A 248,896-nucleotide genomic window follows, 5' to 3' on the forward strand; every position below is an offset into this window, starting at 1 on the left:
ATAATAAAAAACCCCAAAACCAAAACATGAAACTACCATGCAAGCCAGCAATTGCACTACTGGGTTCTATTACTATAATACCATTTCAAATATGAAGAAACTTAAGTTTTGAGAAATTGGGTGATTAAAGACGCTTCCATTCTAGGAGAAGGCAGCTTCTTTCAAGACACTCACACGTGAGATGGTCACATCCCACAGCTCCAGCCCGTCACATAGAGCCCAGGCTGAACACTCCATGCTAGATAAGCCAACAAGACTTCAAACCCAGGCCTCCTTTCGGGTCCGGCAGTTGGAGGTTGCTATCAGTTCCTGAACCCGACCCCAACTCGCCTTTCCTAAACCTTAGGAGTCTACCCTAGGTGGTAATTCCTCCGCGGCCCAGTACATCGCAAATCGTCCTTTAAGTTGTAGCACAGCCAGTTCAATGGTAGAACAAAACGCCAGGGGCCAACGTCGAAGGTCAGCAAGTAGGCTGAGCCGGGGGCGTTCGCTTCGCCTAGCCCCACCTCCCAGGTGGTTGGTTGAGCCTCCAGTGCAGCTGAGCTTCTACCACATCACTAGCCCCGCCCCTTCCTTGGGGGGAGAGTGCCGAACACATCGAACGCAGCCAATGAGTGAAGGAGCGGCTGCATGGCGGGAGGTTCGATTGACCCAGCCTGGCGGCTGTTAACGCGCGCTTGGGGAAGAGGAAAGTTAATGGGGAACTGCGTGTCCCGGAATCCATCTCTGCCTCTCTTTTCAGCCCCTTCTGGGATTCCGTTCCCAGTTTGGGTTTTTATTGGTCCTTCTTGGATCCTTGCTCGACCTCCCTCGATCCAGTACGCTATCCGCACTCCAGCCCCGGGAAATCCCCCTCTTCCGGATGCAGGCTCCTCGCCCTTCCTAGGCCTCGAACTTTAACCCCAGCTTCTTTCTTCTGGACCTTGGTTACCGCCCCCACCTCTCATCGATCTCCTCTCTTAACCGAGACCATTATCCTGACTCCACTCTGCCCATTCTGGGACCCCCCTGTATCCTCCCCATCCTAGATTTATACCCTACTCTGCCTTGACACTTCCTCTTTGGTCTACTCTCTGGACTTGGCTAACTAACGATCAACATTCTCGCATTTTGGACTCAAACTCCTACTCCTGGCTGGGTCCCCTCCATCCATGCCCCCTTTTTAATTAGTCCATATTCTGAATAATATAGCAGTTCCACCTACATCAACCCCTCGTCCTGCATTCTCTGCTGCTGAGTGCCTTTCACCTTTGGCTGATGGATACTTGACGTTTGGGCCCCAGGATGGTAAGTGTGAACCTAGGGGAGACAGGAATTCTATCTAGGTTTAATGGGCTCAGGCTGAGGATCCATTTCCATTCTCCCCTTACAGAGGAGGAGCTTAGCTCCCAGTCAGCTGGCCAGAAGGAAACTGGAAGGCAGATCTGATGATGAAGAAGACTGGCAGCCTGAGGCAGTGGTGAGTGCCCAAGGAGATAGGGAAGGTGGGAATTCAGGTTGTTTGGGCAGAAAGGAAGCCTGGACTTGGTTTCTGGGTTTACATAGTCACCTCCCAAAGTCATATGTTCAGTAGTGTAATTGATGCTCCCCCTCTGTGCCAGGCATTGAACAGATTAATAAAATTTTGTAGCTTCACTAGAAGCTAATATAACCTTAGTTTTCCTGTTGGGAGGGGTACACCAAAGCCAAGAAACAGCTCAGGTTGATCCTTTGACTCTTATGGGGGAGAGGGAGGGGATAAAGGCCTTTACAATAGTAACTAGCAGCCTCCTATTTGTCCCTTGCCCCATGTCACAGAATAGTAGAATATTCTGGACCTACCTTAAAATCCTGAGCTTAATTTGGCCTTTCAGTCTTGCTCATACTCAAGTGCAATATGTTCTACTTTGGACTGAGGTCTGTGCTTTGCTTCATGCCTTGGAGGCTTGCTGGTTGTGGACAAGACCTATATAAAAGTAAACAGAGTCATGCAATAACTACTTTAAAGGGAAAGAGAGCAATTTAAGAATCAAGGGTTTGGCTAATGGAGCTTTGGAGAAAAGGATCAGCTAAGAAGGAAGGCACTTTTTTGTAGGACAGTTTGTAAGTAAAGGCATGTAAAGGGTGGAATGAGGCCTGGTGTTTGCTTCAGATTGCCTTAAGAATCACTGAAGGGCTGGGGATGTGGCTCAAGTAGTAGTGCGCTCGCCTAGCATGCATGAGGCACTGGGTTCGTTTCTCAGCACCACATAAAAATAAAAAAATAAAGATATTGTGTCCACCTAAAACTAAAAAAAAAAAAAAAGAATCATTAGAGCTTCAAATAACTTGACAAGCTGGTACAAGAGGGGTTCATTCCTGATTGCCTATTGGGGCCTTCTCTTTAGTTGCATCGCTGGTGGGGATTTTTCCACCTGCTAAGGGAGGCACATTAACTGTCCCTTGTATGTCTTACACTTGAACTTGTGGCATCATTCTCTGCAGGTGGATCAGGGATGGAGCTGTGTGTTGCTCCTGAAATGCGTAGTGCTAGTGTCTTCACTGCTGTGTGGTGGACTGAATTGGGGGTGATGTGAGAGTTGGGTACAGCTGTACTCTTGTCCACCCTTTGGGAAACTCAGGAAGGGAAACACTTGGTTGGGTCTGCTATGATTCCATACTGCTGGTGGGCTTGCTTTTCCCAGGCTTACTTCATTTACCTCTTCCATTGTTTTTCCTTCATTTGAGGCAAGTTACTTGATCTCATTAAGCTCCAGTTTTTCTAGAATTAAAAAAGGATATCCTACTAAAGAAGGATAATAAACAGGATTGCTGTGATAATACATGTGAAGACGTTAGCACTTCATCTGGCACTTAATATGTACTTCTTTTTTTGTTTTTTTTAAAAATAAGATGGAGCTATACTGTGTTGCCTAGGCTGGTCTTAAATTCATGGGCTCAAATTGATCCTCCAGCCTGGGCCTCTCAAGTAGCTGGGACTACAGGTGTGTGCTACCACACCTGGCTCTAATAAATCACTTTAAGGGCTGGGGTTGTGGCTCAGTGGTAGAGTGCTTGCCTAACACGTGTGAGGCCCTGGGTTTGATCCTTAGCACACATAAAAATAAATAAATAAAGGTATTATGTGAATTTTCAACTAAAAAAACAAATAAATAAATATTTTAAAAAATCACTTTAAGTGTTAGTTTCCATTAGGGTGATTTCTGGTCTTTCAGACCTCAGCTTGCCATTTCTTTTCTTAGACACAGAAGAAACAGAAATCCAGTAATGAGACCCAGATCCAAGAGTGTTTCTTGTCCCCTTATCGGAAACCTTTAACTCAGCTAACAAATCGACCACCCTGTCTGGATAGCAGTCAACATGTAAGTCAAAACTGCAACCTACCTATGTATATGTATGTCCAGTCCTTTTGCCTTAGTAGATTCCTACAGTAGAGACTCTATCTTCGACATTGTAGCCAGCCTGTCTATAGCTGTTGTGGCCTGTTGAGACAAGGGTGCCTGAGTGAGAGTTTATTTTTACTATGTTTACTATGTTTATTATTACTATGTGGGCACCAGATCTCAGGTGGTTCAGATTCCTAAAAAAATGAAAATAGAGGAGAGGGAAGGCTATGATGGGGTGTTAGACCCAGGATCCTTATGGTACCTTGGTCTCCAGCTCTATTTATGGCTTTGTGGACTACAAGAGTCCCATCCATACCTTTTTGTGTTTCCTCTAATAAAGTCAAATCACCATCATGGGTTCTGTGTGTTATCTCCCTGACTCCAAAGCTTCCTGAGAAATGTTTTAAAGGAAAAATAGGAACATGTAATTAAGGTTATTCATTTGTGCGTTTGGCAAGTAATTTTATATAATTATTTTCAATAATTATAAAAAATTGTGTAACATGTCATAAAATAAACACCTCCAAGCCTACTTCCTAGGACTAGAACTTGGCCAAATTTATATTGCCTTTCCACATCCCTAGTGGTACCACTACTCTGAACTGGTTGACTAAATACTTTTTTTTGCAGAGGGTAATACTGGGGATTGAACACAGGAGTTCATGCATGCTAGGCAAGTGCTCTACCACTGTACTATATCCCTAGCCCATTTATTGTATTTTGAGGTAGGGTCTAGCTAATTTGCCCAGGCTGGCCTTGCTTGAACTTCCAATCCTTTTGCCTCAGTACTTAAGATTACAAACATGTACTACCATGCCTGGCTAAATAATTTTTTCTTTTTTTAACTAGGGATTGAACTCAGGGGAACTTTACCACTGAGCTACATTCCCAGCCCCAACCTGCCCCCAAGCCCTGCCCTGGCCTTTTTTAAAATTTGAAATGGGGTTTAGGACCTTGCTAATTTGATAAGACGAGCTTTAAACTTGTGATCCACCTGCCTCAGCCACCTGAGTTGCTGTGAAAATGCATTTAAAAATTTTTAAAAAATATTTATTTTTTAATTGTAGGTGGACACAATAACTTTATTTTATTTTTATGTGGTACGGAGGATCAAACCCAGTGCCTCATGCATGGTAGGTGAGTGTTCTACCACTGAACCACAATCCCAGCCCTAAAAAAATTTAAAAAAAAAAAATTTTTAATTGTAGATGGACACAATATCTTTATTTTTTTATGTAGTTCTGGGAATCAAACCTAGCTACGTAAGTGCTTTACCACTGAGCCATAAACCTAGCCCCTTAAATTTTTTTGATGTATATTTTTAGTTGTTGAAGGACCTTTATTTTATTCATTTATTTACATGGGATGCTGAGAATCTAACCTAGTGCCTCACACATGGCTAGGCAAGTGCTCCACCACTGAGCCACAACCCCAGCCCTAAATAATGCATTTATTTTTTTAAAAAGATATTAAGAACTTTATTTATTTATTATTTTTTTATTGGTGCTGAGGATTGAACCCAGTGCCTTACACATGCTAGGCAAGTGCTGTACATCTGAGCTACAATCACAGCCCCCTAAATAATGCATTTTTAATTGTTATTTTGAGCTTTAAAAAAATAGTTTTAGCAGACCCGGTGGCATGTGCCTGGAATCCCAGCAACTTGGGAGTCTGAGGTAGCCTGGGCACCTTAGTGAGCTCTGTCTCTAAAAAATAAAAGGGGTGAGGGATGTAGCTGTAGCTCCAGTGGTAGTGTCCCTATCTCAAAACACACACATAAAGGTGTTAAAGTGGTCTGTAGCCCTGTGAGATTGTTTTCATTTAGAATTTGTTCAGGTTGTCCCATGGAATTATGTGATATAACTTGCCTGAGGCCCTGGGTTCAATCCCCTAACAGTCTAAAGACTGGGAAGACAAGAATCTGCAGAATAGTCTGATTAAGAGTTGAAGGGAGGGGCTGGGGTTGTAGCTCAGTGGTAGAGTGCTTGTCTAGCATGTGTGAGGTACTGGGTTCAGTCCTCGGCACCACATAGAGATAAATAAAGGTATTTTGTTCATCCATAACTTTAAAAAAAAAAAAAGAGTTGAAGGGAATGGATGGTTAGCTAGGTAAAAGGGATAAGAATCCTTTAGAAAGAGCAACAGCCTGTGAAAGGCTGGGGGCTAGAGAGTAAGGGAGGCCCTGAAAAGGATTTAGTAGGGTTGGATCAGTTGTCAGTGTGGGAATTTGGGAAATGGTGCTGAGAGATAAGATTTGAAAAACTGTGCAGAAACTGAGTGGAAGGCCTTTTGTAAGCATGGCTTATTAAACTATTGAAACAGTTTAAAATAGTTTATTTATTTATTTATTTTTTAACATTTTTTGGTACTGGGAATTGATTCCAGGGTGCTTTACTACTAAGCTATATATATCCCCAGTCTTTCTTAATTTTTGTATTGAGATAGGGTCTTGCTAAAGTTGCTGAGGCTGGCCTTGAATTTGTGGTCTCCTTTTTCAGCCTTTCAACTTACTTGGATTACGGTTGTGCACCACCCAAAATAGTTTGATATTTTTAATAGCAAACTTATAGGAATTTGACAGAAGACAGACAACATTAAAACCATACAGTTGCTGGGTGCATGGTACATGTCTGAAATTCCTGTAACTTGGTAGGCCATGTCCGGAGAATCACTGGAGCCTACAAGTTTGAGGCCAGCCTGGGCAACAAAGCAAGACACCATCTCAAAAAGATAAACATTAAAAAAACAAACAAAAACAGCAACAAAAAACCCAGAACACAAAATGATGGCCTTGTCCAGAAAAATTTAACTGATTTGTTTATTGTTGTTATAAAGTTGAACTCCTGAAACTTGTTTGCTGAAATGTTTTGACATGCATTAATGCTTTATATTCCTGAATTTGTATTAAAAATTTACCCACCAATAAACATGGAAAAACTGCCAATACCTCACTCCTATACCCTGCTTTTCCTTTTATAATCGCATATTTAGGTACCTTTTGACTCCTGGGGGAAAATATCTAGCATTTAGAACTATTAATAACAGAAAGATTTGATTTATTATTTTATATGTTTGAGAAATGTTTCCCATGGTATTGGAGTCTTTGGCATGTTCTTAACTTATGTGGCCACTGATGTGTTTTGACATCATTGTTACACATTTTCTGGGGATAGTGCAAAGATTGGTGTTTTTTTGGGGAGTGGGTACCAGAGATTGAACTCAGGGGCATTTAACCTCTGACCCACATCCCCAACTGTATTTAGTATTTTATTTAGAGAAAGGGTCTCACTGAGTTGCTTAGTGCCTCACTTTTGATGAGGCTGGCTTTGAACTTATGATCCTCTTGCCTCAGACTCCTGAGCTACTGGGATTACAGGCTTGTGCCACCACACCCGGCTCCAGGTTGGTGTTTTCAACAAGGTCAACTACATAGGCCTTACTTGTCTTCTGCAAAGCACCAGTAGCTGTACTCTGAGGTGCAGTTCTGTTTGGAAATTCTCACACCTGATCACATACTGGAAGGAAAACTTGCTGGACTTTTGATGACATTTAATTTCAAGTGCCACAATACTAGACCTACCATGGTGAAGTTTCTTCACCCCTCCAATATAGGTTGCACTCTTTTGTGTGTTTGGTACTGGAGATTGAACCTGGAGTTGTTTACCCATTGAGATACATCCTCAGCCCTTTTTATTTTTCATTTTGAGACAGGGTCTTGCTAAATTGCTTAGGATTTTGCTACATTGCTGAGACTGACTTTGAACTTGCAATCCTCCTGACTCAACTCCTGAGCTCCTGGAATTACAGGCATGTGCCACCATGCCCAGCTAGGGTGCACTCTTTTTTTTTTTTTAACAATTTTTTTTTTTTTTTTTAAAGAGAGAGAGAGAGAGAGAGAGAGAGATAGAGAGAGAGAGAACTTCAATATTTATTCTTCAGTTTTCGGTGGACACAATATCTTTGTATGTGGTGCTGAGGATCGAACCCGGGCCGCACGCATGCCAGGCGAGCGCGCTACCGCTTGAGCCACATCCCCAGCCCTAGGGTGCACTCTTATAAGTCGTTTTTGTAGTCATTTTCTTCTTGGCTGCTTTCCTACTAATTTATTTGCAGACAGTCTTTTTTTTTTTTTTTTTTTTTTTTTGCACCAGGGATTGAACTCAGGGGTGCTTAACCACTGGATTTTATTTAGAGACAGGGTCTTGTTGAGTTGCTTAGGACCTCTCTGAATTGCTGAAGCTGGCTTTGAACTCATGATCCTCCTCCCTCAGCCTCCCCAGCTGCTGGAATTACAGGCATGCACCACCAAGCTAGGCGACTATCTGCTTTGTACTAGCCATGATTTAGAGACCCCCGCTACTTATCTTCCTTAACCAGTAGCATCCTTTAATTCCTTTTAAAATCAGAAGGTGAAAGAGTATAGTAATGAATCTAGCCTGGATTGTATTTGTCTTTATACCAATGCAGTCATAGAATGAAAATATGTGAGATATATATGTGTGTGTGTGTGTGTGTGCGCGCGCGTGTGTATATGTATTTAAGTATATATATTATATAAATCAATGTTATTTTTTATTAAACACTAACACCAGATGTTATTAATTAAAAAAACATTAAGCATATATAAATAATATATATATATTTTTAATGGTGGAAGAGGCTTTAGAGACAAAGTTCCTAGGGCCCACAAAAGTCATGATGAGCTTAGATAAGAAGTCTTTAACCTTAGACGTGATGAGTTTGAAAGGCCTGTAGGATATCTAAGATTGGAAGCTGTTGTAAATGTGGATGTGGAGCCTAGGAATGAGGTAGGGACTAGAAATAGATTTGAAGGTCAGTAGCATAAAGAAATTTGATACCTTGGAAGCACATTGGAGTGTCATTTGGAGGAGTTGAGGCCTTAAATCCTAAGCCTAAGGGACACCAACTTTTAAGGGGGTTAGGTAGAGGAAGAAGCACCCATTAAGAGACTAAGTATAAAAGTTCCTTCCAGAAAGATGGAAGAGTGGTAAAATTGGTGTCATGAAAATCAAGGGTGAAGTGTATTTAAGAAGGAATGACCAGCTCTATCAAGTAAGATAAGAAGAAATCATGTTCATTGGAATTGGGGTCATGTATGCCATTGGTGACCTTGGGCAGAGGAGTGTAAAGGTGGCAAGACAGGAGTGGGAGGTAAGGAAGGGGGACCAAACAGGGCTTTCTAGAAGTTTGCCTGTGGAAGAGAAGAGATAAGAGATAAAGGAATTTTTGTTTTGTTTTGGTGCTGGGGGATTGAATCCAGGATCTCACCCATGCTTAGTATATGCTTTACTACTGAGCTACGTTCCCTGCCCCAGAATTTTTGTTAAGGTAGGAGAGAGTTAAGCATTCTGGTCAGATACTAGCAGAGAGGGAGATGTTGAAATGTAGGACATAACTGACAGACTAAATCTATGCAGAAGGTGAAGCTTTAGCCTTGGTGGGGAAAGAGGGGGGATGCTCTCCCTCTTTTATCAGAAGGGCAGAATGGCATGAGTTATCAGCAAGTAAGTGAACAAAGAATGAGAGCATGCTGTCCCATCTACCTCTGCCAGATTCTGGTGTTATCACCAGATCCCTGGAAGCTGGCCATTTGAAGTCTTGCAGGGTGTGGCCATCAGGCATTTTTGGCTAGGGTTCTTAACATTTTCCTTACCAGTTACTAAACCTGTTGCTTTCCCTGCAGAATTTTTGGCTCCTGGGTTCTATTAAAAGCCTGTTTTTAAATTTGGAGCATAAATTCTTGGCTACTGAGAACTTTAAACCTAGCCTCTATTACTGACAATCTTGAAAATATATCAGTTTTAGAATTAATATCAAATAATAAAGGAAATTTTTCCTCTTGTTTGACTTAAGGGTAACTTTTTGTTAGCATCTGTCACAATGATTATCATTGCTATGAATAATTGTAACATGTTAGTTAGGAATGTCAATAAAAGTTTTATTCAGATTGCAAAGAAATGTGCAAATAAGGGCTGGGTCTGTAGCTCAGTGGCAGCATCCGTGTCGATCCTCAGCACCACATAAAAGTAAACGAATTGGGGCTGGGATTATGGCTCAGAGGTAGAGCGCTTGCCTAGCATGATGTGGCAGTGGGTTTGATTCTCAGCACCTCAAAAAATAAAGATATGTGTTCACCTATAACTAAAAAATAAATATTAAAAAAAAAGAAATTTGCAAATAAACAAGATTTGGGGTGACTATTTAAAAAATCACTTGAGCTGGGTGTGGTGGCACACACCTATAATCCTAGTGTCTCCAGAGGCTGAGGCAGAAGGATTGCAGATTCAAAGCCAGCCTCAGCAATTTAGCGAGGCCCCAAGCAACTTAATGAGACCTGTGTCAAAATAAAAAGGACTGGGGATGTGGCTCAGTGGTTAAGCGCCCCTAGGTTCAGTCCCTGGTCCGCCCCCCACACCATAAAAAAAGAAAGAAACAAAAAGCACTCAAAATATTCAGGTTTACATGTTGTCTCTGGGAGTTGCCATACCTCAGGGTTCAAAGTGTATTCTGTAGATTAGTAACATACTGATTACTGATATGTAATTGCAATTATGTAGCAAAAATGATTCAAGAAGAAAACATAGTGCCTATTTACCTTTGTATAAGCAATTGTTACTTTGCTTTCAACATTTGTAACTTATTTTAAATTATTATGTATGTAGGTATGTATAGGAATGTCATAGATGCAGCTAGCACAGGCACAAAGTATTGATTATTTTGTGAAAGAAAAAAAAAAAAAGATTTGGTTGATAGTGACCTAAAATTCTCCATATTTCTTTACTGACCATAAGTAATATTTATTACATTTTTCCCATTTCTTTTTTTTTAATATTTATTTTTTTTAGTTGTAGTTGGACCTGATATCTTTATTATTTTGTTTATTTTTTATGTGGTGCTGAAGATTGAACTCGGGGCCTTGCACGTGCTAGGCAAGCCCTCTACCTCTGAGCCATGATCCCAGCCCACATTTTTCCCATTTCAAAGACATTGAGCTGGGCTGGGTGTGGTCGTGTATACTGGTAGTCCCAGAGGCTTAGTAGGCTGAGGCAGGAGTATCTCAAGTTCAAGGCCAGCCTCAGCAACTTAATGAGGTCCTGCAATAAAAAGTACAGGGGATGTAGCTCAGCGTATGGTACCCAAGTTCAATCTCTAGTACCAAAACAAAACAATAAAAAGGAAAATTTCAGGGCAAGAGAGGGTCCTCTCTATTGTTACTTTTGCTAAAAGGGAGGGTTTTTGTTTTTCCATTACTGCTTTTTCTTATAACACATTCCCAGTTTAGCTACCTTTAGGATCTCTGTTGTTAGAGTCTAGGTTCACAGATTATTTTAATTTCCCAAAGGACTTAGGTGCATATGGACCAAACTTCCCTAGGAGTTAGTTGTCAGCTCCATATTAACTTCCCTGCTGCCTCACCACCATAGTCTATGGTTTAGTGCTGATTCCAGGCTGAAGTGCTGGTGCAGAGGCTTCTTGCAGGCTTTTAGATGAAGGCACTAAGGTTTTGTCTCTAGGATCTGCATGTGTCTGTTTCCTCTCACCCATGTCCCACTTGCTTTTTCTTGGCAAGGGCTTGCCCTCCCTCTCACGTGTTCTTTCTCTTGTGTTTTCCATGGCAGGAAGCTGTTGGCTCTTGGCTGTCAGTATGCCTATATGTAATATGTTGGTAGGAGGCCATACTGCCCACTGATTAGGGGCCCAGAATTAGGAAAATCTTGGATCAATCTTGGCTGTGTGACTTGAAAAAGTGATATAATTGCTCTGAGCCTCAGTTTGCTTATTTTTAAATGGAATACCAGTAATACAGTAATCTCATAGGTATTAGGATTAAATATTGACATGAATGTAAGAGGCTTAGTTCCACATCTAGCATACATTGTTAGCCATCATTATTGTTCATTTTTGTTGTTGCTACTATTATTTTACTAATACTTCTGTTCTTATCACTCCTAGTACTCTTTTTTTTTTTTTTTTTTCTTTTCTTTTTTCTGTACTGGCTATTGAATCTAGGACCTAGTACATGTTAGGCAAGTTCTCTATAACTGAACTACATCCCCAGCTCTTTTTAATTTTATTTTGAGGAAGGGTTTTGCTCAGTTTCCCAGGCTGGCCTCAAATTTATAATCCTCCTGCCTCAGTCTCTTTAAGTAGTTGGGATTATAGGTGTGTACCACCATGCCTGACTACTACTACTCTTTGTTGGGCTGTTTAGTTCCTAAGGAGGCTGATGTAGATATTAATGTGAGAATTAGATGCAGTAGGCAAAATGATGTAGCAACAACAACAACAACACACAACAACAACAAAAACTTGTAGAGCTGGATGTGATAGTGCATGCTTATAATGCCAGTGGCTTGGGAGGCTGAGGCAGGAGGATCACAAGTTTAAGGCTAGCCTCAGCAACTTAGTGAGGCCTTAAGCAACTTAGTGAGGTCCTATCTCAAAATAAAAATAAAAAAATAAGCAGCCCTGGGTTCAATCCCCAGTACCAAACAAACAAAATTTGTGGGTTGGGGGTCTAATTAAGTGGTAGAACATGTAGTTAATATGTACAATGACCTAAGTTCAATCCCTAGCACCCCCATCCCCCCATTAAAAAGGAAAAAAAAAAAAGGTATTCTGGGAAGATATAGCTCTACAGGACAGAGGTTAAACCCATATATTAGGACTGTCTATTAGTATTGTACAGGTAAGTATAGAATGCTTGCTTCTTAAGGTGCGGCACCCTAGAGAAGAGCCAGGTGTCTTCATTGGCATGGTCTTACATGAACAAGTGAATTCTGAGCCTCATGGTTGATTGAATTATGGCACTTCTGCTGTTCCTAGGTATTGTAAAACCTTACATGAAATCTCAAAGATGGAAGGAAGCTGTTGTACAAAACCTAATGTGGAGCATATCATAATAATATTGTCCCATAACAACTCATTAATAAGTCCTGAATCCCTGATTTTCTCTTTCTCTCTTCCTCCCTCTCTGCACCACCCCCCTCTCTTTTAGGAAGCATTTATTCGAAGCATTTTGTCAAAGCCTTTCAAAGTCCCCATTCCAAATTATCAAGGTAAAATGGAGACTTCAGTTTTTTTAATTAGTCATGTATGAATGTGCCTGAATAGATTAAAAACCTTTGCTTAGATGGGAAATGAAGATGTCAGTCCTGCTTTGACTGTATTTAGGATGACCCTGTGTGAAAGTTGTATTAGCTTCAGCAAGGACTGTCAAGACTGACTGCCCTTCATTTTCTTTGTGGGGATATGCCAATGTTCAGAAAGCTCCTGGTAGGCCAAAGTAGCTAATGGACCTGGGCTTCCTTCAGTCTAAATGTATCCAGTGTCATCTCCTTTATGAGGCTGTGTGGGAATCCTCATTTCTACAAAGTTTCCCCCTGTTCTATTTAGGGCATTGCATTGTGCTAAAACAGGCTGGGGAGGGAGGATGCCAGCCCTCAAGAGCTCTCAGACTTGAAAAGCCTCTTTAAGGTTTCAGACCTTCCCAGGACTGACTCAGGATGAACAAGTTCCAGCCCTCCAGGAGTTTGGAGTTGAATGGGACAAATAAAATGGGAATAGCTCTGATCTGAGGCTGAGGAAATAATGGTTAGGTATAGGTGTCCAAACCAGGTTTGGAGGAGTTTGGGGAAAGAGTGGATCATATGAAAGCTCAGGAAAGGTTATGTGAAGGATGTGCATTCAAGCTGGACCTGCTGGAGCTCCTGAACATAAAGTCTTAGTTGACAGATTGATTGCTGATTTCTAGGTCCTCTGGGCTCTCGGGCATTGGGTCTGAAAAGGACTGGGGTCCGCCGGGCTCTTCATGATCCCCTGGAAGAAGGTGCCTTGATTCTGTACGAGCCTCCCCCACTGAGTGCCCATGATCAGCTGAAGCTTGACAAGTATGTGCATTGATATTCCTTCAGCAGTTGTAGTCTTCTCTAAGAGTATACCTGGATGGGCAGAGGATTATTTTGGTATGACTTTTCTGTGGGACTGGAATAGATTATCATGGAGCTGTTTTAGTTATTTAATCATCCAGAAACTGGTGGTCAGGGGAGGGGAGACCCTGAGGAAGAGCTTGTGGTCATGTCCAGTTAGTAGGGTTCCTCACTCCTCCTACCATGTTCAATCATGAGAGGACTAATTAAAGTGAAGACATGGGAAATCCATCTTTCTTTCCTAACTTTTAGAGCAGGAACTTGGACTAGGCCAGAAAGGTACTTTCTTAGCTGTGTCTGTGGTTCTGGATTGGCAGAACACAACTTCCTGAGGGCAGAACACAACTTCTGAACTTCTGAGGGTGTGCTCCTGCCCCTGTCTGAGCACCATGTTTTTTTTTTTTTTTTTGCTGTGTTTTCTCAGGGAAAAACTTCCTGTCCATGTGGTTGTTGATCCTATTCTTAGTAAGGTTTTGCGGCCTCATCAGAGAGAGGTAAATGAGGGTGAGAAGAATGAGGTATGGGTGGGGAATTGAGCCTGGGAGACTACTTTCTCTGGGGCATTGGTTTTATAGATGCCAAAGTGGACTGAATGCTGTTATTCCCCAGGGAGTGAAGTTCCTGTGGGAATGTGTCACCAGTAGGCGCATACCTGGCAGCCATGGCTGCATCATGGCTGATGAAATGGGCCTGGGAAAGACACTGCAGTGCATCACGTTGATGTGGACACTTTTGCGCCAAAGTCCAGAGTGCAAGCCAGAAATTGATAAAGCAGTGGTGGTGTCACCCTCCAGTCTGGTGAAGAACTGGTATAATGAGGTTGGGAAATGGCTTGGAGGAAGGATCCAACCTTTGGCCATCGATGGAGGATCTAAAGATGAGATAGATCAAAAGCTGGGTATGATTTAATCTACCTATCCTCTATTTATTTATTTATTTTGTGGTACTGGGGATTGAACCCATGGGTGCTCTGTGACTGAACTACATCCCCAGTCCTTTTTATTTCTTATTTTGAGGTAATAGTCTGACTTCAAAGTTGTGGTCCTCTTGCCTCACCCTCCCAAAGTGTTGGGATTATAGGTGTGTGCCACCATACCCTGCTCTGCTGCTTGCTTTCTTATGTGTATGCTTACTTGTGGCCAGAGTTGAGGGCAATGCAGGAATAGAATTTTCATTGAAAATAGCTGAAATAATCATTTCTAGGCTACATTAACAGCCATTGCTTGGTGTGGTAGTGTGCACCTGTAATCCTAGCTACTCAAGAGGCCAAGGGAGGAGGATCACCGGTTCAAGGTCAGTCTGTGTTATTTAGTGAGACCCTGTCTTAAAATAAAGAACAAAAAGGGGTTGGGGATGTAGCTCAGTGGTAAAGTGCTTGCCTAGCTTGCCTGAGGCCCTGGGTTCAATCCCCAATAACATGCATGCACACAAAGGAAGGAAGGAAGGAGGGAGGGAGGGAGGGAGGGAGAAAGAATAATTTTTTTCTTTAATATGTTCTGATTTGGTTCTTTGAAAACTTTTCTGTTGTAGAAGGATTCATGAACCAGCGTGGAGCCAGAGTGCCTTCTCCTATCCTCATCATTTCCTATGAGACTTTCCGCCTTCATGTTGGAGTTCTTCAGAAAGGAAGTGTTGGACTGGTCATATGTGATGAGGTATTTGATGCTCAACAGTCTGGGTATACAAGATCCACGAAAGTCTCCTAACCTGAGTACTGCCACCATCTCAGAGCTTCACTGATCACTTAGAGTGCTGAGGACAGATGAAGCTGTCTTGGAGAAGATAAGGGAGAAGTAGAGCTTGTAACACCAATCTGCCAAAGAGATTAAACAGTGCTCAGAACTCTAAGGGGAGTGAGTTGCTATGGGCCGATATGGGCCGGTTTTGTTGTTTCTAGACAGTATTCCTAGACCAAAGAAGAACCTTGAACGATGGGGGGTAGGGGAGGGTTTTGGATTGGTAGAGAGACATGGCACAGTGTTTCAGATAATAAGATCTAGAGTCAGAGATATTTATTTATATCCTTGCTTTGCCACTTCTCAGTAGTGTGACTATGGATTTTTTACTTAACTACCTGAGCCTTTGTTTCTGCATCAAGAAAATGGGGTGATAGTACCTGTCTCATAGAATTATTATTATTATTGGTATTGGGGATTGAACCCAGGGATGATGCTTAACCACTGATCCATATCCCCAGGCCTTTTACTTTTTTTTTTTTTTTTGAGACAGGTTGCTTAAGGCTTTAGCTGGGATCATAGGTGTGCGCCACTGCACCTGGCCTCATAGGATTATTATAGTATGCAGGAATTGTGGTAAAGATGCTAGTATTCAGAAAATAGTGAGGGTGGCTGGGTACTTTTACTTTATTTATTTATTTTTTTAAAGAGAGAGAATTTTAATATTTATTTTTTAGTTTTTCGGTGGACACAACATCTTTGTTTGTATGTGGTGCTGAGAATCGAACCCAGGCCGCACGCATGCCAGGCGAGCGCGCTACCGCTTCAGCCACATCTCCAGCCTGGTACTTTTACTTTAGAGAGCCTTCCTGGACTCTAGTGAACTTGGCTACCCTGAGGCTGCTGCTCTGTTTGTACCTTATGGGGAGCACTAGAGTCCTTTTCATATTTCTGGGACACTAGTAGAGAGTTGGTTGAAAGACTTGGCCCCACCTGCTATCTGATTGGCATGCTTGGCTGGGCTCTGGGGCTTCTAGAACAGCCTAGTATCTGAGGAGTGTAGGGATGGGACAGAGGACAAAAACTTACTTTTGGATATTGTGCTTGCAAATTGTGAACTACTTCCTACCTGGGCCTTTGAATTTAGGAAAAGTCAGTCATTGTCTGCAAATTGCTGATACCCTAATGGACTGTTCTCTAGGGAGTGGTAAAGGGTTTAGGAGCTTGAGGGTATGCATGTGACTGCCCTCTGCTTGGGTCCTGGCATCTGTTTCATGATAATGGAGGGGGGTTGCCAGATGCTATGATACATGCCTGTAACCCCAGCAACTTAGGAAGTTGAGGCAGGAGTATTGCAAGTTCAAGACTAGTCTGAGTAATTAGTGAGGCCCTAAGCAACTTAGCCAGACCCTGTCTCAAAAAAAAGGGGGGGGGGGCGCTGGGAATGTAGCTTAATAGCAAAGCTCCACCAGAGTTCAATAGCTAGTACCAAAAAAACAATGGAGGGGACTATGCCAGGAACCTGGTCCAGGCCACGGCATTGTGGAAGAGAAGGGTATTGAACTATTGAGTCCTTGAGACTTGGAATCATTTTGATTTTTTTTTTTTGCCCCCAGTACTGAGAATTGAACTGAGTGGGATCTTCACCACCAAGCTACCTCCCAAGCCCTTTTTAATTTTTTGCTTTTAAGGCAGGTTCCATTAAGTTGCTGAGGCTGGCCTCGAACTTCTGCCTCAGTCTCCTGAGTCACTGGGATTATAGTTGTGTGACACTATACCTGGCTCATCTTAATTTTTTCTATTCTTTTTTTTTTTTTTAGTTGTAGATGGACACAATAGCTTTATTTTGTTTATTTAATTTTATGTGGTGCTGAGGATCAAATCTAGTGCTTCACACATGCTAGGCAATCGTTGTAATAACCCCAGCCCATTTTTTTTCCATTCTTTATTGTTCTCTTTCTTCATCACTCTGTCCTGTTTTAAGAGCTGACTGCAGAGTACAAGAGACCATATTTCTTCTTGCCACACTGCAGTCCTTATTCATTTACCTTTTTGTCCGCTTTTGTCAAATTATCAGATACTTAAGGAAGCCAAAGTCCTAAAAAATGGTCATCTTGTTCCAGGAGACAGTTTTTCCTTTTAGACCCTGGAAAGGGAAGGGTTGATATCCCATGCTTTCATGTTCCCAATGTGCACAGTGGCTTCCTTCTAGCTGACACTTCTCTAGTATACTTGGTTCTCTTTTTGTTAAAAAAAAAAAGAATCCTGATCCTCAGTCAGAAGCCATGGAATCAATCAAAAGCTTGGCTCAGGTATGGATGGGCTGTCCCTTTGTGCCTCATTCAGATCCATTTACTTTACTCACACAGAGCCAGCCAGGTTAAAGATGCTGGGGAAACACATAAAATACATGGATGATACTTAATAGGAGTCATATTTCAAAGAGATAGAAGTGGTAATATTTAATCTAGGTAAATTTTTTGCTTTTAGAAAAGAAGAATCAAACTGGGCATTGTAGTGCCTGCCTATAACCCCAGCAATTTAGGAGGCTGAAGCAGGAGGAACTGCAATCTAGCAAGGCTCTAAGCAACTTAGCAAGGTCCTGTCTCAAGGGGCTAGGGCTGTAGCTGAGTGGCAGAGTGCTTGCCTAGCATGTGTGAGGCACTGGTTTGATCCTCAGCACCATATAAAAAATAAATTAATAAACAAAGATTGTATGTTCATCTACAACTTAAAATATTAAAAAAAAAAAGACCCTGTCTCAAAATAAAAAATTAAAAAGGACTGGGAATATAGCTCAGTGGTAAAGTGCCCTTAGGTTCAATTCCCAGTGCCTCCAAAAGAGAAAATATAGGTAAAGTTCTTAAAGACAGTGCCTGGCACATTAAAAGTTTCACTAAATAGTAGCGTCAATGTGTATATAGTTCCATAGGAACACAAAGATGGGAGAAACCAGTAGTCTTGAGTCATTGAAGAAGGCTTTGCATAGGAGTTGACATTTGAGGAATGTGTCTTTTGGGGAAAGCTCTAGGCAGAGAAGTGGCATTGACAAAGATCTAGGGAAATCCAGCAAGGGTGTGCTGAGGAGGCAAGTCTTCCTGGACTATGACAAGTTGTGGAGATTATCAAAGAATTTAGCTGGAGCCTAATTAATAATTAGGGCTTTGAATGTTGAACTAATGAGCCTAAAGATCTTGGACTTGACCCTATAATTGGGAATCAGTGGAGGATGTACATTCAATTGCATTGTCAAAAGATGACCAGAGGTGTTTGTGCATTTTTTCACTAGTCATTGAGTTATGTGTGATTTGCTTAGCATGGAGTGGGAGCTGAACATAGAAAAGGCACAGACCTGATCTTGCCCATATGTTTCTTGGAGAAGAAGGGAAGGTAGTAGGTTTCTTTATCATTTTCTAGAAGTGGCTCTTTAGATATACTAGCTATGTAGATTCTGGTAGAAGTCAATGAGGCACAAAGGGACAGCCCATCCATACTTGAGCCTGTATTTATTTCTGTTGGGCAAGTATGCATTTCTTTGGAGTTGTGGCTTAGTGATAGAGCACTTGCCTGGCATGTGTGAGGCCCTGGATCTGATGCTCAGTGCTGCACATAAAGGAATGAATGAATGAATGAATGAGTAAATAAATCCTCAGTGCTACACATAAATAAATAAATAGGGGCTGGGGTTGTGGTTCAGCAGTAGAGTGCTTGCCTAGCGCATGTGAGGCTCTGGGTTCGATCCTCAGCATCACATAAAAATAAACAAATAAAATAAAGGTATTGTGGACTGGGAATATAGCTCAGTGGCAGAGCGCTTGCCTAGCATGCGTGAGGCACTGGGTTCCATCCTCAGCACCACATAAAAATAAACAAATAAAATAAAGGCATTCTATCCATCTACAGCTACCCCCCCAAAAAAAATTAAAAATAAATAAAGGTATTGTCCAACTACAACTAAAAAATAAATATTTAAATAAATAAATAAAATAAAATAAAAGATCCATTGACAACTGAAAAAAAAAAGGCCTAAAATAGAAGTTAAGTGTGTGTGTGGCTAGGGTACAGGGAGAATGAGAGCTAGGGAAGAGGTGTGAAGGGAGGCTCTTTAGATATACTAGCTATGTAGATTCTGGTAGAAGGAGTCTAGTCAAGTTCCTTTAGCACTGATGGTCCAGTCAAGGCCAGGAGGCTAATACAGAAGATATTTGGCTCAGAAGATTCTGAGTTTGTTGGACTGTTAGGGAATGAGGAATTCCAGAAAGCAAGGATCTACAATGTGGCCACATGATCTCTAAAGTGGGTAGGTGAGCTGCCAAGACTGGAGATTGGGTAGGGAAAGGGTTGGGAGGGAACAGAGGGAATCCTTGTTTTATGGGTGTAGCACTGGTCTGGAAACTAAAGGTCTCTCTCTTGAGTTTGATATTTTTCCCCAAGCAAGTGGTTGAACCAACTCTTGCGCTATTCTCTGCCTAGTTTCCAAGGTCTCAGGATCTGTCATGTTTGTGACTCCTATTTTCCTGTTTACATAAGACTTTTATACCATTTAGGGATGCAACATTATATACCCTGAGTGAAAATTCTCTTTCAGGGACACAGACTCAAGAACTCTGAAAATCAGACTTACCAGGCTCTGAATAGCTTGAACACCAGTCGACGGGTGCTCATCTCTGGGACCCCCATCCAGAATGATCTGCTTGAATATTTCAGCTTGGTACATTTTGTTAATTCGGGCATCCTGGGTAAGAATCCAGCCTTGTGTCATAATGGAGAGGAGCTTTTTCTTGTCCTGGGAGTGTAACTCAAATTAAGGAGAGAATGCTAGTTAGTTAGACTAGGGAATCTTAGAGGAAGTCAGGAAGCAGCAAAGCCACTGGAAGGTCTTGGCTCTGCTAGACAACCCAGCAAGACCCACTTTGGCCATTTCTTTCTCTGTAAAAGCAGCAGGGATGATATATAGGGCATTTTTGCTCCTCACACCCTACCTTCCTTATAATTAGACCTTTGACCTCAGCAAACTACTCTGTCTTGAATAGTTTCTTCTTTTTTAAAAAATCATTTTTAAATGTATAGTTCAGTGTTATTAAGTAAATTTGCATTGTTTTACAACAATCATCACTGTTCTTCTTTAGAATTTGTTCATTTTACAAAACTGACATTCTAGCCTTTAAATAATAACTCTTCAATCATTCCTTCCCCCAGTCCCTGGCCAATATTATTTGGGCAATTCTTGCATATAGATATTTGTGGAAAGGTTACTGCGTCTCCATCTTGCCAGTCCTCTGGAGAGGCCCATTATGTGGAGAATTGCTGAGTAGCAAGATTGCCATAATGTGAACATATTTGTGTAACCATTACCTGATCAGTTACTACCATACCAGCCCCCTTGTTCTAGTCATTATCTTCTTTCACCTAGAAGTAAATACTTTCTGACACTATGGATTAGATTTGTTCCCCTCCCCCGCCCCCATACTGGGGATTGAATCCAGGGCATTTTACCAGTGAGCTAAATCCCCAGCCCCCTGCCCCATTTTTTGTGGGGGTGGGGAGATGTACTGGGGATTAAACTAAGGGCCACTGAGCCACATCCCCAGCCCTATTTTCTATTTTTTTTTTTAGATACAGGGTCTCACTGAATTGCTTAGCGCCTCATTTTTGCTGAGGCAGGCTTTGAACTCACAATCCTCCTGCCTCAGTCTCTGAGCCACTGGGATTTTAGGTGTGCGCCATGGTGCCCAGTGGTTTCTAGGTTTTTATTCTTTTAAATAGTGATGCTGTGGACATTCTTATACATGTCTGTACTTCAGCCTGGTATTTATTTCTGTTTGGCAAGTATGTATTTCTTTGTCCTAAGAGTGGAATCACTAGGTTGTATATTCTGCTCATCTATATACTCCAGTTTTCCTGATTGTAACAGTTGTATATGAAAATTCCATTGCGTCTACATCAGGGGTCAATAAACTTTGTCTTCATTGACTAGATAGAATTTTAGATTCATAAGTCATCTTTCTCTGTCATAGGTACTTAACTCTTTTGTTGTAGTATAGAAGCATCTATAAATAATATGTAAATGAATGGTCATGACTATATTTAATGAAACTTTATAGAAATAGATGGTCGATGGCTAGCTGTGGTTATAGTTTGCTAATCTTTTTTTTTTTTTTTTAATATTGTTTAGTTGTCAATGGATCTTTATTTATATGTGGTGCTGAGAATCAAACCCAGTGCCTCACACATACTAGGCAAGTGCTCTACCACTGTGCCACAACCCCAGCCCACCAGTTTGCCAATCTTATATCACCAATATTACCAATATTTATTACTTTAAAATTTTAGTTACTCTGATGGGTCCTAGCTCATTGCATTCGTCTAATCAAGAAAGTCACTTCTTTCAATATGTTCATTGATCATTTAGAGACCATTCTCTCTTTTTTTTTAAAAAACATTACTGAGCCTTGAACCTCAGACGTACTCTACCAATGAGCTACAATTCTGCCTCTTTCAAAAATTTAGTATTTTGAGGCAGTATCTCATTAAGTTGCCAAGGTTGGCCTTGAATTTAGGATCCTCCTGCCTTAGCCTCCTTAGTCACTGGGATTATAGGCCTGTATCACTGCCCCTGAGATCATCCCTGTTTTGTGAAGTAAACACTTTTTATAAAAAAAAGTTTTGTGACTTTTTTTTTTTTTTTTTTTAGTTGTTGATGGACCTCTATTTTATTTATTTATATGTGGTGTGCTGATAATTGAACCCAATGCCTCACACATGCTAGGCAAATGCTCTACTACTGAGCCACAACCCTAACCCATGGCTGATTTTTTTTTTCCCCCCTATTTTTAAACATTTTGTTTATTTGATCATCAGTTGATAGACATTTGTGTTGTTTCTACCTTTCCACCTTTTGGCTGTTGTAAACAATGCTACTATAGACATTCATTTACAAATTTCTACTTGGATATATTTTCACTTCTTTAAGTGTTTACCTAGGAGTGAAATTGCTATATCCCAAGATTTACTCTGTTTTAATGAAGATGTCTATTATTAGATTGAGGAAGTTAGCTTCTATTCCTAGTTTGTGGAATATTTTTTATGAAAAGGTGTTGGAAGATGTTTTATTATTTTACCTTACATTAAAGTCTATAATTTATCTTAAATTAGTTTATTTTTTTTAGTCAATAGACTTTATTGATTTATATGTGGTGCTGAGAATCGAACCCACATATGCTAGGCAAGTGCTCTATCACTGAGCCACAACCCAGCCCCTTAAATTAGTTTTTATATGTAATATAATGTGAGAATTAAGATTAATCTTTTTCCATAAGGATATTTAGTTAGCCCAGCACCATTGAAAAGACTGTTCTTTATGCATTGCATTACAGTACTACCTTCTTCATAAATCAGATGTCCATCTGTGTTAATCTATTTGTGAACTTTATTCTGTTACATTAGTCTGCTTCTGTTAGTATTTTTCTGCTTTAATTACTATTTCTTAATATGTCTGGATTAATGTGAGTTTTAATGTATGTTTTCCAGCTATATTGGGGATTGAACCCAGGGCTACTTTTACTTCTAATTATATCCCCATACCTTTTTGTGTTCAATTTTGAGAAAGAATCTCACTAAGTTGTGCAGGCTGGCCTTAAACTTGTAATCTTCTAGCCTCATCCTCCCAAGAAGTTGGGATTATAGGTGTGCTCCCACACCTGGCCCAGCATAATTTTTTTTGGATTTCTCTACATACAAAATCATGTCATCTGCAAATAATAATTTATGTCTTTTATCCTAATTCTTTGGCTTTTCATTTCCGTTTTATGCATTAATTACAGCTTTTATTCTTTCTTTTTTTTAATGCGGTGCTAAGAAGTAAACCCAGTACCCAACACATATTTGGCAAGTGTTTTACCACTGAGCCACAACCCCAGCCCTTCACATGTACAATGCTGGATAGAAGTACTGTTAGAAAATCTCATTCCTGATCTAGGGGGAAAAAGAAAGCCTGTCTGCTAGCCTGTGTCTTTCCTCTTTCTCTTCCCTGCTCCCTCCATCCTCTCCCTCCCTTCCTTGCTGCCTTCTGATTAAGGACTTTTTTTCCCTATTATTAATTTCCTAGGAGTTTTTTGTTTTGTTTTGTTTTTTTAATCACAAATGAGTGTTGAATTCTATAAATTTTTTGAGGTGAAATTCAAATAATAAAAAATTAGCCATAGTGAATTGTATAGTTCAGTGGCATTTAGTACATTCACATCGTTGTGCCACCACCACCCTTATCTAGTTCCATAAATTTTCATCACCAAAAGGGAAAATTTAAACTCATTAAACAGTTCCTATTTGCCCTCCTCCAAAACTTGGCACCCACCAATCTGCTTTCTGTTTCTGAATTTGCCTTTCTGTGTATTTCATATAAATGTTTTCATATGTGACCTTTTGTGTTTGGCTTCTTTTCTATTAAATATTTTTAGGTGTAGATGGACACAATACCTTTATTTTATCTATCTATCTATCTATCTATCTATCTATCTATCTATCTATCTATCTATTTGTGGTGCTAAAGATCGAACCTAGTGCTTCACTTGTGCTAGGCAAATGCTCTACCACTGAGCTACAGCCCCAGCCTTGTGTTTGGCTTATTTCTATTAGCATAATGTTTTCAAGTTTCCTCCATTTCGTAGCATATATCAGTACTTCATTAAGTCTATATGCTACTTCATCTATTGAAAACAACATTTAGTTATGCTTTTAAAGAGAGTTGGGCCTAATCTTTTAATTGGACAAAGCTTAGTCTATTTATACTTACTTTAATTAATTATATATTTGGGCTTTACTGTTTCACTGTTTGGCCTTTCAAATCTTTACTGCTTTGGGATCTCTTATTCATTAAATAGAAATTGCCTATATTTTGTTCAGCTTTGGCTGGTCTGTGATAATGTGGTTTGTTGCTGCTGGCAGTGGGAAAATCATTTTATCACATGTACTTTTTAAAAAATATTTTTTAGTTGTCAATGGATATTTATTTATTTATTTATTTATATGTGGTGCTAAGAATCAAACCCAGTACCCCACACATATTCGGCAAGCGCTTTACCACTGAGCCACAACCCCAGCCCTTCACATGTACTTTAATTTTCTCTTTTCTCATGTGTTAGGGACTGCCCATGAATTCAAGAAACATTTTGAGATGCCAATTTTGAAGAGTCGAGATGCAGCTGCAAGTGAAGCAGACAAGCAGCTAGGGGAGGAGCGACTGAGAGAGCTTATCAGCATTGTGAATAGGTAACAACCCCAAGCGAGGTCATCCGAATTGCTTCTCATGCCATCTGAGGCCAACCCTTTTGGGGACCTGGTCTGATTAGAGCCCTCAAAGGCTGTGATTCTAGGGAAGGGGTGGGATCTGTGCCATGACTATGACTACTGAATAAATGATGGAGTTTTGCAGTTCAAGTTTCTATTTTCTCTTTAGCCCAGAATCTATAGTATCTATAGTCTGGTTTTAGTCTGTTTACTAATCCACTGATGAAAATCTTCTCTGATGTAGCTGGACTTCCTGAACGAAATATCCCCTGGTATATTATTAGTATATCAGAAGCTTTCTCTTCCCAGGCTCCGTAGTTGTTCTTTGATATTTAGGAGTAGATCTGAAGGTTACCTATTCTTCAAAGGCAGCTCCCAAGCTAAGAGGTCGTCTTATTCCATGTGTCCACATTCTGTGCAGGCAGGTGCATTCTGGCTCCTCTGTTGTAGGTATGCACAATTGATGGGGTTAAATAGTCTTTCTGCTTTTCCTAATGCCCTGGTTACATCTGCTTACTAATTTTAGATAGTAGGGAGGAGAATCAGGGTGTTCTTAGGTGCCTCCCTATCCTCCATGGTCTACCCTGAGCTATCATAAGCTTGGCAGACATGTAGGCAAATTCGGACAGAAACCCCCCTAAAGACTTGGTTTGAAGTTTGCTTTCCCTGAGAGAGCCCTAGGCTCAATGGAAGACCTCAGCCTTTTCTTGAGAGAAGCCAACCTGTTAATGGGAAGAGAGAGTTGTTACTGTAAGGTTGGCTATTTGGAAGGTCTCTGTTCCCATGACTGAGACCCTGATAGAGATATCTTTACCAAAGGGCCGATGGGTCCTTGGCATTGTATACTACTTTAAAAGAGTCAGTCTTGGGGCTGGGGATGTGGCTCAAGTGGTAGCGCGCTCACCTGGCATGCATGCGGCCCGGGTTCGATCCTCAGCACCACATACAAACAAAGATGTTGTGTCCGCCGAGAACTAAAAAATAAATATTAAAAAATTTTCTCTTTCTCTCTTTCTCTCTCCCTCTCTCTCTCTCACTCACTCTTTAAAAAAAAAAAAAGAGTCAGTCTTGGTCCTCTGGATGGTAGCTTTTATTCCAGCATGGTTGTTTTTACAAGCCTTTTGTCTTTTTTTTCGGTTTTTACTAGGTGCCTGATACGGAGGACCTCTGATATCCTTTCTAAATATCTGCCTGTAAAGATTGAGCAAGTGGTTTGTTGCAGGTACTGAAATCAACTGAAGGTTGTAGCGTGAGTGAAAATGAAAGTTTAGCTTCTGAAGCAGGGCTGGGTCTGAAGATATCCTTAGGGGACAGAAATGTAGGATCAAACCCTGAGGCACTTCACCACTGAGCTACATTCTCAGCCCTTTTTATGTTTTATTTTAAGACAGATTGTTTCTTAGTGCCTTGCTAAGTTGCTGAGACTGGCCTTGAACTTGAGATCCTCCTGTCTCAGTGTCCCAAGCCTCTGATTATAGGAGTGTATCAATGCTCCTGGCTGGTCCACTTTTTCGCTACTGACCCAGTTGCCTTTTTATTTAGGCTGACACCCCTTCAGACTGAGTTATACAAGAGGTTTCTGAGACAGGCCAAGCCAGCAGAAGAGTTGCGTGAGGGCAAGATGAGTGTGTCTTCCCTTTCTTCTATCACCACTCTGAAGAAGCTTTGTAATCGTGAGTTGAGCCCTTGCCCTGATCTTCTGTATAGTGAGCAATGGAGAGAGGCTCCCATAGATAGTCCAGTAACTTTTCTGTAAAATTGTCTAGAGACCCCATAGCAGCCTATAGCACTTGTGATTCCAAACCTCCCCAAGGCATGAACCCTCATTGTGGACTCTAATAAGCTAGACCCATTGCTTTGGAAAATATAGCTTATTCTGTGCCCAGCTAATGCTTGATTCTTGTTGTACAAGACTGTGTGAGCACTTGCACACACATGTTCATATAAAATGTTAGGCATTCGGAAAAATGATAAAGCTCCATGTCTTAGAGAGCTCTGGTATAGCTCCCTTCTTGTTGGGAGAACACACTAGGGAGCGAAATTATTCATCCATGGTCCCAGATTTTACTGGCTGCACCCTGTTGGAACTGGGAGGTGGAGACTGAGTGAGTGCTGCTGAAAAAGGCCTCCTAGGTTGGGCATTTAAAGGGCATTCTAGTGAGCTCTTAAGTAGAAACTTCAGAAAGCAAAGTAGCTGTATTGTGGTGTGGAGTTTTTGTTTTGTTGGTTTTTCAGATCCAGCTCTCATATATGATAAGTGTGTGGAAGAGGAGGATGGTTTTGAGGGTGCCTTGGACATCTTCCCCCCTGGTTATAGCTCCAAGGCTCTAGAGCCACAGCTGTCAGGTAAGCTTTTCTGCCAGTATATGGACCTTTCCAGGAAGAGCAGTGGAAGGAGAGTGGGAAATTATCTTTGCTGGAGCCATCCTGTCTCAAGGCAGGATAAAGAATATGGGCTGGGAATGTAGCTCAGTGGTAGAGTGCTTGCCTAGCATGCACAAGTCCCTGGGTTTGATCCCTAGCACCATAAAAAATTAAAAAAAAAAAAAAAAAAAAAAAGCAAGAATCTTGGTCCATTGGGATGGCCAGTGGGGGGACTGATGGTTGCTGTTTATTCCAGGTAAGATGCTGGTCCTCGATTATATTCTGGCAGTGACACGAAGCCGCAGCAGTGACAAAGTAGTGCTGGTATCCAATTATACCCAGACATTGGATCTCTTTGAGAAGCTCTGTCGGGTTCGAAGGTAAGGAGGATCCTAAATAGGCTGGCAAGGGATGTGCTTCCTCACCACCTTCTAGAAAAATTAGGTATTCTGATTGGTGGGTATGGTTCAAGATGTTGGTACATGAAGGACTTCCATGAATATATCTCTTTTCTTATTGTTGTAATGGCTCTAGCTCCATGTCTAAGCAGAATCCCCCCACTGGTCCTTCAGGTATTCCCACAGGTCAGAGTCCTGACCCTTAGCTCCCTGCCCTTCTCTTTGGGAATACCAAAAAGCTATGACATGAGCAGCCTCACGCATGGTTTGGTGGACCCTTCAGGGGCCATGGCTCCAAAGGGGGCCCTCCTTTCCTCTTGGTTTTGATCTTTGGATCTCTCTTCAGGTACTTGTATGTCCGCCTGGATGGCACAATGTCCATTAAGAAGCGAGCCAAGGTTGTGGAGCGCTTCAACTGTCCATCGGTAAATGCATAGCCCCTGCCCCCACACCACCAGTGCAGTAACATCAGAATTAACACTTGATAGAGAAGATGTAAATGGGCTCTACAGTCAGAGTTTTTCTTTTCTTTTTTCTTTTTTGGTACTGGGTATTGAACCCAAGATTGCTAAATCACCGAGCCATATCTCCAGCCTTTTTTTAAAATTTTGCAACAGAGTGTCTCTAAATTGCTGAGGCTGTCTTTGGATTTGTGATCCTCCTGCCTCAGACTCCTGAGTTGCTGGAACTACAGGTGTGTGCCACCATGCCTGACTACATCAAGTTTTTATGTTTTGGGTTTTGTTTGGGGGCGGGATATGGGGGTGAGGGTTAGGCTTGTTGGTCATTTCTGCGCTGGAAACTGGTTTTGTAGACTGGGAAATTGGCTAGTTGGCAGGCAAAGTATGGGTTATCACAACTGAGTATGAGTAGAAGTAGCATGAGAGTGGCTGGGATGAGGAGGATCCCAGTTTAGGCTATAAGAGATTTTTGCTCCCCTGCTTTCTTTTTTTCCAGAGCCCTGATTTTGTCTTCATGCTGAGCAGCAAAGCTGGAGGCTGTGGCCTCAATCTCATTGGGGCTAACCGGCTGATCATGTTTGACCCTGACTGGAATCCAGCCAATGATGAACAAGCCATGGCCAGGGTCTGGCGTGATGGTCAAAAGAAGACCTGCTATATTTATCGCCTGCTGTCTGTAAGAATGGTGATGGTGGTCACTGTGGGGGTGGATCATGGAACAAAATCTTCAAAACCCATTTTAAATTGTTTCTTATTGTCCCTCTTTGAAATAGACACTTCTATCAGTGCTATTCTATAGGCCTAGCCTTGAGCCCTGTATTCCTGTTCTCCTTTCCCCTCTCTCTATCCAATCCCCCCCACCCCCTCGCCTTTTTTTTTTCTTTTGGTGTTGGGGATTGAACCCAGGGGTGCTTTACTACTGAGCCACATCTCTAACCCTTTTTTAAACATTTTTGAGACAGGATCTAAGTTGCTTAGGGTCTTGCTAAGTTGCTCAGAGTGTCTTCAAACTTGTGATCCTCCTGCCTCAGCCTCCCTAGTCATGAGGATTACAGATGTGTGCCACCATACCTGGCTTCCAAGTGGTTCTTATTACGCTTTTTGGATGCTTGTTCAGAACATCCTTTGTGCAGGGCATCTATTTTCTTTCATAGCCAATTCCTATTGTGTTGTTTGCCTTCTAAGTCTTCTCATTCCCTCATGTCCCTTGGGTTAAGAAGCTGTTATGGCATTTTCAGTTACCACCTTGAGTCTGTCCCATAGTTCCTCTTTTGCAGCTCATGTTGTCTGATTTGACAAAGGGTAGTCTTTTCTTCCTTGCTACAGTCATCTAACCTTTGCTATGTTCCTAATTTAGCAATGATTTTGAATATTAGTTGTCTTTGTTTCTTTCCCAAATCTAGCAATCATCCTGTCCAACTTTGAGGACTATGCAGTTTTCCAGCATTCTGGCATTCATGTTTCTTTGACTTCATCTCTAATGACTCAACTCCCCCTCATCTAATTTCTCCTAAGGCCTTAATTACTCTCATCCTACTTTCACCTCCTGACCTTCCAGCTTTTCCTTCCTTATAATACAGTAAGAGAACCTCTCATGTCCACTCCCAGTCAGTTTGGCTTGGCTTCCTTTTTTTTATTCAGCCTATTCCTGTGTGTCCTATCAGCTACCCTTCCCAACATTCATTTCACTTGGATCATTTTAGCTATTCTCAGCTTCCACCTCAACTATATTTTGCATTTACAGGTTGGTACTATCATAAATTCATGTTATCTTGGGCTGAGGATGTGGCTCAAGCGGTAGCACGCTCGCCTGGCATGCATGCGGCCCGGGTTCGATCCTCAGCACCACATACAAACAAAGATGTTGTGTCCACCGAAAACTAAAAAATAAATATTAAAAAAATTCATGTTATCCTTTTTGGCTGAGCCATTTTATTTCTTTCAATGACCATTTCAAGCCTTTACCACTTCCCTACCTGTCTCTTTCTGTAGAGAGGGCTATCTTTACAGAGAGAACGTAAACTACTAGGCATGAATTCGTTTACCTCTTTTCTATAAATCTCTATACCTGGTATTTCCCTTCCTATGCCAGAGAAAGATTCCCTTCTTCTTTGGAATTCACCCTTCTAGCTCTGCTGCTGTTAAACCCTTCTTCTCATCCTTTCCTTCCTTCTTTCCTTTTTTTTTTGGTTGGTGTTGGGGATTGAACCCAGGGGTGCATTTTATTATTATTATTATTTTTTATTTTGAAACAAGGTCTTACTAAGTTATCCAGGCTGGCCTCTAATTTGGAATCCTCCTGAGTCACTGGGATTATAGGCCTGTGCCATCATGCTCAGTTCTTAGTTGTTCAATTTTTTTTCCCCCCAAAGCCTATAAACATGCTCAAATAGTTGCCATTTTTTGGGGAATTGCACCCAGTGGTGCTTTACCATGGAGCTACACCCCGTCCTTTTTAATTTTTATTTTGACACAGGGTTTCATTTTTTTTTTTATTTTTTAAAAATTTTTTTGTAGTTGTAGATGGGCAGCATGCCTTTATTTTTGTATGTGGTGCTAAGGATTGAACCCAGTGCCTTACACAAGTGCTCTGCCACTGAGCCACAGCCTCAGCCCCTTGACACAGGGTTTCACTAAGTTGCTTTGGGCCTTGTTAAGTTGCTGGGGCTGACCTCAAACTTGGAACCTCCTGCCTCTTACAGGTATGTGCCGCTGAGTCCAGCTAGCTCCCTCATTTTTTTTTTTACCCTTTTGGTACTGGGGATTGAGCTCAGGGGCACTTGGCCACTGAGCCACATCCCCAGCCCTGTTTTGTATTTTATTTAGAGACAGGTCTCACTGAGTTGCTTGGCACCTCACCATTGCTGAGGCTGGCTTTGAACTCATTATTATCTTCCTGCCTCAGCCTCCCTAGCCACTGGGATTATAGGCAAGCACCACCACTAGGATTACAGGCAGGCTCTCTCCAGAAAGTTCCCACTTTTTTTTAAATGGTTTATTTTTAATATTTTTTTTAGTTGTAGTTGGACATAATATCTTATTTATTTATTTATTTTTATGTAGTACTGAGGACCCAACCCAGGGCCTCGCATATATATGCTAGGCAAGCACTCTACTGCTGAGCTACAACCCCAGCCCAGCTCCTACCTTTTTTAAAAACAAATTTTCAATTTTTTTTTTTTTTTTTTTGATACTGGGAGTTGAATACCTGGACGCATAACCACTGAATCATATCCCCACTATCCTCAGCCCCTTTTTGAGATAGTATCTTGCTACATTGCTTACGGCCTCACGAAGTTGCTAAGTCTGGCCTTAAACTTGTGATCCTCCTGACTCAGCCTCCCAAACCATTGGGATTACAGGTGTGCATGTGTCACCGTGCCTGGCTCCCTCTGTCTTATTTTAACCACAATTCTGGAGTGCTTTCCATTTGTTTACTTCAAACATTTCCAAAGCATTAAATGAACTTCTTCACCTCTCATCATCTTGGTCATCAGACTTCTTATACCAGCCTTCAAATGTACTACAAGCTTCCTAATTGCCAAAATAGAGGACTCTTTATTTTTTTTCCCTGGTGGTAGGGATTGAACCCAGAGATTGCACATGCAAGGTAAGCACCAAGCCACATCCCCAGCCCTACATAGGGCACTCTTTTGAGTTTTTTTTCCTTGTGATTCTTGTCACTAACACTAAGCCTTTCTAAAATTCCCTCGAGAGGTGCTGTGAAGTAGCTCAGTTGATCACTTGCCTAGCACATGGAATGTCCTGGGTTCTACCTCACCCCATTTTCTTTTCTTGTCTTGGAAACTCCACTCTGATTCTCTTATCCTCTCCAGTTATATACTCATTAGATTGGTAAACCTTAACCCAGATCTCTTACCTGAGCTTCAGACCCATATTTCTATTATTAAATCTACATTTCCACTTGAATCCCCCCCCACACTATTTTTTTGGTAGTGCTGGGAATTGAATCCAGGCCTTCTGTATACTAGGCAAGTGCTGTACCATTGAGCTACACCCAACAACTGTCCACTTATGAGTACTTTATGACTAAACTCATTACTCTTCTGAATTTAAAAAATTGTTTTTTTAGTTGTAGATGGATACAATACCTTTATTTTGTTTTGTTTTTATGTGGTGCTGAGGATCGAACCCAGTGCCTCACACGTGCAAGGCAAGTGCTCCACAACCCCAGTCCTACTTTTCTGAATTTTATCATTTAATATTCTCATTATTCAAGCCTGGAAATCATCTTATGGAACTATTTTTCTGTCTTAAAGACAGCTGGGCTCCTACCAGTTATTGACTTCTCAATTTCCTCTTTGTCTTCTGCTAAGGTCATAGTCACCTTTTGTCCCATCCTGACCCATTCTTCACATACTGCTTCTAGAATAAATTTTTTAAAAATTATAAATTTGTTTTTCATTTAAGACAATGCCAAGGTGGTTGCGGTAGTGCATGCTAGCAACTTGGGAAGCTAAAGCAAGAGGATTGCAAATTTGAGCCCAGCCTCAGCAACTTAGTAAGACCCTGTCTCAAAAAGTACTGGGGATGTGGCTTAGTGGTAAAGCACCTCTGGGTTCAATCAAAAAAAAAAAAAAAAAAAAGCCAATCCCTTCATTTTAGTATCCAAGGTTTTCTAATATGGCTTCTGCTGAATTTCCCAGCCCGTTATTATTACTCTTCACAATCTTCTAGTCAGCCCAAATTAAATTTTTGTTTTGAGACAGGACCTCACTGTGTTGTCAAAGCTGTCCTCAAACTCCTTGGCCCAAATGATCTTCCCACCTCAGTCTCTTAAGTAACTGAACCCTTCATAATCTTCCACTAGGCCTGGTTTATGCCTTTGTTCCTATGGTACAAATAAATGCTTTTGCTTCTCTCTACACTTGCAAACTGTCTATTCATTTTCAAGATTTAGCTCATATGTCTCTCTTTTCCACTAGTCCTAATTCAAGGATAGGGATCATATTTGATTCTTTGTGTCTTGTTAATGCAAAGCCTGACATGAAATAGATACTCAAACCATAATTATTGAATAAATGAGTCTGGCTTGGTGTAAAGATCTAAAGCTGCTGTCAACCTAAAGGGATTTAGCCAGGCCCTGAGATCCTGTACTGGTAGAGAAAGTAACCTGGGTGAATAAATGTACACAAGTCAGGTTTCTAGGAGATAGCCTAGAGCTGGGTGCATGGTGCACACCTATAACCCCAGTGACCTGAGAGTCTGGGGGCAGGAAGCTTGGGCTGCTTAGTGAGAGCCTCTGTTAAAATAACAAGTAATAGAGCTAGGGATGTAGCTTAGTGGTAGAGTGCCCCTGGGTTCAATTCCGAGTACCACCAAAAAAAAAAAAAGCGTAAGACTGGGAAAGTGGGACCCAGCTAAGCAAAGAGGCTACTCCAGGATTTGTACTTTTCATTCCCCTCTCCTTCTTTTGAGTGGCCTTAGTTTCAACTCTTTTGAGTTTCCCTGCTCCCTCTGTATGGCGATGACTGAGCCCTATATCCCTTGCACTCTATTCTCCCAGGCAGGAACCATTGAGGAGAAGATCTTCCAGCGGCAGAGCCACAAGAAGGCACTGAGCAGCTGTGTAGTGGATGAAGAACAGGATGTAGAGCGGCACTTCTCTCTGGGCGAGTTGAAGGAGCTCTTTACCCTGGATGAGGCTAGCCTCAGTGATACACATGACAGGTGGGTTGACTGCCCTCACTATTATCTCTCAGCTACCTGCTCAGCATAGAAATGGGGTCTGTAGTGACCACAGCTCTGTCCTCTGACCCTAGGCTGCACTGCCGCCGTTGTGTCAACAGACGCCAGGTCTGGCCACCCCCTGATGGTTCTGACTGCACTTCAGACCTGGCCCAGTGGAACCATAGCACTGATAAGCGGGGGCTCCAGGATGAGGTACTCCAGGCTGCCTGGGATGCTGCCTCCACTGCCATCACCTTCGTCTTCCACCAGCGTTCCCATGAGGAGCAGCGGGGGCTCTGCTGATAACCAGCGGGTCTGAGTGTAGCTGTTAGCAGAAGGGTACAGGGAAAAGGGGCTACCTGCCCCAAGGGTCATGCTAAATTTTGTTCTCTGGGAGAAAATCATCAAGAAGGGCTGCATGATGTTTGCCCAAAATTTATTTTATAAGAAAAACTTTTCTGGTTAAAAAAAAGAAAGGAATAAAGGTATGAAAGGGACTGAGGCCTGGGAACAGTGTGGTAAGCCCATAGGGAAAAGGCCTGGTAGTAGGCATTCCTATACTTTTCTAAAGCCTGGGTACTTGCTTGAGGTGGGAAGGCAGGACCCCAGGAGGGGGCCATCCTCAGAGATAGTGATGACCACTATAACCTCTCGGCCAGGGTTCTCTGGTTTTGAGTAAGGGCCCCAAAGGCTCTAAACCCAGCTGTGAGAATGCCTTTGCTGGGCCCTGTCAAGGCCTCCAGAACCTCAGTGCCAGGGAAGATGGAAAAGAGAGGGAAAGGGTGGCAGAAAGAGAAAGACAGAACTAGTGATTGGGGATTCTGGGCAGCCCATGCCTCAGCCCCTGCAAGCTGATGGTACTGAGCATGGATCTGTGAGGTATGGGCCCCATCACATGGTGCTGACATAATCCGCGAAAGCCTGGGATGAGTCCCACGAGTCGCTGACCACGTGGCAGGTGGCCCGGAGCCGCCGGATAGCTTCCCTGGCTGTGACTGCATCCTGGTCCAGCCAGTTCTGGAAGAGACGCAGGTGACCAAAGGCTCCACGGCCCCAGCGCTCCAGCCGCTTGGCAAACTCCAGAAGCCCATCTGGCTTGATGCAGTTGGAACTGGTAGGGATAAGATAGATTAGATATCCAGGAAGCAATTCATCCCTGTTAGATATCCTGTGGTCCCATCCCTCCCTGCCCACTACCATGTACCTGATGTCCAGCTGACAGAGAGAAGAGGAAGAATCCTCTGAGAAAACATCTGCCAGGGCCAGCAGGCCAGCATTCCCTAGATAAAAGGGGAGAAGTGCCCATTACCTCTACCAAGAACAGGAATGTGGGTATTCCAACCTGACTCTGACCGGGAGAAGCCTAGCCTACCAGTTCCTAAAGCCCCAGCACATAAATGTTTATGCTCCAACCTTCCTATTCCCAGTGAAGAGGTTTGTGTCTATACCTAGTGAGTTTCTAGGTCAAAGGCCTGGCTCCTTTCCCCTCTCCCTCCCTAGGGTCTGGTCCCCACCCAGGCGGTTCCCTGGCAGCCGAAGGCCCTTCAGTGTCGAGTTGCCCTTCATAGCAGTCACCATCTCAGGCAGAAATTGGGCTGGGCGCTTCTCAAACAGACGGCAGAAGGAGAAGGTAATTTCTGTCAAGAGAAATTAGAGTAAATTCTAATGGTTATATTAGGACTGGTGTTGCCCCTCCTGCCCCAGGTGGCCCTAGCAAAGTATGCAAACATTTTATAGGAAACCCAGAAAGGGGAAGGAATTGTCCAAATCTGCAAGCAAGGCTGAAACTACATAAGGATTTAAATGAGAGAGTAAGCCTAAATGTTACTGCATGTACACTTCCCCATTCACTTCCTTCTTTCCTTCTGTATCCACTGACCACCCTCTTTGCAGGTGTGAAAATTAGAGACAAGGTTATGAGAGACTGGCATAGCACCTTTATTTATCCCCACCACCACTATTTCTGCCAAGCTCTGAAAAGTAAGAAATACTTTTGGGTGAGATACTCTAAAAGAGTAATTTCTCAGTGTTTGCAGAGGAGGAGTTGAGTTTGGGACTTTCAGAAGGAGGTTCATACAGGTTCTATGTTCTTTATAGTTGAGGATACAAGGTAAAGAAAAGAACACTGGTTTGCTCACTTAGTGAGACAGTAGCAGAACCACAATAAGAACAAAGATGTCTAGGTTCTGGAATAGGAACTCACCTTGAAGAGTCAGATTCTGTAGCAAAAAGAGCACCTCGCTCTGACAGTCAGCCAGATTCATGTCATGGAAGCTCAGCCTCTTCAGGGCTAGGTTGTACTCTGGATAGGAGACAAAGACCATGGGCCAACCTTAATGTTTCCAGAAAGCAATGCAAGATTCCTGCCTATACCTCTTCCACTGGCTGGATCCTACCTTTGAGTGTCTGCAACACAAGCCCAAAATCCTGGGGAGAGGCAAAGGTGGCACTATCCAGGGACAGCTGCTGCAGAGAACCTGAGGCCTTCAGAACAGAGCAAAGCAGTGGAGCTGGCTGGGCGCCTCGTGGAAATCCCATCTCCAGCTGCTCCAGACAGTTTTCTAGATGTGATAGGGAGAGAAGATTCTTACTGGTCATGTCTACATTTCTCCCATAGCAGGGCCCATTCCATCTTTAAAATATTCACTAAGAAAATCATTTATCTACTTGGCCTTGAGTTTCAGAAACTCTGCTAGGTTTTGGGAATAAAGCACTCAATAGGAGATTTGGCCCTTGCCCTCATAGAGCTTTTAGTCTAGGTAGACTAAACCACTCGGACACATGCAGATATAATAGGGTATGTACTGTTGGGGGATAAAAGTCGTAGAACTAAGGAAATGTGTAGCAGGGGGACCTAAACTGACCTGAAGGTCAGTTTGGTTCTTGGCTCAACTATGGCCAAGGTCACTCTTCTGGATTTATGGTGGTCTGGGCTCTGTCTAGCCCAAGGTTATCTTACAGAACTGTAGCCTCCAAAGAGGAAACAGATTACAGCTCAGCCAGGAGTGAGTGGAAGCTGATCTGGAGTGGAGGTCCTCCTCTCCTCCCCACACAAATGCACATGCATATTTGTGGAGATATGTGTGTGCATACACATGCAGTACTTCACCTGGTATCTCCTCATCTCCAACTATGTGGTTAGGGGGTCCTGCATTCCCTGGCACTGCAGGGTTGTCCCGTTGGCTTGGGTGATCAACACGAATAGAGAGGACCCGCAGCAAGGGCAGGGCTCGCACAATGGCACGTGTCAGCTCCAGGATGGGCAGTGGTGAGAACAGGTCACTGAGATGCAGGGCACGGAGGCGACATCCAGCCTGGCCTGACAGGGCCCGCAGGCTGTCCAGCAGGCGGAAGATGTTAGAACCCAAGCCTACAACAGGAAAAAGTCATGGGGGAGTGTCAATAGAGTTAACATTTAGAGACATTTAAATATTTCCATTACTACCAAATCCAATTTTTAAAAACAACTTGTCTCTCAATTATTTATCTGTCTTGCCTTTTTCCTCAGGGAACCAGCAAACTGATGCCTTCTGGGCTATGCCCTCAAATATCAGGGCAAGTCACAAAACGGAAGAAAAAAATATGGCAGGTGGCATGTACTAGCAGCAGAATGCCAGGTTCAGAGAGCAGTAAAGGTTTTCAGATTTCTGGGTTCCAAGTAGTTTTTTGAAGAAGCCTAGCCTTGGATAAAATTTTAGACAAAGAAGGTATAGCCAAGGGTTACAGCTAGAAGGCAAGGAATGACTTTGAAGGCTTCTCTGGCTAGATGGGGGCTCAAGAAACTGAGATCTAAAGGGTGGGAGAGTAGAGTCCATGTGAGAAGTCCTGAAAGCTAGGCTGAAGAGGTGGTTTGCTCTCCTATAGGCCATTGGGAACAGGTATAAACTGAGTAGCAGAGTAACGGTGACCCAATAGAGAATACATTAGAGACTCATTGAGTGGGATTGGGGTGGAGAAAGATAATCACATCTACATTGGAATATAGCTCAGTGGTAGAGTTCTTGTCTAGCAGGTTCAAAGCTCTGGATTCTATCCTTAGCACAGGAAGAAACTAAAATGAAATCCATGTTCCACAGAGTAAATAGGACCAGAAGGATCCTTGGAATCTGTTCCCTTCCGGACTGTGCTGATTACTGTTGATTTGTTTATTTATCTAAGTTTTATCCAGTAACTAAGTATGCAATGAGGTTTTTTTTTTTTTGCGGGGGGTGGGGTGTTAGACACTAGTAAGCAGCACATGTGATGGAACTGGGAAAGTAGAGTATGATGAAAGTACAAAGGTTTGGATACCTAACACCTAGTCTGCCTTATTATCAGTAAGGGCTTTCTAGTTGAGTCCTAAAGAATAAAGGAGACAGGTTAAGAAAAGAGAAGAGTGGTTGTGGCACAGAAAGGACATACAGAAGGTTAAGGAGTAACAGGTTCTAAGAACTAAAAAATACTTGTCACAGAGCTAGGGTTGTGGCTCAGTGGTAGAGTACTTGCCTAGCACGTGTGAGGCACTGGGTTTGATTCTCAGCACTGCAAATAAATAAATGAGCAAAATACCCATCAATATAAAAAAATTTAAAAATATTTTTATAGCTGGGTATGTAAAATATAAGGGAAGCATTCAAGATACAACTATAGAGGTAAGCAGGAGCGAAGACATGAATGACTCTTGAAGTAAAGTATGGGGATGTTCCATGGAAAGGTTTTTAGATAACTGACAAGTCATTCAAATCTGCAAGTTTAGAAGAATCCTTGTGCTGCTGTGCACAAGGGACTATAGAGAGGAGAACTGTTGAAATGAAACCAAAGTAAGGAATAATGGTAGCCTGAATGAAGGATGTAGGGGTAGAGAAATAAATGGATTTGAGAGAAAAATGGGACCTGATGACCAAATATATATGTAGTGGAGGCAGAATTCTGGTTTCATTGTACAATTAAGCCAACTCTGATATCACTGAGAACATAAGATTAATATATAGAAGGTACATCCAAGGTTAGACATGAATAAGGTGTTGTCAGTTTGATACATGGGTCTAGAAGCTGAGGAGGAAGATCTGGGTTAATTCATAGAATGAGGAATCATTGATAGTTGGCCACTGAAGCCACAGGAATGGATGAAATTGTCCTGGAAGGGTGTGTAAAGTGGGAGAACTGTGAGGAACTCAGAACATTAGTAGCATTTGGAGAGGGAAAACATTTGGATTGCTGAGGTAGTGGAAATACTTCACAAAGAAGATTATTAATAGCAATTGCTGCCAAGATACATGTAAGATGGAGATTGAAAAGTATACATTGCATCCAGTAACAAGGAACTTGGTGATCCAGGTCCTTTACAATATACGTGGAGATAGTACAAAGTGACTAAATTTGTGTTGAGCAGGAGAGAATAGGGGGTAGTTAAGAGGATATAGATGAAGAGAGATACAGTGGTAGTTTTTGGTGGGGAGACAGTGAAAAGAAGGGAGGCAGCATAGAATGGTTAAAAGCATAGGATTTTTTGGGGAGTGTACTGGGGATTAAACCCAGGGGTACTCAACCCCTGAGCCACATCCCCAACCCTGTTTATAATGATCCTTCTGCCTTAGGCTCTTGAGCTGCTGGGATTACAGGCATGCGCCACCACACCCATCTTACCCATAGGATGGTTATTAGGATTAAATTGTTATATTGAGGATACTTGAAATATGTCAAACATATACTAAATAGTATACAAAGGTTATTACTAAGGCATTTAGAAGCAAGTTTCTCTAAGAAGTTGGGAGAAATGGGTCCAGAGCGCTAATGGAAGAATTATTCTTAGTGTTCTTCACCTCTTCCCTTATGGTGAAGGAGAAAAGGATGAGAGTTTATGGACTGGTTAAAACTAAGCTGAAGGAGTTCAGGTGTGATGGCATCTATTTTCTTTTTGTGAAGTAGGAGGGAAAAGAGGAAGGGCTTGGAAATGGCAGAGTAGGAATGGGAGCTGCTATTACTAACTGGGTTCTTAAGAAGGTAATGCCCATGAATGTAGGCACCATGTGCACAGGTGTGTGACTATTCTCCAGCAGTGGGTAGCAGCATAGGCTGACTGCTTTTTTTAGCCAAAGTTGGAGTTTTACTAGCTGAGCACAGCAGGAGGGAAAGGACTGAGGACTGCCTTGCAATTTGCTGGTCTTATTTAAAAAAAAAAAGTGTCCCACACCACGTCTAGACAGATGCTTCAGTGTGACTAGTGGGATCCAAACCCTGGCTGGTTCTGCATACATTTTATTTTCCCACTTGCCTTTGGAATGCTTCTGGATCTAACTGACTTGTCTCACATTCCTCAGAATCCCTGCTTTCAACAATGAATCAAGCCTACAGACCTCATGTTCCTCTCTTAACAATGACAATCTGCTACCGTTTTGTTTTTATTGGGGGTTAAACCCAGACACATTCTACTACTATATCCCCAGCACCCCGTGCTCCTTTATAAAGTTTTGAGACAAGGCCTTAAACTTGGAATCCTCTGCCTCAGCCTTCCAAGTTGCTGGAATTACAGGTATGTGTCAACATGCCCAGCTTGCTACTGTTTTTGCGTTTGCCTTTTGCCCTCTGTGAAGCATACTGAACTACATTTCCAGCTTCCTGATCATATTCCCAGTTTCCCCCTAAGGATTAGGCACACAGCTAGTGCTGCTGGGAGATCCTAGCCCAAACCTGCCCCTCCAGAGTGCTCACCATTGTAGGAGAGTGTGAGGCTCTCCAGAGACACCCAGGAACTCAGCAGGTGGCATAGTGTCAGAGCTGCCTCCGTGGAGAGAGGAACTGTGAATAACTCCAAGGTGGAGATGCTGCGGAATCGTTGGGAGGCCTCCAGTGCTGGAAGCCCTATGCAGCTGGGATCTGATCCATCCAAAGCTCCACAAGCTACTTCCCCAATCTCCATTTCTTCACCATCCTCTTTCTCACCAGCCACAATAAAAACAAAGTCATACAGGTCTTCAGACTCTGCACCAGACCCCTGACGGGTGCGAGCACCCTTCTTTCCTGCAGCTCTCTTGAAACGCTTTAAGGGCTTAGGTTGTGGGGCTGAACTAGCTGGACCCCGTTTGGATGAGGATGTGGAAGAGGTGGCAGAGGAGGTGGTAGCTGGAGCAGAGGGTGGCCGCTTGGTACCAGGGGCCTCATGGGAGGTGGCTGGAGGGTGCAGCTCCCTCTTAGGGTCTGTCCCACCTGCTGTGAGGCTCTCCTGTGTGCTCCTGCGTGTTACCCGAGTGGCAGTTGCAGCTCTAGGCATCTGCTTGGCTTCACTCTTACGCCGGGTGGCCATGAGGGCTGCAGCACATCGCTCAGCAGCATCCCGGCGAGGCCTGCGTGAACCAAGCAATAGGGACCCTTCATCGCGGGATGGGGCCCTGCCTCGGGAGGCCTCTCCACAGAGGCGGCAGGGTGGGCCACCAGGGCCTGGCTGCCAGAAACCAGCACTCATGGTGAGGATAAGGATGAAAAGGGCCGACTCAGGCACAGGCCAGGAGTACAGCGACACTTGGCTGACAGCCCCATGGTGAATAAGCTGATGTAACAGCTGCCGAAGTGACTGCTGAGCAGCCACATCAGAGAAGAGCAGGTGGCGGAACTTGAGTGTGTGCAGGGAACTGGCCAGGGTCTCCAGAACCCTGCGGTTGGGCTCAGCCACTAGCTCAGTTGCACCCTGCAGCATGTTACAGATGGTGAGCTGTCGGACGTGGCGGGAGCTGTGCAGAAGAGGTGAGAAGCGTTGGTCACAAAGACGCCTATCAGAAGACACATCAATGGTTCCACGTAGAACATGGGAAAAAAAGGCCTCCATAAACTTGGCTCGCCAACAGGTAACACTCTGAAAACAGAAAACATGCCAGACAGCCATGATACTAAGAGTGCAATCCATGAAATTTATCCTAATTTCCTTCCAATAGCAAACTACTGAGCACTTACTGAGCCAGGCAATGTTCTACATGATACAAATTAATTAAATCACATCTTCGAAGTGTGTAGTATTACTATTAACCTCATTTTATAGATAAGAAAACCAAGACATTACAAAATAAATGAAAGGAGCACTTTAGTCAGGCACAGTGGTGTACACCTGTAATCTCAGCTACTCAGGAGACTGAGGCAGGAGGATCAGGAGCTTGGGGCCAGCCCGTGTAACTTAACACCCTGTCTCAAAAGGGGCTGAGGATGTAGCTGAGTGGTAGAGTGCACCTGGGTTCTATTCCCTGTATGGGGGGGGGGGGGAATTAGCTTTCCTATAGAATAAAGTATGTTGTGCTTGCCCGAGGAACAGAATAATTTTATTTTACTGTAGGCAAATCAAGTTGAAACTATTTTTGATGGTTTCCTAAAACTTTTGATGCAGGAATGCGTGTATGTGTGCTGGGGACTGAACTATGGGCCTCAGACATGCTAGGCAAGTGCTCTACCACTGAACTATATCCCCAGCCTAGAGTCATTTTCTTTTCATCAATTGAACTAAAAATCTAAACTGGGGGGGGGGGGGGGCACCAGGCACAAAGGGATTATCACTGGTAAGTAGAAATCAAGATCTGAGCCCTAGCTGGGGATGGTGACACATGCCTTTAATATCAGCAATTTTGGAGGCTGAGGCAGGAGAGTCTTGCAAGTTCAAGGGCAGCCTGGGCAACTTGGCACGACCCTGTCGCAAAGTAAAAAAGGGCTGAGGGTGTAGCTCAGTAGTAGAATTCCCCTGGATTAAATCCTTAGGACTATATACACAAAAATTTGAGCCCAGGAAATCTGATTTCAGAGACCATTCTTTATTTCTTTTTTTTTTTTTTTTTAAAGACAGGGTCTAAGTTGCTGAGGCTGGCTTCAAATTTGTGATCCTCCTGCCTCAGCTCACGAGTAGCTGGGCTAACAGGGGTATGCCACCACTCCTAACCAGACACCATTTTTTTTTTTTTTTTTTGCTGTATTGTCTCACAACTCACTCCTAATTGTATCTAGAACCTGACTGCATCTTTCCGATCTTATCACCACTAGTTTTGGTTAGCTCCTTATGATTATACACTTGACCACTTTATTAGCTTCCTGATTACTCTTTGTTCCCTTAATCCCTTCCCAAACTATTTTGCATGAGCCCACTGAAGTCCTCTTCATGAAATACTACTTCAAATGTATTATTCTGCTTTAAAATCCCAGTAGTTCCTTACAATCTAAAATTGCTTATGGCCTAAGCTGAAGCTGGCTTTGAACTTGCGAGCCTCAGCCTCCAGAGTTGCTTAGATTACAGATGTGCACAACCATGCTGGAGTTAACATGTCATTCTTTTTTTTTTTTTTTGGTCCCAGAGGTGCTTAGTCACTAAGCCACATCCCTACCCTTTTTTATTTTTTGAGACAGGGTCTCACAAAGGTGCTTTGAACTTTAAGCTTCTATAAGGCTGTTTAGTTTTGGGATTTCTCTACTTAAGTTTAAACTGTTGTACACTATTCCATGGTGTTTGATTTCTTAGCCTTGTAGATGTCTTAACTAGACGAGAAATTCCTGGTGAGAAGAATCAAATCTTAGATTTGTTTTCTCCAAGACAAGTTATTTACTTTGATGGACATGGAACTTCATCATTCTATTCTTTTTTAAAAAAAATATTTTTTTAGTTGTAATTGGACACAATACCTTTATTTTTATGTGGTGCTGAGGATTGAACCCAGGGCCTTGCACGTGCTAGGTGAGCGTTCAACCATTGAGCCACAACCCTAGCCCCCATCATTCTATTCTGATATGGGATTTTCAACCTTTGGCATATATAAGAATTTCCTACAGAACTTTTTTTTTTTTTTTAACCCGCCCCCCCCCAAACTCAAAATTCATATGTCAGGTATCCAAACTTGGTGATTCTATATGGAATATCTGAGGTAAGGTTCAGGCATCTTTAAAAAAAAAACTTGCCCCAGATGATTGAAGTGTGTCAGAGATTAGGAAGGACTTCTGCCTAATTCAAAAGGGCACTCTGAGACAAAGATGGATACCTATCCCCAGAATTTCTAACTAAAGACCATCACTAAGTCCTCATTCAATCTTAATGCAGGGGGAAGCCTGCCAAATTCAACATGGATCCCAGCTGTGACTATAGTGTTGACCCCTTTCCATCTATTTGATGTGGATACCGTCACCTACTTCATAAAAACTGTAAAATACAAAGTAAATGTTACTGCTGCTGTAGCTAAAGCAGCTAATTGCCCAGATGGACTTGCTTAACAGCAGGGTCCTTATTCAGCCCAAAGCAAAGGCAGTAAGGGCCAAAGGTTCCCAAGACCAAAAGTCAAAACACTTCTATTTGGTTCTTACTCTACATCCATATACTCCTCCATATCAGAGTAACCGCCCAATTAATGAGGTTTTCAGCAGGATGTAGGCCTCTACTCTCCTCTGGCAAGTGTCATTACTTTTGCCCTTGCCTCTGCCTGTTGTGATACTAATTAGGAATAACTTCCTCATGCTTGAGGTACCTGTGGCAGTAACAGAGAAGGTCCTTGTTCACCAGCAGCATGGTATTAGGAGCAGGAAAATATAGCTGGAAACCAGATCTCTGCTCAGCATCTTTTCGTCTTTTGATGGTACTGGGGCCTTATTGTATGCCAGTCAAGTGCTCCACCACTGGGATACATCTCTAGCCCCCCTGCTCGGTTTTGAGTGGAGGTATAAGAGTATTCCTAAGTTTTTCAGGTCCTATCTTTCCCACAGATTTGCTGGTCCACATGCACAGTCTTGAAAGACAGTGGCAGGTAACTATCAAGGCTTCAACTTCACATGAGATAGATATAAAATCTGGACCTTTACAAGATACTATGGTGGTTTCTGCATAAAGTGCATGGGGAAATGTAGGTTAGGTAACTACTAAATATTTACTGACATGTTAATGACTAATGAAGACAATGGTAAAGAATATTTGCAGGCTGGGGCTGTAGCTCAGTGGTAGAGCACTTGCCTAGCACGTGAGGCACTGGCTTCGATCTTCAACACTACATTAAAAAAATTAAAATACTTGCAACTGGAATGCCTCAAACATAACTGCAGTGAGAAGCATGACAGTGATAGGGAACGTGCTCTCTAGAGCCAGAGTCCTTCAACTTGAATTCTGGGTCTGCCATTCACTTCAGGCATTATAGGTATACATAATAGTAGGATTCATTGTCACATATTCTTATATGCCCAAGTAGTAAGCTATTTCACTGAGGTCTTTTTACCTTTGTTATCTGTAAAGTGAAGGAGATAAATATAACAATGTCATAGGGCTGTTGTGAGGGTTAAATATGTAAAGTTAGCTATCTCAGTGGCTTCTTTGTCATGAATGAATCCACAAGCAAAGAACAGTTCATGGCATTTTATTCCACCACCATTTTTTAAATATTTTATTTTAGTTGTAGTTGGACACAATACCTTTATTTAATTTTTATGTGGTGCTGAGGATGGAATCCAGGGCCTCGCACGTGCTGATCTACAATTCCAGCCCCTCCACCACCACTTTTTGGAAGAATCTATGTTAAAATGTCAAAGCTGAAAAATACATGACTTAGACCAAGTTATTCATTTTGTGAACTATAGCTCAGATAATGCAAAGTGACTTAAACACTTTGTTTTGTGGGAGGGTAAGGGAAATGAGGCACTGCCAATGAGAAATGAGAAGTGACACCTGCTCACCAACACAATAATGGTCAATTCTCAATGGGCTGGCAGCTCAGGCACTGGTGGGGAAGGAGGTAGCATGTGTACAAACTAGGGAGGGCTAATTTTTCTGTTTTTTGGTACCAGGGATTGAACCCATGGGCACTTAACCACTGAGCCACATCCCCAGCCCTATTTTGTATTTATTTAGAGACAGAGTCTCACTGAGTTGTTTAGTGCCTTGCTTTTGCTGAGGCTGGCTTTGAATTCATGATCCTCCTGCCTCAGTCTCCTGAGCCACTGGGATTATAGGCATGTGCCACTGTAGCTGACTTTTTTTTTTTTTTTTTTTTAAAAGACAAGGTCTCACTATGTTGCTCTGGCTGGTCTTAAACACATGGACTCACAATTCTGCTTCAGCCTCCCAAGTAGCTGGGATTATTTATAGGTGTGCGCCACTTCACCCAGCTACATAGTTTTTTTAAATGGATTTTTTTGTGTGTGAGGGGGTGTTGGTACTGGGGATTGAACTCAGGGGGCCATTTACCATTGAGCTATATCCCCAGTCCTTATTAAGTTGCAGAGGCTGGTCTTGACATCTTCCTGCTTATCCTCCTGAGTTGCTGGGGTTAAAGGCATAAATCACTGCATTAAATATTTTCTTCTGCTAAATTTTTAGAGCCACCAAATGTTCATAAGCTTGTAAAGACAAGTTTTGTTTTTGGAAAGATAAAGAAGCAGACCAAAAAGTCATGTGTAAACCAACTCTAGAGTATATATGTACATGTGAATAGTTACATTTTTTTTTTTACAACATTGAGACAATTTTGAAGTTTCAAATGCTGGATTTTTTTTGACCACTACACCACCATATACATATGTATATACGTGAGGTACTGGGGTTTAACCCACAGGTACTCTACCCCTGAGCTATACCCCCAGCCTTTTTATTTTTTATTAATTTTTTTTTTTTGGGGGTACTAGGTATTGAACTCAGGGGCACTTAACCACTGAGCCACATTCTCAGCCCTTTTTATTTTTCATTTTGAGACAGGCCCTCAGCCTCCTGAGTTGATGGAGATTACAGGCATGTATCACAGTGCCCAGCTATACCACCATGTATTTAAATATTTATTTATTTATAGTTGTAGATAGGACACAATATCTTTATTTATTTTTATGTGGTGCTGAGGATTGAACCCAGTACCTCACTCATGCGAGGCAAGTGCTCTACCACTGAGCAATAACCCCACCCCAGTATTTAAATATTTTTAAAATTATTATTATATATATTTTTTTTCCCTTGGAAACTGGGTCTCTTTGGAAACTATGTGCTCAGGCTGGTCTCAAATTTTTGGGCTCACATTCTGCTTCAGCCTTCCAAGTAGCTGGGACAACAGGTGTGTGCCACCATGCCCAGTTAAACATTTTTAGAATGTGATTTTAATTTGAAAATATAGATGTACCTTATTAATAATTCACCTAATATTGTTTTTAACTATACTGGGGATTGAACCCCAGGGACACTTTACCACTGAACATGATTCTCCTGCTTTAACATCCCAAGTAGCTAGGACTCCAGGTGTGCACTATCATGTCCATGTTTGAACTTGCAATCCTCCTGCCACAGCCTCCTGAGTCTCTGTGATTATAGACATGCACTACCACACCCTGTTTTACTTTCCTTTTTTGTTTTTTTAAACATCAATGGGACTAAATGTTCACTTTATTGGAGATTTTTGTGTATTTTATGATTTGTCCAGATCTTTTCTATTTATTTGTTTATTTTTTTGGGTATTGGAGATTGAACTCAGGGACACTCAATCACTGAGCCACATATCCAGCCCTGTTTTATATTTTTTAGAGACAGGGTCTTACTGAGTTGCTTAGTGCCTCACCATTGCTGAGGCTTGCTTTGAACTCACGATCCTCCTGCCTCAACCTATTGAGCTGCTGGGATTATAGGCATGTGCCACGTGCCTGGCAATTTTTAAATTTATTTTTGCTGTACTGGGGATTGAAGTCAAGGACTTGCACATGCTAGACAAGCATTCTACCATGAGCTATATCCATTTTTCTTTTTGTGGTACCAGGGTTGAACCCAGCGGCACTTAATCACTGAGCCACATCCCCAGCCCCCCTCCTTTAAAAATATTTTTTTAGTTATAGATGGACACAATACCTTTATTGTGTTTATTTTTTCATGTGGTGCTAGGGATTGAACCCAGTACCTCATGCATGCTAGGTAAGCACTCTACCACTGAGCCACAACCCTGGCCCCCAGCCCCTTTTTTAAAATATTTAGAGACAGGGTCTCCCTGAATCTCTTAGTGCCTAAGATGCTGAGGCTGGCTTTGAACTTGTGATCCTCCTGCTTCAGCCTCCCAAGTGTGGGAGGGTTTACAAGTGTGCGCCATTGTGCCCGGCTGCTTTTTTTTTTTTTTTTTTTTTTTAGTTAAGGTTTTACTAAATTGCTCTAGTTGTCCTCAAACTTGTGATTCTCCTGCTTTAACATCCCAAGTAGCTAGGACTCCAGGTGTGCACCACCATGTCCAGCTTCTAAAACTTTACTTTTTAAATTCTATTTGGATGTTTTCTTTTTCTCTGCATCCTTTTGTCTTGACAATATTGTTTATTTGCTTTTTAAATTTTGTTTATGGTGTTGGCCTTTTATGTGGTTAAATTAGTCCATATATTCTTTCCTGGGGCTTCAAACATGTTAGACAAATGCTTTATCACCTGAGCTACTCCTCCAGCCCCATATTATTTTTCTTTTGCCCATTTAATAATTAGCACTCTGCATTTTGAGATTAGAAACTGAGTCACCTTTATTATTTTTTAGTTGTTTTGTGCTTTTACTTATTACAATTTAATCTTTAATCAAATAGAAATTATTTGAGCACGTTGAAAATGAGGCACTAAATTTTTTCTGAATGGTTAACCAATTGCTAAAGAACCATTTATTGAATCACCCTTCATTTCCCCACTGCTTTATTACCAGTGTATCTACTGTATCACATAGATCTCTCTATGCACACTAGTACTCCATAGTTTGAAATACTACTTTTTAAAAAAGTTTTTTAGTTGCAGATGGACACAATACCTTTTTTTATTCATTCATTTTTATGTGGTACTGAGGATCAAACCCAGTACCTCACACGTGCTAGGCAAGTGCTCTACCACTGAGTCACAATCCCAGCCCCATAGTTTGAAATATTCCTTTTTTTAAAATAAATTTTTTTAGTTGTAGATAAACATAATACCTTTATTTTTTTTTAAATATTTATTTTTCAGTTTTTGGTGGACACAACATCTTTATTTTATTTTTATGTGGTGCTGAGGATCGAACCCAGCGCCCTGCGCATGCCAGGTGAGCGTGCTACGGCTTGAGCCACATCCCCAGCCCCATACCTTTATTTTTATGTGGTGCTGAGGATCAAACCCAGGACCTCACACGTGCTAGGCAAGTGCCCTACCACTGAGCCACAATCTCAGCCCCATAGTTTGAAATAGTCTTGCTTTTAAATGATATATTGGACCTAGCATAGGTTCTCAATAAGTGGTGATTTTTGTGTGTGGTTCTGGGGATCAAACTTAGGACGTTGCACACACTAGGCAAACACTCTACCACTGAGCCACACCCCCAGTCCTTGATAAGTGTTTCTGAGTCATGAATAAGTAAGATGAAAGTTTCTGTCATGCAGAAGTGGGAAGCAGAAGACATCTGGAATAGATCTGCTCCAAGCCAGGACCTCTGCCTAAGTAACTTTTATGTCACTAAGCTCGGGCACCCTAAATGTTCTGAAATGCTTTGAGCCAAGAAAACAGGATAACAAAAAATTTTTCAGGCATCTTGAGATAATGTTGAATAAAGAAAGCCTTCACCCAGTTATCCTATTCCTCAGCATATACCCAAAGGACTTAAAATCAGTATACTATAGTGACCCAGCCACATGAATGTTCACAGCAGCTGTATTCACAACAGCTAAGCTATGGAACTAACCTAGGTGTCCCTCAGTTGATGAATGGATAAAGAAAATGTGGTACATATACCCAATGGAACATTACTCAGCTGTAAAGAATAAAAGTATGGCATCTGCTGATAAATGGATAGAACTGGAGACTGTTGTGCTAAGTAGTGCTAAGTAAAATAAGCCAATCCTAAAAAAATCTAAGGCCTAATATTCTGATATGTGGATGCTGACTCACAATGTCTGTGTGTGGGGGGAGTTCCACTGGATTGGACAAGGGAGAATGGGAATGGGAAAGACAGTAGAATGAATTGGATACAGCTTTCCTATGTTCATATGAATACATGGCCACTGATAACTCCACATTATGTATAACCACAAGAATAGGAAGTTATACTCCATGTATGTATAATATGTCAAAATACATTCTACTCTCATGTTTAAGTAAAAATTTTTTTAAAAAGCCTTCTCTAAGAGAAAGATATTATAATATTCATCACCTGCTGGTTAACCATACTACTTGTGAAATACAGGGACAAAGGGAATCTGATGTTACTGAAAGATGGCAGAAAGCCATTACTGTTTTCTACTATTCTTACATACACTTCTTTTCTTCATAAGGCCTAGTATCTGAGGATTTTGATGGGCCTCAGTGTCATTACGCTGAATACCAATGGTTTCAGTCCAGATCTGGAAGTGAAAAAACTGAAGGATATAGGACTGAATGTTACTGAATCCAGTGCAGCACCAGAAATTTAAAATTAAATTTCCAATTTTTAAATCTCTTTGTCATTTGGCCTCATTAATCAAATAAATTTCAGCTGCAATACTATTTTCTAAGAAAGACTTTTTTCCTTTACCTTCTTCTTCCTGCTTCCTTGTTTCATAGCAGTATCCTATCATCCGTGATCTATTTGTAGATTTCCCCACAGTTCAAGATGAGGAACTATGTCTGCACTTATGACAGCTAGGTAAGATCTGGTATGTGTGGGGGCTGGGGTTGTGGCTCAGTGGTAGAGTGCTTGACTAGGACAGGTGAGGTCCTGGATTTGATCCTCAGCACCACATAAAAACAAATAAACAACAAATAAATAAAGGTTAAATTCTTAAAAAAAAAAGAAAACATCTGATATGTGGTTAAGTTTTAATAAATATTCATTTAAGCTAGATCATTTCTGTCACTTAATCATGGAGCAGCAAAAGATAGTCTGCTTAAATAAAAACTCCAATGATTTATATCTGAATCAGCAAATAACAGAATCTCAATGTTAAAAGGAGTGCTAAAATTCATCCTGTCCAACCCCTTTTATAATGCTGAATTCCCTATAAAACACCCTTATCTAGTAGTTATCCACATACTCTTTGAATACTTAGTGATGGGAAGCTTATTATCTCTGTAATTTGCTTGTTTCATCACCAATTTTACCTTTAATTTGGTAAAAGTGTGTTGTTCTCTAGCATTCATCCAGAACCAGTCTATTAACCCCTTTCAGGTGATAGCATTCATGTATTTCAAGATGGTGCATGTTTCCCAAGTTGTCTCTTTTTCAGGAATAACATCTTCCAAATGTGCCTCACACAAAGTGCTTGATTTCTTTCTCTATACTCCAGGAATAGATACCCTGACCATTACAGAGCCAGGCAGGACTATGGTCCCCCTTGTGTTTCAGCCTATATTATATTTACATTAGTTCACACAGCTCAGGGTATAGTCATTATGAATGGCTTCAGCACACTGCTGGCTAAAGCCCCTTTATATATATATATATATATATATTTTTTTTTTTTTTTTTTTTTGGTACTGAGGATTGAACTTGGGGGCACTCAACCACTCAGTCACATCCCCAGCCCTGTTTTGTATTTTATTTAGAGACAGGGTCTCACTGAATTGCTTAGCACATTGCTTTTACTGAGACTGGCTTTGAACTTGAAATCCTCCTGTCTCGGACTCCTGAACTGCTGGGATCACAGGCGTGTGCCACTGCACCCAGCAATATTTTTTATATAAACTGCTTCTAGCCCAGACTATTTTATCCTCTACCCTTGAGGCCACACAATTAGAAATTTTTTGATTCATTCAAGAATTGGTTTGTTTTGTTAATTACATTTAATTATTTGACCACTATACCAACTCTGTCCAGAACTCTAGGAATTCTGGCTCTGTTGTCTGTTGTGGTCATATCCTTCCCAGTTTTGTGTCCTTTGGTAACATGGTGGGCAAACAATTTAGTGGCAAATGCCAAATGAGCCAAAACTTGTGACAAACCATCTGAGCCCTCATCCCAAATCCATTTCATCCCTTTCCCTGAACTCTACCAGTACCTGACTTGTGTTTACATGCTGTTCCTGTTTACATGCTTGTTTACACGCTCTGTAATTTGCTTATTCTTCCTGTGGAAGATTAGGCTAGAGTTCTACCTGGTACCTTAACTTACTTCCAAACTGGAAGGCCTTGTCTTCATCAGCTCATCCCACAGACGACGCCAGATAGCCTGAGTGGAGAGACCTGTAGACAGAAATAGCACACTTACTTGGCTGCTTGCTGGCCACCATAAGTGAAGTACATCAGCCTTTCATGTTGTCCTCCGGCTTCACGAGTAACATGACAGAGTGGTTAAGAGCACTGGCCCTAAAGACAGGCTGCCAAGGTTTAAATATCAGCAAACTATACTGTAGCTGTATGATGTTGGGCAAGTTGATTTCCCTATACCTCAGTTTCCTCATTTGTAAAATGTAATTAGTAATTTCACAGCATTGTTGAAAGGAGTAAATTAATTAATGAATTTCTCTAGAATAATACTTGGCACATCAGAGTTAGATAAATATTAATCCGTTAACAGATGTGTCCCAATGAGGAGAGGCAGCTTGGTAAAACAGACCATAAAAGATTCAGAAGATCTAGGGTATAGTCCTAGCTTTGGTATTAATTATGGTGTGCCTGTATTTCATTTTTATCAGAATAACAGAGATCATATACTTGTTCTGTGTTTCACAGGACACTGCAGGGAATCATAAGAAAGTAAGAATGAGGGAACTTTTTGAAAAGCATAAAGTTCTATGCAGCCATCAATGTATAATATTTACCTGAAGAACATCAGGGTACCATGTTCACAATCACTTATTGAGAAAGAGACAGAAAGATACTCACCTTTCTTAAGGGCAGTTTCCTCAATCCTCTCCAAGTAATATATATTGAGCAGAGGTAAGATGCTTTGAAGTATTGGGCCTGGGAGGGCTACAAAAACCAAAACACAGAAAGTTTACTTTTCCCTCCCCCCAGGGTTCCAAGAATTATATATTCTATTGGAAAGGAAAACAGAAGAGTAGACTTCTCATATGATACATGGAACCTGGAAAAGCTAACTTAAGTCTCGTCTAAACTCTGGTCCACGTGTCTTCAGTCACTCAGTTGACAGCTGGAATTTCAGGGGTAAGAGTGCGATAATCTCACAAAACAAGCTGGAGCTGGTCAGTTCACTTGTACACAAGCATAACAAAAACATTCTGCATTCAAAAGATCCTATTGAGGCTAGCATGCATGAAGTCCTGGGTTCATTTCCACTTCACAAAAAATATCCTACTGAATATGTGTGATAAAAGCTTCTTCACAATCTTCCCTACTAACTTGAGCTCCCTGCTTTGCCACCTATATTTCAGTCACATTAAATTACTTTTTTACCTATGCATATTTTGCTGCTTTCTGCCTCTGTGCCTTTGTCACACTGTTCTCTCCAACAGGAATGTCCTTGCCACTTTCAGGGAATCAACCAATCATCTTTCCACTGTCACAAGTCCTTTATTAACTTTTCTGAATTCCCTTCCCATGGACCACAATTCCCTTACAGACTGACCACTTCCATCCTTTGGGTCACTGCTATAACCTGAACTAGTACTTTTCTATGAAGAATAAAGACAATCTCTTTACTCTAAATTTACTGCGCCGGGTCTGGTGGTGCATGCCAGGAATCTCAATAACTCACAAGGCTGAGGCAGGAGACTGCAAGTTCAAGGCTAACCTGGGCAGCTTAGTGAGACCCTGTCTCAATAAGGGCTGGGGATGTAACTCTGTGGTAGAGCAGCATAGAACAACAACAAAACAACCAAACTGGCCTTGTCAGCTCTCTTTCTGGGAGGGATTGTAGTATAGTGCCTAAAGACTTTAGTCTCTAGACTTGGAAATCTGGGTGAAATCCTGACTGATTACTTAGTTAACTGTGAATTCTTAGACTATGTAACCTGTTTAAGCATCAGCTTCTGCAATTTTATTTTACTTATTCTCTGTGGTTCTGGGAATCAAACCCAGGGCCTCATACTTGATAGGCAAATGCTCTACTACTGAGCCACATACCCACCCAGCTTCCTCAATTTTAAAATGAAGATCATAATGACTACTTCATGATATTATAAGATTAAATGCCTGGCCATAATAAACTCACTAAATACTGGCTATTAATATGTCAATATCATCTCTGTACTAGCAAGAATGAGTCTAAAATCTTGGAGTATAATGGCTCGCCATTCCATGATTTACTTTTTTTTTTTGGTACCGAGAGTTGAAGTCAGGGGCACTCAACCACTGAGTCACGTCCCCAGCCCTATTTTGTATTTCATTTAGAGACAGGGTCTCACTGAGTTGCTTAGCACCTTGTTGTTGGTGAGGCTGGCTTTGAACTTGAAATCCTCCTGTCAGCCTTCCTAGCTGCTGAGATTACAGGTGTGCACCACCCTGTCTGGCCCATGATCCACTTTTAATTTTACTTGTAAATAACTGAATCTTGAAATTCAAGAGTCTGAAAGTATTAATTCCCTATATTATTGCACTAATAGAGGCCATATCAACTATCATCTGGATTAACTGCCCTTCTTGACTTCAGTCTCTCTCATGTCTCTCTGCATCCTAATCTTGGTGGTGACATTCCCCTCTTCAAAACCCTCAAAGGCTCTCTAATGCACTCAAGATTCAAAGTTTAAATTTCGTATACTGACATTCAAGGTATATGCCTTACTGTACTTAAGTTTCTTCATACTACCTTTTTCCCATTGCCTCTACTCATGCCTCCTTTCACAAATCAGTGTTAAGTCTGCTACCTCCAGGAAGGCTTTTCTGGCTGTATCTTAGCTCACACTGGGGACTCAATCAGTAATAATGGTGAAGGCATGAACAGCAGAAGTGGGAGAAGGAAAAAGAGGAAAAAGGAGATTCAGGAAACTGTCATCTGTTTGGGGAGAAAAAAGCAACATAGAAGTTCCTCCAGAGCCTTATACCTTTTTCCTCAAATCTGCTCCCCTCTGTCTACCCACTCCTTCTCAAAGCCACAGAAATGTTCATTCTCTTATTACCCATAAACTCTGCTCCTCCCTTCCCCATTCTTCTTAAGCTAGGTTCTTCCTTGCTTCCTTCCAGGCTATACCTTTCTTTAATGCTTCCTCCTCCCAACTTAGAGCCTTCATACTCAGTCTTCTTGCCTTCTAGCCAGAATTAGCATCCCAGAAGTTCTGGGCTGATGCAGATAGATCTTTCACATTCCCAGGACTTTTCTGAGTTCTTGCTCAGCTCCACTGACGCTTTTCTTCCATTCCCTTGGGTCAGCCTGACCTTTCTCAGCTGCTGGCACAGGGCCTCCACAATCCCCTCCCCACAAGGGACCTGAGGACTCCTTTACAGGAGGGAACTTGGGTCTCTTTAGTATTGGTGGCCCACTCCCACCACCAAGCGCCTCCCTGGCCACTCTCCAAATTCCAGGGCCTTTTCCAGAGGCCACCTCTTCATGGTGTAACCCAAACCCCTACCCTGGGGCCCCAAGCCTCCACACCTGACCTGACCAGCGTCTTTCTCCTGGCAAAGATGCTGCCACCACCCCAGAGGCCTCCTGGTAAACCCCTCCCCCACACGCTCCAAGGCCCAGGGCCTCTTCTTCTCAGCACCCCCCCCCCCTTGACCCCTGCCCTGTCCGGGCTCCCTGTCCTGGCCTGAGACCTCCTCATCGACTTCAGCCTGCCTCTGAACCCCACCCCCTCACACCACCAGTCTGTCAGGCCCAAGGCCTCTGTCCGGGTGCAGCCAGGCCTGCTTCGCAAGGCCCTCACTTTCCCCTCTCACTCTCTACTACCAGTCCTCACTGCTTCCCTCCTCAGAGGCCAAGCAGCAGCTAGCGGTACCCAGCCCACAGCACGGTCTCTGCGTGCCCATCTGATAGCATGCCTCCTCTCCGCCCCTACCAGGCCCACCAGCCCAACTAGTCGGTTCTTCCTTCCCAGACGCTCACCCTGGCGCCCCAGGCCGCCGGCCCACCCTCCTCCGAGGCTCGGCCCTGCACCACCTCAGACCTGGAGCCTCTGTTCACTCGCGTTCGGACCAAGGCCTCTTAGCCGCGACGCGCCCCCTCCTATTCCAGCCCATCAGTCGGGGCTCCCCAGGCCATCGCCCTGCCTGGGGCCTCCTCGGCCCTTCCGCCGGCAAACCCGCGAGCCTTCCTCGCTGGCTGAACCGCTCTGGGCCCCCTCCACCCGCTCTCCACCCTACCTAGCCGCTGAGGCCCATCCCTGTGGCCTCCGGTGCTCTCAGTTCTGCGGGTCACTCGATCGCTCGGTCAGTTTAGCAGAGGCCCCGGTCGTCGGTGCGCTCCGGTCAGCCCTGGGCAGCCAGACAGGCCGCGGGCGCAGAGCCTTTCGGCCTCTCCCCAGCCCCTAACCCTTGCTCTTCAACCCGCTGTTCCACCCACTCCCATCGGCTTAGCCTCCAAGTCTCGGCACCCGGCACCCGTGATGTGCCCAGCAGACACCAGAGGCCACAGGCAGTGAATCAGTTCAGGTGGCCCGGGGCCTGGCCTTCTTGCCTCGGGCCAGGCCTGCCATCCTCGGTCCCCTGCCCCTGCCCTGGTTGGCCAAAACACCTCTGCCCGTCGGTTCGACATCCGAGATTCTTCAGCGGTCTAGCCGGGTGTCAGTTCGGTGCTTGCGGCTCTGGCCCGTCACTCCCGCCTCTGTCGCCCAAGTCCTGCCGGCTTTGCCCTAATCTGGGCCTCCTGGCCTTGCCCCCGGCGCCCCCCGGCCAGGCCACCGTGAGGGTCCACTTGCTCATTTGGTCTCGGTCTTTACTCTGTCCAACCCTGTCAGTCACAGAATTCAAGTTCCGACCCAACAATCTAGCTTCTAGTGCCCCGGGCTGGGCCTTGCCCGGGGCCTCCCGGCCTCGCCCCCTTCGCCCCCTGGCCGCTGGGCCGCCCCCGCTCGGTGCCAGAGGTAGCCCCTCACCCCGCGACTTACCCCACACCCCGCTCTCCAGAACCCCCATATGGGCGCTCACCGCCCGCCCGCACAGCTCGAACAGGGCGGGGGGAGCGCTGGGGCCCGAGGCCGAGCTCTTCGCTGGCGCCGCCTCCCGGGACGTGGCCTCCATGGTCGTTGCCGCCGCTACCTCACAGAACCAGCAACTCCGGGCGCGCCAGGCCTCGGGCGCCGCCATCTTGGGGAGGTGCGCGAGCCCGAGGGTGGCACCCTCTGGCCGCCATCTTGAAAAGGTCAGCAGTTAGGACAGCTCCACAAGCGATATGGGTAAGAAAGGGAAATACGCTAGAGGAATGTCGAATAAACTAGCACAGTTTCCAAGTCTCTTAGAAGCTAATCTTTTAAATAAACTCTTGTATCAGTAAACTTGGATCTGGAGTAACTAAGGGGATGTTTCTTAGCAAAGCCGCTTTAGGTGTAAATATTAGTTCCCCCTACCTCCTGCCTTTAACGGGTAGTACAAGCCAATTCGAGCGTGTGTTCACGTCTACGAATAGTATGCCGCACTTCCGGCCAGATTGCCGGATATCCGCTGAGTGACCCTTAGGAGTCCTTCTTGATCCTGAAGTGGAGTGGGTGCCGCTGTTGCTGCTGCTGGTGTTGAATCGGTAGCCGGACATGGGCCTGGAGGACGAGCGAAAGATGCTGACTGGATCCGGAGATCCCAAAGAGGTCAGGCAAGGCGATCGACTCGACCTTTTTCACTGCCCTGAGGCCAAGGACCTAGCCCGCTAAAACACAAAAAAGCCCGGGCCCTTTTAATCAGAGTTAGCCCCCTGTGGTTTGTAGGGCCTGGAGAGCTGATTCCAAATACCCTTTCTCCGTATATTTGTCGAGTGACTTTTGGAGAGGTGGCGGACTGGTCCCTCTGGGTCTCGGCTTCCCGGTTCTGTGAATGTGGTGAAGGATTAACAAGAGCGACTAAACTTTCGTAGTTCCGTATTTTCAGCTAGTCGAGTATTTTAAAGGTTTGTGGACCAAACAGACCGACGCTAGTCTTTACCCCATCTCTGATCAGGAGTCCCTACACCACATCTGTGGAGGTTCCGGGAATATGGCCTTGCATTAGTTTCTGTGAAACAGTGATTCTTTTCTTTGGGGCGAGGGAGTTGTATTTTGGGGGGACAGTGTAGGAACTTGCAGTATAATTCTGTGGTGGAAGAGGGAGCTCTTTTCCAGACTGAGTGGTGACGACATCATTAATATCAATATTTGACTGCTTACTATTCCAGTGCTTTGTGTGTACTAATACATTCAATCAATATAATATTCTTATGAGGTATTAAGTACTATTATTATTGCTATTTTTACAGAAGAGATAAAAAGCATGGAGAAAGGGGGGCTGGGGTTGTGGCTCAGTGGTAGAGAGCTCGCCTAGCGTGCTCTAGGCACTGGGTTCATCCTCAGCGCCACATAAAAATAAAGATATTGTATCTGCCTAAAACTAAAAAGTAAATATTAAAAAAAAAAAGCATAGTGAAGTAACATCTTGCCCAAGGACACACACATAACAAAATGTGGTGGCACACACTTGTAATCCCAGCAGTTTGGGAGTCTGAAGCAGGAGAATCCTAAATTCCAGGCCAGCCTCAGCAACTCAGCTAGACTCTGTCTCAAAATAAACTAAAAGAGATAATAGGAAGGGAGCTGGGGGCATGCCTGAGTGGTAGAGCACCCCTAGGTTCAATCTCTCAGTATTGCATAATAATATTTATTTAAAATAAATATTTATTTATTTTAAAACAGGGTCTCATTAAGTTGCTTAGGGCCTTGGTGAGTCTCAGCATTGCATATAAATAGATAAAATAAAGGTCCACTGACAGCTTTTATTAAAACATAAAATTAGGGCTGGGGATGTGGCTCAAGCGGTAGCGCGCTGGCCTGGCATGCATGGGGCCCCGGTTCGATCCTCAGCACCACATACAAACAAAGATGTTGTGTCTGCCTATAACTAAAAAATAAATATTAAAATTCTCTCTCTCTCTCTCTCTCTCTCTCTCTCTCTCTAAAAAATAAAAAAATAAAAATAAAATAAGACATAAAATTAAAAACAATCTTAAAAAAAATAACAACATACAAAATAGGGGTGGGGTGTGCTCAGTTGTTGAGTGGCCCTGAGTTCAATCCATGGTACCCCGCCCCCATCCCCCCAAAAAAAAGAAGAAAAGAGAGAGAAAGAAACAATGTTTAATGAAAAAGCAGAATTTGGGGGCTGGAATTGTTGCTCAGTGGTAGAGCACTTGCCTAGTTCATGTGAGGCACTGGGTTTGATCCTCAGCACCACATAAAAATAAAGGTTTTGCATCCATCTATAACTAAAAATATTTGTTAAAAAAAATAAATAAAAAGCAGAGCTGGGTGTGGTGGCGCATGCCTGTAATCCCAGCGGCTGGGGAGGCTAAGACAGGAGGATCACGAGTTCAAAACCAGCCTCAGCAATGGTGAGGTGCTAAGCAACTTAGGGTAGTGAGACCCTGTCTCTCAATAAAATACAAAATAGGGCTGGAGACATGGCTCAGAGGATGAGTGCCCCTGAATTCAATCTCGAATAACACCCCCTGCCCCCCCGAAAAAAGCAGAATTTACATTCTATATAACATCTTCACATTTATGAAAAACTTTTGACAATGTGAGAATAAGTACCTGCTTAAAAGTTGAATCAGCATACCCTTTACTTGCAGCTTTGTGAGCTTTGATCCCTTCTAATAGTAGAGGAGATTGTATTATTTTGAAAACATAATGGTTGTTGATCCTGTTCTTTTTATTTCTCTCTCTCTCTCTCTCTCTCTCTCTATATATATATATATATATATATATATATACATACATACATATAATTTTTTTTTTATATTTTTTATTTTTTCCCTTTCCCCTAAATATAAACACCTGCATGCGAGGCAAATATCTTTTTTTTTTTTTTTTTTTTTTTTGGTGCTAGGAATTGAACCCAGGGCTGTTTAACCACTAAAGCCACATCCCCAGGTCTTCTTTATTTTGAGACAGTCTAAGTTGCTTAGGGGCTCTCTAAGTTGCTAAGGCTAGCTTTGAACTTTGATTCTCCTGCCTCGGACTCCTGAGCTGCTGGGAGTACAGGCATTTGCCACCAGACCCAGCCAAATATCTTATTTCTGACAAGTCCTTGAGATACTGATCACACTTGACTCTGCAGCAGATTTAGACCTATGCTGATGCTACTGTGGGCAACTTGTTACTAACCTAACCTAAAAATTTAAAAGTTGTGTGCTTGAATCAGAATAGGTAGGGCCTGGTATTTCCAAGCTAACAAGTAGAGTTATGTAGATCTTTAGTGCACTTATATGGATCCACAAGCCAAAAAGCACTGACCATAAAATCATCTTTGGTTAAATTTTGGCTGCAGAAGTTTTAGGTTTGGGGCTGGGGATGTGGCTCAAGCGGTAGCGCGCTCGCCTGGCATGCGTGCGGCCCGGGTTCGATCCTCAGCACCACGTACAAACAAAGATGTGTCCGCTGAAAACTAAAAAAATAAATAAATAAATATTTTTTTTAAAAAAAAAAGAAGTTTTAGGTTTGAGCATTTTCATATTTCAAATTCAAGTTCAAAGCCCAGAAAAAATTGGCTTTCCTTCTAATTTGGTTTGGAAAATAAGGACTAAAAGTTAGCTATTTCTAGCAGTTCTGGACTTAAAAGTTCTGTAGGTCCCATTATAAACATCTGACAGCTTGAGTCTATATCATAAAATGCCTAATTATTGTATGTGATCTCTAAACTGGGATTACTTAAGGGATTGTTGTAATTAATCAAATCATAACAGACATGAAGGTGCTTTATAAACTGTAGACTGTCATGCACACTTAGGTTTTTGGTAATGAAAGTAAGACTGTGTCTTGAAATATTCTTGAGATTTGTTTTAATCAGGTATAGTAAGGTGACAGACATGAAGACAACTGCCTTTTTTATGTGGGAGTGTATATTAGTATTAAACCCTGGAGCATTCTTGGTCTGAGTTACATTTCCAGTGCTCCACCTCCCCCCATCTTTTGTGTGTGTGTGTGTGTGTGTGTGTGTTTTCTTGGCAGGCCCCAAATTTGGGATTCTCTCTCAGCCTCCTAAGTATCAGGGACTACAGGTTTGTGATTCAACATTCTTTGCTCATTGCCAGACATCATAGTGCCTGACACATATAATAATAATGATCACATCTTGCATTTTCTATTTTATCTGTCATTGTTCATTGCCACCACAGCCTGCAAAACAACTGCCTTTGAAAGAGTTTATTATAGTTCCTGAGAATCGGGCATGCCGCACACAGTGTGTGTGTGTGGGGGGGTGTTACATAGGGAAGTAAGCAGAAGAAGGAATCAGAGGAAAAGTATGGCTCAGAGCCTTGTATTGTGGAAGGAATGGGTGAGGCAGTGGAGGCAAGCTTGATCAAGTTTGCGAATGGATAGTTTGAATAATTTTGGAGAGCTCTGGCCTAGGGGGCTGACCCTGTGTTTGGCCTTAAGGTGATCTAAGAAAGGGGAACTTTGTGTATGAGATTTACATAAAGGAAGATGTTTGCTATATAGGCTTTGGATTGATTAGGTTGCATATGAATGAAAGATGTGTTTCTAGGCAAGTTGTATGCTCCTCTAATTAACTATTAGCCTTGGGAAGGCAGGATTAGCTCTCAGATTAGCAGCAATATTCCTAAAAAGTCAAAATTTTGTAAAATACAGAAAATTAAAAAAAAACATGATTAATATGTCTATTCTCAGTAATTATAACATCAATATGATTGGGAAAATGTATGTCATAAAATTGCGGCTGACATTAATTTTGTTTTCCTTTTGTAGGAAGAAGAGGAAGAGGAGGAATTAGTGGTAAGAGCTGTCTCAGGTTTGGACCCATCTCATAAAAGCATGAAAAACTGAGGACATTTTTGAATAACAGGGTGGAATAAAGCTTTAACACTACTTTGTAATGGAGTGTTTGGGAGTGTGTCTGGAAATTTGGTCTTGGGGCTTCTTTGGTCATACTAGGAAGCTATGTGTGGTTTAATAAAGAACTCTGGAAGGAACTTTTCTGAAGGGTTCTCTGTGTTAGCATGGTCTTTCTAGCTGGGTAGCTGGGATGGAATAGGCCTGGTTCTCAGGCAAGGGAAATTGAAATTTTAGACATGACTTACACTAAAATGCTGTGTTAACGAGTAAAGCCTCCAATAGAGCTACTTCAAGTTTGGCCAGGTTTCCTTTACCACCTTGTTTTTCAGATAGGACTGAGGCTTTCAGTGCATACTGACAACCTTGGAAGGCAGGAATGTGAAACTTTTCCCTACTACTTAGCATCAGAATTGAATGGGAGACCCTATTTTGCCCTTTCTGGCAGCAGTGTGGCTCTGCCTGCTGGCCTTCTGCACGGTAATTCAGAGGCAGCACCTTGGTTTGGTGGTTATATTAGCAAAGCATGTGTGTTTGGTGTATCTCTCCTGTATCCTCCATTTTGTTCTCTCTCTCTCTCTCTCTCTGTCTTTCAGGATCCCCTAACAACAGTGAGAGAGCAATGCGAGCAGCTGGAGAAATGTATAAAGGCCCGGGAGCGCCTAGAGCTCTGTGATGAGCGTGTATCCTCCCGATCACAGACAGAAGAGGATTGCACAGAGGAGCTCTTTGACTTCTTGCATGCAAGGGACCACTGTGTAAGTCAGTTTGAAGTCAGGAAGTAGAAAGCTTACAATGGTCAGGGACATTTGGTGCTGACAGTCTTCCCAGATAGCAGTATGACAAGTACAATGCCAAGCATTTTATATAATCTTACCTAAATCATTACCACTTATACTGGAGATAGTTATCATTATGCCATTTTACAATAGAAGCTGAGACTCAAAAAAAAAAAAAAATGATGGGGCTGGAGTTGTGGCTTAGAGGTAGAGCACTTGCCTGGCATATGTGAGGCCTTGGGTTCGATCTTCAGCACCACATATATGTTAACTAATTAATTAATTAATTAAAAATTGATATATTAATGTGTACTGCTACATAGTAAGAAAGCTGTTTTTTTTGTTGTTGTTGTTGTTGTAGTATTGGGGATCAAACCGAGGGCCTTTGCCTGCTTAGGCAAGTGTTCTACTACTGAATTATACCTGCAGTTCTGATTTTGTGCCCCCCCCCCCCCATTACTGGGGACTGAATCTAAGGGTGCTTTACCACTGAACTATAACTGTAGCCCTTTTTATTTTTTAAGATAGGATCTCACTAAGTTGCCTAGGTTGGCCTTGAACTTGGGTCCTCCTGCCTTAACCTTCCAAGTAGCTAAGCTTACAGGCGTGCACCACCATGCCCATTGATTTTTGAACCCTTTTCCCTTTTTGGTAGGTGGGATTGAACCTGGGGCAATCAAAATTAACCACATCCTTAGTCCTTTATTTTTATTTGTATTTTTTGATACTGGGAATTGAATGCAGGGGCACTACACGACTGAACTACATCCCCAATTCTTTCTTTTTTTTTTTTTTTTTTAATATTTTTTAGTTGTTGATGGACCTTTATTTTATTCATTTATTCATATGTGGGCTGAGAATCAAACCTGGTGCCTCACACATGTAAGCCACAACCCCAGCCCTCTTTCTTTTTTTTTTAATATTTATTTTTTAGTTGTAGTTGGACACAATACCTTTATTTTATTTATTTTTGAGTGGTACTGAGGATGGAAGCCAGGGCCTTGCATGGAACCCAGGGCCCGTGCTAGGCAAGCACTCTACTGCTGAGCTACAACCCCAGCCCCCCAGTTCTTCCCCCCACCACCACCCTTTTTGAGTCAGCGTCTCACTAAGTTACTAGGGCTGGCCACAAACTTTGAATCCTCCTACCTCAGCCTCCTGAGTCACTGGGATTACAGGGTGTGCCATTGCAACTGGCTGTTTTGTACCCTAAAGTAACAGTCTGTTATTTATATCCTTCAATGTGTCTTGTACATAACAGTACATAGTAGTTGGTCATTTATTTATTTATTTTAAAAGCAGATTTGGGCTTGACTCTTTCTTATACAGAAAGGTATTTTAAGTAAATTCCATGTAGGCAGTTTGATATGGTTGCTTCTATTAAAACTGACTGGGCCGGGCACGGTGGTGCCTGCCTGTAACTCCAGTGGCTCGGAAGGCTGAGATAGGAGGATCACGAGTTCAAAGCCAGCCTTAGCAAAAACGAGGCACTAAGCAACTCAGTGAGACCCTGTCTCTAAATAAAATACAAAATAGGGCTCATGTTGAGTGCCCCTGAGTTCAATCCACAGTACCCCGCCCTCCCCCCACCCTCCCCTCGACACACAAAAACTGACTGGGTGGTCAGTAGGTATATGAAAAGATGTTCGACATGGCCTGTGGTGCAGCTCAGAGGTATATTGCTTAGCATGTTAGATGCCCTGGGTTAAATCCCTAGCAGCAAAAAAAAAAAAAAAAAAAAAAAAATGATGATTAACATCATTAGCCTTTAGGGAAATGCAAATCAGAGGGCTAGGGGTATATAGCTCAATGGTAGAGCACTCATTTAGCATGTACAAAGCCCTGGGTTTAATCCTTACCACTGCAAAACTAGAACAAAACAAAAAAATGAACATACCAAGTAACAAGCATTGGAGTGGATGTGGAGAAATTAGAAACCTAATACACTGCTGGTGGCAATGTAAATTTTGTAGCCAGTCTGGCAATTCCTCTTAAAAAAAGAAAACTGACACATGCTACAATATGCCTGAACTTTGAAGACATTATGACAAATGAAATAATTGTATCATAAAAGACAAATATTTTAGCCAGGTGCAGTGGTGCATGCCTGTAATCCCAGCAACTTCAGATGCTGAGGCAGGAAGAGTTTGAGTTCAAACCCAGCCTTTGGGGGCTGGGGTTGTGGCTCAGTGGTAGATTTTTCATTTAGAATGCATGAGGCACTAAGTTCAATCCTCTGCACCACATAAATATAAATAATATTGTGTCCCCATAAAACTAAAAAAAAAAAAAAAAAAAAAAACCCAGTCTCAGCAACTTAGCAAGGCCCTAAGCAACTGAGCGAGACCCTGTCTCAAAATATTTTCAAAAAGGGGATGTGGCTTGGGTGGTTAAGTGCCCCTGGGTTCAATGCCTAGTACCAAAAAAAAAAAAAAAAGATTTTATCATTCCACTGTGGTAACTAAGGTATCACATTCACAGAGACAGAAAATAAAGGGTGGTAGACAAGATCTGTGAGGAGGGAAAATATAGAGTTATGTTTAATGAGTAGAATTCCAGTTTGGGAAAATTTAAAGGTTATGGAGCTCATTGGTTGCAGAACAGTGTACCTGTACTTAATGCCAGAGGAATGCATTTTTACCACAGTTTTTTTAAAAAATGAAGTACTGAACATGCTACAACATAGATAAATCTAGGAAAGATTATAACCTCAGAATGGTATTCACTGACGACATCCCCCCCCCCACTTTCAAACTGTCTCACCTCACACCCTTTCCCCATTTTATTTTCCTTGTAACATTTACCACTATCAGAAGCTGCCTTATTTATGTGCTCATTATATTCCCTCATTACTCTGTTCTGTAAACAACAGAGACATGGTGTTTTGTTAAGTTATAACTTAGCACTTAGAACAATACCTATCATAGAGTAGGTGTTCTATAAATCTTTGTTGAATTAATAAGTAAATATTATCATTGGGATAGGAAGTATGAGTTTCTGTGAGGAAGGCAGGAGGGGCAGATTTGTGTGGTGTTAGGGGCTTTATTTAGGTCCTTGCAGGAAATGACATGCCAGTTCTAAAGAATAAAGATGAAAAAAAGTGGGAGGATTCCAGATAGAAGGGATCAACTGAGGCAACTGAAGGGAGTTCATTATCTCAGTTATATAAAGGGAATGATGAGAAAGGAGTCAGTACTATTCCAGGTCATGAAGGACCTTCCTTGCAAGCCATGACATTAAAACTGCCAACTGATAACTTTCTGTTCTTTCCATCTAGGTGGCCCACAAACTGTTTAATAGCTTGAAATAAATGTGCATTCTCAATCACTGCAGCCTTCATCACGGGGCATCAGGATATTTCCTTGTGGTTTTGAACATGCATTTGTTTTCTAATTTGTATAACCGTAAGTTCATGTGAATCTCATGGATTTTGGCTTTAGGCAAGTAGCATCTGTATAACTGATTGCATTTTAATAAAAATCCTATGATCTGCAGACCTGCCTCATGTCCTTTTTTCAAAATTTAGTGTTTATTTTTTCCCCGGTGCAGAAATACTTACTTTTTTTTTTTTCTTTTTCTTGCAGTGCTAGGCTTTTAAACTCAGTGCTTTTTACATGCTAGGCAAGTGCTCTGCTAGCAAGCTACCTCCCTAATTTAGATTTTTTTTTTTTTTGAGATTGAACCCAGGGGCAGTTAACCACTAAGCCACATCACCAACCCTTTTATATATTTTATTTATTATTTTTTTATATTTATTTTTTAGGTGTAGATGGACACAACACAATGCCTTTATTTTATTTTTTTATGTGGTGCTGAGGATCCAACCCGGGTCCTGTCCGTGCTAGGCGAGCGCTCTACCGCTGAGCCACAATCCCAGCCTCTATATATTTTATTTAGAAACAGGTCTTGCTGAGTTGCTTAGAGCCTTGCTAAGTTGCTAAGGCTGGCTTTGAACTTGTAATCCTCCTGCCTCAGCCTCCCATGCTGCTGAGAGTACAGGTGTGCACCACCACATCTGCAGAATTTTTTTTTTTTTTTTAATTTTTAACTACATTAAAAGAGAATAATCAACCCTCATGTACCCATCACCTGCCATGTATCTCCTTAGTGATACTTTGTCACAAATAGTAATTGCTCAATATTAAAATTCTTGTTCATACAAAAGTTTCTCTTATCTCAAATCTTTTGAGAGCTTTTTGTTTTGTTTTTTGGTACTGGGGACAGAACTGAGGGGTGCTCAGCCATGAGCCACATCCCTAGCCCTTTTCTTTTTCATTTTAAAACAGGGTCTCATTAAGTTGCTTAGGGCCTTGGTGAGTTGCTGAGGCTAGCTTTGAACTTGTAATCCTCTTCCCTCAGCCTCCTGAGTTGTGGGCGTCACTGCCACCTGGATTTTGATAGCATTTCGGTTTTAGTGTCTAACGAGGCTACTTTTTTTTTTTTTTTTAAGAGAGAATTTTTTAATGTTTATTTTTCTGTTTTCGGCGGACACAACATCTTTGTATGTGGTGCTGAGGATCAAACCCGGGCCGCACGCATGCCAGGCGAGCACGCTACTGCTTGAGCCACATCCCCAGCCCTAACAAGGCTACTTTTAAAAAAAATTTTTTAGTTGTCAATGGACCTTTATTTTATTTATTTATATGTGGTGCTGAGAATTAAACCCAGTGCTCACACATGCTAGGCAGTTGATCTACCACTGAGCCACAACCCCAGCCCCACAAGGTTACTTTTAAAAAAAAAATCTTTTTCAGTTGGCTGTAGTACCACATTCCCATAATCCAGCTATTTGGAAAGCTGAAATAGGATTGCAAGTTCAAGGCTAGCCTGGGCAACTTAGTAAGACCCTGTTTCAAAAAAATAAAAAGGGCTGGAGATGTAGCTCAGTGGTAGAACACCCTTGGGTTCATTCCCTAGCACTTAGCAAGGAGAGTAAAGAGGTTATGGGAGGAGGGTTACTGGCATCCAATCGGATGAGAAAAGGCACCTGGGTTAATTGGAAAAGGACAAAACCCTGTGGTATTGATAGGAACTAAAAATAATAGATTTATTTAGTGAATAAATACAGATGCAAGTATGTGTATATGTAGGGAATATATAGATTCCTTATCTCTGTCCACAAAAAGGGCTTCATTCTCCAATAAAAGGAACCAAGGCTTTTTGGAAGAATGGGTGAACCGGTGATTCCAGGGCTGAGACAAGGAAAGTACAAATGAATATTTTGTTCCAGGAAGAAGGAAGTGCTAGAATAGGGTGGGGTCTGTCAAAGGTACACAGAAACCATTAGCCAAATCTAGACAGTATGAGCATCAAATATACAAAGATTACTGGATTATAACCTGTTGAAGAAAAGTCCATTAATCCATAAATATGCAAATAATTAAATTGGTTGTAAGTTTTGGTGTGGAAGGGGATACTAATGAATTATAAAAGGAGAAAGTAAACTGGAGAAACCTGGCAAATAGCTTACATGAAAGCTGACAAAGGTCATTCTACAAAATTGGGCATTTTACAAAATAATCCTTAACTTTTGTCAAGGTTTTGAAGGTCAAGAAAAAACTGAAGAACTATTAGATTCAAAGAGATAAAATGATAATGCAAGTGAATCTGAACTGAATCCTTTTGTTTTTAAGGACAGTTTTGGGACAACTGAATATTGGATGGCAGTGAGTATGTTAAAGTTTTAATTATTACAAATTAAAAAACCCTCAGGCACAGTGGTGTACACCTGTTATCCCAATATCTCAGGAAGCTGAAGCAGGAAGATCACAAGCTTGAGGCCAGCCTAGACAAATTAGTGAGCTCCTACCTCAAAATAAAAATTAAAAAGGGCTAGGGAGGCCAGGTGTGGTGGTGCACACTTGTAATCCCAGCAGCTCAGGAGGCAGAGGCAGGAGGATGGCAATGCAAGTTCGAAGCCAGCCTCAGTAATTTAGTGATACCCAACTCAAAATAGAAAATAAAAAGGGGTGGGGATGTAGCTCAGTGGTGGTGTCGCTCTGGGAGTAATCCCCAGTACTGAGCAAAAAGAAAAAACGTTAAAAGAAGTTTTGCAGGGGCTGGGGTTGTAGCTCAGTGGTGGAGCGCTTGCCTAGAATGTGTGAGGCACTGGGTTCAATTCTCAGCACCACATATAAATAACTAAAATAAAGATACATTGACAAAAAATATAAAAAATATTTTTTTTAAAAAAAATGAAGTTTTGTGCTGGGGATGTGGCTCAAGTGGTAGCGCGCTCGCCTGGCATGCGTGCGGCCCGGGTTCGATCCTCAGCACCACATACAAACAAAACAAAACAAAGATGTTGTGTCCGCCGATAACTAAAAAATAAAATATTAAAATAAAAAAAATAAATAAATAAAAATAAAATAAAAAATGATGTTTTGCAGAAAAAAGAAACTTAAGATACCAAATGGAAACTTATTTATACGAAGGAATATACGGTCTCAGAAATAGCAAATATATGGGTAAACATAATAGATATTAGATCTTATTATTTATTTTTGGTACCAGGGATTAAACCCAGGGGTGTTTAACCACTAAGCCATATCCCCAGCCCTTTTTATTTTTTATTTTGAGACAGGGTCTTGCTAAGTTGCATAAGGGCACTGCTAAATTGCTGAGGCTAGCTTTGAATCTGAGATCCTCTCTCAGCCTCCTGGGTTGCTGGGATTACAGGTATGTGCCACCATACCCAGCTGGATCTTATTTTGCTGGGGTTGTAACTCAGTGGTAGAGTACTTGCCTGGCACATGTAAGGCACTTGGGTTTGATCCTCAGCACCACATAAAAATAAATAAAATAAAAATATTGTGTCCATCTACAACTAAAAAAAAATATTTAAAAAAAACCCCAAACAGCTAACATGGTTGGGCATGTTGTCTACAGGTCAGTCAATTCTGCAATATGGGAGGCTAAGACAGGAGGATCAGAAGATGGAGGCCAGCCTCAGCAACTTAGTGAGACCCTATCTCTAAATAATAAATAAAATAAAATAAATAAAGATTCAGTGGTAGATGCTTTGCCTGGCATGCAGGAGGCCCTGTGTTCAATCCCCAGAACCAAAGAAAAAGGAACTCTTCCCCCAAACAAACAAAAACTAACACAGAAATAATAAAGTAAAAAAAAAAAAAAGAAATTATAGGACTAGGGATGTGGTTCAGTGTTACAGTGCTTGCCTCACCTGTGCAAAACCATGGGTTCAATCCCCAGTATTGTAAAAGAAAAGAAAAAAAGAAAGAAATTATAAAGATAAAAGCAGCCATGGGTGCACTGGCACATGCCTGTAATCCCAGTGACAGGAGGAGTGCAAGTTCAAAACCAGCCTTAGCAATTTAGCAAGGCCCTAAGCAACTTGGCAGGACCGTCTCAAAATAAGAAATAAAAATGTGGGCTGGTGAGATAACTCAGTGGTAAAGCACTTGCCCAGCATGCATGAGGCCCTGGGTTCAATCCCCAGCACCACATAAAAATAAACAAACAAAAAGATTTGTTTAAAAGATACATTATAAAAAAAAAAAAAGAAGAAGAAAAGAAATAAAAGTGACTGAAGATGTGGCTCAGTGACTCAGTGCCCCTGGGTTCAATCCCTGGTAGCAAAAAAAAAAGGGGGAGAATAATACACTAGTTATCAATATCAGTAATGATATCCTATAAACTTAGAAGTCAGTGATATTTTTCTCCAGAAAGCAAATACGTTTGGCTTTGTGGGCCATACAGTCTCTGGAAATAAGTACAGTAGTTCTCCCTAATCCACCGTTTTGCTTTCTTTAATTTCAGGTAACCACAGTCAACCATGGTCTGTAGATCTTAAATGGAAAATTCCAGAAATAAATTCATAAGTTTTACTTTTTTATTTTTATTATTTTGTGACACTGGAGATTGAACCTAGGGGTGTGATATACATCACTATCCCTTTTTTTGGCGGGGGCAGTATAGAGCTTGAACTCAGGCACTCTACCACTGAGCCACATCCCCAGTCCTATTTTGTTTTATTTAAAGACGGTATGAGTTGCTTAGCACCTCACTTAATGCTGAGGCTGGCTTCATACTCGTGATCCTCCTGTCTCAGCCTCCTGAGCTGCTGGGATTACAGGCCTGTGCACTACTCTTGGCCATCACTAGGCCCTTTTAAAATATTTTTTAAATTTTGAGACATGATCTCAGTAAATTGCCAAGGCTGACCTTGAATTTGGGGTCCTTCTGCCTTATCCTGGGATTACAAGCATGTGCCACTGCACCTGTCATGTTTTAAATTGCAGGTCATGGGCTGGAGGTATAGCCTACTGGTAGAGCACTTGTCTGGAATGTGCAAGGCTCTGAGTTTGATCTCCAGCAGCACACACACTCAATTCAAAATGTCAAAACTGGTGCAAGAATAATAAGAATATTTTGCTGGGTTGTGGAGAGCCATTCTCACACGTGATTGGGCGACTCCCAGTTTGGGTCTGAGGCGCTCTGACTAATCTGTGTCGGAGCTTTCCCGGCCCTCTCCTGATGAGAGAACCCGTCCGTGTGGGGGTGTGACTGACCACTGACCCCGGGGGCCAATCACTGACCCTGAGCTTGGAGTGCGGCCCCCCTCAACCTTCATTGGATTGAATTCTCCCCTGAATTTCTTGTTCCCCAATAAAAGGTTACTCCCTGGCGTGCTCGCTCGCTCTCTCTCCTGCTAGCCCTGAGTAATCCTTGCTGCCCTACGGGTGGTTCGAGGTTGGAGCCAGAGAGGGGAGCTGTCTTGGACCTGGTCATAGAAAAAGGTAACTGAGTCTGTGTGTTTTATTTCTATCTCGCTAGTTAACTTTTATGCCAAGAACCTCATTAATGAAACCAGTGCGCTGGCCGCATGGTGGACTGGGTGTGGTATTGCCTGCCTGTAATCCCAGTGGTTTGGGAAACTGAAGATAGCAAGTTCAAGGTCGGATTCAGCAATTTAGCAAGCCCCCAAGTAATGAGACCCTGGTGTTTAAAAAAAAAAAAAAAAAGGGTTAGGGATGTAGCTCAATAGTAAAGAGCCCCTGGCAATCCCTTCTACCTGCCCACACCCTACACTGCCCCCACCCCATCCCCCCTCCCCACAAAGAGTTGTTTATTTATTTTGGTATCAGGGACTGAACCCAGGAGTGCTTAACCACTGGGCCACATCTCTGGGCCTTTTAATGTTTTATTTTGAGACAGGGTCTCTTAAGTTACTTAGGGCCTTGTTAAGTTGCTGAGGCTGGCTTTGAACTTTCAATCCTCCTACCTCACCCTCCTGAGCTGCTGGGATTATAGGCGTGTACCACCCTGCCCAGCAAGAATCAAAAACTTTAAAAAGCACTGTTCTCAACCTAAGCACACTTGACAATGTGGGTTGGATTATTCTTTGTTTTGGGCAGGGCTGTCTGGTGTGTTGTAGAGTGTTTAGCAGTGTTGTTAGATGCCAGATGCCAGAAGCACCAGTTTTAACAACCCAAAATGTCATCAGGTGTGATCATATGTTCTCTGAGGGAAAGTCAAAATCACTTCAGTTTGAGAACCACTGCCCTGTATCAACTGAAGAAACTGAATAATTAAAAAAATTTCCATTTCTTCATATCTCATCGTCCCCCTAAAGAAAAACAACAAAAACAATAACAAAAAAGCAAACATCTAACTTCAGGCCCAGATGGCTCTACTATTGAATTCTATCCATCTTTTAAGGATGAAATAATGCCAATCATATGCAAATTCTTTCTGAAGTTGGGACACTTCCTAAATTCATTTTATGAAGCTGACATTACTATGATGACAAAATCAAAGATATTACTAGGAGAAAAAACTGCAGACAAATATCCTTCATAAACTCAGATGTGAGAATTTAATATATGAAAATAATATGTCCTGAACTAATTTCAAAACTACACTAAGATTTCATCTCACTCCAGTCAGAATGGCAATCATCAAGAATACAGGCAACAATAAATGTTGGTGAGGATGTGGGGGAAAAGGTACACTCATACATTGCTGGTAGCACTGCAAATTGGTACAACCACTATAAAAAGCACTATGGAGATTCCTCAGAAAACTTGGAATGGAATCACCATTTGACCCAGTTATCCCACTCCTCAGTTTATACCCAAAGGACTTAAAGTCAGCATACTACAGTAAAGCAGTCACATCAATGTTTATGGCAGCTCAATTCACAATAGCTAAACTATGGAACCAACCTAGGTGCCCTTCAACAGTAGATGAATGGAAAAAGAAAATGTGGTATATATATTCAATGGAATTACTCAGCTTTAAATAAGAATGAAATTATGGCATTTACCAGTAAATGGAGTTGGAGAATATCATGCTAAGCGAAATAAGCCAATCCCAAAAAACCAAAGGCTGAATGTTTGCTCTAATATGCCACTGCTAATTCACAATAAGGGTGGTGGGGCATTAGAAAAGAATAGAGTTACCTTAGATGAGGTAGAGGGAAGTAAAGGGAGGGGAGGGGATGTGGGGATAGGAAGGATAGTAGAAAGAAATAGACATTATTACTTTATGTATATAGGTGACTGCATGACCAATGTGATTCTACAAACTGCACACTCAGAAAAATAATAAGTTATATCCCATCTATGTATGATATATCAAAGTGTATAAATGCATTCTACTGTCATGTATAACTAATTAAAATGAATTAAGTTTTTTAAAAAGCAGCCAATATGATGCCAGACAAGGTGGGACCCATCTATAATCCCAGTGACTTGGGAGGTTGAGGCATGAGGAGAGGAAGGTAAAGACCAGCCTGGTCAACTTTCTTTTTTTATATTTATTTTTAAATTGTAGTTGGACAAATATCTTTATTTTATTTATTTATTTTTATGTGGTGCTGAGGATCGAACCTAGGGCCTCACTTGCTAGGTGAGCACTCTACCACTGAGCCACAAACCCAGCCCAGCCTGGTCAACTTGATAAGACCCTGTCCCAAAATTAAAAAGACAAGAGATCTAGTTTAGAGGTAACACTTGAAGAAAATCAACAATCATTCATGATTTTTTTTTCATTTATGATTTTTAAAAATCTCAGTAGACTAGGAATAAAAGGGAACTCCTCAACCTAGTAAAGGATACACACACACACACACACACACACAACTACAGCTAACATTTAATGGTGAAATACTTGAAGGCATAATGGCTAAGAATGGGAACAACACAGGAACATTTCCACCACCATTTTTATTCAGCAGTGTACTGGAAATCCTAATCAGTGGAATAAAGCAAAGAAGAGAGAGAGAGAGAGAGAGAGAGAGAGAGAGAGAGAGAGAGAGAGAGAGAGACATATGGAAAATAAATGTTCTTATTTACAAAAGACATTAAAAAAAGCCTGAAGCAGGGGCCAGGGTTGTGGCTCAGTGGTAGAGCACTTGCTTAGCACATGTGAGGCACTGGGTTCAATCCCCTGCATCACATAAAAATAAACATATAAAATAAAGGTACTGTGTCCAAAATCTAAAGAGATTTCCAAAAAAGTTAGTACCAAGTTAATTTCCAAAAGTAATGATCGAATTTTGCATCAGGATACAAGATCAATACACAAAATCAAATCAATTAAACTTTAATATGCTAGAATTTCTTGGCAAATGAACAAAGTGAGCCTGTCACTTCAAGCAAAATAATTCACTGTATTTGTTCCCAGTAATAAAACAAACTTTCAAACAAAAATTAGGATTTTTGAAAAATTTGTACCCACTGTTGTAAGCTTAAAAGTTTCCTAACATTTGGAGCTGGGGTTGTGGCTCAGCGGTAGAGCGCTTGCCTAGCATGTGCGATGTCCTGGGTTTGATCCTCAGCACTACATAAAAATAAATAAATAAAACAAACGTATTGAGTCCAACTACAATTAAAAAATAAATATCTTAAATTTCCTTGGGCTGGGGATGTGGCTCAAGTGGTAGCGCGCTCGCCTGGCATGCGCGGGGGGGCTGGGTTTGATCCCCAATACCACATAAAAACAAAAAATAAAGATATTGTATCCACCTAAATACTAAAAAAATAAACATTTTTAAAAATTTCCTAACATTTAATCATTTTTGTGATACATTAGTGATATTAACATTTTTTTTTTTTTTTTTTTTTTAAGATGAATCTGGTCTAGAAATTGTATGGGTTTAAGCGATCTTCTGGCCTCAGCCTCTCAAGTTGCTGGGACTACAGATGTGTGCCACCGTACCCCATCAAATATTATTTTGGCTGTATTAGAGATCAACCTAGTCAGTGTCTCACGAACGCTAGGCAAGCTCTCTACCACTAAGTTACATCCCCAGTCTTTTTTTCTTCTGCTACTGGGGATATGAACTCAGGGCTTCCCTCATCCTAGGCAAACTAATACAGAGCCACAACCATAGCCCTTTATTTATTGGTACCGCGGATTGAACTCAGGAGCACTTAATCGCTGAGCTATATGCGCAATCCTTTATTTTATTTTGAGACAGGTCGCGCTGAATTGCGTAGGGCCTTGATAAATTGCTGGGCTTGCCTCAAATTTGCGCTCCTCCCGTCTCAGGCTCCCAAGTCGCTGCGATTACTTGCGTCGCCACAGCGCCCAATTCCTTCCTGCGACTTTTTTTCCTCCTAACTTCAAAACTCAATCACCAACTCCGGTTCTCTCTAATCCTCTAAATGGGTTAAGAGCCTTTTCGGAGTCTTTAGCACTGCTCCAAGGATCTAGGCCGAGCCAACATTACGAGTGCCAAGTTGCTCTTTTCTAGTACGCCTCTGGCCTCGCGCGATTTGACTTGGCATTTAGAGGTGGGCGGAGCCCTGGGAGAGAGTCAATTCCCTTCCCCTTTCCTTCTCCTACCCTTCAAAGTAGCGCACATCATTTCCCCGGAACCCAAGGAACGGAAGCTGCAGTTCCGGTCGGATTTACCAGGCGACGCACGCTGATATGGCTGTGCCAATACTGAAGGGCGTCCGGGAGCTGCTGAAGCATGCGAACTTCGCGCGGGTCCCGAGAAGACATCGACATAAGAAGAAGTGGGTAAGGTCTGGGCGGGGTCTCAGCGGGGAAGCTTTTCAGCTTCTGCATTTCTTAGACGCCTCAGGTGAATTCGATATGCCAGTCCCATTAGAACCCCTGGGCCGCTTTCTCTCCGCCCTTCAGGGAGCGTCAACGCCTCACGTCTGTTACGTCACTCCCCCTGTCTGCCTTTTATTCGTCACAAATCTTGGACTCTTTTTCCTGTTAACGTAGTAGTGTCCCGACTCCGCCTCTCTAAGTTACGTCATCATCTCCGCCCTCATTCTTTCCGTTATGTCACCATCTTTTCTCTCCTGTGCTTACTTTTCCCTGGGCCCTCATTACCCCCTCCTCTTCCCTTCCTCTTCCCTTCCTCTCCCCCATCCCTCACCCTTTCCTCCCTTTTTATTTCTCCCCCCTCCCCCCATGACTTCTAATCCTCCTTTCCTTCTTGAACTTTCAACTGGGTTGACCTCACCCTTCGAAAAACGTACTAACGATTTCCCTCCCCCTCCTGGGTGTCCGTTGCCCTGCGGGAAAAGATTGAGCCCCCTCCTCACCCTCGAGCTGCCTCAGGCGTCCAAAACAGGTTACAGCGACCACCATAACCAAACTGTGGGTCCTTCCCCAAATGCAGGCAAAAGGTGCAAAAACCCCCCTCCCCCCAAAGACCCTTGCTCTTGCTTCACCGGCATGTCCCCCAGCTTACCTCCTCGGATCTCTTCCCCGCCCCCACCCCCACCCCCACAGGAGAGATGTTCTTTTGAACCCTGTTCTTCCCCACACGTTGGAAGGCCGTACTGCCACGGGCCCAGACACTCTAGTTCATCTCCTACAAACCCATGTTTTGACCGGTTCGGCTTTCCGGAGTCACCCTCTGTCCGTCAGCGGAGCACGGTTTGCAGCTGGATCAATTCCCCAAGAAAGCAGCATCCTTGTCCTCCAAGTCCTTACTTTGAGCAGCAACCTTACCACTGTTGCTGCGGTCAGGTGACCTCTCCTGTCACTCATCAGGCCCCAGGAACCAGCCCGGTGACCTCTCCTCAACTCACTCATGTTTGCTTAGAAACTGGCCCCTTGATTTCACCTCCCTTTATTCAGGGTTCCCAGGGAACTTGTCCCATAATTTCACCTCCTCTTACTCATAGGCCCCCAGGAACTAGCCTCATAATTTCATCTCCCCTTGTTCACCGGCCCATGGAAACTAGACCTATATTTTCTCCAATCATTTCTCATAAGGTTTTGGAAATTGGGACCATGACTTCCCCTCTCCTTTCTCACTGGTCCTCAGGGAGAAGTTATAATGACCCTCCTCTTTCCCCAGCATCTTCCCCAGCTACTGGCAGCCTTTATCAGGGCCACCTTAAGCTTCCAGATTCTTGTGAACCCAAACCACAGCTTGACCAGTCCATTGGGAAAAATTGTGGCTGCCAACTTTCTTCTCAGGCGGGCATGTCTGGCTCTCCTAACTCACCTGAGGAGGGCTCTTTTCATCTTCCCCCAGAGGCCCACATATCTGCCCCTGGGACCGCTTACTGTGCCATACACCTATCTCCTGAGAGTAAGGGTTCTCCTTGTTCACCTCAGTCTCAGGTTTCCGGGAAGCCTTGCTTTGATCCCCTTCTCTCCTGGGAGACTGACCAGAGCTCTTACCTCTTTGTAACCCCAGGCACTGTGATTTCTGGTCCTCCCTGTCCTCCAGAATCGTCTCTTCCCCAGTGTCCCTATTCTGGCCTGTGCTATTCTTCACACTTGGGCAACCAGTTTATAGCTCCACCCCAGTCAGCCCCCCGCAGAAGCTATAATGAACCTCCTCTCCCTACCCCAGTTTCCCCACAAATGAAGTCCCCCAAATTCTCAGATTTAAGACAGCAGCATATTCTCCACAAATGTCACTCCGTAGTTAACACTCCCCAGCACACTTCTGGCCATCCCAAGCCCTCTGAGGCTGGCACCTCTCCTCTGCCTCCCTCCTGCTTCTCTGGTCCTCGTGTGGAGCCATCTGTCACAACTCCTTTAAATTCTTGCCCAAAAGAACTTCCCCCAGGAACTGCCTTACCTGCTATGTGCCCTGGAATCGTCAAAACTATTGTCCCTACTTCCCTTCCCCTTTGCCTTCCTTGTGATCCTGTCATACCCAATAGTTATCCTAAGAGCAATGCTCATCGACCTCCCTTAGTTCCCCCCTGCAATACCCACCTATACTCTGTGGTTCCCACCACCTCCCATCCCTGCCAACTTCCTGGTTCCCTCAATTGCTCTACAGTTCCTCCCTGTGGCACCTATGGCACTCCCAGGGGTCCACCTGTACTCCACTGCAAGCCTGTGGCGCCTCCTTGTTCTACCCATATCTATTCTTTTATCCCTCTGAGAACACCCTTTGACCCCCAGTCTTTACCCATTATTCCCCGAGCTCGGCCCTATCCTGATACTATCCCCTGTGGCCTTCATAACTATTCTGTGGCCTCTCAAGGCCCCTCCAGAATGCCACTCCAGATCCCCTACAGCTGTCCTTTGCCTTCACCCAAGAACTCTATCTGTAGCAATGATCCCAGCTGTAGTTCATCCATTGTTACCAGTGAAAATCATGTTAATGAGAGCAACAACAGGACTGTCTCCAAAAAAAAAAAGTAATATCAAGAGTCCAAAGCATAGTGAAAGTGGGAGCCAGAGCTCGAGTCCGTACCATAGCAGAAGTCGGAGCCAGAGTCCACAAGATAACAGAAATCAGAGCCGGGGTCAAAGTAAAGTAGAGGACGAGACTGAGAGTCCCCAGGTTGACAGCAGTCAGGACCAGAGCAAGAGTTCCGACCATGGTCGAAGTCGGAAAAAGAGCAAGAGTCCCCGTAATGGTAAAAGTCAGGGCAGGAGCAAGAGTCCCCAAAACAAGAAGAAAGGTCAAGGTCGAAGCAAGAGTCCCCGCACTAACAAAACCTAAGGGCCAAGTCAGAAGACTGGTAACAAGACAGACTACCAGCGATAACAAGTATTCCATCTGCAGCAACCAGGACCAATTTGTGGACTCCTCATCTGAAGTCTTCATTTGCCTTTTAATCTACCTTTATTTTCTTCAAACCTGACTTATGTCCCTCACTGCTGTCCCCATAGCAGTCATCCTAGAAGTCTCTGTCTTGATTCATATCTCAAGGTTCTGTGAACTCTCCTTATCCTACCCTTCTTAGAGTCTGGGAACTCTCCCCAAATTACCCTCAACACTTTGATTCAGAGCATTATGATTCCAGACACTGCATAATCTTTGGTAAGTTACTATCATCTCTTCATCAGTTGTGGAAAGTTATTATTATTTTTTTTTTTTGTATTTTCCGTAGGGCTACTATTGTTGTATTCAGGTAAGCTAGTAGACATAACAGACTTTAGAAAGTAGAAGGGCTGTTTAGAGGAAAAGTGTTTTGATTTTAAACCCAAAGCCTTCCCAGGACCACCATAGTTTATTTCAGAAATAAATACTGTAGTGCCCTTAATCCATGGTTTTGCTTTCCATAATTTCAGGTAACCACAGGCAACCATGGTCTGAAGATCTTAAGTGGAAAATTCCAAAAATAACTTCATAAGTTTTATTTTTTAATTTTTATTATTTTGTGGCACTGGAGCTTGAACCCAGGGGGGTCTTAGGCTGGGGTGAAGCTCAACATTAGAGTACTTGCATAGCATGCTCAATGCCCTGAGTTCAATCCCCACCACTGCAGGTGGAGATGGGGGCCAGTCTGGAGTTAAGAGGAATTTAAGAGAATGGTCATTCAAGAGAGGACTCTTGAACAGAGCCAGTAGAAGTTTGGATCAGTGGTTAAGGACCCTTGGGTTCAATCCCCAGAAACAAAAAGACCGACATATGGTGAGAGCTAGAGATTCCTTTGCTTCCTTTCATAGACCTAAGATAGGAAGGCCAATTCCTTACCATTTTTCTCTCTTATACTTCTTTGTTAGGTAGAGGCAGATGCAAAGGTGGGAGTGGATACTAACTGGATCAAAGTTTGCCCCTGAGCTCTGAGATACTGGTGGGGTCAGACAGTAGGGAATAGAGGCAAGACTGGGAAGACTGCCCTTTCTCTTTTAGGCAGCAACAGAGCCCAAATTCCCTGCCAGCCAGCTTGCTCTGCAGAATTTTGACATGACCTACAGTGTGCAGTTTGGGGATCTTTGGCCATCGATTCGTGTCAGTCTTCTCTCAGAACAGAAGTATGGTGCACTTGTCAATAATTTTGCTGCTTGGGACCATGTGAGTGCTAAGCTGGAGCAGCTGAGTGCCAGGGACTTTGTGAGTGATGCCATCTCCTGCTGGGAATTGGAGCCTGAGAATGGCCACTCTGCAACCCTGTCCCCAGCCTGCAGTCCAAATCTTCGATGCTTCACTTTTGCCAGAGGAGATGTCAGCCGCTTCCCTTCTGCCAGGTAGGATCTGGAGCCATGACTGGGATTGCCCTACCAGAGGTAGAATGAAGGTTCCCAACTTCTGCCCTCTGTGATACGGATCATAATATTGCTAATTTTCTGGTGTGCTAATTGCTATTCATAATGTTATTCCGTTTTGTTCTGTCAACAGCTTGATGAAATAGGTAAATTATTACTCCTCTTTTACATTTGAGGAAACTGAGGTGCAGAGAAGTTAAATTACTTACTTCGTTTAGCTTCTTTGATAAGGTTAGTATGTAGACCCAGGTAACCTGCTCCACTGCCTTCTATAGGAAACAACCACCTCTTACATGAGCATTCACTGCACCCTGTCCAGTTAAAAAGCTTGTTATTCACAGCTGATTTTGCCCTCACAGCCACCCTTCAAAGTAAGTAGGACAAATAATCTTAGATACCAAAGAGGAAGTGGATTTTCCTAAGAAATGGACTCTGCCTAAGGGCACAAGTTAGTGATAGACCTGGAAAAAGAAAAAAATTTACAGTCTCTTGATCCATTACTCATATAAATGAAGTTGAATGAGAAAAGACTCCAGAATCAAGTGCTGATTGTGTGTTGAGAAAAGGAGAAAAGGAGAGCTCAGTGTTATAGGATGTGGAAATTGATCTTTGAATGATTGATTGATTCATTCAATAAATATTTATTTTCTACCAAATACCAGGCATATAAGTGCCTTGGTTACTAGTACACAAACCATCAGGGAGCTTCCGGTATGGCAAGGAAGACAACTATTAAAAATCTCTTTATGGGCTGGGGATGTGGCTCAAGCGGTAGCGCGCTTTCCTGGCATGCGTGCGGCCCGGGTTCAATCCTCAGCACCACATACAAAGATGTTGTGGACGCCAAAAACTAAAAAAATAAATATTAAAAAAATTCTCTCTCTCTCTCTCTTTAAAAAAAATGAATATTAAAATCTTTTTTAAAAAAATCTCTTTATGCCAAGTGTGGTGGGACATGCCTATAATCCCAGTGACTTGAGAGGCTGAGGCAGGAGGATTGCAAGTTCAAGATCAACCTCAGCAGTTTAGTGAGGCCCTAAGCAACTTAGTAAGATCCTGTCTCAAAAAATAAAAAATGGGCTGGGCATGTAACTAGTGGTAAAGTGCCTCTAGGTTTAATCCCCAGTATCAAAAACAAATAGTTTGTGCTGGGCACAGTGGCACATGCCTGTGATCCTAGCTACTTGGAAGCCTGAGGCAGAAGGATTTCAAGTTTGAGGCCAGTCTGGTTAACTTAGACTGTTTTTCAAAATAAAACAACTGGTAGAGCACCATTGGGTTAAATTCTTAGTCTTGCCCCAGTGACCTCCAAAATCCCATTAAGTCCTATGATTAGAAGATCTAACCAAATGTTTTCTAAGGAAGTAAAATTTAAGCTAAGACCTGAACATTGGGGTGAGAGGTGAAATAAGAGGCTATAGAAGCAGGCAGAAGGCAGATTATAAAGATTTTAAAGGCCATGTGAAATTTTGGACTTTTTCTCTAAGAGGAAACTCTGAAAGAGTTTAACCTGGGGAATGACATGACCAGATTTGAAATTTTAAAATATTACTCTGGCTGTAGCATTGAAAGATTGAAGGTGGTCAAGGGTAGAAATAGAGATATAAATTAGCAATTGTCCTTGTTACGGCTTGAGAGAAGGCTGAATGCTTGAGAAAAGTGAACAGTGAGACTGGAAAAGTATATCTGGAGGGGTGTGTGGGAGAACCTCTACTATCTACAGCTTACATTATAAGGAAAAGGGATTTATCTGATAGCTCAGGGTTGCTGGCCAATAGTTGGGATTGCCAGAGCTGAACTGGATTTGATTCTGACTTCACCACTTATTAGACCTGTGACCTTGGATAACTGAGCCTTGGCTTCCTGTATTACTAGATAACACTATAGCTCATTAGGTGCTAGCCACTGTTCTAAATTTTTTTTTTTTCAAAGTTGCCGAGATCCTCCTGCCTTAGCCTCTTGAGTTGCTGGGATTACAGGCATGTGCTACTGTACCCAGTTCTAAGTTCTTAATTTATATTACTTCCTTTAATTCTCATAATAACCCTATCTGACAGGTACTTTATTGTAGATAGGAATAACTAAGGTACAGAGAAGTTGAGTAATTTGCCGAAAGTCACACAACTAATGAGCAACTTGGCCGAGTTTGAAATCCAGACAGTCTGACTTTGGAATCAAGCTTTACCTGTGTTACTGGGTCGTGGTGAGGATTAAATGAAATTATGCATATTAAGCATCTAGCATAGTGTCCTATGATATAGCATTCATAAATGATACCTCACTATTAATGGTATTCTCATCAAAATTATGCCCAGGAACATTTTAGTGATTGTGTAAGGGAGGATAGGTTGAACCAGGAATTGAGATCAGTTCTGAGCTTTGGCTTTAAGCACTATGTGGTCTCTTAAGTTTCATGAGGTCCTTGGCACCCATTCCAGAGGCTTCTATTCATAAAGGATACTTTGGGAGAAGTGAGGTAATAGAGCTATTACAGTGAACAAAGCAGACAAAATCCCTTGCCTTCATGGAGATCACATTCTATCTACCAGGGTGAGATAGAGAAAGGAAATACACACATATAAAGTAAATAAGTACTTTAAAGAAAAAAATGCAGGGCTGGTAGAACACTTGCCTAGCATGTATGAGGCACTGGGTTCAATCCTTAACACTATGTAAAAATAAATAAATAAAATAAAGGTATTAAAAAAAAAAAGAAAAAGAATGCAGACTAAAGACACAGAAGATGATGGGAGGGGCTGGGGTCGTGGCTCAGTGGTAGAGCACTTGCATAGCATTTGTAAGGCACTAGGTTCGATTCTCAGCGGCACATAAAAATAAGTAAAGGTCCACCAATAACTAATAAAATATTTTTTAAAAAGATGATGATGGGAATAAAATACTGTTATTTTAGATAGAATATTAAAGGAATGCCAGTGTCTCTAATGAGGTAACTGTGTGTGTGTGTGTGTGTGTGTGTGTGTGTATAGAAGGATACTGGACATTGAAACCAGGGCCTTCTGTATGCTAGGCAAGCACTCTACCACATCATCATTATGTTTTATTTTGGGACAGGACTTTACTGAGTTGCCAAGGTTGACCTTGAACTTGGAATCATCCTGCCTCAGCCTCTTGAGTATTACCTGGGTTTACCAGTATGCACCACAGTGCCTGGATTGATGAGTATCTTTTGAGGACAGACCTGAAAGAAGTGAGGAAGCACATCAGGGATATTTAAAGGAAAAGTTTTATAGGCAGAAAGCACAATAATTCCAAAAGCCTGAGATGGGCTTGATACAGTGGCGTACGCTTGTAATCCCAGAGGCTGAGGCAGGTGGATCACAAGTTCAAAGCCAGCCTCATCAAAAGCAAGGCACTAAGCAACTCAGTGAGACCCTGTCTCTAAATAAAATACAAAATAGGGCTGGAAGTGTGGCTCAGTGTTCCAATGCCCCTGAGTTCAATCCCTGTTATGTCCAAAACAAACAAGCCTGAGATGGGAGCACGCATGGCTTTTTTAAGGAATACCAGGGTGGCTCTCATGGCTATATTAGAGTGAATTGATCTGTTTTAAAAGAATTGCTTTGGATGTAGATGAATGAGTGAGTATAGGTTTGAAAAATTAGTTTTTTGCTGAATGGAGCTCAATGGCCCCTGAGGGCATGGATTAGGATCAGTAGGTGTCCTAATTTGGAATTTGACAATCAGGTGGTCTCTCTTCCAGGCTTGGCAGTCTGGGTGTCATGGACTACTACCTGATGGATGCTGCCTCCTTGCTGCCTGTCCTGGCTCTTGGTCTACAGCCTGGGGACATTGTTCTTGACTTATGTGCAGCTCCTGGAGGAAAGACACTGGCATTGCTTCAGACTGGCTGTTGCCGTAAGTGAGGGAGCTGGTGTGTTGGGCAGGGAGGGCACCCCACCTTACTTGATTAGGGCACATTGCATTGAATGGTAAGCTTTCTTGTCCCAGTGTCAGAACAGGGACAGTACTAAGTACGTGTAGTTTTTTGTTTGCAATTATTTCCTCCCTTTCTCTGTCAGTGGGTCAGGTAAGATTGCTGAGCCAGGCCTCCTAAGGCAGATTAATGCAATGCTCTGATAAATTGATCACATGACACTTTTACCCCTCTGTATCTATTTATTTTCTCTCTAAGATTAAGCCTCATTTCTTTGGCCAGCATGCTAAAACAATAAGACTGGCCACAGCTCCATTTATAGTTTTATATCTTACTCTTCCGCAGGCTTTTTTTTAAAAATATTTTTAGTTGTAAGTGAACATAATACCTTTTTTAAATTTGTTTATGTGGTGCTAAGGATTGAACCCAGTGCCTCACACATGTGAGGCAAGCGCTCTATCACTGAGCTATAACCCCACCCCTACCCCAGGCTTTATCATCTCTCTAGAATTATCAACCCCACCTTAGCTCAGCACCAGCTCCTCACCCACATATAAATAAATAAAATAAAGGTCCATCAATAACTTAAAAAAAATTAAAAGAAAATAGTTTCATGAAAACTTTTTTTTTCCTTTGTGCCCTGAGAAATAGCCACAAGAGGCTATGATTTTCACATCCAACCTGAATCTTAGCTGGGCTTCTCTTATCAATTCCTGAACTTTTCTGGGTCTGAACCTTTCTGTTCTGGTTTATGTCAGCCCACTTGCACAGTTTTGATTAACCTCCAATTTCATGAGTAATTCAGAGAGGTATCACATTTGGTCTTAGTCTTCTGCAGTTCCAGAAGAGAAAGGATGTTGATATGGGGCTAAAGAGTCCAATGCAGGAGAGCCCAACCTGTGTAGGTTTAGGCCGTGCTAATCTAAGTGCTATGGGAATCCATCAGAGAGGAGATAAGTGAAGGTAAGATTACTTAGAAAAAGAACCTAAACTAAGAGGAGGGAAAAGGACAAACCTTGCTGTTCTAAGGTATGCTGAATTACCGGCACCTCTTCCAGCTTCTCACCCAAGTGACTGAAGAGAAAGAGGCATCATTTCTCAGCTGACCAGCAGCAATTATGAAGGAAGACCTTCTGGAGTTGGCACACTTGAGCTCCTTATCAAGTGACTTTTTTTTTTTTTAACTAGGGATTGAACTAAAAGGTACTTTATCACCAAGCTATATCCCTAGCCATTTTTATTTTTAATTTTGATACAGGGTCTTGCTAAGTTGCTTAGGACTTTGCTAAGTTGCTGATGCTGGCCTTAAACTTGTGATCCTCCTGCCTCAGTCTCTTGAGTCCCTGGGATTGCAGGCATGCACTACCACACCTAGCTCAGCTGACTTCCTAATCCCAGGAAGATAAGATCACAGACTTTCAGTGCAGGAAGGGAACAGAGTTGACCTTTTCCAGCTTTCCTATTTTATGGAAGTGGAAACTGAGCTCTGGGGAGATTACATAGAACCACAATTAGAACCCATCTTTCCTTTTTCTCAGTTTATATCTTCCTGAAAAATTCTTCTAGACCAGAGAATCTGATTTTTACTTCTTTGAGTGCCCTCAAAAATTGGAATATTTCTTTTCAGAAACACTAAGCTGTTCATAGTAGTGACCATTCTTGTTAAATAAGATATATACTCTCCATTTTTTTCACTACAGTTCCTACCCTGGCTTGTCACTCCTTGACTTTGAGGCTAGGTATCGACTGTCATTTATCATCAAGCTTGCAGTAATATTTTTCTTATAGTAGAACTGAGATCAAAATGAGTTATTTCCTGAACCCATGTTTGTCAAAGAAAGAGAAAAAAATGAAATGTAGATAGTAAATCTGAATTAAGTAAACTAAGTGGCTTAAAGAAGAAATGTTTGGGGACTGGGGTTGTGGCTCAGTGGTAGAATACTTGTCTAGCATGCATGAGGCACTTGGTTTGATCCTCAGCACCACATAAAAATAAAATAAAGATATTTATCCATCTAAAACTAGGGAATAAAATATAAAAAAAAGAAGAAGAAGAAATATTTGGGGGGCTGGGGTTGTGGCTCAGGGGTAGAGTGTTCACCTAGCATGTGCAAGGCCCTGGGTTCGATACACAGCACCACATATAAATAAATAAAATAAAGGCATTGCGTCCAACTACAACTAAAAAATAAATATTTTTTTAAAAAGAAGTTTTTTGGCCAGGTGTGGTGGCGCATACCTGTAATCCCAGCATGTCGGGAGGCTGAGGCAGGAGGATTGTGAATTCAAAACCCGCAATAGTGAGGTGCTAAGCAACTCAGTGAGACCCTGTCCCTAAATAAAATACAAAATAGGACTGGGGATGGCTCAGTGATCAAGTACCCCTGAGTTCAATCTCTGGTACACACACACACACACAAATATACACACAAAAAAAATAGAAGAAGAAGAAGAAATTTTTGTGATCTTTTAGTGATAGAAGGTTATACACTAAGTTTTCTATACAGGAAATTCAGGGCTAGTATGAAGGCTATAAAATCCTCAGGGACTTGAGCCCCATTTTTCTTTTTTCAAAATATTTTCCTATTGGCATCATCCTCAGGATTGCCATTATGGTTCAGGTTGGCTATAGAACTCAAGCAAGCTCATTCAAATTTGAGGCAAGAAGAAAGGATTAGATAAGAGAGACTCTTCTCATCTAATGTGTCAGCTTTTAAAACACAACTTCCTAGAAGTCCTACACAGTACTTCTGTCTATAGTACATTAACCAAACAGTCATTTTTTCATACTTAGTTGTAAAAGAAGGCAAGAAATATATTATTTGGGGCACAGTGCCTCCTACCAATAAAATTGGGGTTCCACTACAAAGGAATAAGAGGAGGTTTTTTAAATTTTTTTATTTTTGTACTGGGGATTGTACCCGGGGCGCCTACCACTGAGTGACATCCCCAGCCCCCCCTTTTTTTAGTTGTTGATGTACCTTTATTTTTTTATTTATTTGTATGTGGTGCTGAGAATCAAACCTAGTGCTCACACGTGCTAGACAAGCGCTCTGCCACTGAGCCACAATCCCAGATCCTTTATTTTTTATTTGAGACAGGGTCTTGCTAAGTTGCTTAGGGCCTTGCTAAATTGATGAGGCTGGTTTTGAACTTGCAATCCTCCTGCCTCAGCCTCACACGCTGCTGGGATTATAGGCATTCACCATCACCTCCTGCTAGAGGAGAATAAATTTTGAATAACCTGTAGCATCTACCAAAGATGGAGAGAGCTATATATGTTTCAAGAATAATGAAATGTGATGGTGTATGCCTGTAGTACCAGCTACTCAGAAGGCTAAGGCAAGAGGATCATTTGAATGCATGAATTTGAGACCAGCTGAGTGAGACCCCCATCCAAAAAAAAAAAATTAATAATAATAGAATAGTGGGAGAGAGCATGGTTCTTTAGAAATATTTGACCCCTAAGCAATCTGTCCATCCCTCTTTATCTCCAAGGTATGTTTTTCTTGCTCTTGCCTTGCCCTTGCCTTATAATAAACCTGCCTTAAATGCTTTTAAAAAAAAAAAGTGAGAAAGAAAGAGGAAGGAAGGAGGATTGCTCGATTCTCACTTGGTCTGCTTTATTTATTCACTCATTTACTCAGCCTTTCTGGCCCATGTAGGTGTTTGCCCTTGTGTCCTCTACTCCAGAATGACTAATTTGGTGCTGTATACATAACAGATGTCCTTGTTTCTAGGGTCTACATTGATTGACTGCCTGAGAATTGGTCTGACTGTATATCAGCACCACCATTAGTAGAATGTTCTATTGGGCCATGGCCTCTGAGGTTTCTTTTTTTCTTTTTGGTGGCACTGGGGATTGAACCCATGGTACTTTACCACTGAGCTACGTCACCAGTCCTTTTTACTTTTTATTATTATTTTTTTTGTTTTTTGATTTCAAGGATTGAACTCAGGGGCACTTAACCACTGAGCCACATCCCTAGTCCTTTTTTTTGTGGTGCTAGGCATTGAACCCAGGGTCTTATGATTCTGAGGCAAGTACTCTACCAACTGAGCTATATCCCCAGCTCCCCTAGCCCTTTTTATATTTTATTTTGCTAAGTTGCTGAGGGCCTTGCTAAATTGCTGAGGCTGGCCTTGAGCTGGTGAGTCTCTTGCCTCAGTCTTTTGAGTTGCTGGAATTACAGGCATGAGCCACTGCATCCAACTGAAGTTTATTTTCACAGGCAACCTCGCTGCCAATGATCTCTCTACTGCCCGAACGAGCAGACTACAGAAGGTGCTTCATAGCTATGTGCCTCAAGATATCAGGGAAGGAAACCGAGTTCGAGTCACTTCATGGGATGGCAGGAAGTGGGGAGAACTGGAGGGGGACACCTATGACCGGGTGAGTAATTCCTGATTTAGGATATCTATTGAGCTAAATCTGACCTCAGACCCTGAAGGGATAGGATCTAACCCCTCTATTTAAGCATGTAGGGCTGTCTCTAGACTTGGTCAATTTCCCATGGGTATTTGGACGAAAATAATCATCTACACTAATGTGTTCAGCTTAAATGATAAGCTTCTATCTTCATTAGAGTTGGCATCAAAAATAATTTGAACCTAATCAAATAGGGAAAAAAGTTATTAGACTTATTTCTCAAGTCACTTGGTTACTCAGAAACCTCATGAAGGTAAGTATGCATAAGTTTATTATATTTATTTCTTAATTGTAATACAGCACATGGTGTAAAATTCAGAAACCACAAGAGGGTATCCAGTAAAAAGTAAGTTTCCTTCATACTCTTGTACTCAGCCATCTACTTCCCTAAAGATAACCATTATTTCTATTTTTTTTCTACAACCTTTAAAATATATTGTTTGTAGCATGAAGGCATGTGCCTATAATCCCAGCTACTTGGGAGGCTGATTGCAAATTAAAGGCCAGTTTGGTAAACTTAAAAATAGAAAAAGGGCTGGGAAGCCAGGTACAGTGGCACATACCTATAATCCCAGTGACTCAGGAGGCTGAGGCAGGAGGATTGTGAGTTCCAAACCAGCTTCAGCAACTTACTGAGGCCCTGAGCAACTCTGTAAGACCCTGTCTCTAAATACAAAAAAGGGCTGGGACTGTGGCTCAGTGGTTAAGCATCCCTAGGTTCAATCTCCAATACAAAAAAAAAAAAAGATTATTCAGTAGTTGAGTGCTAAATCAATTTCCTGTATCTATCTATCCATCTCTCTCTCTCTCTCTCTCTCTGTCTCTCTCTCTGTCTCTCTCTCTCTCTCTCTCACACACACACACACACACAGTGTGTATTTTTAAAAAAATAGGATGTGGTGCTAAGGATCAATAGTACTGATTACTCATTATTCTGACCTTTATTTTTTTGTATGTAATATTATATCTTGGGGTTCAATCCTATTTAATTTAGTTTTTATTTGTTTTGTGGCGGTGGAGATCAAACCTGGGGTCTTATGCATTCTAGGCAAGAGCTCTACCATTAAGCTACATCTCTGGCCCATTTTTTATTTATATTTTTGAAGTAAATTACTCTTTGGAGGTTAAAACAATTTCATTCATACTGGTAATGAATGACTACCGTTTTCCTACAACCTGCCAACATTGGTGCTCTCAAATTTTGTTTTTTGCCATACAGATAGTATCTAATTTACATTCTCCTAAAAATGAAAGTATTTTTATATTTTTAAGTTATTCTTTTTCTTTCAATTGGTATACTCTAAAATATTTATTTAAAATATATACTTCTAGGACTGGGGATATAGCTTAGTTGGTAGAGTGCCTGCCTTGAATACACAAGGCCCTGGGTTCAATCCCCAACACCCCCCCAACACACACACAAATATATATATATATATATATATATATATATATTTTAAGATTAAAAATATATAACTATTGTCTCTGTGTTGTCATCTGATAAATCTGTCTAGTTTTTTTCTATCCAGTCTCAACCATTCTTAAGAAATTGAAAGAAAGACCAAGGCGCTTATAGAATCTTGGGTAGGTTTGAGAGACATGCTTCCTGCCTGTTAGGAATCCCTTATTCAGTATTTTTGGCCTGGAGGCAGAAGAACAGTAGAAGAGCTCTGTTTCAGCCTAACCAGTTTCTGTATTATAGGGTCATCACTTACTGATCTTGAGCAAACTGATCTCCCTGAGCTTCAGCCTAACTTCATTTTCCCCGACAGTGTTGAGGATGGAACCCAGGGCCTTGCACACGTGCTCTACTGCTGAGCTACATTCTCAGCCTTTATCTCTTCATTTGTGAAAGTGGGTAATCATACCACATAGGAGTATTATAAAGATTCAGTGAGAATATCTAGGGAAAGCATTTAGTACAATCAGTACCTGGTCATGAAGATTAGGCAGGTAGTAGATCTCATCAGTATTCAGCGTATGCTTGCATAGTTTCAAGAGTTTACTCAGGTTCTGTTTTTGAATACCTTTAATGTTAGAAGTTCTTCCTTTTATGGAATTAAAATCTGTAGAAGGCAAGGATTTTTTTTTTTTTTTTTTTTAAAGCCTTGGTGCTGTTTTCAGTACTTGTTTAGGTAGACTTTGATGCTTTATTGGGGGGGGGCAGGGGTACATCTTTGTAGTTTACTAGAGACAGAGTTCTCGGCGGACACAACATAACATCTTTGTTTGTATGTGGTGCTGAGGATCGAACCTGGGCCGCACGCATGCCAGGCGAGCGTGCTACCGCTTGAGCCACATCCCCAGCCCAAAGGCAAGGATTTTGGATCTAGACTTCTTAGTTTGGAATCCTGACTCTATCACTTACCAATCTGAGGATTTTGTGTGTGTGTGTGTGTGTGTGTGTGTGTTTATTAACCCTTCATTTAAGCTTTAGCTTCTTCATCTGTAAAATGAGGTGAATAGTAGTACCTGTCCCATTGGTGGAGATTAAATAAGAATGCATTTGAGCTGAGCATGAGTGCATGCCCATGATCCCAGCTACTAGTGAGGCTAAGGCAGGAGAATTCATTGAGCCCAAGAGTTTCAAATAAGCCTGGGTAATTTAGTTAGATCTCATCTCAAAATGTAATAAATTTTTTAAAAAGGAGCCAGACACACACCTGTAATCCTAGTGACTTGGAGGCTGAGGGAGGAGAATCACAACTGAGGCCAGTCCAGACAACTTAGCAAGACCCTGTCTCAAAAATAAAAACTAAAAATGTCTAGGGATTCAGCTCAGTGGTAGGGCACCCCTGGGTTAAAAAAGCATTTAGTACAGAACCTGAAATATTGAAAACATTCTATATTATTATCATCACATTCTTTTTTTATTAGTTCTTTTTAATTATATATGACAATAGAATCCATTTTGATATAATTTTAAAAATTGTTTTGAGTTGTGGGTGGACAGAATTCCTTTATTTGTTTATTTTTATGTGGTGCTAAGGATTGAACCCAGTGCCTCACACATGCTGTGTAAGCACTTTGCCACTGAGCTAAAGCCCCAGCTCCCATTTTGATATAATTATGAAAGCATGAAATATATCTTGTTCTAATTCAGACAGATGCCAGTTCCTCTCCTTCTCCTTCCTTCTCTCCACCCCCTGCTCCATTCCTTTTATTCCTTTTATTGGGAGAAACATTTACCTATAGTTATTTTTTTAAAATTATTTATTTATTATTTGTTCTCCTTAATTGTACATGACAGCAGAATGCATTTCAATTCATCGCACACAAATGGAGTGCAACTGGTGGTTCTGGGGATTGATCCCAGCGCCTTGTGCATGTGAGGCCAGCACTCTACTGACTGAGCTATTTCCCCAGCCCCATATAGTTATTTTTTTAAATTAATTTCTTGTGGATGTACCTGATGTGAGATTCACTGTGGTGTATTCATATGTACGTAGGAAAGTTATGTTAGATTCATTCCACTGAATTTCCTTTTCTCATCCCCTCTTCCTTCATTCTGTCTTGTCTACTCTATTGAACTTCTTTCTCTCCCCATCTCTTATTGTTGGTTAGCTTCCACATATGAAAGAAAATATTGAACCTTTGGTTTTTTGGAATTGGATTATTTCACTTAGCAATGATAGTCTCCAGATCCATCTGTTTACTGGCAAATGTCATAAAGTCATTCTTCTTTATGACAATGGAGTAATACTCCATTGTATATATGTACCACATTTTCTTTATCCATTCATCTGTTGAAAGGCACCTAGGTTGGCTCTATAGCTTAACTATTGTGAATTGAGCAAGTGTAAACATTGATGTGGCTACATTACTGAAGAATGCTGATTTTAAATTGTTTGAATAAAGGATTTATACATGACCAGTATAACTCCACATCATGTACAACCACAGGGCCTCTTATTTTTCCTTATTTTCATGAGGAGTAGGATAACTGGGTCAAATGGTGGTTTCATTCCTAGTTTTTTGAGGAATCTCCATATTGCTTTCCAAAGTGGTTGCATCAATTTTCAATTGTACTAACAATGTATGAGTGTACTCTTTTCCCCACATCTTTGCCAACATTTTCTGTTGTTTGTGTTCTTGATAATTGTCATTCTGACTGGAGTGAAATGAAATTTCAGTGTAATCTTAATTTGCATTTATCTAATTGCTAGAGATGTTTTTTCATGTATTTGTTGACCATTTGTATTTCTTCTTTTGTGAAGTGTCTATTTAAGTTCTTGTTTAGTAACCCATTTATTGAGTGGGTTATTTGTTTTTTTGGTGTTAAGTTTTTTTAAGTTCTTTGTATATCTTGGATATTAACATTCTGTTTGAGGTCCAGGTGGCAAAGATTTACTCCCATTCTGTATGCTGTCTCTTCATGCTCTTGATTGTTTTCTTTGCTGTGAAGAAGCTTTTTAATTTGATGCCATCTCATTTATTGATTTTTAAATTTTATATCTTGCACTTTAGGATTCTTGTTAAGGAAGTCTTCCTTAACAGATATGTTGAAGTGTTGGTCCTATGTTTTCTTCAAGGAGGTTCAGGGATTCTGGTCTAATTCCCAGATCTTTGATCCACTTTGTGTTGAGTTTTGTGCAGGGTGAGAGATAGGGATTAGGTTTCATTCTACTACATATGGTTTTCCAGTGTCCCCAACACCATTTGTTAAAGAGGCTATCTTTTCTCCAATGTATGTTTTTAATACCCTTGTCAAGTAAGAGATAACTGTATGTATGTGGGTTTGTCTCTGTGTCTTCTACTCTGTTTCGATGATCTCCATTATCTGTTTTGGTGACAGTACCATGCCATTTTTGTTACTATAGCTGTGTAATATAATATAAAGTCTAGTATTGTGATGCCTCCTGCTTTGCTTTTCTTTCTTGCTAAGGATTCCTTTGGTTATTCTGGGCCTCTTATTTTTCCAAATGAATTTCATAACTGCTTTTTCTACTTTTTAAAAATTCTTTTTAGATATACATGACAGTAGAGTATATTTTGACATATTATACATACATGGAGTATAACTTCCCATTCTTGTGGTTGTACATGATGTGGAGTTATACTGGTCATGTATTTATATGAACATAGGAAAGTCATGTCCGATTTATTCTACTGTCTTTCCTATTCCCATACCCTCTCCCTTCCCTTCATTCCTCTTTGTCTAATCCAATGAACTTCTGTTCTTTCCCCTCCCTGGCTTCTTGTGAGTTAGAATCTGTGTATCAGAGAGAACATTCAGCCTTTGGTTTTGTGATTCTTTTTCTATTTCTATGAAGAATGTGATTGGAATCTGATGGGAATTGCATTGACTCTTTGTAGGCTTTTGGTAGTATGGCAAATTTGACAATATTAGTTCTGCCTATCCAAGAATATAGGAGGTCTTTCTATCAGCTAAGGTCCTCTTCAATTTCTTTCTTTAATGTTCTGTAGTTTTCATTATAGAGGTTCTTCATCTCTTTTGTTAAGACTGATTCCCAAGTTTTTTTTTTTTAAGGCTATTGTGAATGAGATAGTTTTCCTAATTTCTTTTTCAGCAGATTGAACATTGGAATATAGGAATAGGATTTATGGGTGTTGATTTTGTAGCTTGCTACTTTGCTGAATTCATTTATGATTTCTAGAAGTTCTCTGGTGGAGGTTTTTTGTTTGTTTGTTTGTTTTTTGAGGGGGTCTTCTAAATATAGGATCATGTTGTCAGCCTGAAAGATAGTTTGAACTCTCTTTTCCTATTCATATTCCTTTAATTTCCTTCCCTTGTCTAATTGCTGTGGCTAGGGTTTTGAGGACTATATTGAATAGAAGTGGTAAAAGTGGGCATCCTGTCTTGTTCCTGTTTGTAGAGGGAATGCTTTCAGTTTTTCTGCATTCAGAATGATATTGGCCTTGTGTTTATCATATACAGCCTTTACAATGTTGAGTTATGTTTCTTCTATCCCTTGTTTTTCTACTGTTTTGAACACGATGCTATATTTTGTCAAATGCTTTTTCTGTATCTATTGAGATAATCACGTGATTCTTGTCTTTAAGTCTGTTTATGTGGCAAATTACCTCTATTGATTTCCATCTGGTGAGCCAACCTTGTATCCCTGGGATGAAATCTACTTGATCATGGTGCATTCTTTTAAATGTGTTTTTGTATGTGATTTGCCAGTATTTTATTAAGAATATTCACATCTATGTTCATCAAGGATATTGGTCTGAAGTTTTCTTTCCTTAATGTGTCTTTGTCTGGTAATGGTATCAGGGTGATAATGGCTTCATAGAATGAGTTTGGAAGAGTTCCTTCATTTTCTATTTCATGGAATAATTTGAAGAAGATTGGTATTAGTTCTTCAAAAGTCTGGCAGAACTGGACTGAGAATCCATCTCAGGGCTTTTCTTTTTTGGTAGTTTTTTATTTTAATATTATTTTAGTTGTAGGTGGACACAATATCTTTACTTATTTATTTTTATGTGGTGCTGAGAATCGAACCCAGTGCCTCACACATGCAAAGCAAGTGCTCTACCACTGAGCTACAACCCCAGCCCATTTAGTAGGTTTTTTTATTTCTTCTTCTTTTTTTTAATTTTAATATTTATTTTTTAGTTTTCGGTGGACACAACATCTTTGTATGTGATTCTGAGGATCGAACCCGGGCCGCACGCATGCCAGGCGAGCGCGCTACCGCTTGAGCCACATCCCCAGCCCCTGATGTCTTCTTTAATTGCATTACTTGAAGTTGATCTTTTTAATTTTTCTATATCCTCCTGGTTCAATTTGGGTAGGTCATATGTCTCTAGGAATTTGTCAGTATCTTCAAGATTTTTTAGCTTATTGTATAAATTTTCAAAATGGTTTCTGATAATCCTCTGAATTTCATTAGTGTCTGTGATGATATTTCCTTTTTCATCACAGATTTTTATAACTGAGTTTTTTCCTTCTTTTTGTAGTTAGCTTGGCTAAAGTTTATCAATTTCGTTTATTCTTTTAAAAACCCAATTTTTGGTTTTATTGATCTTTTGAATTGTTTCCCTTTAAAAAAAAATATTTTTTAGTTGTCAATGTATTGTTTGTTTGTTTGTTTATTTATATGTGGTGCTGAGGATTGAACCCAGGGCCTCACATGTGCCAGGCAAATGCTCTACCACTGAGCCATGACTCCATCCCTTGAATTGTTTCTTTAATCTCAATTTCATTGATTTCCTTTCTGATTTTTAATTATTTCCTGTCTTCTACTGATTTTGGTGTTGGTTTGTTCTTCTTTTTCTAGGGCCTCAAGATGTAATGTTAGATTATTTGTTTGGTGTCTTTCTGTTTAATTGTTTGAGCTCAATGCTATGAACTTTCCTCTTAGAATTGCCTTCATAGTATCCCAGCTTGATATGTTGTATTACTATTCTCATCTACCTCTAAGTATTTTTCTATTTCTTTCCTGATTTCTTCTGTTATCCATTCATCATTCAAAAGTGTTTTGTTTAGTCTCTAGGTGTTAGAGTGGTTCTTTTTTTTATTATTTTAATTTTTTTTTTAGTTGTTGACAGACATTTATTTTATTCATTTATTTATATGCAGTGCTGAGAATCGAACCCAGTGCCTCACATATGCAAGGCAAGTGCTCTACCACTGAGCTACAACCTCAGCCCCATAGAGTGGTTCTATTCTTTATCTTCAATATCTAATTTTATTCTATTATGATATAGAATGCAGGGTATTTTCTCTATTTTTTTTGTATTTGTTAAGATTTTGTTTGTGGCCTAAAATATGGTCTGTTTTAGAAAATGTTCCATGTGCTGCTAAGAAGAAGTGTATTCAGTCATTGATAGATGAAATATTCTATATATGTCTGTTAAGTCTAAATGATATTTTTTAGTTCTGTAGCATCTTTACTTAATTTTTGTTTGGTATCATCACAATCTTTTTTGTGTATGTGTGTGTGTGTACCAGGGATTGAACTCAAGAACACTCAACCACTGAGCCACATCCCCAGCCCTATTTTGTATTTTATTTAGAGACAGGGTCTCACTGAGTTGCTTAGCACCTCAACATTGCTGACGCTGGCTTTAAACTTGTGATTCTCCTGTTTCAGTCCCCCAAGCCATTGGGATTACAGGCATGTACCACCATGCCCAGCCTATCACAATCTTTATCATTATTTTATTGCCATTTATTGATTCTAGCTATGCCTTTTGAAACAATATAGAATGAACGTCCTCCCATTTCACTTAATAGTGCTTTTAGACATTTGAAAACAGCATTGATGTCTTAAAGATCTCTTCATTGATTTATTTATTGAAGAAATAGTTGTGTGCAATCTACTATTTGGTAGGGATGTGTTAAGCACTTTAGATGCAAAGAAAGCTCAGGGTTCCACACATTCTGGTATCTCCATCTTTTCCCCACCTGCACTTGTCCATCAACTAGAGAGAGGACAGGACCTCAGAACTTTCAGTGTTCATGACAAGACACCCACCCTTACCCTCCCCTCAGAACTTGCCTACATCTCTCCCTCCTTCTACCTCCCGCTTCTTTCCTGTGTTAAATTTCAAATAAAGTGTTTAGCTGGGCACAGTGTTGCACACTTGGGGTCTCAGTGACTTGGGAGGCTGAGTCAGGAGGATCTTAAGCTCTAAGCCAGCCTTAACTATTAACTACTTATGAGTCCCTATCAGAATTTTTTTTTTTTTTTTTTTTAAGAAAGGGGGACTAGAGATGTATTTCAGTGGTAAAGTGCCCCTGGGTTCAATCCCCAGTACAAGGAAAAAAATTTTTTTAAATAGACTTCTATCTCCCCATAAAAGAAATTATGTATTTGCAAGACACATATTTGGGGCTTAGATTCAACTGGAGCATCATCCTGACATTTGGCTAATAATGATGTACATTGGGCAGGACCAACAGAGATGCCTTAGCCATATTACTAAGTTTCTTAAAGGCCTTGCTATTGCTAAAAAGGCTGGCCTTTAACTTGAGATCCTTCTGCCTTAGTCCCCCTAGATGTTTGCCCTTTCTAAATATTTCCTCAGTGCAAGGTACAACTTGCTTTTCTTTCTCCTTTTGACTAAATGAGGTCAACATTTTTCACAGTTGACACTACTGAAGCAATTTCAGTAATATATTAGAACCAAAATATTCAGATATGTTATCACTGATTTATAGTCCTTTTGAAATCACACAACTCAGCTGTTTCTATGCACCAGGGCTTGGGAATCCAACATCCTTAGGTGTACACTGCAGCCATTTTCACCCCAGAGTACGGCTACCTCCTCAGGACACTGAGAAGAAGTAGAGAAAGAATCTGTAGACCTTATTTCTTTTATGGGTTATGGAAATTCCCACAGCTTTCTTTTTATATGCATTTCAGTTGCCCATTTGTTCATCTCTTTATATTTACTACTGTTGAATCAATTCCTTTTATTTGTATATCTTCTATACTGCATAGACTTAGGTTTCGTATTGGGACACAATCTATAAACTTCATTCTTTTAATTGCTGACTTAATCAATTAATGTCACTGATAATATTTGGTCTCAGCTCTCTTTATTTTGTACTAGGGACTGAACCCAGGGGCACTTAACCACTGAGCCACATCTCCAACCCTTTTTTTTTAAATATAATTTTTTAAATTTGTTTTAATTAGTTATATATGACAGTAGAATGCACTTTGATACATCATATAAAATGGAGTATAATTTCTCATTCTTCTGATTTTACATGATGTAGAATTCCACTGATTGTATAGTTATATATGTACATAGAGTAATAATGTCTGATTCATTCTACTATCCTTTCTACCACCATATCCCCTCCCCTCCATTTACTCCCCTCTACCTAATCTAAAGTAACTCTGTTCTTTCCTAACCCCGCCCCCTCCATTTTAATTAGCATTTGCACATCATAGAAAACATTCGGCTTTTGGTTTTTTGGGATTGGCTTATTTTCTGTAGCATGATATTCTCCAGCTCTATCCATTTACCTGCAAATGCCATAATTTCATTCTCTTTTAAGGCTGAGTCATATTTCATTATACACACACACACACACACACACACAGGCACCCCACATATATATGGAACCAATAATACCTAGGTTGGTTCCATAGTTTAGCTATTGTGAATTGAGCGCTACAAACATTCATGTGGCTGCATCACTATAATATGCTTCCCAGACCTTTTTTATTTTTTGAGACAGGGTCTCGCTAAGTTGCTTAGGTCCTTATAAGTTGCTGAGGCTGGCTTTGAACTCACAACACTCCTGCCTTAGCCTCTAGAGCTGCTGTGATTACAGGTATGCACCACCACACCCTGCTACTCTTTATTTTATTTACTGTGTTTCTTTCACTAAGTTGTCTCTGTTCTTTGCTCTTTGTTTTTTCTTTTAATTTCTTTTTTTATTTAGAAAGGTTTATTTTTGTTTATTTAGCAGTGCTGGGGATTGAGTCCTGGTACCTTGTGTATGCTACTACTGAGATACATTCCCAGCCCAGATTTATATTTTAATTTTACATTGGATAATTCTAATATTAAAAGCATTTGAGATTCAATCCTTAGCACCACATAGAAATAAATAAAATAAAGGTACTCTGTCCATCTACAACCAAAAAAGTGTTTAAAAAAAGCATTTGGGATTTAATTCTATTGGTTTTTGTTTCTGCCGACTTACTCTAAGAGGCTTATTTCCTTTTGTTTTTGTGGTTATTTTTGTTACATGTCATCCATTTTCTTTTCTTTTTCTTATTTTGGCACCAGGGATTGAACTCAGGGGTTCTTAACCAAGGAGTCACATCTCCAGCCCTTTTTATTTTTCAAAAAATTTTTAAAAATATTTTTTAGTTGTAGGCAGACACAATACCTTTATTTATTTATTTTTATGTGGTATGAGGATCAAACTCAGTGCCTCACACATGCCAGGCAAGTGCTCTACCACTGAGCCACAATCCCAGCTCTATTTTTTTAAATTTTGAGATAAGGTCTTGCTAAGTTGCTCAGGGCCTTGCTAAGTTTTTGAGGCTGAATTTGAACTTTTGATCCTCCTGCCTCCTAAGCTGCTGGGATTACAGGTGTATACACCATGCCTGGCTGGCTATAGGGTTTTGAAAAGATTTTATTGATTTTTTTAAGATTTTACTAATATATTGGTTGCACAGATTAATGGAATTTAGTGTGCTATTTCAGTATGCATACAGTATGCATTGATCAAATCTAACCTCTCTTTATCCATCATCCTTTGCCAACACTATGCCCTTCTTTCCAATCTCTAGTTATCACTATACTACATTTAGCTCAACTTTTTTGTGGTATTGGGGATTGAACCTACGGCCTTTGGTATGCTAGGCAAGCACTATATCCCTAAACTACATCCCCAACCCCTTTATTTTTTTTATGTGCTGGAAATTGAACCCAGGGCCTTATGCATGCAAGGCAAACACTGTACCAACTGAGTTATGTCCCCAGCCCTCCAACCTTTTTTATTTTTTATTTTGAGGCATGGTCTGCCTCACTAAGTTGCTGAAGCTGGCCTTGAACTCAAGATACTCCTGCCTCAGCCTCTTTGCTATTGTTGTTTTGGGTACGAAGGATTGACCCCGGGGATATTTTACCACTGAGCCACATCCCCAGCCCCTTTTTATTTTGAGGCAGGTTTTTTTTTTTTTTTTTTTTTTTGAGAGAGAGAGAGAGAGATAATTTTTTAATATTTATTTTTAGTTTTCAGTGAACACAGCATCTTTGTTTGTATGTGGTGCTGAGGATCGAACCCGGGCCGCATGCATGCCAGGCAAGTGCGCTACCGCTTGAGCCACATCCCCAGCCCTTGAGGCAGGTTCTTGATAAATTGCTTAGGGCCTTGCTATGTTGCTGAAGCTGGCCTTGAACTTGTTGATCCTCCTGCCTCAGCCTCCTTAGTCACTGGGATTACAGATGTGCACTACATACTTGGCATCCCAATTATTATTTCACAAATGTCTACCAGGTTAAAATGAGAAGTATTGGTTAGGTACTCGGATGGATGGATGAGCAGAGGGAACATTCCATGAAACCTTTTAGGCCAGGAGCCTAAAACAACTCTGGTCCCAAGTAGGAACAAACACCCTGTAGGAGATTCTATACTTCACCTTTAACATGTTTGGCAGGTGCTGGTGGATGTACCCTGTACCACAGACCGCCACTCCCTTCATGAAGAAGAGAACAACATTTTCCAACGGTCAAGGAAGAAGGAGCGACAGATGTTGCCTATGCTGCAGGTGCAGCTTCTTGCGTGAGTGAAAAATTTATAAAAACTCAGAGGAGGGCTGGGTTGTGGCTCAGAGGTAGAGTGCTCACCTACCATGCTTGAGGAACTGGGTTTGATCCTCAGCACCACATAAAAATAAAATAAAGATATTATATCCACCTATAACTAAAAAATAAATTAAAAAAAAAAAAAAAACTCAGAGGAGTCTGCTCACTTGGGAGATTGGGGTTCTGGAAGCTGTTTCCAAGATTATCACCCATAGAAAGGTCTTATGTCTGGAGATCTGCTGGGAGGAGTCAGACATCATGCGATGGTCCTTTTCTGGAACATTAAAACCCTCTCTATCTGGTAAGGACATACATGCCAGGGTGGGTTGCAGATTTATTCATGTTGTTTTACCCTCAGTATCAGTGACTTGCATCTGTTTGAAAAATAGTTACTGCAGGGCATGATGGATCACTTCTGTAGACCTATCTACTTGGGAATAAAGTAGAGTGATACAGGAGAATCATTAGGAATTTGAGGCCAGCCTGGCCTCTAGCCTGGGCAGCACTGTGAGACTCCATCTCTTTATTTTTATTTGTTTTTTATTTATTTAGTGGCACTGAAGATTGAAACTGGTGATGCTCTACCACTGAGATAAATCACCAGCCCTTTAAAAAGATAAATCTTTTTTAAAATTTTGAGACAGGGTCTCACTGAGTTGCTGAGACTGGGCTCAGACTTGTGATCCTTCTGCCCCAGCCTCTGAGTAGCTGGAACTATAGGCATGTGCCACTACTCCCAGCTGAGCCCATGTCTCTTTAAGATAAAGAAAAATAGCTATTAAGGTCAGTGCTCTATAGGGTTGACTCAATCTATAGCCAATATCAGGATTCAGTCCACAACCAGAGTCAGGATTCAAGGGATCATTTAAAGAGCCTTCTTAGAAGAGATCCTATGGAGTAAGGCTGTATTGCTCTATGCCTTAAGAATGACTTTTCAGCTGGGGTCATAGCTCAGTGGTAGAGCATTTGCCTCAGACGTGTGAGGCCCTGGGTTCAATCCTCAGCACCACATATAAATAAAAAAAAGATATTGTGTTCTTCTATAACTAAAAAAATATTTTTAAAAAAATGAGTTTTCAGGCCAGGTGTGGTGGTGCACATCTATAATCCCAGCAACTCGAGAGGCTGAGGCAGGAGGATTGCAAGTTTGAGGCCAACCTCAACAACTAAGCAGGGCCATAGCAATTTAGCAAGACCCTATCTCAAAATAAAAAGGGCTGAGGATGTGACTCAATACCCCTGGGTTAAATCCCTGGTACAAAAAAAAAAAAAAAAGACTTTGCTGGCAAACACTTTCTAGTCCCTTTTTACCCTGGTTTCTTTTCTTCTCATTTGAATAAATCCTACTCCTTAACACCCCCCCCCACCAAAATAAATAAATAAATAAAAGGATGATTTTTCAGAAAGAGTCATCATGAAAGGGACTTCAGAGTCTCTCCAATCCAGCTATCTATCACTTATTAGAACTCCCCTACATGTGTTTCCAGCTGTTTATGTTGCTCTTCCATTGCTGGGAAGCTCAATAGAAATTGCTTCTTTCTCTTTCTGGTTTCAGGGCTGGACTCCTTGCCACCAAACCGGGAGGCCATGTTGTCTATTCTACCTGCTCCCTCTCACACTTACAGAATGAATATGTGGTGCAAGGTACCATCGAACTTCTGGCCAATCAATATAGCATCAAAGTTCAGGTGGAAGACCTCTCTCACTTCCGAAAACTTTTCATGGACACATTCTGTTTCTTCCCATCCTGCCAGGTTGGGGAGCTGGTAATACCAAACCTCATGGCCAATTTTGGGCCTATGTACTTCTGCAAAATGCGTAGGCTGACCTAGCATCACTTGTCCCTGCAGTAGGAAGACAAAGGATGTACTCTATTGGAGGCACTGGAAACTGAGACCAGTGACAGAGATGCACTCTAGATCCCGTCTCCATCCTGAGTTTTTTCTGCAGTTTTAAGCAGTAGGAAGTAGGAGTTTGTCCTACCGCTCAATTGTGAAGTATCAACAGTTTTCTAACTCACTTATTACCCTTCCCCTTTTGCCAAGCTTATGCTAATGGTGCCTGTCCCATTTGGAGGTTAGAAGGAAAAAAACCAATGAGAAACCTACACTGTAAGCTGTATACTTGTGAAGAAGCATTTAGCAAATAAAATTGTTGAAGTTCCATAGAGCTGGGGATATGTCAGGGGCTTTATGTCAGTGCAAGTACTGTTATAGTTGCATTTGTACCAACTGCAGCTGCTGAACACTAACTCCTTGGTGGCCAAGCTCAGGATCTCAGACTGGTGTTTGAGACTGGCCTCTGATTATAGAGTTCCTCTCACACTTGAGGTGAGTTCTGCTTAATTAGTTGATAGTTCAGCAAGCCCCCCTAGTTTCTCCATATGGCCTATGATCTAATTTAAGGAATAAGTAACTAAAAACGTTAAGCCAGTGCACAATAATTTGCTTACTTACTCATTGAGAAAGCTGTCCTTAGCTGAGTAATTCTGACCATTCCTTCTGCTGTCAAATGTAGATAGAGAAGCTTCTTCTGCCATAGGGATATCATACTTTTGTGTGTTTCTTAATAGTAAGTATTCTGTGGACTTCTGTATGTCAGGAAGCTAGGGAGCTCTGAAAACTATAGAACTGGGAGATATATAGAACTGGGAGATAATCAGACCTCTACAGCCTTCAGAATGACAACTCACCTCCTTTTGCTTTCTGAGTGCCTAGGAATATCCTAATGTTTTGTTTTGTACCAGATTTTTTTTGTTCTTGTTTCTCATCTGTAACCAAATTCTAGTACCTGCTCTTTGGCCTATTTCAAAATCCCTCTGAACTCTTCCCCCAGCATCATAGGTTTTCACCTCATATAATGTCTATTTGGGGGCAACACTATATAATTTACTGACTGCATGCTATTTACATCTTTGTAATATTAGCCAAAAAATGGTAACCTTTAGTGGCAGGGAGATTAAAAATTGCTTGTGGTTACCTGAAAATTTTTTTCATAAAATTTTGTAGTCATTGTTATTCTGAAAAACTGACCCTTGTGCAAGAAAGGGTGCATGACTTTAGAATACCTGAAGGTTTCTTGACTCTTCCTGTTGTCCCTATTCCTCTTCTACCTCTTGCTGCCATTCCTTTTGCCCTTTATGCTTTTCTTGTTAATCCTTATTTGACTGTTAAAGATGTCAGATGAGAAAGACTTTAGTGAGCTTAAGCCTTTTTCATTCTTAGGATTTGCATTGTCACTAGGCTCTGAAAGATCTTTTAGACTCCAAATCAAGTGAAGCTAAGAAGGTAGAGCTCCAGGAGCTTGGCTGGTACTCTGAGTAGGACCTCAACCAGCTTTTATGCATATGGTTCCTACTTGCTGTTTTGGTCCTTGGCCTCTTGACCAGTCTGGTGCTATGTGAATATTAAGTAATAATAGTTCAAAAGGAGAGGCTTTCCTGTCCCTGTAATCTCATTCTAATTGGGGGCACCACCTCAGGTAAGAAAAGTAGAGAACTACTTTGGAAAACAGTTTGATTCTCTCTTATAATTGATTTGTGGTATTGAGGATCCCAAGGGCACTTTACCACTGAGCAACATCCCCAGCACTTTTTTTTTAGGGAGAGGTACTGGGGTTTGAACTCAGGGGCACTTGACCATTGAGCCACATCCCCAGCCCAATTTTGTATTTTATTTAGAGACAGGGTCTCACTGAGTTGCTTAGCACCTCACTTTTGCTAAGGCTGGCTTTGAACTCACAATCCTCCTGCCTCAGCCTCCCAAGCCCCTGGGATTACAGGAGAGCACCACCATGCCCGGCCCAGCACTTTTTTATTTTTGGAACAGGTTCTCCCTAAATTGTGCAGGCTGGCCATGAACTTGTGACCCTCTCACCTCAGCCTTCTAAATTTCTGGGATTACAGTGAGTGCCACAAAGCTACTATCTCCTGTAATTGAATATTCATTTACCCTGTACCCAGTTTTTCCATACTAAGGATAAATCCCAGAGAAACTCATACGTGTACACCAGGGCACATGTGAAGGATGTTCAAAGCAGCCTGTTCACAAAAGCAAAAGCCAGGAAATAATCCAAATGTCCATGAAATAAAAGAGTGGGTGAATTAACTGAAATAGCCACACAATGAAATGTTATGTAGTTGTAGCCAGGCACAGTGGTGCATGCCTGTAATCCCAGTGGCTTGGGAGGCTGAGGCAGGGGGATCATGAATTCAAAGCCAGCCTCAGCAACTTAGCGAGACCCTGTCTCAAAATCAAATTTAAAAAAAGGGCCAGCGATATGGCTCAGTTCTTAAGCTCCCCTGGTTTCAATCCCTAGTGCCAAACAAAGAAAAGAAAAATATAGTTGTCAAAATAAAAACAAATGAACTATAGCAGTACTATTATGGTTTGGATATGAGGTGTTCCCCCATAAGCACATGTGATAGACAATGCAAGAATATTCAGAGGTGAAATGGTTAGATTGTGAGAGTGGATTAATGAATTAATTAGTCAGTGGATTAATTCATTTAATAGATGAATACTTTGAAAGAACTACTGTTGGCAAATGGAGCATGACTGGAGGAGGTGGGTCCTGGGGGTGTGCCCTTGGGATTGTATTTTATCCCCCTTGTTCCTCCTCTTTTCTGTTCTCCAACTGTCCTGAGGTCCTCTACCACACCCCTCTGCCATGATTCTTCACCTCACCTTAGGCCCAGATCAATGGAGTTCATGGCTGGTCATGAACTGAACCTCTGAAACCATGAGCCAAATTAACTTTGCCTCCTCTAAGTTGTTCTTTTTTTTTTTTTTTTTAATATTTTCTTAATTGTCAATGTACTTTGTTTATTTATATGCAGTGCTGAGAATTGAATCCAGTGCCTCATACATGCTAGGCAAGTAGTCTACCACTGAGCCACAGCCCCAGCCCCTAAGTTGTTCTTTTTTTTTTTTAAAGAGAGAGATAATTTTTTAATATTTATTTTTTAGTTTTCGGTGGACACAACATCTTTATTTTATTTTTATGTGGTACTGAGGATCGAACCCAGCGCCCTGCGCATGCCAGGCATGAGCGCTACCGCTTGAGCCACATCCCCAGCCCCCTAAGTTGTTCTTTTCACGCATTTTGGTCACAGCAATGAAGAGTTGACTAATACAGAAATATAATAATATGGATGAATTTTAGCAATAAAACATGAAGCATTGTCCCGCCTCCCACTGACTCCCGGCTGTGCCGGAGTCGGGTGGGTCGGCGGCTATAAAGCTGGTAGCGGAGGGGAGGTGCCGTGTACGGTCTTTCGCGGCTTGGCCTTTTCCTGTGGTCACTACCGGTCACATCTGGCTCTTTCACCATGCCTGGGTCACTTCCTTTGAATGCAGAAGCTTGTTGGGCCAAAAGATGTGGGAATTGTTGCCCTTGAGATCTATTTTCCTTCTCAATATGTTGATCAAGCAGAGTTGGAAAAATATGATGGTGTAGATGCTGGAAAGTATACCATTGGCTTGGGCCAGGCCAGGATGGGCTTCTGCACAGATGGAGAAGATATCAACTCTCTTTGCCTAATTGTGGTTCAGAATCTAATGGTTGAAGAAATCTAATTTAAAGAAATTAAATTAAGATTTAAAGAAATCTAATGGTTTCTTATGATTGCATTGGATGGTTAGAAGTTGGAACAGAGACAATCACTGACAAATCAAAGTCAGTGAAGACTAATTTGATGCAGCTATTTGAGGAGTCTGGGAATACAGATATAGAAGGAATAGATACAACTAATGCGTGCTATGGAGGCACAGCTGCTGTCTTCAATGCTGTTAACTGGATTGAGTTCAGCTCTTGGGATGGACTGTATGCCCTGGTAGTTGCAGGAGATATTGCTATATATGCCACAGGAAATGCCAGACCTACAGGTGGAGTTGGAGCTGTGGCTTTGCTGATTGGGCCAAATGCTCCTTTAATTTTTGACCGAGGGCTTCGTGGAATACATATGCAACATGCCTATGATTTTTACAAGTCCGATATGGTCTCCGAATATCCTATAGTCGATGGAAAACTCTCCATACAATGCTACCTCAGTGCATTAGACCGCTGCTATTCTGTCTACCGCAAAAAGATCCATGCCCAGTGGCAGAAAGAGGGAAATGATAAAGATTTTACCTTAAATGATTTTGGCTTCATGATCTTTCACTCACCATATTGTAAACTGGTTCAGAAATCTCTAGCTCAGATGATGCTGAATGACTTCCTTAATGACCAGAACAGAGATAAAAATGCTATCTACAGTGGCCTGGAAGCTTTCGGGGATGTTAAATTAGAAGATATTTACTTTGACAGAGATGTGGAAAAGGCATTTATGAAGGCTAGTTCTGAACTCTTTAATCAGAAAACAAAGGCATCTTTGCTGGTATCAAATCAAAATGGAAATATGTATACATCCTCAGTATATGGTTCCCTTGCTTCTGTTCTAGCCCAGTACTCTCCTCAGCAGTTGGCAGGGAAGAGGATAGGAGTGTTCTCTTATGGTTCTGGTTTGGCTGCCACCTTGAACTCTCTTAAAGTTACACAAGATGCCACACCATGGTCTGCTCTTGATAAAATAACAGCAAGTTTATGTGATCTTAAATCAAGGCTTGACTCAAGAACTTGTGTAGCACCAGATGTCTTTGCTGAAAACATGAAGCTCAGAGAGGACACTCATCACTTGGCCAACTATATACCCCAGTGTTCAATAGATTCACTCTTTGAAGGAACATGGTACCTAGTTAGAGTGAATGAAAAGCATAGAAGAACGTAAGCTCGTCGCCCCTCTCCAAATGATGACACTTTGGGTGAAGGAGGAGGACTCGTGCATTCAAATACAGCAACTGAGCATATTCCAAGCCCTGCTAAGAAAGTGCCAAGGCTCCCTGCATCAGCAGCAGAACCCAAAGTAGCTGTCATTAGTAATGGGGAACATTAAGATACTCCGTGAACTGCGAGACTTCACAGTGTGTTTGGGTTGGGGTGGGGATAGGGGAATGGTTGGAGGAAGGGAATGTCTAGGGACAATTTTAAAGAATTACACATTGCTTAAATTTTTATGTGACTGACTTAAATTTTTATGTGACTGTTGTGCTCTTGGATAAGTCTATCTGCCCAATTTGCTAACATGCTTCCTGTTGTGGTCTAGCCAATTCTAAATGTACTCGAATGATGTTAAGGGCTCTGTAAACTTTATACCTCTCTGGCCATTTATATGCATGAAATTTAGTTTTTAAATGTAGTATGAATCCTGTGCTTCTGTTAGAGGAAAGCAGAGGTACTAGTCTCCAATTTAATTTTTTTTTTAATGTGTAAGAATTTTATACTTTGAACAACAAGATTGTTGAAAGTACCTGTGGTTTTTGAAAATTTTTTCTAGCTTGGGGAATGTGGTCTTAAAATGTGATATGCACAAATACTCTTTGAAAATGGCAAGACAAACATTCTTTTTCTCAGATTTATAAATCCTAGAGAGGCAGAAAAGAGTTAGGACAGTAACACTGGTTCTGGAATATTATCCAGACCAACAGTGACATGTTGTCTGGAATATTATCCAGACCAACAGTGACATTATTGTGATGATCTCTGAACAGAGAGACACTAGCATTGAGCAGGCTTCTGGCATAAAAAGCATGGTCTGTTTGGGAGCTGTCACGATAGCTGCAGGAGCTGAGTGCTCCTGATCAGTTCATGGTGGACTGTGCTCAGCAACATGGAGATGTTATTGGAGGTGTGTATGAGGAAGCTTTTTGTTGCAATCCTTCTTTACACCTTATTTTAAAGGATACATAAAACATTTCTTTGATGCCTTTTTAAAATTTTAAACTGGAAAGGAAGGTTGGAGCAGGGCATTATTAGGCTACTTATGTTTCAGTGTTACAAATTCAATTTCTAGACTGACAGATTTGTGGTATGAGTTCTTTTTGTTTTATGTGTGTGTTTGTGTGGGTCTTTGTTTTTGTATCTGTTCGATGAAAATAAGAAGGTACAACCTAAGTTTTTACATAGTCTGACTAGCCAAAAAGAGTATTCCACTTCAAGGTCTGGAAGTAAGGTTTATAAAGCCTTTTCTTGGACATTCACCTTTAAAAAACAAAAAACTATCACATGGAATGAAAGAGATTGGTTAGAAAGTTTTATAGATGTTTTTGGTGCTGAACTATGACATGAGCCTTATAGATTGTAAAATAGAGATAATTGGAACTAATGTACAGAACTAAATTTTTAAAACTTTTTTTTTCTTTTTTAAAGAGAGAGAGACAGAGAGAGAGAATTTTTTTTAATATTTATTTTTTAGTTTTCGGCAGACACAACATCTTTGTTTGTATGTGGTGCTGAGGATCGAACCCGGGCCGCACGCATGCCAGGCGAGCGCGCTACCGCTTGAGCCACATCCCCAGCCCTAAAACTGTATTTACCATTAAATTCTGTGAAGTTTCAGTTATCGAAAATAAACAAAATGTAATGTTTCAGGTTGCAAGCTAATATGTAATGTAGTGTTTGTAAGATACTCTTGTCTAATATTAACTAGTGGTATTTTGATTTGTACAGTCATAATTTGTTAAAATGACTTCATTTTAACATCCACTGATGTAGATTAATAATGTAAGCCCAGATTTAAAAGAATGGTGGGAAAATGGTGCATGTAATACTTTTCCAAGTTTTGGGAGTTCAGTATGTTGAAAAGAGTAATTTAATGTTTGATTGCCAAGAAATGGGTTTTCTCAAAGTCCATTGCCGGCAATGGGCAAACCTGGTAATACTGGCACAGAGCATTAACCATAAACCTTATTGATGGTAAGGTGAATAACTTTGAAATAAAGTTTTAGAGAAACAAACAAACAAACAACAACAACAACAAAAAAAATACATGAAGCAAGAAAATTTAATCCCAAAAGAGTAAGTATAGTATGATGCCTTTTTTGAAAGAAAAGTTTTTTTCTTTTTGTTATTATTTATATACTGTGTAATCCATTAGTTTAAAATGTGCTGTTTAGTGAATTTTGATAATTGTATATAATAGTATAGCCATGATCACCAACAAGATGTAGACAGTAATTTCATCTGCTAAAAAGATTCCTTGTGCTCCTTTGTACTCAATCCCCATTCCCTGTTCCTGTTCCCAGATAACCCTTGATCTGCTTTCTGTCACTATAGTTTTGTCTCTTCCAAAATTTCATGTTGTAGAAGACAGAGTTGATTTATAATTAGACTGTAAAAGCTTCATCTTCTTTAGGGACTTTTTTTTAAATTATTTTTTGGTACCAGGGATTGAACCCCAGAGTTGCTAAACCATTGAGCCACATCCCCAGTCCTTTTTATTTTTTATTTTGACACAAGTTCTTGCTAGTTGCTTAGAGCCTCGCTAAGTTGCTGAGGCTGGCTTTGAACTTTTGATCCTCCTGCCTCAGCCTCCTGAGTCACTAGGATTACAGCTGTGTGCCACTGTGCCCAGGTTGGGGACATCTTTTTTTTGTTTGCTTTTTTGTTTTATTTTTCAATTTTATTTCTCTCAGGACATCTGGATCTCTAGTTTTTCACTCTTGGTCAAGAGAAGGGCATTATAATGTTTTACTTGAAGTCCGAAGATCATCTGCCCCACCCCCACCCCGGCTGCCAGAATCACTTTCTTTACTGAGCGTTTGTAACTAATTTGACTAGTTACATGTATCTGGGTAGGTTCTGTGGTCAGAGTAACACAAAAACCTTCCTGGGCACTTCTGATTTGAGCTTTCCCAAAGCCAAAATTTCTCACATACATCAGGGTTCAAGGTGATTTAACCAAAAACCCTCTCAGTGCAGTTCATGTGTAAATAAAGAACCTGTACATACAGGGATGTTTCTCAAATTTCTTTCTTTCTTTTTTTTTTGTTACCAGGGATTGAACCCAGGGGACACTTAGGTGCTTAACACTGAGACACATCCCCTGCCGGGTTTCTGTTCACGACTAAAAGGCTCAGGGGTCACTCCAATTGAACTGGGCTAACTGGGCTGCACAAAATAACCACACAAGAGACACAAATACCTTTTTCTTTGGGGTCGCTGTAACGGCTCCTCTGACCTTAAAGGTCTGCAGAAAGAGGGAGTGAGAGCATGCACTGACCCCTTTTATTGAGAAGCTATTCAAATGAGGCAAGGGGTCAGGTTTCAGGGGGCTGAGTCTATCTTCATGATGTCCACTGTCAGCAGGTTGACTGACACCTGGGTAGGCCACACCCTAGAGCACAGTAAGAGAAGGGAACACACACATCTTCCATGGAAGATTCTATCCTAAATAGGGCAAGGGATTATATTACAAAGGAACAGGTGAGCATAGCTTCACCCATGGGGCTGTAGCAAGATACACCCATGCATGAGACACCGACCCTCAAACCCAAAAAGGGTGGGGAAAGCTCTGCCACATTTCTGTGACTGAGCGCCTCAGCACCCAGCCGGGGCGTGTGACTCAGTCACATGCAAGGTTGGTCTCCCACAATCCCCAGCTATTTTCATTTTTTATTTTGAGACAGGTCTCTCTAAGTTGTTTAGGGCTTCACTAAGTTGCTGAGGCTGGCTTTCAATTTGCCATCCCCTTGCCTCAGGCTCCAGAGCTGCTGGGATTATAGGCGTGTCTCTCAGATTTCTGATGTTTACCTGCCCAGTCTTTCTCTTACTGCCCTATGTCTTTTGCCTTTAAATTAAAATCTTAGGTGGTTGAGTTCTATGAGGATTGGTGAATCCTTTCAAATTCCTGTCATTGGGAAATTTTTGTATATATAAATGGAATCATGGCTCGGGATATGGCTTGGTAGAATGCTTGCCTCTCATGTACAAGGTCCTGGGTTCAATCCCCAGCACCACACACAAACACACTCAAAAAAATGGAATCATATAATATATAGTTGCATTAGTCAAGTTTCCTTCACTGTGACAAAAATACCTGGGAAAGCCAACTTAAAGGAGAAAAGATTTATTTTGGCTCATGGATTCAGAAGTCAGTACAAGGTCAGCTGGCTTCATTGCTTTCAGCCTAAAGTAAAGCAGAGAATCATAGTGGGAAGAATATGGTCTTCCTAGCTACCTCATGGCAGCTAGGAAGCAGGGACAGATAGAGGGGAAGGGACTGGGGACAAAATACAGTTCCCCAGTGTCACACCCTTAAGGACCTACTCCTTTCAACTAGGTCTACTTCCTACAGTTTCTGCCATCTCCCAGTGGTCCTTTTCAGCTATGAATCTAACAATAGTTATTCTATCCATGAAGTTATGAGTATATATATTATGGTGAAAAGGAAAGAATAATTATCACTAGGATTGAGGATAATGGTTCCTATGGGTAGGGTGATAGGATGAGGCTGGAGGGAACATAAAATGAGGTCACTTTCAAGGTTCTAGTTTTCATGTGTGGTGCTTATTACATTATTAAAAACGCTATACATAAAAGTAAGTTTTGTGTGATAAAAGTGGTAAAAACACATTGTGAGGATTATGATTTGTCCAACATTGTATACCTGAGTCCCTCCAAAAAGAAAGAAGTGGGTTGAAAACCAAGGCCGCAGTGTATAATGTTTCAAATATGGCTTAATGTGGGCTGTGGGACCAGCCATATCAAGAACCTGGGCAATGTTGCTACAGTCTTGTTCATGAGTTTCTTTCCCAGTGACATACAACAGCTCAACTATAGTGGGGGACCAGGTGTTTTGGCAGCTATGTTTAATACTGGAGAGAGAGTTTGGATCTGTGGTTTTCATCTTTTTGGGTCACAAATCTTCATGAGAAACTGAAAGCTTTGGCCCTTCTAGGGAAAAAAATAAAGATCACTACAGCATTTTACATGTAATTTCAAGTGTTTGGCACTCCCTAAATCTCATCTATAAACCCCTAGTTAAAAATTTAGGGGGCCTGGGGATGTGGTTCAAGCGGTAGCTCACTTGCCTGGCATGCGTGCAGCCTGGGTTCGATCCTCAGTACCACATACAAATAAAGATGTTGTGTCCGCCGAAAACTAAAAAATAAATATTAAAAAAAAAAATCTCTCTCTCTCTCTCTTAAAAAAAAAAAAATTAGGCCGGGGATGTGGCTCAAGCAGTAGCGTGCTCACCTGGCATACCTGGTGAGCATTTTTTTACCTGGCATTTTTTTAATATGGCGCTGGGTTCGATCCTCAGCACCATATTAAAAAAATGAAATAAAAATGCTGTCCACCAAAAGCTAAAAAAAAATAAATATTAAAAAATCTCTCTCTCTCTCTCTTTCTCTCTCTCTCTCTCTCTCTCTGTCAAAAAAAAAAAAAAAATAGGGATTAGAAGATCTCAGGATTTGATGGCCTTTAGTGGAAGAATAGGGGACAAGAAGAACCAGACAGAAAGAGTGGCACATACTTTTAATCCAGAGACCTGGGAGGCTCAAGCAGAATGATTGCAACTTAGAGGCCAACTTTGGTAACTTAATGAGATCCTGTCTCAAACTGAAAAAAAAAGGAGGGGGGTGTACCTCAGTGGTAAAGCACTCCTGAGTTCAATCCCCAGTACTGTGTGAGGGGAACAAGCAGAGGGCCCCTCCACCCCACCACCATCCACCTCAATTCAAATCATCACTTTCTCCCCTGCTAGTCTGCCCTTCCCATCTGCATTCTTTATCTCCACCATCTATGTTGCTACCCAATTTAACTAGAAATTGTAGTTACCCATGATGACTTCTCATTAGTAATAATAGCAGTGGTGATAAATTATTGGGTACTGAACATTTTTCTTAGCCATGCCCACATTAAGAGAGCATTAGTTTACATACTTAATTTGTTTCTTATCTTCATATATATATATATATATATATATATATATATATATATATATATTCTTTTATTTTTTGGTACTAGGGATTTAACCCAGGGTTTTTGTTTGTTTGTTTGTTTATTTGTTTTTTAACCAATGAGCTACACTCTTTTTATTTTTTATTTTGAGACAGGGTCTCACTAAATTGCTTAGGGCCTTGCTAAATTGCTGAGATTGGGGTCCTCCTGCCTTAACCTCCCAAATCGCTGGGATTTTAGGCATATACCATCACACCTGGCTGAAATTTCTTTCTTGAAATATCTTTATTTCTCCCTTTCCTTTCTATGTTCATGTGTTGGGTGAGGTCTTTTCATTTCTCACTGAACAGTGGCAATACTTCAAAATTGGTTTCCGTGACTCTAATCGTAATTCTCCCTTATGGTCCCTGTAACACCCTTTGTTGTATGGTTGCTTATGTCAGTAATTTCTCCCATCCTGTCCCAATACTTTGCTGCTTTTCTCATCCAGAAATAGAATTTTTTTCTACCTTTTGAATCTGGGTTGATATAATGATTTGTTTTGTCCAGTAAAATCTGGTGGAACACATACCATACAGCTTTTTGAGCCTTGGCACCAAAAGGTCTTGCAGCTTCCACTATCATCTTAGAACTCTTCAGCTGCATGTGAAAAAGCCTGGTCATCCTCCTGGAAACCTGTGACAGAAGCAGTCTTAGACCTTTCAACCTCAGAACAGCAGTCAGATGGCCTCAACTGTGTGTATGACCCCAGTCAAGACCAGCCTAAATTGACTTCAGAAACATAAGCAAATAAAATGATGATTGTTTTAAGCTACTAATTTTGCGGGGTAAATAAGTTTAAGTCAAAATTTAACCTTTATGGGGCTGGGGTTGTGCCTCAGTGGTAGAGTGCTTGTCTTGTATGTGTGAGGCTCTTGGTTTGATCCTCAGCACCACATAAAAATAAATTTAAAAAATAAAGGTATTGTGTTGACATACAACTAAAAAAAATTCTTTTTTAAAATTTAACATTTATGCTCGGTATAATGGTGCTTGCCTGTAATCCCAGCAGCTCAGGAGCCTGAGGCAGGAGGATTTCAATTTAAAAGCCATTCTTAGCAATTTAGTGAGGCCCTAAGCAACTTAACAAGACTCTGTCTCAAAATAAAAAATAAAAACGGGCTGAGGATGTGGCTCGATGGTTAAGCATCCCTGGGTTTAATTTCTGGTACCAAAAAAAATTTTTTTTTTTTTTTAAAAGGGCTGGGGATGTAGTTTAGTGGTAAAGTGACTGTGGGTTAAATCCCTAGTAACCCACCCCCCACAAATTAACACTTACATTTGATAAATTACTTATTATTTATTAACTGGCATGATAAAATCCCAAAACAGGGGACTGGGGGTATAGTTCAGTGATAGAGTGCAGGCTGAGCATATGTGAGATCCTGGATTCAATCCCCTGTACTGCAAAAACAGAAACAAACAGAAACAAAAACCCAAACCTGACAGTGTGATTAATCTGTTTACAATTCTTTGTTCTCTGTGTTTGTAGGATCAAGTCCAAACTCTGCGATGACCCCTGGTTGTTGATTGTTTCATTCTCCTATCCCCTAATCCTTTTTTTCAGAGATTGTATCCATCCCAAGTAAAACTTGCCTCGGTGATGCCTCTGAGTCATGTCACATTGTCTTCTCTGTCAGGTGCCCTATTCCCTCTGCTCTTCTTGCTCAAAGAGCAAATTTGCACCTGCTCTAAGAAGCCCTCTAAAGCAATCTGATTGATCCTGCTTCTGTGTATACTATGGATACAGTACTTCCTTGTGTTTTCTTTTTCGCCTTTACCCCATTTCCAGGCTAAGAAATATTGAGGGAAGGAAGGTAATATTTGTCTTTGCATCTCCAAACTCCAACATGCTAGGTATGTATTATAGGTAGTCAATACATATTTGAGTACCTCTTATGCTCTAGGCCTAATCATAAATATTAAATAGAATGTGAACAGAATGGACAAGATCCTTTTTGTTGGGGCAAAATAGACAAGTAATTACAGATTAATTACAGTTAATTTCAAGCAAATTACAAAGTCCTGAGAGAAGTATAAAGAGCATATATGCCTGGGAGACCTAACCTAATCTGGAGGAAGATATATATATATATATATATATATATATATATATATATATATATATATATCAATCATATATTTTTTTAATTGTTGATTGACTTTTATTTTATTTATTTAGATGTGGTGCTGAGAAATGAACCCAGTGCCTTGCACATGCTAGGCAAGCACTCTACCACTGAGCTACAACCCCAGCCTGGAAGAGATTTTTTAACACATCTGAGGATGAGGGCTAAGGTTGTGGCTCAGTGGTAGAGTGCTTGCCTAGCATGCATGAGGCACTGGGTTCGATCCTCAGCACCACATAAATGTAAAATAAAGATATTGTGTCCACCTAAAACTTAAGAATAAATACTTAAAAAAAAAAAAACACATCTGAGGATGAAGAGGAATCAATTTAGTGAGGCAGAGGAGGGTATGTGGAATGCTCTAACAGGAAGAATGGGTCCTAAGAATGTGAAGCTCCAAGCTGGATATGGTGGCACACATGCAGGTAATCTCAGCAAGGAGGATTCCAAATTCCAGGCTAACCTTAGCAATTTAGCCAAATCCTATGTCAAATAAAACATAAAAAGAACCAGGGAAGTAACTCAGTGGTAAAGTGCCCCTGGGTTCCATTCCAGTACTGGCGCCCCTACTAGGTAGGAGTTCAGGGACACCAGGGTGGTGGAGAACAGGGTGTAAGAAAGAAGCCACTGGAGAACAAGACAAGAACAGTCATGACCGTGACAATTCCCAAGGGCAGTGGAGAATGAAGAATAATCTAATCAGGAATCATAAAGTAACCAATGGGAACAAATGGGGTAAGATCTTCAATCAGGTCCATTTAGGGAAGAGAACGCCTCAGCTCAGCATTATAAGACCCTATTTTCAGCCACTGAGGCCATGAGCCTTTTTCTCTCTTGGCCCACTCTGCTCTACCTAACAGAATGCTACTTTCATCTTCAATTATTCTGTACTTTGCCTGTTAACCTCTGTGTGTCTTGCTCAATTCTTTGGGACACCAAGGACCTGGATTTCAGCTGGACATCCCAACAGTAACACTAAGGCAAGAGAGTATATTCCAGGACACAAACAAGGTCTAATAACTTGCAACAGTGAGAGAAAGAAATGGCTGTAAAATACAAGGCTAGAGAAACAAGTAAAAAAATAAAATAAAAAAGGCAAAAGCCAATTACACCAGGCCTTCCAAATTTGGTAAAGGAATGAGCATTTTATCCAGAGTAATTAGATATCATTGTAGGGGTTTTAAGCTGGAAAACAAGCTGATCAGATTTCATGGGCCTCCCACTAGGAATATGATTATCAGTTGCATTTGCTGAATGAGGAAATTAATTAACTGGCTCTACAGAAAAAGATCACTCCTATCCTTAAGTTTATTCATCCCTCATCTCTCTTAAGTGGGAACTGATAAACTCCAAGGTGCTCAACATATTTTGAGGCTATACTTTAAGAGGCATATTGGCAAACTCGGTTGTAGCTTGAGGAGAGTAAACAGGAAGGAAAGGAAATAGGAAGGCCCATTCTGGGAAGAACAACTGACAATTGTTATGCCTGGAGAAGGGCAGATTTAGGGAAGAGAGAGGCCATCTCCAAATAGGACTGTTCTAATGAGACCAGAGATGTTACCAATGTTCCCATTGAGTCCCAGAGAAATGCCAAGGCAAAAGTAAAAAGTTCTAGGACTGGGGATGTGGCTCAAGCGGTAACGCGCTCGCCTGGCATGCGCAGGGCCCTGGGTTCAATCCTCAGCACCACATAAAAATAAAAGATGTTGTGTCCACTGAAAACTGAAAAATAAATATTAAAAAATTCTCTCTCTCCTCCCTCTCTTTCTTAAAAAAAAAAAAAAAAGTAAAAAGTTTTATTTAAAGAGACTCCTCCACAGAGAAGTGGGTCCACGTTGGTGTGCAAAGGAGTAGGGGTGTCCTATCTCTCTGATAGATTTCAGATTTCCTTTGTTTTCACGCCCCCTCCTCCCATCCTAAGAGTGGGAAAGGAGCCACCAAGGGGGTGCTCATTAACAACTCCTTGTTGGGAGAAACAATTCCTTGGAGGCAGGTGACCTTAGCAACAGGATGGAGGAGGGGTAAATGCTCAGGAGGTATTAGAATTTTATTTCCCTTGAATCAGCTTCCATTTTCCTGACCAATTATTCATTATCTATACAGACTGTTCTTTTGCCCTGGCCTCACAAAGGTTGGGGAGAGGATGTGTTTTGAGCATCCCTAGTGGCAGATCTTGGGACAGCAGAAGGGAGTTAATAATGAGTCAGATTGTAAAATCAACATAAGAATTATTATTTTTTTTAACATAAGAATTCTTTATCACGTGTAATCCCAGCAACTCGAGGCTGAGACAGGAGGGTTGCAAGTTCAAATCCAGTCAGCAATTTAGCAAGGCCCTAAGCAATTTATCGAGATCCTGTCTCAAAAAAATAAAAAGGTGTGGGGACATAGCTCAGTGGTTAAGTGCCCCTGTGTTCAGTCTCCGGTACCAGAAAAACAAAAAGAAACCTTTAAACTGAACTCACTGGTAGAGTGCTTGCTAGCATACACAAGCCCCTTGGGTTCAATCCCCAGCATGACAAACACAAAAATAAAAACAAGCCTTTAAACCAGTGTTATCTGAACTATGGTTCACAACCACGATTCATAGTGGCTATGAGATGAGTTTTGTGGATATGATAGATGCTAGGACTTTTCACATATTCCTGGTTACTCCCCTTGGGCATATTGTGGGATGTCTTCCCCATTCCACCCACAGTTAAGCATGGCCATGTGACAACTTGCTTTGTTGTCACATGCTTTGAAATGTTAGTAGAAGTGGTGTCTTGTTTCCAGATTTGTTCTGTCATTCTTGATACAATAATCCAGGAAACCTTTGTTAAGAGGGATACTGTGAGGACTTGGGCTGTAGCTCAGTGGTAGAGTACTTGCTTAGCATGGGTGAGGCATTGGGTTCTATCCTTAGCTCCTCATAAAAAAATAATTAAAGTAAAGTTATGAAAGAATATATATTTTTTAAAAAGGCTACTTAAAGGGGCTGGGGATGTGGCTCAAGTGGTAGTGCGCTTGCCTGGCATGCGTGTGGCCCGGGTTCGATCCTCAGCACCACGTACAAACAAAGATGTTGTGTCCGCCGATAACTAAAAAATAAATACTAAAGTTCTCCCTCTCTCTCTCTCTCTCTCAAAAAAAAAAAAAAAAAAAAAAAGGCTACTTAAAAAAAAAAAAGGCTATTTAAAAAAAAAAAAAAGATGGATACTTCGAGCCAGACCTGGTGGTGCATGCCTATAATCCCAGCAGCTCGGAAAGCTGAGGCAAGAGGATTGCAAGTTCAAAGCTAGCCTCAGCAAATGTGAGGTGGGGCACTAAGCAACTCAGTGTAGACCCTGTCTCTAAATAAAAATACAAATATAGGGCTGGGAATGTGGCTCAATGGTTGAGTACCCCTGAGTTCAATCCCCAGTACCCCCCACCAAAAAAAACAAAATTATGTGAACCAGCTGGGCACAGTGGTGAGGACCTGTAATCTCAGTGGCTCTGGAGGCTAAAGCCGGAGGATTAGGAGTTCAAAGCCAGCCTCAGCAACTTAGTGAGGTCCTAAGCAATTCAGTGAGACCCTGTTTCTAAATAAAATATTTTTAAAAGGGGGCAGGGGTTGTGGCTCAGTGGTTAATCCCAGTACTGGGTTCATTCCCAAATAAAAAAATAAAATAAAAATTTTTAAAAAATTAAGCTAAACCACAACCAAGGAGAGGAAAGCAGAAGTTAATTGTACTAGACAAGGGAATAAAGGGAAATTGGGGTGGGGGGGGACAGGAATAAAAAAGACAGTAGAATGAATCTCGGACATATCTTTCCATTCACCAGCAGCGTGGGCTGTGTGTGAACTATGTTGCGCATTGTAGCCTAATGAGGGGATAAGTCTGGCATTGGGAACCTCCCACGACACCCCCACAGGGATTGACTGCCTGATGCAGGTGAACTTTCCCCTCAAGCTCTGCAGAGATACCACATAGCACCTGAGATGGGTGTGATCTGAGAAGATGCCAATCAACTTGCTGACTGCTAAACATCAGGAAGCAAGACTCCGTCCTTAAAACCTTATCCCTGCCTTTAATGTACCCCCTTAAATATTTTTTCTTTATCTAGTTCCATTTTTCTTTGTCTGGTTCCAGCACCCACGTGGACTAATCTATCAGGGGCTTCAGTTTTGTAAATATATTTCTGGCCATTTGTGTTTTGTTATTCACTAATTATTTGAGACTTTAAGTCTTAGGGTGGCTTACACTCTCCTGGGCAGGAAGAAGAACCCAGCAATGAGAAGTTGGCCGGGTCACTGGCTGTCACCTCCATTACTTTCCTATCCTTATCCTTATATATTAATACATGACCAATGTAACTCCACATCATATACAACCATAATAATGGGAATCCTGTATGTATAATATATCAGAATACACCCTACTGGCATATATTTCTAGAAAGAATAAATAAAAAATTATAGTCATTTATTTTTTGGATTAAATCTAGGACCTCAAGCATGCTAAGCATGTGTTCCACCACTGAGTTATACTCCAAGCCCCAAATTTTTTTAAAAAGGGAAAAATAGGTTCTTTGACTAATTAACAAAATTGATAAAACCTAACTAAACTGATCAAGATTTTTTTTTTTTAAAGAACAAAAATTACCAATATCAAGAATGAAAGAGCCAGGTGTGGTGGCACATGCCTGTAATCTCAGCAGCTCAGGAGGCTGAAGCAGGAGGATTGAGAGTTTAAAGCCAGACTCAACAAATCAGAGAGGCCCTAAGCAACTCAGTGAGACCCTGTCTCTAAATAAAATATTAAAAAGGGCTGGGGATGTGGTTTAGTGGTTAAGAGCCCCTGTTTAATTCCTGGTACTAAAAAGAAAAAAAAAATAGAAAGAATGCTTTTATTCATTAGAGATCTGACAGTAAAAGAATAAAAAGGAAGTATTATGAATAACTTTGTGACAACTCCTATGGTTTGAATGTGTCACTGTTTAACCCACAATGCAAAGAAAAGAGCATAGACTGCAATTTAAACCAAATTAAAGCAAGTTTATATTGTTTACACAAATGAGCTGGCCAGCAACTGTCTGCCCCAAAAGCCATATCAGAGAACAGCAGCTGGTCTGATTGCAGGGAAGTTTTTATAACATAAAAAGTTACAAAAGGGGTTGTCTTTGGAACTTACAGCTGACAGGGTTCAGGCAAGTTTAATATAAGTGCAGACAGCAGGTTAATGATCTACATGACTTAACATCTCAAGGTAGGGAGCAAACTTAGATTTCAACATAGAGTTAATGAGAAGCAGTTGGGATTTCAGAGAGGGTTGTTATCTAGTCAAGGAGAGCCAGGCACGGGTAGGTTCAAAGCATGGGCAAGAATTCCAAGTAAGTTTTTAAAGCATCAAAGTATGGTCAGGCCAAATAGAAATTTTAGCATTTTACAGTAAAACAGAAATGAATTTTTCTTGACCTTGTGACGAGATGGCTCCCAATTTTAAAATGGAATTAGGCTGGGTTCATCATCATCCCAAAACATGTGTTGCAAACTTAATCCCGAATTCAACAGTATTGGGAGTGAGATCAATTGGAGGGTATTCTGGTCAGAAAAGGGCTTTAAACTCATGCATTGATTAATGCCCATTTAAAAAGGGCTTGAGTCTTCAATTTTGAAATCTTGCTCTCTCTCACCACATGATGCTTTCTGCCATTTTATGATACAACTAGAAGGCTCTCACCAGATAAAGCTCCTTTCCTTGGCCAAGTGCATACTACTCAAGGGCTCTACCTCTGAGCTATATCCCCAGACCTCTTTTCCCTAGGCAACTTAGCAAGACCTTGTCTCTAAATAAAATATAAAAGGAGCTGGGGATGTGGCTCAGTGGTAAAGCACCTCTGGATTTAATCCCCAGTATCACAAAAAAAAAAAACCATCACAGTCCCTCTCTTAAGGAGAGTCCCAACAGACATGTAAACTCCCAATTGTAATATTATGGTGATAAATCTGGCAGGAAAGCACAGGGAGCTTTAGCAATGTAGGGGAGGGAATATCTCAGCTGAGACAGGAAGGACAAATAAATCAGGTTCACAATAATGAAGTAGCTAAAGGAAACCCACACAAATACACATACAACCAATTATAATGGTAGTTGAACACTATGAATCCAACTACACATTTTTATTTCTCTTTTAATTTGATATTTCTATTTTTAACTGCTGTTGATGGTTATCATTATAATTTCAAATAAGCATCTTAAAATCTTTTTTTTTTTTTTTTTGGTACTGAGGATTGAACTCAGGGGCACTCAACCACTGAGTCACTTCCCAGCCCTATTTTGTATTTTATTTAGAGACAGGGTCTCACCGAGTTGCTTAAAGCTTCACTTTTGCTGAGGCTGGCTTTGAACTCGCAATTCTCCTGTCTCAGCCTCTGGAGCTGCTGGGATTTACAGGTGTGTGACAATGCACTCGGTTTTGATTTAATAAATTTAGTCAGTATCTGATGACTTCTATGAACAGTAAAAATTTCACATGTGTCACCTCCCAGTTTTTCTCCTCTCTCCCCTTCCTATTGTTTTGTCAATCATGGTATTATTTTATTTCTCTAGAGAATAACCTATAAAGGGAGATAAAAATTGTACCTACTGGGGGGGGGGTTTAGCTCAGTGATAGAGCACTTGTTTAACATGCAAGCCTTGGTTTGATCACCAGCACGCCAAGAAATAAAATTGCACATGCCTTGTGTAATTAAATGTGTTTATATACATAAAGGTTTTACAATAGTGACTGGCAGGTAGGTTCTGTGGAACATACCTATAATCCCAGGGTCTTGGGAGGCTGAGGCAGGAGGATCATAAGTTCATGCCAGACTCAGCAATTTATTGAGGCCCTAAGCAACTTAATGAGACCCCGTTTCAAAATAAAAAATAAGAAGGGCTGGAGATGTTGCTTAGTGGTTAAGCATCTTTGGGTTCAATATCTGGTACCAAAACAAACAAACAAACAAATAAATAGTGGCTAGTATATATTATGAACCCAATAAATAATACCTATTTATATTAAGACTTTTAGCAATGTACTTCTATTATCTTGAATATATCTACTAGAGATTGTATCAATTTTCCTCTCCAAAAATCAAAGCTGTTCATTAGTTAACAAATTTTCACTTTTGCCTCCCATAAATTCCACTTTTTAGTTGTATTCTTTTTTTAATTTTTTTTTTTGTACTGATGATTGAACCCAGGGAGCTTAACCACTGAGCCACATCCCTAGCCCTTTTTTATATTTTACTTAGAGACAGGGTCTAACTGAGTTACTTAGGGCCTCCCTAAATTGCTGAGGCTTGCTTTGAACTCTTGATCCTCCTGCCTCAGCCTCCTGAGCTGCTGGGATTACAAGCAAGTGCTGCCGCAGTCTGGCTGGGCACAAATCACGAGCCACTCAAGCAGGAACAAACTTTATTTCCGAACTCCACCAGCACACTCCCTGGGAACTCTCCTGAACGCCACCCACGCAGCTCTTCCAGGAACACACCACACCAACCGGAACTCCCACCACGGGAACTTCACCAACTAACAGTGAACTCTTCAGGAATCCCTGCGAGAGCTCAACTGGAACTCAATGGGAACTCCGCGAGAACTCAAAAGTCATCATCTTAATGGCTCGCTTTCGTCACCTCTCAACCACTACTTCTGGCAAAAATGCCATGAGTCATCCTGACTCGCTGTGGCCCTCAACAAAGTGCCACCACACCTGACAATAATAATAATAATAATAATAATAATAATAATAATAGTAACTGGCAGGTAAGTACTGCGGAACATACCTATAATCCCATATTTTATTTATTTAATTATTTGAATTATTAAATAAGTATTTATTATTATTATTATTTATAGCATTGTGACTAAAGATTGAACCTAGGGCCTCTTGTATACTAGGCAAGCACTCTACCTCTGAGTTACATCCCCAGCCCTAAAAGTGCAACCAATTTACAGTGACAGACAGCAGATCAGTGATTGCCCAAGGAGAGGAGCCACTAAGGAGGGCCAAGAGAAAATTTGGATATGTTGGATATTGTACACTTTGTATATGTGTAGTTTTTTTGTATACCAATTATATATAAATAAAGCTATAAAACAAGCATACAAAACAGCATATTTTATGAGAGCACGTTCAATAAAAAGGCATTAAACAAATTTTAAGAGTTCCTTGTAGATAAGTTCAGAGAGCAAAGATAAAAGGAACAGATGTAAGAGAGAGGCTTGACTGCATCAGTGATAACGATGTACTGGGAACTGAGGAATAGGTTGAGCTCAATCCTCTGCACCCGAAGGATTAGCCAGTCTGGTCTGCCTCCAAGGAGTTATTTCTCCTGATTCAAAGAGCTGACTGGTCATGAGCAGGAGTGTGACCAAAAAGTGGGCATGTAGGCAGGGGCTCCTACAAGTCTTACAATGTCATTGTCCTTTTCTCTGCTTTTTTTACTTTTATTTTTTTTTCTCTCTCTTTGTCCCATAGAACTAGAGTCACTCAATTCCTCTCTGTTCTGCTCTTCTCAAGCTCTGCTGCATTCAGTAGTTAACCCTTCCCAGACTGGGGTACTTTAGAGAGTATTTTCTGAAATACTTGAACTTTTTCATCTACAAGGAACTCTTAAAAGACTTGGACCAGGACTGTTAATGTTATTTATTAAAGAGGGTAGAGAAAGGCCCCCAAACTCCACAGTTTCAAGTTGTACACTGTATAATCCCATGACTAGCCTCATGGCCCATTCCTATTTGAACCTTCTCCAGGGCTCCTCTGGAGAATACCCTGGTTCCCTCTGATGTCTTAGACTTCTCATTTTCTTACTTTGGTATTACCCTGTCTGTCCTTCTTTCCTTCCTTCTTTCTCAGTAGGGAGTGAATCCATGGGTACTTTACCATGAGCTACATCCCCAGCCCTTTTTATTTTTTATTTTGAGACAAGATCTCACTAAGTTGCCGAGTCTGGCCTCAAACTTGCTCTCTCCTACCTCAGCCTCTCATCATTATAGATGTGTGCCACCATGCCCAGCCCCAAGTAGTTGGGATTATGGGTATACGCCATTGCTCCCGGCTTTTTTGTTTTTCTTTTAAAGATTTTTTTGTTGTTGTTATAGTTTTAGAGACAGTAAATGCAAATGCTTCATCTACCATCTAGGATCTGAGGTCTCCGAACTGGGTCTTAAACAATGAGTAAAAGTTTGCCAAGTGGAGAGTGGAGGTGGTTGAAGGAGGAATATGGAGGAACATCAGGAATTAGAGGCCAAGGCAACAGTGTGTTCAGAGGCACAGAATAATACTAGCATGAAAAGTGTTTGAGGAAGGCTGAGAAATGCATCAGAGCCTTCTTTCATAACTGTCAGCCTGCCAGAACCATCAGACTGAGTTTTTAACCAGAGATGCATGTTCCTCCAACTATAGAACCTGATGGGGTTTCTGTCAGAACCGTGGGTTGTGTCTCTCATAGATGTCCCTGTTTGCGAAGGAATTTGCAAGCATGTTTTTGCCAGCTAGGGCATAATCCAGAGATCCTGCAGGTTTGGCAGCTGAATATTCAGACATCAGAGTCATGACACTGGAGTCACTGAGGACAACTTCTCCAAACTACTTGGTAAGAGGCAGGAATTGCAGGCAGGTCCTATGCCTGAAAAGAAAAGGGAAGGACGCCAAATGAGAGGAGGTGGGAGGTCACTTGAATTGAACTGAGTTTTAGTGGCAGGCAGCCTGGAACCTGTGGGAGTATCTTGGAAAGGGAGAGAGGGATCAGAGTCCTTTAAGGGAATCCTGGGTAAGGGAGAATTATTTTAGACTGATACAAAAGTGATTCAATGCATTTCTAGTCAATTTTTTAAATATCCCTCAAGGAATACTGACTTATTTATAAAAGCAATCTTCATTTTTTCAGAATGATGTGGTGTTGCAGAACCTCACAGATGCCCTCCTGATAACACAGGTAGAACCTGGAGATCCTCCCCCACTGAATAATTTCCCAGATGAGTTCTTCAAATAATAGGGATTTATATTAGGACTTAATTTACATACAAACTACCAGGAATGTATTCTCTGTATATGATATAAATGTGTAATAATATCCCATCAGTGCTTCTCTACATGTTTGGTTTTCAAAAACTGGTTTGCCACCTACAAGATGTTGTCTCACATGCCATTTTGGATAGAAGAGTTTATGACAAGCAAACAAGCTGACTCAACCCTCAAACTGATGTCACCAGATCAAAGTGAAAAACATGTAACTCTTGTGATCAAAATTAAAATGTTTCCCAATTCAATTGCCATTGCTATGGCCCATTTTTAATCATACTCTTTTATTTAATGGTGCAGCCTTTGGTGTATGTCAGCCACTATTCTGAGCACTTCTCTAACATTAATTTAATTGTCATCATTTAATTCTCATGGCAGCTAAGGAGGTAGTACAAAATATTCCTAATTTACAGTTGAGGAAACCAAGGTACACAATCGTAAAGAAAACAGCCCCACAGTTTCAAATGAATTATTGGAGGGAGCAAGTATAACATTTCACGTATATCCAAAGAGGCATGGGTTAAGACAGGATGAGAAAAAGAGATTTAAGGTGAAGTGTGGCTGATGGTTTTCTTTTCTTTTTAAAAATATTTTTAGTTGTCAATGGACCTTTACTTGATTTATTTATATGTGGTACTGAGAATTGAACTCAGTGCCTCTACTACTGAGTCACAACCCCAGCCCTGGCTGATGGTTTTCTAAGCTAATACTAGGAACTTTTAAAAGCAGTTGTAAAGTCTTGTTGTCTGTGTCCATGGCAGACACAGAGGTTAGCAGGGATCGAGTCTTGAGTATCCTGATTTGATTCATGGTTGGGCTCCCCAAAGGTTACATGGTGTGAAGCAAGTCATTGGTTATCTGTGGGCCTTAGGTACTCATCTGAGCAATGGGAATTAGTAGGTGTATTAGTTAGCTATTGCTTTGTAACAAATAAACCCAATGTTTAAACAAGAATTTATTATTCTCTGGGTCTTGTGTTGGCTTGTGGTTCTGCAGAGCTCAGCTGGGCTTGGTGAAGCTCAAACATGTATTTGTAGTCAATTAGTTCCTCAGTTGGCTTTCTCACCTGTGTAAGGGCCTGAGCAGTGGGAGCTGTAAAGTTACTTTGCAAAGAGCACAGACTCAGGAAGAGTGAACTATTGGTGTCATTTATGCAATCACTTTACCACAGAAGGGTTGTAGGGGGCCCCAGAAAACTGTATTCAAGGATCCAACAGTGCTTTGTAAATTGTAAGCAGATGACAGGGCTTCTGAGTTTGGTATAGTACCTCACATGTGGGGCTGTGAGTTTTTGTCTCTGCTGCTGTAGCAAAACACTTGAGACTGGGTAATTTATAACGAATAAAAGTTTATGTCTTATACTTCTAGAAGCTAGGAAGGCTAAGATCAGGGTGCTGGCAGATTCAGAGTCCGCTCTCCATTTCCAAAGTAGGACTTGTTGCTGTGTTCTTACATGGCAAAGAGGGCAGTTGCTTTTCTCACATGGTTGAAGGGTGGAAAAGCAAAAGGGCCAAAAGTGCAGCTACCACTTCCTTCAAAATTCCCACCATCCTGCAGTGCTGGGGATCAAACCCAGGGCCTCATCATGTTTAGAGGAATGTTCTTGGAGCTACAAGCCCGGTCCTAGCACCCTATTCATGAGACCATCATCTCATGACATAATCACTTTTGCCCAAAGTCCCACATTCTGATGCCATCACCTTGAAAATAGGTCTCACTGTAGGCACTATGGAGGGACACCTACATTCAAATCACAGAAGTTCCTTGGAGCAGGACTGTGTTCCTCTCTATGCCTCCTTTCTGGTAGGTCGCTAGGGAAGGTTCACAGAAGTGAAAGAAAAGGGAAAAGCAGAACAGTTACAGCTCCCACCCCCAGAACAAAGACAGACTTCAAAACCCTCTGCAATCTGAGCAGCTGCCATCCCTTCTGCAAGCTCTCCTTCCCCTGGGCAGCCCCACTCCCACCTCCAAGGGAACTTGGAAAGGTGTTACCTGTTTTTTCACTTGATAGGAGAAGACACAGAGTGACTTGCTCAGGGTTAGCACCTAATGATGGAGGACCCTAATCCTGCTCAGGGAACCCATCAGAGTTGGCTTGAGCCACTGCAATCAGACTAATCCTTCCTTGCATGAACACCTGAATTCAGGTGCGAGCTCTCTGGGCTCCCAGAATGGTGTGGTGTTGCAGAACCTCACAGATGCCCTCCTGATACACAAGTAGAACCTGGAGATCCTCCCCCACTGAATCTTGGCAGGTTCCTGCTCTTCTATTCCAGAGCCTCAGCCTCCAGCTTGCATCTCCCAACCCTCCTCCACACTGCCTTCCGAAACACTGATAGGATTGCATCACATCTCTGCTTAAAATAAAGTGAGCTAACATTTTTTGAGCCCTTACAATGGGTGAGGTGCTGTTCTAAGCTTTTTCCTGGAGCTGTGAGAGAATGCTTGCCTAAGGCAAGTCCCCCTGGGTTTGATTCCTGCACTGCAAAAACAAAACAAAATGTACTTTGGCTCTAAGTTCTTTCCTTGAATTAACTTGTTGAATGTTTACAGCTATGAGATACTCACTAGTTTTATCCCCATTCTGTGGATAAGAAAACTTAGATACAGAGGTTAATGACTTACACAGTAAGTCAGGGTTATTAAGTAGTTAGGGTTTGAATTCAGGCTTTGGTTTCTGAGCTTAGGCTTCTCAGGCCTGAAAACCCCTCTGTAGGTCTCTATTTTTCTAGTCATGAATATTAATAATACTGTTACAACTGATGATTAACATATATGGAATGCTTGCCACATGCTAGGCCTGTTCTGGCTTTGCTACATGTACTAACTCATTTGATTCTTACATTAGTATTAGAGAATTTGGGGTACTGTAATTATCTTCATTTTATAGATAAAGAAGAGGTTCAGAAAGTTGTACAAGGATGGATTACTGAGCAGTCCAGCTCCAGAGCCAAGCTCCACACCACAGTGCTATCTGACTTCTCTGAGAGCTATTCAGCCCAAGGGCCAGAATCCAAGGATCTTTGGGTTTATGCAGCATGATCTCTTCATTTTCACCAAATCCATCTTTAATTTTGTTTCTTGGTCTATAAACACCTGTTTCCTTCCCAGTCAGACCTCAAGATCCGCAAGGCCAGTTTTTAAGTTTTATATTTGCTTCAGATTCCCCCAGCTCACTGTAAAGAGGTCTATTATTTAGTGTGGTGGTGGTGGTGGGGTCTATGATGTCTGTCTAATGGAACCACTGGATGTGAAAAGGTGAAATGTCCCAGGATGTCTCACAGGAATGCAATGGCCACCCACCACGACCTGAACAGGAGACTTAGTCACTCCAGGACTTGCTGTCAGGGCCTTCAAACTACTCCTACCCTCAGATCCTTTTGTAAAGTAAATCCAATTTAATATGCCCCCAGGGAGCTTACACTTAGAGAAGCCATTATTACAGTGAACACAAATGAATGCTTTGTAAATGAAGTCCCTAAATTAGCAAATCTTGGCCCTACTCACAAATTACAAACTTGGCAATTAAGCCTCAGAAATGGCCAGAGTTTCCCCTAAAACTGTAATCTTATTTTCCCCTTCATGAGGAGAGAGGATCTAGAAGAATGCCTTTTATTTTACAAAAGGGAAAGTTGAATTACCTCCTCAAGGTTGCCCAGGGAAGGGTGTATTATGGGCTAGAATTCTGTTCCCGCCTCAGTCAGGAAGGAGATGGAGTAAGGTGAGCTTACAAGGCTTACTTTGGATTGAGATTTCCATCATCTGTGTCTGTGTCTGTCAGTTTCCCTCTTTTTTTTTTTTTTTGGTGCTGGCGATCTAACCCAAGACTTTATGCATGAGAAGCAAGCACACACTCTACCAACTGAGCTATATCCCCAGTCCTCAGTTTCCTTTTTCTAGAGAAATTGAGGCCCAGGGATTTGAAATTTATAATCAAGCCAGGGGTGGTGTGATGCATGCCTGTAATTCCAGCAACTCAGGAGGCTGAGGCAGGAGGATCACAAGTTTGAGGACTATCTTGGCAACTTAGTTATACCCTGTCTCAAAAAAAAAAAAAAAAGGTGTGTGTTTGGGGGAGCAGGCAACTGGGGATGTGGTTCAGTGGTAGAGTATCCTTGGATTCAATCACCAGTACAAGGAAAGAAGGAGAAGGAGAAGGAAGAGAAGGAGAAAAAAAAAAAAAAAAAAAAAAAAAAAAATATATATATATATATATATATATATATATATATATATATATATATATATATTTTCAGTCATCAGTGCTGAATAGGAACCCAGAAGCATTTATTCCAGACCTAAGGTTTAGAAACACAAGTCTTTGGTCCACTGTAGAATATACTCAAGAGCCTGACTAAAGGTCATCAGGCCAGAATTCTTCCAAAAGTATTCAGGTTGGCACTTGGGTGTAGCTCAGTGGTAGAGCTCTTGCCTAGAGAGTACAGGGCCCTGGGTTTAATCCTCAGTACTGGAAAATACAACATCAAAAAATTCTGTTCAAAAACATTCAGGGCTTACACAGAAGAGACCTTTCACTCATTCAGTGAATATGTATGGGGAAGTTCCTGGTGTTGCTTGTGTGCTCTTCTGGATGGACCACTTCTATGAAGTGAGGGGCTCAGAGAGATTCCTGTGCTTACCATGGTCAATGAAAAGCCCAAGGAAAGAGTTAAAGACTGAGAACAATGATCATATGAATTGGAAGGTGGTAGGGCAGAATGGTTTCGTGGTGCATTTTAAGATTAAGAAGTACACACCAGAGAGTAAACTAGTGAAGACCTACTGTAAAAGACGGAGTTGTCAATGAGGCAAATCAGAGTTTGATTTGATGGACAGCCATCAATTAAATGAATAGACCTGCATGTTGGAAATGGAGAATGGAAGTGCAATTGATGTGCTCCAGCAGCAGTCAGGAGGTATCTACTAAAAAGGGGGTTTGCTGCTGTCCTCCAGAGCCCAGTTCCTATGGACAAAGAATACATCCTCAGAAAAAGCAATTTGGTTCCACCTCCTCCTGACCCCTGAAGTGTAATATATTCTTTCATTTTACCCTTCTCCATTTTTTTTAATACTGGGGACTAAAACCAGGGGTGCTTAACCACTGTGCCACATACCCAGCCCTTTTTATATTTTATTTTGAGACAGGATGTCCCTAAGTTACTTAGGACCTTGTTAAATTGTTAAGGCTGGCTTTGAACTTGCAATACTCCTGCTCAGCCATCTGAGCTGCTGGAATTACAGATGTGTATCACCATGCCCAACCCCATTTCTTTATTGTAGATAAAGTAACTGGTAATTGGTGTGTGTGCACAGGTATATTACTTTTTATATATGTATTTTTAACTAAATGGTCAATGGTATTTTTTTCCCTGTGGTACTGAGGATTGAACCCAGGGCACTCTACCCCCAAGCTACACCCCCAGCCCTTTTATTTTTTGACACAGGATCTCACAAAGTTGCTGAGGCTGACTTTAACTTGTGATCTTCCTTCCTGTCTCACGTTCTGGAATTGCTGGGATCACAGGTATGTGTCTCCATGCCTTGTTCAATAATATATTTTGATAAATACCACATGGAGAAGAGATGGGCAAGGGGAAATAGTGGTTCTGTTAAAATACCCCCTTTCTCCTTTAATGGAATGTTCAGTCAGCTCTCATCATCTTTTTAAAAAATATTTTATTAGTTGTTGTTGGACCTTTTATTTATTTTTATGTGGTGCTGAGAACCAATCCAGTGTCTCACACATGCTAGGCAAGCACTCTACCACTGAGCTACAACCCCAGCCCCAGCTCTCATCTTTATATTCCAGAAAGTTATTTTTTTCTGAGGCTTTAGCAATAACCACCACCACCACCACCACAAAATAAAAATAAAAAACATAAAAATTATTGTATCCCTCATGCAAATGGAGTCATTTAATGCTTTTTATTTATCATTGTAAAACTAAGAATATTTTCATGACTTTTTTGTGCTTAGCTGTTACATACAGGGCAATCTGTCTTTAAGTAGGCATAAAATTGGTCTTAAAAAAAAATAGTGCTGGGCATGGTGGCACATGCCTGTAATCCCAGCAGATCAAGAGGCTGATGCAAGAGCATCAAGAATTCAAGGCCAGCCTCAGCAAGTAGTGAGACCCCCCAGCAATTTATTTATTTATTTTTAATATTTATTTATTAGTTTTCGGCAGACACAACATCTTTGTTTGTATGTGGTGCTGAGGATCGAACCCGGGCTGCACGCATACCAGGCGAGCTCGCTACTGCTTGAGCCACATCCCCAGCCCCAGCCCCACCCCCTAGCAATTTAGTGAGACCCTATCTGAAAATAAAAAAACAAAAAGGAGGCTGGAGTTGTGGCTAAGTGGTAGAGCACTTGCCTGGCATTTGTGAGGCCCTGGGTTCGAGCCTCAGCTACATATAAATAAAATAAAATAAAAAGATCCATTGACAACTAAAAAAACAAAACATAAAAGGGCTGGGGCTGAACTGGGGCTGTAGCTCAGTGGCTGTAGCTCAGTGGCAGAGCGCTTGCCTAGCATGTGTGAGGCACTAGGTTTGATCCTCAGCACCACATTAAAACAACAACAACAACTAAAAAAAGGCATTCTATCCATCTACAACTACCAAAAAAAAAAAAAAGGAGGGGGCTGGGAATATAGCTCAGTGGTAAAGCACCCCAAGTTCAGTCCCCAGTACTAAACAAACAAAAACATTTGGAAGGACTACAATGTGCTAGTCATCATTGTGAAAGAACCTTGTAGACCCCTAATAATTCTGTAAGGTAGGCTTTATAATCATCCTCCTTTTATAGATAAAGGCACAGATTTGAGAAGTAAAGACAACCAGGAACCACCCCATCATTGTTTCCAGCTACAGAGCCCTTTCCTGTATGTCATCCCACAGTGCTTCACTTCTAGGGGCAGCAATGGTAGTACTGCTTGATGGTTAAGAGCACCAGCTTTGGATAAAACCTGAATTTGACTCTCCACTCAGTCACAACTGTGATTCACAGAAGTTATTTAACTCCCTTTGTCCTCAGCTGCCTCACCAGTAAAATGAGGAAAATGCCTTTCCCGTAGGGCTGTTAGGAGGACAAATGAGATAAAGCACACAAAGTCCTGTTATTGTAGGGACAAACGAGGCAAGGCACCAAAGATAGCAGGAAACAGTTTTATTTGGCTGCAGCCAGGTTCAGAGGGCACAGCTTTTGTTGTAATCAATCAATCTTCTGAATCCCTAGTTCAGGTAGTTTCAGAGTTTTATACCCAGCATGTAAGGAGAGGGGCTCAGAAGTTCAGTCTGCAGAAGTTCACATAAAAGCAGCTTTTTCTTTCACTGTTTTGGACAAGTTAACCCTTCAAAGACAACACCTGAGAAGGAGACAGCTTCTTCTCCCCTTTCTTTTCTCCCCCTGCTAGTTGTTACAATGGAGCCCAGTTGGTAACTTATCTTAAAAATGTAGACATCTCTGTGAAACCCAGTTCAAGGCCAGAGGGCTTGTTTGCACATTTCTACAAACTACTATACTGTGTATGTTTGTGAAAAACTAGTAAGGGGGTGTCCAGCACTTGGAGTGCTGGTATCATCTCAGCCAGTGGCCAAGTAAAACAGGGCGACAGGAAAATAGGAAGTTTATCTACATTGAACTCTTCTGCAGAGACTCTTTTGCTGACAGTCCTAAAATCAGCCATGGTGAAGATTTCTAGAGAAGCCCAGTTAATACTTTCTGAGGAGAAAGGGAGTGCCACTTCACAGTGTGAACATTGTAGGCAGGAATGGGGATGTGTGTATAATGCATGCCCCCCAAAAAAAAGGGCACTAGGGGGGCTGGGGTTGTGGCTCAGCGGTAGAGCCCTCGCCTGGCATGTGTGAGGCCCTGGGTTCGATCCTCAGCACCACATAAAAATGAAATAAAGATGTTGTGTCCACAAATATTAAAAAATAATTTTCTCTCTCTCTCTTAAAAAAAAAGATATTGTGTCCAACTAAAAAATAAAAAGAAAAGAAAGAAAGGGGCATCAGGCTCCATTCCTGCTTCATTTTTTTTGTTTACTGGGTGTGAAGTCCAGGAGGGCCCAGGACTGGGACAGGGTAATCCAGAGAAGAGTCTGGAGGGAGTGGCTGGGGAAAAAGGCTCTACAAAGAAACTATTAGAGCTAATAAATGAATTCAGCAAAGTGGCAGGATATAAAATCAACACGCATAAATCAAAGGCATTCCTGTATATCAGCGACAAATCCTCTGAAATGGAAATGAGGACAACCACTCCATTCACAATATCTTCAAAAAAAATAAAATACTTGGGAATCAACCTAACAAAAGAGGTGAAAGGCTTATACAATGAAAACTACAGAACCCTAAAGAGAGAAATAGAAGAAGATCTTAGAAGATGGAAAAATATACCCTGTTCATGGATAGGCAGAACTAACATCATCAAAATGGCAATATTACCAAAAGTTCTCTATAGGTTTAATGCAATGCCAATCAAAATCCCAACGGCATTTCTTGTAGAAATAGAGAAAGCAATCATGAAATTCATATGGAAAAATAAAAGACCCAGAATAGCAAAAACAATGCTAAGCAGGAAGTGTGAATCAGGCGGTATAGCGATACCAGACTTCAAACTATACTACAGAGCAATAGTAACAAAAACAGCATGGTACTGGTACCAAAACAGGCGGGTGGACCAATGGTACAGAATAGAGGACACAGAAACCAATCCACAAAACTACAACTATTTTATATTTGATAAAGGGGCTAAAAGCATGCAATGGAGGAAGGATAGCATCTTCAACAAATGGTGCTGGGAAAACTGGAAATCCATATGCAACAAAATGAAACTGAATCCCTTTCTCTTGCCATGCACAAAAGTTAATTCAAAATGGATCAAGGAGCTTGATATCAAATCAGAAACGCGCCTTCTGATAGAAGAAAAAGTTGGCTACGATCTAGATCTACATTCGGTGGGTCGGGCTCCAAATTCCTCAATAGGACACCCATAGCACAAAAGTTAATAACTAGAATCAACAAATGGGACTTACTCAAGCTAAAAAGTTTTTTCTCAGCAAAAGAAACAATAAGAGAGGTAAATAGGGAGCCTACACCCTGGGAACAAATCTTTACTCCTCACACTTCAGATAGAGCCCTAATATCCAGAGTATACAAAGAACTCAAAAAATTAGACAATAAGAGAACAAACAACCCAATCAACAAATGGGCCAAGGACCTGAACAAACACTTCTCAGAGGAGGACATACAGTCAATCAACAAGTACATGAAAAAATGCTCACCATCTCTAGCTGTCAGAGAAATGCAAATCAAAACCACCCTAAGATACCATCTCACTCCAGTAAGATTGGCAGCCATTACGAAGTCAAACAACAACAAGTGCTGGCGAGGATGTGGGGAAAAGGGTACACTTGTACATTGCTGGTGGGACTGCAAATTGGTGCAGCCAATTTGGAAAGCAGTATGGAGATTTCTTGGAAAGCTGGGAATGGAGCCACCATTTGACCCAGCTATTCCCCTTCTTGGTCTATTCCCTAAAGACCTAAAAAGAGCATGCTACAGGGACACTGCTACATCGATGTTCATAGCAGCACAATTCACAACAGCAAGACTGTGGAACCAACCTAGATGTCCTTCAATAGACGAATGGATAAAAAAATGTGGCATTTATACACAATGGAGTATTACTCTGCATTAAAAAATGACAAAATCATAGAATTTGCAGGGAAATGGATGGCATTAGAGCAGATTATGCTAAGTGAAGCTAGCCAATCCCTAAAAAACAAATGCCAAATGTCTTCTTTGATATAAGGAGAGTAACTAAGAACAGAGTAGGGACGAAGAGCATGAGAAGAAGATTAACATTTAACAGGGATGAGAGGTGGGAGGGAAGGGGAGAGAGAAGGGAAATTGCATGGAAATGGAAGGAGACCCTCAGGGTTATACAGTGGAGGGGGTAGAGAGAGAGGAGGGGAGGGGGGATGGTGGAGGATGGGAAAGGCAGCGGAGCACAACAGACACTAGTATGGCAATATGTAAATCAATGGATGTGTAACTGATGTGATTCTGCAATCTGTGTATGGGGTGAAGGTGGGAGTTCATAACCCACTTGAATCAAAGTGTGGAATATGATATGTCAAGAAATTTGTAATGTTTTGAACAACCAACAATAAAAAATAAAAAAAAAAGAAAAGTGCAAATGATGGATAGTTTGGGCCCTCAAAAAGAGCGGGGGGGGGGGGGGGGGGTGCCCTCTGGGACAGTGGCTCAGCGTTAGAGCGCTCGCCTACCCTAGCACGTGTGAGGCCCTGGTTCAATCCTCAGCAACCCAAGTTGGGGAGAAGGGGGCGCCCTGTGGTGCAAGGCCTCCATGCTTTCCCAGGAAAGATGCTGCTGAAGAGTTTATGAAGTCGATGGGGGCCCAAAAGTCCAGTCTGTTGCTGCTCTCAATCCTCTTGGACAGCCTGTTCCACTGAGCGCTGGCTGGGTCGAGTCTTCCTGGGCTGAGGCCTGATTACAGTCTGCGTGCCTAATTGCTGCTATACCAGTGCTTCTTCCGAGGGCGCCTACGTGGAGCGGATGCCCTCGGCTGGCAGCACAGGCTGGCCTAAAGTGCAAGGACACCCGGAGCGATCCCAGCCGGCAGCCCCATTTGACCTTGACCCTTGCGCGTCGCCAGCCTCGGTCTCGGCGCACTCCCCCGCGGGCCCGCGCCCCGCCCCTCCTTCAGGCGGGCGCGGAATCCCCTGCGATCCAGGCCGGGTTTTGCGGAGGAGCCGTCCTGCTGCTCCGGCTGATTCCTCATCTGTCTCCCTCCACTCTGGGCATCAGTCCGCGGCGGGAGATCATGGTGCCAGAGGAATGGTGGCCGGCGCTGTCTGGAGCCTCCGGGGCTGCCCTGGTCTGCTGTTTCGTGGCTGCGGCCGTGGCCCTGCGCTGGTCCGGGCGCCGGTCGGCGCGGGGCGCGGCGGCCCGGGCGCGGCAGAGGCAGCGAGCGGGCCTGGAGAACATGGACAAGGCGGCGCAGCGCTTCCGGCTCCAGGTGACCGCCAAGGCCAGGGCGGGGGTGGGTAGGGCGCGGGGGTAGCCCCGGTAGCACTTTCAGCCTCCCGGATGCGCGGAGGACAGGCGGGCAGCGCAGGTGTAGGACTTTCTTCTCTTTACCCTGAGGCATTCTCTCTCTTTCCGAGCCAGGTAGGGCTGGGTGAGGTGGAGGAAAGAAACGAGAGGCACAGGTCGGGTCGTGTAGGTCCATCGCCACACCGGGTCAAAGAGGAGCTTTGCTCCGTGCCAAAGAATTTCGAATACGGACTATCTGAATGTTAGAACGCTAGTGTGAGTACCATGTATACGCCAGTATGCAACCACGGAGTCCTGGCCCGGGCATCCACAGAGTTTAAGGTTCAAGCTTGTTGGTTTGTGCACGAATATCTTCAGAGCAAGCCAGAAAGAGACTTGCCCAAGTGCACAATGAATTGTTGGTAAAGCTAGAGTGGAGGTCTTCCCAGCTCCTGCTGTCCAACCCCTGACAACCCTTTCCAACAAACAGCAGGTTTAGTTCTAGCCTTCCCCGGATGATCTGTCAATAAGCTTTGCTTCTCCCTGTGCTACTTCTGGATCATCTCAGTGTGTGTGTTTGACTGCAGGGGAGGTGCACCCTGGGGGAGGGGAATGGCATCTAGAAGAGGGACTTTCCTTCAGGTGTATGAAAATTGGCCCCACTTAGAAACCAAAATGCTGACCTCTGGGAGATATTCTCACATGCAAAGGGAAAGAAGACTTACCTTGGGTATTTGTGGGATCTCCCAGGTGTTGGGCACACGCTTGTAATTCCAGGGGCTCAGGAGGCTGAGGCAGGAGGATCCAAAGTCCAAAGCCAGCCTCAACAAAAGCGAGGCGCTAAGCAACTTAGACCCTATCTCTAAATAAAATATAAAATAGGTCTGGGGATGTGGCTCAGTGGCTGAGTGCCCCTGGGTTCAATTCCTGGTGCCCCCCGCCTCTCAAAAAGAAAACTGAAACTAATGGATGACTTCTCAACCAGCTTGATGAGTGGAGTTTGGAACCAAATATATATATTTTTTTCTAAATTATTTTTTAGTTGTCAATGGACCTTTATTTTATTTATTTATATGTGGTGCTGAGAATCGAACCCAGTGCCTCACACATGCTAGGCAAGCACTCTGCCACTGAGCCACAACCTCAGCCCTGGGAACCAAATATATTTTTATTTCAATAAATAAATATGCTCTGGCCTCAGGAATGATGTGAAGTAAATTGAAATTTACAGCCAGCCAAAACTTTACCCACATTCAGGGCCACACCCTAGTATCTGATGCCCAGTTTCCCTAATCCCTGTCCTGCTCCTCCCCACTGCAGTGAGCTGGAGAGTTCCACTGGGCACCTAGGTTCTAGTTCAGGCTCTGCCCAACTCAAAAAATCACTTGCTATAACTGACCACCTGCTAAGTGGCAATTTTCAATGACTCCCTCTCTGCCTTCCATCTATGTACATCCTCCTGACTCCTGCTGTTCCCATCACCTGGGAGATCTAATTTGTTATACATGATGGCAGAATGCGATTCATTTCATATTATATATAGAGAGACAATTTTTCAAGACACTGATTGTACACAAAGTATTTTCACACCATTCGTGTCTTGTACTTAGGGTAATGATGTCTAACTCATTCCACCATCATTCCTACTCCCATGCCCCATCCTTTCCCCTCTCTCCCCTTTGCTCTATCTAAAGTTCCTCCATTCCTTCCATGCTCCCCCACCAATCATCATTATGAGTCAAGATCCTCATATCAAAAAACAAAACAAAACAAAAAAACATTTGGCCTTTGGTTTTTTGGGGATTGGCTTGCTTCACTTAGCATAATATTCTCCAACTTCATTCATTTACCTGCAAATACCATGATTTTATTCTCTTTTAATGCCGAATAATGTTCCATTGTGTGTATATGCCAAAGTTTCCCAATCCATTCATCTATTGAAGGGCATCTAGGTTGGTCATTAGTCAGTTTTTAGAGTTCTCTTCTCCCAGATTGGGAAGTCCCTGATGTTCAACCCAAACTGGTCACTACCTAATCAGGGGTTCTTCACTGCTTAGTCTCTTCTTTGGCTGAGCGATGGGGATACCCCTCACACAGGGTCCTCCTGATGATCCCTGGTTCATTCTGGACCACCCTTGGCTGCCCCACTCCTGTCCTTTTGTGAAGCCAGCTGAGTTCTACCAGCTCTTAGCTCAGTGCAGCGAGCAGGTGCAGGAATCTGCCCACAGTTCCTGCCCACAGGAAGGAATCCTGAGAGTCACAAGGAATGCATTTGACTGGCAGGGATGGGAGGGGGGGCATTGGTGGTGGTAGAAGGATGGCTCTTTCTGCATTTCAGTTCCCAGTATCATTTTTTTAAAGAACAGAATCTTCCAGGACAGACATTTTGAATCTGAAATACAAAGAGGTGTTTCTATACCCTTCCTATAGCAGGAGACCTAGCCTCAAACACCAAAGCTTGGCTCTTTCAGGAGGAGAAATTACATTTTTGGGTTTCTTTTCTTTTTTTTTTTTAGAGAGAGAGAGAGAGAGAGAATTTTTTAATATTTATTTTTTAGTATTCGGCGGACACAACATCTTTGTTTGTATGTGGTGCTGAGGATCGAACCCGGGCCGCACGTATGCCAGGCAAGCGCGCTACCGCTTGAGCCACATCCCCAGCCCCTACATTTTTGGGTTTCTAATGACCAGAAACCAAAGGGACTTTGGAGCCCCTGAGGTTCAGCAGTCAGTAAAGGGGTGTTTTGTTTTGTTTTTGTACCAGGGATTGAACCCAGGAGTACTTTACCACTGAGCTACATTTCTAGCCCTTTTTTATATTTTATTTTGAGACAGGGTCTCACTAAATTGAGGGTCTTGCTAAATTACTGAAGCTAGCTTTGAATTTGTGATCTTTCTGCCTCAGCCTCCCAAGCCATGGGGATTGCAGGCCACTTTCCCCAGTTTTTTTTTTTTTTTTGAGCTGTAGTCTCACTATGTTACCCAGGCTGATCTTGAACTCATGGGCCTCTAGTGATCCTTTTGCCTTAGCTTCCTGAGTAGCTGAGACTATTGATGTGCACCATTTAACTGGCTAAGGGGTGGGATCTTGAAGCCAATAACTTTGTAGGCCTTGGGGTAGGGACCAGCCTTAGGACCAAATCCTTCCCCTGCTCACCCCTGTGGTGCCCTTCTTCTAGGCTCTGGGTCCTTAGATGAGGGAGGCAGAACCAGAGGCTGTTCAGCAGCCTTTCTTCTGGGACTTTCTTAACCCAGCTCTGAATAGCAAGGGCCATTCGGAAAAGAAGGATCCAGGCAGCCCTGGGAACACACAGTACTTTTGTAGTATCGTCTCCCTGATAGATAATGGACAAAGCTAGCTAGCTAGCTGTGGACCAAGGAGGACATACACTGGATGTATGTGTGATTGAGTGTGTGTGGGGGTGCTATGTATCTCTGAGTCATCACAAAATGATTCACCTCTTCAGAGCAACTCTAGAGAAAGTTATGTTTTTGATAACTCTGTCGACCATAGAGGTTTACTCAAAACAACCATTCACCCGTTTTTCCCATCTGACCCTTGAGTGAGTTTGATAGGCTTTCTAGACTGAAGGGAGACCATTGCTAAGGCTGGGACAGGCACCACAGGATACTGTGCCTACCTCTGTGCCTTCAAACACATGCTTTTGGTGCACCCTCAATGCCTTTTCCACCTTATATACCCACCCACTTAGCAGAGACCCACTGGTCCTATGAATGCCACTTCCTTTCAACTGGATCCCACCTCTGGTTCCATCTCCTGGCTTTCTCCAAGTCTGGCTTTCTCCAAGTCTGCCTTACACAGAACTTTGAGATAATTCAGTAGGTGAGTTGAGATAATTCAGTAGGTGAGTTGAAGGAGAACATGATTACCATTGAGATTAGTGGCAAACATGATCAAATGGAGAGATATCTTTTTTTTTTAAAAAAAAATTAAACTCTCATCCCAGCCCCTTTTCCTTTTAATTTAATTTATTTAGGAAATATCTTGAAACAGAACAAAAACAATAAAAACCAGGAGGGAAAAGAAAAGTGACAGGGAAGACAATCCAGGAGACCTGAAATTAGGACAATAGGTGGTTCAAGGAGACAACGAAGCCGAGGAGAGGCAGTGCTTAAAAGATAGGTACAGTAGCCCCCTCTTGAAAAGTTCCCATGCAGGGTGGCCACACAGTGAGGACATCAGTATACATCCTTGCATTCTCCACACAAAATGAGTTTCCCCGTGTTCAGATGGGCCTTCTGGAGGCGCAGGCTTACTTTGGTGTCTTGTGAAAGAATGTCTTGGCTGCCTAATATTAGTTGAAGACTTAAAAATAGCTGTTAGCAACTGTATCATCAATTGTCAACAGGAAGAAACCTAGGAAAGAATTAAAATTCGGGGATGGTGTGGCTGATAACTTGCAGCTGTCTCTGTGGGCACTTGATGACAAGGTGGGAGGAGACAGCCAGCAGACAGCAGGTGGTAATTATCCCAGGTTGGTGGGCTCTCTGCTGATCTTAATTTCTTCCCCATACTTTTAGGTATTTTCTTGAAAACAATGAGCACATATTTTTATAATCAGAAAACCCCCACATTTTCTGTTTCCATTGTGAGATGGGAGAGGCAGAATGTAGTATTCTGTATAGTGTGATCATTTTGTATAAAAAGAATAACTTTTAAAAATATATATATTTGGGCTGGGGATGTGGCTCAAGCGGCAGCACGCTCGCCTGGCATGCGTGGGACGCTGGGTTCGATCCTCAGCACCACATAAAAATAAAATAAAGATGTTGTGTCCACTGAAAACTAAAATAAATAAATAAATAAATATTTAAAAAATTCATTCTCTCTCTTAAAAAAATATATATTGATATATATATATATTGATATGAGCACATATTGGTGCACCCTCAATGCACCAATATGTGTAATTTATTTATTTTAGTTGTAAATGGACCTTTATTTTATTTATATGTAGTACTGACACTCGAACCCAGGGCCTCACACATGCTAGGCAAGTGCTCTACCACTGAGCTACAACCCCAGCCCCTCATAAACTTTTTTTTTCTTCCTCTGTAAAAGTTAATTAGAAACTATTAAGAATAGTTTCCTTTTCAGTAGAGGGACTGTGTGGGGTGGAGGAGTATGTGTGTGAATATCACTTTTCATTTTATGTGCCTAAAAACAAACAAACAAAAACAACTCAACAAGGGTTATCTGGTGTATTTGGGTAGAGATCAGTGACCCACTTTTTTCTACTCTAGATTTCTGTATTAAAAAACATACCAAGGGGACTGGAGATATACCTCAGTTGGTAAGTGCTTGCCTCACATGCACAAGGCCCTGGGTTCAATCCCCAGCACCACAAAAATAAGGAGGGGGGGGGCATACCAAGTGCTGGGATTGTAGCTCAATTGTAGAGCACTTGCCTAGCATGTTGTGAGGCACTGGGTTCAAGTCTCAGCATCACCACGTTAAAATAAAAAAATAAAGGCCATCAACAAATAAAGTAAAAATTTTAAAAAAGAGCATACTAAGGCTGGGTTTAGTGGCACATGCCTGTAATCTCCCCTTCCTGAGAGGCTAAAACAGGAAGATTGAAAGTTTGAGGCCAGCCTCAGCAACTTAGTGAGACCCTGTCTCAAAATAAAAATACAAAGGGCTGGGGATGTGGCTCAGTGGTTAAGGGCCTCTGGGTTCAATCTCTGGTACTCCCCCTCCCCCCCACCAAAGGCAAACCAAGAAAGTATATCCGTTTAACAAATTCAGGGAAGGACTCCTGAGGACATTAGGTATAATGGCCATGGTCGATGGGGGTGGAAGGTGTTCAGTTGTGGAAGTGTGGTGTGCGTTTGGGGTACAGAGGAGTCTGACAGGACCATGGCTTGTAAGTTCCTTCTGGAACAAGCTCTGGATCTTGGTGCATGACAGGATGGGAATTTTAAGGGGGCAGGCAAGGCCAGATTGAGCTTTGGCACTTGTCTGGTCCTAGAAGGAATGGCGGGCCAGAGGGACAGGGCTTGGGCAGGGCAGCAGTTAGGTTCCCTGTGTGACCCAGGAGAAAAAGATGAATGTGGGTGAGCGTCCTGGTGGAGGGGTAGAGGAAGCCGTTTTTCCAGAGCTTGGTGACGGGTTGGATGTGGGTAGGAGGGAGAGGGAGGTTCTTGAATGACTGGGTGTTCCCCTGAATACCTGAAGGGATGATGGTGCACTTGCCTGAGTGAGGGTCCAGGGTCCAGTGAGGAGGAGGAACCCTGCTGAAAGTGTGGGGGGTGGTGATGAGCTCAGAGGGAAGGACATGGAGGGGTGGGACAAGAGTAGCCCCATGAGTGGGTTCAGGCCCACTTGGATGGGACTGAGTGAAGGATCCTGAGGCTGTGGGGCAGGCAGAGGACTGGAGAGAGTCAGGGGCATTTGTGGAGGTGGAGTGGTAGCCAGCGAGGCCGGCTCCTAGCACGTGAAAGGGAAGATGAACCCTGGAGAAGCCTCCAAGAGCTTGTATTTCCCCCTGAATCTGGTTCCTTCTCATCTTCCAGGTCGTGGCTGGAGTACCGTCTCTTCAAATAGGCCAGCTTGGCCCATCTAAGTCAGTCCTCTCATTCCCGCCACAGTGCTTGTTGATCTGCTGTCTCACACTTGCCATGACCTGTCTGTGACTTAGCTTTTTATTTGCTGGGTCTTCCTGGTTCTTTCTAAATTCATAGCCCCTCACATAGTAGGTGCTCAGAATATGTTTGTTGACTGACTAAATCAATGAATGATAGAGGAAGTAGTGAAGAGGGCAGGAGGGAAACCAGGGAAGTGAACTATCTATCTTCAGGAAGAATTGATGAGGATGCCTCATGGAAATGTGGAGTAAAGTCAAGGAGGTCTCTGGTGACTTGGCAGAAATAATAGGGAGCCAGGTGAACAGTTGGGGCTGTGACTAAGTGTCTGCTAATTGGTCTAATACCCTTGAGGATGGAAGCAGGTGGGTGTTTGTGGGAAGGGCTGACCCCAGAGACCTGGAACCGTGGAGAGCAGTCCCTTCCACCCATGTGCTGCCACTCATCACACCCTGTTTTATTTTCTTTATCTCCGGGTCAAATTCTTGTTTGTTTACCTATTAATTCCCTGTTCTCTATCCCTGCCTTGTGTAAGCTCACATGGGCACAGCTTTTCATTCACTGCCTAATCCCCATGCCTGCCATGGCACTGGTACAAAGGCGACATCTCATGAGCTGGTGGAATAAAGTATAAATCCTTCCTTTCAGGTGTAGTCTCCAGCCCCTCTGAAGGAGTCTTGTTCTTGGCCTCCCTTGCAGGGGTTGGGTGATCAAGTGCAGGTGGATAGCCAATGAGGAGCTTGTGCTAAGTAGGCAAAGTACAGCCATTTACCTTTATGGTCCTAGGCCAGGTACTTCCTCTCTGAGCCTGTTTTTTTATCTGCATAATGGGAGTGGTAGTAACTTTTTTTTTTTTTTTGGTACCAGAGATTGAAGCCAGGGGTGCTTAACCACTGAGCCACATCCCCAGCTGGTTTTTATATTTTATTTTGAGACAGGGTCTTGCTAGGTTGCTTAGAGCCTCAGGAAGTTGCTGAGGCTGGCTTTGAACTTGCAATCCATCTGCCTCCGCCTCAAGAGTCGCTGGGATTCAAGTGTGAACCACCACGCCCCACTAGTGGTAGTAACATTTAATCAAAACGTGGAACACAGCCAGGGGTGGTAGCATACTCCTGTAATCCTAGTTATTCAGGAAGTTGAGGCAGGAGGCCAGTCTTGGCAATTTATTGAGACACTGTCTCAAACAAAAACAAAACCCAAGGATGGGTGTGGTGCCTGGGGGCAGTAGGCCTACAATGGTGATTGGTTGGTGCAACTGCTGGGCTTGGCCTCCAACAGGCTACTGAAGGAGGGATATTCATTGCCCAAAGGTGGCAAGGGCTTGCCCAGGCCAGGTCCTGGCCCTGGTGTCAGAACTGTGTATGGGCATGTCTGTCGTGGATTGGCATGTGGAACTGAGCTTCTGGAGTATGAGAGGGCTCAGGGGCCTGGGCCACAGGAATCTGCTGCAGGCTCAGGGGCCTTTGGGAAGAGGGGACTGATCTGAATGTGTTTCTCCTAGAACCCCGACCTGGACTCAGAGGCGCTGCTGGCCCTGCCTTTGCCTCAACTGGTGCAGAAGTTACAGAGTGGAGAGCTGTCCCCTGAAGCTGCGCTCTTCACCTATGTGGGAAAGGTAAGGTTGCTGCCCTCCAGCCCCGATATTCTGCTCACTCTTCCTCCCTTTCTCTGTAAGGTGTGTGAGGAAAACCTGGCCGAGAATGATCCTGCTGAGGGCAAGGGTGGGACCAGAGTGCCAGGGACTACCAGGGAGGGAAGAGGCCAGAGAGCTCTGTGTGGGCGTGAGTGTGCACGTACATGTGGAGGAAGACACTGAACATGTTGTTTTATCTAGAAAACTGGCTTTCAGCCCAGACTTTTCTGTCCCTTACGCCTCCACTCTTTGGTCACCAAGTCTGGTCTGTTCTATCTTCTGTTTCTCTTCAGTTCCTCCCTTGTCTTTATCCTCCTTCAGCCACCCTGGCCTTCACTACACTCACCAGCAGCAGCCTCCTGGCCAGGTGCCCTTTCGGCTCCGCAGTCCTTGGTGGTCAGGAGTTCAGGGCATTAGAGTGTCAGTGCTTAGGACCTGCCATGCTCTCCACTGGCTTTCCCTCTGCTTTGCCCCTGGGCTTGGCCTCCAACAGGCTACTGAAGGAGGGATATTCATTGCCCTGGCTGAGCCTTTAGGGCTCTGAGCAGGATGCCTCCATGCTCACCTGGCCCCTGCCCCCTGCCCTGCCAGCCCTCTGCATGCTCTCTGTCCACAGCAGGCCTGTCTTCTTCCTTTTCCATGCCCATGTGGGCTCTTTGTGGACAGTTTGCCTTATTTGTCTTTGAACCTTAGTACTGAACACACAGAAAGTACTCAAGAAATATGTGCAAAAAAGAAAGGAAGGACAAAGTTTGCATTACGAGTGTGACTTGTGTGTGATAGTATGACCGCTAAGCAGATGGGCCTGTGTATTAGGTGAGGGGTGATATGACAGGTACTACAGCTGAGAGAGGGTGAGAGAGCACGGGTGGCAGGTGTCACTGACAGAATCTCAGCAGATGGTGATGCTTTTCCCTGACAAGGACCCTGAAAGGCCCTCACTCTTCCTTGTCACCAGAAGAGAGAGTTTTGGTTACAAATGTTGGGCTCCTCCCTTCCTGCCTTGGGTGGCCTGGGGATAGATGTTACACAGTCCTGGGTGTAGCAGCACAACCTGCACCCCCCCCCGGGGGGGGGGTCTCACAGGAACCAGAGGAGGCACTGAAGGCTGTACAGGGCTCTCCCCTAGCCTTTCCTCTTGGCCCCTGAGGCTGTAGTTGGGGACTCTAGATAGACCTCCACAATCATTCCTTTCTGTCATCATCCTTCACTGCAGCCAGTCACTTCCATGTGCCTTGATTATCAGAAACAAGAGGACTTGGGAAAGGGGAGGTTGGGCTGGGCCAGGTATGGGCCAGGCATGGGGTAGAGGAGACAGTGTTGGGCTGGGGCCTGAGTTTAGCCAGCTCCACAGTTGACCCTCAGGTGACCTGCCATGGAGGTCTGCCCCTGTCTGGTTCCCATCTGCCTCGCTGGGCAGAGACTGGCTTAGAGGAATGGGAGCAGAGGCCAGTGGTCATCCTTCTCCCAACTCATCTCTTGTTGGGGAATATTTGAGGACTGTATCTTGCTCCCCCAAGTGTCCTGGCCCTGGAGGTTCTCCCTCTCCACCCCCGTCTCTGTCTTTCTCTTTCTCTTCTCTCTCTTTCTCCTCTCTTTCTGTGTCACAAAGTTGAAAGCTGGAGATAGGATGAGGCTGGGGCCAAATGTCCCCAGCTAGGAGGATGGTGGGCATTAGGTGTTCCTGGCTGTGGGCCATGTTGCTGGTTACCCTTTCCCTGGGTATATTTGAAAAGACCAATTTTATATGATGCACATTTTACCACAATTAAAAAAAAATCCCATTTCACTTTACTTTGTTTCAATTTCTCTCCTCTTCAGGCCTGGGAAGTGAACAAAGGGATCAATTGTGTGACTTCCTACCTGGCTGACTGTGAGACTCAGCTGTCCCAGGCTCCACGGCATGGCCTGCTCTATGGTGTCCCCTTGAGCCTCAAGGAGTGCTTCAGCTACAAGGTACACCCTACTGTGATACCTGTTCCTCTCTGTCCCTGTAGCCAATTCTGTGTCCTGGGTCATTTGGGTCCCTCAGAGGAAATATCAAGTCCAGAGGACCATGGATATGCCTGGCTTCAGCCAGTATGACAGTGGTGGAGGGGACTGTGGGCTGCAGAGGGGCTCCTGACTCATCTGCATTGTCCTCTTGGTGCTTGTGCTTCCTCCAGGGCCATGACTCTACGCTGGGCTTGAGCTTGAATGAAGGAATGCCAGTGGAGTGTGACAGCGTGGTGGTGCAGGTGCTGAAGCTGCAGGGTGCCGTGCCCTTTGTGCACACCAACATCCCCCAGTCCATGTTCAGGTTGGGTCTCAGGGGTTGGGCCTCAGTAAGGTGAGGTGGGGTGGGCAGGGACACCAGTGCCAGCAAGACCCAGACTGACCTGTTCTGTTTCCTCCAGCTATGATTGCAGTAACCCCCTCTTTGGCCAGACCCTGAACCCATGGAAATCCTCCAAGAGCCCAGGTGGCTCCTCAGGGGGTGAGGGGGCCCTCATTGGGTCTGGAGGCTCTCCCCTGGGCTTAGGCACTGACATCGGGGGAAGCATCCGTTTCCCTTCTGCCTTCTGTGGAATCTGTGGCCTCAAGCCTACTGGGAACCGCCTCAGGTATGGTGGGTATAGGAAGCTTCTGGGCCCCTTGCTATTTGACCTTGGCCTAACTTCCCACATCTCTGGGCTCCAGGCAAGGATTCATTCACCAGATTTTTGCTGGGAGGAAGTATTACCATCACAGTCATATGTGGTTCCTGGTTTCCTGTGCTAGGAATTTAGAGATGCTGCTTGGGCTTGAGGGTGGGCAAAGGGTAGCCATTTTCTATTTCCAACATTTGTGTTTCTTATTCAGCAAGAGTGGTCTGAAGGGCTGTGTCTATGGACAGGTGGCAGGTGAGGTCTGGTTCCTTCAGTCCCTGGAGGAGGGTGGGGGTCAGCCTGATCCACCTCTGTCCCTCTTTCTCTGGGGGGCAGTGTCTGGCTACCAGGCCCTCTAGATTTGAGTTCTGACCTTGTCTTGCTCAACTCCTGGGCCATAGTCCAACTCATGCTTGCCAGCCCCAGAGCCTATTGGGGCTGGATGACCTCTCTTCCCTCCCCTCCCCTCCTTGCCCCACAGTGCAACTCTCAGTGGGCCCCATGGCACGGGATGTGGAGAGCCTGGCGCTATGCCTGAGAGCCCTGCTATGTGAAGACATGTTCCGCTTGGACCCCACTGTACCCCCAGTGCCCTTCAGGGAGGAGGTGAGTTGGGTGGAAAAGGGGGAAAGGGGGTGAACTTCTGAACCTAGTCATTGTGGGCAGGTGTCCCAGGCCCTGTCCCAGGAAAACTGTCCCCAGATCTGAGGGCAGGGTCAACTGCTACTCCATAGATGGACACAAGGTGGCACTCTTGTCTGCATTTGGAAACCCTCAGGCTTTCAACCTCTGCTGGTGTCAGAGGACCAGTCAGGACCTTTTTCTCAGTCAGAGAAATCTTGTACCTAGGCTGTATTTTATTCTCAGTAAATAGCAGCCTTACTTACAATAGTCCTATCTATATCCCCAGAAAACAGCATGCTTGGCACCTAGGGTGAGCAAGCTGTGGGTAGTGTAGAGTGCCTGCTCGCCAGGATATCACCAAGACAGCCCCATTGATCAAAGCTGAGCTCATTACTTTCTGAACTGGTGGAACCCTGCCTCAACAGCCTGAGCTGTGCCCCAGAGGGTGGATTGGGGAGTCTGGATTAGGCAGGTCTTCCAACATGCATGTTGGCTGTGATTAGGTAAGGATCATGATCTAATTGTTGAGGACTGGGGAAAAGCAAGCTGAGGACCTTGAGGTAAGAGATTCAGAATCATGGGGTATAAATGTCATTTGATGCTTTTTACTGAAGAGCTGATGAAGACTGTTCAAGGATCAATAAGATGCTGGTCTTGATGACACATTTCTAGAATCCCAGCAACTCAGGAGGCACAGACAGGAGGATCAAAAGTTTGAGGCCAGTTTTGGGATAACTTAGTGAGATCCTGTCAAAGTAAAAAATAAAAATAAAAGTTCTGGGGGTGTAACTTAGTGATAGAGTGCCCCTTGGTTCAATCCCCAGTATCAAAAAAGGAAAAAAAAAAAGAGAGAGAGAGAGATGGGGAGGGAAGGACAGAGGGAGAAGAGGAGAAGAGGTCCCTCATTGATGTCTGGAAAGTTTATCATGGGGACAGGGCAAGGTAGTGGAGCATATTGGCTCAGGAGACAGAATGCCTGAATATGGGCCTAATCTTATCTCTGCATTGGGTGACCTTAGGCAAGTCCCAGCCCCACTCTGGGCCTCAGACTCTAGGTAGACCTCAAGCCTCAGTTTCCTCATATGACCAATGGGAATCCTCATCCATGCTCTGTCTGCCACCAAGTCATTGTGAAGGTGTTTTATGAATAGGTCATATGTGGAAGGGATTGACCTTGCTGATGATCTGTTTTCAGGGGAAACAGTGCCAGAGGGATCCAGGCTGTAGCTTTGTAGCTGTTTCTGGGGCTGAGTAGCTTCTCTGGCTTCTAGGAACTCTGCTCAGACTGTCCTCTCCTGTCCTGCTCCTGCCCTGACCATACCCTCTGTGTTTGCTCCCAGGTCTACACAAGCTCCCGGCCCCTGCGTGTGGGGTACTATGAGACCGACAACTACACCATGCCCAGCCCAGCCATGAAGCGGGCTCTACTGGAGACTAAGCAGAGCCTTGAAGCTGCTGGCCACACGGTATGACTGTAGGAACCCACAGTCCTGGCATCTCCTTTCCTCCAAGGCAGTCTTCCTGTTACCCACGGCCATTCCCTCCCAGGCCCTCAACCTCTTGATTGTTTAATTATTGAGGATAATGACTGTCACCCTATGGGATCAGTATGTAGACGGCAGGCCGGAATTATTGAAGAGAGAAGATCATGAGAACTCAGCCAGCGCTGGGTAATGTGTGAGCGCTGCATTTGGTTTGGCGGTGGGCGGGGAGGTTCTCAACCCCAGACAAGGTACACAGCCATCCAGAGGTTTCTGGGGCCCTGAAATGGTAACACTGGGAGAATTCTACGACTCCAGAATTCTCTCATGAGGGACATTTTTACGGGGAGTTTTCATGGGCCAGTAAAGCATCCTTTAATGGTTCTTGTGAGAGCTGCCATGTGGCAGAATGGGTACAGCCCATCCTTAGGGTCCCTGGGACAGCAGGCGGAGTCATGGGAGCCAAGGGTTGTTAAGTCTGGGGGCTTTAAACCCCTCAATCCCTACAGCTGGTTCCCTTCTTGCCAAGCAACATCCCCTATGCTCTGGAGACCCTGTCAACAGGTGGGCTGTTCAGTGATGGTGGCCACAGCTTCCTCCAAAACTTGTGAGTACTGTTGGGCTTCAGGGTCTGTGGTGGAATCAAAGAAATGCCCAGCCCAGGGATAGCAAGACCCAACTCAGCTGCACACGAATAAGGCCTGGGCCTCTGGGAAGGGACCTTGCTGTCCCTCCAGCTGTGCAAGTTGAGCCTGGAGACACTTTGCCAGGGAGAGTTTGGAAAGGTGCCAGCCTGATAGGAGGCAGAATTGTACATCTGTAGCCCCTGAGCAGAGCTGGCTGTCCAGTAGAAGGTGGGCAGGGGGCTTCCTTGTCTGTCTGGGGAAGATTAGAGTTCAGGATGGGATTATGACAGGAGGATGGGAATATAGATGAGCATGGCTTGGAAGGAGGCAGACAAAGGGATTGGAGACCACTAGTTACTGGAGTCTGATAAGGAGAGATGGGGGAAGGGTGGAGAACAGGACACAGTCAGTGAGGAGCAGGCCAGGAGGGATACCAGGGTGGGAGCACCAAGACTCTGCCTTTTATCTCCCAGCAAAGGTGATTTTGTGGACCCCTGCTTGGGGGACCTGATCTTAGTTCTGAAGCTGCCCAGATGGCTTAGAGGACTGCTGGCCTTCCTGCTGAAGCCTCTGGTGAGGGCACAAAGAGTGTGAGGGGCTAAGGGACAAGGGAGGCTCTGGGGTCGCCCATCCTGTGATGCCCTGTGGTCTCTGGCTCTTCCCAGCCTTCCCTTGGTCTTTCTGGGCAGGCATGGCTGCCACTTCTCTCCACCCCAATTGCTCTCCTCCCCATCCCCTCCAACCTTCTTGCCTAAAGGGGTGTGACCTGGGCCTGGGGAAGGTATGGAGTGGGTGGCATACTGGCCACCCATTACCCCAAGCTTAGTCATTGACCCTGTGTGTGTTCCTGTGCAGTTCCCACGGATGGCATCCTTTCTCAGCAGCATGAGGCCTCGGTGAGAACATTTCCATGCTAGATGTCTGCCCCTATCTTTCCCCGACCCAGATCTGAGTCCAGGTGGTTTCTGACAACTGGAAGTAACTTCTGGGATGGAATTGGATAGGCAGGGGGGCAACCTGTGTGACCCCAGGGGGACCTTGAAGCATAGGGTCCAGATCTGGCTGGAGAGCAAAATCAAGGAGGGAACAGAGGGGAGAAGTAGAAGAGAGAAGACAGACCTGGCAGGGGCACAGGGATCAGAAGGAGTTGGCCCTGGCTGGGTGACACATGGGGTGTTGGACACTGGGGAACCAGGTGAAATGCTGTTAGAGATCTGAAATGAATAGATGCATGGGGTCCCATCTTCTCCTTAGTGGCTCAGACTGGAAAAGCAGGGCACAAATGACCCCATTTCCAGCCCTGGTGTCCTGTGGACTCACTCCTCTCACCGTAACACTTAGGACCTTTGACAGCCCTGGCCTCTCCAGGGTCCTGAGGGTAGTAAGAAATCAGTCCTGGTCTAGGCTGGCTCTGCTATGGAGTCACTAGGTGATCCTGGCTGTGGCCATGCTGGCTGGTGACTTCACTCTCTCTGCGCAGGTCGGCTGGAAAGCTCTGGGAACTGCAGCATAAGATTGAGGTGAGGCCTGAGCCCTTACTCTACAGTAGGTGGCAGGGGAGGGTGGAGTTGTTCAGGGCACCTGCAGCAGGGTCTTCTAGCCACTGCTCCCACTGGTCTCCTAGAGAGACCTGTCATCCACGCCCCCTACCTCCATCCTGCACGTTGGGCCCTGCTCTCTGATGCTCATCTGCCCAGGTCCCATGGGGCTGGGTCAGCATAGGACTCCTGTTCTTTGCCCCTTTGGAGCTGCCTGTGGCTATGCAGGACATGGCTTCACCTCAGCAGGAAGTGTCTATAGTTTGGGCAGGAGGTGGAGGTGGAAACAACAGTGTTCCCAAGAAGCTTTGCTGCCTGCCTGTGGACCTCTTCCTGGCTCAGCTCAGATCCAGCTGCAGGTGCTGGGACCAGACCCCTGCCACTGTCCCTGTGTTGAACTGTCCTGGTCTGAGCACCTCCCTGGTGTGCTGGCATTCCCTCAGGTGTACCGCAACTCTGTGATTGCTCAGTGGAAAGCACTGGACCTGGATGTTCTGCTAACCCCCATGCTGGGTCCTGCTCTGAACTTGAATGCCCCAGGCAGGGCCACAGGTGAGGCCTGCTGCCCCACCTGCTCTCCTCACACTCCACCTGCCCCTTCTTTTCTATGGATTCAGCCCTGAGCCCTGTGGAGCTACTGGAAGTATAGGAGGAGCATTGAGGGAGGACCCCAATACTGGGGGAGCACTCCGCTCTTGGGGGAGGCTGGCTGGCTGGAGAGATGGGAGTCATGTGGGATGCTCTGGGAGGGAATGAGCTCCCTGTCATAAGCACTATTCAACTTGGGGATGTTTAGTTAGAGTCTACTTTGGGAAATGGTATTTGAATCTAGATGAGATCTAGATAAGCCAAGAAAATAGGAATGATGTTCGAGGCAGGGAAACTACCTGGACAAAGGCACAGGGCAAGCATCTGTGGCTCCTGGACTTTGCACTGAAACACCAATCCTGGGAGAGGGCTTTTCCCTGACTCTGGAAGCAGGGTGCTATTTCACAAGGAGGGTGATCAAGGCCTAGAAAGGACAGTTGGCTCTGCCAGTCTCAGGGCCTGCTGCAGCCACTGTGATGTGTTCCAGGGGCCATCAGCTACACCGTGCTCTACAACTGCCTGGACTTTCCTGCGGGGGTGGTGCCTGTCACCACAGTGACTGCTGAGGACGAGGCCCAGATGGAACATTACAGGGGCTACTTTGGGGATATCTGGGACAAGGTGCTGAAGAAGGTGAGGCCTGCCCATGCCCTCAGTTCACTCCCTGCCCCAGCTCTGCCTGCTGAGGAGGGAAGCCTCAGAGCTGTTTTTAAGCGAGCCCCCGGGCTAAGCCGGCCTGCCTTGCTGCCTCTCCTCTCTAGTGAGGCACATGCTTTCTGGGCCTGGAGTGGGATCCTGCTTTGCTGTCCATCCTGATACCTGTGTCCCCTGCAGGCCATGAAGAATAGTGTGGGGTTGCCTGTGGCTGTGCAGTGCGTGGCTTTGCCCTGGCAGGAAGAGATGTGTCTGCGGTTCATGCGGGAGGTGGAGCAGCTGATGACCCCTGAAAAGCGACCGTCCTGAGACTGCCTGCCTACCCAGCTCCAGAAGATCTGAGACCCATGTGCTCTGTGGCCTGGTCTAGTCAGAGCACACTGTCACATGTGAGGAAATGTTAAGCATGGGGCAGGATCTTCCAGTGTCCCCTTGCCTGGCCCCCTGCAGAAGTGCAGACCTCACTCCCCTCTGGTCCCCTCTCCAATGTGATTCCCCACCCCATGTGGCAGCCAGCAGGTGTGACATGGCCCAAGGTACCAACAGGCAAAATATACCTCCTCCTTTGTGCACTTTCTGGGCATCACCGTTAGGGTGCTGGGTGCCGGAGCCAATTAAGAGTAGGATTGGCTTGACCTTCAGGAGCCATGTCACTCTCCTGATTCAAAATCTCCCTTGGCATCCATCACCCACAGAGCAGGTGCAGCTCGTATCCTGGGCCCTTCACCCAGGCCCCTCCTGTCTTGGACTCAGCCTAGCTTTGCTGGACACAGCCCTTAGTCTTCCTTCCTTCTTTCCTCTCTCTGACATGCCTTTTCTGTTCTTCCACCACTCAGTCCTTTGAGGCCCCACTTGGATTCCTCTTTCTCCAGGAGGCCTTCTGTCTTTCTTCTGGGCCCTGGAGGGTGTGAGCTGTTTCTTCCTGGTCTGCCCTATTGGGGTGGATAGCTTCTGTGGTGGTTCTGCCTTCGTGAGCACATGGCTCTCCTTGACAGCAGGGACCTCACTACTACATCTTTGTTCTCTGTGACCAGCACAGAGCAGCAGGAGAATAATCTAATTGGGCTGCAGGGAATTGAGTGGAAGCAGAGCGCCCTGACTGGTGCGTTGGGCAGAGGAGCCCACTGGCAGGATTGGCCACCAGGAGACAAGGCAGTCTGGTAGAGAGCCCTTGCAGGGCCTGCCAAGGCCTGGATTGCTCTAGAAAGGCTTCTTGGATGAGGACCTATGCTGAGTTTAGAAAGTTCCTAGAGGCTGAGATAGTTGAAGAGGACCTCCCACAGAGAAGGGACAGTATGCCCAGAGACAAGATGAGCTTGATAACACAGGTATGTCAAATAGGCACAAAGGAAGCAGAGATGCAGCTGGCTCTGAGGCCGGACCAATGTGAACTTGGGTGGCCAGGTCAGGAACTTGAATTCTTTCTCAAGGGTGATGGGGACACTCAGGGGGTCATGTAGGTTTGGGAGGAGAGTAGTTTGCAGTGGCAAGGCCTGAGCAGCTTCCCGGGATTGAGAGGCTATCTGAGAAGTGACAGTGGGCTGAAGGTGAGCTCTGCAGCTGTCTCTGCCCTGTCCTGTCTGCCAGCTGGCCTCTTGCTGGACTGGACTGCACTGTAGGTGGGATATGAGGTGGGGATGGCTAGTCTGTGACACCACCCTCCTCAGCAGAATGCCCTGACTTAGGCCATAGCCTTATTCTCCTGTAGCTGAAGTTTTGGGGCCTGAGCCCCCAGGGAAGGACAGTCCCCTCCCCTCCCTCTGCCAGCCTATTTCACACTGTTTTTGGAGTGTTAGGTAATTTCTCTTGCCCTTCCCAAGACTTCCTTCTCTGCCCTGATTTTTTCTACCCCTCTGGAAACCTGCCAGGTTGCAGGCCCCGTGGCACCTGCACTGCCCACCAATGCTGTTCCTGCCTGGGAGGGGCCACTTTTGGCAGATATGTGACCCCACACCTTGGAGCTGACTCAATGGCCCAACCTATTTTGCCCTGATTCCTTGTAACCACTGCTGTAGTTTTGTCTGTCATTCCATAGAGCCACCTGCCATCTGCCCCAGCTCCCTCCTCCTGTCCATTTCCCTTTCAGTTGCTGATGTCATTGTGCTTTCAGACACAAGGCTGCAGATTGGTGGCACTGCTCCTTCATCTTCCTTCACTGGCTCTTTGATTCAGCCCTTGGAGGCTCAGCATGGTTACATCCAGCCTGCAGCTGAACAGAGCTGGAGACCAACCTGAACCAAGCCTGGCCCATCCTTTAGAGGCTCCTGGGACAGATGGACATAACCAACATGCCTGCTCCCCTGGCCATCAGAGCTGGCAGGAAGGATAGAAAAGGGCAGGGCCTCCATGCTTCCAAGGGAAGGGAGACATGGTCACAGAGCACATGAGTATCCCCTGAGTTACTTTTTTACCACTGTGCTCTTGTGCGAGCTTCTCATCTGAGCACTGCGATAACTTGCTACCCCGCAGGGCTCCCTGCTTCCATCCTCCCCTCCCAATGTATTCACAGGGTAGCCAAAGTGATCCTTCAGAAGTGTACATCAGATGGGAATCTCCCGCTAAAGTCCTTCCAGTGGCTTCCCAGCTGGCCTAGAATAAAATCCAGTCTCTCCTTGTGTCTTACAGAGCATGTGGCTTTGTAAGAGGTGCTCTCTTCCACCTCTCCAGTCTTGGGGGTCTCTTTCTCTCGTCACTTGTGTTCTGGCCACACAAGTTCCTTCATCTCAAGCTGGTCCCTGCCTCAGAGCTTTTGTGTTAGCTGTTCCCTCTGCCTGGAATATTCAGTCACCTTCTCTGATCACTAGCTTGTAAAATGTCCTACCTGGTCACTTTCTAACATGTCATCCTTTGTACTTTTTTAGTGTATTGTCACTATCTGAAGTCACTTATGGGCTTTTGTCTCCTCCACTAAAACAACCATACTTTTTCTTGTTCATGATTATATTCTTAGAACAAAGAGTGCTGAGAAGGTACTCAATTAATTCTGTGAAATGAAGTGAGCATCTGCTATGGGGGCCAGGTACTGTATTAGTGATGGGACTGCAGTGATGTATAAGATAGACTTGGCTCACCTAGGGCCTTGTGCATGTAAGGCAAGCACTCTACCAACTGAGCTCTATCCCCAGCCCGGCTTCTGTCCTTTTGGAGCTTATACTCTGGAGGATATTTCTGGAAGGCAGGAAGGCAGGCAGGTATGGTAACAAAGATCCATGAATATTTAATACATGGAGTTACAAGGTGAATTTTGATTAGGAGAAAAGGAGGACAAGCATTCTGAAACACATTTACCAAGTACCTACTCTGAGCCAGGCACCTACTTCCAGTCACTTAGAGTCATGTCATTTAATTCTCCTGTTAACCCTTTTAAAGGCATTTTTGCCCCATTTTAAAGAAGGATTATGAACCTTGCCCAAGGTCCCATTTTTCTAGCTAGAAATGAGGGATTTGAATTAAAACCTGGGTGAGCCTCTGTCAGTGTCTACATAGGCCCTTTCTGATATCCCATGATGCTGAAGCACATTGAGCACATGGCCAGAGGAGAGAGAGCAGAAGTGGCTCCTTCCTGCCCGCCAGTCTGCTGGCCTCAAGCCCCAAGTCCAAGGCTGCTGCCTTTCCCCACTCACCATGTCCACGGCCACAGCGCCTTGCCTGACCATCCTGCCTCCAGGCTGATATCTCTGTCCTTTGCATGGCAGAAGGGGGGGCCTTCCTCAATGCACATCTGATTGCCCTTAGGGTCTTTAGTATCACTTGTACCAAGTGTGTAGACTCCTTGCTGTGACCCACAAGGCTGCACTCTACCTGATCTGCCTCTGGCATAGTAATGGCCTCAGCTCCTTGGCTTCCCAAGTGCTACATCCTGGTCACTCAGCCTGAGGGCAGCTCTGAGCACCATGTGTATCTCCCAACTCTATGCCCCTAGCTCACCTTCCTGGAATGTTCTCCTCTCCACTTCAAGACCACCTCCTTGTTCAGGGTCAGGTGATTGTCCCTCACAACTCCACCAGCTGGTGTTGAAAGTGCTGCCTTGTAACCTGGGCACAGTGGTGCATACCTGTAATCCCAACTACTCAGGAGCCTGAGGCAGGAGGTCTGCAAATTGGAGGCCGCCTGGACTGTTTAGTGAGACTCTGTCTCAAGTATAAAAAAAGACTGAATGTAGCTCAGTGGTAGAGCCTCTGGGTTCAATCACCAGGGCCCTTCCCCTCCCACAAAGTGTGCTTCCTACATGACTTAAAGCAGGGACTGTGTCTTAATGATAGAATCCAACATCTGTTAGACTGTGGAGTTGATAGCCCATCATCATTTGAAAATTGGGCATTATTATTTCCATTTGTATATGGGGAAACTGAAGTTCAGATAGGGTTGCTGATTTGTCCAAGGCAAATCAGTAAGGGGTACAGAAAGACTTGAAAACCATATGGTTCACTCCAAATTTTGTGTACTTTGCTCATTAGTTCAGTTACAAGAACAGGCATTAAGCATGCTCTAGGTACTTCTGGTGTGGAAGACAGAAGTAACACCCATGTACTTGTGTTCCTCTACTGATGCTGTATCCTTTAGAGACAGACATAATCAAGCCATGAGCTTCCCAACCAGGTCTATCTTCCCTTCACATTTCTCTAGCTGGCTGACTTGGCTAGATCTTCCTCAGTTTCCCACACTTGGGTTTAGAGTGGTGACCCTGGGCATTTTAGGCTGGTGAGGTCACTTGGGGTCCAGGCTGTAATAAAGTTAGCCTTTGTGTGCCCAGCACCCAGCACTGTGCCTAGTACTCAGTGGATACCCAGTGAAGGCTTGTTATTAATGAACCCATTTTGGCTACTCAAAACTACTTCCTCTTCTCATCCTCAATAGGGAATTTTCCATCAGTCCCTGATCCTTGACTCTTATTGCATTTATTTGTTTTCAGGATTTTGATTAGTGTCCCTAGAGACAAATAATTCCCCTCTATACCCAGCGTAGGGCTTTCTCCTGGTCCACAGATCCTCATTCACCCACTTCCCTTATCCCCCCAATCCCTCCTCTCCCTCATCCATCCAATGATGGATTCCTCCCACAGTGCATCAGAGTAAGCAATCAGAAATAGGCCCTGCCTGAATGGAGCTTTTATTCTACCAGCAAACAGAAATCAAATGTGTAATCACACAAAATATTTGTTACAAGTGCAATAAAGGGCTGGGTTTGTGGCTCAGTGGTAAAGCACTTGCCTAGCATGTGTGAGGCACTGGTTTTGATCCTCAGCACCAATAAAAATAAAATAAAGGCATACTGTCCATCTGCAACTAAAATAAAATAAGTAAATAAATACTTAAAAAAGAACTGTTGGCTGGGGATGTGGCTCAAGTGGTAGCGCGCTCGCCTGGCATGCGTGCGGCCCGGGTTCGATCCTCAGAACCACATACAAACAAAGATGTTGTGTCCACCAAAAAATAAATAAATAAATATTTAAAAAAAAAAAAAAAAAAAAAAAGAACTGTTAAAAAAAAAAGTGCAGGGCTGGGGATGTGGCTTAAGCGGTAGCACGCTCGCCTGGCATGTGTGCGGCCTGGGTTTGATCCTCAGCACCACATACAAACAAAGATGTTGTGTCCGCCGAAAACTAAAAAATAAACATTAAAAAATTCTCTCTCTCTCTCTCTCTCTTTCTCTCTCTTTAAAAAAAAAAGTGCAATAAAGTGGATGTCCAAGGTGTTATGAGAATAACACCAAGTGGGACCCTATCTTACCTGCAATGTGTATTCAAGGGAGTGTGTCCTAATGCTTTGTGGAGGAAGTGACATTGAGAACTGCATTGTTACAAGACAAAAGTGTGTTTCAAGAAGGGTGAAGCCAATGGTCTCAAATGCTGCCGATGCAACTCTGTGGAGTTCTCTGCGGTGATCTGTGTTGAAGCCTCACTGGACTGGGTGGAGGAGGGAGTGGAAGGTGACAGACAAAGGCAGCAAGTGTGGAGAGCTTGAGAACTTGGCTGGACAGGGAGGAAAGCAGGGGCAGTGACTGTTTTGGATGTAGGTTTGAGAGAATCCTTTATTTCCCCTTAACATAGAAAAGAGTTAGTGTGCCCAATGCTGCTAGGAAGGAACTAGTAGAGATACACTGAGGAGGGACAGTTAAAGGCCACCACTCCTTCACTGAAGAATCGTCATCAAGCACCTATCTTGTGCCAGGCACTTCGTAAAAGGTTAATAAGGTCCTTGCTTCTGTGGAACTTAGTTTTTAGATGGGGAGAAGGAAGTAAGCACACAACTGAACAACACAGCTGAAGGAGAAATTGAGTGGGGTGATGTACTGGGTGGTGCAACCCGAGAATATATGAGGTAGCTGGGTCCAGGGTGTCATAGGGTGTGCCACACAACCCAAGGAGCTGAGGACGTCAGGGGACAGCAGAGTTTGGTGAGGGTGGAGCAGGGCTGGGGAGGAAAGTGGCTGAAGGACAGAGGACAGTTCCATAGGTGCTTTGGAGATAGATGATGGAGTCAGGAAGGTGGATGACTCAGGGTTATACCTGTTACTCAGGTTGTGACCACTGAGTCAACTGTTGACTACTCCTACATGACTTTCAGGAGCTCAGACTCAGCAACAACCACAAACTCAGTTCCTTCCCACCAAATCTGCTGCTCCTCCCAACTTCCCAGTCTTAAGAGTGGAGTTGCCATTCTCCTGGTCACAGTGACTGGCAGACTCTGCTGTGATTGGCCATGCCTCTCTCTCTTTGAGACAGAGACTGTCTTGATAAATCTGAGGAGGAGAAGGTTTCCAACCAAATTCCCCCGCTCTCCTGCTTCCAATCTCCCACGTCTTTTCTCCTCCACCTCCACTCCCCACCCACTGCAGGCTCCATCCCTCCATTGGAAGGGAGATCCAGCAGACAAGGGAGGCGGGGACCCCAGGATCACGGTTGCCTCACTCCTGTGCATCCTCTCACCTGGGTGGATGTGGGATGGTCCCAAGATCTCTGACTGCTCCCCGAGTTGTTCCTTCCTTTCCTCTTTGCCTGGGCCCCAAAGGCCTCCTCAGAATGTCCACTCTGGGCAAACAAGGCCTGTTCAGTCTGCTTCCATGTGCCTGCTCATGTGGAACACAGGGATTGGCAATCCTGAGAGCAACAGGAAAGCAGAGGAACAACTGCTTTGATCTGAAACTCTGACAGATCAGATTAGGATAATGGAGAGGTGTCTGAGAGCAAGACGTGAAGGAGGTGAGGTCAGAGCCTTGCCATTGCTCAGCTGCAGGACCCTCTTCAGGCTTATCTCTGCCAAAGCCTTTTCGTCTGTGTGGCCCAAGAGAATGGGGAGTCTTTGCCACCAGGAAGTTCAGAACTTCCCCAGGAAGAAAGAACTGGTTGGGAGGAGGCTGGAATCTCCCACACCCAGGGCTAGGGCCCAGCCTCCAATCTCCCATGTCGTTCCTGCTCTTCCTTCACCTCCCCTCCACACTCAACCATGGACTCCATTTCCCCACTGGAAGGGAGGCCCGATGGACAGGTATGCCCTAGGTGCGGGTGGGAGCTCTGACAGTGTAGCTTACAAACAAGCAGGAGGTGCTCTTGAGGAAGAAGCAGATTTGTCCACCCAGGTCCCATGATGCTTGAGGTGGCTTGGCTGTCTTATTCCCTGGAGATGATGCTCCTGCTGGCTCTGTAGGGGACTGCTGGCTGTTAGCATTCCCTAGCTAGGAACAAGATCACCAGGACATAGAAGCTTAGAGGTGGTGGTACTGCAGTAGATGGAGACCCTGGCCCAGCATCTCAGGCAGCAGATGAGTAGCCATCAGTCCCTGAGCCCCCTAGCCCAGGGAACCTTGGCCCTCAATCCCAATAGGTGGATCCCTTCTCAGGACAGAAGTCCCCTGTAGAAGCCAGGGAGCCTCATCTCCCCTGTTGCTCTTTATGTCCTTGTCATCTCCCCATTCATGTCCTTGTAGTCATCCATGTCCTTGTAGTCCCTGGAGGACAGGAATAGTGTGTTTTCTCTGTTCTCAGCACATGGCTCAGTAACATGCTCACCTGGGATAGTTGTTGAAATTAAAAAAATAAACAAAGTCAATGGAAGCTATTGGAAGCAGGAGGTCTGGTCTCTTTTTCAGCCTCTGAGCACACCCAAACCCCACTGAGACAGGAACCTAGTGCGTACATTCCCTCCTGCTCTACTCAGCTCTGAAAATGTTTCCTGAGCACCTGATAAGTCTTTCAAGGAGGCATTGAGATAGTCATTGTGGCTGGCTGGGCTGGGATTAGCTGAGCCTTGGGTGTATCAGCAAACCCTCCCTAGGGTGGTTAAGAGAAGGATGGGAAGAAGGGGCAAGGAGACAAACAGATTGAACCTAAGATTTACTGTGTGGCCTGAAGGATGTGACAGCTCCTCTCTGGGTTTTGGGCTCCCCAGCTGCTGGAGGAGAAGAGGGCTCATACTATTTGGGGGTCCCTAGCTTTGGTCAATGGTGGCAGAATTCCTCTGGGAGCCCTGGAGGTGGGGGTTGGGGATAAGGCCTGAGGTGCAGTCCCTGTGCTCTGGAGTTCCTGAGCGTCCTCTGCCGTCCCCTGGATGGTGATTGATGGCCCCAACGGGCAGCTTCTCTGCTCGAGCTGCTGCAGTTGCTGAGAATGTGTATTAATATTAATTGGGGCTAATTAGTTGGATAAATCAATCCGCCCCCAGGGAACAGCTGCCCCTCCCTGGTTGATGAGGAGGAAGCCTGGGCTGAGGGGGTTGCTGCGGTGAATCAGCATGATGGAGAGGATTCTTGTGTGCGTGCAAAGGCCCCATCTGCGGGCAGTGGTGGGCTTAGCTTCCTTCACTGTGAGTGGAGGCCTGCTTGCCCGCGCCTGCTGTTGGTGTTTCATTGTGCGTGCCCGGCTGGGTGTGTGTGTGCTATGATGCTGATGGAGAATGTACATTTTGATATCTGTGGCTGGTGTGGGTGTGATGTGTGGCTGCATATTTTCCTGTGTGGTTGTGCATCTGGTACCTGGAGATACCTGGTTCTCTGTGTGTCTGGGCATCTGGTTGGTGCACATGTAGACACCTGGGGTATGCAGCTCTCAGGCTGGGTACCCAGTGGGGGTGTCTGGTTATTGGGTTGAGGTCACCCTGGTGTCCCTGGCCTCATGGCTGCAGGCTTCTTGGCACCATATTCTCTCCCCAACAAAGCTATACAGGTCCACCCTGGGTACCTTCCCAGTCTGGTCACCTTCAAGACCTCAGGTGTTCTAAGACCTCTTTATGTACCAGGGGAAGTGAAAGGCTAAGATATTGGTCAAACCCTCATGGGGTTCAGTCAAACAAATACAATTCAGCTCAATTTAGTAAAACTTCACAGGGGGTTCCTCTAAGTCTTTTCTTGGGCCAGACTGGGGGGACAGGTTCATTATAAAGAGGATTCTGAACTAATTAGGGTGGTATGCACCTGTACACCCAGTTACTCAGGAGGCTGAGGCAGGAGGATTGCATGAGGGCAGGAATTTGAGACTAACCTGGGCAATGTGGCGAGACCAATAAAAAGATGAATCTGACATCGGACCCAGACTTGTCTTAAAGAAGTTCCCAGTCTGGGTATTGTATGGTGTGCCACTGCACTTGGCTTTGTGTAGGAGTTTCCTCTTTCTTTCTTAGATTTTTTTTTTGGGGGGGGGGTACTGGGGATTGAACCAGAGATGTTTAACCGTGGAGCCACATCCCAGCCCTTCAGCCCTTTTTATCTTTTGTTTTGATACAGGGTCTTGCTAAGGCTGGCACTGATTGTGTGATCCTCTTGCCTCAGCCTCCTGGATTGCTGGGATTGTAGCATGTGCCACCACATCCAGCCCTGTGTAGGAGTTTTCTAAAGGAAGGAAGGGCCAGGTATGGTGGCTAACACCTCTAATCCCAGTGGATCAGGAGGCTGAGGCAGGAGGATTGCAAGTTGAAGGCCAGCCTCAGCAATGTAGTGAGGCCCTAGCAATTTAGGGTGACCCTGTCTCAAAATAAAAAGGGCTGGGGATGTTGGTCAGTGGTTAGCGCCCCTGGGTTCAATCCACAGTGACCACACCCCCCCCAAAAAAAAAAAAGAAGGAAAGAAAAAGAAAGGCAGTATGAAGGAGGGAAAAGTCTGAGATAAGGCAGTATTTCTGAGAACACTTAGAAGATAATATTCTTAATAGGGCCCCCTGGGGTAATGAGGCAATGTGCTCAAAGGTGGAGGCTACTGGCAAAGAAACTATGGTCACTTCAGGTAGAATCTAGTCAGTTTATGATGTTAAACATTTAACAGCCCTTTGAAAATACTACTAATAAATTATTTTACTAAATTTTTTGAGGTACTGATTATTGAATACTAAGCTATATACTCAGGTCTTTAAGTTTAATTATTATTATTATTATTATTTTATTTTATTTTTTTTTGGTACTCGGGATTGAACTCAGGGACACTCAACCACTGAGCCACAACCCCAGCCCTATTTTGTATTTCATTTAGAGACAGGTTCTCACTGAGTTGCTGAGGCTAGCTTTGAACTCACGATCCTCCTGCCTCAGCCTCCCAAGCTGCTGGGATTATAGGCCTGTGCCACCACGCCTGGCCAAGTTTTTAAAAAAGTTTGAGACAGGGTCTCACTAAATTGCTGAGGGTCTGGCTAAACTGCTGAGGTTAGTGTGGATCTTGTGATCCTCTTGCCTCAGCCTCCATGTCGCTGGGATTACAAGCATACACCACCATGCCTGGCAGGCTTTCATGTCTTTATGATCTTGGGTCAAGGAATTACCATCTCCATGTCTCAGTTGCCTTCACTTGGGAATAGAAATGATAAGAAGAGCACTTGGCTAAGGGTTTTTTATGAGAGTATCATGTGACAGTACACATCAAGGGCTTGGCATAGTTCCTAGTTACATAGTAAGCACTCTGAATCAGTCAATGGAGATATGTGTGTGCCTACATATGAACACATGTTCAACATTTACAAAATTTACAAAATGTTGAAGCTTTGTAAGCCCTATTGAGGAGATGGTGATGCAATGTTATCCCGGGGGCAACCGGGTCCTGTTGTCAGATTTGGGTTTTATAGGACCTTAAAAGGATTGCCCAGGCTGCAGTGAAGGGGTTGAGCTGGGGCTAGGCATCAAGGCACCTGCCTGTCATCCCAGAGACTGGGGAGGTTGAGGCAAAAGGATTGCACATTTGAGGTCAACCTGGGCAATTTAGTGAAACTAAAAAGAACTAAAAAGCAAAACCCCCCAAAAGGACTAAAGGTGTAGCTCAGTGGTGAGGCACCCCTGCTTCAATCTCCTGTACCAAGGGGAGGGGAAGAGGTTGAACTGGTGGAATAGAGACTAGGGACAGGAAGGCCAGTGGGGAGGCCATTGAGCTCGAAGACAGAGAAGGGAATAGGCAGGCAGGAGGCTGGGAGTTAGAAGTGGGAGATGAAAAGGAAGCAGAACGACTTTGGACAGTGTGCGAGGCCTGGAGCTGGACTGCCAGGGCTGGAATCCGGGCTCTGCCACCGACTAGCTGTGTATTTTGGGGCAAATAGCTCTGTGGGTCTCAGTGCTTTCTTTTGCTGTGAAGTCAGAAAATAATATGGCCTACCTCCTAGAGCTGTTGCAAGGTTAGATTTCTATATTTCTGCAAAGTTGGGTCTCTATTTTCTATCCTGGCTTTTCTTTTTAGTAATTTTTTTCAATATGTATATTTTTAGTTGTCAATGTACCTTTATTTTATTCCTATATTTATATGTGGTACTAAGAATTGAACCCATTGCCTCACATATGCTGGGCAAGTGCTCTACCACTGAGCCACAACCCCAGCCCTCCTGGCTTTCCTTCTAATTGCTCTTCTCAACCCCTATTCCCTCTCCTCCACAGCCTTTAGTGTACTTGGTTTTTTTGTAAGGAACCAGACAGCAGAGAGCTGTGGCTTGTTGGTCCTTATTTTAGGAGTGAGGATTGCTGTCTGACCTTCTTCTTTTCTGCAGTACCAGCAGCCCCTCACCCTAGCTGGAAGGGAGACCAGAAGTCTCTGTCCCAGGAAGTTGTTCTTGGAGCCAAAGAAGCACTGGGGTTGAGTCCCGAGGGTGGCTGCCCTCTAGATGAGGAGGGGTAGGGTTGACTCCAGGTAAGCATTCACCTCCGAGCCCTTTTCTCCTGCTTCCCTCAGCTTTAATTGAAGCAACCCCATCTATGACTAGACTCTGAACCCCTGAATTTGAAGAAGACATGTGGGGGCTCCTGGGGGATGAGGGATCCCCGCTGGCAAAAAGAACTTCCATCCTGGGCATAGGTATGGATACAGGTGGCAGTTTCCATATTCCAGAGAGTGTTTGGGGGGTCCCCAGACCACAAGATTCTGTCTCAGGTATTCATTGATGCTGAGGGTAAGCTCAACCCAGCCTAGAGGAACTAGGTTCCGGGGGGAGTAGAAGGGCCTGTTTCTTACATCAATTTCCATCCATTTAGCTCTGTACAAGGGCTTTAAATAACTCCTGCCCTAGCCACAGCTAAACAGACCATGTTTTGTACAGGTGGCAGTTCATTAATATATCAGCTCATTGTACAGGTGCTCACTCATTAATATATCATCTCATTAATCAATTAATTTATATAGCTATCCATCTACCTACACGTTCCCTTACTCCTTCATTAATCCATCCATTTATCTACCTATCTATTCTTTATCCATTCAACCATCCATATAGTTATCATTTCAGTCTCTATCCATCAATTTCACCACTAATCCACTATTTAATTTATCTAACAAAGTTTTATTGAGTGCTTACTCTGTGTCAGACACTACAAGCTATATGGGATACATCAGTGAACAAAATGAACAAACATTCCAGCCCTTGAAAAACTTACATTTTTCCTTTCATCCACCCATCTTTCCATCCTTCTACTCTTTTATCTACCTATCTATTCATCCAAATTCCCATCCATCTTTCCAAACATGCATGCATCTACCACATTTCAAACTCAGAATTAAGTACCCACACTGCGGCCCTGTACTGGGGACACAGCACAAAACCTGAGCCTTAGGCTTTGCTGTGTTTTTAGACATTCAAATGAATTAATCAGAAAGTGATTGGGGCTCAAAGAGAAGGTCAAAGCTTGTGGGAACTCACAAGATGAGGCTGAAATTTTCTTTAACAGAAATACTAGAAGCCTGGGAGTGTAGCTCAGTGGTAGAGCACTTGCCTAGTATGTGCAAGGCCCTGATTCTATATCCAGCACTGTAAGAGGGAAAAAAAAAAAAAGACTAGGTAGAATTCAGATTTGCAGAGGCAGGGCAAGGGAAGCACTGAATTCCTGGAGGAGGAATTTTTCCTAGGGATTCAACCCAGGGGTGCTTTACCTATGATTTACATCCCTAGCCCTTTTTATTTTAAATTTTGAGACAGAGTCTCACTAGGTTGCTTAGAGCTTCACTAAATTTATAAGGCTGGCCTTGATTTTGGGATCCTCCTGCCTCAGTCTCCAGAGTTGCTGGGATTACAAACATGTGTTATGCTGCCTGGCTTAAGTTGGTTTTGAAGGACATTAGAGATGGTGTGAGTTTAGAAGCCTATAGGACTGTAAGCTGCTTGCTTTGCCTGAAGCAGTATGCATGTGTGTGTGGAAAGGATAGAAGGGGAAGCTATGGAGAGCTGATTTGTGTGTGTGTGTGTGTGTGTGTGTGTGTGTGTGGTGCCGGGAATTGAACTCAGGGCCTCATGGCATGCTAGACAAGTGCTCTACCACTGAGTTACATCCCCAGCCCTAAAAGTGCATCATTTAGAGCCCTGAAGGACATTCAAAGAGATCAGACTTTTTTTTTTTTTTTTGGTACTGGGGATTGAACTCAGGGGCACTCAACCACTGAGCCCTATTTTGCATTTTTATTTAGAGACAGGGTCTCACTGAGTTGCTAAGTGCCTTACCATGGCTGAGGCTGGCGTTAAACTCAGGATCCTCCTGCCTCAGCTGTCAGGGGCCTCCATGAATAGGAGCTGAGCGTGTAGGAGTTGAGCACATACCCTTAACCTTGAGCAATGAAGTTGTGATACAGGCTTCGGCTGCAGTGCAAGAGCAGGTGGACTCACCTTCGATCGATCACAAGGAATCACAGCTCTGGGAGTGGGCGTCACCCAATGGGACTGGGCTACACTCCCCTGAAACCAATCCCTTGCCTCATTTGTGTGGAACTTTCTTGAGTGTCTTCCCCTCAATAAAGAGGGTTCCAGAGTGCTCTCTCTCTCTCTCTTTTGCCTGCCTCTCTTGCCTCCCTTGTGGGAGCTGGGTAGAGGAGCCAACACTGAACCTCAAGAAAAAGGTACTTTCTGTGTCTGTGTGATCATTTAGTGCCAGCCCAGTTCACCTGGAGTGACCCTGACTGATTTAGTTGCATGTCGTGGCCCTCAGCCTCTTGAGCCGCTGGGATTACAGGCGTGCACCCAGCTAAGAGATCAGACTTTATGTTGTGGGCAGAAAAAGATCACAGAAGGTTGAAGCAGCTCCTCTTCCTGTGTGCTGGGCCTGCGGAGGTTGGGGGTGCATATTTACTGGGTGCTCAAGCCCCCTGGCACTGAGTGAGCTTCAGATGCCCTTCAGATGCTGAGCTGGGCCCTGGGTGAGTGGAATTTTGCAGCTACTCTGAAATCAGCTCTGTGGTCAAGGTTTGAAAACTCAGGTAATCCCCTGTTTGCCTATGGTCACACCCCTTCAAAAACAAACCTGCCAACCTTTTTCCCAGGACATTTCACTTAGCCTGTTTCTTCAGATAGATTAGCCCCATAGGCGATGACAGTTTATGGGACAGGCCACTCCTTGGCCTCCCCTAGTCCGATTGACGCCTCTTGTCCCTCTGAGAAGGGCTTCCTACTATCTAGCTTTAACCTCTCTGACTGGCTCTCGATGCTCTGTCCCTGATGAAACTCTCCCACCAGGCACCAAAGTTCCTGTGGCCATCTATCAATCTCACCAGGCCACAACTCCTGACTCAGGGTGGTATCAAGGCCTCTTCCCTTGGCCCTTGCCATGGCCTTTGGTCCCACTCTCTGAAACCAGGCAGTAGGGATCCCCAAAGCAGAAAGCTGAGAGGAGTCTCCTTTCCCCTCATCTCTGTGCAGTGATCCTGTGGCGGGCCCCATTGCCTGGGATGCAGACAGCCTGGTGCTGGGTCTGCAAGCTCTGTTGCATGGAGATGTACTCTGACCGGGTCCCAATGTGCCTCTCATGCCTTTTAGGAAGGAGGTAAGCCGAGGGGGGGAGCAGAGCTAGGAAGGGGGCTCCTTTCCCTCCCCTCCATTATTCCTCACTGACCTGTCTGCTGTCTGACCCTCCCCTGTGAAGACTTCCTTTCCCACCCAGGGTGCAGTGAGCAAGAAACCATACACTCAAATCTTGTTTGTTTCCTGCCCCTGGTGGACAAAAGCTGCTTTGGCCTCTTGCCAATCTGGAGCCATAGTGGTAATTCCCCCAAAGAGGGACTCCAACATCATACAGCCATCACACTCAGCAAGTGTGGTTCCTGGTTAAGCTGGGCTTTGACCATGGAAGTAACCCTGGCCAAATCACATCCTTTCCAGACCTCAGTCTCCCCATCAGTACCATTACCAGTACTACAAGACAACTCCAGGCCTTTCCAGCTCTGGCAGCCCTCCTTTATTCATGAATTCATTCAACTATCTTTATTGGTACAACTGTGAGTGAGGCTCTTTGAATTCTACCCTGGGTAAGGCTCAAAGGAGAGACTTACTTACAAGGAGTGGCCTGTTCCATAAACTGTCATCGCCTATGGGGCTAATCTATCTGGAATAAGTGAAATGTCTAAGTGAAATATCCTGGGAAAAAGGTTGGCAGGTTTGTCTTTGAAGGGGTGTGACCATAGGCACTCTATGGAGTGACCATTGCTCTTCCCATTTGCAAGGGAGGAAATTGAAGGGGAAGTAGAGGGACTTGCTGTGATCACATGGCATGTAAATGTCAGAGCTGGGTTTTGCACCTAGCCCTTTTTTGACTCCAGAACCCTCTTTATAGGACAGAGTCTCTGACATTCAGCCAGTATCTGTTTATGATTTCCTCCACCTATCCTAGTTTACCAAGCTATGATCATTGTCTGTCCCTATTAATCTCTCTATACTCATCCTCTCCTGACTCTTACTTAGCTTAAGAAGTATCTAGTCATCTATTTACTCACCTGTCCACCCACTCAACTCCCATGGTTCACCCATCCACCCTCCCACTTACACATTCAACCCTCTGCCCACCCACCCATCTGCTGTCTTATCCATCCTTCCATCCACCTACTACTTACCCATTCACTTCATCCACCCCATCTCCCCATCTCCCCATCCATTTTTTATTCTTCCCCAGAGCACCTGGAGCCCAGAGAGTATATGGAGGCTCCCAGGCATTCTTGAGGAGTTCCTGTGGATTGCCCACTGGGTGAGGATTGCCGCAGTCTGGCTGGGCACAAATGCCGCAGTCTGGCTGGGCACACAATCACGAGCCACCACACAGCTTGTAGGTTCAAACAGCAACTCTTTATTCCCGAACTCACACCAGCCATCTACAATCACGTTCTGGGGAAATCCACGTTCTCTGCCCAAATCCCCGTTCTCTGCCCAAATCCACCTCCACTGGGCTTCTATCTCTCAAAAAATACTCTGAATCCCGTGAGAACTCAAGGGGAACTCAGGCAGCAGGATACGCCCTATTCCCAGCAGGAATAATCTTAAACCTTAAACCTGGAACCTAAACTGGGAACGCCCAAAACACGATTATCTTAAACCGGGAACACCCTAATCCGCCTTGGTCCTTGAGCAAGGTCACCTACATTCAATGTCACTGCAACATGTCAGCAACATGGGGTACGCTGGCAAGGAAATTGTCATACCTACTTGGCTAATGGCTCCCAGCAAGGATGTCTATAGATCTAGGCCTGTGCTACAAAACTGGCTCCTGGAGAGTGAGGGCAGTAAGTCTCTCCTTTGAGCCTTACCCAGCCTTTTATGCCCCCAGGTGTCCTCCAGTAACCAACCCCTGCACATTGGCTACTAGGGATCTGATGGCTACATCCAGCTATCTCCTAATATGGTCAGAGCCAAGAAGCTCAGCAGCAGGCTGCTTAAGGACTCAGGTCACAAAGTAGGCTCACCTGACCCACCCTAGCCGGTGGGGAAGACCAGTAAGGAGATGCCAGAGTAGGCCATCTCTGGAGAGAGAGGAGAAAGAAAGCTCTGAGCTGGGCTGCTAAGATCGCTGTGTTCTCCCCAAGCTTCCTGGAGGCAGAGGAAGGACCAGGTAAGCCTACCCTATAAAGAAGACAGCAAGTCTTTTCCTGTTCAGTGTTGGAGATTGCAGGGACTCACTCCTTTAATTTCTTTAGCTTGGATCTCTGTGGACTACATCAGATGGTTATAAAGAACGCTGTCCCAGTTCTACCCCCCTCCCTTGCCCCACCCCCCACCCCCCATGGCTTGTCCTTGCCCCACCTCCCCTTTGAGAATTGGAGGTCAGCCACACACCTTCTATGTGATCTTGGACCAGCCTCTTAACCTCTCTGAGCCTTGGTTTTCTGCCACATGGGGTGGCCCTGAAGATTAAATGGGCTCCCACATATAAAGCACGTGGCACACTGGCTGGGTCACAGAGAAGCATGCCGAAAGGGGGTCTCTCCTACTGCTGTCTCCTCTGCTGTGCTGGGATAAGGAAGCAGGTGTGGAAGGAGAGGGGCTGGCCACATGGGCCTCCCATGCCCTTCTGAGGAACTGAAGTGGACAGAGAAGAACAGGTGATGTGGCATCCCCTCTTTCAATTCTGGGGAAGGCAGAGAGAAAATAGGACAGGGTAGATGAAGCTCTAGGCCTTGACTAGCATCTGTATCTCCAGGTTATCACCTTGGAATGTATCATCAACACCTGTACTTAGGAGCTCTGTTTGCCAATGGAGGGCCATCTTTCTGCAGAAGCTATATGTCTAAGGGAGCTCAGGCCTGGGGTATGGTGGAACAGAGTGGGGAGGACCAGAGAAAATTTGAGCCTCAAGAGAAGAACTGGGGGGTTGGGCTGGTATGCCTCTGGTAAACAATGTGACTTATGCAGCAAATCACCACTCAGGCCCCATCTGACCTCCCTCTATGGCTTATCTATGATAGGGAGTTGGGTGGGTGTGTGGGCAAGCCAGTGGCTAAAGGTGGATATGTGACTGTGGTTCCCCAGAGAGTGGGACACTGTGGGCCCCAGGATGAAAAGGATACCAACAGTTACATCTGCCAGAAGTATTCAAGTGCTTTCTTGGCCTGGATTCTGAAGTTATTGTGGGTGTGGAGGAGAGGAGGGATTCAGACAGTCAAGGTGCTCAGAGAGGAGGGGTCCAGAGAAGAGAAGGGGCTCAGAAATGAAGTGTCAGGGTCAGTGAGGAGGAGGAGTCCCAGAGACTGGAGGTGGCTTGGAGAGAGGCTCAAGGAGGCAAAGAAGAAATAAAGAGGGCTGGGGTCGTGGCTCAGTGGTAGAGCACTTGCCTAGCATGTGTGAGGCACTGGGTTAGATTCTCATATAAAATAAATAAATAAATAAAAGGTCCATTGACGACTAAAAAAATTTTTTTTTAAATAATTTAAAAAGAAATAAAGGAGGAAGAAGGGGGCCAAAAGAGAGGGGAACTTTTAGAAGGGAGGGAGCTTCACACACGAAGGGAGGCTGAGCCAAGGTATCTCAGAGGAAGAGGTGGAGCTTGTGAGAGTTTAGGGTGGCTGTGGGCTGGGTGAAGGGGTGGGGCTTGTGGGGAAGAGAGGGCTCCAGGTCAGCATGCTGAACAGTGCTGCCCTGACCACCCCCCCCACCCCACCCCCACACCCCCCCCCCTTCCAGCCAGAATGTTTTTTTTCCTTCCTTCCCTCTTTCTTTCTTTCTCTCTCTCTCTTTCTTTCTTTTCTTTTCTTTCTTATTGATAGACCTTTATTTATTTATATGCAGTGCTGAGAATCAAACCCAGTGCCTCACACATGCTAGGCAAGTGCTCTACCACTGAATCACAACCCCAGCCCTTTCCCTTTCATTTCCTTTTTTTAAAAATATTTATTTATTTTTAGTTGTAGTTAGACACAATACCTTTATTTCACTTATTTATTTTTATGTGATGCTGAGGATAGAACCCAGGGTCTCGCACGTGTGAGGCGAGTGCTCTACCACTGAGCCACAACCCCAGCCCCTCCCTTTCATCTCTAAAGGTGGTCTCTCTGTCTCTTCCACCTCTAGGATCCTGATACAGTCAGAATTTTGAAGAGATTTTGAAATAGTGAGTCTCTTCGGGTCCAGCTCCTGCCCACAAAGGTAGTCCATGGGATGGTGGGAATTAAGTGAGAGAAATGTGGCTAGAATTGATGTCCACTGAGGGGAGGCTATTTAGACTTAGCAATCTTTTTTTTTTTTCAAAGTGTTCTTAACTATATTTTCCAGTCTGGACTTGAATTCCTGAGCTCAAGTGATCCTTCCACTTGAACCTCCTGAGCAGCAGATTCTACAGGTGTACACTACTGTACCTAGCTTAATTAGGGTTTGGAAATCATGCTTGATACTAGGATTAAGTTTAGACTTTCCTTTTTCCCTCGTGGTGCTGGGGATTGAACCTAAGGCCTCAGACATACTAGGCAAGAGTTCTACCCACTGAACTATAGCCCCAGTCCCAAGTGTAGACTTTAGACTGGTGCTGGGATTGGGACTAGTTTAGGAATGGGAGTTTGGATCTCAGTGAAGACTAGAATTGGAGTTAGGTGGGGATAAAGTTTGAAGCTAGGTTTTAACTGGGGATGAGTTGGTTTGAGTTAGGGTTGCATTTGGGAGTGAAGACAAGTTTAGATTCAGGGCTGGGAGGAAGACTGGAGTTGGGGTAGGGTTAGAGTTAGGTGAGAGGTGAGGCTGGGAGAGGATTCTGGCTTGGACTTGTCTTTTCTGTTTAGATTGGTTTCTGTGGCTAGGGTTGAGGTGCTGGTTGGAATTGGGCTAGAGTGGCCTAAGGGCTAACCAGGTGCCTCACAGCCTAAAGGAAGGAGCTGTGGCTTTTGGGGGAGCTTGAGTCCCTATGGCTACTGTTAGGAGGGCAGGTTGAGCAGAGGAAATATGACCTTGGAAACCTTGGGCAGTGGAGGACAAGACACGGGTAACTCCTAGCCCATTTGCAGCCCACTGCAGCTGATTTACAACCTGCAATGAAGCCAGACCTTGCATTTAGGTATCATGTTATAATTAAGAAAAGGCTTGATAGCTGGGCATGGTGGCACACACCTGTAATCCCAGCAACTCAGGAGACTGAGGCAGAAGGATCACAGTTTCCAGGACAGCTTCAGCAATTGAGTGATGCCATAGACAAATTAGTGAGACTTTGTCTCATAATAAAACCCAAAAAGGGCTGGGGATGTGGCTCAGTGGTTAAGCGCTGAGTTTACTTCCCAGTGCCAATAAGTAAGTAAGTAAGTAAGCAAGCAAGTAAGTAAATAAGTAAGTAAATAAATAAATAAATAAATAAATAAAATTTATTCTGTTTCTTTTTAAAAAAATGTATTTATTTTTTAGTTGTACTTGGACACAATACCTTTATTTATTTTTATGTGGTGCTGAGGTTCTAACCCAGGGCCTCGCACATGCCAGGCAAGTGCTCTACTACTGAGCCACAACCCCAGCCCTGATTCTGCTTCTTGATAAGGTTAATGATTCAAGAGAGAGAGTAACAAAGAAGAAAGAGCTTATTCAGTAGCCAAAGAGGAGAGAAACAGGAATTTTGCTTGCAAATCAACTTATCAATGCCAGGGAATTATAGGGAGTTATAGGATTATAGATACAGGAGAGGAATAATGAAGGAGGGAGATAGGCTCCTAAAGGGACATATTCATATTCTTCATGTATTCATGTTCTTCCTGGGAATAGGTGGAGATCTTTCAGGAAATTATGTGCCACCTCTTTTTGCTCCTTTCTTGATCCAGGGTTTCTGATTGTAGTGGCTGGTAGTTGTTTTCAGCCTGGAAGTGGGGAGAGACTGGGTAAGTGTAGGTCAAGTTAACTCTGTATTTTGGTTTCGGACAAAACATTTCTCAAATGACCAACGTGTCAACATGCAGAGCTGAGTAGAATCTAACCCAAAGGTTAAGGCAGCAAAGGAGACAGACACAATATGAAGGCAGAGATGCTAAGCTTTTTTATCCTGTTCCAGTGACCCATTGGAAATCTGCAGGCCAAAGTGAAGAGTCAATATTTTCATCAAAAATAGCCTTCACATCCCTGAAAAATAACTGAGGGAACTGTTATCATCATAACCTGCACGTCAGAGGCACTATCTACAACAAAGCTACTGGGAGATTAATAATGTGTTGCCTGGCCACGTGACCTCCAAATCAGTGAATTTTCAGTCAGCTAAGAGTGAGCAGATACCCAGCACCATGGCAAAGGCCTGAAATCCCAGAGACTCAGGAGGCTGAGGGAGGAGGATTGCAAGTTCAAAGCCAGCCTCTGCAAAAGCGAGGACTAAGCAACTCAGTAAGACCCTGTCTCTAAATAAAATAGAAAATAGAGGCTGGGAATGTGGCTCAGTGGTTGAGTGCCCCTGATTTCAATCCCCAGTAGCCAAAAGAAAAAAAAAAGTGAGTGAGCAGAGCAAGAGGGTTTATTTAGGTTTTCACTGAGTAATAATTTCCCTGTTGGTGTAAAAAGAGACACTTCCATGCTGATCTTTGAACTTCTCAGAGTCTTCCTTATACACAGGAAACTCTGGGAGCAGCACACAGCAGTGCAGGTGATAATGTGGCTGGGAAGAGCCTAACGGGCTGCAGGAGTTGGGGCAACAGAAACCCAGGTACTGCCCTAAGTGGCCGGATGGGGCAGAGGTCTGGCCTGGCCTTCAGGGGAGGCCCAGCAGAACCTGGATGGGAGGCTTGGTTAATCTAGTCCATCTCCCTGAAGCCAGGATGACACATAGTTCCTGAGTCATTGCAGGCTGAGATTCCCCTTCTTCCCAGGTGTCTGTAACTCATAGCCTGAGAATTCCTGATGGTGGCTAATCCAGGACAGCATTTAACCTCATCTGCCAAACAGAGATGAGGCTATCCTCTACCCTCCTTAAAGTCCCTGGAGGACTATCAGCAAGAGTTGATAGCCAGGTGGAGGCCTCTGGACCTGGACATGCTGCTGGTACCCACTCTGGACCCTGCCTTCTATATAAGCTGTCATGGCATCAGATGAAAGAGTGCTGGGTCCTGGTGGGATTGAGGTTGGGGTAGTCCAGATGCCTGAGTCTTTTCACAGTTTCTGTGGCCTTGACCTGTCTCCATTCTTTGTGTGTGTGTGTGTGTGTGTGTGTGTGAGAGAGAGAGAGAGAGAGAGACAGAGACAGAGAGAGAGACAGAGACAGAGAGACAGAGAGAGAGAGAGAGAGAGAGAGAGAGAGAGAGAGAGTTACTGGGGACTGAACTTAGGGATTCTCCACCACTGAGTTACAACCCTCAGCTCATTTTTATATTTATTTATTTATTTATTTAGTGGTGCTAAGAATTGAACCCAGGGCCTTGTGCATTCGAGTATAGCCCTGTACCAACTGAGTTATATCCCCAGCCCCCATTTTTATTTTTATTTTGAGACAGGGTCTCACTAAATCATTGAGGCTAGACTGGAATTTGTGATCCTCCTGCCTCAGCTTCCCCAGTGGCTGAGATTACAGGCATGTTTTACTACACCTGGCAAATTATTTTAAGTAATTTGATGAATTTAGACAAATATATATGACTGTATAACTACCACCATAATGAAAATAGAGTCTATATTTATCATTTGTAGAATGTATATTTCCATTACCCCCAAATTTGCCTCATATTCCTTTGTAGTCCACTCTACCCCTGAGCCTATTAACCACTGATCTGCTTTCTGTTACCATACGTAATTTTGTATAATTTAATATGAATGGAATAAAAAAAGTAGGAGACTTTTTGTCTGCCTTCTTTCACTTAGCATATTCACTTATTCCTACATGTTTTCTGCTGCACCCACTTCAAAAGGTGTTTTCGGTGTGGCTCCCCTGAAATGTGGGCCTAGAACAGGGCCGTGTTTGGGACATTCCTGAGTCCAGTGCACAGGTGCCGGAATCAGAGGGGCTGCTCAAGGCAGGCTGATATTCACTTCGCCCCAGCCTGGACTCGTCTCCTGAGCTTAAGAACATGTCCCCCTGTGTCCTCCCACAGCAGCTGGCCGTACCTAGTCTCCCTGCACACCATAGCTACTGCAGAGGGGCTGACTTTTTAACTCTGAGTTGTACCCCCACACACACATCATGTGGGAGTCCAGTGCACAGGAGGACATGGGGGTTGAATCCTTGGCCACCACTAGCTGTGTAGCCTTGAAAAAGCCACCTAACCTGCTTGCCCCTATGTCCTCGTTTGTACACAGGGGATAGTCATCCCCACCTCACCGTGGTGGAGAGGAGTCAAAGAATCAGCAATGGAAAGAGAACAGCGCAGTGCTTGGCTTGGCTTCCGCAATGTCAATTCCCTCTTTCCAGGTTGTCAGTGTGGGTGGCCATGATCAGCACCACTCCTGGCACCACAAAGCCCTTCTGAGCCTAGAGGTCTGCAGTTCTGATAATGATCTGCAAGGGGCAGGCCTGAGTCTTCCCGTGTTGACTTTCTGGGCATCCGTGCATCTTCATGCAGACAGTTCCTCCTACCTGAGCCTGTCCAGCATCCTGAACTTCCCGGTGGATGTGATGCCTATCACCACCTGTGATGCTGATGGGTGAGGAGGAACTGGCCTTCCACGATGGATACAATGGAGATCTGATAAAATTTCCAAGAGATCAATTTTCTTCTTCATATCTCTCCCCAGGGAACAGATCAAGTCTGATTCATGCCTCAGTTCTGTGAGGGTAGGGGTGGGACTGGTCATTTCTAGTGTCCCAGTTTTTACTCTTTGTCTTTGTACTGCAGTTTCATTCTGTCTGTCCCTGAAGACACATCATTTGAACTCTGTGTCAGCCCTGACCATGTCATGGGAGAAAATTGCAAAACCAATGTCCTCTTGGCATTTGGAAAGAAAGTGGATCCCAGAGACAGGAAGGGTGGGACAGGGCTAAAGCTTCCAGTTAGGAGCTTACAGTATACCTGAATTGGACATTGCCCATTTCTGGGTCTCATTTCTTTTTTTTTTTTTCACCAGGAAAATGGGAATCAAAACATTTACCTTGCAAGTTTGTGCTAAAGAGAGAGCTGGGCATGATGGCACACGCCTACCATTCCAGTGGTTCAGGAGGCTGAGGAAGGAAAATCACAGGTTTGAAGCCAGCCTTAGCAACTTAGCGAGGCTGTGAGCAACCTAGTGAGGCTGTGAGCAACCTAGTGAGACCCTGTCTCAAAATAAAATAAATAAATAAGAATAAATAAAAAGGGCTAGGGATGTGGCTCAGTAGTTAAGTGCCCTTGGGTTCAATCCTTGGTACCAAAAAATAAAAATAAATAAATAAATAAAAACAAATAAAAATAAATAAATAAAATAAAAAGAGAATGAATTAGCATAAAGCCTTGTGTATAGGAAATTCTCAATAAATGCTTCTATTACTAATTCAGAGATGGTTTATGAAAGGAAATATTACCATGGGCATATTTAACTGCAGGATATAAAATAACAATACTGACGTTGGTGGGAGAGAAAGACAGAAAAATATGTGAGTGTCTGAGTCAAACATTAAGTCACTTACGTTTTCTGGAAATTGATTTTAGTCCAAGTAATGACACTATCTAATGTGTCTTAAGTTCTCACTCTGTCCTAAGAGCTGCTCCAAAGGGATTCTTTTTTTCTCTCTCTAATATACATATATAATATATATTGTGTTATTTATAATAAAATTTCATAACTGTCTTGTGAGGCTTTACAAATGAAAGATCTTACACTCTGTGTGCCTTCATTAAAGGATGGTAACAAAGTACCACAGCCAGTTGGAGTAGAGTAGTCAGGACTTGAAACTGGATGATCTGGCTCCAGAGGTAAAGGCAATTAAGGGCTTATATGCTATTATCATCACAGAGCAATGAAAATATGTTTGAATTCCTACAAGTATGTTTGGATTTCATGGTAGGGACTCAAGCTTAGCCCCTACGTTCTTGAGCCTGTGTTTGGGGTCAAGGCAATATTTTCACTATGAAAATATAACCAGGTTTGGGATCAGGGATTTGTACATTCTTCTTTCTCATGCAATAAACATTGGGTGGGTGCTCAGTTTGTATTTTATCATTATAGTCAGCATTCTGGACAGGGAGAAAGTTTTATACCTTAACCCTAGAGAAAAATATACAAACTCAGCACAGCCTTTTCAGGTTTCACTGAGAACTGAGAAAGCCTGGAACTCTAAGACCCACGACATTTTTACCACAGTATAGATTGGGGATGAGATGTTTGCACCAAGGTACTACCTCGGCCAGCTCCTGGTACAAGGGCCCAACACAGCAGAGGAGATGAAGAGGGCTGGTGGCAAAGGGCCTGCGAGCAGGAAGCAGTCTGGGCTCCTGCATCCTCTTTCCCACAGGCTATGAGAGGATCAGGGGACTTCTGGTAGCTGGGCAGCACATTGCTTCACTGTTGAAAGAGGAGCTGTGTCTCTAGTTCATGAAGAAAGTGGAGACCACGGTCAAAAATCAGAGGGGACCAAAGGTCATTTCTTTTCCTGGAAACCTTCCTAGATCCTCACCCTTATCTTCTCCTGATGCCGGTTCCTCTCAGAATAGCATATGGGCCTCATGCGACTCTACCAGATTGATTTTCTTTGTGGTCCCCCTGTGCACCCACTCCTCTGATTGGTCCAAGATAGGAGCAGGGTAAGGAGCTCAATAAACATTTTCTGCTGACTGGCCTCATAATCTCTGTTCCCAGTGGCTCTCCTCCAGTTCATTCCCCCAGATGCTACCTTAGACTGTAAGTAAAAGGGAAAGAGCCCAAAGCTGAGGGAATGGAGAACTCTGCCACTGGCTTGCTGTGCATTGCTGGAAAGTCATTTCTCCTCTTGGCCTCAGTTTTCTCATCTGCAAATTCAGGGGATTAGATTTGATAAGGTCCATGGTACCTGCCAGTCTGATCGTTCTATGAATTGCGATTCCTGGGCACCACCCTGATGGGGAACTTGTCATGCATGGCTCCCAGTGGTGTCTGGAGAAGATTCCTGAGAGCAAAGCTGGGGAGTGGTACCCACTCAGAGCACCATGGGTTAGCACCCAGAACTCTGCCATCTAGTCCAGTGTTTTTCCCACTTGGCCTGACATTCAGCACCTCCCCAGGATCCTCAAAGCTTCCTTTTCCATGTCTCCAGTACAGCATTGCCTCCCTCCATTCCCTTAAGCTGGAGCCTTTCAAATTTTTTTTTTTAGTTGTAGATGGTCACAATACCTTTATTTTATTTATTTATTTTATGTGGTGCTGAGGAGCAAACCCAGTGCCTCACACATGCTAGGCAAGTGCTCTACCACTGAGTCACAACCACATCTTTTTTTTTTTTTTTTTGTACTGGGGACTGAACCCAGATGTGCTTTACCACTGAGTTACATCCCCAAACCTTTTCATTTTGAGACAGGGTCTCACAAAGTTGCTGAGGCTGGCCTTGAACATGCAGTCCTCCTGCTACAGCCTCTTGTGTCTCTGGGATTACAGGCATGTGTGATCATGCCTAGCTGGAGCCTTCTTGTCATCAATAGCGCACATTTTCCCTTCTGCCTCTGCACCTCTGATATTACTGCTCCCTCTAACTGAACATCTTTACTGTCTTCTCTGCCCTTCAAAACTGTTAACAAATGCCAGTTCTTCCAGGAAGCTTTTCTTGGTCCCTTCAACTTTCCCATGATTACTTCTGGCCAACTAGACAAATGAATGAGCTTACCCCTCCATGTGTTTGATAGCAGAAGCCTTCTGGATATATTATCTCAGTGCAAAGGAATGAAAAACTTCCATTTTTCCTTCCTTCTTTCCATCTATCCATCTTAACTCATTTGAACACAAATGGCCAAATTTCAGGTAGAAAAAGACCTTAATTAGCTGAGTATGGTGGCAGAGACTTGGGAGGCTGCAGCAGGAAGGATTGTGAGTTCAAAGCCAGCCTCAGCAATGTTGCAAGGCCTTAAGCAACTCAGCGAGAACCTGTCTCTTAATAAAATATATAAATTAAAAAGGGCTGGAGACATGGCTCAGTGTTTAAGTGGCAATGGGTTCAATTCCCAGCTCAAAAAAAAATAAATAAAAGAAAGGTCTTAATTAAAAGTTTTAAGAAGACCAGAGAGACATTTCTGACTGAGGGATCATATCCCCTTGAAGACTGGACACTGATCTCATTGAGGTGTTCCCCTCTCTCCAGCTCTACCACTCAGTCTGAGATCTCTGCTAGAGAAGGGGCCTCATGTTTCCCCACAGATAGGGTTAGCAGGGCTTGTGCTCTCTTCTCCCTCTCCCACAAGATAGAGGTCTAAGGGGCTTGGAGAAGGTTGGAAGCTGAGGGATTCTCTACCTCAGCATCCTTTCCCTGCGTCCTACTTCAGGTTGCAACATCCTGACACCAGGGGGCAGCATTGAGCTTCACACAGCCCAGACAGCCAGGTTTTCTGCTTTCAGATCCACTGTTACTCTGGCTTCCCCAGTCAGATTCTCCAATTTCCGTTGCACAGATGGGGGAAACCAGCCAGTGGAGGGACAGAGAAGGGGATGAAAGAATAAGCCAGGTGTTTTGGCTGTGGTTAAACATTTGCCGATTTTAAGATGTAAGGGGTGGCTGGTCTAATAGCTCAGGCCAGTAATACCAGTGACTCGGGAGGCTGAGGCAGGAGGATCACAAGTTTGAGGCTAGCCTCAGCAATTTAGTGAGGCCCTAAGCAACTTATTAAGACCCTGTCTCAAGATAATTTTTTTTAAAGGGCTGGGGTCTGGTGCAGTGAAGCACACCTGAAATCCCAGTAGCTTGGGAGGCTGAGACAGTAGGATCACGAGTTCAAAGCCAGCCTCAGCAAAAAGTGAGGCACTAAGCAACTAAATGAGACCCTGTCTCTAAATACAAAATAGGGCTGGAGATGTGGCTCAGTGATGGAGTGCCTATAAATTCAATCCCTGGCAGCCCCCACCCCTGAAAAAAAGGGTTTTGGGATGTGGCTCAGTGGTTAAGTGCCCCTGGGTTTAAAATCTGGTACAAAAAAAAAAAAAGTGGGGTGGTGGGGGTAGGTGGAATTCTCTTTTTGACTGAAATTAGTCTTGGGAAAGGGGGTGTCAGACATCAGTTCAAGGGGCTGAGTAAATGAGAAGTCCTGTCCTGGGGCCAGACTTCTCTTCAGGCTGGACTTTCTCTATCTAGTAGCTCTTGAGCTGAAGTATGGGGTCTACAACCTCCTTCCTCTTCACCCCCTGATCCAGTGCTGACCCCTATCCTCTAGCTCCTGACCCACTACACACTAGCACCATCTTTATCTGAAATCACTCCCTCTTCTGTGACTGTGGGCAAGCCATGCACTTTCAGAGTTCTTTGCTGTGGGGGCGCCTTCGGTCTGTGTGTGGGTACATATGGGAACCCCTGGAACAGGGCCTCAATCTGCTCCCCTTCCCACTCCTTTTTTCTTTCATCACAAAGGATCTGGACACAGGTAGGTCCAGGTCTGGCTCTGTCCTCTCTGCGACCTTGAGCAGGTCTCCCAGATACTCTAAATTTCTGTAAGATGGGACTAAAGATCACGCTTGCAGCAGATTCGGGAGCAGCCAGAACAACAATGGTAGAAGGGACTTGGGGAGTCTGCTGGGGACTGTGCCCGGAATTCCCTGGGGAGCGCCGGGCCCTGGTGTGGGAACTTGTGAGACAGCAACAGGGTGGGTCACTTCTGCTGAAGAATTTAGCTCAGACACAGGGAAACTCCCGGGATGAACGAAGGTGGGTTCTACAGAGGCTGGGCCTGGGGCTCCTCACGAGGCCTTTCGGGAAGGGGTGCCTCGAGGCCCGATCTTGCTTCCGCGCTGCGAGCCGTTGGGTGAGAAGGGCGCCTTTCAGGGCCTCAGTTTCCCCTCTGGCTGCGGGGGACACAGTGCCCGCGGGCCCCTCTGGCCATTCGGTTAGAAGGCTCCGCCCGTCCAGTCCCGCGTCCCTCTTGCGGGCCCAGAGACGGGGAGCCTTTCTTTGGCTCCGGCGCCCTCCCGCGCGGGACGGGGCGCCCTCCCTCCGCAGCCCCGACGGCCCACGGCGGTGCCCCAGCCGGGGCCGAGCCGGGCTCGCTCCCGCCACGCCGCCGCTCCGCGCACGGTAGCCCCGCCCGCCGCGCCTCCCTGGGCGCCCGCATTAAAGCGCATATGCAAGCCATGAATTATCAACTGAAAGGAGTCAATTACCGGCTCTAAAAACGAGTGTCTGCGCCCGCAGCGCCCGGGGCCATCCGCCTATTTACGGAGCGATTTCCCCCGCCCGGCTGGGGAGCGCGCTTCGGGCGGGAGAGAGTCGGAGCAACCGAGCCCGAGACCGGGAGGGAGAGGGACGGGGAGAGGGACGGAGGGATTGGGAGCCAGAGACCGCAGAGCAGGGAGACCGAAAGTAGGCCGGGAAGGAGAGACAGACGCAGCAGACACACGGGGAGCGCGAGGAGGGTGAAGGCAGCTCCTGTCTTCTCTCGGTAGAGCAGGGGTGAGAGGTGAGGTCCTCAGGACCTTCAAATCCCTGGGCCCCCTCCTTGGGTGTGACTAAGGATCCAGGCCCCTGGAAGGGAGGCCCCTAGACTGGAAGTCTTGGGCCAGATGTAGGGCTCTGAAGAGAACAGAGTGGAAAGCCAGGGGGCAGATCTTGGCAGCAAACTGGAGAGCAGGCTGCCTTGTTGTCCAGTGTGGAAGTGAAGAATGACCAGGAGGAAAGGGAGGAGGTGTGAGGAACAGGGACAAGGTGAGGATGGGGCCTGATGTGGGGGTGTGTTTCTGATCCCTCAACAATGAGAGAGAAATGGCAAAACCAACCCTAGTGGGCATAGGAGGTCCTGTCTGCCACTATTCCCACTGCTCACACCCACCCAAGCCACTCATTCCTTGATACTAGGCCTCCCTAGATTCTGCACCTGCCTTATCGGCAGCACATACCCCTATTCTATTCTATAATCCAGACCTTGGGTCTCCACCAGGCAGCGGGCATCATTAGGATGGGCCTTGTCCATCTTGCTATATACTGTGTCCATTGGAGAGAGACAGGAGGAAGGAAGGAAGGAAGGAAAGAAGGAAGGAAGGAAGTGAACTGGGCTAGAGGGGACTTTGGCCTAGACAGTCTGGCTGTGAACCAGATGGCAGGGTGGGTAGGCTCAGAGTTGGCCTCCCATACAGATCAGAAGGAAGGTTCAGGCAAGCACAGTGCTGGGGTGAGGGCCTAGGAAATGAGTCCAGCCTTTGCTATGCAGAAAAGGAAGGGAAGAGGGAAGTATCAGGGCCATGGGAGGTAGGGGTAGATGGGGAGGTGAAGCCAATATCATCAGCACCAGTAGTCACTGCTAGAGCTCCCATGGCCTTAAACAAAATGCTTCAAGGTCCCTTCCTAGGCCTCTACTGAGAGAGAGAATAGGGAGTCTTCAAGGAAGGAGCAGAGGATCTACAAGAGGATGGGAGAAGAATCTAGGATGGGATTCAAATGGAACCTTCTAGTGTATAAACTCAGGCAAACCTCTTAACTTCTGAGCTTCAGTTTCCTCATCTATCAAATAGACAGGATGCTGCCCACTTTCCATGAATATTCACATGCCTGCACAGAACTTTCCTTAAAGGGGAGAACATACCTAAGGTAAGAATAATAATAGCTGTCATTTATTGAAACTTACAAGGCCTAAAGTAATAGTGATAGTGGATTATCGGTCTACTTTTCTTTTTTTGGTGGTCTGGGGATTGAATCCTGGGGCACTTTACCATTGTGCTACATCCCTAGTATTTTTACATTTTTGTTTTGGGATAGGGTGTCCCTAAGTTACAGAGGCTGGTCTTGAAGTTGCAATCCTCCTGCCTCAGACTTCTGAGTCATTAAATGACAGTTGTGTCCCACAGGCCAGCTCACTCGCCTCCAAACTACAGCTTTTGAAGGTTGCTAAGTCACTTTGCAGATGACAAAATTCCAAAAGATGCGGATCTTGGAATATGGCAGCATCAAGTTTTGAAGCCATCTCTGACTTCAGAGCCTCTGAGTCACTCTGCACACAGAGCCTCCTGGCTTTGGCCTCTGTGCCCCCTGCTCAGTTCTCTCAGCCCTTCCAGTCTGGGCTGAGTCCAGATCCACAGCAGGGCTGGGGGCAGGGCAGCCCAGGTCCAGCAGGGATGGCCCCTGGAGTCTTGTTCCTGCTAGGTGTGGGTCTGGCGTCCAGCCTGATGAGTCTGCAGTCCCGCCATGCCATTAGCGGGCAGCCAGAGGGGGTGTCTGCAAGCACCAATGCTGGGGTTCCCGTGGCCGCTCGTCTATTAGTAGCTGGTGGCTTCACAGTGATTTATTGGGGCTTCTTCATTTCCCCTTGGTCTGCTATAAACATATTTATACCACCAGAGTGACCGATAAATTTCCCTTATGAATCCCGTTATCTCCCCTATTAACCATCCGTCACCTTTTATGCGGCCACAATGGGCCAGGCCAGGGCATCAGGGCTGGGTGGGAGGCCTGGGGCCCACAGCCCCTGAGCCCAGTGAACTCTTCACCTCCCCCTCTGCTCCCCAGACAGGGTAGCTGCTGCTACTTCTGAGCTGCCTCTAGGATAAGAACAGACTGGACCTAGGGCAGGGTGGGGGTTGGGGTTTGGAATGTGACTTTTTCCAGGGTTTCCGAATGGGAAGTACCTCTTGGGGCTAACTTGAGTCTCTCCTACTGTAGCTCTGGCTTCCCCTCTTTAAGTGCACAGGATCGTCCTGAAGCTCCGTTGCTTTCCTTCCTCTCTTTGCCCTCATCTCTCAACTTCATGCCTCTGAGTGCAGCTGAAAGCTAAGACAACTCAGTGTGACACCAGAGAGCCCTGATGCCTGCTGGCATTTGTCGAGTACCTCCTCTGTGCCAGTCACTTCCATGCCTGACTCTATGTATCTTCACCAAAATCCTGGAGACAGGCATTGATAGCCCTATTTTCCAGATAGGGATAAGGAAATAAGGTTCAGAGACATTCAATGAAGAGCCCAAAGTCACCGAGCTAATCGCCCAGTCACAGAGCTGTGATTTGGGGCTTTTCTGACCCTAAATATGGTACTTTCAATCCCTGTAAAATACAGTTCTTCAGATGCGCTGGGCTTGAGAGGCTAATCCAAAAAAGGCTTCCAGTAGAGAGTATAGGGAGTAGAACAAATCAGGGAAGAGGGGTGATGGCGCAGGCCTGTAATCCCAGTTACTCAGGAGGCTGAGGCAGGAGGATTGCAAGTTCAAGGCCAACGTCAGCAACTCAGTGAGATCCTGTCTCAAAATAAAAAATTGTGAACTTTGAGTAAAATTGAGTAAATTGGAGATTTACTCAATGGCAAAGTGCCCCTAGATTTAATTCCTAATACGGAAGGAAGGAAGGAAGGAAGGAAGGAAGGAAGGAAGGGAGGGAGGGAGGGAGGGAAGGAGGAAGGAAGGAAGGAAGGAAGGAAGGAAGGAAGGAAGGAAGGAAGGAAGGAAGGAAGGACCAGAGTAGGATATCAGGATGCAGGTGGGATGGGATGGGGGTGTGAATGAGGCCTCCCTGGAAGGCTGGTAGAGAGAAGGGGGCAGGGCTGTGGAATGAGGAGTGGCCTTTTCAGTTGGGAAAACTTGGATACTTGTTAAGTCAAGTCCCAAGCTGCTGAGGGTAGGGATCAGGTCTCTCTCTCTCTCTCTCTCTCTCTCTCTCTCTCTCTCTCTTTTTTTTATTCGATCAACAATATTTATTGAGATGGGGCCAGGTCTCTAAGATCTCCAAGGTACCTGTTCTGTCACATCTGGCAGGACAAGGGGCCTGGTGCATGGCTCAAGCCTGGTTAGCAAAGCAGAGCCTGGCTTAGACCTCCTTGGCTGCATGCCTGGGGTATTGCCCCACTTGTCTGAGGCCTCAGCCTGCTGGAGGCATGGAGGGTTCTACCTTTTGAGTACCTGATAATCCCTGTTTCCTTGGGAGGTGTGTGTGTGTGTGTGTGTGTGTGTGTGTGTAAACCTGGGAGTCCTGTCTCCCCCACTTTCACCCACTATTGAGCTACTGAGAGCTCCTCTAGGATTCACATGACCCACACTCTCAGGTGGAGAAGAATCTCAAGATCAAGGTCTATTTCTAAACCCTGGCATTGCTTCAGTAGCTCCTGGATGACAGGCATAGATGGGTGTTTTTGTTCCCACTTTACAGATGAGAAAACCTAGGTCCAGAGAGGGAGTGTATCTGAGCAAGAATGGAATTCTGGGTTAAGGTATGTGTGACTGGGAGGGGACTCAGCTGCCTGAGAACCAAGAGTTAATAAGAAGAGGCCAAGAAGGGCAGAGAGTATAATCAACTGAGTCTGGGGTGGCCACCACTGGGGGTGGGGGCTCAGCTCTCTGATGGATGTTTATTTTTTTTAAATTTTAATATTTATTTCTTAGTTCTGATGGATGTTTAATTACTCCTGTCCCCAGCAATAGCATCCTGGGTGGTCTGTTGGTGACTGAGGCACAGAAAATTATGGATGGGCTCAGCATCTCAAGGAACAGATTCTCCTCTAACAAAAGGATGTGGGATCGTTCAGGCCATTCCCCTGCCTTCCATGGTCCAAAAGGAAGAGCTGTTGGGGGATGGTTACAAGATATAGTCCATCTAGGTCTGGCTCCCCACACCCCAACACCTGGGGAAGATAAGCCCTGCTGGGAGGAAGGAGTCCCCGATTCAGTCCCCACTTGGCCACAGAACTGCTGCGCAACTGAAGTGTGTCTGGCCTGTTTGGGGCCTTGTCCCTTAGAAAACCTCCTGTTCAGACTCCAGGTTCCATATGCATGGGGACACCCAGAGGGAGCAGGCAGGGACAAGCAGGCTCCACAGCCAGCCAGAAGCCTGGACACCTCTCCAGCAGTGCTTCAGGCCTTGCTCTGCTTCCTCTGTTGGCTGATCTCACCTGCTCCTTCCCTTCTCCTCCATTCACTTGTCTTTTCTATGCCACCGTCTGTCTGTCTGTCCATCTGCCTTTGTCTCTGGTCTGGCAGCCCCCTCCCCCTCCCCCATGTCCTCTCTCCTCTACAAGGTTGGGCTCCCTTGGAGGGGGTAGGGCCTCCAGTGCTAAGAGAAAGCTGTGTGCTCCCTCCCTCTCCCTTCCCGCCCCCTCCTGCCCTCTCCTTCTCCTACACTCACACACACACTCTCTCTCTCAGTCATTTTCAATGTCATAAATTTCCGCGTCTCTCTCCTCCACTCGGCTATTACCTGCGCCTCCGTCACCGGGCAGCGCTCTCGCTCCCAGATGGGCTAGGCCATCTCCGCTCTGCAAATGACTCAGGGAGAGAGAGGCAGGGAAGGAGGGAGAGAAAGGAGCAGAGAGACAGAGAGAGATCGGGAGAGAAGGTGGGCAAGTAGGCAGAGACTGAAGCAGAGAGGGAGAGGGAAGCCCCAGGAGGGCCCAACCCCTTCTTTCCTACTCCAAATACAAAAAACACTGCCAGCTGGAACCTTGCCTGGCACCTGGCAGGATAGGTGGGGTGTACTGAGCCTGGGGGTGGAGTCAGGTCACCAGCTTCCTCTGTCTCCCCTCTGTCTCTCCTTTGGCTTCTGCCTCTGTATGGGGACACAGCTGGTGGCCTGACTCCACCCCCACCCAGTGTGGGCCCTGCTGCAGTCCTTCCTCTCTGCTCCCATGTGTCAGCACTGTGCTGGTGGAGGGCACAGTGGCACTCAATTCTTTTAGGAGGTAGACCCTCTGCAGAGCAGGATGATGGGATCTGGAAGGGACACAGGGTTCCCACAGTTGGGAGTGAGGCTGTCTTGGGAACTATGGCTCTTCCTTCAGAATTGGGGCTCTGGGTACCTAGGATCTCTCCTTGGACTGGGGGTTCTCACCACCGTTTTTACTGACCTCCTTCATGGTCTCTGTGGGATCCATCCCCTAGCTTCCCTCAGGGATGGTTCTCTGGCTGAGACCTGGGCTGGGAAGTCACCCATCTTGGGAAGGGACAATTCCAGGCAATCCTGTGGGAAAGAGAGCAGAGGAAGAGGATGGTCCAGGCAGGACCAGAGTGGCATGGCTCAGGAGAGAGTGTGCAGGACCCCCAAAGTCCCCAAAGCCCTAAGGCTTTGCTGGAAAGGACTCAGTGAAGCACCAGGGTATAGACCTGAGACCCTGGACTTGAAGCTGACATCAGACTCCTCAAGGGCTTCTCAGCTTCTGTTCTCAACACCTATAATTGTCCTTCCAAGCCCCACTCCAGCTGAGTGACCACGGGAAAATGCAAATATGATCATGTCAGACTCTGGCTTAAACCCTCCAAGATTCCACATCCCACTGAAAGCAAAACCTAAGTCTCTTCTGGATATACCCTCCCCTCTGTCTCTCCTGTGGCTTCTGCCTCCTGAACATGCCCAAGGCCTTTGCATTCTGTTTTCTTTCCACAGGGATGGCTCTTCCTCCCCAGCCCAAACGTCATTGTGCAGAGGAGCTGACCCCGATCATCTCATCAAATGACAGGTCACCCCACCACTCTCCCGCATGGTCTTCTGAATGATTGTTTTGTGGCACTTTTACACTTTATTACTTGTTTCCTTAGCTCTTTACTTGTTTACTGTCAGACTCCTCTGATGGATTGTTCTTTCCCTGAAGTTAGGAACCATGTTCATCCTGTTCATCAGAGACAGTACATGTACCATCAAAAAAATTTAGGAGGGCTGGGGCTGTAGCTCATTGGTAGAGAGCCCACCTTGCACGTGTGAGGCACTGGGTTCGATCCTCAGCACCACATAAAAATAAAGATATTGTGTGTCCAACTATAACTAATTTATTTTTAATTTTAGGAAGTATTTGTTGAATGAGCAAATGATGTGGATGTGAGTACATCCTCCTCATCTTGGTTGGATGGGGACTGATGTTGGGATGGATGTTGAGCTAAGCTGATGGTCTCAAGGTAGAAACCATCTGGGGAACTTGCTGAAATCTCTGTGTGATGGATCCTATTCCAACAGGGAAAGGTATCTTATCCTGATGCTGGGAATGAACAGGGTTAGGCCTCATAAAAAAGAGTTTTCCTCTCCTGAGGCCCACACACTGGACTCCCTCCATCTCTGGGTAAGCATAACATATACTCTCACAGACACATACTCACAAACAGTCACATATGTTGACTTACTCAGGCACACTCATCCCCATGCAGAGTGGTCTAAGATAAGCCACACTCATGCATATATGCAAACTAACTTTTCACATTAAGACACATAAAGGGACAGATCCAGTTACCCACTTTTCTGTGCATGCCAGACACAACCCACAGGTGTATTTGTGAACAGACAAGCACACGTGTGCGCACACACACACACACATACACACACACACTCCTACAAATATGTACTTACGTGTGCAGACATAGGCATCAAAACCAATAAATATAAACAGATGTTAATGGAGAAGACACCTGTTCACTTGCTTACTTGATCATGAGTCCATTCCATGGAGTAACACCCTGGGCTCTGAGCTCCCCTCTGGCATTGAGGGATCCACACTCTCTGGCCTCATCAGTGCACATGTGTGCACACGCACACACATGCATGCATGCACACACACACATACCCGGCTCTGCTATCCCAGCCCTCTCAGGCTTATGAGAGTCTCAGGCTTCCACAGGCTTACTGTGTGGCCAGAGGCAGATCTCAGCTAGAAGAGGGGTCAGGGCTTGGTCTATGGATAAGGTCAAGGTTCACTGGGTGGCTCATCCAAGACCAAGGTCAAAGGTCAGCCAGGGAGTGAGATTTTCTTGATGCCCTATGACTTTGCTCACAAGTATACCCGCCCTCAAATGTGCCATCCCAAGGCAGGGCCAAGACTGCTGGCAGGGCCAAGACTCAGGGTCCTCATCGTGAGCCTCTGCAGCTGGTGGAAGGGGGGGCAGGTGGGGGCCGGGCCTGGGCAGATAGCTGTGAGGTACGTTTCCATCTCCGCGGGTCGGGCGGGCGAAGCCATTTCCAATCTGCTCTCTATCATTTTCAATATCATTAATCCCAGACACTCTATTTTCCATGCCTGCGCAGCCAGGCCCCCGAGTGTGCGCCGTGTAAAGTGACACATATTCATCACCGGCTCGTGGCGCCGGCGCCAACGCTGATACAATATTAGTGTTGCCCCCCCGCTTGGGGCCCGCTCCGCCCGGCTCCCCGATGGCACGAATCCATCACCTGGAGCCCGTGTCACTTTCCCCAGCAGCCACATTTGTTTGGGCACTTAGGAGGTAATTGTGGCACATTAGCCAGGGTGGGGAAGGGCGCTGGGCCCCTGCAAGGAAGGGGAGGCCAAAGTATCATCTTTCACAGCCCCAAACCATCCTGGCCTGGGCCAGCTCCTGGGGTTCTAGGAACCTGGATTCTGTCTCAGCCCCCCCGGGGGGAGGTCTAAGGAAGAACCCCATGAAGGAGAGGCCAACTCTGAGTCCTTTAGGAAGTTCCAGAAGTATTCCCAGCTCTCTGAGAGCTCCAACATGGGACCCAAGTTTAGAGATGATAGCTTCAAAACCTTGCCAACCAGTCCCTATCCCAGCACCAAAATGCAGGTTTCAGTGGGGCCACACTGACTCCACTTCAAGTTCCGTAAGGAGAGGATATGGGAACGAGGCAGGAGAGAAGAGACACTGCCCAATCCTTGGAAGCCCAACTCTGAGGGAAAACCTGGTTCTGCTCTTGACGCCTGGATCTGAGAGGCCAGGTTTCTATTCTGAGAGGGGTATCATGGCCCAGCTCTCAGAAATTCCAGGTGGTGGTGGATGTCACCTTGTCTGACCACTAGAGGTGGCCCTGGTCGGTGTTCTTTTGGGAAGGCTGCCTGGAGGCAGTGAGCTAGACATAGGGACAGCTTCTGGGTACAGAGAGGCCCAGAGTGGCTGCAGAGGAGGGAAGAGCAGCAGCCTGGGGTCATTGATCTGAACAGAGGCCAGACTCTTCAGGTCCATGGGTCCTCCCTCCCCAGTCCTCAGGGCTAACACCCATTAACCTCGTCAGCAGACAAATTGCCCATCTTGTCAAATTCCCATTTAAAATGCAAACTCGATTTGACAGAGTAAACTGAGCGGAGGTGGGAGCGGATAATCCAGTGGAGGCTCATTAGCAAGGCCCAATGAGAGGGTCCTGCTGGGATGGCCTAATGAACCTGCCATGATGAACCTCCCAGCCTGTTAACACCCACCATCCGCTCAATACCCTGCCTTGCCTGCCCTACTGCTGCCCCCCCCCCCAAGAAGTCTGGGGATCTCAGGTGCCTACCAACCATCACCTCTAGGACAGTACATAGCTGGGACCCTGTCCTTGTTCCCCTGCCTGTCCACTCAATGGCTTTACACAGCAAGGACAGCAGCCATTCCTTCCCTGATCTCCATCGGGCTCCTCTAGGTATATGGTCCTCCAGGGCCCTGATTGTAGGGGTCCTGTGAGTTGGAATTATTAACTCATTTACTACTGAGGAACTTGGAAACTCAGGGAGGTTTCCTGGCTAGAAAGCAGCAGAGAGTGGCTTTGAACCCAAATCTATCAAACTCCAACCGTCATGTTTATAATCACTGTTCCACTCTGCCTTCCTGATTGCAAATGGTTGTCCTTTCTCTGCTTCCCTGGTTTCAATGTCACTAGCTGTGTGGAGCTAGGAAAAGTGACTTCTCTTTGAGTCTCATTTGTCCCATCTGTAAAAAATGATGAACAAGTCAGTGCAGTGGCACATGGCTTGGGAGGTTGAGGTAGGAAGATTACAAATTCAAGGACAACCTGGGTAACTTAAGACCCTGTCTCAAAATAAAAAGTAGAAAGGGCTGGGTATGAGCTCAATGGTAGAGTTCCATTCCCACTACCAAGGGGGTGGGGTTTAAAAAAAAAAGGATGAATAACAGCTGCCCAATCCAAGGGTTAGCGTACAGAGAATTTTAGTAAGGTCATGGTTCAAGGAATAGTAATAACCACCCTGGTAACATATGCAGACAACTTAGCCTGAGATGGGATAGATAGGGGCAGGTGTGAAGGGGAGGGAAAGAAGCCTATTTTCCAAGAAAGCAGTTCAGGAATAGATCAAAGGCCTCTATTGTCCTCTAGAACCTGGGCACCCCTGGACTCACACCTCCTCCTACCATCTCAGCTCCATGCCTAGGCCACTGTAATAGGAAAGAAGCCCATGGTCTCTCTCAGAGCCTGGAGTAGGCTGTCAGGCGTCCCACTCCTAGGGGAAGGGAGTATCTTGAGGCAGGTGAAGGTCCTGCCCACCTGGTCCAGCTCCCTCCTTCTTGCCCTGAACTGCAGCCAGGCTGTTGCTCTCTCTTCCTAATAACTGGAATAATGGACAATTAAGAGGCGCAGGAGGTTGGGGACCCAGCTCAGTGGTAGAGAACTTGCCTAGCATGCATGAGGTCCTGGGTTCAATCCCCAGTATTGTAAAAAAAAAAAAAAAAGAAAAGAAAACGAAAACTGAAGCCCAGGAGGTTAGCCTCTGAGAGTTAATGGATTTTGGGGTTGTTGTCCCAACTTACCTCCCCAGGGTACATTAGCTCGGCTGCCTGACAGGTACGCGCAGAGCCTACAAGCTGAAGCTGCATCTGTCCCTGCTGCCACATGGGGCACTGTGCTGCCTGGCAGAGCTGGGATCTGGTGCTGGGTGACCTTGTATGGGTGTCCTCTCTGGGTCTCATTGCCTGCAGTCATCACAGAAAGAGCCTCCGTGCCTCCAGTCTCTGCCTGTCCTCCCCCACTGGTCCTTTACAAGGATCAAAGTCATTGCTCTGTACCCATCAATTTCCTACCTTCCGAGAGTATGAAATCCAAATCTCTCAGCTGGCATTCAAGGCTCCCCACAATCTGGCCTCAGTTACCTTCCAGTCTCTGAGGGCACAGAGTTTCCTGAACCTTCTTAATTTTCTGCCTTTGCTAGCCTGAGTAACTCTTGTCTAGCACCCCCTCTAGACTCATCACCCCAAGGCGTGGGATACTCTTCCTCTTGAGCCCCCCTCTGCCCCCTGCTCACCTGCTTCTAGCAGTGAAATGGGAGGCACTCCTGTGAGACCCTGTCTGGGGGAAGTTACAGAGGAGGCGCAGCAGAGGGGTGGGTGGTGTTCTCAGCCTCTCTCCAGTTGTCTGGCAAGCCGTCCTCTGAGGCTGGCCTAATTCCCTTCAGAGCCAGGCTCCCATCTTCAGGGTGGTGCTTAGGGAGCTGAGAGCCCAACGCTAATGCCTAAGAAAGTCGTGGGTGGATTAGAAAGCGAGAGAGATTAGGGCCAGAGCTGGTGGCTGATGCAGGAGCAGAGCCCCTCCTCCTGAGGAAGAGGAGGCTAATCCTGCTTAGCAACTGAGGAGACAGCAGTGCTGAGGGGAGCCTTCTTCCATCCACTCGGGCTGCCTAAGCTCAGCAGGAGCAGTAGGAGGAAGATGCATCCACCTACTCTGTTCTCTGCATATTTGGATCCCCTGGTGTCTCCCTAAAACATCCTGCTCTGCCTTGTCTCCCATATTGCCCCAGCCCTCTATGCAACCCCCAAACTTCTCATCCTACTGTACTTACTCAAACTGTCCTATTTAGTGCCCCCCTCACTTTGATAACAACATCTTCATGCACTGAGTTGTCCCCTAGGGCTCGATCTATTCATGCTGCCTAGAAAGTCTAGCGGATGCTCTCATGATGCCCAGATGGCCCTTAGGGGCTTAGATACTCATTCTTGCAGCTTCTGGGAGTGTTCACTGCTGACCACTCACAGGTCAGTTCCTCCCTGAGGAACTGTCCTTAGTAGTTTCACTCAAGGTTACAGTCCCTCCTTTGGAGCAGTCCACAGGTGACTGTTCAAAGCCATAGTATAGTTCTGGCTCCCTTACCTAAATCAGAGTTGAGACAACTTTGAAAGGCCCTATCAGTGCTGGATTGAGATGTGGGGGGTGGCCCAGGCTGGTTGTGACTGCATCACAGCTCCACATTGCCCTCTGGCCAGTTTTGTGTCCTCACGGCCTCACAGATGATTGTTCCCCAGAGCATTTTCCATAAACCCCTTGAATACCCCCTTCCCAATCTCATCAAAAATCTTACCCTTCACTTTCTTCTTTAAGTCCCACTTTGGAGTATGGAAGATTAGTTGGGTCTGTGAAGGGCTAGATTCAGGAGTTCCTGACCTAGATGCTGGGTGAGGACCAGCAGTCCTTCCCCTGAGGATTGATGGTTGGTTCCTTTGGTTTCAATGGCATAGGCAGCCATGTGGACTGAGGGAACAGAGAGGTCCTACCCTGGAGACCCAGTGTGAGATCATAGCCTGAAATGGGAGGCAGACTCTATCTGGGTGATTGATTGAAGAAAGAGAAACATCAAGCTGTGGTCTGAGAACTCAATCTGAGGGTGTAGGGAGACACACCTTGGGAGTCTGAGTGGAGAGAGGAACTCTGATTTGGGGACCAATTCTGAGTGCAAGAAAGGATCCTACATAGAACTGCATCTGAGAGGCAGACTTCTCTAGACCAGGAGAAGAGGCAGGCCTGACCCAAACTGCCTGCTTGCCTGGGCTTCTCCTCCCCACCCACCCGGACTCTTTTCCCCTGGTGTGGCTTGATCTCCAAGGGTTCAGCCACTGTGCTGCCTGAATGTGAGACAACTGGAATTCTAAGTTAATGGTAAGTGTGTGTGAGAGAATAATAGGGAGCCCCCCACCCTGCCAGCTAGCTCCTTAGCCCCATTAAGCTTGATGCTCAGTGGAAACAGAGAACATCCTGGGTGCAGGGCATCTGAGAAATTCTGGTCCTAGAGTAACTAGGGGGCAGAGGCAGGGAACTGGATGGGTTGACCTTTGAGAGTCAGTTTGGGATATGGGGGTCAGTTGAGGGGGACCACTCCCACTCTGCTTCCTACCTTTGATGGACAAATGCTAATGACATTACCAGCGATTGACCAGAAACAAATAAATAATTCAGTCTGGCCTGAAAATGGGAGAAAAGTACTTAAATGCTATTGACAAGGCAGTCCCTGGCCTCATTACCCATGCAGACTCAGGCCTCCACATCGACCATGCCCCCCCTCATTCCTCCAAACCCCACTGTGGGCAGCCTCAGGCTTCCTCCCACCCACCTGGCCCAGGTTGAGTATGTGGAAGGTGACCTGAGGAGACCAGGCAGAGGGTGAGGGTAGAGGCTTGTGGCTCAGGTCAGAGGGACCCCCAGAAAGGATAGTGGTCCCTCAAATTCTTCCCTTTCCCTACACACTTTCAGTGGCTTCTGTTGACAGGAAGGATGTAGGCGCCTATGCGGGAGGGGACACAGGCATGCACTCATATATGTACATTCACAGCGAGCCCACAGCTGCTGCATCCTCTTCCAGGACACAAGAAGATTGGTGACCCCCCAGGGCGGCTGTCAGTCACCATGCTCTTGGGGAATACAAACTCATTAAATGTTTCGCTGCCTTGTCACAGGGGCCCGAGTCCCAGAGTCAGGCCTGAGGTGGAGGAGGAGGAGAAGAAAACAAATGTGCAGATGATCCTTTAAAAGCACATCCTGTAGTTCTGACCCCAGAGAAGAGACAGGGGATTATAGAGGGTGGGGATTACCCAGGGAAGGCCCTGCTGGGGGTTCCTGGGGAATTGACATTTCTAGCCCCCACAACATGCACGACATGCGCGCGCACACATACACACACACACAACACACACCCTAGTAGCAACTCTGCAGAACTAAACCTTTTGATTTTCTTTAAGTCTCCCTCTCTTCCTTAGCTGCCTGAGCCTGCCTACCCTTCAGGCTGCCTCCTTTGGCATCATTTGGCCTCTTCTGTAAAATTGAAGAGTCCACCATTCCTGTGGTCTCTTTCCTGCTGCCAATACATTTATGCCAGATCCATGGAGTCTTCCACCACAGGGTTGACAGAAATCAGTGACACTCACTGGTCAGAGACACTCCAACCCAAGGCCTAGGTCCTGAACAAGGACTCAGTGAGTAAAATTTGGGAGGAAGGGCTGTGACCCAGGCCTGGGAGGTGCAAGATGTCCAGGGGGTATGAAGGGCTCCACTGAAGCCCAGCCCAGCCTAGGAAATAGTTCTGAAAGGGACTCACCTTCTTTGTGAGCCATATAACCTATTCTTTGGGTACTGACAGAGGTCTGATAGGTCCCCGTTGCCTATCTCTGGTAGCCAGACTTATCTTCTCACTCTCTCTGGGACCAGACTCTACATCCTGCAGCCTGTAGGCTTCTAACTGGGGTCTCTAGGTCTCACCTCCCTCCTGGTCTCCTTCCTGCTGCCTTTCAGAATTATGCTCCCCACCCCCGAGTGAGTTTCCCTGGACCAGCCCCTCCCTTCCACTTCTGCCTCTCCACAGAGGTCCAAGGGCTCCTGGGTTCTCCCATGCACAGTACCCCCAGCCCCACCTGCCTCTGGAGTGGGCTGAAAACTCCACTGTCCTGCTTGTCATCCATAAGGCCCTTCTTCCTCCTGCTTCTTCCCACTGATGTGTCCCATGGGGAGTCATTTATCCAGATCGACTGGTTTTCCTCAGTGCAAACATTCACAGGAGCATTAACAAGTCTAAAACCCAATTAGCCTTCAATTAGTCAGGCCTTAGCCAGATTTTCTGTGGTGGGGACAGGGGTGAGGAATGTGTTTGGCACTGTCTGAATGGAGCCTCCCCCTCCTTTAGGCCAACCTCCTGTCCTGTCCTAGCCAGGCTGCTCCCCCAAGGCTCTCCCTCCTGCCTTACCCAAGTGCTCTACCACCCAAGCCCCCTCATCTCTTAAAAAAAAAATTGTTCTTAAATACATAACCAATACATAGTTAAAAGGATTTGTAAAAAACAATGCAGGGCTGGGGCTGTAGCTCACTGGCAGAGCGCTTGCCTAGCATGTGTAAGGCACATGGGTTTGATCCTCAGCACCACATAAAAATAAACAAAATAAAGGCATTCTGTCCATCTACAACTCCAAAAACAACAACATCAAAACCCCAATAATGTAGCTGGGCCTGGAGGCACATGCCTGTAATCCCAGCAACTCAGAGGCTGAGGCAGGAGGATCACCAGTTGGAGGCCAGCTTGAGCAACTTAGGGAGACCCTGTCTCAAAATAAAATTTAAAAAGGGCTGGAGATATAGCTCAGTGGTAGTCTCTGGGTTCCATCCCCAGCTCAAACAAACAAGCAAACCAAACCATAATGCAAAAGGAATACAAAGTGAAAAAGTGAAATCCCCTGCAACTGGCTGTCCTGTAGGACACATGGCCATTTGGAGGTTCTTTTTCTTCCCCACATTCGATTTTATCCATACACCGCCCCCTACATAGTTTTAAGTAGTTTTGAAAATGTTTTCAAATTGAGGCCATACTCTCCATATTATTTCATGACCTACCCTATTCGCTGGCCAATGACATCTTATTAGATTTGCACTTTTCCTCATCTGCCTTCCCTCTTCCCCTTTCCTTTACTTCCTCTGCTGGCTCTCTCCTTCCCCATTCCCATTCCTCCCACCTTGCCCCCACTTCAGCTTCTCTCTTTCTTCACCTCCTTCTCCCCTTCTGCACCTCTTTCTACATCGTCTCTTCCTTCCCCTTCCCTGTCCCCCTTTTTCCCTCCTCCCTGGGTACTGCAGCCCTGGGGGAGGGGCAGCCAGTGCAGCTATTAGCTCTGCCCCCCTAATACTCTGAGTCCCACTCCCTCTTAACACCTCCCTGAGCCTGGGCCTCTAAGCCCCATCTCCCTCTCGTCTCCCTCTAATCACTAAGGCTTATTTCTGATTTCCTGAAGTGACAAGGAGCTGGGTTTGAGGGGAGGGAGGGCTGTCAGCCAGCATCTCCCAGGATTGAGGGAGGAAAGGATGCAGGGAGGGAGGCCTGGCTAATGGGATGTAGCAGGAAAGGCTCCAGCGAGGTCCTCCTACTCTGAACAGGTATCCCCAATTCTCTAGCCCCTTCTGCCTTTGCTTACCGTGTGTACACTTCCCCCCTCAGAGTGTTCTTTCAGGCTATATTCTATTTTCTCTAGTTTCTTCTGTAAAAAGGAAAGCGTCCTCACCACCTTTACTCAAGGCAACTGCTGTGGGCAGAGCCTGAGTCCTCTTAACAGCCTCCCTTCTCCTGCTATCACTCTGCCAGGAGAATGCCAGGTCCTCTAATACTCGCCCCAAATCTCTCTCTGCCCCACCTCTTTGATCTTGGAGGTGGGAAAAGTCTCCAAGCTGCAAAGGCCTTGTCTTCTGCTTCCCACCTTGTGGAAATCCAGGGTTCCCCTCCCCTGTTCCAAATCCATCCCTCCAAAAGCTCAGTGAATTGGCATAAATTTAATTAAGGACAGCAGCAAATCTCTTGTCGTTTTAAAGACATGTAAGGTGTAAAATATGTGCTGAGAGCAGAGGTCTCAAGAGAGGTGGGATTGAGGGGGCCAGCACTAATTCTGGGGAGGTACACTTATATCCCTGTGGAATGGCCCTGAATGTTCCTGTTGGTGTCTCTGAGCCTTGGTTTCCTCATCAGCCCCCTAGAACTTCTGAGAGGCCCAGCAGGAGTACCTGGCTTCTGCCTGGAAGTGTTCACCCTGCTCTAATTTAATTACATGGCCTAACTGGGCCCAGGCTGGGGAGGTGGTTAATAGCAGCTGCAGAGACAGTGAGTAATCAAGAATTAATTAAGCGTTTCTGGGGATTCCCAAGTCTGGGCCAGGGATTCCTGGGAGCCTGGCTGTGGCTGGATGGGGAAGGGGGGTGGGCTCCAGCTCCCTTCTGTTCTACTCCTGCTTCCTCAGGGGGTGGGTAACAGCAGGCCATAGGTTCAGAAAGGATGGGAATCCAAAGCTTCCCACCAGGTCAGCCTCTCCTCAATGGGAGATAAAATAACCAGGAGCCCATGGGGCTGGGGGACAGTTTTCCTGCACTATTGGATCTGGGCATTTCTGTTGAGTTTGGGGCTTGGTCTACGCTTGGGTAGAAAAGGAAAGGTGGGGTTTCTGCCCTTATGTTTTGAAGTCAGGTAGCAGAGTCATCCTTAGTTAACTAATGTGCTGATGGGGTGACCTTGGGCGGTGGGGGGGGGGGGGGCTTTCTGCCTGTGTCCCCTCTGTGGCTTAGGCCTTCCTAGAGCTGACGGCTTTGGGCCATTCAGGTTTCAGCGAACACACACTTCCTTAAGGAACCTGTAACCACTCAGTTTAATCTAATACTTCCGCCCAAGTCGCTACCAGGTCATCTGGGGTTATTTTCTGCTCCTTTATTTCTTGTATCTTGCACGTTCACCTGCCTCCTCCACTAGAGTTAAGACAGGATCCGGTTGGCTCACAGCTGTAGCTTCAGAACCTAAGCAAAGCTGGGCTAGAGAAGGTGTCCAGAGAATGAAAAAAAAAACTCTCTGAACCTGTTTGCTCGCCTGGAAAATGGGGAGAACACCTTGTAGGCTCGAAGGCTGCTTGTTGTGCTTTTTGGGGGCACTTAGAGTGCACTGGGGAAGCGCAGATATCATTGCCTGGCCAGACCTATCGCTGTGGCCACGGCTTGATCACCACTTCATCACTAGCACATCTCGTGTTCAACCTCCAGGCCGGGCGACAGCGCCAGGCCCTGAGCCCCGCCCGCCGCGGGCCCAGCTCCTTCCCAGGCGCCCCCGCGCCGCCGGCGCTTTGAAGTCCCAATCCGGCAAATAGAGTCAATCAATTATGAAGGGAACAATCTGGCGGCCCCTCGGGGAGCGGCGGCCCAGCGATCCCGGGGGATTAGGCCGCAAATCGCGCTGAGCCTCCCTAAGTGACAGCGAGAGAATCGCGCGCGGCGGCGGCGGCGGCGGCGGGAGCGGGAGGGAGCGCGGCCGCTAACCCGATTATGCAGATCCGCGGGGGGCGCGGATTAGGCCTCGGGGGCGGCTCGCCCTAAGCGGCTCGCGGATTTGGGAAAAGTTTACTCGGGCGGAGGGGGCGGAGACTCCCCCGGGCGGCCGAGACTTCTCCCAGCTGGGTAAATGCTGGACCGCCAGCCCCGAGAGAAGCCAAAGGGTGGGGCGCGGCGCCCTCCCGACCCGCCACAGCCACACTTTTCCATGCACACGCGCGCACACGCGCAACCCGCAGGCCCGCGAGAACCAGCGCGCCCATGCCCACGACGCGCGCTCTGGCTCACACTCACCCTCCCCAGCCGCGATTACATTCGTGAGCACACACCCAGGCTTGACATCTCACATAGGCAGGCCCACGATGGCTCACCCAGCACTGGCTCGCGTGAGCATTTACACACTCAAAGACGTTCAATTCTGTATTCAGATATGTTGCCTCCCCGTGATCCCAGCAGAAACATCGTTCAAGAAGGCCTGTTCAGGCTTAGCCAGGTGCACCATCCTGCACCTATCTTCTCCCACAGACCTTCCCCACTCGGGTCTAAAGGACCCTGAGAACAAGTGTGTGTTAATGTCTCTGTGTTTTTTACTGTGGGCCTATATCGTGCTTCTGGGCACAGTCTTGGTTTCTGCAACTGGGGCCTTCGGGTGGTTGAGAGGACTGTGGTACACTGGACAGGGAAGTAGGCTGAATTCGTCTGGTGACTCTGGCTACAGGGTCATCTCTGCAGGACTGGGGTTCCTAGACATTACTCACTAGGCTCCTCTGAGCCTGCAGCTTCTTTTAGGAACTGTCAGGAAGGAGGCTGGGGAGAGAAGGGGTGGCTTCCATTGATCTATTGGGAAAAGGGCAAACATGTTATCAATGGTAACACGTATGTTTTAGGACAGGATATATTTGTGGGCAGTGGTGTTTATCAGAGCCTTGCACCTCTCACACAAGCATCACAGCTGCACAGTGAACACACATTGACCACAGATAGATACTCACCTTGGATGCACACTGTGACATACACACATTCTTCACACACACTGAGCCCTTGAAAAAGGCACTCTGGACAGACAGTGGACATTGAATTGCTGTCAGGGTGTCAGAGGGCAATGGCTGTGGCATGGAGGGCACCCCACCCCGTGGTCTAGGTTGTGATGGAGTGACTCTGTGGCTGCCCAGGGTTGGTGTGGAAAGGAGGGGTCAGGGTCAATTAGTCTTTAGCAAGCAAAGCACTGACTGCAATCCTCAGCTCCCACGCTGTGAGCATGTGTGTGCCTGTGTGCATCATACCCACCTTTGTTGTCACTGGAAAGTGCGTAATTATTTCTAGCATATGGGGTCTACTTTGAGGGGTCTGGGCTTAACCCAGGACCTTGGTCAGTGCTGAATAACAGGGTAAAGATATGTTCTAGAGCTGGGAGCAGTGCCACTTACCTGATCCCAGTGGTTTGGGAGGCTGAGGCGGGAGGATCACAAGTTCAAAGCCAGCCTCAGCAACTTAGTGAGGCCCTGTCTCAAAATATAAAAATAACAAGGGCTGGGGATATGGCTCTGTGGTTAAGCACCCCTGGGTTCAATCTCTAGTATAAAAAAGAAAAGAAAAAAAATATGCTCTGGGTATTTCATGATGCTGGGGACTATGAGAAGATGTTCACCCTGTACTGCCATAACCAAGTCCTGGCCCTGTGGGGGCTTTTTCTTTTCTTTTCAAGAGAGAGAGAGAGAGAGAGAGAGAGAGAGAGAGAGAGAGAGGGGAGAGAGAGAATTTTTTTAATATTTATTTTTCAGTTTTCGATGGACACATCTTTATTTTATTTTATGTGGTGCTAAGGATGGAACCCAGCGCCCTGCGCATGCCAGGCGAACATGTTACCGCTTGAGCCACATACCCAGCCCCCTGTGTGGGCTTTTTCTATTTTGGCCTTTCTGGTTTTGAATCCCTGGGAGAAGACGGGGAAGTCCAACCATGGAGAAGAAAGCACAGTTAATGCCCTTCTCCAGACATTCACCACCCATTGGACAGGACTTACCACGCAGCTCCACCCCACCCCCATCAAGGCATCCAACACACTCTCACACACACCCCCGTGCAATCTAGGATTGATTTCATGCTCAGGAAGGGTTCCCTGGTTGCCAGTGGGGGAGATCTGTTTAGAAAGCTACAGGGAATGCTTGGTCACAATTAATCAGTGGCTAGGCTACAGGGAGGGCCAGTTGAGGCAGAAGCCTCACCTCCTGGGATTCTCTCAGCCAGAGAGAATAAGAAGGGAAAAGTCACCTTTCCACACATCTGGGGAGCCTCCAGGTGGAGACTCAGCAGCATCTCCATGGTTCTGAGCTGGGCTGTGGGCCTCCTTCCCTTAGCCCTGCCCTGATCTAAATCTTGCGGCACCATCTAATGGATATGTACCCTTGGGCAAGATACTTAGTCTCTCTCTGCCTCAGGCTTCATCTTTAAAATAGGAATAGAATAATGCCTTCCTCCTAGGATCTGTAGATGGAAATGTAAAGCATGAGGCAGAGTGACGGGTACAGGGTAGGTGCCTGAGCTGTGGGAAATGTTATTATTATTACTATTGTTTATAGTTTGGAACAGGCAGACTGCAGAAAGAATCCAACAGCCAATGAGACCTTGACACTCCCTCCTGCAAGTGAGGGAGGCTGGGGAGAAGAGAGACCCTTGGGATCCACTACAATTTCACTCTCCTCATTCAGGCTTCTCATGGAGGGAATGGGGAGCCAGAAGGGGTCAGTCTACCCTGAGGGGAGAGCCTGTACTCAGTACAGGGGAAGGGTGGGAGTAGGTGGGGAGAGGAGAGGCTGAATCTGAAGTGGCTCAGTGGCTCAGTTGTTTCAGGCCAGAAGCCATTACCTTCCCGGAGAGAGAAGCCCATGGCCCATCTGAGGCTGGGGGCAGGGGCAAAGGGGTACAGATTGAAGTGGGACTCCAGGTCTGCCCCAGGGCCTGCATGCCTTCCCCCTTCCTCTTCTCTGCCCAGGTGAAGAGGTAAAGTCTCTGCCCTTCTCTAGTTTGGGCAGACTCCATTCTGGCCCTGGACATGGGGGGCATAGAGCCAGAAAAGAAAGAGAGGTCCCTGATTACAGCACCTCCTTAGTTGATTGTGCCTACTGTGCTGGGCCCCAAGCTTCTGTTTACTTTGTACCCTCGACACAGCTGGAAACCATCAGGGACCTTTTCAAGAAAGTCATCCAATTATCTAGCCTGGGGGACACTACTTAGCAGTGGAAATAGGAAGGGTTCCATATGGGGGTGTACAGGGGGCAGACTGGAGGAAGGGGGGCTTGAGGCCCTGCCTGCTGGCTCTGCATAGTAAGTGTGCTGTTTTATGAAGATTGCCTGCCTTTTGAGGGGTGGTTCAGAACTGCTGGTGGTTGGGGGAAGGGCTAAAGCCCCCCTTGACACCGTGGCTGGAGTCAAGCACAAGGAAAGCACTTGCCTACCACATTCCAGGCCAAGAACCCACTTGAACTCAAGATGACAATCCCTTGAGCCATGCCCAAGGTGGGAAAAAAAGTCAGGGACAAGCTCAAACCCTGGGCTTGGGCAGTGTGCACATTGTTACCCAAGAACGGGATTGTATCCAGTGGATTCCTTCATGGCCCCTGCACAGAGCATCTGAGAAGGGCTCATTTTACTTCATTAATAAGAGCCTCCCTGACCTTTGACTGCTGCTTTGGACTCTTAGAGGGTAGACAGAACAGGAGCTCTTTCCAACTGATGCCATCTCATGTCCTCTTGGCTCCTGTTCCCTGGGTTTCTCTGCTCTTGGTCTTTCTGCCTCTCTTTCGGTCTCTCAAGTTCTCCCTATGTCCAATTATTTCTCCATGGACCTATGAATCTGTCCCTGACCCTGAATCTCTACCTCTGTCTTTATTTCTCTGTGACTCTCTTTCTGGCTTTTCATCATCTCTTTGTTTCTGAATCTCCAGTGTTTCTGTGTATCTCTCTGACTCTATCTCAAGGCTCAGTTCTTACCACTGGTCATCCTCTGTGTGGCTCTAGGTGGTCTTTATGCTCAGGTTCCAAGACTGCTGTTGTTCAAGAACTAAATGGAGAGGGAAAGCTGTTCATTTCCACATTTCTTTGTTTATAGAGCTTAACACAATCCTAGGCCCATAGGAGTCTTGTTGAATGAATGCCAGTTTCTGTGTTGTCTGTTTCCTTTCTTTCCTTCTGGTTCCATTTTCTTCCATCTTTTTCTATCCTCATGTCTCGAAGGGAATAGGTTGTAAGAACCTCTTGTGCAACCTGTATGTACACAGCCTTGAGTCTGGCTCTGCCAATGGAGACAGGCTCTATAAACAATAATGCGACCTAAATGTGGGGTTTGGCTTTACAAATAAGGATGATCTTTGTAGAGTCTTGGGCTCTGAAAATGATAGCACGTTCAGCAAATTATTGTGGGGTCTGTGACAGTGTCAGACTCAGAAATTAGTGATGGGGTGTGCTCCCCAGATGGTAATTGACTCTGCAAACACTTATGAGCTTTGCTTATGATTTCAGGCTCTGCAAACAATGAAAGGGCCCTGAAAACAGTCATGGACATTGTAAATAGGGACAGATTCTTCCAATGGTAATGGGCTTTGCAAATAATGATGGCAAGTTGTGATGAGCTCTGAGAAATAAGAGTTCTTAACTGTAAAGGATGAGAGGCCTTCTTTGCAGGTCCCTAAAAAACAAAGATCTATTTTGGTATTGTGGACAGCAAGAACCCCCTCCCTTCCCTTTCAGGCCCAGGTAGAGCCCCTCTGTCCATTTATTCACTGGTGTTGAGTGTATGCTGGGGGTGGGTGGGTGGTGGAGGATGTAACAGAGAAGTGAGACAGAAAAGAATGAGGCTGTGTCCCTATTTTCAAGGCTTTGAGTTGACAACAACAATATAAGTAGCCAAATGGGGGCTTGTGTCTATGGTGGCAAATCTGCACCCCCCTGCCACCGTATTTGGGAGATGGAAGGTATCTTTCTACACAAGAGGCTCTCATAGTGCTAAGAGGGGCTTAAGTCCCAGGGGTTCCTGGGGGAACTGAAAGTCAGCTTTGCAAAGCATATCTTGTGGGCCTCAGCTGACCTTAAATTCTAGCTGACTCCTGAATAGGTTGGTAGCAATTTATATTCTCTAGTTCTTTCCACTTTTGGTCATGTTAATAGAGGACTTGCATGCTTCTCAAAGCACAGGGCCCAGGGACCACAGAGGAAAGAATCTGCTCTAAGTAGGCTGTGAATAATAGTGCTGAAGATAAGATGCTGGCTGAAGGCAGATGCGGAGGGTGCGGTGGCACATGCTTGTAATCCCAGTAGCTCAGAGGCTGAGGCAGGAGGATTGCACATTCCAGGACAGCCTCAGTGAGGCCCTAAGCAACTTAGAGAGACTCTGTCTCAAAATTTAAAAAATTTAAAAAAGACTGAGGATGTGCAGTGCTTAAGCACCCCTCAGTTTAATCTTTGGTATTGGGGGAAAATGTTGATTGATATTGGAATGAGGAAAACAATCAAGGAGCTAGAGATAGCCTTGGAGGAGGTGGTGGTGTTAGTGTGCGAATGAAGGTGTGGACAAAATTGGAGTGTTGATAATGGTGGAGGTGAGGGGCAAGTAATAGTCAAAAGATGGCAATGCTCGCTGTCTGGTAGCTAGTAGGAGATAGTCTGGCATGGTAGCTAGGACCACAGAGATTCTGCTTTGAAAGCCTGGTTTTGTCTTCTGGTTATATAGTTTTCTGGCTGTGCGATCTTAGGCAAGTTATATAAGTTTTCGGTGCTTCAGTTTCCTCGTCCGTAATATAGGGATAATAATGCCTGCCTCATGGAGTTGCTTTGAGGATTAAATATTAATCTCTCTAAGTCCTTAGAGTAGTGGACACAGTAAATGCTGTGACAACCACTAATACTATTAAGAAAGGCAGAAGAGGTGATGCTAATGGAGATGGTGTGATAAAGTTGATAGTGGTGAGAACAGGGATAGTAATAAAAATGATACGATTTGTTGAGCATGAACTATGTGCTCAACTTTGTTGAGTCTTGCACTGTTCTAAGCACTTTATATGCAGTGACTTTAATCATTACAACCTATGAAGTAGTTACTATTTATCTCCATGATAAAGGTGGCCAAATTAGGCCTAGAGGGGTTAAAATGTTATCAAAGTTAACCCAGCTAGGAACTGGTGGAGCTCCTGAGTCTGTGCTCTTAACCACTTGCCAGGGGGTGATGATGATGGAGTTGGGGACAGCAAGGGTAAGTGGGGCACATGTGGAAGCAAGGTAGCAGGTGTTGGGGATGGCAGTGGTGGTGATGACAGAGGGGAGGGATGGCAGCATTGGTGGAAGGGGAAGGTGATGGGGCATGCGGGGACAGTGAAGGCCTGTGGTAAGAACATCCATTGACGGAGCTCCCAGCAGGGCTTTGTAGCTGCTGAAGGGAGTCTCTGCCAGGTTTCTTGGGTCAGGGAGTGAGAATTCCTGACCTTCTTCAAGATTCTGCTTTGAAAGCAGGACAGCAACGCCATCACTTTCTATCCAGCCACTGAGGGCTTTAGGTCTCAGGCAGTGAAGTGGGAAGGAAACAGATCTCAGGGGCACTGAGTGGGAGAAGTGTGGATTGGGTCTTCCCATTTGTCCTCCACTCCTTCCTGGGATTTGGCATCCCCTGACCTCTTAACTATCCAGTCCCTGTGCTCCCTGCCGCTGTCTGGTCTGTGCTAATAAAGCAGCCAGCAGCAGAGGTAAGCTGCCCATTCCATCCTAGAACTCTGCTGGCCTAGCTTCCCAGTGCCAGCTCCGGGCTGCCTCTCGCTTGCTGCTGCGCTGAGCGGAAGCCTTAATAGAGAATCCGCCTCTGCGCCGCCGCTCCCCGCCCGCCAGCCCGTCCCTATTATCAGCACCATCAACGGCGGCAAATGACACTCTCGGAATCTTGACTCCAATCTGATGCCTGGTCCCCGGGGCCGCGGAGAGGCGCAGGCTGGCCAGGCTGGGGGGCTGGGGAGGGGATGTGCAGTAATAGGATGTGGCCGAGGATGGTCTATTAGCAGCGCTGCAACTGCTGATGAGCCCCCTCCCTGGCCCCTTAGCGTCCCCATTCTCACTCAGCCAGGCACAGCAAGAGGCCTGGGGGGGTACAGGGAGGGGGCATCTGTGGGGTGTGGGGATGGACTAGGTCCAGACACCAGGCTCTCTTGGGGGACATGGGGATGGGAGGGGGAAGCTGGAGAAAGGAGGCCACAGATGCTTCCTTCTGGCCATGTGTCTAGGAAGAAGAGGAGTAGGCAAGCAAGGGTTCTGTTTGGCAGGGAGGTGATCTTCCCTGGTTCTACCTGGGGCTCTAGGTCTGGAAGGAGCCTCAAGGAGCATTCCATTCAGCCTCCCTTCTCCAGCCTCTTCTTGAACTCTTTTTGCTGTGTGAAGCTCAACACCTCCCTCTGTCACCTGTCTCATTGCCAAGTGCTTCCTCAATTGGGGTCCTGGTTGGCCTTTCTTGGTACCAGTCCTCTTAAGTTCACTCACCTACAACCAAGTCAACCTCACAGGGTTTAGAGGCATAAGGTAGGCCTCAAATCTGCTTTGTTTGGCTCTCACTATTCCTCATGGCCACAGATCTTCTGGGCTGTATGTAATTCATGTGTAAAAGAGGACAGATGGGTGAATCCACTACAGGGTAATGAAGAGGCAGAGGAATTTGTGGGAAGAACCCTGAGTAAGGACCCTGGGCTTACCCCCTCATCCTTGAGAAAAGGGGAATGACAAAATTCCTCAGGAGTCAGGGAAGGCCAATGCTTTGGAAAGCCATGCACCTGGGACTGGAGAATCTGGGTATAGTCTAATTAAAACCCTCTCTAAATCAGGCACTGTGGTGCATGCCTGTAATCCCAGCTACTTGGGAGGCTGAGGCAGGAGGGCTGCAAGTTCAAGGCCAGCCTCAGCAACTCAATGAGACCCTAAGTAATTTATGGAGACTCTGTCTCAAAACATAAAACTTTAAAAAGACCTGGGGAGATAGCTCTGTGGGAAAGTGCCCCTAGGTTCAATCCTCAGTAAACACCCCACACCCACCCAAAAAAAAAAAAAAAAAAAAATTCCCCTGCCCACACATTCAGAACACTAAGGGGATGGAAGAAAATGAGACAGAGTAGAAAATGAGCTTGGGCCTAACTGTATGGATAGCACACCTAGGAAGGGTTGGAAGGAAGGGCTCTGTCCTGACCTGAATGGTGCCTGGCAGGCTAGAAGCCTAAGCCCTTGGGCTGGCTGGACAATCCCCTCCTGGGCTTTGCAACAGGAGACAGGGGCTGGGCCTGCCTGAGCCAGAATCCCTAGGCCAGAGAGGAATGGGAGGGAGAGGCCACAGCTCAACTTACCACCCCCTGAGGTCTGGGCCTCTGACCACGTCACTGAACTCAATCTGTTCTGCCCACTGCCTCCACCATGCCCCATAGTCCACAGGCCACAGACATCCAAGCTGCTTGCCTCTGCTGAGTGGCTGCCCTCAGTGCCCCCAGCAGGGGCCTGGCCATCAGTCACAGGCTTGACAGTCCTCAGGGCTGGACATGCAGCCTCTTGGGCAGGGCTGGATATGGACCAGCAGATGGCAGGCAGCTGGGGACACCAACTTCTCACCTGTGCCCTTCTGATCTGTCTTGTCTTCCTTCATCAGATCCCTCCTCCCTGACCCTTCATCCCCAATCTCTGGGTCACAGAGACTGTGTTAGCTCTGTCTTAACCCCTTCCTTTGTTAATGTCTCCTTTCCTTCCACCTCTTAGGGACTAAAAAGTCAGGATTTAATCTGTGAAACCATCTCCCCCACAATTACCCCTGTCTCAGCCTGGCCATTGTCTTTTTCAGTTAGCTTACGGTAGAGAATTTGGGACCCAAAGGAAGGATAGTCCAACTAAGGACATCTGGAAGTGAGAGGAGAAGGCCTTGTATCATTTGGGGAATCAAGTTGTTGGTGTGTGTTGGGAGGAGGGGCAAAGACTCTGGGGAGGGTGCAGTTCCCAAGATCTGACAGCAGGGGGAGCCCAATCCTTAGTGACGTATGGTTTTGTCTGTAGTCTCAGAATCCATAGCTGGAATTACTCAAAAGGGGTAACTGTTGAGGGGGTTCTCAATAGGGGTAAACTTTGTTTATCCCACTCTGAAGTTGGCCCTGGATGTTAACTTTTTAAAGAATCTCTTATCTTCCCCAAAATAACTTTATTTGAAATCCTGCAAAAAGTTAAATGAGCTGGGGGCTTTAGACCCTTCAGGCGGGAGAGAGGAAGAAGGTGCTCTGGTTCCTCTGGAGAGGGTCATCACCACTGTCATCCACCCTCATGAAGGCTGGCCATTTTGGGGGAAATAAGGAACAATAGTCTTCTTGCAAGCCCCTTCTCATCTTTGGCAGTATCCTGTACCCACAGATCTCTCATACCCACACCAACTTAAGAAGAAAGCAAATCCAAGGCAAGCCACATCCAAGGCATCCCCTATAGATTTCCTGTTGGTCATAGTGAAGGCTCACCACATTCTACGTGACAGTTGTGGCAATGTGGCAATGGTTACATTCATAAATAGCATGTGCATATGTGTGCACAGGTGTGTGTATGTATGTGTGTGTGTGTGTGTGTGTGCAAGAAAGAGTGAGTGAGTGCCTCCCCCATGCTTCAAAAGAGGCTGAACCTGAGGGTGAGGTCAAAACAACTATGTGGATTCCAGTCAGGTAGAAGAGCTCCCAGGTCCTGAACCACCACCCTCTTTGTCCTCAGTGCCTGAAGGCTCACCATTAAGGTTTTGGTCCTCAAGAAGAGAGGGGCTGCACCAAATTTGATTCATATCATTATTATTACATCTCTGTGATGGTTCATCTCTAAGTTCCCAAAGAGGGTTTGGAGAGGACCCAGGCATCTGGAAACAGAGGTTGGCAAGGGAACTTTCTGAAGAAGATTTGACTTGATGGAGAGGAGTTTTCAGATAGCCCTATGACCTGGGGTGGGCAAGAGAGATGGCCTGGGGCAGTTATTTCAGGGCACATTGACAATTTCTTGGGCCTCCCAGTACACTGGGAACTAGAACTGAGATCCTCAGCCTACCATATCCCTGCACACCCCCCACCAGAAGCAGGCCACGGGAGGTTGGTAAATATCCTAATCAGATTAGTAGAGTGGAGCCAGGCAGAGGCCATGGTGGGAAAATGCTCTGGGCTGGCCTGGCCCCCACCCCTCTCCTGGGAATCCAACCCTTTTGCCCTGCCCAACCCCTCCCCTGTAGACTCAAAAGCCATCCTTTTTCCTCAGTAGCCTTTGCTGGCCTGGGTGACTCTTGCTGCTTGGTCCTCGGCCCTCTCTGGGTCTGGTGGAGATTGCTACATCCTGGGTCTCCTCAGCCTAGGGGAGAGATGGTGGCAGAGAGCCCAGCCCTATTGGGGCTGAGGAAGTTGCTCAGTGGCAGAGTGCTTACCTGGATAACCCAGCCCTATTGACAACCTGTCCCTAGGAAGCTAGCCTTCTGGGATGCTTTCCTCAGACTGTTGTTCCCTCAAGGGACCCTGCCCCTCCCTCTTGCCATGATGCTGCTCACCTGTGAAGTTGAAATGATATGTCAGGATTTCAGCGTGGTCATGGATGGAGGGAGTGTCTGGTGGAAGCCTGTTTAATCAGACACTTCTCTCCTTAGCCTTCTGTATGGTCAGGCTGAGTATATGGTCAGGCTGGGCACATTGGGCACAGGGACGGTTATTCAGATGGGATGGGGGAGGGGAAGAGTGAGCCAGACAGGTCCTGTGGAAAGACTGGGCCATCAGGGCAGCCTAAGAGGGAAAGGGCTGGGAGAACAGGGGCTGGTGTTCTGTGAGGTTGGACATGGGGCACTGGGGCATGAAAGCTGGAGGAAATGAGGTGGAATTAAGGACTGGGGGCCAAGAACCCAGAGGGGCAGATTGGATGGCTGAGGACAGGAGTCTGGTGGGTGAGGATGGGGTGAGAAATTAGGAGTTAGAAGACTGGAGGTAAGGAGTCTGGGTCTGGAGTACAAAGGAATGGGATGATATTGAGGATGGCTGGGGATTTAAGATGTTGAGGAATTTAGAGGCTGGGAGTTAGGAAGTGGGGTGTGGGGGAGGTCAGGTATCCAGCCTAAGAAGAGGTTGAGGTGTTTTGGGGGCTGAGGAGCTAGGGACCAATGGAGCTGAACACTGGAAGTGGAAGTAGAGAAACAAGTCCTCCTGCATAGAGAGAGGTGTTCATGGGTGGACAGAAGGGAGTGCCCACCAGTCCCAGGCTAGGCCTCCCCACAGCTCCTGTGGCCTAGCTGGGCCATGGGGGCGGGCAGTGGGCCTCTCCTTGTCGGGCTGTCAGAGCGGGTTAGGCTCGGGGAATTGGTTCTCTGGATCATCTCCTGGGAGCCAGCCCCTCCTGGCAGCTTTGTTTGGCGAAAGCGCAGGGATTAGCAGGGCTGCCCCCACACCACCTCCCGGCCGCCAGCTCCTGGCGCTTTCATCCCTGAAGGTCGCTAAAGCCGCAGTGCTTTGAGATTAGGCCCCACAAAGGGGCCCCTTGTGCTCTAGCCAAGCCTTGGGGGCAGGGAGGGGAGGGGGGTCCCAAGAACTCAGTGCAGGCCTAGCCCCTGAGACAAATCCTTCTCTCTCTCCCTGGTGCATCCCAAAGGTTCCCCAGGCCAAAGCAGAAGACCTCTCCCATCCCCCTGCCCCTCGCTCAAAGACTGTTTCCCCAGTGGAGCCTGGCAAGGCCTAATGTGCCTCCCCCAGCATGTTAACGTCCACCTGTGGTCATCTCAAGGAGAAGAGAGATGGGTGAGTAGGACAGGGAGGGTTGGGAGGTGGTGACCAGGGTCGAGGTGGGAGTAGGTCTAGATATAGACAGGAAGAACATCAGTCCTACCTGCTCACTGAGCAAACAAGACGACCAGCCAGGGCTTGCGGAGAGAAAGGGGCTTTTCCAGGATCACACCAAGTTGCTGGCAGAGCTGAGGCAGGAATGTGGTGAGCTTACCCTTCGCCAGGTATCTGAGCCCAGGCTAGAGGTCAGCAGGGGTTCTGAATGGGAGGGAGCAGTTTTGGTTTTGTGCTTCCTACGCAGAAGAGAGTGGTCATGGCATTTCATGTTTGGATGTCATGGGCCAGCCAAAAAATGTTTTAAATGTGGGTTCCAGCATAAGTTGCCAGCTATTAATTTTGCCATATAAGGGCATGGAGGGAACACTACCAACTCCTGTCAGCATCATTTCATAAAAGAAAGGATATTTTGGCATTAAAAAAAAAAAAAACACTAGAAAAGACATAATCCCAGAATAGAGAAGATAGAGCTTCAAATTAAATTGATTCAGCTTTATGAAAAATTTCCTACCAAAACCTTACTTTTCTTATTTATTGGTATTTGAGTGAAATGTCTTGGACTCCTGGGCCAGGAGACCTTGAAGAGAGTGCCTGCCACAAAGGGCTGAGGAACCTAGAGGTCCTATCACCCAGGTCGCCTGGATTGGAACTCTGCCTCCCCCTTCGGGCCAGGGCTAGGTGGGTGGGGGCAGTTTTTGAGGTCTAGCATCTAGCCCTGGAAAGGTGGGGGGAAGTGGTCCTGATACCAGACTGCTGGGTCTTGAAGCTGGGACTGCAGATTTGGCCTTGGCCTCCCCTTTGCCAAAGAGACTTAAGAAGAGGGAGAGCAAGCAGGCCTGACTGCGGTCGATAGAGGGAAATTTCTTCCTGTCCTCTTGCTCATAAAATGTTTGTGGCCAACATATTGCACAACATTCCCAGAGAGGCCACAAAAGGCAGTGCTGGACTGGCAGGGTCAAATGGAGCTCATGGAGCCCAGCCCTTTTAATCAGCCCCCAGCCGGGTCACCCCTGGGGCAGGTGATATGGAGAGCTCAGGGTAATTGGGGTGATGGTAGATATATGGGATGAGTAGGAGGAACATCAAAGGTGCTCAATAAGTCCTTTGTGAGAAAGTGTCCACAGGGAGGGGGCTGCTAATGAGAGATAAAGACTGATAGTATTAGTTGATATTTATGTGGCATTTACCACCTACCAGGCACTGTGCTGAATTTTAATTCATTTAGTCTCTAGAACAACCCTAGGAAGTAAGTATGCTTATTTGGTTACTTCTCCCATTTTATAAACAAGAAAACTGAAGTATAGAGGTTAAGTGACTTGCCTAAGGTCATGACTTGTAATGGAGCCTGAGTTTGAACCTAGGTAGTCTGGTTTCAATGCCCATGAATTTATTTACTATGGTTGCTATACTGCAATACTATGGTCCTAAGCAAGTGTTACTTCTGAGTTCCCACTGTTACCTGGTCATGCCCTCCTCACTGCAGGAGAGTTTCATGGTTTTCCTGGGGCTTGAAGCCACCAAGAGGTGCTCATCATCTTATAGATATGGGGTAACAGGAAAGTGTACCCTTGCCTCATGTGGTGGATTAAAAAAATATGTCCAGAAATTCTCTGATGCATCTTCTTTTGAGAGGTGGAGCTTAATTCTCTTCTTGATTGTGGGCTGGGCTTAGTGACTTATAATAATGGATGTGATGAGATGTCACTTTTGAGAATATGTTATAAAATACCGCAGCTTCTGTAAACACCTCCCTTCCCTTTCTTTCTGCCTCTCTCAGATCTCAGCCACCATATGAAGAAGTCCAGGCGCCCCAGCTGACAGCTAGCATCAACCACCAACCATGTGAGTTAGCCTTCCTAGAAGGAGACCCTCCTGCCCCAATCAAGGCTTGAGATGATCTAGCTTGACTGCAACCTCATAAGAGACCCTGAGCCAGAACCATTCAGCTAAGCTGCTCCTAATTCTTGGACAATGGGGAAATAAATATTGTAAGCCTCTAAATTTTGGGATAGCTTGTTATGTAGCAATTGATAACCTGTACACTTGGCCAGTCTGGTGTGTGTGTGTGTGTGTGTGTGTGTGTGTGTGTTGCTAGGGATTGAACCCAGGGCCTCATGCATGCTAGACAAATGCTCTACCACTGAACTACACCCCATAACATTGGCTAGTCTCATTGTCTGGAATATCACCATTAGAACTTTACCCTATGGGTGGACTAAGTTATTCTTTGCCCCATGACTCTCCCCAACCCTGAGATAAATAACAATCAAGCTAATGCTGATTTGCTAGATCAGAAAATGGATAGATGATTCTCCCAATCTGGTTAGTTAATGACATTCTGAGGATAATACGTAGCCATTTCTTACCACATCTAGGACAGGCCAAAATAGCTTTCATGAATCCCCCCCCCCTCAATATACATCTTTCTTATATGACTACTTCTCTCCCAGAAAAAACACTCCATGTTTTAGTTAACAGTAAAGCGAACAAGGGGTCAGAACTGTCATGGGAAGGAAGGATTGAGGAAAGATAGGTTCTGGTTGGAGAAGGGCCCAGGTCCCACAGATCCCATCTTTAGGCTATCTCAATTCCCTTTCCTATAGTGGCCACTGTTGCATTTGTGGGACCCCTTAGCACCTTTCAACCTCTTCTCAGAGGCGCTTAGCTGACCACTGATCCTGAAGTTAACACAGTGTGACTGTGCACATCTCATGTTAGAATACATATGTGTGAGTATGTGACAGCATGGACTATCTCCATAGTGGGAGATATCTGTGCTAGTGGCCTTCATGTCACATGCATTTGTATGCATGTGCATTTGATTTGTGTTCTTGATGGGAAGGGGTTTATGTGCAGCTCTATTTCTGTGGGTACTTGTGAGAGTATAGACTTATATGAGAATGTGGTTATTTGCATGATAACTTTGTTAGGGTGGGGGCCCATGAACTTCATTTAATGTGTCTGTGTTTGCTGCCTTTGGAATATGTGTCTGGATTTCCATGGGCAGGCACCAGCCCTGGGAGTGCATGAGTGTGGTTTGCAAAGGGTTAAGGGAAACAGGCTCCGCCATAACTCTTAATCATAGCTTTGCAAGCTTAGCCAGTGCCCCTGTTGAAAAATGTTTCAAAAAGCAAAATAAATGATCTTTTAGTTACAGAAGTATTGATTTTGCCCACATCTAGTAATAAAGAGCAAGTCACCTGTAGCTAAAACTCTTGTAAAATATATTTTATACTCTAATAGTCTGCAGATAGAGTCACCCGCTGAGCACAGATGACAAATCTCCCCAGCGCGGCCTGCGCCCCCCATATTTCACGTCAGGGACGCAGTGGTGGCTCAGGCAGCGACAGAGCTGGGCCTCCCCGCGGGTGAAGACGTGGCCTGGTTGGCCAGAAGAAAAGAAAAAATCCAGATTCTTGGAACATAGTCCATCCCCCTACCCCCACCCTGGACCCTCAATGCCAACCTGGGTTATGGTGGAGACTCAACTGCCCTGTAGACAGAGCACCCCTCAGAAGGAGGCTCTTAGAACAGGGTAATGTCTCTCCCCACCACTCAGCTTCAGAGGCTAGTTTGGGAATCCTGAAGCTGAATTTAAGAGAAGAGTGAACAAGGGAGTGGGGGTTCCTGGTTTGAGGGTCAGTTACCCTAAGTGTGCACAGGCTTGTTCACACGTGTGCCTTAGTTTGGACTCTCCCAGGCCTCCATGTACATACAAAGGGACAAATATGACCCCCAATGTACACATGCACAGAGTAAAGCCCACACACACTCAGAGGGAAACATTGAACTCCTCCCGTGTATGCATATATACACATACCACACTTGACCTTATGCACACTCATATACTCAATAGCACCCCTAGCACTTATCCAATCCCTTCACACAGACTGACCTGCCGTTTAAAGAACCAGGCCACATCCACTGTACCCAGAGACTTCCTTCTAGAAATAAGCTTCTGTCTGAAAGGACCAAATAGTCACTCTGGTGTGGGGACTGGAATGTGTACCACTTTTCTCCCTCATATTGAATGCACAGATATAGCACCAAATTGACCCATCGCACATTTACATTTCCCCACCCCTCACTGCAGGTGGGAAGGGAGCTTAGTAGGAATATCCTGGTCTCTTGGCATCCTCTACATCCCAGAAGGGTGTGTAGACAAAACTGAAGCCCAGGCCTGGGAGGCCACACAGGTGTCAGTCCCTCCTTTGCCTTGACCCGGCTGTGTGGCCCTGAGGAAATCCCTGAATTCCTCTGTGCTTCTGTCTGCACCAGGCCCATCATAGTCCCTTGGCATCATAGCCTCCTGCCAAAGAAGTCCCTAGTCAGGGCAACCTTGGAGATGCCAGGATGACCTTCCATCTTCTTTTTCTCTGTTCCTTCTAGCAGGCCCTTTGTCATAAACTCTACTTTGAAGAATCTGCTCCACTGGGTAAGTAGTGGGGTAGGATGCCACTCCAGCCCACCCCACAAAGCCTATGGGAGGGGGGCAAAGTTGTCCGTAGAAGAAAAGCAGTATACTTAAAAGCACCACAGGAGAACACGCCCATCAGCCGGGAATAAATAGGGGTTTCCCATCCGCTGGTAGGAGGGCAGGTGGAGGAGAGGGGAGAGGAGTAAGAGCAGAGTGGGAGACCCGCTGTGGGTAAAGAAGTTTCGGAGAAGGTGAGCAGATAGGTCAGGTAGTATGGAGAGGAGAAGGTCTAGAGCTGGGGCGGGGTGGGGGTGGGGTTCCAAGAGCGGGAGGGGTGGGAGCGGGATGGAGCAGGTAGCAGCTTGAGCTCAGGGAGGGAGGAATATGCAGGCAACTAACTGGGTGTTGGGGGGGTGTCACTTTTGGGTGGTCGAAGGGAGCCAAGAGCACGCGGGGGCATCTTTGAATGGAGGGGCAGTAGTCTGCCAGAAGACGGGGCAGAGCAGGTAGCTGCCCTGCGCTGGGATTGGGGGTGGGGGTGAGGGGGTGGGGAAGGCTCTTTAAGCGGCGGCCGCGCTAATAACCTGTCCAGGAGATGGCTCGTGGCAAATTGCTTTGTTAGTCTTGTCAGCGCGGCCGGGGCCGCCGTCAGCGCGCGCCATGGATCAAGATGATGAATCGCTGCGGACGGCGCAGATGCGGGCGGCCCGCGGCCAGGCCCCAGGGTAGGGGTGGGCGGCAGAGGGGGCCGCAGGGGGCCGGCCGCTGCCATTAACTCCCGAATTAGCTCTAAGCCGCCCACCACTGCTTAGAGAGCGCCAGCCATCGGGGCTCAAGCGGTCAAGGATGGGGAGAGACCCTCGCCCCCATACTGAGCCTGGACCCAGGGTCCCAACTCCAGGCTCCTCTGGACGCAGAGGAGAGTGGGATGCCCAGGAAAGGCGCAGGAGGGACCCGGTCTCTACTCCTTTCCGCACCTTTGTGCACCTTTGTGCACGAAGTGGGGTATGGGGGTGGGAGGAGGACGCCTGGAGAATGGCCCCAGGTAGACGTTCTCTTAGGGACACAACCCTTGCCCTGTGAGCGCTAGGGAGGCTCAGAGTTAGAGAGAGGTGTGTGGGTGGGGAGGGGGAGACACACACACACACTGTGTGTGTGTGTATCTGTGTGTTGTGAGTGGGTAGGGGATTTGGGGATTTGGGTTTGGCATTGCTACTTTAAACCTAGCTCAGAGAGACCAGACATGGTGGGGCTGGGACCTGCTCTGGGACTACAGGGGGACTTGGGCCCTCACTTCCCAGATCTTTCAAGGAAGTGAGCTGGGAACCCAGTGTCCTTGGAGTTGGTAGGTCAGTTGGCACCTGTGATCAGTCCGTTTTCCTAAGTTCTTAAATTAACCCATCTCTTTCCCCCTCCACTCTTGATCCTGGTTTGGAAACATCTCCCTACCCAAACACACATAAACATACACACACCTAGGAATTTATAAATAAAATCCACATAAGCACAGACTCTGTTCACATGTGCATATATTTAAACGCATACATATGAAATGTTAAACACAAATATGAATGTATGTGTATATATTCACAAACACAAACACAGGATAATGAATTTGAACAAATATACAAGCACATCCAAAAATGCACTATGGCCTTCACTCCTTACCCAGCAACTTAGGATAGCCTATTGGGGGTGGGTTCACAGTTCCTCTGGAGATGCCTTTCTCTTAGGCTCTTTGAAACTATCCAGGGAAGGTGAGTGGGGAGGCTCTAGGAGCAGTCTTGGGAGGAAGGCTCTGAACCATTTACATTTCTTAGCTCCTGTCTAGACGGTGGCATTTTCGAAGTGGTTTTGTTAAACCAGTAAAACCCACCCACATTGTGGCAAACAAGCTTCCTACTGCCCTAGGCTTCCCTAAAGGACTCATTCCCCATCCTACTCTCTTTTCTTCCTAGACTTTCCATTCCAGCAATTGAGCTTGCCAGGGATTTTTGTGCCCACTCCCACTGACCTAATCCACCCCCACCCCACAGCCTAGGAATCTACAATCAACCCAAAATCTAGGCCCCTGGGCTGAAATGTTTGTGGAAGTTAGTAGGGATGGAATGTGAGTGTATGACAACATCTCTCTGTCCATGATATCCCCCGTGTCCTGTGTATCCCTTCAAAGATGGGTCTGGCCTGGTAGTGTGGGCTTCTCCAGGTGTTTAGGAATCTGAATCTTTATGATGAATATAATGAGGATCAGAGCATAATGGCCACCCAGCCATCACCTCCAGTCCTAGGATAGCTAGCGCTAATGGGAGCCTTGGCAGACTGAGATAAGAGGCAAGCAAGGGTTTCCTCAATGGTCTCAGAGCCTATGTGGCAGACAAGTTCCTTCCAAGAAGTTGGACCTTAAGCCTCCCTACCTGGTAGAATCTGTGATATCTGCAGCTACCCTGGCCTCCAGTTTGGGCAGGTCTGGCCCACCCAGTCCCAGGAATCATCATCCTTCAGAACTAGGGAAGGATGCCCTGGAGTTGGGTCTCTGGGCAAAGAAAGGTGATGCTTGCTTCTGCTGAAAGAGGGGTCACAGTAGGAGCAAGATTCCTCTTGAGGGCAGCCCCCCCCCCCCCCCCCCGCCGCCCTTCTCAGCAAACCTTCCTGTCACTACCAAGTAGGAATGGCCAGGACTACACCTATGCTACTGTGGAAAGGACTTTAGGATCCCCCCTATGCCCACATATGTGCATGTGATCCAATGTGTGTGTAGAGGGCTAGTTTTCCAGAATGATCTGTGTGTGTGCTTGTGTGTGGAGGGCAGCTGAGTTGGAGGTGCAGTGTCCCTTCCCATCATATCCTCAGCTGTGGAGTTCCAGTGACAGTCTTGATCATCTAAGCTAAACAGGCAGGCTCCCCTCTCCTCTTCTCTCCACTTCTGTCCTCTCTCCTCCCCTCCCCTCCCCTCCCCACCCCTCCTGCACAAGGCCAGGATCCCTGAAGAGAAATTAAAAGGTTATTTAAAGCCCCCGCCTCCCCCTTTCTTGTCCCTTTAAATCGAGCCTAAACGGTTTTGCTTTGGCAGAAGAAATCTTTTCTGGAGCTTTGGGGTGGGGGTGGGGGATCCTGGTGGGAGAGAAGGGTCTAAGCAGCCTAATCCTCTTACCGCCCCCTCCTCTTCCCTCCCCTCCTTTTTGAGGCCCCCTCCCGCTCTCTGCCTGAGGCACCCAGCCCCTAACTGGCTGAAGATCGACCCCGACCCTCAGATCTGCTGGTGGCCCCTTCTGCCCTACCCAGGCCAAAATTCCTGACCCCCTCGACCTAGCCTAGGACTTGAAAGTCTACTGGCAGTATGGCCAGCCAACACCCCCCTCCTCTCCATGCCGATTCCCCAAGGAAACAGCTCAGCTCCCAGGAGTTTTGCTTTTAGGCCAGAAGGGTGCTAGAATCAGGGATCAGCTGTCCTAGTCCCAAGTGTAAGACTTTATGCCCACTCTGTGCTCAGCCCCCTGGATTATAACTAGATTTGGGCTGAAAATTGCATAAAGATTCGTTAAAAACACACAAAAGAAATCCCACAGTTACACAGGGCCTCTGGAGCATCATTCACAAGGATACAAGCCACATGTAAATCATAGTCACAATTAATTATCAAGGCCAAAGGCAGGTTGCACAGAGTCCTAGCGCAGGGATGCACACCTCACACCCACACACTCCACACCCATTTGGCCAAGAGCCTCTCAGACCCCCACACATTCGCATACACAGGGACTCCCAGACTCCACACCCTTTGACAGTGTGAGTGCAAACCTGCCCTCTTGGACACACCTCACACACCTTTTGCAAGGCTGGGTCTGGCCAGGCTGCAGAGCAGGCTCCAGAACGTCCTCTTCCTGTGAACCGGTTGCACCTGGAGGGATCAGGGCGCTGACAGGAACCAGAGAACCCCAGCCCGGGATTTTTCCCTTGTGGGCCACTCGTGTCTGTCTGTCTCCCTCCTCCCGCCGACAGGTGAGTGTACTGTATGCGTGTCCGAGTAACAAGCCTCTTGCCTCTCAGCCCCTTCGAAGGGCATTGTGCTGCCCGACAGGTGAACGGCTGCTAGGAGCGCCACCCTATCTGGGCCAAATGTGGACAGTGAGTTCAGAGTGCGGGTTGTAGGGTGGGGTGGTGGCGCTGGAGGCGGTTGCGGTGGGGTGGTGTGTGTGTGTGTGTGTGTGTGTGTGTGTGTGTGTGTGTGTATACGCGCGCGCGCGCTCGCGCAGCTCTGAACCAACCTTGAAGTGACAGTGGGGGTGGGAGTTACCCAGGGCGACCCCACCGCTACCGCAACACACTCCTGGGGTCAGGCTCAGGGGGAGACTCGAGAGGGTGAGGTTTCCCAGGACCTGTTCTAGCCCCAGGGATCGATTTGCAGCTTCTGCAGGCTGGAAAGAGGTAGAAGTCCAGGGACCGGGAGCCAGGTACCGTGCGGGCGGTGATGGACTTGCGGCCGGACCCACACAACCACCGAAGGTGGAACTACAGCCGCCTAGGCCAAGAGCTGCGCAGCAGCACCGGCGGGGCGGGGCGGGGCGGGGGTGGGAGAGGCGTGTGATTGGCAGTCACCGAGGCCATTAGGAAACGCGCGGGCCCGCTCCAGGCGCCCGGGAAACGCCGTTTAAAACTCCGGTCCTGGCCGCCGCGCGCGTAGATGGCAGCGGCGGCAGTGGTGCGGGCCGGGGAAACCAGGTGCGAGCGGGCGGGGCTGGCATGGAGGAGCCGGGAGGGGCGTGGGGACGGCCCCCAGCGGGAAGGACGCAGACCTTGAGCTCCGGGGACCGCCTCTCCTCTTACGGTCCTGCAGTCCCAGACTCATTGGGAGGGTCGGAAAGTTTGTAGGGGACCGAGACTTGGAGACAGACACCGCAGGGACAAGAGGAAGTGGAAGGGCAGACAGAAAGATAATCTGGGAGAGACAGGGAGATACACAGGGGGAGACAGAGTGAGTGACACCCAAGGCTGATAACCGAGTCAGAGAGCTAGCAGCCCCGGGAGACAGAAAAAGCTCGAAATTCCTAGGCAGAAAGAGAGGAGAGCGAGCCGTGGGCAGAAAAGCGCCGAGGCGGGGACGGAAGCCTCGGCCCGCGGAGACGCAGGCACCCGCAGAGAACGCTTCGGATCCGTCACGGTTTTGCCTCATTTGGAAGATATTACTTCCCCCTGGAAAAAAAAATAAATACAAAAAAGGTTTGGATATTAAACGGAGACAAATCCTTCTCAGTTTGGAAGGGGCGGCGGCGAGGAGGGGGTGGCTAGGGTAATGCGGAGCAGATGCGGCCCGGGGCGTCGCAGAGCCCGGAGCCGGGGAGGGGGCGAGGCCCGCAGCCCAGGTCCTCGCCGGGGGAGCACAGGGACCGCCCACGCCTCCCCAGTTTCGCTGCCTTCGCGGACCATGCGGTGCCTCGGGTATTGCGGGTGATCCAGCTCTGGTCTAGCCCGCGCGGATCCCGCTCAAACTCGGCTGCCGCCAAGGGTGCCTTCTTTCCCCCGATTGCGATTCTGCAAGAATCATCCAGCTGGGGTGGTTCGTCGTACAGCTAGCCTCTGCCCTCTTAGATGCGGCCTCGGGCCAGGGTCCTCCAGGTGGGTGTTTAGGGCACAGAGGCCTGAGTTCCTTGGAATTCGTTTTGCCTCCCGCGGCCTCAGCTGGAGTGGGTCGGGCGAGCTCCAGCGGGAAACGCAGGCTGGGGTCAGCGGCTCTCGCGGTGTTTGGGGGCAGGGAGTATAGGGTTGGGGGTGCTGCCAGGGTCTTTCCTTTCTAGGCTTCTCACACCGGGTGGTCATAACCCAGTCCTGGACGGCGACGGGCAAGGTCCTAAAGGGCTGTCCCGGTCCTAGGCATCCCTGGCTGAACTTTCTGACTGGTCACTGGGACCCAGGCCCTGCGTAGGAGTCGCCGCGGCGGTTCAGGCGGTGCATTTAGGAGGCTTGAGAGAAACTTCCCCTCCGCCAAATTCTCACCGAATCTGGGGCCCCAACTTCTCCTGAATTCTGGCCCAACTCCAGGTTTGGGGGCTTGTGATTTGTCGGAGAAGGTAGTACCAGATTGGGGCGGGGATAATTCGGGATCCGCGGCCTTTTCGCATTCTATCGGAGTTTGGAATCCCCAATGCCGGGAACCCGTGGGGTCTTGAGCGCAGGCTCAGCCCAAGTTCTGTCTGGGGCCCAGGAAGGTCTTTTTCGTTTTAGAGGACGACGGAAGTCCTGAGTCTGCTTGTCGATGCTGGTTTTCTGGAAGCTGCTGGGGTTTGGGGACGTCGGGGAAACCGGAGGGCTTTAGTGATTTAATGGCCCTGGGGGGAAAGAGGCTCTTCATTACTCTAAGGTTGTATGCGTCGAAGCCACGGACCTTGAGCAAGTTCCCATTTGCCGTCGCAAGTGCGGGTGTGAGTGGTGGTGATGGAGGCGAGGGTCCTTTTCCTTTACTAGTGTTCCGGATCTTGTGCGCTGCAGACGGGTTGGCTGGGCCAGGCGACGTTTTAGGAAGTTCTGTGACCTATTCGTTTTAGGTGGGATGAAATAGGGTTTGTTTTCGATTTTGCGGGGATTCTCGTTTCACTTCTGTGCATCTCCCAGGCCCCCCAGAAAGGGAAAGGTACTCTGGCCTAAGGATCGGTGAATTTAGTCCCCCCTTCCCCTCTCCGCTAACCAGCTGTGCTTATGTATGTGTGTAGGCGGTCAGAAAAAAATCGAATTTGCTGCCTAGTGAGAGCAAATTATCCGGATAATTGGCTCAAATTTCTCTCCTCTGTGGTTGGAGTAGATGCAGCCTTTGGACAAGAAGCTAAACATCGCAACTCAGGAGAGGGGTGAACACCTTATTCCATCCCCCACCCCGCAGACCTTGAGGGCGGGGACTCATGCAAGGAGGCGGGAACCTGTCTTTGACCTCACTGACCGGTGTGGAAAGCGGTGTGGAAAGCGGTGTGGAAAGCGGAACAGAAGGACAAAAGTGGGAAAGAAGTGGAAACCCGCCCTGGGCGAAGGCCTCAGCGAAGGCGAGCACTACCGGCCTTGGGATGGGTTCTCTCGGATAGCAGGCACCCAATTCATCTTCATGGGCTATGGGTGAGTGCCTGGGAGACCGCTGCACCCTCCTTTTTGCCATCCGTGTGGTCGCCAAATTGGAGCCGTTTCTGTGCTTGTAGAAGACATAACTTGCTTTGGATCGGGTCTACAACACCCATGCACACACTGCAGATCTTGAGCAGGAAACAGTTTCCACCTTACCCTTGGTAAGGAATCATCCTGGTTCTTGACGAGCCAGTCGCCTGAAGGCTGGGCTTCTAGAGAGCATCCATTGGGCTTGGACCATTGGACCTCTCAGTCTAAACTGTGGGTTCTGAGGGCAAGGGGGAGAACCAGAACTAGGTACACAATTCCCCAACTCTGAACTAATTCAGTGCCATTAAATGCTGGGGGAAGGATGGGTGTCTAGATTGAGTGGACACAGAATTGGACTCATGGATTAGTCAACCTGGCTATAGATAACACGTTCAGATATGCTCAAGTGAGAAGTCACACAGGCAGATCTGCTGGACATGCACTTACAGAACCCCTTTGATAGACAGGTACATACACATAGGTTAAAATGAAATGGACACTCATTAGTCCCAGGCGATAGCTGGGCCTTCCCACTCACCCAGGGTTACTCGTGTACACTTTCACTCAAACAGCTGTGATCCCTATTCTTGCCACCATCGCCGGGCCTCACTCTTGGTGTCGGGTCCCGGCTGAGGCAGTCTCCAACTCCCCCGCGTTCCCATTCCCCGCCCCCCTTCAGCCCCTTCCTCACGGACCCGCTCGGCCGCCCCGCGGTGCCCATGTAAATGACAGCAATAAATATCTAATCAAGGCCCGGGGCGACGCCGCCTCCGCCCGCCAAAGCCCATTACCGAACCGACGGGCGAGGTAGGGAGGGGTGCTGTGGGGTGAATTTCGGGCGGGTCTGTTCTGGCCTGAACATTCATTCTGCACTGAGTACCCCTCATCTCTGACCTTGAGCAAATCTCAATTTCCCCTTCCTAAGAGCACCGATTTCTCATATCTTGTCGGATCCTCTCTCCATCCAGCGGTCACTCCGTTTTGTAACCCGTTGGCTCTTGGGACAATTTATTTGACTTGGGCCCCATTGCTGCCTGAGGGGCGGATATCCCAGCTTATAGACCCCTAATCCTAGCTCTGGTGGGTCTGGCTCCAACTGTTATTTGGACTTTAGCCGGTTTTCGGCCAGCAAAGGAAAGATTCCCTTGAATTCTTGATTATCAGGCCAGAGCGCCTTCCCAGACAGGGTCACATCTTGCCGCCTTTCTGCCGCCCACTGTAGGCGCTGCTTCAAAGTGTGCCCCAAGGTCACTAGAGCCCACAGGGTCTCGCGGCCCCTTCCAGGCTTCATGATTCCAGTCGCCAGTTTTTGTTTGCGTCCTCCCATATAGCCGTACGTCTGTCAAATCTGCGCACAGTACTGGGACCTCTCTCTACCTCTGAGCCACAGACTCTCCCTCCGAGGTCCTCCAGCCTCCTGAAGGCCCTGACTTAGGACTGGAGCGTCTTCTCTACAGGGACTGTACAGTCTCTGTTGTTTTCCTCCACGTCCCTGCCAGGGTCTGGACGAGCCCAGAGCCGCCCAGCTGGTCCCTGCCGGACTCCGGACCAGGGGGAACCCTGTGGGCAGAGCTGCCTCCTGTGTGTCTGGGAGAGATAGAAAACACCCTGTGCTCAACCCTACCCCTGCTTGATCTCAGCTAAATCCAAGTCTCTTGGTCTTCCTCTCTTGAGCTCTATCTAGCTGTCTCTACTGAAAGGGAAGCGGAGAATCAAGCAATTACCCCGACAGCTCTACTTCCAGAGCCTTCCTCCAGAGTCCTCTGCCTCACTTGTCACCAGCTCTCTTTCAAGAGCCAAGTGACCTGGTTTGAGAAAACAACATCTCTCCCATCTTCTTTCCTTTCTCTGACTACATTTTACTGCTTTTTCCCCCCCTTTAAACTAACTTCAGCTACCTGATTTCTCTGCACCCCAACATTAAGGACATCAGAAAATCGAGGACTGTAGGCAGAGGGCTCCCTCAGTCTCGGCCCATTAGCCTGCAGGGGGCTAATTACCCCAATTAGTGGCTGATTTATAATTAATGGCTCGGACCGAGGGATAATTGGATGTTAATGGATAACAGTTTGTGTAGGGAGCTAAGCGCCTGGGCTTCTCAAGGGGGCACCGAGAACGGACCGGGATCTGTCTTGAGACTCAATTCCTATCCTGGAGATCTCCCTGCTGGCTCCCTCCTCCATTCCTGAGAGCCAAGAGAGAAGGTGAAAATCTCCTTTAAGGAATTTACCAACCCCAAGTGCCTGTTGAGTCTACCACCCTATTTGGTTTGACCCTGGTAAAGTCACACACCTCAAGCCCACCTGCCTACTCTCCTTGACTCCAACTCCAGGATCATTTTGGAGGTCTTCAACTGAGCCTGAAGGAGGATGACAGATTCTTCTACCTCAGTGGCCCATTCCCTCATACTACCGGTCAGTGTGGGGCTAATGGTAGCAATGTGGGTGTCAGTGCCTATGTCAAATGCCACTGGGGGTAGGCATGATCAAGGTGAGAGCAGTGACTAGGACTCATGGTGGAACCAGGTCAGGACTCAGTCTGTGGCAAGTTCGGGGCCACAGCTATGGTCAGAAGGTGGGTTGGTTTCTAGTAGAGACACTGGGCTTTCTTTGCTGGGGTAGGGTGGGTAGGCAAGGTGCAGAGGAGATGCTGGTCATTGGCTCACTTAGTTCTGGGCTGTGCTGCTCACATCTCTCACAAATAGTCTTCCCCATACCAGGACATCTGACTCTCTTGACTCTCTGCAATTCCCCTTTAGTCTGAGCCTCTCAAACCAGAACTCGTGACACTATCCCAAAGTCTGTCACGCAACAGGGAGGGGCACCATCTTTAATTTTAGAATGTGTAATGGCTCCTATTTTGAGTACTGATTACTGACTGGGGAGACAGACCCTGCCCTAGAGGGACTGCGGGTTAAAAGCTCTAATGGGCACTGAGTTCATACTTTGTAGTTAGACTCCCTGGATTCCATCCTGGCTCATCTGCTTAGCTGTGTGGCTTTGGGCAAGTGACTTTGCCTCCCTGTCTTTCAGTGTGCTTATCAGTCAAATGAAAATTATGAGGTTGTGAGAGATAAATGAGGTACTGCTTGTCAGATCTTTATAAGAATGGTTGGTAGAAATAGTTATTATTCTATTTCTGGTGAAGGGCAGGCTACAATTTGGTGAAATAATGTAATAAAAATTTGAAGCATTTACTTAACCTAGCCTGGGGTACCAGGTTGAGGCTTCCTGGGGTACCAGGTAGAAGCTTCCTGGAGAAAGGGTTGCTTAATCCTAGTGTGAAGAATCATGGCTTCTCAAAGTGATGCTCATGATGATGGTGGGGACAATATTTCTAGAGAAGGAAGAAGCACATGTGGCTTTAGAAGGTCATGCTGCATTGGTAGGTAGGAGGGTGATGGTGAGTGGATTAGGAGGGAGGAGGGAGATAAAGAATTTAGATTATGTCTTTCAAGAAAATTTGGCTTTGATGGGCTAGGGATGTGGCTCAAGCAGTTACGCGTTTGCCTGGTATGCGAGGGGCGCTGGGTTCAATCCTCAGCACCACATAAAATAAAATAAAGATGTTGTGTCTACCGAAAACTGAAAAATAAATATTAAAAAATTCTCTCTCTCTCTCTCTCTCTCTCTTTCTTTCTCTCTCCCTTCTCTCTCTCTCTTAAAAAAAAAAAAAGAAAAAAGAAAATTTGGCTTTGAAGGTACCAGAGATAACTGAGAGATGAGTTCATTTGTTTCAAATGAAGGCAATAGAAACAGGTTTAACAGTGGGGACAAAAGTTGGTAACCCTAAGGAATGAGTAGATATTCCTAGATTCTCCACTCTTTGACACCCAGAAGCAAGTGATACCACATTTGTATCCATTAGCTTGTATAAGCATCTCTCTAGAGTGTTTGCTTGACCATTTCCTGTGGTCTTGCTGGCCTCATTGACTCACTGAATTGTTGATACCCTGCCCCTCCCTGAAGTGAGGAGACCTGGCTTGGGGAATCTGGCCCCTGGCAAGGGGAGGAAGAGGCTGATCCCTTGACTTTCTACATTATTGAGGCCTAACATAGATTAGAAATCTGGGGAGTTCAGCAGTGACCCAAGAATGGATCTGGGACTCATAGAACCCCTGTAAGACAAATAGCATCTGAGAAAGAATAGTGAGATGTTCTCATGTCAAACCTTCACCTAGACAGTATGCCTGAGAGTCCTTGGGCAGAGAAGGGCAAGGCAGGGGTGTCCACGTCCCTTACATCATACACTTATGCTTACTTCAACTCAGAAGTAAGGACAGATGTGGAAGTTGGGATACTTACTAGAGTCAGGCTCAGTCTTTTCAGTTCCCAAGCAGGCCAGTCAAGGTGACTCACCTTCCTTGAGTGTCAATATTTTAAATATTTTTTCCTCTTATCAAAATGGGAAAAAATATTAATAAAGTTACTAAAGTTGATTGGCATGTTCCAGACATGGGGCTTCTCTTAAAATCTTGAGTCCTGTACCTCAGAGCTAGAAGACACCTAGGTTATCTTGTGTAGCTATCTACCACGCACAAGTAGTTGGGCCCACCCACATGCACACACATGAAGGAATCCCTCCTTTTTGACTTTCTCAAGGGTGGCTGGTCAGCTCTGGCTTACACACTTTTCATGATGAAAGTCTCTGTCCCTCAAGGGGCAGCCCAATGGGTTGATGTCATGTTAGAGGAAGTCACAGAAAATAGGACCCTAGCCAGGGTCACACAGGTGCCTGGAATTGGGGCAGGGGCCCTGGCCTGATGTTTATGTATTCATGTTTTTCCTCCTGCTTGAGTAAAGGTACTTTTGGACTCCATACTATTGGGTAGGGTTATAGAGATCCTTCCCCCTGGAGGGTCACTGTAGAAAATTCAGGGCTAAAAAGGCAGCAGTATTTCTCAGGGAAGGAACAGGCTATCCTCAATCCCTCTTTCCACCATTGACACCCAGGGCTGCCGTCACTGAGCCCTATCTCTTGACCACATGCTGGACAATAAATACCAGATAGATCCTCAGAGACCATGTTCCCATCCTGCCTCTACTACTTACTAGCTATGGGACCTTAGGCAAAGCAGTGTCTGAGTCTCCGTTTTCTAACACATATAACAGGGACAATACTACTTACTCCTAGGGTTGTGCTGAAACTTATTGAATGTGATATATAGAATGAGTCGAAAAGGACTTGGATCATGGCAAATGTCCAATGAAAGGTAGCCATTGTTCATTTCGCCATGGTTTGAAGAAAAACAAGGAGAGGAGTCACCCAGAGACTGTTGGTTTCTTTTCTTCCTTCTCTGCTTTCTTAAAGTTGTTCTGCCTTTCCCCCACTGTGTGGGAACAAGAAGAAACTGAAGAAGAACTGAAAGTTCAGAGGAGAGGGTGACCGGATTGGCCTGTGGGGTGACAGAGCTGGGTGTGATCGAAGGAAGGGTACACTTTCCTTTTAATCAAAGATGCCTTGCATGCGGTTTCCTGGCAGTGCTGCTGTTAATTTATAAAAAATGTCCCCTAATAAAATTCTGCTTGATTCTTCGATTGGCTGGGCATTAGGCCGCAGCCAGCAGCGACGCGGGGACATAACGGATGCATTTGCAGATTTGGAAAATTAAAGCCATCTATATGGCGCCTGTGGCGGGAGATCCGCCGATCTGCTTGCTTAATGAAATATAAAGATTCTTTTAACCAATGTAAGCACAATTCGACAGCTTGTGAAACGCGGCCGCGCCATGATGGATGGCTCTCCTGGCTCGCCAGGAATTGCGGGGCGGCACCTTTTAAATATATAATTGATTCTGTTTGGAATGTGCAGTGGGCTGAGCCCATGCAGGGCTCAGCCTGGGGCCAGGAGTGCAGGATCCCTGTTTAGAGACCCCTGTAGGCCCTGTAGGGCTCCCGCCTGGGCAGCTTCTCTGTGGAGCCCACCAGCACTCAGAGGTGGATATGGATGGGGCTCAGCTGCTGGGCCTGACTGAAGACTCAGGGGCGGGAGGTCAGGTTTAGGCTGTCCCTGTTGCTGGGAGAGGGCACACTGGGCAGGGGTCCCCCCACCTAGGCCTATAGTCCCAGGGACTGAGGCTGTGGGGGGACTGGAACTCTGAGTTTCCATTCCTCCTGTGGGCCATACTGGGCTGAGGTGGCCCTGCCTCCCTCATCATCTCCTGTTCTAAAATTCTTTCTCATCCATTCAACATTTATTATCTACTAAGCATCAAATGCATACCAGGTTCTGTGCCAAGTGTTTCAGAAATTTAAAAACTGGATAAGACAAAACTATTTATTTATTTTTGTGTGTTGATCATTCTATCTTCTTGCTTTTTTCTTTCTCTTTGTATTTCCCTCTTGTTCTCGCTCAGACTCTGTTCAGAGGCGGAAGAGTGGCAATATACTGGCCCAGCAGCAGAGAACAGGGGCCGCATGAATTCGTAGGGTACCATTTAGTGTACATTCCTCCAGTCTCTCTCTCTCTCTCTCTCTCACTCACTCTCTCTCTCTCACACACACACACACACACATACACAGAAACACACAAATATTAGCATACATGGGCTGGCAGATGTGCTCACCCATGAAGACATATAAAATAGCCACAGATACACATACAAACACAGATGCACATACATCAGTCCTGTGGCCAATCCCAGTAGGTCTGCATTCACACATGTCCACTGAACATGCAAACATTCAACTGTGTGGTACCACATGTTTGATTGGGAAGTAGCGTCTACAGACAAGAGTCTATCTCCTAGCACACATGTGCATGTGTACATGAGCGTGTGTGCCAGGGGAGTGTGCTTTTGCTTTGCTGTCCTCCTTTTGCCTTGGATCAAACAAAGATGATAGAAGAGGGGGAACAGAATATGCTGGGGTGAGATCCTGTGTGCCTGGGATTGGGAATTACTAGTTGTTAGGAAGAAATTTACCTGTGGAAACCTGTTCTACCACTTCCTGACTACATGGCCTTCAGTGGACTATTCAATTGTTCTTACCTCCCATTTCTGCATCTGTAAAATGGGGATAACCTCTTACGGACTGGAAGGATTGATGGAGATGTCTGCCTTATCAGAGGCACTTAATAAATGGTTATTATTAATTAATTCATTCATCTGATTCTCGTTTTCTGAGTCCTGCCTCTGTGCCAGACCCTGTGATCTATGCTGAGAGTGGAGTGCCTGGAAATATATGAGGCACAACTTCTGCCTTTAAGGGACTGTGTCTTATGGGGGAGACAGAAGTGTCTTCACAGTACTGTGATCCAGGTACTAGATCAGAAAAGCCATGTATACTAGGGGTATGGCTCAGTGGGAGAGCACTTGCCTGGCATGTGAAAGCCCTGGCCGCTATCCCCAGCACTGGGGGAAAAAATAAATTTAGAAAATCCAAGTAAGGTGCTTAGTGTGATATCTAGCCCAGAGTGTGTTCAGCTGTTGTTACTTTGTTATCATTGTCACTGTCATCATCATTTCGATGACCTGAGTACTTAACTGGAGCCTGGAGAAGAGAGAGAGATGCTTGTCAAATGTGATTGGGGCAGACCCATTTTCTTTCCTTTTTTTAATTGGTGCATTATAATCATTATATTACATATATCATATGTAATGTGGGGGGCTGGGGATATAGCTCAGTTGGTAGAGTGCTTGCCTTGCATGTACAAGGCCATGGGTTCAATCCCCAGCACCAAAAAAAAAAAAAAAAAAATAATAATAATATGGGATTCATTATGCCACATTCATACATGCACATAATGTAATTTGATCAATCTCATTCCTCAGTAACTTCCCTTTCTCTCCCATCCTCTCTCCTCCCTGGGCCTCTTTTTTTTTTTTTGTACCAGGGATTAAACCCAGGGGCACTTAACCATTGAGCCACATCCCCAGCACCCTCACCACACTTTTTAAAATATTTTTTTTTAGTTGTAGTTGGACACAATACCTTTGTTTTATTTATTTATTTTATGTGGTGCTGAGGATTGAACCCAGGGCCTCACACAGGCTTGGCAAGCACTGTACCACTGAGCCACAACCCCATCTGCCCCCAGCCCTTTTTTGTATTTTATTTAGAGACAGGGTCTCACTGAGTTGCTTGGGGCCTAGCTAAATTGTTGAGGCTGGTTTTGAACTCGTGATCTTCCTGCTTCAGCCTCCTGAGCTGCTGGGATTACAGGTGTGGGCCGGCATCTCTTTTCTGAGGAGACATCCTTAAAGGAGGGGCCTTCTGAAGAGGGAGGATTTTGTGAGGTGAAGGGAAGGAAGGAAGGAGAAAAGTGTCTCAGGTCAAGGGCCCAACAGGAGAAAGGCATGGAGGTGACAAGAAGGGGCAGGTAGTCTGTTATTGCTAGGTGCTAGGGAGAGGGAGAGCTTCAGGCCAGAGGGAGAGGTTGGGGGGAATCCAGACTGGGAAGGTCTTCAGGGTGCTGCGATGCTTGATGCTCATAAGGCTGTGCAAGGTTTCTCTCTGGCTTTGGTTAATAAAGAAGTCTTGTGTGTCAAAAACTGTGAGATCAGCAATCATTAAGTCAATTAAAATGTTACCACATTAACATTAGAGCAACAAGGCCTGAGTTTGGTGGGGGAGGGGCATTGTAGCCACAGGGCTAGGGGAGGGGATGGATAAAATTACTTCTAAATTCTGTTTCCCCTTCCTCACCTGAAGCTTGTGACACCTTTTGGAGCCTGGCTCCATACCCACATTCATTGCAACACACAGAAAACCCTTCATCTACCCTCCCTGCAAAAAAGCAAAGAAAGAAAGGATATAGATATGAAAATCACCTCTATAGGTTATCTCCCAGAGATAACCTCTGTTAACATTTCAGGGTACAACCTTTCAGACTTTTCCCATGCATTTTTATTCACACATTACAAAAATGGGATTGCATGATGCATACGGTTTTGTTACCTATCTCTTTGATTCAACAGTATACTGTGAACATCAGCATATACATATCATCGTTTTCAACTATACCACCATATTCCATCGTGGACACGACTGTCCCCTCATTTATTAACTAATCCTCTCTTGATGGAGAGTTAGCTTTCCAATTGTTTTCCATTGTAAGCAGTGATGTGAAAAAATATTCCTATGCACATATCTCTGCATGCTTGAGGGATAAACGTCTTGAAGTGGAATTGTTAAGTCAAAGATGATACACTCTCTGAAGGCTTTCATTCGGGGAATAAAGAGCTCTTTCATCAGCAAGGTAGGAAAAAGACTTCTTCTCACTCCCATAGATAACTTTGGGTAATAGGTGTTCTTCACATTTACTAATTTGATTAGTGAAAAAAAAAATCTTACTATTTCTATTCTTCTTTCTTTGGTTATAAGTAAAGAGGAGCTTTTTGTCATTTGTCAATTGGCTATTTGTTTCTTTCCTTAATGAGTTGTTTTTTCATTAACTTAGCCCATCTTTTATTAAGATGACCATCTTTGATTTCTATACTAGAGCTCTTCATATATTAAGTATATTCTTTTTAAATAAGTTTTAAAAATATTTTGAGTTGTAGATGAACACAATACCTTGATGTTATTATTTATTTTTATGCGGTGCTGAGGATCTAAACGAGTACCTCACAAGTGCTAGACGAGCATCCTTCCACTGAGCTACAACCCCAGCCCTTACGTGTATTATTTTTAAGTTGTTATTTGTGTTCCTTTTTTTCTTTTTATGGTGGTATGGAGAATTGAACCCAGGGGTGCTCTACCTCTGAGCCATCCCTTTTTATTTTTATATTGAGACAAGGTCTTACTAACTTGCCTAGGCTGTCCTTGAACTTGTGATCCTCCTGCCTCAGACTCCTGAGCTGCTGGGACTACAGGCATGTGACACTGTACTTGGTATTATGCTTCTCCCTCTCTCTCTTTCTCTCTCTTTTTTTGGTTTTAATTAGTTTTGCTATGTCATAGACGTGGTACATTTTTTTTCAGATTTGCCTTTTAGCTTTGTTTATAGTACAGTCTGTTATACATATGTTAAAATGCTTTATATCACCATTTGTATCTGCTTTGTTTGCCTTCTGCCTCTTGGATTATGTTTTTGGTAAATACAGTGGGGCTTCTGTAAGTGAATGTCGTTGGAAGGTGGCAGGTGTGGGTGTTGACTCAAATCTCTAAATCTGTCAGTTCCCGACTCATACCCATACTGAAACGCTGGATTCATATTTCAAACTTGACATGAGCCCCTCAAAACCTTGATTTTTTTCTTTCTTTCCCTTTCCATACCTGCTTTTTCCTCAATGCTTCTAATTTGGGAAAAGACCCAAATTCACACAGTGGCTCTGGTCAAAAACATGACTTGTTCTTTTTTGCCATCTTCATATCGTGTAACTAACTTACCAGCAATCACATCTACGCTACTTCCAAGCTATGTCCGGAACCTGACCTTTTCTCACCACCTCATTCCACTGCAGGGAGGGCAGTGTGGTCATTAGCCAGGCTTCTGCAGCAGCCTGCTGGCTTGGTCTCTCCACTTTTCTCCTTTCCTCCCCGCAGTCTATTCATACAGTAGCCAAAGTGTGCTTTTAAAAACAGATCATATGTGTTAATCCCCTGTTCAGAACCCCCAGTGGGCTTCCCAACACACTCAGGATAAAATCCAAACTCCTTATAAATGGACACCAAGCCCTCCAGCAAGGGGCCCTCCTCTCCAGCCTCATCTGCTCCATTCTCTCCCCTCACCATGCCCCAGCTGCGCTGGTTTCTGACTGTTCTGCACACACAGTCTTGTTTATGATTTCGTCCTCGCTGTCCCTTTTGCCTGGAAAGCCTTTCCCCCAGAGCTCCTCACGGCTTCCTTCAAGTTTCTGCTCAAACATCAGAGAGCCCTTCCCCAACCACCTGTTCTAAAATAATCTCCCCTTTCCCGCTCCTCATTCTCTTTCCCTGCCTTAATTTATTTCAGAGCACTTATTCCTGTCTGATGTCAGTACATATATTTTTCTTTGTTATACATCCTTCTTCCCTGGAATGTAAATTCCATGAAGTTAGGGACTTTGGCACTTGGTAGGTGGGTGCTTAATAAATATTTGCTGAATTAATAGGGGTATATGTGAATGTATGTGGTGTGATGTTTGTGTATAGATGTTTCTGCTGCCCGATTAGGCATCGGTGAGAATGCGGAACTATGGGGGTAATGATGATACATTTGTGGGAGTGAGAAGGAGAACTTCTGTGAACATATGGCCAACAATGTCTGCATATGCATGTTTGTGCAGGAAACGTGTGTGCTCGTCTGTGACTGGTGTGTTTGTGTGCATGCTGTGGATGTTTGGTTATATATACCTGTGTCAGCTTCAGTGAGGGTGGGGAGCTGAGACACCTGGACAGATTCTTTCTCTAATCAAATGGACCTGCCATTGCCCCAGTCTTCTCCTTCTACCTCCCAGAAATAGGAAACACCAATGTATTTTTGGGTGGCTGCAGACATAGGATCACATTCCAAAAATGATATATTAGGATGATGTGGGGGCAGGTGGGTGCTCAGATGAGGACCACAAATGTTCAGAGGGATCTGGGGCTGATGGGACCTGGGAGGCCTTGTACTGATCCAGGACACCAGGACATTTCAGCAGGAAGGATGTGTTCTTCAATGAATGGATGATTTTTTTGGAGGGGGGGTGGGCAATGGCCACACAAAAAAAATGAGTCTGACTCAATGTGGATGGGTAGTCCTTGGACTGGCTCTGTGATCTTAACATGTCACTGTTCTTTCTCTAAGCCTCAGTAGACTCATCTTGCAAATGGGGTTTATTGTTCTTGGCAGGCTTACTTCTTGGGGATTTGGTGAGGAGAAAGGAGATAATGACAATGAATATATAACAATCATATCAATTGTGTTCTTAAGTCTGTGCAGCACATTAAGGATCCCCCCCCCCCACCTATATCAGGGATTGAGCCCAGGGCCTGAGTATGCTAGGGAAGTGCTTTACCACCGAGCCACATCCCTAACCCCACACATTAGTGTTTTAGTCCATTATCTCATTAGAGTGAATGCCTCAGTGAAAATTCAGCTCTGAACTTCGCTCCAGTGGGCCATCGTGGGTGTCAGTTGAATAAATTTGTGTGTGAGTGAATCAGTGAATGTAGAAATGAGTAAGAGCAATTGAACAGAGAGATGGTTGCATAAAGTAGCAAATGGATTGGGAAATCACAAAGACTAATTTTTGGGGGGGTGAGTAGTTGGGATTAAACTCAAGGCACTTGGTCACTGAGACACATCCCCAGCCTATTTTATTTAGAGACAGGGCCTTACTGAGTTGCTTAGTATCTTGCTAAATTGCTGAGGCTGGCTTTGAATTCATGATCCTCCTGCCTCCGCCTCTTGAGCTGCTGGGATTACAGGCGTGCGCCATTGCGCCCTGCCAAGACTAACATTTTTGAGCACATACAGTACAACAGGCCCTGTTGAAAAGACTTCTCTTAATCCTCGCAGGAACCCCAGAAGATTGGTACTATTGTTAATCCCATCTTGCAGATGGGTAAACTGAGGGTCAGAGAACTTAAATGACTTCCCCAAAGTTACAATGTCCCTAAGTGGCAGGCTTGAGACTCCAGCCCAGGCAGAATGATTTTAGAGCCCAGGGTGTTGAATCCTATTCTGGTGTCCTGCTGGATGAATCACTGAAAGAGTGGGTAAATGAAGGAGTAAGTGCTGGACCCCTTGTGTGGGCAAGACAGGCCACTTTCTGATGGGAAGGCAAAAGCTCTTAGGGGTGACATGAGCATCCAGGCTGTGGACTGTGGATGGGTTCTGTCCCAAGGTAGTATCTAATGGCTCTGCCTCATGTCCTCTCTCCTCCCCTGTCTGCAGGCGGATGTCATTATGCAGCACTATGGGGTGAACGGCTACTCGCTGCATGCTATGAACTCACTCAGCGCCATGTACAACCTGCACCAGCAGGCAGCCCAGCAAGCCCAGCATGCCCCGGACTACCGGCCATCGGTGCACGCTCTTACACTGGCTGAGCGCCTGGCTGGTAAGGGCCCTGGAGACAGGACCATGGGGTTAGGCCCCCCGTGGCCTTGAGGAGGAGTCTCTGGAAGACAAAGAGAGGAGGGTTGGGAAAGCCTATTCTGGTTGGCTCAAAAGCTCCAGGTCACAAGCCGACATGGTGGTTCAGGTTGTAATCCCAGCTACTGGGGAGACTGAGGCAGGAGGATTGCAAATTTGAGGCCAACCTGAGCAACTTAGCAAGACCCTATCTCCCAAAATAAAATAAAAAGTGCTAGGGGCTGGGTTTGTAGCTCAGTGGTAGAGTGCTCGTCTAGCACGTGTGAGGCACAGGGTTTGAACTTCAGCATCACATGAAAAATAAGTAAAATAAAAGTATTGTGTTGAAAAAACACGTTGAAAAGAAAAACAGTGCTGGGGATGTAGCTAAGAGATAGAATGCTCCTGGGTTCAATCCCCAATGCCAAAACAAAACAACCCCCACCACACACAAAACAAAAACCAAGAGCCCCAGGTCACGTGGCAGAGATAATTCAAAATCTGGGTGTTATTCTCACTTTGGCAGCACTTAAACAAAAATCTGTGCCTGTATACGCAGTGCAGCCCATTTGCTCACACTGTGCTGGACCCTGGTGCTGTCTGTGCCTTGAAAATCCCATGACAAGCTTGTGCAAGAGGTAGCCATTAGCTAACTTGCAGATGAAGAAACCAAGGTAGACGGCTACTGGACTAGTCCAGAGTAGCTGAAAAGCAGCTGAAAGTAGCCGAAAGAGGGCTAGGAGGAAACTGTAGGCATAGGGAGTAATAAGTAATAATAGCTCCATGGTGTGAATGCCATGTATGTGCCAGCTACTGTGTGAAGTCCTCCTCCTTCTCTCTCTCTCTCTCTCTCTCTCTCTCTCTCTCTCTCTCTCTCTCTCAAAATGTTCCATCCCCATGAAGACAGATTATTATTTTCATTTTGTGTGTAAGGAGACTCAGACTCAGACTCATGAGTGGGGTTGGAACACGAGAGCTGTGGAAGGAGAGCTTGCAGTCAGTGCAGGGTCTTCCTGTTCATTTCTGTTCTGAGACTCAGTTTCCCCTGGGATAGTGGCAGTGCCCATCCCATAGGATGGCTGAGAGATAATTGATAACACATACAGGGTGTTCAGCAGAGTCTCAGCCATGCTCAGAAGTCTTTAGTATCTAATACCCAAGGGAAGTACCAGGAGGGAGCTACAGCCTACCTGCCCCCAATTCCTGGTTTAATTGATCGTTGCCTTGATTGCCTTTCAATGGGTAGAGGAAGGATTCAATGACATAGGTGAGGAGCTTGTTTTCTTGGAAGGCAATGTCACCCACCCTACCCTGTCTCAGGCCAAACTTTGTTGAATCCATGTGGGTCTAGGTCTGTGCCAGGCAGTCCTCAAGGACTTTAGGGAATTCCTATGGAGAGCAGGTGCCCATGGGCCATGAGACAGCATGATAGAGGAGTATAGGAGCGAATGGTGGGCAGTTCAGAGCTGCAGGACCTGCCAGTGCAGTCAGGGCTTTCTGCAGACCATGGGGCAGGCATCAGGCCTCTAAAAGCACAGCAAAGGTGGGTGGGGATGTTGCTCAGTGGTAGAGCACTTGCCTAGCATGCAGGAGTCCCTGAGTTTGATCCCTGGCACTGACAAAAAAATAAAAACAAACAAACAAACAATGGCATGGCAAGGAGGGAGGAGCAGCAGGAGCCAAGGCACAGAATGGGACGGGGTCTGAGAACCCTGCCCAGGTAGGGGTGCCAGCCTGGCAGGGAGGATGTGGTGGTGGCCAGCCTACTTTTTTAGACCCTGCCAGGCCTTCAGGCAGGACTCAGAAGATAAAATGGAAACCCCTTCTCTAGATCATCATGGGGCATCAGTGCTCAGTGTGGGGATGCTGGGTGCAGTCTTGCCCCTGCTATGGCTGCTTGGAGTGAATTCCCTGCTCAACCTGGTGGTAACTTAAGCTCCTGACAGTGTTCTGGGACCCAAGGGCCAGAGCTTAGGGAAAAGGAGTCAGGGAGAATGGCTCATGTCTGTTGGTAGGGGCTGCTCCTTCTAGTGGGGAGTTCTGCCTGTGGTATAGAAAGCCTGGCCCCCCCTGCGACCACCCTACCCTTTGTACTGTTGTTCACTTACCAGGGTGGGGTGACTAAACAGTCCTCACCCCTCTGTTGCCCTAAGGTGACCAGCATGAGTTTAGGGCTTAGTCTAGGAAAGGGCTGATTTGTAAGGGATCGGGCTCCCTTTAAATGGAAGTAACATCCCCAAATCTGGGGCTTCCTGGACACTTGGTTGTCTCATTCCCACTTAGGATGTTGTGAATGACTCCCCAGGGGAGAAACTCTGCAGCCCTGTGCAGAGGTAGAGACAACTCAGGCTCCCTTCAGCATAGACAGGGCAGGATCCACCTTGGTAGGATGGGAGACAGTAAGTAGGGAGAGGCTCTAGTTAAGCAGAAGGCTGGAGGCTGGACACCACCAGCCCCAGGCAGACACTATCCTGGGTAGTTTTTGTGAACCAGACATGTGAGCAGGACCATAGAATATGATGTTGGAGCACAGTCTCTTAGTCTTCCTGTCCCTGAGGAGGCAGCCAGAGGGGTGAAGCCTGGGTGTAACAGGCCTTTATCGAACTCTCAGGGCCCTGCCAGATCAGGCTGTCTGTTCAGGAAAGTAAGAGCAGGAACCTCTGGTCCTGCCGTCAGAGACAAATGGGTCCCCTGGAGGATGAGATTTGATGCAGAGGATAGAGAATGGAGTTCTTGCCCAGTGAGACTCCTTAACTAGACCTTGAGGTGAGTACCAGCTCATGGCCTGGCTTCTCATGCTCTGATGCCACAGAAGCCTCAGTATCCAGAATTTAAGGACCATAGGGTAGTAGAACCATTGTGGTGTGGATTCTTAGATTATTAGCATTATGTAATTTCAAAATATTATAGTAGTCTGAGACTTTAAGAATCTTAGGACAATACATATCTACCCATCCCCAATACCAGCCAGATAAGAAAGACCCTGCCCAATCACATGCCTAACACCATTCTTGGAGCTGAGTTGATCTCTGTGGTCCTCATAATAGATAATGGGATGGAGAGATTTTGAAAATTTAGCCAGTGGAGAGGGGATGGGTGATTTCCAAGGGCAAAGGGCCAGCATCCAGCTCTGACAGATGCCTGTGTCACTGCAGCTGGAGTGGGTCAGAGAAGGCTAAGATTCAAAACCTATTTCCCATAATTAAATGGGCCCCCTCTCCTTGCCCTCCAACGGCTGTACATTTCAAGACATCATCTTGGAGGCCCGCTATGGCTCCCAGCACCGCAAACAGCGACGCAGCCGCACAGCGTTCACGGCTCAGCAGTTGGAGGCCCTGGAAAAGACCTTCCAGAAGACTCATTACCCAGATGTGGTGATGCGTGAGAGGCTGGCCATGTGCACCAACCTGCCTGAGGCCCGGGTGCAGGTAGGGCCCAGCTCCCAAAACTAGTTCTTACAGATAAGCTCTAGCTCATCTGTCTGGCTCCTGGTTGTCCAGGAGCCAGCATTTGCTCAGTGGGTGATGAGGTGCAGCTGCTACCTCCGCTGATGGCTTCGTTGATAGGAGGGGCGATTTGGAAGGGATGGAGGGGGTGAGTTTCCTAGAGGTGGAGGCAGAGTTATTCCATCCTCCCCAGAGCACCCTGCTCCACAACAACCCCATTTCTTTTCTCCTCGCCTCTGACTGCTCCTCTGCCTGTCCCCAGGTGTGGTTCAAGAACCGCAGGGCCAAGTTTCGCAAGAAGCAGCGCAGCCTGCAGAAAGAACAGCTCCAGAAGCAGAAGGAGGCTGAGGGCTCCCAGGGGGAAGGCAAGACAGAGGCCCCAACCCCAGACACCCAGCTGGAGATGGACCAGCCCTCCAGCCTGCCGGGTGGCGATGCCCCTGCTGAGCTTCACCTGAGCCTGTCTGAGCAGTCGGCCAGTGAGTCAGCCCCTGAGGACCAGCCGGACCGTGAGGAAGACCCCAGGGCTGGGACCGAAGATCCCAAAGCTGAGAAGAGCCCTGGGGCTGAGAGCAAGGGGCTGGGCTGCAAGAGGGGCAGCCCCAAGGCAGGTGAGGCTTGGGAGATGCTGCTGTCATGCTGGGGCCCCGGCTCAGGCAGAACAGGCAGGTGCAGCCTGACAGGGGCTTGAGTATGTGACGTGTGTCAGAGTAGAGGACAGTCAACAACTAGCACTCAGGGGCATGACCATAGCAGGCCTGTGCCAGATGTTCACGTTTAGTCGCTGAGTCATGGAAAGGTCTAGATGATTTGCGGGGGAGGGGCTGGGAGCCAGGGAGAAGCAGTCAGAAGCCCAGGGCAAAAATTATCAACCATTTGGAGTACTCTAATATTTCAACAACTAGGACAGATGATGGGTGAATACCATCTGGGTACCAGGATTCCCACATGCAGCAGAGACTTCTCCCCAGATTCCCTCTTTCCTTGGGCCTTGGCTCCATGTATTTTCAGCTCAGAGGTCTGGTTCCTTAGGGACCCTTGTGGAAGGGACACCTGCTGAGAGGATCTATAGGATGGATCTTTCCAGGGCTGGGTAACCCCTTCCCATCTCTTTCCCACAGAGCTGCCCTGGGCTGAAGCCTCCCATCCCTAACCATGTTTGTGCAGAACAGAGCTCTGGCCTGAGGCAGATCTCAGACACAGATTCTAAGCCCAGGCAGGGAAACCCTAGAGACTGTGAGCTGAGCCCTGGTAGGAGGGAATGGGAGCTGAGGACAGGAGGGAAGGAGGAGCCAGGGGCTCCCCAAGGATTCAGGCACAGGAGCCTGGGCTGGAACCCTGGAGATTCCTCAGGTTCCTTCCTCTCAGCGTTCTGAGCCACACTTCTGGGGGTGCCCTGGTTCAGATGGGATGGATATAGTTTCAGCTAAAGCCTGTTTCGCTAGTGCCAAGGGATAGGAAGCAAGGGAACCCCTGCTGTCAGGCCAGTCCCCGGTCCTGAGTACTTGGTTCTTGGTTCTCTGCTTGCAGATTCCCCAGGCAGCCTGGCCATAGCTCCTGCAGCCCCAGGGGGTGGCCTTCTTGGCCCCTCCCACTCCTACTCCTCCTCCCCGCTGAGCCTCTTCCGTCTGCAGGAGCAGTTTCGCCAGCACATGGCGGCCACTAACAACCTGGTGCACTACTCATCGTTTGAAGTGGGGGGCCCAGCCCCTGCCGCTGCTGCCGCCGCCGCTGCTGCAGTGCCCTACCTGGGCGTCAACATGGCCCCGCTGGGCTCACTACACTGCCAGTCCTACTACCAGTCCCTGTCAGCAGCCGCTGCTGCCCACCAGGGTGTGTGGGGATCCCCACTGCTGCCTGCACCCCCAGCAGGCCTGGCACCTGCCTCGGCTGCCCTGAACAGTAAAACCACAAGTATCGAGAACCTGCGGCTCAGGGCCAAGCAGCACGCAGCCTCCCTGGGACTCGATACGCTGCCCAACTGACTGTCCGGCCTCCCACCCAGCCAGGGGTCTTGGGTGCCTCCTTCCCAGCCCCATGGTTATTCCCAGAAGGCTCTCTAGGAGTTAATTTTGGGAGCCCAGGAATCCTGGGGTCTGGAAGTCTCTCCCTGTCCCCTTCCTCAGAGCCCCAGGTGAAAACTACATCCCTCTGCATGGCCCTGCTTGGACCCCATGGAGGCCAAATGGGGAGGTGGTGAGAGGCTGGCTAGATCCCCTTCTCAGTATGGCCTCCTCCTTCCCTTCCCTCCCCTTCTGCCCCCTAGTCAGTTGATGTGTGGAATGTGAGATATAAATATAAATATATAAAGCTATATTTTCAGGCACTGCCTGCCCCAGGTCCCCTGTCCCCTCCTATCTCTTCTCCACTGCCACCCTTGCCTCCACCTACAGCTTCTGCACTCACTGCAGCCTTCCTCTTCTCTCCCTTCCTTGGAAGCTCCCTTGATCTCTGTCCCTGCCCCTCTGTCTTGCCCACTCTGGTCTCCCTCTCATGTCTGTCCCCCCTGGTGCTGGCTGTGTTGGTATCCACAGTTCTCAAGCTGTGTCTTGTGGTCTTTTTAGTTTTAGTAATTCTGCTTCTTCCCATCTCTCTCGTCCTCTTCTCCCTCCTTACTTCTTCCCTGCCTGCCCCTGTCTCCTTCCCGGACTTGTACCCTCTCTAGGCAACAATTCCATTTCATGCCCAAATAGGCAACAAAGCCCTCATTGGAGACCCTGGAGTGGCGGGCAGGAGGTAGCCCTGGCCTCACAAACCTCCTCCCCAGGTCTGACATCTGGAAGGCTGCAAGAGCCATTTTCTCTTCTCAGTTTGGAGGTCCCACCCAGATCCAGGAGGGAGTGGAGGCAGGATGCAGGCTAGGTGGGCAGTAGAATAGACAGCATGCCTTCCTGTGCATCCTCCAAGGCCCGAGGCTGGGGTCAGTAATGGTCACCAGGTCTGACCAGGGCTCTGGAACCCTCTTTGGTAAGATTTTTCCTGATTGGAAGGAGGTGGTGGGGAGGAGTGCCTAAGAGAAAACAGGGCTGGTACTCCTCTCCCGCAGTCCCAAAGTGAATTTTCACATTCAGCAGTTTCTGGCTCTTCCCGGAGTACATCTGAGCCAGGAAGGTTGAACATGGGCTCCTGGTCACAGTGAAATGCAAACCACACAGCAGCACATAGTGTCAGGCTTCTGTTGACTGCCTGTTCCAGAGCCAACTATGAAAGTAATTCTGCCCGGCTAGTCACTGGCATGGTGAGGTATGTTCCTGTTTATGGCCAGGCCACTCAGCTCAGCTGACTTCCTCTCACAGTAGCAGTGTGAGCTTGGCCAAGCCTGAAGCTTCTTTGGTACCATTTCCCTGTCTGAATTAGACGGCCCAGAAGATCCTATCCAGCTCCAACATTCTGCATTCTGTGCTCACAACCTTGTTTGGCAGAAGTTCTTAGTTAAATTTAACATAACAACCACAATAACCACAGAAAAGCTCTCAGAAGGCACAGTGAATTAGAAAATTACTGTTGTCTTGTTGTGGAGCAATGAGTATAGTATACATAAACCTCTCTGTGAACACTGCCTCAGTTTCCCAGTAAGTGTAATGGGTCCCTTCTATTTCAGGTGATCTGGATTTTTGTTGTTGTTGTTCTTTTTAGATAGACATGGCAGTGGATGATCTAGATTTAATTCTGCTTTTCTTGAGTTCCAGTGCTAGCCTGTAGGGTCACCCCATTTCCATGCCCATGGTCAGGGAGAGGGGGATGGGTTAAACAGATTCCTTGTCGTAATCCCAAACCCTGCTTAGAGAAGTTTGAAAGACTTGTCAAGTTCCAAGGCTTATCTCCCCTGCCTCCAGTGGGTGCCCTAGTAAGATTGGTTTGCAGAACAGTCAATGCCCATCATCTTTGGGAGGTCAGCCTGGAATGGGGCAGATGGAGAAGGCTTTGGACAGGAAAAAGTGAGAAGAGTGGTAGGTTGGGCCCAGAAAACCATTTGAACAAAACAGGAAAGGTGAAACTAAGTGGATCATATCACAGGAAGGCTTCATGAGAGGTGGGCCCAAGGGGACTGGAATCTGGGTTAAAGAGCCCCACCTCTGTGTGACAAGTATCAAGGTAGGCAAATTGAGGGATTCTGAGCAGGGGGTGTCTTGCTGGGATCTGGAATTTGGAAAGTGGATCCAAAGCCATGGGAGTATCAGAGGAGGACAGACCAAGCCAAGGAATGGGAGGTTGGCAAAGAAGAGTCAAGAGGAGGTTTTTGGTTTGGGAGGGTTTTTGGTTTGTGCCCATGGTCAGCTCCAGGAAGTTCTGTTTCTGAAATAAACACAGATCTCATCTGGACCAGGCATGGGGGCTGTTCTTGGGTACAACTAATGACATGTGCTTTGGAATCCAATAGCCTTAGACATCAAAACCCCCTTCCAGGAAGCTTCCCCTGACCTCATAAGGGGCAAGTCCACCTGGAGTCGTATTCTGACTCCAGGAGGTTGGACCCGCCCTAGGCTCATCCCAGTTCTTTGTTAATACTTCTCTCATTCAGTTGACCCAAACCTACAAGCCCAGAAAAGTCAGGGAAGGTACAGGTGGGGTCTCAAGTCAGTTTAAGGCACCAGCCTCAAGTACTAAAAGCAGGTGGAGAGCAAGCAGAGGGTGTCCTGGCAGCTGGTAAACCTGTGTGTCCTCAAGGAGTCAGAGGGCACTAGCTTGGGTGGGCTCAACCCCTTAACACTGATGCTGGAGCCTCTCCCAGGCCTGTGGGGCCACCCTGAGGGGCGGGCGAGAGCCTGAGGCTCAATCCCTGACTGTCCCTTCTGGGAAAGCCTAATTCCTCTCTGCTCACTCCTATTTGTGGTCTCCCTTTTCCTGTTGCCTCACTCCCCCAGAGTGTGTTCCGGGGACGTGGGTCCCCACCTCAACTCTAAGGCTGGCAGACTATACGGACTGCTTTCCAAATCAGCTGTTTTGTGATCATTTGTGCTTAGAGGTTGTGCCAGCCCATGGCGAAAACACTGTGTGTACTGTATTTATTTATTCTGTTAGTTGAAGAAACAAGACTCAAACGATTCCCTTCCCCCTGCCCTGTCCCCTGAGTAGTGCAGCATGATGCTCTGTTCCGTGTATCTGTCTGTCTGTTGGTCTTACTTCCTGTGACGTTGTGACCTGTTTTTTGTCCTACTTGGCTAATAAAAGAACCTGGCAGCACAGCTCTTGATCTATGTTCATTCCCAGAGTGGCTTGCAGAGGTACCAAGTGTTTTAAGTGGCCTCTCTACTACCAGTAAGGAGGGCAGCAGGCCTGCCTCCTGATGACTGACCACTCCCACGCTGGCCTTGCAGTTCTCGCCATGGCCCCTACCAATCTGCAGCTAGTGTGCCAGTCTGGAGGGGTCACAAGGGAGCAAGAACGGAGGAGAACTCTGTGTTCTCTGAGCTGCTTGCGCTTCACCCAAGCACAGGTGGCATGGTAGGCTGGGGCAGGGGATGCCTGGGAGGGAATATTCAGGGTATCCTAGGGGGAGGGAGAACTCTTCATCCCTTCTGCTGCATTTCAAGAGAAAGAAGACCAGAGATATCCACCCCTCAGCCCTCCTCTTCCCTGCCCCACTCCCTCCCCTGAGTTCTCCAGTGTTTGCACAAGTGCCCCCACTTCCTGCCCTGCTATCAGAATGGTGATGTATGCTGGGGCTGGTGGGGTTGAGGTCCCCTCTGAGGCTTTCCTGGTAGGAGAACCCCAGCCAGCCTGAGTAGTAGTCAAGGAGCAGTTACTGGACTTCCCAAGGGCGGGACCTGACCTCCCCACTTCCCAGGTCTCTGTGACTCCAGGAGAGCATTCCTCTCTCCCCAGTGGGGCTGAGGATTAGGGCTGGGAGCATCCCCCTTCACCTGCCTCCCCGCCTCCCTGGGAGGGGCTGATGGATCAAATGTCTGCCCCAAATCTCCCACTGCTTCCTCCCCCCTCTGCTCAGAGCCATCTCCTGCCTCCTACATACCTCAGCTTTGAGGGACACACCTTCCCTGGCATAGAGTGTACCCTGGTAACGTGGCTAGTAAAATCCCTCATTCACTTGTCATTGGCTGAGGACCTGCTGCATGCCTGGCCCTGTTCTGGGCACTGGGCATAAAAACAAGTTAGAAGAATCTGCCCTGACAATTGCAATACAGGGTGATTTAGGGTTCAAAAGCCAGGGAACTGTGGGAGCACAAATGAGGGTCCCTAGCTCAGCCTAGGAAGGGCAGGGAGATCTCTTGGGAAGGAGACTTTGACCGAGTCCTAGAGGGAAGGGTGTTCTGGGAGAGACTCATCATATCCAAACTACAAGACAGTCACTGGGTCCCTGGGCCCTGGAAGAGCAAGGAGACTGGTAGGGCAGGAGGACAGTGGGGGTGGTGTCAGCAAAAGAGGACAGAAGGGGAAGCTGGGAACTTAGACTCAAGCCCTGGGGCCAGGACCTGGGGGGCACTGGAAGCGATGACCAGACTTGCGTTTCAGTCACCCCACCCCTGACTTTGTTGCATGGTGGTTTGTGCAAAGGAGCTGGCAACAGTGAAACAGGGGAGAACACTCACATCCTGGTGAGGAAGGTGGCATCTTCTGGACTTGGTGGGGGGAAGGGATGGGGTCACACCGATGAGAGATTTAAGAGGCAAAATCACCATTGTGACTGAAGGATGGGAGGGGTCAAGGGTGCTCCCCCAATCTCTGGCTGAGCTACAAGGTAGATGGAGCCCTCTGCACTGTTGGGGCTGGGGTGAGTGTCTGGGAATGCCCCTGAGCTCAGGTGGTCCGTCTTGTTTGGTGCATTTGAGGAGTCTTAGATTTATTCCAGGGAAGATGTTGAGCCTCTGCGTGGTATTAACTTGACAAATACGTATGTAGCACTTTCTCTTTGCCTGTTACCTTATAAATAAGTCATTTAATCTTCATGCAACTCTGTGAGGTAGGCACTGTTATTATCTCCATTTAACAAATGGGGAAACCAAAAAAAAAAGGGAGGGGGGAACAGAGGAACAGAGTGGTTAAATAGCTTGGCTCAAACCACAAACTAGTAATGGGTCAACCAAAGTATGGGCCTGGCTAACCTTGGAAACCACGCTCTTGAACTTGGTGGTTGTCAATAGTGACATGGCAAAAAAATCCACTTTACTAGATGAGATCACACAGAGAGAAGCCTGAGGTCAGGAAATGCAGGCTGTGATGCAGAGCATTTTACTGACGGAGTCAGGACAAGCCAAGTCCCATTTGCTATTTACTGTGGGCCCCTTTCCTGTCCTCAATTTTCTCTTCTGTTGAATGGGAAAATAACCATGTCTAGCCTGCTTGCTTCCTGGAAGGCTCAGATAAGATAAAGAGGAGATGTTGTGGGGGGAGGCCTAGAAGGTGAGCAGTAATGTGTCCAGCATGCAGTAAGTGCCCAGGCAGCCCATGGCGGTGAGATGGGAAAGGCAAGAGGGCTCTCTCCAAAGCTTCTCCCCCTTTAACCAGGCGTTGGCCTCATGTTCTTTCAACCTGGGGGTCTGGTTCCTTGGGGGCCCTTAGGGACACCTGCTGAAGGCCCTGGGGGATGGACCCCTTTAGGGCGGGCACCCCTTCCCCATCTCTTTCCCACAGAGCTGCCCTGGGCTGGAGCCCCCCACCCCTAATCTCTCATTCTCCTTTTGCTTCTGGGAAAGCCGATTAGGAGGCCTCCTGCCCGCCCCCCTGACAAGTTTGTCTGAACTTCCAACAAAGGCCCTCAGAGACTGCAGAGGGAGGGCTCCTGCACCCAGGAACCTGACACCACTGGCCAGGATCACCCCAGCAGCCTAGGAGGCGGCTCTGTGGCTCTGCCCACTCTATGACAGGCAGGAATGTGCCTCTAAGAGGACCTGTCCCACAAAAGCCTGGGGGCCCTGGGCTGGGACAGGCTCAGGACCTCTTTGCCTGGTAGCCCCTCACATCAGGGAAGGTGGCAGGGGCCATGGCCTAGGAGGGCAGGTGGGGATATGCATGCATCCTCCCACACAGTGACACACTCCTAATTACACACATGTACCCCACTCCACCCCACAACACTCATAATCTCTCATACACATGGGTCATGCTGGCTTCTGCACTAGACCACAAGTCCCAGGGTATCTGCCTTCCTGTCTCTCACACTCATGCCCACACCCTTCAAATGTCAGACACGCAGCCCACCACCTGCCACCTGGATACTCCCCACATACCTGCCCCACCCCACGCATGCATTCTTCCTGGTTTACTCACACTCCAGACAGCCAACCAAAGGCTCAGACTCCCCCTTCTAGACAGGCCTCTCGAGACAGGCCACCTCTGGCCCGAGAGATACTCAGTGATTGCTGCTATACTTGTGAAGATATTGGCCCGTTGGCCAGACAAGGGTCCAGTGCCAGCCCTGCTGCCACTTGAACACTCACGGCCATTCCTATTTATCTATCTGGATGTGCTGCCCTGAGCCCAACGCCTCATACATAGTCTGTTCCCTGCCGGGGCCACCTTCATGGGCCCCCATGAAGGTTTGCCCAGGGCCCTGGGTTCAGAGGGCCTCATAATATTCTGAGGCTGCCATCTTGAAATCTTTCATTTTTTGTGGGGCCCCAAATTTTCATTTTGTGCTGGGCCTTACAAATTGTATAGCTGGTCCCACTCCCTTATTGTAGTCTCTTTCATCACAGTCTCCCTCAGGCTACTCACTAGGCCTTTCTGTGGCTTTCTACCCCAATGCCATCATTTCCTCTCCTAGCTGGGGCTTCCCTCTCTGGCCCAACCCTTACCAGACAGCTGAGTGTGATGGTTCAGGGAACCAGTAAGAGCACACTGTACTTTCTAATGTCACCATGGGGCTCAGTATTCTCATCTGTGAAACAGAACTAATGATAGTACCTACATCAGAGTTCTTTGCGACCATTAAATGAGATAATATCTGTAAAACACTCAGCATAAGTTTGGCATATAATAAATGCTCAATAAATGATTTTGGTTTGGTTTGGTTTGATACTGGAGATTGAACCCAGGGGCACTTTACTGCTGAGCTACATCCTGAGTCCTTTTTTAGTTTTTATTTTGAGACAGGGTCTTGCTAAGTTACTTAAGGCCTCACTAAATTGCTGAGGTTGGCCTTGAACTTGCAACCCTCCTGCCTCAGCCTCCTGAGTCCCTGGGATTACACGTGTGTGCCACCACACTGGCTCAATAAATGCTTGTTATTAGCGTTATTATTACACTCTTATAAGTGCTAGCAAACAAAAATAGACTCAGTCCTGTATTTAGTCTAGCAAGTAAAACAGAGATTACTGGAATAATTGCCTGTACATAAATGTAAAGCTGCGGGGTGAATGCGGAGCACACATGCCTCTGAACTCAAAGGGATTACAGCACACAGGGGAGGCAGCCTGAGGTTAGGTAGGATCGGGGATCGATGTAGGGCAAGTCACGGCTCTTTTAGAGGCTAGACTTGGAGCTCAGGATGGGGTCAGGGCAGAACTCAATTTGGGGCAGGACTGGGTTCCTCCCAGGGCTGCTGTCAAGTCCGTTTCATTTCTAGCACTGACTCACAGTGGTTCGTTTAATAAGCTTCCATGAACCTGTTTCATCATCTGTAAAAAGGGAAGACCTTCCCGGACCCCCAGGTTTGTGGGAATTGAATGAGATAATAATGAACATGAGGGGTTAAGCCACTGCTGCCACTAATGACTCCAAGCCTGGCCCAAGGGTCTCCTCTCCCTTCCAGGCCCAGAAGGGAGGCTGGGCAGCCCCTGCCCGTCTCCAGCTGCGGGACACTGCCACCTCAGCCTGGGATCCTTTCCAAGAGGAGTCTGGAGATTTCGAAAAGCTCTTTGAACAACAAAGGCCACAGGAGCGGTATTTCCTCCAGGAGGCTGACCGCCCAGTGGCTCCTTTATCTTGGCAACCAGGCTTGAAGAGCTGTTCTTGGAAAGAGCTTGTGTGGGGCGTGTTTGGGTGCGTGTGAGTGTGAGCGTGTGTGCACAAAGCTGCTCTTTGTTGCTGTCTCCACCTGAGCAGGCTGATAGACCTGTAAGCCTGGGTCCTTCACAGGTCACCCCATCCATCCCC

At 45.5% G+C, this 248,896-nt stretch overlaps 6 protein-coding genes and 2 pseudogenes across 12 annotated transcripts; 7 read left to right on the forward strand and 1 right to left on the reverse strand.

Annotated features, from left to right (window-relative positions):
• The first annotated feature begins 692 nt into the window (after window positions 1-692).
• Rad54l (RAD54 like) lies at window positions 693-33,506 on the forward strand. The gene is made up of 19 exons (XM_027937715.2): window positions 693-818; window positions 1,192-1,287; window positions 1,373-1,459; window positions 3,222-3,341; window positions 12,385-12,445; window positions 13,141-13,276; window positions 13,740-13,809; window positions 13,925-14,213; window positions 14,846-14,970; window positions 19,580-19,730; window positions 24,132-24,258; window positions 25,424-25,498; window positions 25,819-25,949; window positions 26,512-26,622; window positions 26,897-27,020; window positions 27,385-27,463; window positions 27,996-28,175; window positions 33,027-33,190; window positions 33,283-33,506. The coding sequence occupies exons 2-19, from the start codon at window positions 1,285-1,287 to the stop codon at window positions 33,491-33,493; spliced, it is 2,244 nt and encodes a 747-aa protein (XP_027793516.1). The 5' UTR covers window positions 693-818; window positions 1,192-1,284; the 3' UTR covers window positions 33,494-33,506.
• A 103-nt stretch (window positions 33,507-33,609) lies between these two features.
• Lrrc41 (leucine rich repeat containing 41) lies at window positions 33,610-56,290 on the reverse strand. Its single transcript, XM_027937713.2, has 10 exons — window positions 56,044-56,290; window positions 51,926-52,012; window positions 51,213-51,283; window positions 39,881-41,018; window positions 36,300-36,560; window positions 35,587-35,751; window positions 35,394-35,492; window positions 34,705-34,827; window positions 34,395-34,470; window positions 33,610-34,301 (listed from the first exon to the last, which is right to left on the reverse strand). Exons 1-10 carry the CDS (start codon window positions 56,240-56,242, stop codon window positions 34,082-34,084), a joined length of 2,439 nt encoding a protein of 812 aa, XP_027793514.1. The 5' UTR covers window positions 56,243-56,290; the 3' UTR covers window positions 33,610-34,081.
• A 285-nt stretch (window positions 56,291-56,575) lies between these two features.
• Window positions 56,576-65,239, forward strand: Uqcrh (ubiquinol-cytochrome c reductase hinge protein). Of its 3 annotated transcripts, none has more exons than XM_071617798.1 (4): window positions 56,576-56,736; window positions 60,883-60,909; window positions 61,299-61,446; window positions 61,563-61,652. In XM_071617798.1, exons 1-4 carry the CDS (start codon window positions 56,683-56,685, stop codon window positions 61,640-61,642), a joined length of 309 nt encoding a protein of 102 aa, XP_071473899.1. In that variant the 5' UTR covers window positions 56,576-56,682; the 3' UTR covers window positions 61,643-61,652. The 3 variants fall into 3 exon arrangements, with proteins under 3 accessions (XP_071473899.1, XP_027793517.1, XP_071473900.1); XM_027937716.3 differs by lacking the exon at window positions 61,299-61,446 and adding an exon at window positions 65,023-65,239 and having other exon boundaries at window positions 56,588-56,736; window positions 61,563-61,724; XM_071617799.1 differs by lacking the exons at window positions 56,576-56,736; window positions 60,883-60,909 and adding an exon at window positions 65,023-65,239 and having other exon boundaries at window positions 61,563-61,724.
• Window positions 65,240-74,438: 9,199 nt separating this feature from the next.
• On the forward strand, window positions 74,439-124,952 carry Nsun4 (NOP2/Sun RNA methyltransferase 4). Of its 3 annotated transcripts, none has more exons than XM_071617801.1 (6): window positions 74,439-74,738; window positions 78,793-79,127; window positions 82,867-83,021; window positions 87,273-87,433; window positions 99,574-99,698; window positions 124,571-124,952. In XM_071617801.1, exons 1-6 carry the CDS (start codon window positions 74,646-74,648, stop codon window positions 124,608-124,610), a joined length of 909 nt encoding a protein of 302 aa, XP_071473902.1. In that variant the 5' UTR covers window positions 74,439-74,645; the 3' UTR covers window positions 124,611-124,952. The 3 variants fall into 3 exon arrangements, with proteins under 3 accessions (XP_071473902.1, XP_027793487.1, XP_071473901.1); XM_027937686.3 differs by lacking the exon at window positions 124,571-124,952 and adding an exon at window positions 101,277-101,890 and having other exon boundaries at window positions 74,460-74,738; XM_071617800.1 differs by lacking the exons at window positions 74,439-74,738; window positions 124,571-124,952 and adding exons at window positions 75,479-77,976; window positions 101,277-101,890.
• LOC114082140 (hydroxymethylglutaryl-CoA synthase, cytoplasmic-like) lies at window positions 103,464-113,318 on the forward strand (annotated as a pseudogene).
• Window positions 124,953-129,352: 4,400 nt separating the features above from the next.
• Window positions 129,353-129,631, forward strand: LOC139707372 (small ubiquitin-related modifier 2 pseudogene; annotated as a pseudogene).
• A 5,826-nt stretch (window positions 129,632-135,457) lies between these two features.
• Window positions 135,458-157,774, forward strand: Faah (fatty acid amide hydrolase). 2 transcript variants are annotated; one of them, XM_071617802.1, is made up of 16 exons: window positions 135,458-135,753; window positions 141,036-141,085; window positions 143,878-143,991; window positions 145,831-145,965; window positions 146,175-146,308; window positions 146,406-146,612; window positions 146,851-146,891; window positions 147,118-147,242; window positions 148,601-148,726; window positions 149,251-149,348; window positions 149,841-149,940; window positions 150,223-150,263; window positions 150,848-150,887; window positions 151,349-151,457; window positions 151,981-152,126; window positions 152,328-157,774. In XM_071617802.1, exons 1-16 carry the CDS (start codon window positions 135,573-135,575, stop codon window positions 152,454-152,456), a joined length of 1,776 nt encoding a protein of 591 aa, XP_071473903.1. In that variant the 5' UTR covers window positions 135,458-135,572; the 3' UTR covers window positions 152,457-157,774. The 2 variants fall into 2 exon arrangements, with proteins under 2 accessions (XP_071473903.1, XP_027793438.2); XM_027937637.2 differs by lacking the exon at window positions 141,036-141,085 and having other exon boundaries at window positions 135,459-135,753.
• Window positions 157,775-235,229: 77,455 nt separating this feature from the next.
• Window positions 235,230-240,828, forward strand: Dmbx1 (diencephalon/mesencephalon homeobox 1). 2 transcript variants are annotated; one of them, XM_027937706.2, is made up of 4 exons: window positions 235,230-235,383; window positions 238,647-238,825; window positions 239,106-239,454; window positions 240,374-240,828. In XM_027937706.2, the coding sequence occupies exons 1-4, from the start codon at window positions 235,230-235,232 to the stop codon at window positions 240,826-240,828; spliced, it is 1,137 nt and encodes a 378-aa protein (XP_027793507.1). The 2 variants fall into 2 exon arrangements, with proteins under 2 accessions (XP_027793507.1, XP_027793506.1); XM_027937705.1 differs by having other exon boundaries at window positions 235,230-235,381; window positions 238,630-238,825.
• The last annotated feature ends 8,068 nt before the right edge of the window (window positions 240,829-248,896 follow it).

The sequence above is a fragment of the Marmota flaviventris genome, chromosome 10 (genome assembly GCF_047511675.1).
Source record: "Marmota flaviventris isolate mMarFla1 chromosome 10, mMarFla1.hap1, whole genome shotgun sequence".
In the NCBI taxonomy this organism is placed as follows: domain Eukaryota; kingdom Metazoa; phylum Chordata; class Mammalia; order Rodentia; family Sciuridae; genus Marmota; species Marmota flaviventris.

Excerpts from the sequence above, each read along its gene's own strand:
- Rad54l (XM_027937715.2), top strand. Across the intron at positions 13,810-13,924 it reads TGCGGCCTCATCAGAGAGAG|GGAGTGAAGTTCCTGTGGGA; the intron begins GTAAATGAGGGT and ends GTTATTCCCCAG. Across the intron at positions 14,214-14,845 it reads TGAGATAGATCAAAAGCTGG|AAGGATTCATGAACCAGCGT; the intron begins GTATGATTTAAT and ends TTTCTGTTGTAG.
- Lrrc41 (XM_027937713.2), bottom strand. The coding sequence starts at position 56,242 with ATGGCGGCGCCCGAGGCCTGGCGCGCCCGGAGTTGCTGGTTCTGTGAG. Across the intron at positions 35,493-35,586 it reads TGTGTTGCAGACACTCAAAG|AGTACAACCTAGCCCTGAAG; the intron begins GTAGGATCCAGC and ends TCTCCTATCCAG. Across the intron at positions 34,471-34,704 it reads GCTGCCAGGGAACCGCCTGG|GGAATGCTGGCCTGCTGGCC; the intron begins GTGGGGACCAGA and ends CCTTTTATCTAG.
- Uqcrh (XM_071617798.1), top strand. The coding sequence starts at position 56,683 with ATGGGCCTGGAGGACGAGCGAAAGATGCTGACTGGATCCGGAGATCCC. Across the intron at positions 60,910-61,298 it reads AGGAAGAGGAGGAATTAGTG|ATAGGACTGAGGCTTTCAGT; the intron begins GTAAGAGCTGTC and ends CTTGTTTTTCAG. Across the intron at positions 61,447-61,562 it reads GCCTGCTGGCCTTCTGCACG|GATCCCCTAACAACAGTGAG; the intron begins GTAATTCAGAGG and ends TCTGTCTTTCAG.
- Nsun4 (XM_027937686.3), top strand. The coding sequence starts at position 74,646 with ATGGCTGTGCCAATACTGAAGGGCGTCCGGGAGCTGCTGAAGCATGCG. Across the intron at positions 79,128-82,866 it reads AGCCGCTTCCCTTCTGCCAG|GCTTGGCAGTCTGGGTGTCA; the intron begins GTAGGATCTGGA and ends TCTCTCTTCCAG. Across the intron at positions 87,434-99,573 it reads AGGGGGACACCTATGACCGG|GTGCTGGTGGATGTACCCTG; the intron begins GTGAGTAATTCC and ends CATGTTTGGCAG.
- Faah (XM_071617802.1), top strand. The coding sequence starts at position 135,573 with ATGGTGGCCGGCGCTGTCTGGAGCCTCCGGGGCTGCCCTGGTCTGCTG. Across the intron at positions 146,309-146,405 it reads ATCCCCCAGTCCATGTTCAG|CTATGATTGCAGTAACCCCC; the intron begins GTTGGGTCTCAG and ends TGTTTCCTCCAG. Across the intron at positions 146,613-146,850 it reads CCTACTGGGAACCGCCTCAG|CAAGAGTGGTCTGAAGGGCT; the intron begins GTATGGTGGGTA and ends TTTCTTATTCAG.
- Dmbx1 (XM_027937705.1), top strand. The coding sequence starts at position 235,230 with ATGCAGCACTATGGGGTGAACGGCTACTCGCTGCATGCTATGAACTCA. Across the intron at positions 238,826-239,105 it reads TGCCTGAGGCCCGGGTGCAG|GTGTGGTTCAAGAACCGCAG; the intron begins GTAGGGCCCAGC and ends GCCTGTCCCCAG. Across the intron at positions 239,455-240,373 it reads GAGGGGCAGCCCCAAGGCAG|ATTCCCCAGGCAGCCTGGCC; the intron begins GTGAGGCTTGGG and ends CTCTGCTTGCAG.